Source organism: Besnoitia besnoiti, chromosome I (assembly GCF_002563875.1).
Source record: "Besnoitia besnoiti strain Bb-Ger1 chromosome I, whole genome shotgun sequence".
NCBI classification, from domain to species: Eukaryota; Apicomplexa; class Conoidasida; order Eucoccidiorida; family Sarcocystidae; genus Besnoitia; species Besnoitia besnoiti.
In genome coordinates, this window is record NC_042356.1 from 4,870,620 (window position 1) to 5,144,983 (window position 274,364).

Here is a 274,364-nt window from a genome sequence, read left to right on the forward strand (position 1 = left end):
AGGCACTGAAACAATATGGGAGCGGTCTGAAAGCTGTGGAACACGAGTTTCTGCGCGAAATCCAAGTGTATCGATGCTTGCGTTCTAACCTCGCACAAGCATCCACGCACATGGACGCTGTCACAAAGAAAGTACAGAGGGAGGCAAGGGGAGGACACACAGGGGATCGCAGCATCTCCTTTGCCCCTATCCCAGACGACCACATTCGGGACTCAGGCACTGGCTTCTTGCGCGTTTGCAAGGGAAAATCTCAGCGTAAAGTTTCCCTAGACGCGCAGGCGCAGCGCTGGACGTTGATGCGATGGATGGGGCCGTGATCCGACGAATCCCATCAGAGGGCGAGATGAGTTCGCAGCCTTCACTTTTGCGCGTACTTTTGTTCTGTGTGGTGGAATATCTGCTCATTCAGACGGGTAAATGTGGAGAAGGCAGGGGGCATGCCATCTACGTACGCAGATCTGGAACGCTGCACGTTCGATGTTTCTGCGTATTTCTGTCCTGCTGTCCCGACCTCTCTTCTAGTGCTAATACACGACTCTCGGCCGAACTCTGTTCTACACATCTGGGCAATTATCTTTGCTTCTTTCATGTTGATCTTCACTCTACCCATTCCTTACTGTTGAATCCGTTGCAATCTTGACGAAAATCTTCGGAATGAACGATTTTCCGAGGGGACACGCAAGCGAGGCTGTTCCGGTTCACTCTCTTTTTTTTCCCTTACCTGTATCCATCGATGATACAAAAATGATTTCATCGCTCAGGTTTCTCACACTTCCAGAAGGAAACTGAGACAACTGTAACCTCCACATATATGTAAGTCTGTATGCATACATATACATCCACTCCACACATCACCTAGGTAGATTTCCGTTCACTGCTACGCAGAGAGGCTCTTAGGTTGAGAAGCGGATGAAATCCGAATTCACTCGGTAGAATCAAAAATTCGCAGAGCGACGTTGTAGAAGCTTTGGGAATGGCACGTTTCCTCTGCAGTGCAACAGGCCGGTGTCGTGGAAGTCCACACTCCGGTCAAAGCATGAAGGTAGGGGAAGGGAAACCATCCGTGGCAGGCTATTTGTGTTTGGCGGTCCTGCCGCTGAACCGCGTGGACGACGAAGAAACCCTCAACTGAAAGCTTTTGAGACTCTGGCTCGTCCATCAGAGCCGCGACTCGTCTCTGTGGCTTCCGGCATGCTGCGAGAAACAGAGAAGGGGCTCCTCGAGCGGGCGGAGAAAACATTGCTTCCCGCAAAGGTGACGCACGCATGCAGCCACTACCGTTCCATTTTACGTCATAGCGCACGATATATGTCTGACACAAAGTCTCCGTTCCTTGACAGTCGCGCACTCTCGTGCTGAATTGCACTTTGGATTCGATGCCAGTGGCTTCTGTCACCTTTCTACAGAGGCGATAACCGTGCGAAATAGACCTCGTAGTCCTCCCGTAGATGAACGTTCGATGCGCTGAGGCCACGGCCCCCCGTGTCTCTGACTCAGAGAGAAGCCTTATTTTTCCAAAGAAAAATCTACCGTTTTTCTATGCGTCAGCGATAATCCCGGCTGAGCGTAGGGGGCTTATGGGCAGACAGGCCCCGCGTTCAACACGTTTTGTATGTTTCGTCCATCAATGGAACTTGATTGCTACATACCACGTGACAGGTTAAGTCGCTGGCGTTTGTATCCCTTACCAGAGAACGCGACACTGGACAGCGATATGTCAAGGTTGATGAATAGCGTTTTCGCGAGACAATGAAGTCACCACGCTGCCTCACACACTTGTGCGTCCGCCACGGAGACGGTAGAAGCATCACGACTGCCACGAAGAGCTAGCGGTTTCAGTTTCATGCCCAAGATCTGTTGAGTGAACAGCACTACGAGCCGCCTGAAATCCCACGCCTTCGTGACCATCGCGTTTCTCTAAGAAGCATCGCTGACTGTATACCACTAACTCGTATTTCACCGGCTGCGGCCCAAGTTACATGACTCCAAAGTGCTCGGTTCTCCAACCGCGAGAGAAACAGCGATACCTAAAAAGCTCCTGGGAATTGACAGCCAAGCTACAGGGGTACCACGGAGAAGAGCCCGTCGCCACCGTGGAGTAGGGCGCTCCCTTCCAAATACAAGCCGACCACGCCAGCATACAGCCAGTCCTTATCCGAAAATACGCAGGTCAGAAAAATCAGCCTTTTGAAGATCGGGCAGTTGAACAAGAAGTTGTTTTTCCACAAAACACGAGCCTTCACACATGAAACCCGTTTGCACGCGTGTACCTACAGAGAGCCGTCGTCAAGAGACACGGTATCTACACATCTCGGTGATGTGTTCACGGCAGTACATAGCATAAAGAGGCGCGCTCGACGGCTCCTGGATTTGTTGGGGCAGTCCAGCTTGCAACTTCCTCTATTTAGTTGACGCTTTTTCCCTGAATAGGGTACGCGAACTTGGGTTGCTCCGCAGCCTTGAGAGCGACGTCCATCTGCGCCATCGCTTGCTGACCCGAGTAGATGTCCGCCAAGTCAGAAAACCAGTTGAGATCCGGCAGCGCGGACTTGGCTGCGGACTCGCTCTGAGACGCCTCGACAAGGTAGAACGCGTCCAGCCTGAAAAAACGAAAGAAAAAACATGCAGAGGCGCGTAGTTGTGGGGATGGACGTAGACGGGCCTCTCCCACCAGTCTAAGGGGTCCATACACACCTGCGAACACACGCGCAAGCGAACATCCACAGATCTCCATCAACCTACACGTGCATGTACGTACAACGGTATGAGTGAGTTCCGGACAAACAAAGGAAATATAATGCGACTCAAATGCTGAGCGTCTGTGTGCTCACAGAAGAGGCCACGGTAAAGTTGAGACGATCAATGTATTGAATACTTGGCGACCTTCACAAGCCAGTAGAGGCACATCAGCGCATGTTCTATGCCTATTCTGCGAGCGACCTAAGAATATGCCTACACACACACACGCCGGCATCATGCAGCGACCCTCACCAACCTCCACAGATACATGACAAATCCCCAGAGAGTGTCGCATTTAAACATTTCTGAGGAGGCACACGAGACGGACGCCATCCGCGTTGAGGAAAGCCCTCTGAATTGAGTAGGGCCTGGCCGCGAGTCGCATCGGGACTGCAGGCGGCGACCCAGACGCGCATGCCAGTTTGCAAGCACGGGAGTTGACAAACCCCCACATGTGTAAAAACTGGAGCCTACATGCACGCGTATATGCAGACGATGAAGGAGAACGACAGACTGCCGGCGAGCGACAGAGCGCGATTGGCACCTATCTGCGCACCAAGAGAACCGAACCCTATCCCCGTTAGACCAGAATGCAAATTGACATATATATTTGTATACGTTTGGGGACTAGGTAGAGATGTACGTAGAAAAAGGGCGTGCAAACATGTCTGCAAGAATCAACGCTTTCGCGGCTTACTTGAGCTTCATGAAGTCCTTCCACTTCATGGCGTTGTAATCTTTGTTGTGGTACTCTAGGTTGGGGTCGACGCCGTCGTAGATTTTGTTAATGGCGTTCACTGGGATTTCCATCTGGTGGCGGGCGGCGCCGACTTCGATGCGCTGAATCGGGCGCTTGCCGAATAGCAAACTGACGGAGGGGCACCGTTTCGGGATAAAGTTCATCATTTTGCCGCGAGGAGAGCCAGAGACTGAGGCAAGGCGGCGGGTATCGGCGCCGGAAAGACACAGGGACCGCACAAACGCAGGGGAAAAAGGGGAGAAAATGACGGCTAAAAAAGAGAGATGAGAGAGATGCGAATCAGGAGAAGAAGAAGAAAACGGAGAATGAAGAATCGGCGAAGCGGAAGTGAGCAGCGTCCTGCCACACACAAGGCCAAAAAAGAGTAGAGGAATTTCGCCGGCGCAAGGGGAGAGAACTACGGAGACAGAACGAAAATGTCCCCGATTACTTCAGGATGAGGAAACGAAAACCGACTGCCGAAGGAGTACGGGTGTACGAATTCGCTTTCTCCTGCCAAAATGGAGCGACAACACGAGTTTCTTCGCACATGCGCATGCACAGAAAAATAGCGCCCTCTCCATCCCTGCTCGCCTCTCTGTGCTGTCTCCTGCACGGTACACTGTCGAAGCTACATTTTGCGGCCGATCGAACATATTCGGCCTGCAAACGAAGAAAACTGAGCATGAGAATGCCGCACCGAGCCTCTTTTGCAACGCACTCCCATGTTTGTCTCGTTTTCTGCTCGCTCTTCAGGTTTGAAAAACGTGAAAACCACAAAGCTCCTCCTCAGACACCTTCCCCTGTCGTCTCAACAGAGAACGGAGCGACTGTGCTGCGTCGCTGTATTTCGTCACCGACAGAGCAACAGGACACGTCCTGTCTCCCGCTTGGCGACTCTGAAAATGAATGTATTCATTTTGAGCGTGATTGGCGTGCGCCCATGCCAATATCAGAGAACGCCGCTTCACTTTTGGAATGCCAGTAGAAGACACCCATGGCCAAGGCACAGCGAGATTCAGATTGATAGCTGAGATAATATGCGCGGGAGAGACAGTCGTGCTTCTCACCTGCTCATTCTACTACCGGCTGCCGGCAAAGACAGCGTCTGAAGGCGAACCATGGAGCAGAGTAGCGAAATTGAACGAGCATATTCGAATATATACCATACACACGTGTATATGTTGATATACCGATGCGTTTGCTGTCACTGGGAATTCCCTGAGTGGTGCAGGGCTTTTGCGCTTTTCTTGGTAGACTGCACAGCAGGTCTCGCCCGCCGCCGCACACTGGTACAATACAAGACACAACCTCTCCAGTTTTGGCAATTTCCTTCATGTACGCAAACACATTTTAAAGGGATGCCGTGTCGAAAGCACAGGTGAAAAGGCACATGCGAATAAGCTTAGTTCATGCGTATATGCAATGCCTTTAAAATACTAATATGCTTGTCTGCCAACAAGACTCTCCAAGAAGCACTGGCGTGCCCTCGGTTCGAAACTGCAATAGAAAAAAGGCAGTGACGCTTTTACCCTAAACTGGTCCGCTTTCGCAGACTACAAGAGTGAAGTTTTAAGTGTGCTTCCCACATGGTGGGCGCAATAGTCTGCGAGACCTACGCACTGACGGCCTCTAAAGAGAGGAAGAAGGCAGTAGACTTGATGATCTATGCATGGATAGGCCCGTTCCTCATAAATACGCAGGCGTGCGCTGTGCTCTGCGGAATTACGGGTAGAGAGGCATTTCACTAGGGTACAGAAACACGACAGGAACTCTCGTCGCCGCAAGCCCCTCGAGTTCCCCTGCCGCAAAATCTACAGCGAAACTCGTGCGCCTTCCAGATTACGAGTCTGTAGCTTCTCTCTAGACTTTTCTATCTTGCAACGGGGATTGTACGTCGACGGGAAAAACGTTGTAGGCACTGAGCTGCCTGAAATTTACTCATCCATAGTCGCTCTTGGGTTTACACTTACTATTCTATACGAGGACGACTACGACGCATTGATGTGCGTCAACACATCTATTCAATATGTATATACCTCAATCAGGCATATTCTTCACGAAAAGGCTCTCCTCTCTCGACTTCTCAAAGCAAGCAAGCGGGCAAAAAGAGCACGAGCCGTCCGTGAACGCCCTACGGACTGCTTAAAAGATTGCGGTTGTCCCCAGCTTTGTCTTCATCGCGTTTCTTTTCGAAAAGGAGCATCGGCATGCGCGTCGCTACGCGAGTGGTTTCTCACTCAAAAACCGTAACTGCCAAGACTTGGAAGGGCACACGCGCTGGCTGGCAGCGCCGGGCGATCTTGCACGTTGCATATCGCACTTACTCGTCCTTCTGTTAAGAAGCTTTCCCTCTTTGAATGCCATGCGGAATTCCACGGCGAGCCATTCTTTGTCGGGACTTGCGTTGCTCTCTCCTCTCGGGTGTCGCCATTCCATTCTAATGGCGTGGGAGGAAAGTCTCCGAGCGAAATCCAGCTTTGTCTTTGACTCAACGAGTAGACCCGAAAACACACTCCAGCGCTTTTCGTCTGATACGCTATTGCTTCTTTCGAGCAGACACGCGCAAGTAATCTTCTGCCAATGAAAAACTGAGTAGGACTTTTGCTTCGCCGCTTTGCTCGCTCCTTGCCTCTATTTATCCTGTACACTCGTCAGGCGCCCGATGTTGACCTCAGGCCTCACATCCCAGTATCCCAGAAAGTGTTCACAGGGCGCGACAGCAGCCGTGCAACAGAGTGCGCTCTACTCTCTCAGAGTCGCCATCGCTGGCATTGTCTTTATCTTCCTTCCTTGGATGTGAGTATCTTTCTTTCTTGCTCGCTTCCGCTTCTCTCGTTCGCCGTATGGCGACCGGCTAGCCCCCCTCGAGAAGATACAAGGGAGCTACACGTCTCTTTTTTGTTCTGTCTGCACATCGATTACCTTTGCATCTCAAAAAAGATCCGGGGCCCTGTGGCCTCTGCTAACCCACGGGGCGATGCGGTGAAAATGCTTCCCCCCTCTACCAAAAGCGAAGGGCTTTGTCAGACAGAATCTGTGACTCAAAATGGCGACCGAGGGGCGTTTTCAGAGAGGCAAACCGTCACACACCGTGATGCCTCCAGCGGCTGCTTCATTCGCTCCAGAGAACTGCTCAGTCTCGCAACTTGCATATCTCACTCCCCAGTTTTTACTTGAAGCCTTTCCGCCCATCAACGCCTGCCCGGCGCCTCTCTCTTGTGCGGCTCTTCTCTCGTCTTCTTCCGGTTCTGCCTCATCTGCCTCGTCTGCAGCGTCTGCCGCGTCTACGTATTATTCGTTTCCTTCTTCGGCGGCTGTGCCGGTCACACAAGACTCGAAAGGGGACGCACAAGTGTTCGCCAGCGCGCTCGTCGCCGCAACGCATGCGCGCGTCTGCGAAGAAGGCAAAGAGCGGCAGATTTCCCGGTTCGTCGCGACGGCCTGTCGCGTCCTACGCCTTGGCCGCGGCAGCGACCACCCGTCTACGTGCAGAGCGTCGGTTTCTCGGGCCCCTTCTTCTCTCCCTCTTTCGTGTCCTTTGCCTCGCCCATCGCCCCAGCGATGCACCGTAGAACCTGGAGACGCCTCAGCTGACCTGTTTTCGGCTGGCTTGTGTCTGTCGTCTTCCCTCTCTCTCAAAGATGGCGAGCCGACACCAGCGGCGCATTCAGATGGGACGCGGAGCGGCGCCGCTCGACGTCTCGCATCTCCGCTTTTCTCTCTGGATTCCGGCCCCAATACTGCGCTAGAGACTGGAGGCGACGGAGACGCTGCATCAGCCCTTCGCACAGCCTTGCGGGAGGTGCTTCAGGCTTCCGGGGCAGAGCTCCTGCTCTGTGTTGCTTACGAGGATCGTTCCTCTTCTGCGTTGTCTCCGCCCGACGCGCCTCTCCTCGCCGAGCGAAGCGCCGCGGCCTGCGTCGCCCACGAGGCCCCGCGGCGGGCGGCGGCCCCTCGAGGCGCAGAGCGGCGCGGAGTTCCTGCACGCAGCGGCGTCAGCAGCGCGACACCAGCCCCGTCTTCATCGGCAGCCTCTGCAGGAAGAGGGAGAAAGCGGTCGAACGACCTCGCTGGCTCATATATCCCCCGCATCACGGCTTCAGGAAGTGGAGACCCGGGGGCCGGCGCGAAGAAGGCGGAGCCCCCTAGAGGGCTCGCCCAGAGTCGAGAGGAGGAGGGCACCGACGACGGGCGGAACGTGCTGAGGCTTCGAAGCGACAGAAGCAGAGGGCGTCGGCTAGACGCCGGTGCCCCGTGGGATGCAGGGCAAGTAGTGCCCCGGTCGCAGATTCCCAAGGCCCTGCCGGAGAGGACGCGCGCCGATTCCGCGGCCTCTTCCCCCCCCTCGAGGCTCTCGCGACCAGGCGAGAAACTAGAACACCAAAAACATCCAATTTACTCGCTCTCGTCGGACACTCTGCGCATCCCCGCCTTCGCCGCAGGCTTCAGAGCCGCTGCGCTTCAGGCTGTGCAGGCCTTCCTCGACCGCAGCTTGCCGCGCGAAGAAAGGAACTCTTCGAAGGGGGGGCTACAAGCACCTCCTCGCGAGGCGGCGCACCTGCCCGAAAGGCGTCGTCGTCCTCTTATCTCTTCAACTGAGCGAAGAGAGGGAGGCGCCGAGGACAGGGGAGGAGATGGTGGCGCTGCCTCAGCGCCGCGATCTCCCACACGAGACAACACGGCTCGGAGGACAGAGCGTCAAAGAGACAGCGAAGAAACCGCAGAGGGAGATGAAACGCGTGAGGCCTCAGGAGGAAACGACTCCTCAATGTCGTGGCCAGAAGAAAAGGACCAACAGCTGAACGCAGTCAGAGCCCTGCTGGCGGCCGATGTGGATCATGAAACAGGTAAGAAAACCACGCCCTCCACGCGGCAGACCTCTACAGAGAGCTGTTGTGACCGTACGCCGTTCGCGCGCTTCAGTTTCAATCAATTCGAAGTTTGACAACACGCAGCTGGACGAGTGTCCATCACGAAAAACTCGAACCAAAACTCGTTTGGGGGGGCCTTTTTTTATCGATCTTCCTGGCTAGCGTTTCTGGAGGGGAGAAGAGACTCCGAGGAAGTGAAGGCAAGCGTCGCTTGTCTGAGAGACGCTCATCATGAAACTCAGAGAGGTTGGCCTGGTGGCCGCGCTCACTTTGTCTCCGTTCGCACACCTAGGGAAGATGACAAATAGAGAGACTGTCAGTATTCTGCATAGCGTAGAAAACTCGACACCGTTGTATCCACGGGAGCGCAGCGTCGTCAGCGGAGCGTGAAATGCCCGCCACTCTGACGTTTTCCCAGCAAAGGCAGCATGAGTTCTTAGTGCTAGGGGGCTCTTCGTGACCACAAAGAGGGAGGCACGACGATAGAAGCAACGAAACTAGAAAAAAACTTCCGAAGTTTCATACACTAGCGGGACTGCGCTACGTGTGCGGCTGTTCCATCCTGGCGCGCCGGTCACTCGGACTGTTTTCACTCCATTTGTGTCTTTCTCACCTTCTCCTCGACGGTCTCGCCGGCGTCGCTCTCTCCTCAGCGCACACCGAGGAACAGATATCGGCGGCGCTGAGTCCCGAAGGCAACGGCGGCTCGCCGATTGAACTTTGCGAAGTGAACGCAGACGAGATGCCGCTTCTCCACATTTGGAACCCTCAGCCCCGAAACCCCTGCGCGATCGCCAGGCTCCGCCCCGACGCAAAAGGAGTCCCTGCAGACGCCAAGGTAGGCGAGCTCATATAAATGTATATATGTATATATGTATATATATGTATATGCATACTCTTATTATTCGCGGCAGGTCATTTCGATTTAGGGTTCAGGGGTAGGCAGGGAGCTGAGCGACTGCCCAGCCCACCAAATATAATTACCAGATTTCCTTAAAAATATATCAAAAGTAATTTTTACTATAGGAGAGTTATGGAACCTTCTACAGTAAATCATCTAGGAGTGGAATCTTCTACTAGTGGTTCACTGGCGGGGCGTTATCGCCACAGTGGAAAGCAAAACAAGAAATACTTGACTGCACAGATTCCGGTATGAAGGAGCACATCCTCAAGCCTAAGCATGAGGGTTTGGATCACATAGAAGTCTTCACACAGAGAGAACGGCAGACACAGCACGTGGCGTAGACGTTGAACTTCTCCTCATCTATGTCCCCTCCGCCGCATAGGCTACTTGGTGGCGCTCTGAGGGAGCGCGGAAAACCTATCTTTTCCCTCTCGCCTGCTGAGTGATGCGCAGGGGCCCCTCGTGCTCGGGCACGTGGGCGGGATTGTCGCCCCTGTGGGCCCGCAGGCCCTGGCGAAGGCCTTTTCCATCCCCCTCCCCGAGATCCCCCTTCCAGGTGTGTCGTCGGCGCTCAAAGACTCTCCGCCGAGCCTCCTCAGCGAGGCTTGCGCCTGCTCACACGGGGTTTCGCTTTCTTGCTTCAGCTGCACCAGCCTTTGCGGGTGATACCCCCCGAGTCAAGCTGCAGCTTAGCCACAAAGCAGTTTCTGCGATCGACTTACAAGGCTCCATCGCAGTGGACCATTCTGCCTGAAGGATTTACACTAAAATCCTTAAAAGCACCGCTTTCCTGAGGGGTTGCCTGTCGCATCTCTGCGGGAAAGAAGGGCACATGCATCTCGCTACCACGGGGCAGCCATGCAGATGCACTTCGACGCACAAGAAGCCGGTCGATCCGCCGTGGGACGCGCGTCCAACGCTTCTGAGAGCCTACCCGAGCACGCTACACGAAACACACAGAGCTATAAAGCCCGCATGTATATATAAGCTCTCAGGCGCACACATATTCATACATCTGCTTTCTATTCCGTCCTTCGGCAGACACCCCAGGAGAGAGTGTCGTGCCGTTTCCTGACTGTCCTTGCGTGTCTTCAGAGGCTCTGCCAGAACCTAGGAATGGTGCATCACGTCCGATCTCCTCTCGCGAAAAAAGTCTTCAGAAGGCCGCGCGACGGCGGAAAACGCTTGAGCTCTGCTTGACTGGCGCGTGCTCTCCTTCGGTCTCGCTGCCTGCGGCTTCGGCGAATGCGGCCGCCTGTCCTGCCTCGTCCTTGGCGCCCGCGTCTCCGCACCCCAATGCCTCGTTGAGTTCCTCGTTTCTTGCTTCTGTGGCATTTTCGCCCGCGGCGTGCGCCGTCGACGTCGCTGTGCCGCAGCTCTTGGGGGTGCCCGCCAGCCACGCGGTGCGGCCGAACTGCGCCTACCACGTGGTGAGATGAGAAGGCGACGCGTAGAGTCAATTCTGGTGTTTATGCGTGTCGAAAGCTTGATCCTGCATGCATCAACGCACCCGCACGCCCGCCGACCGTGTCATTGGAGGCGGGCAGCGTTTCGCCTTTGTGAAAGAAAGAAGAGCGGCCTCGCCGGAGAGCTCAGCGCGCCGCGAAATACTTCGGAAAAGGCGGGCATGCTCCGAGAGTGTGGCAATATATATATCTATATACGTTTATCTGCATATAGATTTGGGTATGTACGGGCGTCTATCCTACGCATTTCTCATGCAAAGCATACATATATATATCTGTACGCATAGAGACATTATAATTCAAAACAAGCGAAGTTGTTCTGAGAACCTCAAATATCCTCCGAATTTATAGTCGACGTCAAAAGAAAGCCGAACTGTTCAGTCAGCAGGAAGTGAGCACTTCGCTGGCGGGCATTCAGAGCGCGGAACCCGTGGAGTGCCTCTTCTGAATCTCTGCGCGGAATCTGCAGATCGACAGGCCATGTTCTTTGATCTGCGTGGCGTGTTTCTCGGTCTGCGGGCATATTTTGGTTTTCCTCAGGTATGGGTCAACGGCTGGCCGCATGTGTTTCTGTGCTCGCTGCCGGGAGTCTCGATCGTGCCAGGGTCGCCGTTGTTCGCCGACCGCTTTTCGTCGCTGTCGCCTCAGCATCAGCGAAGATATCTCCGCGCCGCGCGCTTTGCGCTTCGTTCGCGAGTCGTCCACGTGCTGAGTCGCACAGCGCCTCTGACGCGCGTCGTGCCTCTCGGCGCGGCGTTTGCTCCGCAGGCCCTTCCGCCCTTTGCGTCTCCGGCCCGCCAAAGTACCCCCTTCTTCTCGGGATCCGACGCAGTCTGGCACGCCCAGCACCAAGCGCGCGCTGGGCACAGCACCGCGCCGAGCTGCTCTTCGCCGGCAGCGTCGCCCGATTTCCGCGCTTCGTCGGAGATCGACTGTACGCCCGAAAGCGATGACGCCATGATGCAGGGCTCCGCGGCGATGCCCGCCAACGCGGACGGCGCGAGAAACGTTTTCAACGCCGTCGCGACTCAACCCGACTCCAGCAGCCCTGCCTCGACAGACGAGAAGGCAGCAGTCGCCCTCTTGGAGCTGCGCCAAGCGCACGCGCAGCGCGGCGCCGCTCGCAGCGCGCGATGCGAAGTCTGCAAGAGGGACTCGTGCCCGGCGTGTGCTGCGAGGGGCCCGCCGCCTGACCCGCCCGGGGCTGACCCGGGGGGCAAGCGACCCGTCACCGACTCGCCGCGGCCTCCGCTCCTGCGACGAGACCCGCTGGAGACCCGCCCGCGACAAGCCCGCGCCAAGAGGCAGAGACCCGCGAGGGGGGCATGCGCGGAGCGGAGAAGATCGACGACTGCAGTCTACGAAGACGCCCCGGAGGAGGACGCGCGGCGACACGCAGCGCATGCAGACCGAGACACGAATGGCGGCGGCGAGGACGGAGAGCCCGACGAACTGGAGCGCTGGAGAGATGGAGAGAATGAAGACTCTGAGCAGGGGCCGGCCGGGACGAAGACTCGACCCTGGGGGTCACGGATTTCAGCCGAACGAGGACGAAGAAGAACTGGACCCCGCACCCGAGGCGACGTCTCTGCAGGCGATCGCGAGGGGAGGGAAGCGGGTGATGGCTGTGAGGCTCTCGCGGACCTTCCAGCGAACCGGCAGCAGCCTATCTCAGCGCGGACGCGGCTCGCGGCAAAGACCTCGGCACCGTCCTCCCTGTCATCTTCCGCGCCTTCCTCTCTCCAAGCGCCCTCCCCCACAGCCGCGGGTTCGGCTGGCGGGGCGGCTCCTCGTGAGACGCCGCAGTCGACTCGAGTCTGCTGCGCCCTCCTTACGTGCGATCTCTGCGCAAGGAGTTTCCATCTGCAATGCCTTGGCTTGCCCGTCGACTTCGCTCCCGATCCAGTTCGAGAGTGGCTCTGCTTCGTGTGCGTCCAGCGCGGCCAGCAGCTCGCTGCCACGCGCGGCGCCCTTCTGACCTTTCCTCGCACATACGCGGAGCGCGACGGCGAAGAAGACGCGGCGACGGAGGAAGTAGACAGATGGCGAACTGACCCGGACAGCGGCGGATGGACTGTCGAAGTCATGAGCTTGACATTCGAGTCGCCTGAGGCTCTACACACACAGGCAAGCTGAACGCACTGCCTTTTCTAGTTCAGGGCGCACCGGACTGCACTCGCGCACCGTGCGGGCAGTACGCGACCAAGGTCACCCCGCCTCACGGGAGTGCGTGCTCGCCTTTCACGGATGCTGGGAGTGACGCACGACAGGGCAGACAAGTACATATGTGAATATGCATGCGTCTGTATAGCTATAGGTGTGAGCATGTGTATATATGTGTAGCTACACGCTATCTGCGGATTTACTTCGGTACCTTTGTAGGTATACACGCGCTGCATATCTCTGTGCGGACATATGTACACTTGCACATTTGCGTAAATATGTGTACCCAGCCGTTGGCAGCGTCTGAGCAACCTTCCGCATTCGTTTACCTCGCTCGCTGATGCACACTCGTCGTCAGAGAGGACCTGCTTTAACCCGAGCCCCAAACCCTAACCTTAGACCGAGGACAAGTCGCCTCCCGAAGCACGCACATATATACGCTTCCGTAAGAGGGCTGCGCGAAAACGCGCCTCTCACCCGTTTGAGTTGAGTCTTTCAAGCAAAGATGCACGTGCGTATGCATATATATGTGTATGTATATGTATATGTATTGCGTGCTTGGGCCTCTTGGCCTCCACGAAGGCGCACATCTGCACCATTCCCGCGTGTGCAATGAAAATGAAAGACGCGCATGCATCGTTGCAAGGAATCATGCGGTCTCGACCTGCTGCAGCTTCACGCGTATGGGTCGCTGGTTGAGACGTGCATTCCTCGCGGGCCGCGCGCGCCCGAGGGTCTCACGACAGACTTAATTTTGAATCCGCGCCTCTGTGTGCCCTCGCTCGCCGGTTCGCCGTCGCCGTCAAGCGCCTCTGCCTCGTTTGCAACCGCCTGTCAGCCGCCGCCTTTGAAGCCTCTCGAGGGACAAAAACAGAAAACGCCCGCAATCTTCGGGCGGGGCTCCAGGGCGGTGCCCGGTTCGTCGCACTCGACGACATGTTCAGATGTCCATTCGAACGAAGAGAACGACAGTTTTTTCGCACTTTCTGCAACCGACTCCGCCGCCGCCGCAGCGTGTCTGGCTACCCCTCTCTTCCCGACCCACCCCGAGGAAGGCGGCGATACATCCCGTCAGGATGCTGGAAAGCGCGTCCCGCGGCCTCTGCATGCGCCGCCCAGTGCAGAGAGGCCGACGCCGTCAGCTGCGCACGATTCCGTCCTTTGCCCAGCGAAGGCATCCGAAGACGCGGCGACGTTTGTGCTATTAGCGGGGAACGCGCTGGCCCGCGCAGACTTGCGGCAAGGCGAAGCGGAAACCTCAGTTGCGTCGAGCGAGAAAGTTCTACAGTTGACTTCGAACGCGGCTTGTGTGACATCGCAGAGGGCCGGCATAAAAACGGGAGCAGTCGGAGGGGAGGAAGAAGACGAAAACCCCATACAGCGCGACGGATCTCGCTCAGAGGCAGAGGAAAGACGGGGACCAGAGAGCGATCCGCCAGCAGAAAGAGAGACAGCAGACAGCGCCGGGGCCGAACAAGAAGAACGAGAAAAAGGCGAAGACCAAGCCGACGAGATAAAGAGGGCGAACGACCGACACGGAGAGGAAGTCAAAGTGGAACGAAGCACTACGCATGGAGAGGCACACCAAAGAGACGCCCCCACGCCTGAAGCGAAGCAGCAGAATGCGGACGCCGCAAAGCAGCGCGCGTCTGCAGGAAAGCCGAGAGGTGAAGCTGTTGCAGAAGCGGCGGAGGAGCGTCGCGACAAAGAATGCGGACAGTCGGTAGGTGCAGGAACGAGTGGAGAAGCCGATGAAGGGCGGAAGGCTGAGGCGAGCGCCGACACAGAACAAAAACCAGAACAGCTCAAGAAAGCCGAGGCCACAGGAGAAGCGCATAGGCGAGCAGGAGCCGCAGCAGGGAATGCCGCCGCTGATACACAAGAAGAAGAGAATTCAGTCGAGACAGACGCCCAAGGGGAAACGCTGGAATCTGGAGGGGAGCCGACGGAGCGAGACAGCGCCCCGCTGCCCTCCGCGCGTCCTCTAGCTGATGTACCGACTTGCCCTCTTTCGCAGTTTAACACAGGGTGTTCAGGAGACACATTGTTTCCGCCATTAGGCTCCAGGCCCGACAAGGCGACGGCCCCTAACCACGCCGGCGCAGCCTTGCAGTCAGCGACGACATCGTGCGTCCTTCCAGAAGAGGACTGTGAGGCTCCACAGCCACCCCGCGCCATGGGCGCGCAGTCGTCGACTGGCCTGCGGGAGACAGAACTCAATCGAGCAAGCGAGACTGGTGCGGCGGGCGTCGGCGCGGACTGCGACAAAAGCAGGCGCTTACTCAGCTCTGCTGAAGACCACGCGGCAGGCGCTCTGTCGACTGGAGAAGCGCCCAGGGGCCCTTCGAGGCCAGAAGGCAGCGATGCAGTCGACAGAGTGGAAGACGGCACAAAGGGTGAGGGCGAAGGCACATGCCGAGATAACGGTGACGCAGAGAAAGGAAGCTTCGATGGGTGTGCCCTTTCTTTCGAAGAGGGCTCCGCTCCCGCGCAGGCGCCTCGAGACGGAGGGATCGTGTCTCTTTCTCCCGATTCAGGCTGTGGAGACAAGCGAGACTCATTCGAAAGCTACTCCGCAGCGAAAGACGCATCTTCTCTCTTTCAAACCCATGGACAGGCCTCTGAGGCGGGATGCCTACGAGGCTGCCCAGCGCGAGAGGGTCTGCGCGGCGCAGCTGAGATGGAGGATGCTGCTCTTCATCATCAGGAGGCGCCATGCGGCCTTTATTCTGAAGATTGCCTCAGCGGGAAGGCTGGAAATAACGGCGTGCGGGAGAGGCTGGCGGGCGAGGCAGAATGTCAGAGGGCGCTCGTCGACGCCGAGGACGCGTTCGCCAGCTTCTGCGAGGAGAGCCAAGCGCGGTTCCGCGCAAAGGAACACGAAGGCGAGATGCGATTTCTCTCCGAACTGATGCGAGACGCCTCGCGGTTGGCCTCGCCTTCGCGGCGGGAGCCGCTTGGTTTGCCCCGCGGCAGCAGTGAGAGTCTTCTGAAGTATCCAGAGGCCCCTCCGCGCGGGCGAGGAGGGGGGAGCAGTCAAGCCTTTCGGCAGGATGCACGCGAAGCTGTGGCTCAGATCGAACCGGCGGAAAACCGCCAAACAAGGGGCGGCGTGGAGCGGAGGCAAATAAGGAGCGACCGTGAGACTTTTAGGACAGAACGCAGCCAGCCAGCGGCCTGTCACGCGGAGGAAGAAAGCCGATTGCGGCTCCACCAGACATCCGCGGAGGAGGACGTCTCGAAAGGCCCCGTGCATCGCACGGTCCGCGCGCCTTACGGCTTCGCCACTCTGGATTCTTTCGTTTCTTCTTCGCGGCAGCTGCCGTCTCCAGAGCAGGCGCCTCCTTCTGGCGCGGCACCCGACGTTTCCTCGGCGTCTCTTTCTTCTGCTTCTCCGCGCTCGTCTGCGTTTTCTGCGCTGCTGTCGACGGGGTTTGCGAAACACCTGACGTCACTGAGACCGTGCGCAGCCTGTTTCGCAGAGCTCTTTCTGCTCGGCCGGTCGCCACTCGAAATGGCCATCCACTGCCGCATCCAGCGCGAGCATCTGCTTCAGCCCAACGTCTCGCAACGCCTTCTCTCCTCTCCACTCGTTTCGCCTAACTCGTGCGAGGGTGTGGGTGAAATCCATGCAGAGGATGAAGCTGCGGTGCTTCAGAGAGGAGGATCGGCTGGCGGCGGGCTGCCGCGCCACTGTCATCCCCGTAAAGGGGTCTACAGTGGCTCGTTTGGCGCCTTCTCGGTATTTGCAGCCTCTTCTGGGCCGTTTAAGTCTGCCTGGCCTCTCGCGTTGGCATCAGCGCATGACGCGTTTCCGGCTCCTTCTTCTTCTCTTTTCCCTCGTCTGTCGCATCTCTCTTTTCGTCATCTGCCGCCTGACCTCCCCCCGTCTGCTTCGCCCTCGTGTCCTTCTCCAGAGGCGGCGACGCGCCCCGCAAGCAGAGAAGCGAGCCTGAGAGCCGCGACGGAGCTTGCGATGCAAGCCGCTGCGGAGTCTGGCTCTGCACTCTGGCTGGTGGAAGGCGAGCGCGAGTTCCAGTGGCGTTGCCGGGAGAGAAAGCTGTTCAACGCCTTCCTTCAAAACAACAAGAGACGCTGCCTCCCCCGCGACGAGTTCCCGTCAAGCCACGAGCTCGCGGGGCAGCAGGGCTGGGCTGCGTCTCACGTTGATCACCGAGCGAAGGCCGCGGCGGGCGGCCGACTGAGTCGCTGTTTTCTGAAACAGGAGGAAGGGTTCTTTTCCCTCTGCAAGGACCCGCAGGGCTGGACTGGCAGCGAGACGCCGGCAGAAGCGTCCATACACCACAGGCGCAGCCCGGAATCGAAACGAGCGGACGACCTGAGGCACTCTGGTGGCGAACTCGAGCCGCTGGACTGCTTCCGCTGCGGGCATGCGTGTCCCACTCCTTTGCATTCTCGCGGGCGTGCCTCTCCCTCGAAGGGTGGCGGCGAAGCAGGCGAGTGCCGACGCGCGGCGAGGCGCGAGGGAGAGGTGGCGCGACGCCAAGCTCTCCTGGCGACCGCTTGCGGCTTTCGCCAGAGAGGTAATGGGAATTCAGAAGAAGGGCCTGTCACACAGTTTGGATTCGACGCGAGCCGCCCCAATCCACCACCCCAGCGTCCCTCTCGCTTCGGCGAGGCTCCTGCGTGGTTGTCTCTTCAGTGGGAGGCCCGCACTCTGGAGCAGCGGGGCGTGCCTCCTCAGCTCGCCCGAGGCCCCGCTTTGCGAGGGTCGTTTGATTTTGAGCAAGACGCGGAAGCTGGCGACGACGAAGACGATAAGCAGATCAATGAGAGCGAGGCTGAAGAGGACGAGGAGGCGTGGACCGAATGCCGCGAGCGCGAGCGGATTCGTGAAACCATTCAAACGCTCTATCGCGCCTTTGAAGAGAGTGAGAGAGAGAACGCGGAGCTCCGTCGGCAGCTCGCAGCGAGACAAACGGCACGGAGCGCTGCGCCGGCGAACCAAGGCGCGGTGGCGAGTGCCTCCAACTTCGAAACTGGCACCGCGGTGGGAGACGCAGAGACGGCGAGTCACGCAGATGCAGACACGGAGAACGAGACAAGGAAGAAGAGGCGAAGGAAGCAAATGGTGAGACACGTGAGAAGGTTGTCGCCAGCTCCGCGCCGTACCTAGCAAATCATCCGGAACGCTGCCCATACCTTCAGCGATCCCCTCTGTATCAACGTTTATCCGAATACACGTGTGTTCACACATACGTATACCTACGTATATATATATATATATATATATATATATATATATATATATATATGTTGGTGTATTTGTATATAGAGGCACTTCTTGGGGACGAGAGGAAACAGGCGAACACGAGCCTGGGTTTGCTGGGATCCTCCCATTCTTGTAGAATACCACGCATCCATCCGGGAAACTTGTATCATGCGCTGTTGTAGAGAGGGCGTATCGGCGTATGGAGGCACGCGAAACGTTCAGCCCAGATTGTGAAACTCCACCCCTTATCGGCGTGTATTCTTGCGTTTCGCTCGCAGAGGGGAGGCGCCGCAGGCTGGTTTGACGAGGGATACCGCTCCGCGTATTCCGCGACTTCGCCCCGTCCTGCGTATGCAGCAGTGGTCGCCGACTCAGGAACGCCTGAACGCACAGACTTCCCCCAGCCCCTAGTCTCATCTCCAGCGCCTTCCCAAGCCTTTCCGCGCTCGGACCGACACTTTGTCTCTTCTTCCTCTGCGAGTCCGTCTCTCCTGGCGGCTGCTTCATCCTCTCCGCGGCCTTCGCGGTGGGGTTCGCCAGCCACACTCTGTGACGGCGAGCGGCCGCTTGGGGCCCTTCGGGGGCCGAATGCGAAGTGGCGGCGAGGGTGTCTGTGGCGAAGGGGGCGCATGCGCTGCTTCTGGGCCCCGTCGTGCAGACGGCGCAGAGTGCGTCGTTTGCGGAGAGCAGCTCGGACCCTTCGGCATCCAGGGCGTCGTCGTCGTCTCCGCTTAGCCGCACGAGCGCAGATGAGGAGGAGCGCGAGCGGATGAACGAGCTCTTCAAGCCTCACGTGTGGCTGGAGGACGACGCCGCGGCACCGCCGGGGGGCGGCGACAAGCTGCTTAAGACACCTGCGGTCCGCCGCATCTCGAAAACCGTGTCAGAGTGCCTTCCCACGCTCGCGCAAGCGAACGCGGCGCTGGAGGACGCCGAGCGTGAGAGGCGCGCGACTGCGCGTCTATCAGAACTCCCCGGGAGGAGACAGCATCGCCGACACCTGCGCGGAGGAAGGCACTCGAGATTCTCGCGCCTCCACAGAAGCTTCGCGACGCGGCGGCGCGCGAACGACGGACCGGACAGCGCGGCGGCGTCGCCAGGCTCTAGCGTTAGCGCGTCGCTCGAGGGTGCTGACACCGGACCCGTGACCCGGCAGGCTGGCAGGATGCGCCGGCGGAACTCGCGCACCGACGTGAAGAGCGAAGCCGAGGGAGCGAGGCAGCCGCTTTGCCTTGGCTCGCCTGCCAGCGGCCTGGTATTCTCAGAGGAAGACGACGCGGAGGAAGTGAACAGACTCGAACGCGAGAAGCCGCGGTCAGATGGCCAGGGAGAAAAAAAGGGCCCGGAGACCCCGGCGGGCAAGCGCGAGGAGACAGGAGGACCGCAGGGAGGGGCCGATCGCCCCCAGCGCGACGTCGCGCCCGATAACGCGCCGCTCGAGGCGGATGAGACACGAAACGCGGGCTGCGACCCCTGCGGATCTGAGGAGCCCCGGAGCACAGACGAGGGACGCCGGTCTAGCGGAAAAGCTCTCTGGGTCATGCAGAAGAGGCAGCAGCTCGAGCTGCGAGGCGCGCCGAGCCCCGAGAAAAATGCCGAGAAGGGGGAAGCGCGAATTGGACGCGAGGGCTGCGCCGGAGGCCAGGACAAAAAAGAAGGCGCCGACAGGCCCGCAGGCGATGCGGGAGGCGCCGCCACCAGAGAATATCGCGCGCGAGTGAAGGGGGAGAAGTCGCGGCAAACGCTCCGAGAGGAGAGTCTCAGGGAGCGCGAAGAAGAAATGCAGAAAGCGCGAGACTACCAACACCTACTGCGGCTGTTGACCGCAGAAGCGAAAACTCTCAGGCCCTGGCGGGAGGGCATCACGTGGTCCAAGACACAGGGAAGATGGTGAGCAACTGGGTGCCTGCAGACGCGCCTTCACTTGTACGCGTCTATAGCGGCATGTTGTCTAAATATATGTTCATACAGCTACTTACGAAAAACACACACGAGCAAAAAGCAGCAGCACCAATTAGAGGCGAATTGCCTGCATGGACGGGCACCTGGCTGCACCCTGCATTCATCATTGCTACCCGCGGAAAAACTTGACTTTCGTGCCTTCACTCCCTGGTTCCTTCGACCCAACCTAGAGGCTGGCTGAGTTCCGTTATACACTGAAGCGCGGCCGCCAGCAAATCCGTTTAAGGCGTTTGTGGCCTTCTGGAAGGGTTGTTTAAATCGTGCATCTCCATGAATATGTACATACTTTCATATATGTATGGCCGTGTGCACATCGCCGGGCGTACGCGCCCCTATACGTGCGACGTTCATATATGGCGAGGGCCGGGTTCAAGGTTCTCCTCGTTACGACAAGGAGGCAGAAGCATGCACGTCGGCTCGTGTGTCTGCGTACCACGGTGCACATAAGGAGAAATCGGTTCGTCCACGCAGGTGGCGGCGCGGAATTATTTGTTGGAGAGCTTTTTCTCTGCGTGCCTGCTGGCTGGCATGCAGGATCGTGAAGGCTCCATCAGCTCGCAGCAGGTTTCCTGCGCGCGCGTTCGTGCCGCACACAGTCGACGAAGTTGCCGCGACGCTGGCCTCAGCGTGTGAGTACTTGGATCAGTCTCGGCGCTTTTCGCGTCGCTCGTCTGCCGCCGCACGCAGGCCTCTGTGGCCTCTAGGCGCAACTCGAGCGCCTCTCTCTCCCTCGGGCGCGCATGCACTGAAGGGCCCGGCGGCCGCGGAGCCGCACGCAGGCGGCGCTGCGGGGGAGAGAGGAGACTCCGAGGGGCTTCAAGGAGACAACGCGGCTCTGGAGAAAGAGAGCCGCACGCGGGAAGGCAAGTGCCACCCAGACGCCGCGGCAGAGGACGGGCGAAACGCAGGGGAGGAGGAGACCCAAAACCAGAATGGTAGGAAGCTTGCGAGACAGCGTACCCAGCACAAGCGACTCCGAAGACACGCGTAGCGGGCAGGCTCTTCGGGGGGGAAGCGAGGGAACGCGGTCACCCTCTCTTGTGTTCGCCGCTCGGAGGGAGACCGCAGAGGCGACTCCAGCATGCAGAGTGAACAAGCCTGTCTCCTCCCTCGCCCAACAGGCCTTATTGCACTGATCTGGAAGTCCAGCTGCCATGCGTTTGGCTGTCAAATTCACACCACGGTGACGCACATCCCAAAGTGTTTCATACAACACAGTGCGTTTTGCTGACTGTCCCTAGTGCTCTCTCTGCTTCTTCCGTCTGTCTTGGCAGACCACTTTGAAGAGGGAGGAGTCCCACCCGAAGCGCATCTCTTCCGAGGCAAAAACACGCATAAGACGACTAGGAGCCGCGGAACCGGTCAGCCTGCAGAACTGAAGTACGCGTTGGGCGACAGGGGCGAAGCGCCTCGCGTCGGCGAGGAGAGAGACATACGCGCTCACCAGACGCCAAAGGGGACACCTGCGCTTGCACAGGGGCAGGAGATGGCAGTCGTCGGGGGTGAGGACGAAGCGCGTTTTCTCACAAGCGCCGAGCTGGATGCTGTAGCGGATAAATTGAGGCCTCTGAAGTACCCGATGACGTACTGGCTGAAGGGGCAGCGCGCATTCACCGTCAAAATCTTCAAGTTTGAAAAGATTCGCCTCGACTCGCCGCCGGCTGGCGCCGCCTCTCATGCTCCCTCGACGCCGATCCAGGCCTCCTGCGCGTCCCTCGAAGCGGCGCCGCCCGCCGGCACCCGCGAGGGGCAAGAGGCTCGGAAGGCGAAGGACGCCCAGAGCCAGCCCTGGCGGCCAGAGGCGCAAGCCCGCGACGCGAACCGAAGCGACGAGGCAGGCGGGCTCGACCGTCTCAAAGAAGACCCGCTGCAGGGAGACAGTCGCGCAGGCTGCACAGAGGGAGAGGAATGGACGACGCGGCGTGCCGAGCTCCGCGGCTCCCTCGGAAGCCTGCAGAAGTCCTCCAGCTCTTCGGCAATGTTCCTGCTCCGCAACAAGCAGTACACGGGGTGCCAGCGCTTCGCTCTGCGAGAGAACACCCTCAAGTGCTTTTACGAAGCTTACGAGGAGGCGTGCGCGTATGCAGCCTCGATAGGATACCCTCCGACCGCCGCCGTGGTGCGGGCGGGCCCCGGCGGGGCGTTCCGCCTCCCGCGGGCCTCAGAGGCGACGAGTGGCCTCTCGGAGGCCAAGACCGCGGACACGCTCGGCGAGCCGCCTCGCACGCCCCAAGATTCTGTCGCCGAGAACGCAGCTCCCACCGCACCGCCCCCAGAAGAGGAGCACGCGGCAGGAGCGGACCCGAGAGAGGCTTCACGGTCCTCTCAAGCCGGAGAGAGGGGCGCTGAAGGCGAAGGGGCTGGCGAACGCGGACACAGCGCACAAGCAGAGACACGAGGACGTGGAACAGCCGAAAAAGGCGAGGGAAAAAAAGACGGACTAGACCAAGGGAGAAGGCGAGGACGCGCAAGCCCGGGGGAGCACAAACACGCTGCGGACGAGGCAGCTGACAGATCTGGGGAACCCCCGAGGGGGGAGAAGAGGTGGAGGCGAACGGCGCGCTCTCGCAAGCTGCGGCGGTGGAGGACGCGATTCCCGCAAGACGACGAAGAGGCAGAGTAAAGCGCGAAAAAGCCCGAGAGGAAGACGAGGAAGAAGACGCCCTTCTCGTCGACTTCATCGTCAAACGAAGGGCGATGCGGTGTACCCAAGGATCCAACTCAGACACCGCGAAGCATGCAGAGGCGCCTCCGCATGCGGGTCTGGAGGCCGAGAGGGAAGAGTCCAAAATCATGTGTGCCTACAGGAAAAGGAAGCCAAAGGCAGGGCCATGGAGGCTGAGGCGTGCAGCTCGCGCAGGAGATCCCTCGTCGGCGAGGAGTGACGCGGCGGACGACAGACGAGCGGAAGACCTCCACAGCATTCCGGAGAGCGCCGTAGCCCCGGGAGATGAGAGAGAGGCCCTCGGCTCCGAAGTAGCACGACACGGGATGCACATTGCGGAAGACAGCAAAGCCGCCAGGGCGCAGCGAAGGCCCTGGCCACGACCGCGCGGGGGCTCTAGGCGCGAACTCGCGGTACTTGCACTCGCGGGGGGACGAAGTGAGAGACTCACGAGGCAGCGCCGGACAGACACTGGCGAGGCGAGTGGCGCCGCGGCGGAGACGCCAGCCTCACTGGATGCTGCAGACACCTCGACAGAGGTAGGAAGTGGAGAGCGCGAGGCTTCAGCTCCTCGGCAGGACTCCGAACCCGAAGGCGTAGCCGCCGATAGAGAGACGACGCCGGCAGCTCACGCATCCGACAGAGGTGGACAGGACGGGGTGCCCACGAGCCAAGAGGAAGAGCGGAAGGAAGAGGCGATAGGAAGAAGGAGCAGCCGAAAGCGAGGAAGGCGCTTCCAAGTAGCAGACACTGAGGACGAAGAGAGCGTCTCAGAGACGTCTTCTCGAGTGAATCGAGAGCTTGCGTCAGGGAGCGAAGAGAAGGTGCAGGCAGCAGCCGCACCAGGGGCGGAAATCGAGCGCACGCGTTACTCTTACGATGCGGCTTCTGCGACAGGCGACACAGAGGCGGAAGTGAAACTCCACACGACAGAGGCCGAGGAGGTGACGCAATCCGACGAGTTCGCTTCCGCGACGGTCGGGTGTGCGCCGGAAGAGACAACCAAGCCTACCCTTCAGGCGACAGAGGCGCCGAAGCGGGAGGGGATCCAACACGAATCCAAAGGCGTTCCGAAGACAAAGTCAACAAAGCTTCGCCACCCAGCGACTGCGGCACCGTCTCTAGATGCGTCGAGCGGGCACGGAAGGCGAAAGGAGAGGCATCTGGAGGCGCGCGAAGATGTGCTGGAGAAGGAGGGGGGTGGCGGAGGAGCTACGGAGTCTATTCGTTCACCGGGCATGTGCCTGAGAAGCAGTGAAGAAAAGGCGCAGGACCAGCAGGCGAACGCTGCTGGCGAGTCCCTGACAGTCGCCGCGGCAGAGAGAACTCGGGACGCCAAGGAAGAAGCTGCGGATGGCGACGCGCGAGGCGACTGTCAAACCTGCTCGCGAACCGCCGCGAAGAATAAGCCTTCCTCTCCTCTTCAACCGCCGGACTTCTCTCCGTCATCTGTCGCGCTCGAAGCGCCTAGGGCCGATGGGCTCTCCCTCGTTTTTCTACCTGGCCTGCCGTCGTCGCCGGTCGAGGCGGGAAGCGACCCCGCGAGGTCTTCTAAAAGACAGCAGGCTTGCGAAACGAGGAGCCTCGAGGTAGCCTCCGGCGACAACAGGGACGCCAGCGCCTTCACTCCAGTGGCGATGCTAAACACCTCTTCCCGGCTCGCCTCCGTCGCTGCGACCGGCCTGGCACCCGCAGGCGACCAGAGCTGCGAGGCATCGCATCTTGGCTCCTCTGCGCCCCCCTCGGAAACGGTCCTCTCGCTCGCCCTGGGCAAGGTGCGCGCTGCAGAGAGAGAACGAGAGGACAAAGGCGACGACCGGGAGGCGAAGAGCGCGAAGAAAGATGAGGCCGACAGCCCCGTCAACGAGCGGGAAGCTGCCGCGCCGGGAGGCGACGCGCCCGTCGACGGGCGACTCCAAGACGGATGTCGACGCGAGGCGAGAGGCACCGCGCAAGACTACACGGAAATGATGACGCAAAGGGCGGGAGAGGCGGGGGATGACACCCGGAGGAACATGGCCTCCGCATCCGCGGCTGCTTCGTCTGACGCGCCTGAAGGAGAGCCCGATAGAAGGCAAGGCAGGCAGCAAACAGACAGGACGCAGGAGACACACGCGAGGGAGCGCGACGAGGCAAGGGAAGGGGAGGCTGGCGGCAGTCGTATTGAGACTCTCGCCTACTGCTGTCTGGGCTCTCCGCCTCCCCTTCAGCCGCTCCTAAGCCAGCGACTCTGGAGCGTCTCTGCCTTTTTGCAGAGGCGAGGCGACAAGAGCGAAGGGAGAGACAAGGTGAAGCAAAACGCCCTGCCTTCAGCCCCCAGGGCCCTGACGGCGACCCCCCTCAGCTGCCTGACGCAGCGGCTGTACACGCGTTTGCCCTCTGCCGCGGAGGCCAGAGGCCGCAGCAGAGCGTCCCCCCCCTCGGCTCGAAAAGGTGAGCCGTCAAGCGACTCCAGCGGGGAACGCGAGGGGACAAAAGAGACGACAGCATCACCCGAGGAGAAGGGCGGTGCTCGCCAGGCCACTGCGGAGAGTCGGGAGTCGAAATGTGTCGAATTTGAGGGCGCAAAAGATTGCATCGAGGAGTCGCACTTCGCCGGGGGCCGTGGCGGACGCTACGACCGCCAGGAGCGAGGATACAAAGAAAAAGCGGTCACTGAAGAAAGAGAAGTGTTCGACGGGAACAAGGACAGAACAGGGCACGATCCCGATAATCGACACTCGTCGCTGACACGTTCGCCGTATGAAGGCGCAGCCGCGGACTCAAGAAACAGGTCGCTACCCCCACGGAGGACATCCGTCGACTCCCGGCACGCGTTCCCGCGACGGCACCGCGCCCTGGGCCGCCGCGACCTCTTCCGGGAAGAGGAGAGAAGGCCGCGGAGGGCGTGGAGTTCGCGGAGCGAAAGCAGCTCGAGGTCTGCCAGCACGCAGCCGCCGGGACGGCGAGAATACTTCGACCGCGGCAGCAGCTCGTCGCCCGATGCGAGGAGACACCGCTCGAGGGACAGATCTCGCGAGCTACGCGGGTCTAGGGAAACCAGCAGTGACCGTAGCCCAAAGCACGAACGGCATTCGGCGGAGGGCGGGAGCGTCTGGGGGGAGGAGCGCGGCAGCTCGTCAGCGAGTCGACGTCGCGGATGCGGGGGCAGGGAACCGGTCGGCCGTCCTTCAACCGAGCGGCACACGCACCCGGAGCACAGACGCGAAAGAAGAAAAACAGACGCAGAACGCGATCGCTCGCGCGGCAGCTCTCAACCTTTCCGCAGGCGCAGCCACCACGAGACGCAGTTCTGCAGGCGCCGAGACGACACACAGAGAGAGGCTTGGGCGCACTCCAGAGACGCCTCTGAGAAAGACTCGCCCAGCCGCACAGGCCGGGGGCAGCGTTCCCGCAGCCGGGATGGAGCCTCGCACAGACGCAGGAGAGGGTCGTATCGAGAGAGGAGGTGCGACGACAGAGAAAGTGATGCGGGTCAACGGGACAGTGGAGGCGGCACTGCGCGCACAGGCGCCAGGAGTCGCGGGCGCCCTTTCGCTGAAGACATCCAGTTTTCGCCAGAGACACGAAGCCTGCAAAACGACGCACGCATGCCGGCGACGAAGCGCGCAAGCGAACGGGGTGCATCGGAGAGGCACCGAGACAGGAACTTGACACGCCCTCTCGTATGGCTTGGCTCAAGAAAACACTCCCGGGAAAGGAGCCCGGAGAGTCGCAGAGGCGCATACTCCCACTCCCCCGTTCATCGCCACAGTGGCGGGCGAGTTCAGGTCCGTGGACACCCTTCAAGCCGTCAGCGGCAAGCCAGGCCCGAGCGGTGGAGTGAAGAATGCGAAGAGTGCGACGAGCGGGGAGCTCCACGAAGCGAAGTCCTGCCGTGTGAAAGCATGGCGACGAGGCGGCGCTCCAGCCACGACTCGCTCGGCGCGGGTCGTACGTGTGTTGGGGAGGCGACCGCGAATGCAGACAGCGAGCCAGAACCGACCCGCAGCCGCGGACACTCCCGTTACTCGAAAAGAAAGGGGGAAAGCCTGGGCTCCACGGGCGAAGGCCGAGGTCGGCGCAGCGCCAGAGAGAGGAGCGACGTGCGCGGGTGGATTCTGGGGGCGACCTGTCCTGACCCAGAACAGACTCTACATTCTCGCGCGCCTGAAAGACTGGAGGGCAACCGCGGCGACAGCGATCCACACTCACGCCCGCAGGACGGACGCGCCGCGGCCAGATCCAGCCACCCGCCCGCCAGGGATATCTTCACTGCGTTTCAAATAAAAGGGACGCCTCTGGCGAAAGCGCGGCGGCCGTGGGAGGCGGGTGAAATGCCGAAAATCAAGGTATCCTTGTTGACCAGGAAACCCCAAGCGGCCCCTAACAGGGATGACGCCGTGCAGCCGTAGAGCAGGAAGCGTGACCAGCGTCCTTTGGTGTGTGTGTCGGTGTGTGTTTCGGCAGAGGAGGTTGACGACCCACAAAATCGACTGTGTTTGCGATTTCGTGCGAGGCTGTCTGATTGTGGCTGTGTTGTGGTTTTAGAAAGTTTGTTTGCCTTAGAGAGCGCCGCTTGTTGGTTGTGAAACGACGCCGTAAGCACGAACCCGTGAAAGGGTCCACTTTTCAGTGTTCCAAGTTTCTCGCAACTGCACATTATTGCCGCACTCTGTGTAACCGCACTCGCTGTATCCATGTCACACAGAGGTACCGCCTGAAGCAACACGACGCAGGATCGCTGCGCCCTACCCGATATGAGTCGCCTAGAGACCTGCATAGGAAGCTCACTCTCACGAGCTGCAATGGTCACCTAACGCTTTCAAGAATGGATGAAACACGTATCCGTTCGGGACTGTATGCGGACATCGGGCCGGGCGTGGCGCCGTGGGTCGCAGCGCCTCATTTACTTTCGAACCACCAAGCACAGGCGGCGCGTATTACGGATCATCTTCCTCGTCGACGCTTCCCACACCCTCGAGCTCGAAGTCGATGGACTCGCCATGCTCGACGCAAATTCGAAACCGCGATCGATAAACGGCAACGCTTCGAGGCCTGCAAGAAGAAAACGCGGAGCAGCAGAAGAAGGGGAACTCGAGACCCCAGCAAGAAGTTGTGTTTCTCGCAGTCAGCGCTAGAGCCCATCCCGCCCGCCGACTGTTTAGGTGAAGCGGTATCTAGCATTTTATCCCACCCAGCGACACGCAGCAGCTGATTCACTCTGCTTGGGGTCACTCGATGAGTCAAACACGAAGCTCTGCCTCTCCCAGAAGAAATAGAAAGTCGGTGATTCCGTCTCTTGGGGCTAGTTTTCAACGTGGTGGCTTTCGCGTGTCGCTGAGTTCACGGCCCGCGTGGCGCAGAGTGTCGGCTCACTCAAACACGACAGAGACTTTCTGGACGCCGCAACTCGTAGCTGAGAGAGCCCTACGTGACCTTCCGATGGCGCGTTCCGCGCCGGGACCTAGGACGCCACTGCGTATGTCAAATCGAAAGGCGTTGGGGTCGTCAGTGGCCTTTTTCACGCTCCGCTGATTTCAGCAGGGCGCATACAGCACAATGCCAGCAGATCCACTAGCTGAGGAGGGACGAGCCCAGGAGGTGTCGACCGGCGCATGCTTCGCCGCGCGCTACTTGGGAGTTCTGCGTTTCTCTTCTACTATGCGCGACCTCTTTTATCTCGCGTGAGGCTTGAGCAACAGCAGCCTATGTAGCGACGCGCCTACACGCAGCAGTGGTGCCCCTCTGGCGACTCCCGCGTTATAGCATCATGCCTCATACGGGCACCGCGTGGGGGGCAGTCCACGCTAAGCCTCGCCTGCAGCACTCTATGCTGGCTGTCGAGAACCGTTTACACCCTGTCGGCGTTCTGGGGGCCTCATGGCTGTTTGGGGACGCGCGCTAAAGGCCCACCTTAGACCCAACGCCACTTACAGATATCGGGACGCGCGAGGAGGTTCCGAGACGCGTTCGGCGGTGCGCCGCTCCCCCGACGGACGCGGAGCGGCTTGGGGAGGTTGGGCTGGAGCTTTCCTTGGGGACGTGAGCGAGCGACCACTTCGCGGCTACTGGCGAGACGCTGGACAGCGTCAGGCTTCGCTTGACGGCTTTTCGCGCGGCGATGTGGACTCGCCCGAAGGCCACGTGGAGGCGAATCTGCCCGCCGCTGAGCCGCACTCCGGCTCGCGTCATGAGGTCGTCTTCGCCATCTACGGGAGATTCTGCGGCGTGGCGCTCTGCAGACTCGAGGCGTATCGCCGGCTGTCTGCACTCCGCGGTCACTTCCCAGCGCTGCCGGCGGGTGCCCACAGGCGCAGACGGAAACGACGCAACCAGAAAGCCGCGAAACTCCGTCAGGGGACCGGCTCGCCACAGGGACAGGGGCGGCGGGCGAAAGGCCAACTGGAGTCTCCCACGCTGCCCAGGTCGCAGGACGAAGGCCTGGAAACACAGGCACATGTTCAGTTGGAGACGGGTAACCAGGAGGAGGGAGGAACCAAATTTCGGGGCTCTACGGTGCGCGACCTTGGCGCGGCATGATGCGTTTTCTCGCGACCGCGGTCACGGCGGGATCGGCTCGAATCTGCGATCACCAGTTAGAAAGCCGCGACTGGATTGAACTGTAAAGATCAGTGTGTTCTGGTTCCATCGCCAACCGTTGAGAGTATGAATTTATGGTTTGGGGCTCGTGAGTGCCTCTCAGTAACTAGCTGAGTGCTCGTACGATAATTACGTTAGTGCCCACAGGACACGGCAGATGCGACTTTGTCAGCGCCCGCTCCACACACGCTCAGACCAGCGCTGCCCCCCACCTCTTGACGTGTTCCCCTTTGGCTGCGTTTCAGATGCAATTCTCGCATAGTCAGCCCGGTTCTAAGAGGCGCGTCGCCCACGACATGCATGCACATCCGAATCGTTGAACGCGGCTGTTCCTCGACCCACTCCTCGGGCAGGCGGGGGCAGGCACCAGAGGGGAATCTGCGCCGAGTTGCATATGGGAGAGGAATCAAAGGGGTTTAGAAGTCGGCGCTTGCGCGCCACTCGTTTCTGTAGAACAGGGAGATGGCATTCGCCTACCTGCCGCGCTCCCGGCCTGCAGGGCTTCGTGCCCGAACTGTCCTTATCCAGTTTGATCCCCTTGATGCTGAAGTGATCCCCTTCGACGGCGAAAGCCACATGGACGTCGCATGGCAGCGGATTTCGCAGGTAGATAGTATGCTGAAGGATTTCAAGACGCGTTGATTCCGAATTGCAGGGAAATTTACGAGATCTCTCCGCGTCATTCTCGTCTCTGCCCTCGATCCAACTCGATGGAGTCGCTGCAAATGTGCACAGCGGTTCGCCCGCCCCTGAAGGGGTGCCAGTCGCGTCATGTGTCTTCGAGGAACTTTCCTCATTCTCCCCGGGAAGGAGATCTTGGGCCAATCCAACGTCCACTTGCGGCTCGTAGAAGTCAGCGTGGACATCCAGCAAAAGGACGGAGTCACTTGCGCCTTGGCCGCCGACTCTGTTCGCGCTGTTTATTCCCGCTCTCTCTCGGATCCTGAGTTCGTCGCCGTGCTCATCTTCGTTTGCTGGCCCCCGGGTGTGTGCGGCACGGCCAGCAGAGCGCAGTGCCTCGTCAGACTCCTCTCCTCGGTTGATGTTGTCGCTCTCGGGCTTTTCCATCCACCCGCTGAGGCAGCGGCCGCCAGAAGGCGAAGGGCCGTCGGTCTCGACTCCGCGCGAAGTGGCAGAGTGCCCCGTCCCGCGCATCTCTTCGTCTGAGGAGTCGCCCGGCTCACCGGACGGCAGAGCTGCGACCTCTTTTTCGGGTTTGCTCTGAGCGGTGGCAGCGCGCCGGCTGGTCGGTTCAGAAGACGCAGCAAGCTCCGCATGGGCGCTGCGCTCTCTGAAGTCCCTGGCGGGTCTGTCTCCGCAAGAGGCTGTTGCCCCCGTTCGCCCAGCCGGCGCCAGAGGCCGCGCGCGGGCTCCAGAGATCGGCGGAGACTGAGGACCAGATGTCTTCGGCACCTGTGTCCCCGTGCCCACAAGTCGGAAACGATGCTGGCGAGCTGTCTCATGTAGGCCCTCAAACGTGATGCGGAACGTCTGCGTCGACTTTGCCTTGATGATGCAAAGCCCTGGTGACACGACAACAGGACGTTTCGGGGGAATATCCTTCCCCCCTCCCTGTTCTAGCCTCGAGGATGCCTCCCGACTTGAGGGCAGATTCTCCAAGGCGCATGTGTCTGGCGGCACAAGGGTTTCATCCCGTCGCGCTGCACTCGCCTCGCCGGCACTTCCCCCCATCGGCCCCCTCCCTCGCCCATCACCGGCTTCATCTTGGCTTCTCCCCTCCTGAGCTTCCTCCGTGTGAGCGTCTCCGACTGAAACTCCCATGTGCCTCTTCTCATCGGGTTGCGCACCGCTGCCCTCTGCGTCGTCTTCTCTGTTCGCCTCATCAACCAGGCACCTGGCGGTGACGCCGGTCTCGGGCGTCTCGCGCGACCCCTGGGGCGCGGAAGCACTGAGGGGGACAGTTGCACTTGGAACCGTGCCAGGCGCTCCAGTTGGCGTTGGCGCGCCGGCCGAGCTGGTTTGAGAAGGGGCTTCCCGCCGGTTGCCTGGGGTCTTGGAGGGTGATGAGGGGGTCGGAGCGGGGGCAGGCGCTGGTGCTTCGTCCTGTTGCCTCTGGGTCTCGCGCTCGAGTTCCAAGAGTCTCTCGGCCTCGGCATCCTCACTTTCTTTCTCTGCAGCTTCTCTGGCTGCGAGCGCCTCTCTCTCCGCCGTCTCGCGGCGAAGACCCTCCTCCCGTCGCTGCTCGTCCCACGCGTCGAGATCGAAGATGCGCCACTCCAGGAAGACATCCTCCGGGCTGCGGTTGAAGACTTTGAAAATAGCAGAGGGTGGCGCAGTCGCGGCGCAGGCCCCCTTAGACTCGCCCGCTAGCGTCTCTCCCCGGGGCACACTGGCGCTTCGCTCCAATGGCCTCTCCGCAGCCCGCGCGTCTCCGTCTAGCTGTTGAGAGGCTGGCCGCTCGCCCTGCGCTCGCGACACCGCGGCTTCCGCCGCCGCGGCAGCGAGTGCATTCAGCGGCAAGACGACTTTGGCGGCGGGTGCAGACTGCACAGGCAACCAACCCGGTTTCGCCGGTGCAGAGCGCGAACTATATGCGCGAGACGGGACGATGCAGGACGCAATAGCGATGCGGGGGCAGGGTGCTGCGGCGAGGCTCAAAGAGGGTTGGTGTGGGGCAAAGAGAAGTGCCTCGCCAACGGCGGAGACACGAAGAGGAAAGTGAGCTTGCATCCTCAGATTCTGCTGCGGACTTCGCGGAGAGGCTGCGCCTCCAGGAGGCGACCCGCCGCAGGGGTGGGCGCGGAGCTCGAGGACGAGTCGGTCTTCAAAGGTTCCCGGGGCATCCGCGAGGAACTCAATCGGAATGCACTCCGTGGCGTTTGCCGGCAGGCATCCGACGGCGGGCGCGGCAAACACAGCGAATCCCATTCCATCGGACAACAGGAGCGCCCGCCGCTTCTCCTCAGCAGCCGCGGCACAGTGCGCCTGACCGGAAGCCGACAGGTAGCCAGGCGCGCTGCGGAATGCGGTTCGAGTCAAGACAAGCCTGCATTCGGCCCCCTCCTCGCCGAATGCAGGCTCCGCGACGCAGCTCGCCCGGCTCAGAGCGCGCCGGTCGCTCAGAAGTGGACTGCTTTCCGCCAAGCTTTGGTCTTTCACGGGGGTCTGCTGGGGATCGCCAAGGTCAAAAGGCGGCCCTGTCCCCCGTGGCGACTGCAGGCACTGATGCCGGTTGACGCGCGCAGCCTCTCCGCGGGAGAAGGACTTTGCTCGGGGGCGTTCTCGAGCATCCGCCAGCTGGGCAAAAAGAGCTCGGCGATCCGCTGAAGCCCCTCTCTGCGCTGGCAATGCGTGGCCTGAGCTGGGCGCCCGCCTTCTCTGTTGTGCCTGGGCTTCTCCCGACTGCAGGGTCTCGGCATGAAAGGGAGTGGCCTCCGGGGCTGGCGGCGTCGAAGGCGCGGCGGGGTACCGGACCGCTGAAACTCGGAAGCTTGCAGGGATGCTGCACACGTTGGAGAGGAGCAGGTAGACAATCCGCGACTCGCCGACCTTCAGGGTCTCCACCTGAATAGTATCCAGCACGCTCGCGCGCCCGCTGCACTCTTCCCAGCCGTCAGTCATTTCAATCAGACCCGGCGTCGCGGCGCCGGCTTCGCGGAGCTGGTCGCAGTGGGGCAGCGAGGGCGGTAAGGAGACCCTCGGGCTGCGGAAGCGAAGGAGGGCGTCGACGGAGGCTCGCGTAGACTCAAGGCCAAGCGTGCGTCTGCTGGCGAAGGCCGCGCGGCCGGTTCCGACGGCTGGGCCTGCCTGCGGGCTTCCCGGCGGCTCCATAGAGAGACATCGCTTCCACGTGGCCTCATCCAGAAGGGCGTACTTCAGCTGAAGGCTTTTGCATGGCGTCTGAACCTTGAAGTACAGAGGACTGAGGAGACCTGAGATCCAGCAGGCGCCCGCGGCCTGAAGCTCCGGAGCGACTCTGTGCGCGACGACTTCCACGTGGACGGCCTGCCGACTGCGGGGTGCGAGGAGGCCCGCGGCAGGCCTGAAGCGAATTTCCAGTGGAGCAGAGTCGGCTGCCGCGAGGACGGATGACGCCCGCACAACGCGTGAGTCTGTCTTGCTGAAGGCGCATGCAGCAGCAGAGTCCCCCTCGGCTGCCGATACAGGCACCGGGTGCCACGAGAAGGATGCCGGAAGGTCGGAGTCATTGCACAGAAAAACGGCGGCGTCTCCGCCTTCGTCTATCGTCCTTGGAATGTGAATATAACAGAAATCCAGGTGAAGGGCTGTGCGACTGAGCCGCACTCGCGGGAGCTGGACTGCCGCTTGAATGCCAAGGATTATTCCGCCGTCGACGCCGAGCCAATCCACCTGAGAAGGTTCACAGGCGGCCGCAGGGGAAGTTGTGCCTGGGTTATTTATATCTCGCCTCAAGTCACACTCACGACGACCATGCGAATGGGGTTCGGGTATTGCCACCGGACGAAACAGCCTTCTGCAATATCGCCTTTAGCCGGAGGCGGGGGTTCCGCGCTGGCGCCCAGCAGACTCGAAACGAAAAAGAATGTGAGCGGCACATTCTAACAAAGTGCGTCCACCTCTCTACGGAGTGCTCGGGCACCGACAGTAGCTCGTCAACCTTCCTTTCGCCACAGTTTGCTCTCTCTCGAGAAGCAGTGTTTTTTATCGGGGCCCGGCCGGAGGCGGCGCTTTCCATGCCGTTTCGGACTTTCAGCTGACACAGCCTACGCCGGCGTAAGTGTCATCAGCCCTGACGTGCTGAAACCTCGCGCCGGGAGTTAGAGCAACAGCAACGCCTTCCGCTCTCTCTTACAAGGGCACGAGTCGCGTAACTACCAGGGCTGCATTGCTAGCCGCTTAACACCTACTGTAGGGAACCCGGCGATCCTGTTCGCCTGGCGTCCACGATGCCCTCCGCGACGCCCTCTCGCCTACGCATGCGAAAAACGCTGCAGGGGAGGACGCTTCCAACTTACGGCAACGACTCCGCTGAGCACTTTCGGGTGACTTGTGGTCAGTATCACAGCAATGTCCGCTGTGCCGCGGGCTGGGACGAGAACCCACTCGGGATAAAACGTCACGGAGTGACTTCCTGACGGCCGTCTGCTGCTGGATAGGTTTGCAAACTTTGCTTCAGCATTCCAGTTGCCGAATTCAGACTGCCCCCGTGCGGCAGGCCCTCCAGGGGGGCCTTCGGAGGTCGTTGCTGCCAGAACTTGCAGAGAGTCAGCGTCCGTCTCCTCCGCGTAATCCACGACGCAGCTGCATCTCGCGCATGCGCTTCTCCGTAAAGGGCCTGAGGCTGTGCGGTGTCTCAAGCTCTCAGCAGGCGGGCGCTGGGTCGCTGGTCCGAGGCGTTCCAGTGTTTCTGCGTTGAAAGGAGATCCCCAATGATACACAGCTCCATTTTCGCCAGGCGTGTTGGCAGAAGCAGCACCAAGTGCGGCAGAGCCTGGCGCGTTGCCCACCTCTCCGCAGGCGAAGCGAACCAGGTCGGAGTACCGAGACACGGGGAACTCTGGGATGTTGTGGCTTCTGTCGAGCGAGCTCTCTAAGTCTGGGGCCTCCGGAATCCTGCGTAGGCGCGCGAGCGTCGGGACGTCCGCGCGGTTCTTCAACCTGCAGAGCTGGGTGACCTGGCTGTGCGCCCTGATCTTGCGAGGGCACCACACCCACACAGAAAAGGCAGTCTCACTTTCGCACATCTTCACAACGATCCAGCCGCTAAACGACTAGCTGGGGGTCTGCGTGGTCAAAGCGAACGGAAGTGAAACACGGCAGGGGCGGCTGAAAGAGTTGCTGGAACGCGGCGGAGCGACTCAGTGTATTCCATTGCGCAGCCGCATTGACGAGAATTGGGCTGAGTGGCAACTCAGAGAGGCTTCTCTTGCGCAGATCCCAGCCCGGCGCGGCCTTCGTTGCGCCCGCGTGACGCCCAGGTTCACGCCGGCGAGTCTCGCGAAGAGAACACGCCCTGCCTCGTGGGACTGTCGCTGCCTGCTGGACTCACCACGCCGTAGTCCAGAGTAGGGGGAGAAACCAGCTGAAGCTGCGGCGGGTTGACGGTCACGCGCAGCTGCAGCGAGGTCAGAGCGGCAGCGCGTTCGCGGCTGTCTGGAGCTTGCGCAGGCGACGGGCGCTGCTGGTGCGGCGCGCCAGCCGCGCCTCTTGCTCGGAATGCCGCGGCTGGCCCGGCAGTGAGGAGAAGGGGAAGCGTGAGGGCAAAACGCGAGCAGTCAAACACGCAGAGCGCGAGCGACAGCTCCACCGCAGAGTCACCGGCCGCCACCCCGCTGGAGGGCGAGAGAGCAAAGTAGCCGACCACCTTGAGTCGATCTGAGAGAGGCAGAGGCGCCACACCGAGAAGCGAGTCAAGAGTGCCGACACACACTTGGTGCTGCGGACGCAGCCGCAACTCGGTCGTTGTGGGATGCGTGCGACTGCTCACCTGCTGAACAAGAAGCGCCGCCTCCATCGGATAGCCTTGAGCTGGATATCTCTTCCTGCACAGCATCCGTGAAAGCCAGTGTGTGGAGTGACGTGGCGCGAGTCCCAGTTTTCCGCGTGAATTAGTCACTAAAGTGCCCCCTCCGTCGGTCTGTGCAGCGCTGGTATCGAGCCGCATGTGTAAGTGCCGCGCACACACGCATGCGTATCAGTCGACGCCAGTCGGGAAGCAGGGCTTGAACCCGCGTGCGGATGATCAGGAGTTCACGAGAGGGGATCAGAGTTTCTGCAAGGCGCATCCATGCTTCCGTACATGCTGCGACCCCCGCCGACTCAGCTCGTCGATGTCGTTCTCGTCCACGAGGAGCAAACACTCTCGGGCTTCGTGGCAGGCCGGCGCACCCGCTGGGTGGCAGGCCCTTTGTGGTCGTGGCTCCTCATGCGAGACCGGCAGCTCCTCGCCGATTTCGTTGGTGTGTTCGCGGAGGCTTGTGCCCCCTTGCCCCCTCACGGAGGCTTGTGCGGCACTCCGGCGGACTTCGAGGAGTTTCGCGGTGGGCGGCAGCTGGAAAGGGGCTGGGCAAGAGCCGTGATTGACGAGGAGCAAGCGCTCTGTGTGAGTCAGGGAAGGCAGCAGCTGAAGCTCAAGATATGACGGCGCCAGCACGGCTTTCGCATCGACGGGAGTCCCCCGCAGGGACAGCGACAGCACTCTTGCACTGACGGTCTCCCTGCAGCCCACCGTGCCGGGAGCACCGAGGCGAGACACGGCGGCAGCCCACAGAGGCAGAGGCGCTGCTTTGTCGGCGATCGCATTGCCCTCCGCGAGCAGGTCGCTTAGAAAACTCAGCGAACCGCGCGTGACGTCAACAACCTGGAGTTTCAAAGGCATCACGCAGAACGTCTCTCGTGGGTGGTCTGTTTCACCTGGCGTGCGCGTGAATCTCGCCTGCATCCTCGCCACCCTCCTGGCTGTGTTGACGGCTGATGCGGGCAGGCCGCAGGCCTCTCAGGCACAGGGGCGACACCGAGATGTCTTCTGCGTCGGCAGAACCAGGCAGCAAACACTACAGCGAAGGCCTTTGTGCCATACGGGGCACTGACCTGAGGCAGATGCATCTCTCAGCAGCTGTATGACAGGCACTAGCTTCAAAATGCCTCAGCTGCCCGCTGCCGACCGTCGAATACAAAAGAGTCGGCTGGCTCTTTCGGAGGACTCAGCTTTTGACACCCAGCTCCTGCTGCTAGTCTCCGCTGACGAAGGACTCTGTTTCCCTTGTAACGAGGAATGCCTCGTGCGCAGAAGAAACGGAGTCTCACCTCGAGTTCCGCGTTGGCTTCTGCGGGGTGTCTCGCGATTGCGTTTTGGCTGGACGGCTGAAACGAGAAAACGAATTCCTGCTTTATACCAGGCTCCAGCTCAACGCTCAAAGGACTCAGAGAAAACGGATTCTGCATCTGCTCCCGAGCACCCCTCTCGTCTTTCTTGCTCGGCCCCGGATGCACTCGCCACCGCATCTTCAGAGGCAGTTCTCCCCCATTGCGAAGCACGATTCTTCGCTCTGCGACGCCGCCGTCGACCTGAACGAAAGTCCGTTCGTCGTTGCATGGTGGAGTAGAGTAGAGGGGCCGCCCGGGAGATTAATAAGAGTTGTGTAATGCACTCAGCTTTACGCCCTCCAGCAGCGTATGTGCTGCATCGCTTTGAGATTCCCGTAGTTGCTAAAAAGCTGTCAAGCGAGATGGAAAGTGGATGCCAAGCCCCTGGCGATGCCCGCCGCAGTCGAGCCGCGCCTTTACCGGCGTGTTAACGATACCTGCGCCCTCAATGCAGAAAGTCAACAAATCGTGTCCGCTCGACTGGATAAATAGCTTATTCTGGCCGCGCCATACTTGCACCCGCTACCTTGCAGTGATAATCCCACCCCAAGTCGGTGCACAGTAGAAATGCTGCAAGAAGGACCTGACACGTGCTTCATCACCTCCTCGGTGAAGATGGAGTCCTGCTTCAACAGTGAACACAGCGAGTAGCAAATGGGGCCTTCTTCGCCCGCGCCGCGACAGCAAGGCACAGTGGCATATCTGCCGTTGCAGTGCTCAAAGAAATATATATACATAAGGCATATTTGCGGTGAAGCGCATCGGTATGTGCGCGTGTTGTCGTTCCTCGTTCCTTCGTTCCGAGTCTCTGCCTCGCACCTGTGCTTCTCCGAAGTCGATCGTTTGTGGGAGAGCGCGCCGAGCGATGCCATCTTCGAGCTCTGTCTGATCTTCTTTATCTCCTGATTCGGTGCGGGGTTCGTCGTTTCTGGGGTCGCGGCACTTCTGCATGTTTCGCAGACTCTTTCTACACCAGTCAGCTGCATCAAAGAGCATCTGCGCCGTCCACGGACGACCCCAGACTTCCATCAGCTCGAGCCGCGACAAAGCCGCGCGGGCTTTGACGTGAACGCGCCATGTCTGCCCAGAGTCGCTGTGAATTATCAAGGCGCCTTCAAAACTGCCTGCCTTCGCGCTCTCAAAGCGCACACACACTTCAGCCGTTTCGCCCTTCTTCAGCGAAAAGCAACTGGGCGCGACAGCAAACGAGGAAGTCGTAGAGGGCGCCGAGCCTGTGTCTCCGCATCCTTGTATCCTCTGGTCGTTTCGGCTAGCCTCTGGATCGGCACGCGCCTCGCACGATGCGAAGGAGAGGCAAGAAAGGGTCTCAGCTTCAGGCTGTGCGGGCGCATCTGCTTCCCTAAGATCGCCGCGAGGACACCTTATCGTAAACGTCGCCTCACCGCCGTCATTTCGCGCCGGAAACCTGAGGCAGGAACGCACGGCATTCTCTGAAGGGGTGGCTTCGCGTACGACTGTGCCTCTAGTGAACCCGCGGGCTCGCGACGCGCCGGTGTGGCGGTTGCTAGACGGGCTAGATGGGCCCTGCGTTGGCTGGCCGTATCACTGACGGATACATGGTCTGCCGAGAGGCTGCTGCACGGTTCACCTGTTGCAGCAACGCCCTCCGCTGTGAATGTGACAAGCTACGCAGACAGTCGCGTTTGGATTTCCCTTCTGATCAGGCTGCAATTGCCCCGGAGTCGCGGGTAGTCTACAGAGTGCCGACGCCAGAGGGCAACGTCGCCGGGCCCCACGCAACAAACAAACGACCCTCCGCGGAAGGTGAGTCTGCCACGGCAAGTCCTGTCGCCCCAGCTACTGGAGTCAACTTGGAGGCGCCGCGAAACGAGTCTGCCTGGAGGCACGCAGTTACGGTTTTTTTTCTCTGCTGAGTGCTGCGCGGAAACGGGCGACGTACCGCACCTCTGGGGCGTCGCCCACCATGCAGGTGCCGCAGTCGAGAACCGAGGGCAACCCAGCCAGCTGAGGAAGTTCTCGTCTACACAGTAGCTGCACAGAAGCACAACTGCAGTGAAAAAGCTGCCACAGGGTCCAACCGCCACTGGCGGACAGAAGCAGGAGGAGTGGAAACGTGTGTGGCGACGTCGTCGTCTGCGAGGCGCAGCCCAGAGCCGGCAACCCCCGGCCTCGACGTTGAAACGCCGTCCAAGTGAGAGCGTGTGCCTGCAAGGCTTCATTGGCATGCCTAGAGAGCAGCCAAACTCTCGAAGTCCATCCCCAACAGAGAACGGCAGAGTCCCACGTTTGTGTCCATCGCTCCTTGCTTCCCTGTCATGGCGCGGCTGCATGCTGGGGCTACAGCCGGCGTTCTGGTGCTCCGGGAGGAACTCCTCCGTAACTTGTTGCGCCGCGGCGTGCTACGGATTGAGCGCAACTTCTGCGATGACTCACCGCCATGCTGAACGATCCCACGTCGGTGTGCAGAAGGAGCTGCGCTGTAATGTCCTCGAAGGAGGTCGGCTCGAAATGGATGTCCACCTGTATCAACGTAGAAAGACGTGACACAACGGGTGCTGCCGTGGGGGCAGCAACTCTCCTAGTAGGTGCATGCACCTACAAATATATTTATATATATATATGCGGATACGTGGTCATGTATGTACCACTGTACGCTTGGGCAACGACACGTTCAGGCACAGATCGCGCGAGTCGGCAGAGGCGTGCGCGCTTACATATGCACAGACGGTTACACAGATACCCGAGAACCATCTGCAGGCATCACGCACATGCAGAAAGCATGAAAGCTTCTCGGCAAGCTTGGAACTACGCTTGTATGGCTGGTCCATCACCGACGGGCTATACTCGTGGTGTAGTTGGATGTTGAGATACACACTTTTGGCTGTCGTAAGCCGTCCAGTGGGGTGGCAGTGCACTGCGACCACGAAAGACGTGGCTGTCTCTGCCCTACATCCAGAGTCGTCCAAGCGTGATGACGTTTGCATTACCTGCGCGGACATCCCTGGGGCAATGACTCCCGTTCGCGGGCCGGATTTGTGCGGATGTTGGAATGCGTTCGCGGCAGAGGGGAGACTGGCTGAGCTTCTCGAGGCTCCGTTTGGTCCTCCGGCAGGAGCCAGAGCCTTGTAGATCAGGGGAGAAATGCGAAGTGCCTTGTGCGGAACTGCACATTCAACTCTGAGGCGACGGCCCAGATGCGAATTGTTGCGAAAGGTGATGCTTCGCTGGTACACGCCGCCTATCCTGAAGCCATGGAAAATCTGCGAATGCGCACCCAAGTGGGATGAGAGTCTCCGGAGGGCGTTGCTTAGCAGCGAAGAAAAGACAGCCGTGAACCGCCTGAAGGCCACACTCCGCCGTCTCTAGCAGCAGTGCTGGCCTTTATCTCATGCGCAAGAATGAGCCAGCATGAGGCGGCGTGCTTGAAAGCTTCCCATTGTGCTTGCTTCCTTGCATTTCCACAGGACGGAAACAGCACTCTGTAGAAGAGAAAAGGAGCAAGCCACGTCAGGTGGCCTTCAGTTCGGTCGCGAGATCGTCCACGCTACTTCGGCGATGATATGACGTGTAAGGATGTCTCTAAGGCGCCTGACAGCAAACCATTCTGCGTGCTGTGGAAGCGTGCTGCTAAGTAAAGGTGTCCTAGGCTGATCCCTTTAGATCTTCTACGCCGTTCTGACGACTGACGCTACGGTTGCCATTCAGACCATCAAGAAGGCCACAGGTCCAGGCAGTGTGCTGGGTCAAGCCCACGCGCGGGCACGCGTATCGTGGAGAAAGTTTTCTGTGTAGGTTGGAACTCTACTAAGCCGATATTATAAATTGTGCGGCACGAAACGCTGGATTAAGGCATTCAAACAGGTCCAATGCACACCGGCGCGGAGACGGAGGCTTACGGCCGCTTCAGGCTCAACCTTGAAGGGGCACTGGTCCTTTGGGGCGGCGTTGGGATCTAACCGAGGATTCCGGAGGAAGCTCTGTCTCCACTGCATTTTCGCGAGGCGTTCGTTGTCTGCAGTTTTCTCTGCTGCAGTCCTCTCAGGAATGCCAGCTGGCCGCGTTCGTGTCCACTCTGCGCGGTGCGGCGTATCCATTACAGAGCTGTTGCTCGGCTTCTTCAGGTTTAACCTGGCATGCATCCGGTTGTCGCGTGGATATAAAGGAGAAGAAAACCGAAGCACATACATAACCCAGTACGTTGCACTGACCGGGAATGATCTGTAGCTGTGTGCCTACGGTGCCCGGGATCTATGTGGTTACGTTTGCACGCCGCTGCAGACTCCGTGTGGTACGTCCTCGCGGTCGACGGATTCAGGCGCAAGCCCTGTGCTCTGTTCGCTGAATTGTTGCGCAAGCGTACGCTTTCATGCTCCAGGACCCGTGCTGAAGGTAATTTAAAGCACTTCTATGTCGTCATATGGACTGGGAAGGCTTCAACAGGAATCCCGCAGGGCCCTTTTCTAAGCAGAAGATGTGACATGCAGACTTTGCAGACAAAGCTACACGGTGCCCGACGTGTCCTGCCTTTTGGAATCCCATGTCCGCACGCGGCGGAGCACCCCCCAGGGTGTGTGGCCCTCTCAGCTCTGCTTTCGTGACGAACGAAAGCTTGTGCCTGTGGGTTTGTTGATTGTTATTCTAATGCCGCTGCCCAGAAGGGTCAGCGCTCGGGCCGAAGAACGGATCGAGGGACTGTGTTTCACTCACTTAGACGGACTCAGGATGTGAGTTGCCCGTTGCCGGTTCTGAAGAGATTTCGTTAGCCTCATGTACGTGAGTCTGGCATTAATTCTCTCTGTTGCCGCATTAGCATCCCCTTCACTCGTCTGAAAAGGGCAACAAGGGGAGCAGAGGATGCAAGATGGTGAGACGACCGCTGCTTGCGGGTCGCCGGCTGTGAACAGTCACGCACTCGATTTCAGGGTGTTTCAAGCTACCTATGCTTGTCTTCTGTTAAAGTCCAGGTCCCTTGGGAGCCGTGTTTGTCTTCAGCTCAGCACCCATTATTACCTGTTCTGTAAATGTGGTTTGAATTATTTCTCTCGGGTCGAGAAGCCCTCCACATGCGGAAGCGAGCACGTCAGGTTCGAGATGGAGTTTGGATACGCTCACTGGAATATCCTGCCCGGGCCGAAGGTTGAGGCTCTCCAATGTCTCACGCTCCTCCGCGTCTTCATTCTCCGCTTCAATGTACCGATTCAGCATTTTCATCGCTACCTCCTCGCACGTGGCTTGACACCTGAGGAGTTCCAGCGTGAGCGACGGTGGCTGTTTCGCTCCTCCGTCAGGCAGCACATGTGTTCTCCCCTCCTCCTTTTCTGTGTGGCTTAGAACGCCAGTGCTGTCCTCGCCCTCAGGGAGGCGTGCGCTCACAGAGGACACATCCTCGTGTGCAAACTCTTCGTGATACAGCTTGCTTTTTCCGCCTTGTGAGGTTTTACCCATTCCTGTGGATAGCTCTCCAGTCAGCGGTTTCGGCGCGGCGAACTTGAGCGTAGATGACGACGGAGCAAGGTTGCACTGGCTTTCTGGCAACGCAACCACCGAAGGGGTTGCATCTGACGTCAGCTCACGCCCGCTGTCAATGCAGCTGTCGCTGAGGCTACTGCCGCTACCCCAATTCATACCGTTGCTCCTCTCAGTACAGCCATCAGGCGTAGAATCTCCATCACATGATGTTTGAGGCGTATCTTTCGCAGTGCTCTGTGATGGGGCGGTGTCAAGGATATCTTTGAAAATACTATCAAGCAGGCTCCCGATCCCACTACAGTCTCTCAGTACGGCTTTTGCTTCTTCTAGAGTTAGTGCTGCCTTCTCAGAAGAAGGAGGAGCAAGAGGCATCGGAGCTGAAGAGGAAGGGGTCTCTACTGTGTCATCGTTTGCAGAGGTGCTGCAGGTTTCTCGTGAACTCGCCAGTTCGCCATTGTGAGAAGCCGGAGCCGTCTGGTCTACACTTGCAGGCGCCTCCGCTTTGGGCATCCCGCTTGCAAGGCTGTCCGAGAGCGTGGACTCAAGGGCTGTTCGCTGATGTTTCAGGTTACCACGAGCTCCCTGGTTATGATGACCTGATATGGGGTGGGATCCAACGGGTGGGCTCCTCGCCCCCTTCTTCGGCTGCTTTTGTGTGGTTCGCATTTTCTCACGAGCGAAAGCGCAGCGGTCTCACTTGCCGATCCCAGATGCACTGCCGCGCAATAGTATACGAGACAGAAAAGACATCCATACATCGATGCCTTGCTCTCTCGTGCGCAGCACGGCAACAATAAACGAAAATGCCGGGCTTGTCAGCAGTGCGTCAGTATGCGCTTCTACACGGAATGTGTCCGGTGTGCCTAACGCCTAGATAGGTGTCTCGGCTTCCCAATGATCACTTCCTCTCCTCACATCGTCCCTGTGTTTTGCTGAGGTGCAACAAAGGTGCTGCAGTCGATTCGACAATTATCCTACCCGTTTTCAGGAGAACAGTGTGGATATTTCCCGTCAGCGATAATTTTCTAGTCTGGCCCAAGTTGCGTAAGAATCCCCTGACCAGAAGAGATGTTCGCAGCGTAGGGCCGTGAAAGAAACACGCATGATACCACCCAGAGCGGTAAGGCCAGTGAAAACCGTTGCAGACATATCTGCGCTGACGGCGCTCAGTACACCGCCAGCGCGGGATGCCGGCCTAAGGAACTGGCGCCGCTCTATGGGTGACGAAACAGGGACTGGGGTTAGCGCTATGGAATAAAGCAGAATGCAAAACACCGCTAAGAAATTGGACCTTTAAATCGGCATGTCCTTTGGTGGAAGCCGCTACCTATGCATGCGATAGAAAAGTGTGCGCCAAGCTTCCCATCCCTGAAAAAGTGGGTGAAATCGATGAATGAGGAATGTACATCGTACAGCTTTCAAGAAGAGGGGCCGTGCAGCCGGCAGACGAGTGTCAGTGTGAAACTGAACATGCACATTGACTGGGTGGGTATTCCCGCTTCAGTGGTGCGCCTGTTCTCAGACTTCCTCACAGTGACCGGGTATTCCATGCCTGACCATGGTTTTGCCAGTCGTCTCCATATTCCCATGAGGCATGCACTGGCTACTGTATAGTTTTATTTCCTTAGTGTTTCGCATTCGCCTTGCATTGCAGTGGGGCGGGTCCATGTCGAAGTGGCCCCTGCTATTCCACTTCGCAATCGCGCAGGAAGCTGTGATTCTTTCGCCGTTCGCCTCCGGTACAGAAGAGTTTTTTCAGATACGTCTGCTCTTCAACTGCGCCACAGGTCTTGATTTTCTCCACTATAGCAACACACTATCACGCTAGGTAACATCCCCGTAGCTTCCACGTGTTCCCCCGCAGCATGCTCAACGAAGGGTTTGCTCGAGACACCCCCCCCCGCCCCCCCCCCCCGAAACAGGCACGTAATGTGGAATATGATACTACGGGATCGCGCAACAGTTGCGCGTTAACATGCAACTGCACTAGCACGGTTGAGCTGCCTTGAGAAGACAACCGGGGAAACTGCGATCCACGGCGCCGGGCAACGCTGTGAAGCGAATACCCACAGTTTCATTTCCACGGCCGCAGTCTTCTAGCACAAGTCACGTCGCGTTAGAATATGCAGTTCTGTTGTACCACTGGTGTCAGGGACAGGCTGCAGGCGATGACAGGATTATAACGTCGGGAATGAGAAAACAACTCTTAACACGATGCGACCTCGATAGACCATGCACGCCAGTGTACAACAGGGCGATTGCCGTCATTGATGCGCAGTATGGATGATATTGTGGTATGATAAGTGACATGGTTCGCAACTGGGGAACACCTGATCGTGAGACAATTAATCGGCATCAACAAATCTCCATAGTTAATGCATGCAGTACGGGCGGACAACGGGCAGCCCCTCCCTCGCAATTTTGGGAAAAACAGTACAAGGCATCATACGCCGAGAAGCACTGACCGGCGCTCAAAATTGTTCTCGGTTGGCCAAGTTAGAGGGCAGGGAGTTTCTCAACCGCCACAGCCCGAAACTTAGTTGGGCGCAGATCCACTGCACACATGTTCAACTGATGGTGTCACCTTCCGTAGCTTTGTACACTAGTAAATGAGACTGCAACTGTCAGATGATGCTAAGCTGCAATCAAACAAGAGTATGTCAAAGCGAATGAAGGGACATGGGCTTGACGGTCAAAAGCTTCTGTGGATGAGACAGGAACGCATTGCATTGGTAGCGTGCAGTTAACCATTAATATTGCTGGATAACAGTCCGTAGCCACAAATACGGCAGCTGCTGGCAATCTAATCTTCAACAGAAGTCATGGCAGTTGCAGAGCCTCCAAATATGTAGGAGTGAACAGCCGAAGGTTCTCGGGTAACGCCACAGGGCTTCATATTTCCTGCACCAGAGTGATATACCGCAGACGCATGACGTTCCTCTCGTCGATGCCGTGATCTATCTTTCTATCAGAAGACTGTGTGTGTCCACAAAGATGCTGGCCGTCTTCGAAGTAAACGGTAGAAAAAGATGCTCGACGCACCATAGCAGGATTCTAGGGAAATGAATTCTGCTGGCTGGTGCTCCGGCAGTTTCAGTCAGCCAACGGAACTTCGGAGAGCGAAGCCTTGTGCGAAAGTGTGATTCAATGATGCTGCCTAGAGATCGAAGTAGCCGGTAACTAAAGGCATTCCGTGGAGAGTCCTTCTTTAGCGCTACAGATGCCACGGCAGCCGACGGGGCTCCTCGAGAAAATGTGGCTTACTCAATTTTCACCTACGATCCGTGGTGCGTACTAGTAGTTTGCCTTCTCCAGCAAGTCTTATAGACAAAGACCCCAGGGTCAAACGCACTGTTTCCGACTTGATTTGCTGTGGGTTCTTGGCTGGAACACTTTCTTGGCTTTCCTACACCATCCCCCTGCATGCCGCCGAGTCTCCCAGAGGGGGGTGCTACAGCTTCTGTCTTGCGCAGACAGCACCTGGACTCTGAAAGCGTGTTTTTTCTCTTGTTTCTGTTTGCATGTCTCTTTTCTTTACTACTCCACTATCTAGGTACACTTGTGCGAAATATTGTTCTTTTCGGCGAAGCCCTTCTCGTGTGCCGCAGCTTTCCCGACCGCCTTACCAGCACGCGCTTTGTAGTACACCGCATGCACGCGGCAAAGTGTTATCTTGCAGGCAACACAGTGGCATTCTTTGTCTCCCGGTCTCCGTTCCTCAGTGTTTGTTGTCGGCCAACTCGTTATGCGGCCGGATGTTCATTTCGTGGATATGACATTGGATGTCATGAGTGAATGTATGAGTTCGCTACATCAATATGTGTGTGTGCCCACGAATGTATGCTGCGGAAGGACGTTTCTATTTCTCGGAGTTCTCCAGTCTTCTGCCCCTCTATCAGTTTGGCATCCGTGTCTCGTAACTTGATCATGCCTGTGTGCAGATGTTTCCGTATATAAGGTAGCTTGCCAGGCATATCACTTCAAGCCATCCAAAGCTTTGCGATAATCGGCGCTGATTCGCCTGTCTTGGACCCCGGACTGAGTTGAGCGCCCGCAAGGGCGAAATAAGAGGCGACATCACTGCGTCAATGGCCAGCACAGGCCTTGTTCTTATCAGAAATTAGCATGTCGGGCTCGAAGCAAACGGCGCTGTCCGCCTTGGAAAAAATCAGGCGGCAGCGTCGAGGGGAGGCCAAAGCATCGGAACAATACGAAGTACGTGCCGGATGCCGGATGTTACTGAGCACACCTGTGGATTTTCTGCATATGGACTTGTCTTTGCACAGAGTGTGTCTCCGCACGGAAATGGCAGGTACACGACGGCTAGGCTGTGACTTCGTAATGACTGCCCGCGCTCAAGGTCTTGTGAGTGTCACTTTTCCGTCTCGATCGCATTGTGGCATTCGCCTTCCTGAAGGAGTAAGTTTCAAATTGTATAGTTGTATCTCGACAAACCTCCGTCTGCCGATGCTGTAAGACTGGGCTCGCGTGTCGCATGCATCGTGCTTCGCAGGTCAAAGATGAGAACGCAGAGATCTACCAAACCGTGACGGAGGAGGACTACCAGAAGCTGAAGCAGACAAGGCGTGCTCAAGAGTGGATCGATGGTGAAGGTGAGGCGAGGACCCTGCGTCATTTTCCAACGTAAAAGGAGCAAACAAAGGGTAGTGGTGATGCCTCTTGTTTTCTGCCTGGATTTACCACCTTCGTGTGTGTGTACGGTTTGCATGCTGTTTTTTCTATATCTCGTCGTGATCTGACGTCTTTCTTCGACCTTTTTATCCTATCTGTGCTCTATTTTCTCGGCAATGTACCGGCTGTCATCTGAACGACGGAATCCCTCCTCCTCCCTACCTCGCTCTTGACGCTCATCGGCTACCAGCGCGCGCTACTGCGAGCTTGCAACAAGCATGGGCTCAGGCGCAGAGACAGAAGACACACGCCGCACCGTATTGTTCGTTTTTCTTTTTTCAGGCTACAGCGATGACGGCGAGGAGTGGTGGGTGTCTAACAGCGAGGACGATGATGAGGAGGAGGACCGCGCGGCTTCGCGTCGCGAGAAGCGGAGAAAAGAAGGCGACCGCGAGACGAAGAAAGCCAAGAAGCCGCGCAACAACGCACTCGCTGCTGCGGCAGCCGTGGCAGCGGCCTCCGCAGAGGCCCAGGGCATGCGTTCTCTGGTTCAGCACTTCAGCGCCAAATCGGTGGAGTCAAACGCCAAGCAAGAACACAGCATGCTCACGCAGCGCTACGTCGAGTCTCTGCAGTCCGTCGATAAGCTCTTCGGAGACGACGACGAAGAAGACGGCGAGTCGGCTGCCGGTGGTGCAGGCGGCTTCCGAGCCGTGGGCGGGGGCGAAAGGAGACCGTCGCCGGATGCCGATTCGCGGGCGGGAAGGGCGAAAACGGCGCGCCCGCCTGTCTCCTTCTCCCTCGAGAGAGAAGGCGCAAGGAAATCTGCCGGTGCAGAGGCGGATCAAGGCGCTTCTATGTTCTCGTCCTACGCGCCGTCTTCGTTTCTCGCCCAGTTCGGTGTGGGGCGAGCGGCGGAGAGAGCGCCTGGCCTTCAGGGCGCGCTCGGGGCGGCGTATGTTTCTGCGGGGAGCGCCCCTGCTGTCCCTGGCGGGTTGGGCGCACGGTCCCGTCTCTCGGCGCAGCGAGAGGAGTTCCGCGAGACTTGCGGGCTAGTCGCTGAGCAAGAGAAGGGCGCGAACGGCCTCTCCCGCGCAGACGCGGCGGCTGGGAACCGGGAGAGGGGGGCGGGAGGTGAGGGAGAGGCGCAGGGCGCGGGGGGCGCTGCAGGGGAAGAGGCGTTCTTCGAGTGCGAAGAAGACGAAGGCGACGAGGAAGAAAGGGCCGCACAAGGCGAAGAGGCTGGCGACAACGCGGACCAGACACTCTTCAGAGCGACAGGAGAGTACGAGGCGAGTGGGCCCGTGGTGCCAAAGAAGGGATTGACGCTCTTCATGAAAGACGACGAAGAGGACGAGAAGGCTGAGACCCAGACGGCCAAGGGGGGAGCCGGGGACTCGCAGCGGGAAAACGGAGGCGCGAGCATGTCTGGGGGCGACGCGCAGGCGGGCGGAAAACAGCTGCCGGTGTGTGAAGACGGGACTCTGCCATTCTACTTCTTGGATGCGTGGGAGGAGGCGGGCACTCTGTACCTCTTCGGGAAGGTCTGGAGCGCGGCGGCGAAACTTGAGAAGGACGGCACCGAGCCCAAGCCTCTGCACGCGTATCGCAACTTCAGCCCGCCGCAGAGCTGCTGCATTGTGGTTCGCGATATGATGGTACCGCTCTTCTTTCGGACTCGCGAGCAGGTCGACGTGGCGACGCCGCTGGAGGGGGGGGCCCTCGACGACGCTGACTCGCAGGATCGATCGGGGGAACACCGCGACAGGGAGGCCGAGCCGGCGGACGGGGAAGGCGGCGGCGACTCGGAGGCGCGCGAGCGCGAACTGCGCCGCAGGCTGGAGCGCCGCATGGAGATCACCAAGGGTTTCTTTAAGCAGGACTTGCCGCGTCTGAAGCAGAAGTATCGCTGGCGGAAGGTTGCGATTAAGGGCGTCTTTCGCAACTACGCATTCGATGCCCCCGACGTGCCTCGCGGCCGCGACCAGACCTTCGTGAAGGTCTTCGTGCCAGCCAGCGCGCCATTGCTGAGCCCCGAGGACCTGGAGGGCGAGACCTACACGCACGTCTTCGGCGTCGGTCAGTCGCTGATTGAGCTGCTGCTGGTGAAGCGCCGCATCAAGGGCCCCTGCTGGTTGCGAATCAAAAACTTCTCGCTGCCTGAGTCGGCTCTCGACCACGTCTCCTGGTGCCAACACGAAGTGATCATTCAGTCGCACAAGGACGTGCGTCTCTGGAACGCATTCGATAAGACTACGCAGACGCGACATGCCGACGGCTGCCCGCCGCCGCATCCCCCCCTCACGGTAGTCTCTCTCGCGGCCAAGAGTGTCCAAGTTCCCTCGATCGCAGCGGGTGCGCACGCGTCGGAGACAGACCGCCAGCTGGCGATGGCGTCCTTCTTCGTCTACCGCGACGCGAACATCGAGGATCAAAGTGCGCAGCCGCGGCTGAGCCTGCACAACATCTTCTGCGGCATCCGCCGCGTGCGGACAGCCGGCGGCGCGACGGCGCGCGTCAACGCCGAGGGGCTGCCGCTGCAGTTCTACGAGCTCTGTTCGAAGCAAGGATTCGGCATCTTTGACGCCGAGAAGACGCTCTTGCTGAACTTCATCAACCGCCTCGCCGCCGCCGACCCCGACATCCTAGTCGGGCACAACATCTACGGGATGGACCTCGAGCTGCTGGGGCAGCGGTGCGCGGTCCACGGCCTGCCGGTCTGGCATCGCCTCTCGCGTCTGAAGCGCCCAAAGCATGTGAAGCCGCGCGTCAACTCGAGTTTCTCTGTGGGGGGACGCGGCGAGCCCGGCGGCTTTGGAGCTTCCGGACTGTGGGGAGGGCGCATGCTGACTGTCGGGCGCCTCGTGTGCGACACCTACATGCAGGCCCACGAGCTGTTGGGCCATCGCGTGAACTACGACCTCGTCCCGCTGATGCAGGATTTGTTTCTTGCGCCGGCGCTGGCTGTGACGGACTCGGCGAGCGCGAAGAACTGGGTGACCAATCTCCAGCGGAGTATCCGCGCGCTGCGGCCTTTCCCGCAGCCTCAGGAGCTCCTCGAGTTGTTTCAGAGACGCGAGCCGCAGCCGCTGCTCGTCTGCCTGCAGATGTGCGTCCAGGAGACCTTCATGGCAGTCGTCCTGTGTTGGCGCCTGAACTGCCTGCCGCTGACCCGCGAGCTCACCACGATTGGAGGCAACCTCTGGGCGCGATCGCTACAGAATCAACGCGCCGAGCGCAACTCGTTCCTCCTCCTCCACGAATTCCACCGCGAAAAGTTCATCTGTCCCGACAGTGAGGACCCGTACTCCCGCGGCGCGCAGAACAAACGCGGGCGCGCTGGCCGCGGAGCGGGCGGCGCCGTCCCCGTGAAGGAGGAAGAAGTGTGGGGCGACGAGGAGGCGCCTGGCCCCAGAGAGGCGGAAGAGGAGAACGAGGGGCCTCGCGAAGGAGACGAGCGCAGCGGAAGCACCCGCGCCAAGGCGGCGTACACGGGAGGCTTGGTGTTGGAGCCTCGCGTGGGGTTGTATGACACCTTCGTCATTCTGCTAGATTTCAACTCGCTGTATCCCTCAATCATCCAGGAGTTCAACGTCTGCTTCTCGACAGTCAAGCGCCCGATGCGCCGTCGCCGACGGCTCCAAGGAAACGGGGGGACGCGAAGTGCCTTGGAGGATGGAGAGGCTCGCGAGGAAGATGGGAATCGCGCGCATGCTGCGGAGGAGGACGTGCAAGGCATCTTGCCGACCCCGGGACTCCTGCCGCGCGTTCTGAGGCAGCTGGTGCAGAAGCGCCGCGCTGTCAAGGCGTCGATGAAGGGCGAGACGAATCCGGTGAAGCGCGCGACTCAGGAGATCAAGCAGCTCGCGTTCAAGCTCACGGCAAACAGTATTTACGGCTGTCTTGGGTTCAGCCGCAGCCGATTCTACGCGAAGGAGCTCGCGGCGTTCATAACACAGCAGGGCCGCAACATCCTTATGGCGACCAAAGACAAAGTGGAGCGCGGCCTCCGCCTCGAGGTCGTGTACGGAGACACCGATTCCATCATGGTAAACTATAGAACTGCGCCCGTAGCGACGGGAGGGGACCAGCCTCCAGGGGCGTCGACGGACTTTTGCGTGGCGGCGAGTCGCTGCATCGGCGACAACCTCACGCCGCATAGCCGAAAATGTATATGAATGTGTATTCCTTTGCGCGAATATCAAGAGAGACGTTTCTGTGTGGATGCACTGCGCTCAGATCAACACGGGTCTGCATGACGACGGCGGGCAAGGGAAGACCTTCGCAGCAGCTGTCCGTCTGGGCGAGCAGGTGAAGGCGGAGATCAACAAGAACTACAAGAAGCTGGAGATCGATTTGGAGGCCGTCTTCCGCCGTCTGCTGCTGCTGAAGAAGAAGAAGTACGCGTGCTGCATCGTCCTCGACTACGCGAAGCGTCAGTACAATCTCGAGCAGAAGGGGCTGGACATCGTGCGACGCGACTGGGCGAAGCTGACCAAGGCCGTCGGCAACCAGCTGCTTCAAATCATGTTCCGCGTGGGCCCCGAGAAGCCCAGCGCTCTCGCCAACGCTCCCGCGGCGGGCGCCGAGGGCGCGCCGGCCGCGGCAGCGGGGCCAGAGACAGAGAAGGGCGAGGGCGCGGACGCGGACGCGATGGACACCGTCGTCGAGGAGCTGCACGCCAAGTTGCGCGAGGTGGGGAAGCAGATGCGTGCGGGCCGCGTGCCTCTGGAGTTTTTCGTGATCACCAAAGCTCTCACGAAGCCTCCGCACATGTACGCGCGAGGCGCCGGAGGGGCAGTGATGCATCCGCATGTCCAAGTGGCTCTTCGCATGCAGGCGCGCGGCCTGTCGGTCAAGCCGGGCAACGAAATTCCCTTCGTCATCTGCACGGAAGCGAGTGCGCGCGCGTTCCTCGAAAGCCGGGAGCCCGCGCCCGAGAGGGCAGACAAACCAGGAGACGCCACGGAGACAGGCTCGAGTGAGCAGGCCCCCGGGGGCGGCGCGGGCGCGAAGGACCGGCGCGCGGGGGGCACGGGGCCGCTGAGCCCAGCGGAACGGGCCTTCCATCCGCGCGAAGTCGCGGCGAACACGGCGCTGGAGATCGACGTCGGGTACTACCTCGAGCAGCAGCTGTTGCCGCCGATTCAGCGCATGTGCGCCTACGTGGAAGGCACTAGCGCCGCGCGCCTCGCAGAGTGTCTCGGCCTCGACGGCAGCAAACACGCGCGGGTTGACGGCGGCCTCGCGCGCCAAGGCGACGGCGACGATGCAGACGACAGCCGAGAGGCGCGTGAGAAGGCGGGCGAGGAACGGATCATGGCGCTCATCTCCAAAAGCGAGGAGAAGTACAAAATGGTGAGTGGAAAACAGGCCGGCGGGCGCAGGCGGGCGGCATCGGGAAGACCCTCGCTAGCCGACACAGCACACGGCCGTCTCTCGAAGCTTCGCGGGAGTAGCCGCATGCTGTCGCTTTGGCCAGGCGCTTCACAGAGAGTGGAACATGCAGACAGCCGCTACAAAAGAGAGGGCACCCGAGAGAGAGACACGGCGATGTCTTGCACGATTGGTATATTCACACATAAAAGTGTGGGTTCAGTTGCATATTCACATGTATATTTTCGCTAGGTATTGGGGGTTTCTGCGCGCGTTCCTTGGGTGATGCGGCGCGCCGGAGGCTCTTCTCTTGAACGCGCCTGCATAAAGCTTATCTTCACGTCGCGAGTGTGAGCGCAGCGCCGGCTTCTCCGTAGGCTGTCGCGTCGCGCGGCCCCCTGGCATTTGACAGCGCATTTTCTTTCTTCTGTGTGCGGATGCAGTACAAACTCCCGATTAACTTGCCCTGCGTGGCCTGCAAGGCCGTCATTCCCGGAAAAGACGTTTTGCAGGTCAGCTGCGGTTCCCTCCTCGTGTTTTCTCGCTGCTCAGTGTGGTGTGGCTCGCTAGACACGCTCAACGCGAGTATGTTGAGCTGCAGCGCCGCAAACTCCCACATTTGATTGCTGGTTTAGATCTCGGAGGTCTCTGTTGACTGGGTCACGACAGCTCGCAGTGCTTGCCTCTCCGCGTTCACAGTTCTTCGGTCTCTGGTCGGAGGGCGGGCGCGCGGGTGCACTGCGTCGATCTGCAGTTGCTGGCTTCAATTGCCGCGCGTCTGTGTCGCGAATGACTTTTTTCAGTTCATGCGCTGCCCCGCATGCACGCGGTGGGTCGCGCCGTCGATGCTGCGCAATTTCGTGCGTCTCACCCTGGCGGCACTGCAGAGCAAGTTCTCGCGGCCCTGTTTCAGGTGAGACGCAGAGGCAGACAGATCCCGAAGGCCCTACTGACCATCTCTCCCCCTTTGCAAGTGACGAAAAAGACACGCAGAACAATGCGCTGTCTCGGTTTCTGGAGGCAGTCGAGCGACTACGAAGAAGGGCCTTAGCTGGCGAGGCCCGCGGTGGCGCGGTCGCCCTCGAAGGCCAGACAGAGTCCGTTGCCGTTTGTGCGTTCTTCGCAGACACGCAAGGAAGCATGAACATATCGAATTTGATCATGCTCCTGTGTGTGTCTCCGCCTACACCCGAGCGCTTGTACTCGGCTTTTCGGCAGGTCTGTCTGTGCTTTTGGACGCGGATGGTGTGTGTTTTTGAATTTGTTCGTGTGGCGCAGGTGCTCATCGTGCAGCGAGCGCTTCGACAGACTTCCTCCGCCGTCTGGCTTCGCCTCGGGGCGCGGCTCGCGTTTCGTGTGCCCCCGCTGCGAAGAAGGCGAGCTGCGCGAGGAGCTGACGGCGCACCAGTTATACATGTACCTGGACGAGGTTCAGTTCTATCTATCCGGCGACCTCACCTCGCAGCAGCAGCTGCTGGTTGAGCGCGAGAAAGACCGAAATCCGGAGAAGGCGGCGCTCTTGATGCAGCGGTGCCGGCGCGGAGGGGTGGGCCCCGCGCACCCGCCAGCCGCGGGGGGGGCGTCGAGCTCGAGCAAAGACACCTGGCTGATTCCCGTCGGCGTCGATCCGAATCTGGTCACCAAGGTTCTGGAGGAAGGCCGCGGAAAGCCGCCGAGCTTCAGAGAGCGAGTGGACATCCGCGACGGGCTGGAGACCGCCTATCAACGCGTGCGCGAGGCCGAAGTCCCTCCTATCAAACGCGGCGTCGAGCTCCGCTACCCGCACGCCGTCGCGGCGTACATCTACCTCGAAAAAATGAAACAGGGCGCGGCCTGGGTGGACATGCAACAAGAAAGAGAAAAACTGCAAAAGGTACGACAGGGCGCGTCAAGCGCAGGCTTAAACCCTCAACCCTAAAGGCAATGGTCCATTATGTTACTCACGGCGGACCAGTGCCAGAGTCTGTCGCATTTTTCTCGGAGCGTGCGACGCACTCTCGGAAGAATGGAGCTAGAAAGAAATGGATCTAGATATGTATGCAGACAGTGATATATATATATATATATATATCTTGCTGGACAATGTGCGCGCGGATATATCGTTTTTCTAGCGAGATGGCAGCATGACTGAATGAACGTCGAGTGCACGCCTGAGCAGGAGCGCGCCGAGAAGCACCGGCCGCTGCCCTACCACATGCACATCAACATGGAGCTCATCGAGGGCGGAGAGCAGGGTCCCCCTGACTCTTTTAAGCTTAAGCATGCTTGATTACACAAATCATGCGACAGCGGGGTAGTCCGAGAAATATGCTGCGTGCGAGCTCAAAACATAAAAGCGACCGTCATCAAACGACACTCACATCGTCAGGAGTGTGGAGGCTTCGAGTAACTCCACACTCGCTAGATGTGCGCCTCGAGTTTTGCTTTCGTATGGGACCGCACTGTGTGCCTTTCCTCTGCAGATGGTCAGCGCGGTCTTGGAGCAGAACGCCTACAGAATGATTGAGTAAGCCAAGGCGACAGAAAAGTCTTCACGAGTATGCCGATACATGTCGATTCATTTCTTGCTCTGTGTCTGTCGCTGTCAACGCGAGGTGGGCGCCTATATGTCAGCGTCGAGTGGCATTCGCTCGTGGAATCCGACAGCGAGCAACCCGCGCCATGTATAAATGTATACATATGTAGGTATATTTATGTGTTTGGATACATCCATATGTGTAGTCGCAGGAGGCGGGTCCATGGTTGTCCATTGCAGCAAGGCTGTGTGTATCGACTCAGATCCGGTGCGTAAATGTCTGCGTGCGCAACTGTGGAAGTGTGGTGGACGCATTTACACAGCGCTCTTCGCCTGCGTGCTCTGCTGTTTGCTGCAGACTGCGGAATGTTTTGAGCGTGATGAAAGTGTCGGTTCCTCTAGATCCCGCGAAGAGACGGTGGCAGATTCTGAGATGTCTCAATCGCGTCAAGGCCCGCGAGACAGAACGCAAGGCGTGGGGCGTGGAGCTCCGGCACCGTGGGTCGTCTCTGGCTTCCCTGCTTGATAAGAGTTCCACGCTGAAGGAGGAAGAAAAGCTCTTCGGGCATCAAAAACTTCACTCTTCGCTCACGTGTCGTGTCTCAGATATCGTTGTGAAGAGAGAAGGGACGGCGGAGTGAAGCCCCTTGCGCACCCACACGTTTAGAGTCTAACCCTAAGTCGTAGTCTACAATGCGGGCTGGTGTGTGCGTCTGTATGTAGCCAGTCCCTCGTGCTCCCGACTTTGCGCGCTGTCTCTCTGCCGAGGAGGTGCTTTGTTTTGCTTTTGCGTTTCCGGTCCGTCCCCCCTGGTGCCTTTCTTTATGCTGTTGTGTTCATTAAGTTTCTCTTTTGTTCAACGCGCATTCCCAGAATGTCTTTAGACAGCGAATGCAGGCGCGTGACAGCGAAAGCGCCTCTGTATCTGTGCCGGTGGTGCGAGTTGTGCCCGCTCGTGGACGCCTCAATGGAATTTACTGTTTTTGGCTTATTTTACGTGTTTACCGGCATCAGTTCAAGTCTCTGCAAAGGCAACGAGATATTGCAGACTGCATGCACGCGCCTATATACAAGATTTGCGTGGCGGTTAAACCGGAATGCGCGTCTTTCCACCGGCGCGTTCGGTTCACCCTGGAGACGTGAACTTAAAAATTAGCATTCAACACTTCCGGGGTCGCAGGTTGCTCGGTGCACTAGTGCAGATGGCGATAAAGGAGCACTGAGATACCGAAAATTAGAGCGATCACTCGCTCACGAAACGGCAGCTACCCAACCCTCACTTCGTGATGTGTTCAGGATGATGGCCGTGAATGGAGATGGCCGCTGTCTCTGTCAGTCAGAAATTCCGGTCATTCAGGGGGGCGAACATTCACAGAATGAAGTGGAAAGAATCAGTAGAAGCGGTTGACGCTCTATTTCTCACCGCCTGCAATCTGCTCAACCCTCTACTAGAATGTCAGTGACCTGTCAGTCTTGTACATTACAATCGTATCATTATGTGCAATCAGTTAGATCTGGAAAAGCGTACGCACGTCCACTCCCACGTGTACACCTTAAAAATGCCGTCCCCAAAGTCCGTGTAAGGCGTACGTTTGGACAGATGGATTTAGCCTTGTAGACAGGCACATCCCTTATGGCATCTTATGGCAATGGCGGTACGTATTTTGCGGGGAGTGTCAAGAATAGTGTGGCCTGATTCAAGAAGGCTTGGACTTCTATGAAAATACTGAACTCAAAAGGGTACTTTTCTGCCTCGGCATTTTCCGATCGTGGTCAGGAAATCAACGTTAACGCCAAGCACGCACCTGTGACCTCGCAATACCGTCAGTGAAGTCTGGTGCTGGCCTCCATAGGCCCGGACACACATTGCGTGTCGTGCTTTGGTTATACGTACTCCACAAGTACGTAAATATACCCTTTCATGAGGCGGATGCATATAGTTGTGTACGCAACAGGCGTCTCACCTGTTATCTGGTCTCATGTCGGCGTCGCCAGCAGACAGCACTCCGTTGGAATGACCTTCCGCGTGTGTAGCGAGTCCACGGCTACAGAAGTGAAAGCCAGTTATTTTCTGAGGGCATTTCATATGGGGAGGAGCATGGAACAAGAAACTTGACGCTGTAACTTCGGTCCCCGTCGTGTTGCTGCCGCGCATGTGCATGCGCGCGAAAAAATGCCCGTGTCTTGTAGATGACGTTGTGCAGAGGCTTCGCCTTCGCTTTCTCGGCGTTTCCTTGCTTCTCCCCTTGCAGAGTGCATGCATCGTCTTCATCTGTGCGGTCTGGCTGACAGACACTGAATGTGGCTGCTTCGCCGAGGTTTCGCGCCGTTCCACGCGTGTGTGTGGAGAGCCACGCTGTGGCATCGCTCTGGCAAGTGGTTTACCAGCGGTCTTCCTATTACGCGTTCTTTCGATTTGCGCAGGTTCCAGACTTTTCCAGTGTGGAGTTTTCTCATCTCCGGCTTCGTCCGCAGGTGTTTTATGCAGCTCCATTTCGGTCAGTGTCTTTGGGGCGTCGTCAACAATCCCGCTGAGGCAACTATCTGAGGCCGCCTGTACGTATCGTGCCATATATCTTCGCTTTCCTCTCCTCCAGTACCCACATGCGCAAACGCTGGTTTAACTCCTTGGACATCTCGTCTGTGATTTGCCGTCCCTGATTTCTGATCCGCGAGCGGGCACAGTTCCTGTTGAAGCTCACATAGCGCTCTGCCTCATTCGAACTAAAAAGACAGGTGCTGAATCCATATACAGCTGCGTGTCCTCGACGCTACGCAGAGCTCTGTCTGAGTCCATCTGCTGTTCGCAGTCGCGCACGTGTTTGTAAAGTGGGTTGGGCTTGCATTTCATCCCCGCCCTTGGGCTGACTGACTTCCTTCTCCTGCGAAAACGAAGAACCACACCGGCGGAATAAATTGGAACTTTGCTTTCCCCTCTGCGTCTTTCAGTCTCTTGAAAAAGATGGATCACTGCCCGCCGGAGGGCGACTGCTTGGTCTGCTTTGATGAACTGTCTGAGGAGAACTACGCAGAATACCGCATGCCGGCGCAGTCAGCAGGGGCGAATGCGGCAGAAAGCGCTGAAGCAGCTCAAGGGTCTGTGGAGGAGGGAAAAAACACAACTTGGTTTCCATCAAAGTTCTGCGTCGCTTGCATCGAAGAGCTACAGGCGTCGCAGGTGCGCACGGCGGTCAAAACGTTTACCTCCCCGCGTCTGCAAGTCTCGTGCGAGGGAATCTCCCAGGATAATCCCTCAGAAGGCGCCAGTATGTTGCGCATGCGCCGCCGAAACGAGTGCTCTCAGCCGTGAGCCTGGCACCGTCAAAAACCCCACGCATGTGCTCGCCTGTGAATCCTGTCACTAGAGTGTCGTCTGTGCGTGCGCTTTTAGAGACTGCAGGCCAAAGATGCCGATTCGATTCCTCTGTAGGGATCGAGATGTGTGGGCTTACGCGTGCCCGCTTGTGTATGTTTCGTCTCTGGCGCTTCGCCCTGATGCAGAGGTCCGCCTATGTGCGGATCAAAAAACTCTACGTGCACCCAGCACCCCTTTGCGTATTTACACGCAAATACATATATGCATATATACATATATGTATATATATGCAGATAGGTATGTGCGTGTGTGCCTGAAAGTATGGATATGAACTCGCAGCTGTGCGACGTGTGAGCAGTTCAAGAGGTACTGCGACAGCGTAGCGAACACCACATGCGCGCGAGAGCAGCGCAGCTTGCTGGAGCGCGGGCCGCCGGTCAACCTCCGCGACCGGTTGGCGTTTCCCGAGTCCGACGACCAAGAAATCGCGGCGCTCTGGTACGCCAAGGACAAGGCCGAGCACAGCGCAAAACTCAAAGACAGCCTTGTAAGCGACGCGACGTGCCCTTCGCAAGTCCCCTACATTTTAAAAACTAAGTCGATTCCACAAGTTAGTGGCATAATACATTTCTTAGGGTTTCTCTAAGTCCTACTCGTGCAGACAGCTCGCGACTCACCCTCTGTGTTGATGTATGCATCAATAAATATATTCAAACAGTGCTCGCCCGTTCCGTCGTGCATTTCACACTCATCTTTACTCGAGGCGAGACAAGCCAGATACCGCGTTTTTTTCTGTCGCATTATGCAGGAGGGCGCCGCGCGAGATGCGCTTTGGAACAAGCTGAAGCAGTTTGTCATTGTGGACGAAGAACCTGAGCCGTCGGAAGAAGCCGCGACTAAAACAGCCTGAGAATGATCCCCCGTATCTACACTGTGCGCGAGTGCGTGTGGCTATATATATCTATATATATGCATGTGAATGTACGAGTGTATGCTTTTGCGCGCGTGCTTGTCAAAGCCGCAGCGGTTTACGCGGGGCAAGGCGGGTGTCGCTATCTGGGTGCCCTTCATTTAGCGATAAAGTCCATAGTTTTGAATCACGTGAAGTATTCACTATCTGTCGACACCGTTATACACATGAGGTATGCAGACGCAGTACACGCAATCTCGCCTACTCAAGTGGCTGTCGCCTAGATGGCCGTTCAAGAGACATGCCAGCAGCGCACAGAGCGTCGTGGGCGCGTTGTGAAGGCCTGCCGCTGTAGGTATGCTAGCATAAATGCTCCTGCGGAGTGACAGGCCCATTCTGCGAGTGTAGCTATTGGAGTTCCAGCGAGCGCGCCATTCATATGTGCGCGACTCTCGCTTTTTTCCCGTTGCCTGCTGTCGCACTGCGGAGATGCGTTAGTCACATTCGCGCCTATAAGGGATCGCGTAGCAAGCAACAGACCATTGGGCTGTGGCACGTAGTCACCCTTTCGAGAAAAAGAAGCTACACTCTATTGAAACGAGAGTTGAATCGCGGAAGCTGCACCCCGCAATCGGCCATTGAAGGTTTTTCAGTGACGCACGGGAAGGCGGTAGAAGTTCGCTAACCGACATCGTCGGGGAGTCGTTCCACGGAGCTTTGCTGCTGCGTTGCTCAACTGACGACGTCCTGAGCCTTGACCACATTCATGGAGCGGAGTTGGTAACGCGTGAACGTAATCAAAGCCGCTTTTTCCTTTGTGACAGCTTACACCACCGCCCCAGTGGACTTTTTGAGACAGCTACAGGTGGTGAACTTCAAGCACCAACTACATTACGATTCTTGCACATCGGTCCCCATCTATGGTGAACGAAACAAGGAACGCCTTTGTGATTTCAGACGAAAACGTCTCGTTCAGTAGATGCTACACACCGCCTTCCACTGTCCCTCGTTCTTGCCGCAGTCCATGCAGTTCCGAACAGGCTCAAGCAAGGACCAATTCAGCATGGAGCACAGAAGAGAGGATGGGGCAGAAAGCCGTTTCTTCATCAGATCAGTCCTTCCGCAGTTTCTATGCCGATCTGCGGGCACCCGCGCACACGCATAGTGGCTATTGCACATCGGGTTTTGCTAGATGTATTCGCCAAGAGAAGACGATCGACGCTACGGACACGATTTTCAGTCCGCAGGAGATGACTTCTCCGTATCCTTTCCCTCAGGTTTCTTCTCGGGAAGGCGCAAACAAGAGGCGTCTGAAACGTATATGGAATACACCACGCCGCTAACCTGCGCGGCCCCTGGCGCCTTCACAGCAGAATCCAGGAGTTGAGGGAACCTCACGGACTCCAGTGTATCGAGGAAGGAAGCACCCTGCTGGAAGACACTTCTGAGTCTGTGTATCACTTTGTTGCAGGCTGCCAAGCAAAACACGCATAAGATGTCTGGGTGACTTGGGGTACCCTACAGCTGCACGTGTCGTCTTGCTCCTTCTAGGTTCGTCTGGTTTGTGACGCGCATCGTCCGGAAGTTTTTTGGTGAAAAGCACGTGTACCTTTAACGCGCTGAAAAACAAAAAAATTTTACGATGGCGAGGTTCTGGGCCGAAGAGGAGTGTACGCGTCAAAGTGTGTCTCCCTTGCGTACGGTCGGGGAGCTGGAGGGGCAATTTGTCTGCAGTGTGTGTCTTGTTTCAGACTGAGAGTTGGGTTTTTGGCGTAGCACGGCAAAGTTGCGACGCAGTGTTCCCTTGTTCATGTTCAGCTGCCTCCTTCGGCGAGATACACGTATCTATTGGACGTGAGTGCTGTGTCACCACCATGAAGCAACCCCCTCCCACATGCATTTTAGCAGTGTCTCCGCTCGCTCCCCCGTAGAGAAGCGGCGGATGCCGCGCCGGCTGCTCGTCTGCGGCTTGGTGTGTGTTTGGTCTCTCCACTTTCACATTTTCTTGCTTTTTGGTCGGCACTTTTTCCACCTACGCCTCTGGTTGCTCATTGCTTTGCCTAAAGGCAACTAAGCTTCTCGAATTTTCGAATTTTTTCGTTTTCTGTACGAGATGCCGGCGATCGCGCAACCAGCACCTGCCTTTGAGGCAGAGGCCGTCATGGCAGACGGGACTTTCGGCAAAATTTCCCTCTCTCAGTTCAAGGGCAAGAAGTACGTGATTCTTTTCTTCTATCCTTTCGACTTCACTTTCGTGTGCCCGTCAGAAATCCTTGCTTTCCATCGCCTGCAGGGAGAGTTCGAGAAGCGCGGATGCCAGCTGATCGGCGCCTCTGTAGACAGCAAATTTGTCCACAACGCATGGAGAAACCTTGAGCCCAAGGACGGCGGCATCGGCAAGATTTCTTTCCCGCTTCTCGCGGATGTGTCGCACAAAATTGCGACAGATTACGGCGTTCTGCACCCCGAGGGCATGGCTTTCCGTGGTCTGTTCTTGATTGACAAGGAAGGCATCCTTCAGCACTCGCTCGTGAACAACCTCCCCCTTGGCCGCAGCGCTGAAGAGGCTCTCCGCATGCTGGACGCACTCCAGCACGTTGAGCAATACGGGGAGGTGTGCCCAGCCAACTGGAAGAAGGGAGACAAGGCAATGAAGCCTACTGCAGAAGGAGTCAAGGAGTACCTCGGGAGCCACTAAACGCCGTTCTTATCTACTGAGTGCGTATTGCACGGGGACAGCGAGTGGAAAGCAATCGTGTGCAATCTGCAGCCGTTGCGTAGTGGACGAAGGTGTTGGTTGGCCCCGGCTGTGTGTTCGTATTACGTGCGAGTCGCGTTTGCTGAAATATATACTTTCTGGTTGTGAGATTGTGGTGTCCCAGAATTTGTTCCGCATTCGCATATCAACAGTCTTTAAACCGTAATGCTGGGTTGCCCCTGCCTTCAGAGGATTAGACAATATCAGCTGTATGACCCAGGTGACAGTTTACCACGTTCTGTTTCGGTATGCTCACCCTAGCGGTGTTGACAGGCAAGGGGGGGACGTGATTGCCGATGCCGCCGCACAACGACTTTGTAGAAGCATCTGCGCAAGCAGCTCGCGTGTAGCAGACAAGTAGACTTCTTTAACAATGTCGCCGGCACTGTTTTAAAGAAAAAACAGCGCCGAATGCGACTATCCGCGGAAGGAAGAGGCCGATCTAGGACGGCTGATCACCGCCAATTCCGCGGCATTGAGAAAGCTAGTGACTGACAGTACTGAGGTGCTTAGAGCGCTCGCGGAGAACAACACCGCTATTATTGCTGTCACGTTACAGCTTCCCGTGCTAAGCAAACAGCGAGGGTGCTGTGGCATACGCACTTCAGCCTAGCGTCGGGCGGACGCGGGTCCAGCGTACGGTTACATATCACTTGGTTTAACGACACAGCGGAATGACCTTTGTGTATTATAAATCCTGGTTTTTGATTCAGTTGGAGAATGTTCTGATCGGCGTCGTACTATTTGTCATGGTGCTTTCGACACTGGACCAAGCATATATACCTGGGCGTCTTTGGGACATACCATAGCACCAGACGTTCCTGTTTCCGAGCTGGGGTACCCTCGGGATATTAGCGAGGTCAGCGGCATTCCCCATTCTGTGGTGTTAAAACATACCGCATCAAAACACATGTCCTTGCTGTGACACTCGTACGCCCCCGTACCTTCTCGGTTGCCTCCCCTCACATATACTTGAACCAAGCCGAGCTCGGCCTCCTGGAAACGGTCGTGCGTGAGTTGTGGTTTCGTGGTCAAGTAGGCTGACAGTCACTTTCCTCCAGGACTAGTGTCAACGCTTTCTTACCAATGGTAAAAGGCTGGCAGCGCAAAGACGGCATGTTCACCGGCTCACCTGAAGAGCCGCATTCAGCACTAAAAGTGTTGAGTCCTCCTTCCACATTCGAATCGTTGTGGTAGCTCTCCGTCGCTTGACTACAGCGTCCCTTTCACAATGATCTTTTACACCAATTTTCGGGCACTGGCAAAACCGTTGTGCTATCAGCAGCGCAACGTGCGTCAAACTAGTGTTCCTATGATTTGTTGTGAAGGGTCGGTGTCAGGAACGGCAAGCCTGTCAACGTCATTGTCAAGTAAGCCTGAGCTCCACAGAGTGGGTGTTCATGGGTAACTTAGCACACAACGCCCGAGTTGGCAACTTGTCATTTTCCTCTGCAGAATCGCTTCATGCGTCGTTCTCTTATGCATGACTGTATATATATAACCGCAGTGCTAGAGGAGCATGCAAATTCATAAATATATATATACAAGGGTCCATGCATACGCGGTCGGCTCTACGTGAGCTAGACGCAGGCTTCGGCGGGACTTCATCGGTTCAGAAGAATCAGGGACTGCTCGGACTGACCACAACACGGACGCAACTGCTGACCGCGACCCCGGATGTTTTTTCCTCGTCCAAATCCTCAACGTTCGTCGCCGGCCGCGACAGCCACTCAATGCGGCGGAACAAAGGCCCGTGGACCAAGAGGGGCAGCACTTGAGGCGTTCCTTTATGATCGAGGCGCATTCATGCTGACCCTGTTGCGAATACGCTTGAGAAAACATAATTCAAGCTTTGTGCGCATAGTTTCCTATTGAGGATGAACTTCCTGATACCACGCCGACTAGACGACCTCTCTACCACGCTGGGGGGCAACAAAGGGCCCTGCCCTCGAGCGAAATTTCAGTGAAGAGGCTGCGTGAGGCGCAAGTGAGTCACAACGCGGAGAACTCCCTTCAGTGTTGACTTGGTTTCCCTTTTTGAAGGAAACTGAGCGAGCGCAACATACGAAATACAATGGACACCAATCCCGGTACGGGAACGGCTCTTTCTGCCCGAAAAAAGTACGTACACAACTGCACATAACATGCGTTCGCCGCATCCTCCCAAGGAAAAGACGCGTAGGGAGGACAGAGGAAACGCTGCATGCATTCACGCAGATACGCCAGAAACGGAAACGATCCAATGGAGCATATACGGTTGAACTGTATTATGATGGAGGTACACATGCATGGATATGAATGGAGGTAAGTCGGTGTACGGAAAAGATGTGACTCCCTCAAAGTCAGTTCTCCCGTTTTCCGTTCCCCCTGGCTACCCCGAGGGAACAAGAGAGACGTAAAGACCCGAAAGGGAAGCACCGGGGACCGCGGATGCGCGGTACCGCGGACTTCATTTGTCCGTAGTGCATATCTGCACTGAACAGACACATGTGCACTCCTGCTGCTAGTTGTGCAACAAAACACTGCGGAGACAACCAACGTAACGGCTGCTCACAGAAACAACTCTAAACGACTTGAGTGAGACACAGACTCTCGGCGCTTGCGCACCTGTCCTTTCTCCTCTCTGCATAACAAGAAACCACAACAGACACCACGATGCGCAGCCACAAATATGAGTTGCACCCCAGCGTCTCTGTCCACATATACAAGCGTACACATGCCTCAGGATGCAGAGCCTGGGAAAAAACAGCTACAACGGCGCGGGAGGTTTTCGCGCCCGGTGGACGGAAGTCCTCATTCGCGGTCCCTTCAGTGTACCGACGAACATCCACCGCAACAAAAACATAATACCTTCTCTTTCTCGCACACAATCTCATCGTTCAGATCGCCTTCACCTTTTATCCTACAGTTCGGCCCCTTGCCTGGCGGCGAGGCCTGCGCCCGCCACCGGGTAGTATTCTTAGCACAGCAGACAGCTGCGTAGACGTATGTTCTGGATCTCCACAGTCCGGCGGGTGCCCTCCTCACATGCTCAGTCGCCAAAACAAAAGCCATCGCCGCACTGCCCTTTTTGTCCTCCGTCTTGCCGTCCGTATCTCATAGTTCCACCTCGCGTTTTTCTCCGCCCCCTCACAGGCTCTAAAAAGGTTTCTGCGGCTTCCTCCTTCCCCGCGTCCCACGCCCCGCCCCCGCCCCACTCTTCACGTCTCCCACCTCCTCTAGCATGCGTAGCCTCCCGAGTGGATATACTGGAGATTTCCCTGCAGTCCGGAGACCTGTTGGCGCTGCTGGACGGCGCCGTGGATATCGAGGCCGTGAGCGCCGGCTCCCAGGCCGGGGTTGGCAGCGGGACCCGAGGGGCCTCCCTGAACAGCCATTGGGCCGCCTGCACCCGGCAGCTTCCCGGCGGTCCCGTCGTGGATCGCGTGGATTCTCTGGAGAAGAAGGAGGTGGGCGCTGTGGACGGCGCCGACCGTCCCAGAAATGACGATCTTCCTGTCGTTCGTCCCGGGAATCAGGTCCCCCTTCTGGCTGATTTGGATGCGAGCGCCGGTGGCGTTGATCACCTCCGTCACGCACGCCCCACTGCGACCAATGACCGCGCCGATGGACTGGTCCGGAACTTGGATCGTGATGTCGCAGGGCAGGCTGAGGGCGTCGGCGGGTCCCGCCGCGCCGTGCGCGTACAGATGGCCGCCCCCTGCGTAAAGCCCATTGCCGTAGGCGCCAGGCACGACGCCGTAGCCTGAGCCACCGGGGGCGCCGCCCAAAGCCGCAGGCGCGCCCGCAGCGCCGGGCTTGTAAACCACGTGCATGTGGTCGCGCAAGTAGGGGTCCGTCTGGATGCACGCTGCAATGGCCAGAGCTGCGGCGCGGACGTGCTCCAACAGACCCGTGATGGTGATCATGCGCTCGACCAAGCCCTCCTCGCGGCTGGAGACCTGGACACGTGCGCCCGTCGTGTCCTGCAGCTCGCGGATCTGCTGGCCGCCCTTGCCGATGATGATCGAGACGGCGGACTTGGGGATCGCCAGGCGGCAGGTGATCTTGGGCTGCGGAACCGACTCGGCGCCGCCGAACGACTCTCGCCTGCCGTCGTCCTCCCCCGGGGTGCCGTTGCTGCCTGCCGGCGCGCCGCTCGGCGTCCCAGTCGTCCCGAACTGCGCTGACGTGACCGTCTCCTTGATCTTGTCCAGCGTGAGGATGAGTGCGTTGTTCAGCTGCTCCTGCTCGCCGCTCATGACGAGGACGCGATCCTGCGTTCCAGGGTAAAACGCGTTCAGCGGAGACAGCTTCAAGGCGCAACCTGTCTGCTGTTCCATCGCCGCAATCGCGCTGCCATTCTTGCCAATGATTGCCCCCGCCGCCACGTTGTTGACGATCATCTTCAGGTAGCACGGCCCCTGGAAGGCCGACCGCTTCGCCGGCGCAACTGACGAGGGAGAGTCCATCGTGTCTGCGAACGGGAGACGGGACGGCGGGACGAAAAGCGGAAACAGATGATGGAAAAATGCGCGAGCAGGGCACACAAGACCTTAGAGAAAGAAAACAGCGGACATGCAGAGAGTTGCGGGCGTCCGCCCTGAAAAGCGCTTGCGCGCGCGGAAAAAAGACGCAACGGTGTCGCTCGCAGAAGCGGGAGCGAAACGAGACTGCCAGCTTACTACAGACACCTGTTCACACCATCTAAATAATAAAAAACAGCTCCGCGCCGTAAAATTCCACGTATACGCGCCGACACACACGTGAAAACTTGCGGCCTTGCGTTTGCAGACGAGAGCCTGACCTGCACCACTGCGAATAGATCCACGCCGCTACTCAAAGTGCTTGGGCTCGGAACGGGAAAACGAAAGAAAGCGGTCTGTCCCCTGGATGGAAACTAGCCTGTCATGCTGCGGCCGCTTTCAAACAGAAAACATTCCCCGCAGCGCGTGGTTGCTGTTTGGCGGCGAGTGCGGAGCCGCTCACGAAAAGTACCAATGCTGAGTTGCCTTCCGAACTGAGGAAAGCAGATGCTTGAAGAAGGACGGAGGAGGTAACACCCTGTGAAGAATCGCAGTTCGCAGTTTTTTGCGGCAAACTCCCCTCACTTTGGTTCATCCGTTCCGCGCTGACCTCTCCTCAGCGAAAAACTACGCAGCACAGTGGGGTCTCCCTGTCGACGCAACAACCAAGTTCTTGATGGTGTGCCTGCAGTTTGTGTTGGTACCGCCGTGGCAGAAAACGGGAACCACGACGAGGAAAGCGGTTTCCGTTGAAGACTGGAAACGCAGCACGACGCAGGAAGGGGAAACCAGGGGAACTAGGGATGGGACTAGGTGGCGGAACGCCAGAAAACACGGCAGACGGTAAAAATCTCTGCTCGACGGGCACCCTTCACCAACATTCTTGCCGCGGTAAATGCCCGAGGACTATGTACGTACGGTTCTTTCCTTGTTTCCATCACCTTCCAGTCTCCCACCTCCGCAAAAAACACGCCCGCCTGCGTCACCGACCACGTCCACTGTGCGCCGAGGTGTTCCCTCTCCCCCCTTCCTTTATGTAGCTTCCTGGGGAGTTGGCGGATGACGCAGGCTCAGGCACGTTAACGGAAACACAGGGAACCTCGAGTTTAAATCTTGTTCCGCCCCCGGGAAGATGCTGTCAGTTCAACGTTGCTGGACAAGCGTTAGCGATGGTGGATTTCCCACGAAGGAACTCGCCTAACGTAATGCTTTCTGTGGTGCGGACGTAGGCGGAGGTTGTCGTCGAACGAGGCAGAGATAGTCGCGGAAAGGCGGGTTCGGGCGCGGCTGGTGCCTGGAGAAGTCTCTCGCGAATGACTATGCAATCGCAAAGGCAAACCCTCAAGAGGACACGCGCAGACCGGACCCAGCTTCTTCAGTCAAAAGGACGAGAAAACGGCTGATAGTCTGTAATGCGACAAGGCAGTTGGCTAAATTTTGAAGTCCAAACACACAGCACAAGACTGGTGCTAACCGATGGTCTATGGCCGTATATATCGACCCTCGTAGCCGGTGTTCGTGTATTAGGCGGCGGTTCCTGAGTTCACCGGTTTTGACAGATTTTCTTCCTGTCCCATTGGATACAAACAACACGGTGAATCTGCCGCCTCTCTGTCCCTTATTTAACCAGATAATGAGTTGTACGCCCTAGGGCGGTCCAATGCTGTAGAACATTGAGCTGACCCAGGTATCCTCTTGCAGCGCAGATGTGGCGGCGACAAAGTTCATGTAATTGGATCGTACGGAAGGAAAAGTCGCTCTGCCGACGAGAAGCACTCCAGCTGAATCCCGGAAAGCAATGAAAACATGATCCGACAGCGCAGGTGGTACCCCCATCTTACGCAGCAATACGCTGAGCCGACTGAAGAGGCACACCTTGCGTGAGGATGAGACAAATCCTCGACGCCTTCAGGGCATCAGCCTGCGAAAACTTTTGCCTCGCTAGATGTCTTCGAGCAGTACCTCAACACGGCTCGTCTCCCTGGATCAGTTAGGCAATTGGTTGTTGACAGGTCACCCTGCTGGAGTGGCTGCCGTATTGTTCACTGACACTTTTTTGTTTTGAAGGGTGGGATAGTGCTGTTTGCCGTGGTGGATTGGAGAGAACAGCAGGAGTTGTTGCATGAATTCGCTGTCGCGTACGCTACCTTGCTCATTACAGGCAGCGAGGAGCCGGCTCTCAGGTCAACCCTCAAAAGGCTCATTCTTTTCGCTGTGTGTTGACCGGAAATTATACACTCACACACATTCCATAACCCGACTGTCCATCTTGTGCTTGTCAGGGGACTTCAGCCTCGCTGGCTCGTCTGGCCGGCGTCCGTGTTGGCTGTCAGCAGCCGAATCTCTCGCGTCGAGGGGCCGTCCTTAAGCAAGGAATGGGCTTTTTTTCCGCGTATGGAATCACATTCAGCCCTCATTTCTCTGCACGAATTTCCCTTTTTTCCAGTCTGACAAATACTTCTATCTCCCCTTTTGTTAAATTGTTACAGTTTCCTCGCTGAAGTTGTAATTTGCGCTGGTTTGCTAGCGTGTCTGGGTGGCTGGGCGCCCAAACTGACACAAAGTTCCAAGCACAGCGTTCGTCCGGGCCTGCCTGCGTATCTTGCAGACAGAATAGCGACTGAATCTGAGACGCCGGAACTGTTGGGCGGAATGCTCTTCGTCGTTTGTTTCGTCGTTGCCACAGTGTTCCCACCAGCCACCCCGTCGCTGCTCACGCAAGTCCCCGTCAAGGTGTGAGAAATTTCACTGATGTAAGGTCGAAGTAACATGCCAGATCACCACGTCCGACTTTTCCAAAGTCACTCGGTACACACAATTTTCCGGTTCGTCTCTAACTCGGTTTGCGTGAGCAATTGTGGCCGCTGGGTCGCGCCGCCGCTGGAACTTTTTGAGGAGGAGCGTTCGTGGCCTTTTCTGACCCTCCCGGCTGCACAGAAAAAGCTTTGCGGAGGCAGCCGCCACTTGAGCTCACGCATCGCTATGGATGATCTCTTGGGAAGCAGCACGACTCGTTGCCGCAGCCACTGCAGTGCTGGCATCTGCCGCTTTGGTGCGCACAGCGGCGCTCTGTTCGCGAGGTTTTCAGTTTTGTCCTCACCCAGAGAGGGATCCCGCGTCTGCCTCATCCTCTGCTCGTCCATCCTCTCTTCTTGACGCGCGGCATCGGCGTTTCGTAGGCCGGTCACGCGAAGACGTCTAAACGATGTATGCGAAAAACCGCACCGTGCGCGGGATCTCCTTGATCCCCCTTCTCCTGGTCACTTTTCTCTTCTTCTTTGTCGGCGCTTCCTACACCTACGTGTACCTGCATTTGCTGCTGGTTGGCTGCAACAATGACCTTGGCGTCGCCATTGCTCTCGGGGCAATCGGCACTCTTCTCTGGCTCGTCGCGCTGTGGTGTTTCTACGCGTGCGCCGGGCGCGATCCTGGAGAAGTGCGGGATGCTTGGCGCCGAGAAGCGGCGGAGAAAAGAATCCCCTGCATCGAATCGGATGGATCGGTAGTCCTGCCTCCGCCTGGTGACGCTGTTGGAGGCGAGAGACTGCGGGAGATCGGCAGCGATGACGGCGCGTCCAGCGCAGTGCGAGCCCGAGCAAGACTTCGCGACTTCCACGCCGGATACGTCACCAAGTGCAAACAATGTGCAAATGCTCTCAGACCAGAACGAGCCCATCACTGCTCAGTAAGAGACATGTTTCTGTATTTGCTTGGTCTCCACCGCCCACAGAGGCGCATGCGCACAACTCTATTTGCATGCTCGCGAACACACATATAACAGATGTGCGCAAAGGAGAGGTAGCCTTGCGTCGTACATAAAGTCCGAGGCCGGAGGAGAAGCCTGAGGGCCTACTCCCGCTGCGACGCATTTCTCTTCGATGATCCAGAACAGACTGTGTGAGAGGACCGACTTAATTCCCGCTTCCCTGCACAAATCGCGACATGCGTTAGTTGGGAGGGATACTAGGGCGTCTGGTACAGCGGGGCTGATGCAGAGGCCTCTTTTTCTATTCGTGTGTCTGAACAGATTTGCAACAAATGCATCATGCGCATGGATCACCACTGCCCGTGGGTCGGTAACTGCGTGGGGTTCAACAACTACAAGCAGTTTGTGCTGTTTAACTTCTACTGCGCTATGGTCTGCACCTTCTTGGCCGCGTCCTCCGCCCCCTGGATCGTCAATGAGTTTCTTTACACCGGATCCACTCCTTGCGTAAGTCCTGTAGACAGCGGAGAGAGTGAACGAGTTCTGACAGCCTTAGGGGGGGGAAGGAGGGGGGGGGGGGGGGGGAAGCACGCGTTCATGAATGAATCTGTGTCGGCATGCAGAGAAGTGACCATGCACAATCACATTTTTACGTGTTTTGTTGCTTACGCGCGCCTGGCGTTTGGCATCTACAAGAAGCAGCAGCGGCCAGGCATCGGTTTTTTCCGTGAGGACTCACTCACACTGGAGGCGACTCAAAGGTTCACGAGTGTAGGTTGCTTTTGTCTTTCTCCCTCTCCTCTCCTGCGCAGAGCGACACCCTTCCCACAGGATTATGGGGCGTCTTCTTGATCTGTAAGAGCTGACCGAGTCGAAGGACAGTTTAGTGTTTTGGCTCGTCAGTCTGCTTGCGCATTTTTTTTTCTGCGAGATTTCCCGGGCGCTCGTATTTTCATCGCCCTGGACTGCTGGTGGAGGCTTCGATGTCAATCGCCGTGATGCCGAAAGGTCGCGTCCCTGGGGGATATAACGAGCCAGAAGGTCGAGGGGCGAAAGCGTCTGGCTTTAGCCGATGTGACTCAATGGCTTGGCTACGTGTTTCACGTCTATACGTATGCGCGCCGCACATCTAGAAGTATGCATGTTTTTTTTGTCGCATATGCAGGCACGCTGATGATCAGTTTTCTGCTGCGCTCGAGTTGTCATTCTGGAACTCCGTGGCCTCGTGAAGTGTGTCGTGTCGCCTCTGGTCCGTCGAGGCGATAAGACGCGGCGGCTTGGGAAATCCTCTCGTTGTTTTTTTCGATGTCCTTTTGATGTACGCAGCGTGGGTGATGGAGATCACGTTCGGCCTCGTCACCCTAGTGGTAAGTCCCCAGCTGGCTGTCGGGAGCAGATTTCTCGAGTGTGCGCGCTGAGAGGGGGAGCGTATGAAGAGCGAGAGACCTAGAGGCCCCTTCGGCGCGTTGGACGGAGAACATTTAAAAGGGAAAGGGAGGACCCTGAGGCGCCAAGCAAGAGGGTTCATGACAAGGAAGAATGGAGATGGGGTGCGCGGCGATCGACAGATACAGCGCCTCGGATATGAAAATGAAAGTGCGCTGTGCTGCGCATCTGGCGCGCAGCCAGGTGGCTCAATATCAACTGCCTGCGCGATCCAGGCGAGCGGCGGCCTTGTTCTGTCTGCTTCCGCAGATGTTTCTCACGCACCTCTATTACTTGCTGATTAACGCGACAACAATAGAGGCCCAGTATGCGTCCCCAAACCCGTACAACGTTGGTCGCATGGCGAACGCAGAGCAGGTGAGCCGGTCGCAGGAGTTTTCGCGTCGAAGGGCGCGCGTTCTGCGTGTCTGGGGGTGTTGCATGTCCACAAATGCATGCGACCCTGTGCGGTGGAGAGTCTGCACCTCGGGGCACGCGTCGTCCACCTTCCGGCTGAAAAGCACTTTGTGGATGCATGCGCCACCAGCGTTCGACTCCGTGACGGGTTCAACGCCCTCAAAGACTCGGCAAGCGGAGGAGGCTGCGGCAGTGTACCTGTCAGTTTGACCGCGACTCGCGCCCTCGTGTGCATGCGCGTCCTTCAGATTTTCGGGAAGTTCGACTGGTCCTGGTTCTTCCCAGTCTCTCCGAGACAACCCACATGCACAGGTCAGTTCTCGCTGACGCGTCTGGATGGACGCAGAAATCGCCTTCTTGGGTGTGATCCTTCCGCTTCGCCTTTTTCCGTGTGTATGTACACCTTTCCGTTTTTCTGTCTGCCCATATCCGTCGCCTGCTGGCGCGCGTCATTCGAGGCTGCTCTGAGAAAAGGAAGAAATGGTACGAGTGCATACACACATGCGGCCCGTGTGGAATCGGGCAGATCGGGACTTCTTCTTGACGAGTGGATTCCGGCGGCTGCGCCGCTCCTCTGTATCCAGGGGAAGCGTCGGCTGTAGCGTGCACCAGCATTCTTATTGATTAGTCTGTGCATTGAGACCGGCCTCTATCCTCGTCTCGCGTGCTTGGAGTTGAGATTGTTGTTCCCTACAGTTTCTGAGGCATGGACAAGCGCGTGTTCCTGCCGTGGAGGAGGCGCGCCGCAACGCCGCTCTGCGTCGATGCATGTCTCCCCGCCGCTTCGTCGCGTATCTGTGCGTTCAGGTTACGCCTTCCCGCATCGTGGAGAGAGAGACTCTCAGCAGCTGGCGGAGTCTGCGGGCTCCGCAGTCCGCTCAGTCACGATTGGCGCGCCTGCACTCTCCGCGAGGGTGGCGGAGATGCCGGTGGGCTCCGGCGCGGAAATCGTGGAGGACGCCTCACCCAGCAGTGCAGACGAAAAGCGAGGGAGCGGCGAGACAGGTCGCACCGCAGTCAGCCTCGGCGTCGACCCCGAAGCTGTTGCCATCGGCGGAGGCCGTGTGCAGGTTTAAACGATATCTGCCGCGGACAGCCGGGCGCCGTTTTGGAGCCGGCTTTATTTTCCTTCTGCGCGGGCCTTCGCGTCACATAATCTCTTAAGGCCCGTGCGTGTATGTCTCGACGGCGCCGCGGGGCTGCCTGGACATGCTCAAGGGCGTTGCAGAGACAGCTCAGAGTCGAGGCGGTCTGCGCGTCCTGCGTTCACTATTTTGTGCGGATACTCATTCACATCTCTCAGTCTACGCAACGATACGTGTCCGCGCGTACTCGGGGTGGGTTCGGGGTTGGCGTCGCGGGCTCGCCGTGCGCGATTTGGCGTGGATGTGCGTCGCAAGGTTCAGTCGAAACTGCGCTGCGGGTGCATGCGCACGAAAATGACTAGACTTGCACGCGTATCGGGGGTATGCGCATGCAGCACCGCATGAAGGTGAACTCCCGCCATGCGAGAGCTCAGACTCTTGGCTCCGCCTGCGAGGCGGCTTCCAGTCGAAGGAACTTTGTTTGCGCCAATCTGTCTCCGCAAAAAGAGAACGAGTTTTCACGGAGGGATATCTGGTATCAGGTGGTCTTTTCGAGTCCACAGCTTGTGAACTTTGCGTTGTGTTCCGCACGTATATGTGGCGTGCGCACCTTGGGGCAAGTGCCCTGTTTTGTTTCTTCTGCGTCGTTTTCTGTATCGGTTTTCTGTTTTGTGAGGGCATACACTCCAGAATCCCACGCGCCTGCCTGCGTGAGGCAGGTGCGCAAGTCTGACACCCATAAGCATGCAACACAGGGAGTCGCAGGACGGGCGCGGGGCACGCGACAGAACCTCTGCTACGAAACTGGAGGTTTCGGCGCTGTCAGCTTGTTCCGGTTAAAGTGCGATCGACGCACCACCTACGCTGTTGCTTAGAAATGCGACAGACACGCAACGCTAAAATGGTCGAACGAGCCGGTCCTCCCGACAAACTTTCACCCCAGAGTCCCTTCAGGGGGATTTGCGCAGCCTTGCGCCGCCCGCGTCGTCGCGTACGGATGTGAAGGTAGAAAAATATGAAGCAGCACAGGGGACTCAGAGCGTACACACAGCAGTTCAGGCATGCGAATTTCGAGGTTTCCACGTGTGTATCGAGTGTGAGAGATGTTTTGGGCGTGTAGTTCTCTCAGTGACGGGAATTTCCATGTCGACGTTCACGAGTGTTACACCGCTGAGAGTCTACAAGTATGCGCTCGACTCCAGCGTGTCCTTTATGGCTCGCGGGGACCCAGTTTTCGGCGTTCTGCTGTGGAAACCGCGCGCCTGCAGCTACAGGACTAGGCGTGGCTGTGATGCACTCGGAAATCCCACAGGAGTGTCAAAAGCTCCCCGTTGGCAGCGAGTAAAAGTGACTTCGTCTCTCACAGTTTGGCACCGCGCCTAGCTGGAAAATCGTGGAGATATTTTAAAGCCGGCTTTCGCGTGCTGAGGCTGTTAATCATCCAAAACACGAGCGCAGGTCGTAGGGGCGTCGCTGTTGGAAGCACCGACGTCGCTCCGGGAGGACGAAAGAGAACGCTCGCCCGCGTCTAGTTTACCTCGCGGAACAACAAGCGGTCGCTCACCCCCATCCCGCCCCGTCTCAGGTACCTCTGCACTTCAGTCTTCTGGGCAGGCGACCAGTTCGTTACAAACCACCCGCATGTGAGCAAGCGTGCCCGCTGCACAGCCCACGTCCCTAGAATACGGAGCATTCATTCTTAGCACAGGTCTTCCATCGCAGGAATCTTTGGCCGTGCAGTACAACCTGTCACACCAGGCTGAACTCCTGCGGGACCTTCGTAGTGACGCCCTCGCGACGTCGAGTTCGTTGGTTGCCTCGACAGCGCAGCGCCTCTCACTTTCGCGCGGGGACCCATGCGAATTCAAAACATATTTCGTGGTAGGGGCCAACTGAAAAAGCCGCTGTCCCCTCGAAAAGAACGTGACTACACATGCAGAAGAATCTGCCTCCTCGGGTAGTCGCTGGAGCCGCGCATCCGCTGCTGAGACGCAGAGAGCGTCATCCGTTTCAAAGCCCAACGAGTCCGCACGCAGACGCTCGTCCTCTGCATTCACATAAAAACGACACGCAAGTTCCTCCTCCACTGTCGATTTTCGCCGATCTGTTTTCCCTCAGATACTTTTCCTGCTGTTTCCGGCCTTCACGTGCCCTTTTCTTCGCTGAAGATGCAGAACTGGACTTCCTCCTCGTCATCGTCTGCGACCCCTGGTGTCGCGAGCGACTTGCTCTGCGTTTCTTCAGCCAGGAGACGTGGAGAAGAGTCGGCGGCGGGGTTCTGAATTGAGTCATGAGGCTGGCGCGAGTCGTCGACCCCTATCCCCGCTGCATCTGCACGTGAAACGGCGAGCCCGCCCGCAGCAGCAGCTGGAGACTGCCCGCGGCATCCAGATGCCCAGGGCGGACATATGCTGGACGGGTTCGCTGAATGTACAGAGACCGACGCCTCCGGCGAGTTGGGGGTGTGCTGCGGAGAGGTGTGCGCGCCCTCGCGGGCCTGCACCCCAACCCCTGTCCCTTCGCCGCCGCCGGGCTCCAGCACAGGCGGGACATGCCCGCTCCAAACGACGCCTTCACCAGAGCCTGCGTCTCTTGACGCCTCCGCGGAGTCGACGGAGAAAAGCTCGCTCCCGGTCGCCTGACCTGCGGAGTGCATGCGGTGGACGTGGACGGGGTGTGGAGGGGGCAGCCCAAATGTCCAACACAGCGGGCGAACCCACTCCGCGGCGGGACCCTCCTCCTGCGAGGGGCCCGTGACCCAGCTGCCTCCCCCGTCGGTCTCCGGGAATTCCGCCGCTGGGGGCCTCGCGCCAGCCAGCGAACTTGCCAGCGGGTAGCTGACCCACTGCATGCACGGGTAGCCGCCTTCCAGGCTACAGGTTGGCAGACAGTGCATGCCGACGGAGAACGCGGCGGGCGCCACGCTGAAAGCACACGCGCTGCCATAATGAGGGAGACTGGCGAGCGCCTTCTCCCCAGAGACGCGCTCCGGCTCGATGACTGGAGGCAGACAGCCGCACTCTTTGCCAGCGGGGCGTCTCGGCCCTCGTGCCTCGCCACGTCGGGCGTTGCAGCGCTGTGGGGGAAAGCTCTCTTGTTCGCTCTCCAGTCGGGAGTTTGTGCTGACGCCCCACTTCCAGTGAGCGCGCGGAGCCTGCGGCAGCGAGTGGCTGTCGTGCGGCCGCCAGCCCTCCCCGGCGCAGCAGGAAGCAGACCGCTGCAGATTCTTGGCTTCCACAGCCGCGGTCACTTTCTCCGAACTACGCCGCCTGGCGAAGAAACTGGAGCTGCGCTTCAGCGCCCCCTTCTTTGCGGCATGACAGCCAGAGGCAGGCGTCGGCCTGGCGTCGAAGACCCTGGCGAGCGCTGCCCCCTCGCCTGGGCTTTCTTGTGACTTCTTCGATATCTCGCGCGCCACGGCGCCGCCGTTCCGCATGCAGAGACGGCGTTCGTTCTCATGAGCATAGAAATCTAGCCCGCAAACTGTGGCAAAGCTGTCACGAGGCGTGTGCCCCCAGGCAGACTGCTCAGAGTTCACGCAAGAGCCTGAATAGGATCCACACACAGGAGTCGGGCGAGGGAACCCCATCGCTTCCTTTGCGTGTGCCTGAACGCCGGCAGCAGCCGCACTCGCAGACAGAGGGCACATCGCCGCCGCGCAGTTGAGGGCGAAGCAAGGTTGTGGGCTTGTACATTGGCTCGCCACGCATGGAAGGCTCGGGGGATGCTGCCCGCCAGCAGCGGTCTCTCCTTCGTAAATCCAAGATTCAAGAGGGACGCCAAGACTCCCCGCACTACGAGGATCAGTGCCTGCGCAGGTGTCTCTTCTTCTTCCCCACCCTCGTTGCACGAGGCTCAAGAAGGCGCGAACCGCGGTCGCCCCGATGAAGGGCCTTCGGGACAGGGGCCGTGGCCGAGGCTGGGGACCAGTGGAAGTCGCTTCCCCCGCTGACGCCGCAGGTCTCTGGTTCGCTGAAACGGAATCCATTTCATCCCTTCTGCAACGCCCTGCGCTCCTCGTCGCCGCGGGCGGGACGGCGACCGCCCAGGCGTGCCCTGGCAGCACAGGGCAGTGCCCATCACGCAAAAAGGCGTTTGCGGAAACTGTGCCTGCGATAGGCTCCACAGCGATTCCAGTCTCGAGCTTGGGAGAAGCCGCGGAGAGGGAGACGCCTTTCGAACTCACCGACCGCGTCGTGAGGGCTTCAGAAGAGTCCAGAGATGAAAAGGCATTCGCCTCATCCCTCCCCGCGCTCCCTGCGGTGGAGTCGGCAGCTAATCCATGAAGCAGTTGGCCTGGATGAAATGGCCTTTGCATGCAGAAAAAATGGCGAGATGGAGACGCCTGCCCTTGCGCACGCTCCCCAGCTTCAGCCGCCTGACCCTGAGAGGACGAAGACTCGAAAACCCACGTCCAGCGCGACCCCTGCGGCTGACGGAGAACTCCCGCCTCGCGCCCCGGCATCTGTGTCGTCTTCGCCTCGTCTTTCCTCTTATGGAGTATCCGTGAAGGTGTCTGAGCCTCTGTAGCAAGGTAAGATGCGCAACCAAGCGCCGTCGCCCCATCACTTTTCGTCCGCACAGCCCTCACAAACAACTCAGCTGCGGCGCGAATGTCGGCGCACCGATGACAGCTACCGCTCGTTCTCTGCGTGCGCGCCGCTGCCGCACTCGCTTTTCCACCCCCCGAGGCGCACGTAAGGCATCTGCTGGCCGCGTGCTTCAGTTCCGCGCTCGCGTCCATCGAGAGCGGCGAGAGCGAAGAGGGAGACAACTCTGTGGCATCGCAGCTCTCCGGCTGAAGAGGATCAAGGCGCGCTAGGCTCTGGCTGAAGCTTGCGAGGTACACCGGAGGGCGGACGGCGCCGCTGTGGCTGTCGCTGGCGACGTCGTCTTGGGCTAGGAGCCCGGGGACGCGTGAGAGAGGCAGGCCTCTTCTGGGAGTCCTCGCTGGCAACGCATGCGGAACGTCTTCTCCGCTGCTGTACTCAGCGCTGCTCCCCGTCGTGGTACTGCGGCAGCTGCCGCAGCCCGCTAACTGAGGCGGTGAAGACGGACATCGACCCGTTCTCAGGCGTCTTCCGCGAAGAGTCTCGTGAGTCTCCTCTCGCGGATCGAGGGCGGTGTGGGCTCCAGAAGGCCCTCGCGGGTTCTGGTGTCGACAACACGCATCGTCGCCCAGCGGCCCAAACTCCACAAATTGGTCCCCGTTCTCAGCTCCTCGGCTGATCGGTTCTTCCAAGTCCGGGGCATGCTTGCCTGCCCCGGACGTCGTTTGTGCGCAGTGTAACGCCAGAATCTCCGCTGCGAGGTTGCTGTGGTCACGGAGTGTGGTGCTGTCTCGAATGGAAACCGGGCGCTGCCCGCCGCTCAGCAGGAGATGCGCAGAGGAGCCGGTGTTTGCGCGCGCGTACGTCAGCGTCTCCGCAGTGAAGTCGAAGTAAGGAGACGGCAGAAAGCCGTCAGAAAGAAGCTTTGAGACCGTAGCTTTGCCCTGAAGGCCCCCGGCGCACAGACTCGTGTGGGCGAGGAGAAACTCGAGGCGAAGCCTTTGCATGTGGTGCATGCGCATGACGCGGAGTTGGCGGGAGAACTCTTCGGCGGTGAAGAGAACGCGAAGTGGACTGTGGCGGATCAACCCGTTCAGGCTAACTACCCACCTGACAGGCGTGCAGAAGACACAGACGTGAAACATATACAAAGGCGACAAAACCGACTTGAAGACTGTCGCGTCGAGCCAATAAAACCTAAACTCTAATAGATACTCTCGCAGGAAAGCAATCGGAGTTCGGTAAAGAAAGAGATAATAAGGAAGCTGCTCGAGAGCTGTGTAGGCCCTCAACTAAGTCCGGTCATCAAGTCTGTACGCGCTAGTGACCAGCGGCACTTCGGCTTCATGCCCGCGGCCGCAGCGCAACACCAAAGAATGCAAGGTCGAGCTGCGTTCTCCGATGTTGGCTCAGTCCATGCGAAGGTCTCCGATTGGCAAAAAAACCAGAATACCCGATCGCAGGGGACTCTGACCGTCAGCTGGCCCCTACGGTGTACAGCAAGAGACATGTATGCGAACCCGCACATCGCTCCCCAGATACAAACAATGAGCAAGCCTCACTTGGCGGCGTCCTCTTCGCTGAGGACGATGAAATCGAGAGTGGTGCAGCTTTGTTTCGCGTGCCGTCCCTTGGTAGGGTTGCTGATGGTCGGAGCAGCTCTCTCCGTTCTCTCCCCGCAATTCCGGTGAGATCCACAAGCTCTCTGGAGAGGAGAACGCCTTGTTTCTTTGCTGGCGTCGCGGGGGCTGACGCGTCGCTTGCTGGATTGATGGCCGCTTTGTCGCTGCCTCGCTAACGTTCCGCTCCCACTCCTACTTTCTGCCTCTCGCTCAGTGTCCGCTGCGCCGTCGCGGGAGGCTCGCACGCGCACAGACCAACAGAGGTAGGGCGGGATGGCGAGAAGAGGAGCGCATTTGCTCTGCTGGAGGACTCGGTACGCGTGGCTGCAGTATCCGTACTCCAGGCTGTCGATGGCGCTGAGCGGCAGCACGAGCTGCCACGCGTCGCGCGAGAAAGAAGAAAGTGGTAGCGCAAGGTCTGAAGCACTCGCCCGGCGCCGACCTTCGCGTGGAGGCATGTTGTCGCAGTCGGAGGCTCTGCCAAGCCTGCGCTCGTGGCTTTCGGCAGACGAGCGTCTCCGTTCAGCGCGCGGACGTCCGTCTCTCATGGCCTCAACAGGTCGCCGGCTTCGCTGCTTCGCAGTCCCTCCGCCCTCCCTCGCCTCGCTGCGGCTAGCGGGCAAGCCACTGTCGGAGATCGCAGACGGTCGGCGGAGCGCGGCTGGAGGCTGCAGATTCGCCTCGCCTTCTGAGGGCTTCCTGAAAAGGCCTCTGTCCCCTGCGGCGGGCCTTCCACCCCCCTCGGCCCTGCCGCGGGTAGCGGAGCGACGGGCATTCGCAGGGAGAGACGTCGGTCGGCACGCCTGGCGCGAACTGGCTCCCTGTCTTCTGCGGCAGGGCGCAAAGCCTGGAAGAGAGACACACAGGACTGAGGGGGCGACGCTGGCATCTGACGCATTTCCGTCGTCTCCATGGCGAGTCGTCACCGCGCGCTCTGATGTGTCTGCTTCTTCTCCTGCGCCTGACCTTTTGGCATCTGCTGCTTCTCTCCCTCGCTCTCTGCGATCCCAGGTGTCTGTGAGCGCCGCACCGCCCGATTTCTTCTCGTCGGCGCTCTGGGCGCGCGGCCCGCGAGGCGTCGTCTGCGCGCCGAGGAGGAGGACGCGGCTGTGCGGCGTCTTCGCCTCTCCCCAAGCGCAGGTCGAGGGCGCGAGGACGGGGGCAAGCCTCCGTCTCGCGTGGTCACGCGCGTGCGGCCTTCGTAGGGTTGAGTGGCTCAAGCGGCAGAATCCTAAAACCTCTCGCCGCGGCTGTCCGCTTCCTCTGGGAAAACCCGAAGAAGGCAGCATCGCCGTGGCGGCGCTGCCACGCGCGGGCATCGCTTTCCGCGCTCTGGAGGCGCCGAGCCCAGTCTCCTGTAGGCCCCCCCTGCAGATAGGACAATCCGCCGCTGCAGGGGACTGCGCCGCTTCCGCACTCTTCCCTCCCCAACCAGGAGCGGACGGAGACAGACGGGAAGCTTCAGAAGAGAGCGAAGCTCCGTCAGATGCAGACCCATACACGCCTCGCAGTGCATGCAGCGAGCCTGTGGAACACGCATTCTGTGCGCCGAGTGACTGAGAGTCGCCGCCACGACCGCCTGAGGAAGACATACTCGAGTCCGATACGTGTATGTCTTCGGGAGCAACCCGACCGGGGGTATGTGTCTCGTCTTGTCCTTCCTGCTCGCTCGACCCGCTGCTCCGCCTCCCCTGTGTGGAGTCAGCCTCGCCCGTTTTCTGAGGCATCCAACGGCGTGAGTGAACGTAGGGAAGCTTGACTTGCGAGCCCGCCAGAGACTCCACATGATGCAGACGAACGCGCCCTCTCTGCAGCTTGTCACTCCTCGCTCTGGAGTTTCCGGGTGCAAACTCGTCAAAGATTTCCCCTGCCCTTTGCGCAGCCCTTGTCTCCCCAGGTCCGCAGCCTGGAGCCTCCTCAACTTCGAAGGCCCGCGAGCTCCAGACACGGTCAGCCTCTTCTGCCTCCGCAGCGGCTCGCACGACGCTGGGGGGGGGTGCGGCTGCGCAGCACAGGTAGCCGAAGTCGGCTGAGACAAACAGAAAACACTTTTCTTGTTTGGGGAGGCGGCACGGTGCCTCTCCGCTTTCTCCGGTCGCCTTGTTCGCCCCTCCTGGCCGACAGGGAGAGCACGTGGGGCCCTGGGAGGCTGGGCTGTCTCGCCGACCGCGTTTGAACGAATCGGGCTTCTTCGTCCTGCGCATCCCAGCGAGGGCGCGAAGGACGTGCGCAGCTGCGTACCGCGCGCTCGCCGTGGCCCCATCGGAGTCGCGCGCAGGCGACGGATGCTCCTCTCCACAGGCTGGCGGAAGGAGACGAATCACCCAGCTGCCTTCGAGAAGGGCGAGCGCACGTTTTCGCTGCCGGTGGATCCCGTTCTCTTCACTGGATCTCTGTGGGACTCCCTCCGGCGCCTCCACTCGATCGGCAGTGGTTTGATGCGCACTCAATTTCAGGGCATAACCGTGGGACGGCCCCGACGAGTGTCCGTTGCGGCCAAAGGCTCCGGAGGTGGACAAAGAACGAGATTTCGTACCGCCGTCCTTGTGCCTGCTCGCGGTGCACGCCTCCGCGACCTCTCTGCAGGCTCGCCCCTGGCGGCCACTCGCGCGGCCCCCCTTTGGGCCTCGTGGCGTTACGCGTCTCCCAGTGCCTTCACTGTCTCTCCTGCCTCCACCGTCGTCGCCCGCAGTCTTCTGTGCCGCAGTTTCTTCTTCGGCGCAGTCGGATGTCGGCCTGCCTCGCACGCGCCCAGGCGCGGAGTGACTCCTTTTGGATTGAGAATGGCTTCTCGCGGCAAGCCGATGCCCAGCACGCGTGCTGCGATTGATCGCCTCTACGTCGTCTCCATTTCCGTGCCTGTTAACTGAGAAAAGCCTCGCTGGCGAGCGCGACTCACGTTCCGCCTCTAGAGTCCGCGCAGCCCAAGCCGCTGCGTCCGCAGCCGCCTCGCTGACAGCGAACACTGCAGCAGAAAAGCGGCAAGAAACCTCGTCCTTGCGGGGAGTCTTCTCCTGTCTCCGGTGGGCGATCCCTCGCATGGGAGTCCAAGTCGACCGAGCGTCTGCCGGGGCAGGAAGGGCGGCCAGCGCAGCTGCTGTCGCCGCCGCCTCAACGCTTGTCGAGGCAACGTCGGCGAGTCTTTTGAGGACACCACGCAGATCACAGGCGAACGAATCTCGCCGTCCCTCTGCTTCGCCCTCCAACGGGCCTGCCGGCTCGCGCGGGGGTGTCGCTGTGGCAGCCAACACGGCATCTGCCGGAGACACGCCGCCGCTGCCTTGATGGAGAGGCCGCGGAGAGGCGGCGCCATGTGTGGCGAAGACTTCTGCGCCGCGTCGCAGACTTTTCACCTCATCCAGGCACCGAAGAACAACGAGGAGGCTCTGAAAAAGCTGCAGCCTGATCTGCCCGTCTGCGCTGCTGTACCCCGTAGAGGCCTTCGGGGCCTTTTCAGGCGCAGCGGAACCGCCTGCAAGGCGAGGGATGAGACCCGCGGACTGCCTCCGCCTGTGACCCGCCTTCCATGGCTGCGTATCGCTACTGCCCCCGCCCGCGTCTCCGCAGGAGGCGGGAGGCCTGCGCAGCCGCAGCAGAGAGAACCGCGACCGCGAGGGAGCATCCGACGGCAGCTGCACTGAGGGTGAGGAGAGCGACCGCGTGGAGGCCAAGGGGGGAGACAGTAGCGGGCTCGATCTAAGGGAGATGCCGTCCTCAGATGACAGGGGTGAATGATCTTTAGTGAGACCTGAAGACAGAGCGCTGCAGGGTGTGTGGAGTTTGTTCTTCTGAGCGTCAGCATATGCCGCTTTCTTCTTCTTCAGACCGCTCTCTGCGCTGTCTCCGACACCCTTGAGATGTGGCGCTCGAGCGGAGTCCTGTGAAATTAGCGCTGGAGACGTTGACGCGTCGTGCGTGTAGGTCGCAGCCGTCGAGGGCGTCGCCAAACTCGAGCAAGGCCACTCATCGCAGCCCGAAAGTGCAGGCGACAGAAACAGCCTCCGGCTTGAGAGGCTGCATGTGGAAGGCGAGCTGAGCGAGAAGTTTGCGCCACCCGTCTCTGCCGAAGGGGTCAGCAGCGGAGACAGCGGCGAGGGGTCACTCGCTTCGCCGCGCGCCGCCCTATCTCCAGACCATTTGAGGCCGGTCCCACACGGAGTGGAAGTGCTCGCCGCAAGCGGCGCAAGCTGGTGAGGCATCGAATCGCTGTCCTCTCTTGAGTGTGTGGTCTCCCGCTGACAGATCTGCGGTTCCCCTACTCCTGCGCGCGGTCGCTGGTCGCGAGGATGGGCCGCTGGAGACGAGGTAGAGGGACTCGTTCCGCCGCCACGGGAGCAGTCCACGGCCAGACCTGCAAGCAAGGCGGACGGGGTGGCGTTTCGCAGTCTTTTCCTGAACGCAGTTGCCCCGTTAGGCTGCGTGGAAACACCCTCTGCATCCTCGTCACCTCTGCAGATACGCGCGCCGCTCCGAGAATCGGTTGAAGACCTGGCATGCGCGTCGCCACTCTGACGTCGCCCTACAGGCCCTTCAGCGCCCGGACCCTCTCCAGAGAGAGCGGAGCCTGCGAAGGAGGCCATTGCCAGCCCCCCTGCAGAGGGCCCCTCTGCAGATGTGGCGCGCTGGGATGCACCACCGCTGGATTTCGGACTGCCTCTACAGCTGCTTCCTCCACCTGCAGCCCAGCGGTTGGCCTCACTGCCAGGGGCGCAGACACTGCGAGGGCGCATGCAAACTGTGTAAGACGGCGAAGGGATGCTGTCCTGAGGCGGCTGTTCACGATGGAGAAGGCCAAGGAGATGCGGCGACGCACCCCGTTGCCCTGTGTCGACACGGTTAGCTCGCCACTCCTGCGGCGCCGTCGGTGGCGAAAAAGCCAAGGGAGCTCCGCCGCAGTCGCCGGCGTCTGTCCATAGAGAGGCGCTGTCTGAAGGACCCGCTGACAGGGAAGCTGAACCTTCTTCTGAGTCATCCGAGTACGCGCATTGAGGCGCCTGCCGTGGCGCTGCACGTCTCCCCTTCGCCATCGGCGTGCATGTGCCACTCCACCCTAAATTCTCCGTCGTGTGTTCCTTTCCAACTTGATGGTCGAGGCCCCGCAGTCGAGGCATTGTTTCAGGAGAGACACCCCCCCTCTGGGGGCAGCGGAAGGTGTGCGCGGGGCTCGCTTCAGTGTCAGGCTCCGGGCAAGCCAGGTCAGTCCCCCCGGGAGGCCCCGCGGCGACCGCTGCAGTGGCGGCAGCTAAGGAGGCGGGAGCAGCGCTGGCGAGGGTTCCAAGGAACTCGGCAAGGCGATGCTCAAGAACAGTCAGTTGCCTCTCTAAAGCTCGGCGGTAGCCCGCGCCACTCGAACCACTTGTCAAGGCTGGCGAAGGTAGTCGAGGCGTACGACGCCGTGGAGGCGCTGGAGGCGACTTTAGGGTTTTCCAAAAAGGTCTTTCGCTCGGTGCAGAGGGTGAGAGAACGTCTGGCGCCTGCGAAGCTTTCGATTTTGAGGCGACTACCGCAGTTTCTGGCGCATGCGTCTCGGCGCAGGAAGCACTCCGGGGAAAGGACGCCTGTCGTCTCGCCTTGGAACTGGCCAGAGCTGCACGTTCCCAAGCGCTTCGACGTTCGCCGTGAACGGCCGCTGCCGTGAATGCCCGCGCACGCCGGGGACTGTCTGCGGCCGTGGCAGATTCCAAAGTCGCCCATGTGTTAAGAGCCTGCTGCGGCGCCTGCGCGCCTTCGGGCTCCGGCGCAGGCCATGACAACTCGACATACCCTGTCGGGGGCTGGGTTTTCTTCCCGGCTCGCAGGCCCCTCAAGGCAGCGCCGAGAGTCTCCCCGTGTCCTTCCCTTTGCTTCTCGCGACGGTCTGTGCTTTGCTGGCGCGGCTTCTGGCTGAGGCTTGACTGGTCGTCGGGGGCAGCAGTGAGCGGCCTCGCCAGCTCCCGTTCAACTGCCGAAGGCGCTTGTCCCCGGCATGGGGTCTCGAGTGCCGAGCGAGAAGCAGAGCCACTCCCCCCACATACTGCCTCTTTCGGAACAGGCAGCAATTCGCAGGAAGCGCAAGGGCAGGGCCTCGGGGGCTGCGGACAGCCGCCCGCTGCTGCCTCGTCTGGGGCCGGCGCGGCGTGGACGCGCGGCTCAGGCCTCACTGCGGGCGGAGTCCGGTTCTCTGGCGAGTTCTGGCGCTGACTCTGGTCGCGTGGAGCCTGCGAATTTGGTGGCCTTGTATAGACTCGTTTCGTCGTCATTTTTAGCGCCGGACGCGCTCGCCGAAGACAACCGGGAACGACAGTTGAGAAGGCACAGTGGGAGGAAAAACGAACGCGGGATAGCGCTGCAGCTTTGCATGCTTTTGTTTTTCAAGAGGTGCTCAGCCATGGAAGTTGTGCCACTGGCATGAACCTCTTTCGGGGGTAACGAATAGATCGACAGAGGAAAGAAGCTGTAGCGACTCCTCCAGATCAAATTTATTTGTATTTGGATCCGCATTGGCTCCTCTGTCTGTGGAGGGCAGCACGAAAAATGGGAGCCGGCGATCGCGGGTTGAATGAACGACGTACAGAAACGCCTCTCACAAAGCACAGAGAGAGCCTGAAAGGGAGGGGAGATCATAGCCTATCCGTAGAGAGGTCCGCCCGTGGGTCGTTTACAAAACGCCAGGGAAAGCGGCACCCAGTTCAAAAGATAACTATCACTACGACACAGGATCTGGAAGTGATTCAGAAGACGCCTGCTTGAAGGAACACGCGAACGGCAAACAGATTAGTTTTTCAGCTGTCCTTCGCGGAGAAGGTGTTGTTATATCGATACATAAATAATATTGCACGTACATGGACACATCTATCCGTGAGGCCTGGTAGATAGAAATTTGCCCCTACGGAACGAGGTAGAAGTCCCTGTACATCGTGGCTGCACTCTTATAAGTATTGATATAACCCCATGTATATGAGAATTTGTACTATAGCCTTCAAAAGTTTGCCATAGCATACTTGAAAGACGGGAGCGTGGGAACCCCTGGAACTCGAAAATGTATTCCGCAGCGAGCGTGCATTGTAGTTTCAGATTGTAGAAGCGCTCGAATCCACATTTCTCTTCATTTACGAAGTACGCTTGTATACGCCCGCCCTGGCATGCGCTGGCTCAATGAATCGACATAACGAAACACCAGGTCCCGGGGAGACGGAGACATTGTCCTCCTCGTCCCTCACATTCCATCAGCCCGTCTAGAGTGTTCGCCCAGATGCGAAATTCATCGCTGCCGGCGCGTCAGCGTGCACTGCCGAAGAAGCACCTAGCAACTATAAGATTACATATCTGCCTTTCTCGGTCTGGTAGTCAAAAATGCGAGGTGGGGTTACACAGCTGATGAAGCGCTACAAAATCGTTCTAACGTCGATCGCACACTTTACCGGTTTCAGACCGTAGCGCCGAATGGTTGCGGCATTGGTTTGTCACCTTTTGAATAATAATGAATATTATTGAGGAATTCCGTTCAAGGGGGAAGCCGTGCAGTGGCTGCCGGAAAACACCGAGTCGTGGTGCCCGCGGGCGGATGGCGCATTCGCTCAGCACAACTCAGTTGGCGGCAGAAAGGTCTGTGTGGGGAGCTTCACAGATGAGAGGACACAAAACGAGCGAGCACCGGCGTCGGCGAGTTCTCTAGAGTCAGAGATGATGATCAGTCCCTAGGTCTGTGCACCGCCTCCGACTGAAGAAAAAAAAGCTCCTCCTCTCTCCGTCGGCGCATCCACTACTCTGCACTCACTTTGCATGAGGCGGTCGCGGCACACCCGAACGTCAAGCCCGCGAGTCGTGGAATACGCAGGGCCACAGTTGAAAAAGGAAATTGACAGGAATGAAAATGCATTCCCAGGGTCTGCTCCAGTTGTTGAAGACGAGACATGTACTCCCCGAGCAGCGCGACGAAATGGTGCACGTAAAGGCCAGCAAAGTGAAGACAGATCGCTTGATGGATCGAGGACTGACTGCAACACAGGAGTGCGTCTGAACTCATGCGCAATCCATGAATCTACACTGACCTGCCAATGAGTCTTGTCGGTATTCCAGGCAAAAAGAACGGAATCAACCCTCCCCCAGAACACAGCAAGATAGGTGGCTGTCAAGAACCGACACGAGAGCATGCCACTTGGTTCTCCAGTATGGCCAAAAAGCCAGGATCGGTTCGCGCAAATCGCAAGGTTCTCTCAAGGGTCTCAGACTGTTGCACGGTGGAAACTCTGTCCGCTTTTTCTCGCTAGTCCCCCACACGAAGTAAGCGCTTTCGCGAAGGGCCCTGAGAGGGGCGTCTGGGGGGGGGGGGAGGGCGAGAGTAAATCATTAAGCGCATACGCGGTAGAAGGTGGCAACGGACTTGCCACTGGCTGGGAGCGTTCTCGCTCGCTCTGACGCGGATCCTAGTAAGAAGAAAAACCCTTCTCTGCGAGATGCTTCGCCGGAGAGCTCTGCCAGCTCGCCAAGCACGAAGATATGGGGCTTTTCAAAGTGATAATGCAGTTCAGGCACAAGTCTAGCCATGCCGCATGCGGCTTTTGCCTCGAGTAAAAGTATTTCCGCTCAACTCGACCAAATGGCGGGTTTCGAGAACTGCGGAGCCGCTATGGGACACGAGACCCGCCAGCGAACCTCGTCACGTCTTCTCTCTGCAGTGCGAGGAGAAAAGCATACGTTTCATAGCAGGCAAACGAACTCAAGCACCTGCAGGACTAGATAGGTTCTCAACTAGAAAGGGAGCGAAGAGTTCTCGCACGAATGCTGCAGGGGAATCTTGCAGCCTTCGTAGGCTACTGCGCCCCCTCAGGGATCCTACGCGCACAGATATACGAGTGCTTGTGGGTGGAAGATCGCGCTCACGAGGAGGACTCTCGCGCTAGTGAGAGCGTTGAGGTGCGGAGACATTACGCCGTTGATTCTGGCATACATATTTATATATATATAAGATACGGGTGCGTCTTCAGTAGGCAGAACAGAAACACTGTAGTATCGAGTCTCTCTCGCCCAGTGCCGCTTCATGCCGAAAAAGTGTTCGCTCATACTAGGAAGCGACAAGAATCCCGCGTCCGTAGGGTGCTCACGCAGGCATCGACATTTTCTACGCAAAGCGTGTATACTTTCTGCCCCTGCCTCTCGAGCTTGGCTCGCACGGACGCTACGCAAACTGGTAATCAGATGACGACGTATCCCTGGAGACAATCGCAGCGACTGTGCTACAGCGTCGTGGCTTGTGAGGTGGGGTTCGCGGAAGGAACTATTCACCCGCGCCCGATATGCAACATCCCATGGCCAGATACTCGACTCTACACACGCCGGGGAACGAAAAGCTTCTTTTGGGCACACGGCTGTCCGTGCGACCCATTCCACAATGCCCGCCATCCCGTAAAATCGGGTTCTCCCTGCTCGTCAGAAACAGCCACTCTTTCACAGCTGTCTTTGACGACGTTTCTCCATTGGCGGAGGAGGAACGAAGTGTGTGGCCTGTATTGATGGGCATCAAGCGGATTCCGTAGCCTCAGCAGCATAGGCCCGCCACGTAAGTTGTACTTCTCAGAAGGAGCACTGCGCATCAACACGGCAGATAGTGCTCAGCTCACTCTCTCCTCAGTCACTCTGGGCGAAACGCTGCCCGAAAACCTTCACTCGATAATAATGCATCTCAATATATACGGAGCATCTGGCGTGTCACATCTTTCGTTCTGCTCTGTGGCCTCTATGTTTTCTAACGAATAATGGCCTTTTGATCCTCGTCGCCTATCGTTTTGGCCGTGTATTGTAGCGAGCGCGTGGCGCTCTAATGCGGTTGGCGTTGCAACGGCGTTCCAACACCCCCCTTGGGTCAGACACAGCTTCTCGGATTCCCTTTTCGGCTGGATGTGTCTCTATGAGAAAGCACCATCGCTTCGCCGAAACCAGAGTCTACGACAGCGGTTGGCGGTACCCGAGAAACCTCTGCCTCTTGTGGAGCTGCGCCGGCTTCTCAGTTCTCTACGGAGTGCTAGATGAAGACAGTGGCTGTGTGGCAAAAATTCAACATCAGTCCACTGTCGGCTGTGCTCACCCTGACTCGAACGGGTTTTTCGTCCACGTCCAGCATCGTGCACTACCAGAGGTGTTCTGATAGTCGGACGTTACTGATGACGAAGGGCACTTATTTCGCATTGAACATCTACCGGAAGGTCACGAGCACATCTGTGGCGGCTCTGTGTACCCGCCTGCGACGTTCGTTGGGTACAGGTACGAATTGCGCGCGGACGCTAGATTTAACTGAATGCACATTGAGGAACATAGTTTCACACGTAGTTCATTTTCGTAAACGCCGTATGTTACAGTCTTTTCCTGCAACGTCTTTCTCCGTGGAGAGAGGGTCGCAGCCAGCCAATTCCGCGTCCCCTGCACACGTGGGCGCATGCATCCGCAGCAGCTAGCCCGTGACTCGGAAAACACGCCGTTTCTCGACCGTTGACAGCTGGCCTTGCTGCCTTCTGCATATTCTAAAATAACGGATGGCCATGCTCAATGCATAGAAGTGCGTTCCGAGGTTTTCTTATTGCACATCTTCTGCAATTCGGTCTGATGGACTCGGTTTTTGCTTGTGATGAGTACCTCTTTGCGACTGCCGCACGGATGCAGCGCTCACCGCCCAGGGCGAACGTTGCTTTCAAAGTACCTTACCGTCTCCCCAAACACTTGAGACGCATTCTGTCAGGTGGACGTACGTTTAAACTTCTTTGGTGGCGGCTTGCCGACGTCATGGCTGCGCAAATTGCCAACGCACATCCCTAGCGAGTCATTCTCGGCCGGTTTGCGTATTCAACCGTAATTCCACCGGAGCATCTGTATGCTCGTCTTTACACCGTGGCGTCGTAGTCGTCAAGCTCTCTGCTTTTCGGCGCACTTTGTCACATGTGTGCTTCCGGAGGCCTGCTCACAGACCTGCCTTCTTCCGATGCACATGCCGCCTACCCTTTGAAGGAGCTTCGGGAGCCCCGCTCCCGCTTGAGCTAACCGTGTGGCTTCGCCTCACCAGCGAGTTGGTGTTTCTGACTGTCTTCAGCCCCTTTCTGAAGTGTATGGCCTGTCTGTATCCTCTGGCTCGCGTGGGGGGAACGCTGAGTCTCAACTCGAGGTTTGCAAGGGTCGTGACAGAAGGTGTCCCAAACAGGCTCCACAATGTCCGCCACTGCGACCGTCGTCACGCCTCCGGGCGGCTCTGCATCTGCTCCCATCCTGCTTCAATTCTACTACCAAACAGGATGGAATCCTGCGGTGCTGCATTTCCAGCAGCACTTGGAGAACGGCCAGCACCTCGACTGGCAGGACCAGACCATGGAGGTGAGGCGTTAGACACTCCTGCACAGTCAAGCCACGGGGGAGAGGGAAGGGGGGGGGGCGGGGGGGGGGAGGGCATTCTTACTCGCGAAGCGGTTTGCCTTGTGTAGAAATCGTGAGAGTCCGGAAGACAGCGCCCTGTTTGGAGTCCTGTGGATGTTCCGAGGCAGCTGCGCCGAGCCTTTCCCTCTGGTCGAGGCGCTGCTTGACGGTGGCGGCCCGCCTCCGCAGACTTGCGGCGTCTTCCTCAGACCTTTAGCGGGCGAGCCGCCACTCTTCTGTTTCCTGCTCCCGCCCTTCGGCACCCGACTGGCGCCCACCAGCTCTATCACCTGAGAAACGAGCCGCAACGCAGAGAGCGAAGTTGACTGGGGCAAGACTCGCAGTGCTGCTCGGTCTTCTCTGTCTCCTTCGCTGAAGCGGCGTCCTCTGCGCCAATCTGTAGCTCTCCGCTCATGCGCCGGCGCAAGCCTTTTTCTTCCGGGATGCAGGCGAACGAAGCGCTCGCCTGGTGCGGTCTGAGCGCCGTCTTCTCCTCTTCTGTTCGTCCCCCGAGGCCGGGGCTGTGCGTATGCTTTTCTATCCTGTGCGGCTTTTCAGAGTTGCGCAGAGCAAGGTCGCGACGGCTGGCAAGCATGCGAAGTTCTGCTTGACTCGCGCACAACAAGTTTCGAGTTCGTCTGCTGCAATAGTGAACGCTCACAGTGGGACAACCCCGCTCCCCGCGCTGACGACTCCAAGTCAGTCAACTCAGCTGCCTTGCGACTACACAGCGATACCGACAGCCTGATGCGCCACACAAAACACAGCTCCAGCTGTATCCACAGACTCGATTGTCTCCATCTTCAGATATTTCTTTTCCCATTCGTCAGTTGATTGGGGCAGGTCGTCGCAGCCCAGGCTTTTCGGGGGGGGGGGGAGGGGGGATCGGCTGGTGCCGTTGCGAAACGAATTCGTGCTCCGTTTCCGCGTGTTTCGGGGTTCGTGTGAACCGAGCCGTCCATGTGGATACTCACGTGTTGAGACAGTGGGGTCGAGACCTGGTTGGAACTCGCGGTCTGTCTGTCTGCTTGCGGCACACGACAGCACCAGTCGGCAGCTCCTCATGTCTCCCTGCCTGTTCCTAGTCTCCTCATTTCCATCGTTTAGCTAGCCCTCTTCTTTCTCTATGCTCTTTTCCTACGCGATTCGATTCTCAGTCCGTAATCCTTTTGAGTCCCTATTCGTTTGCGTGTGTCCCTTTTTCTGTTTTCTTCGCGTCTTCGAGGCCTGCCTGGTTCTTCTGCTCCATTTCTTCCTGTCTCCCTCCTTCCCTTTGCCGCGTCTCACTTCCCTGTTCTAAATCTGCATCTTCCGCTGTTTGGTGTTCCTCCTCTCCTGGCATGGCTGAATTTGCCTTTGCGCCTGTCTCTTTCTTCTTTGCGTGCTTCTCGCTCTTCTCTCTCGCAGCTCCCGGAACTACCTCCTTCGTTTCTCTGCCGCCTCGGGCTCCGAGGCGACTGGAGCCTCTTGTCTGCCGGACCTCATGCCTCCCCGCGCGCGGGTCTGCTCGCCGCGGACTTTTCTGAACAGTGCCTCCTGTGAAACGGCGGAGAACCACAGCGCGCCTCGCTCGTCTTTTGCCGCAGCACCGTCTCCTCTCATGCGTCGCGTCGTGGCTGTGCTGTCCTGTGGCGAACTCGCCGCCCTCGACAGACGCCCGTGTCTCCTCGTTACAGACCTGGACGGGACTCTGCTGGGCCACGAACATTACCTTTACCTGCTCAAAAAGCACTGGAACCTGCGCCATCTGTGGAGGGGCTCCCAGCTGGTGAGAAGGGGCACGTGGCGGCGCCCTGCACGCGGCTGTGCGCGACAGAGGCGCAGATGAGTTCGAGGAAGTTCTCAGAATTCGACAACATGGACGCAAAGGTCCTGTTTGGCAGCCCATCCGACCCACGCATCCGCGCTCGGAAGTCGCTACCCAGGGTTCAACGGATTTGCTGTTTCGTAGCTCCATTCGTGCAGTCGTTTGGTCGGACCCCAAGTACGCTGCGAGCCAACTAGATACAAGGAACTCGACAAGAATTGAGAAAACTATTTTCCATGAGTAATAGATGGACTCCTGTTCTCGCGCATCTTCATGGCGAGAGAAAACTACTATATAGCCCCGAGTCGTTTCTGCCTCCGCTCAGGTCTACAACACCGGGCGAAACTTGAAGGACTTCCTCAACGCCGCAGGCGACCACCAGCTGCCTCGTCCCGCCTATGCGATCCTTGGGTAAGGACACGGAGGGAAGAGGGAATAGACAGTCGGAGGAGACGCAAGCGAAGTCTGCCACCAGGCAGAAGGCCGTTTCGAAAGCCTCGTCTGGGAGCGGCCTCCGTCGCTTGGCCTTCACCGCTTTGCAAGCAGCGTCCCACGCCATGAGGCCCAAAGACGAGTCTCTTGTTCGAAAGACCTGAGACTCGCTGTATCCGTCTCTACTTCGGGCTCAGACGGCGTAAGCGGCCGCTGCAGAGGGGGACCGTCGCCTAGGCGTGGGTTTCGCGACTTCCACTGCCTCCGTCCTGCGCCGCGTCTTGGGAGGTCCTCGCGCTGAGGCAGTGTGGAGTCCTCGGGTTATTTATCTGTTTTTAAATCATTTTTTCTTCGGGTTCTCCGTTGCACGCCGTTCAGAGTGGGAACGGAGGTGTATTCCTTTCCTGGGGTGGCGTCTCCTTCGAACCCCGCCGACACCCACATCCTCACTGCCGCAGAGAGGGAGGAATTTAAAGGTAGGATCTCGAAAGCACGAATCTCAATATTGCAAGCGTGTTACCGCAGTGGGGACGCGCCTTCTTGAAGACTCGCCCTCGTTGGCCAGTTTGTTTCGATTCGGTCTGCCTCTCTGAAGCCGCTCGCTTACGTAGATATGTGCTTTACTCCACTCCGCATTCCAACCACACATAAGCGTCTCGTTCAGACAACACGGGTAAACGCCGAGAGTGCCTCCATAGTTCCGGGCGGACGTTCGACGCATCTGGACTAGATAAGGATCTACGCTGAGATATGTGCGTGTCTACGTATGCCGGCGTCTGGAGCGAATCACGTGCCCATGTGTACACGCCAACATTTGACATTTGCATGTGTAGCGTGCATCGAATGGTGGAGTGCGTCGCTTCGGCGGAATGGCGACGCCTACGCACCCTACGCCTCTACACATCCTCTGTCTCTCCCGCGTCCCGCTTGTCCACGCAGAGGCCGCGGAGTACGTGGGGGACAACTGGCCGGCGTGGTGCCGCACGCGAGCGCATGCGCAGTTTGACTCGACGTGGATGAGTCAAATCAAAGGCCAGTTTGACCGGCACGCGGTCGCCAGAGAAGTCCAGGTTCGCAGAGAAACGCAAAGGAAGATCCACACGCTGAGTACAGGGCCGCGGAAACGAGCGCGGCAAGGGCAAGTAGCACCGCGTGGAGAACGACGGCAGAGCACGCGGGTTTGAAGCAGAAGCGGCACTGACTCCACTTCGTTCTCGCGGGAGGGACCTACACTTGCCCCCGTACGCTGGAGCGACATGACCGCCGCCAGCGCGGTGTTCCAAGCGCCATAGTTCCTCGTTCTAAACGGGCGCACTCGGGAGAGATTCACCCGGAGGTGCGGCGGTCTGACAGCGATTCCCGGGGGGAGGGGGGTACAGAGGTCTCAAAAGATCCTCCATTTGTGTCTCTGACTGCGCCACAAAAGGCTTGCGCATGTGTGCGTGCAAGGCATTCGCACATTTCTCGCGTGGGTACCTGCTCAGAAGAGAAGTTGCTTGCATCGATCCGTTGCATGCAGGACAGTATGAAGGGCTGCTACGTGAACGGCAATGCTTTCTACGACCCCTTTCGACTTAGCGTCTCCGTGCCGACAGCGCTCGTTGAAGCAGCTCTGCATGCAGCTTCACCGCTGGCCAATGCGCACCCCGCTGGCAACGCGGCAGGCCCGCAGAACGGCGAGAGCGAAGTTTTGACAGAGGAAACGACCGCCAACTACCTGCGCTCCCTCATTGACTCGCCCGACAAGAAAATCTGCGTGAGCGGAGGCGGCGAGTGGAAATACCTTGACATTCTCCCCAAGGCAGGTAAGACAGAGGAACCTTTGCCGGCATCGTAACAAGGACTGGAATCGCATCTGCATGCCGGCATGCACGAAGGGGAGGCCGCGCAGGCTGGCGACTGCGCCTCATATATGCTCATCTGCACTAAAACATGTATATCTATCTATCTATCTATCTATCTATCTATCTATCTATCTATCTATCTATCTATCTATCTATCTATCTATCTATCTATCTATCTATCTATCTATCTATCTATCTATCTATCTATCTATCTATATACATATGCCACTGGATCGTGTATATTTATATAGATGGCGCTGGATCACCTGTGTGCGGGTAGATACGCATGTGTCAGTGAAAATTGTCAGACGTAGGTTCTCACTACTCTGATTCGTGAAGCCTGCAAACAAATCCATCTGAGTCCAGCGGTCCGCGCCCTGCTGCCGTCGTGCATATTGACGCGCGCGTGCGAATGCCCACATGACGCTCGGTAGGCCGTTGAGAGTTGCCTCTGCTGGCTTTCTTCTCCTTTTTGCAGGGGGGAAGCTGAACGCCTCTCTCTTCGTGATGAACCAGCTTGGATTTAAGAAATATGACGTAAGCATGCCCTGCAATCCCTCTATTTCCGGCACGCCTTAGCACACGGGAGACGGCCTATGCACAGCGAATCTCTACAAATATATATATATATATATATATATGTGCCTATTTAGGTCGCTTCAAGCGTCGCCTTGCTCTCACAGGGGATCGACGGATGCACATCTACGCGTTGACATTCGCCTGCGAGTCTCTCACCAAAATTCTCAAGTGCGTCGAATGCGATCCTGTGTGCGTTTGTCCTTGCCTGTGGATGCTGCCCGCGCTTGCAGACGATCGTCGCGGGAGACAGCGGGAACGACGTCGACATGTTTTGCGACCCCGATATTCTGGGCATCTGTGTGCACAACGCCCAGCCGGATCTACGGAACTTTCTTCAGAGATTCCACGAGCGTCGCGGATCGATGGAAGACGAAGCCAAAGCCGCTGGAGAGACGCTCTTGGAGGAACTCCGCGACCCGAGTGTCCAACACGGGCGCATCACAGTCGACGCCAACGAGCGAAAGTTTCTGCAGCCCGCCCACCTGAAGACTCTCCAACCAACGATGCACGTACGTGGAGGTCGTAGCGTGTTCCCACGCCTATCTCGAAAGGACTCACGCGCAACCGCTGAGGCGCAGCTGGCAGCTACAGCTATATATATATATATATATATATATATATATATATGTATAGATAGATAGATAGCGCAGGCAATTGCCTGGTACATGGGCATGTATCGGTGGTCTTTGCGCCCGCCTGCCGAGCGACATGTTTATATACATATATTTATGTATGTATATAATACGTGCATACATCTGCATATGTATGTATATATATGCATATATATGCTGGCCGGCGCCTGCGGTGGGTCGGTCTCGGTGTCTTTTCGTGTGAGTGTATGCATATGCGATATGTCGCGGTAATTATGTATGAGGTTGAGTTTTTTTGTATGCCGTGTCGTCTGCCACAGGTGTGTTTCGCGGACCATGACTGCGCAGGTACGTCGGGTTTTCGAGGAAATAGTCGAGTCGACTTCAGCATTCCCTCCATTTTTATTTCGAGCTGCCTAGCAGCTTCGTGCTTCACCGCTAGCGACAGAGGCACAGTGCTCACATCCTCTATTCATCCTCTGCACATGCATGCCTTACGGTGTGGACTAGTGAGTTACCCGTCTGCTCGTTCCATCGTCCTCTTGTGCATTTTTTCCGCAATGATTCCACACGATGATCACTAGGCGCACGACGATACGCAGGCAGGCGCAGGATTCAGGGCCCAGAACATAGTGTGCACCGATCGTGTGCGCCGCCGCCTTCTCAATAATGGGAGAGATGCGTGTATTGCTGGCGCTGTGACTTTCAGGGGGCATCTTGGACGGCCTGCTTTTCTTCCAGTTTGACGCGACCATTCCTGTGCTCTAGCGTGCTGAGCCTCCACGCATCTCCTGTATGCACAGGGAGCTTGAAGACTTCGCCGACTGAGTTCTGGGGGAACAGATGACCCACTTAACGGCATTATAATGGCGTTTCGGTGCGCCAATTTTCCGAATTGAATGAAGTGACGCGCTGGCTGCCTGGTCGCTTCATGTGGGTGGAGAACCTGCAAGAGAGGGGTCGCTTCTCTTTGCAGCGGGATGCCCGTCCGCTGCTGAGGAGAAAATAGACTGACGCATCTTTTTACCCGTTGGCCTTGCTAACGGATGCTCGATTCTCTTCATATAACCGGCACTCAGTCTATGCTCCACCTTTTTTTGAAGCCCTGCCTGTCATAGCGGCGGAGGCGCCTCTAGAGAATTCAGCACACGCACCCGTCGAGACCTGTACTTGGGCGGGGGGTAGCCAAATGAAGACATCTCAAAGTGCAAGCACTGTTGGCTTAAAAGGAAGGATCGTGAGAGCCCGTCGGGGCCCGCGGCGTTGCAGGTTTCATTCTCAGACTCTGTCTGGCCAGTCCCGCTCGATCCACTCCCGAAGTAAGAAGTTCAGAACGGCCTTGTTTCGGGGTACCGCAGTGACGCTACGTGGACGTTAACGAATGCCCGTTTAAACAGTAGCATCGTACTGAAGCCGTCGCGGCGTTTAGCGATACTTCAGTCTATCAGCAGGTTTCGCCCCCTCCTTAGAAATACGTGGCTACCTAGGGCAGGGAGCATTTCAAAGAGTTTCATGCGACTAACTCGTTGCCGCCGAAACGCAGAAATGTGCACACACTCCAGCCCGCCTCTTCCTACACGATTTTACAGCAAGTCGCCGTAGGCACTTGTGCGGAGGCGCCACACCCTTCCCTTCTTTGTAGGTTTCGGGGAATGCAACTGCGGCAAACGGCAGCAAATATGTGGCATCCGCCCTCCCCCCCCCCCCCCCCCCCCCCCCCCCCCCCCCCCTTAAGCTAGAAAACAAGTGTGCAGGGTCTCAGCCCCTGCCGCAAAGGGCGCGCGAAACGTCATGCAGTTCAGGATCGATTTGAACTCACCAGCCCAAACCCCCCATCAGCCGACTTGCGCTCCGTTTGCAAGAGATCACGCACACTGGGCGAAGGGAGATCTGCCACGTCTTGGCCTGCAGGCGTCATCCGCTCCACTCTCAGCTCATTTACGAGAGCGGGCGGCTCTTGCTCGTGCGTTTTTGCCCAGAACGCGCCAGATGCGGCGCGCGGATGCCGCCGCGTCCCGTCTCTCTGCAAGCTGGGGGTGTCTCCCTCGCCTCCCCTCAGTCGAGAGACAGAATCCCGACTCACTTATGCGAGAGGAAATGCAGGAAGTCCTCAAAAAACAAGTGAGGTTTTGCGTTGCGTTCCAAGCCACGCAGTGGTCACGTGGCGGCGCACGCAGCCGCGCGTGCATGCTGCCGCCGCCGAGCTCCCTGGCGAGGCTGGCGAATCGACTCGGATGCATGCGTTTCGCTGTTTTGTCCTGCAGCAACCTGTCTGTCCATCGGGAGCTTCCGGCCTTACGCAGGCCTCTGGCATTTTTTTCAACTGCTCGCTTGTCTTCTTTCTCGATGGACGACTCCGAGGTTTTTCTGCGTGCGCTGCTTCGGCAGCACCACGGGCAAGAGGCTGGCTGCAGCCTGCCGCAGCTGGCGGCCTCGGCGCAGCCCCAGCCGTGGCAGCTGCCCACGCGGCAGTTGCAAAGCTCGCTCGGCCGAGAACATCGTCCGCAGTTTTCTGCGGCAACCTCGAACCCCAGTCTGTTGAATGCAGCTGCCGGGCGTTTGGCCTCCGGCGCTGCCGCGGAGCCGCGGGCGGTTGCCGAGGGGATGGAGTCGCTCGCGCAGCCAGCGCGGCCTGGCGTGACCCCCGGCGCCGCCGCGTGGCGTCCCCCGCCGCGGCCTGGGGATCTTCCGACCGTGCTGTCGTCGTCAACGCATCTGCTAAGTGCGACAGACTGGCCTCAGGGGAAGGCGACTGCCTCGAACCCGCTTCTGGCGTCGCTCCTTCTCGCGCAGCACCGCGCGGCTTCGCCCCCGACCCCCGGACCACTCCCGCCCCATGGCCATTCTGCGTGGGCGCGAGTCAGAGCCTTGGGTACCCTAGAACGTCCTGCCTTCCCGTCTCCGGCTGCTGAGCGCCTCGGCAGTCTCACAGCAGCGGACGCGGCAGGCAAAGGCGCTGTGCGTTCTGCCGAGGGCGAGTTGAAGCATGCCGGAGCTGGAGCGGCCCCCCCGCTAGCAAGCGCAGTCCCATTCGGTGCCGAAACTCCTGCGCCGTTTACGGGGACCCCTACGAACCCAAGGAGCGCTCTGCCAGGTCTTCTTGCCAGCATGGAACAACCCGGCACACGCGGGACGCCTGCAGGCCTCACTCCTGCGCAGCGGCAGAATCTCGCTCAGCTGATTCTTCTGCAAGAGCCTCTACGGCAGGCCAGCGGCTTGCCGCCTGCTGGGGGTATCTTAAAGCCTCTGGCGGCACTTCAGCAGCGTCCGGATCAGGCTCGGAGGGCGCCCAGCGAGTCGACTGCGACTGGCCTCAACCAGGGGTTGTCCCCGGGGCGGGTGTCCCCGCCGCTGACGCCGTTCGCCAGAGAACAACAGAAAGGAGGAGATCCGCAGCATGTTCCTCTCCCAGGGCTGGCAAAGGGCGACGACCTCGGGACAGGTTTGACGGTCGCTGAGTTCGCCTCTCGGCAGTGGCAGCTAGCCATTCTGCAGCATCGCCTTCTCTTGGCCACGCAGGCGCTGCAGAAGATTAATTTTGCAGGACTGCATTCAAACCTGTGGCGTCAACAGCCTCCGGCACTGAGTAGAATTTCAAGTGTCGCGGGTCAACCCACGAAACAAGGCGGCCTTTTAGGTGACCCGGAGGTATTCTCGGCTGCGGCTGTGGCGAGTCTCCCCAGTGAAGGGCGTGCGTCTCCGCCGCTGTCGAAGCAGAGGAAGGCTGGCAAGGCGAAGACGCTCAGGGAGCAGCCCAGAGTCGGCGGGGGAGACTCGAGAGAAGCGGAGCTCAACATCCGCGGAGGCGCGTCGGAGATCGAGAGCCCGCTGCGCGCGCAGATTTCGGCGCGCGCCGTCGCTTCCAAGCCGGCGAAACGATCAGCCCCTCCCGTGTCCCTTGCGAAGAGAAAGCGACAGAGACATGCCCTGGAAGTCTCCGAGCCCATGCCTGCGCGATCTCCCCCGCCAGAGAAGGAGGCTGCAGACTCAGCGGCGACAGCGGCCGCGGTTGCAGCGGCGGTCGCAGCGGCGGTCGCAGAGGCGTCAGCTGTGTCTCCGTCAGGCGATGCCGATTATGGAGATTTCGCGGGTTGGGTGCGGCGGTCAATGCGGCCCTTGCGTCCTTCCTTTCGAGTTCAGTGTGAGGACTGCGGGGAGCGAACGAGTCACTGTCAGTGCCGCGCACGGGCCTCGCTGGCAGCTAAGGGCCAAAAGACCCGCCGGCGGGAGCCCTCGGCGGGAGGGTTCGCGGGCTGGAAGGCGTCGGTGGATGCTGCTAACGCAGAGCAGTCAGAAGAATGCGCTGAAGTGGAGGTGATGAACCTGCTGAACAAAGCCAAGACAAGGCACACCGCAGTGACCTCGGAGGGCGCGCAGCGCTTCCCGGGCAGCGGGGACGGCGCGGGCCAAGACAAAGCCGAAGAAGAGCAAGGCTGTGACTCGGGCTGTTCCCCGTCTGCATCGTCCTGGAGCACCGGCGTCGGCGCGCGGGCGTCGTTTTCAACGGCCTGCAGCACGTTGCCTTCTTTCTCGAGGGAGGTGGGGCCCGAGGGAAGCAGCGAATGCGATTCGCCGCCCTTGGTAAACGCGTCTACAGTTCGGCACCAGGCGGCGGCAGCCGAACCCCTACATGGTCACGGCTCGCGCTGCGGAGACTCTCGGGAACGAACTGAGGCGAACGGGCGCACGACGACTCTCTCAGCAGCCAAGCGAACAGGGCGGCGTCTTGCGAAGTCGGGGCGAACGGTCGATGCGGCGCGTGGGGACTGCCGCACGACGGCGAAGAAAGCCGGTGACGGCAAAGGGAAGCAGGCGTGGAAGGTGGAGAGCAGACTGGTCGCGCGTGCAAAGAGGGAAAGTCTAAGCTTGGCGGAGGCTCCAGGCGACAAGGCAGTCGTTCGCGTGAAGCCCAGCCATACGCCCGAGAAGGGGGGAGCTGAGACCTCCGGTCGACCTCGGCAGGGGACCAGAGAGGAAGACGCTGAAGAGAATGAGCACTGCGTGCGTCTCTTTTCTCCGTTCTTCGCCGACCTCCGAGGCATCGGAGACTTCCGCAGGCTCCAGGTTCACGCACAGGCTCCCACAGAAGGCGGCAAAGAGGACAGCCGGGCGGCTCGCGCCGTCGGCGATTCCTCCGCCGCAGACGGCCCCGCGGCGAGGGCGAGCCCGCCGGCGGTTCCCGCGCTGCTGTGGGGAAGCTGGAAACCGCGGTGTGCGCTGGAGGAAGAGGAGGAGAAGGAGGTGCGTCTTGACACGCTGACCGAGGCGTATCACAAAGCTGTCCGCGTCACCTGCCAGCAGGGCGCTTTTCTCCTCACGGCCGTCGGGTCGCGGGCCTTAGCAGCTGCCGCTGCCGTCGCGGGGGCGACGAAGACCCTCGACGACGCGGAGGAGGAGTCGCGCGAGAAGGAGAAGGGAAAACCGGCGGGGGTTCGCTGTGTCCTCCTTTCTCGGGATTTCCCAGCCATCGAGCAGCCCTTCTCTCGACGTCAACAAGCGCACTGTGCCCGCGGTGACGCTTTAAGTCAGGCTGTGGCGGAGGGAGGGACAGTGAGCGAGAAGGTGAAGGCGAAGAAAGAGAGGCACGGCGAGGACAGCGACACAAACGCGGACGCCTGCAGAGGGAGCGACAGCGAAAGTGCGAAGCGCCCAGCTGGCGAGGGCGCTGCAGTCGCCTGCGAGGCGCAGCCGGAGAGCCGCACGCATGTGAAGCCCGACGCATGCAGAGAAGCGGAAAATGCAGACGAAACGGAGACGGGCGAAGCAGAAGAAAGGGACAGCGCAGACCAGGAGCGTGCGGGATTGCCGAGGTCTTCTAAGGATACCTCGAGTGCGAGGCAGACAGCAGACGAGAAGACTACCCCCTTGGGATATGGCGACGAAGATGCAGATGCCGACCGACAGACGCCTTCCATGTGTCTGGACTCAGGGATAGAGACGAACCTGTACCAGGCGCTGTCGCAGGACGCCTTCTGCATGGTGACCGCTGAGCGCCAAACTGACAGTGCCCAGGATCTCCTGTCGTCTCCTGCAGAAGGTTCGTCTGCTCCGAGGCTTTGATCTTAGCGTTTAGACGCTTGCCGCATCCACGATAGCATCTGCGAGCGAGACCTCCCCCGCAGAATATGCAGAGAGGAGCGAGTCAGTCTGTTGCTTGCGCGCGCACGGCTGCGGATCCCTCCGGGCTTTCGCCTCCGTGGCGTCAGGTCGCCTGTTGCAGATATCTTACTCGAGCGTAGTTTTCTTTTCCTTGCGTGTGTCTGCTGCAGATGAAGAGCTGGAGACCCCTTGCGGCCTTGCGTTCTGCCGACTTCCTGCCCTGTCGGAGCTGGAAGGTACCCTCCCTTTTCTACACATAGCTCTGGACCTGATAGTCTAGCCGTCCACTGAATACCTGGTGCCTGCATGCCGCGCCTTTGCACTGCCATGCACATATGCGCCTCAAATTGTAAACCCTCGTTTTGGTTTCTCTCTTTCCTTCTCTCTCTATGTCAGACAGCACCGTGCATCCGTACACTTATGGCTCGCAAACATATATACATATATCTGATGGGCAGTTACCGCGGAGTTCGCTTTGTCACCATGCAGTAACTGTCGGGCCTCAGCTGCGCAGCTTATGCCGAAGAGTCCACGCGGTTTCGCCTGCGTCACCGACAGCTCCCTGGTGCTTTCTTTTGGAAGGTATCCGAAGCCTTCTGTTGAGCAGCTGTGAATCATAACGGACCGAGCAATGCTGCAGCCACTGAATGTCAGGCTAGAAAGGAGCTCCGTGTGCCTGTCTCTACGGTTCGATTCTGCGGCTCATGGGGTCCTTATTTGTCTGTTTCCTTTGCTCGTGTGCGTCTTGCAGGTCCCAGTCCCTCGCCGTCGCTTTCTCCTCGCTCAACCTCGCCGTCACCTACCGCGACTGCGAGTTCACCTCGCCCACACGCGGCGCTGCTGGCTCTGTCGTGGTGCGTCCAGGTGTCTGTCAACCGCGAAACGTTGAAGGCGCTTCTGATGGCCGCGGGGTGCTCGCTCTTTGCGTGCTCATCTTTCGAGGGATTCTTTTTTTTCAGACCCGGCAAGCTGCCGTCTGCGCGGGCCGCTTCGCGCGACCGCGCGTTTTCGTCTCTCGCCGCCTGCTCCGTTCCATCTTCCGGGAAAGCGGAGTTCGAAGAGTCTCCAGAAGACCGCGCAGAGAGGGCGAACCTGCTGGCCGCGAATGAGCACGCTCTGCACGTCTGCGGAGCTCTCTGGTCGATGCTGAAAGAGTGCGGCGGCGTGGTACGTCTGGCGTTTTAGTGCCGCCCTCGGGGTGGCGGCTGAGCCAGAGGGAGCAAGGAGGCAGAGCCCGCCAGGAGCGCGTGCCCCCTCGCATCGGTTCAAAGCGCGGGGAGCGTCTCAGAATCTAATCTCCGTTTCACGAGAGTGGGACTACCGCTCGCGGTGAAACGAATGCATCTGATCTGTTCGTGTCCCAGCGCCAGCGCGGCGGCGGGACTCGTAGTAAGCGGAGTCGGCGTGGATGCCGAGGGATGAAGTCCTGAGTTTTCGTGGCTGACGGGCTCTCGTCCCCATGTTTCCGAGCTTATTACAAAATGAACAGCCGCGAGGGTTGTTTGCAGGATGGCGCGACTGCTCTTCAGTTTTCCTGCGTCTCATGTGCCTCATTCAGTCATGCTCGGCGCCCCTGCCCAAGAAGCACCGCGACGCCTTTCTGCGTCTGAGAGAAGCTGCGCGCGCTTTCTGTAGACGGTCTTTCCCGCATTCGGAGTCTGGCTCTTCCTCCTCATCCCCCCCGTCTTCCTCTCTGCCGCCATTCCCCTCTTTGTCGTCCTCTCGAGTGCCTCTCTCTCTCTCTCTTGCGGCGGCAGCGTCCTGCCAGGCAATGGCTAGCGCGGTCGCGCTCTCGCTTGGTGCTGAGGGCAAGTGGCTCTACGTGTCCCGCGAGGCGTGGATTCAACGTCTCCTCGCTTCTTGTCAAATTTCGAAGCTCCACTTCTCACCCGGAATCGTGCACACTTCAATTCGAACCTGTCAGCTTGTGCGCGACGGCGTGGAGCTGCTTTCCAGCGTGGTGAGTTGCCTCTCCTGCTCCAGACCCTAAACGTGGCCTCGGCTCTTTGCGACAGCATCCCGCAAGACCACGGGCGCGTCCGCTGGTGTCGGACTGCGTCCTTTTCTCTCTCGTTTTGATGCATCTCGCTCTATTACCGGCAGTGAGGAGCCGATCCCCCTCGAGAGAAAAGAAGAGCGGCAGGGGTCGGCGCGGAATGCGCGTGCGTTTGCAGTCCACCCCAGGAGTTCTGTGAGGTCTCGAAGCAGTCTGAGGGCGGCGAGAGACGCGAGAGCCGAGTCCCTGTGGTGTTTTTGTGGATTCTCGTCGTCAGATTGACGCAGACGGTCTCGGCTCGCTGCGTGTCGAGATTCTTCACCACTTTCGCCTCCTCATGGATCGCGTCCTCGCCATCTATCCGCACTGGCCGACAGTCCCGCCTGCGTCTTCTCTGTTCAAATACAACGGGATCGCCTGCAGGAACTCGCCGCTGTAAGTCGGTGCTTCTCGACTCGGAAAGAGCCCCGTTTGTCGGTCCCTGTCGCGGCCTTTTTCGTTGCCCTGCGGGTGTCTGGTCCTGCAAAGCGCCTCGCTGCTGACCTCCTTCCTCCGTGTTCTGTGTGTCGACGCGCCTCTGCTTTTCGCGTGGCCATCTGCTGCGTGGTGGGGAGTCATCTGCTTCACGCTTTCGGGAGTTTGAGCTGCCTTCCAGTCTGGCCGCGGTGCGCCGCCGTCCAACTTTGGGATTCTGCCTCGTGCCGTGAAATCTGAGCGTTTCGACCGAGTCTCGCGTGCTGCGTGCGCTGCTGCTTGTTTCCGGGCGATTTTCGGCCCGCTGTCTGCTTGGTGCGACGTTTTCCTCTGCAAATTTCCCGCGGCCTTTGTGTCGCCGTGACTTCTTGTCACGCTGGGGTGAGTTCTTCCGACCCGCGTGCGGCGATGTGTTTGCAGGCGCGTCGATGTGAATCTGTCAGAGCCTCACTGGGAGTGGGCTGACGGCGAACTGCGTCGCTTGCACCTTCGGCTGCAGCAGCGCGTCTTGCATCTCACCCGCGTCGCTGGAGCTCACATTGGCAGGCGGTTCGGAAGCTGGCGCAGGCCTTCCTCCGCTGCCTCTGGCGCGGCCGCGGCCTCGGCTCCTTCTTCGCCTGCCGCTTCGCCTTCTCCGCGCGGGTCTCCGCCGCAGCCGCCGGCTCGTCGGGTCGGCCTTTTCGACACGCGGCAGGAGTCCGTGCAGGGCGTGGGGGGCCGAGGGCAGACCCTCAATCAAGACGGGGAAGAAACAGAACGAGACGGCGAGCAAACCGCAGAGGAGGAAGAGGAGGGGGGCGTCAGAGAGGGCGTGTGGCGGGCGATCACCTTTGGGTACATCATCTCCATTGGGCCGCATACGAACGACCAGAAGGTTCACCACGACTATCACCAGGAAGCGTTCGAGTAAGTGGGCGAGAAGCGCTGTGCGTTTCTCCGCTTTTTTCCGCTCTTCCCTGCCTGCTCTACTCGGGGGCTCGGCAGTTGAAAAATTGCGCTTGGAGTCTCCTAAATTCTTGTCGGCTGTCTGCCGCCGTGGTGTGTCTTGCGCGGCTTGTCGCTTTCAGGCGAAGCATCGTGAATGCCTTCTTCCCTCTCGTGGACATCTCGCCCGAGCACTCCGCGACGACGTTCATCATCTCGGGACAAAAGATTCAGTCCTGCGCCGCGGCAGGTGAGCGCGCGGGGAAGGCCCTCAGGGCGCTCTGGGGTCTCCCGCCTTTTCCTGTCCCCCTGTTCGTCTTCTCCCCCTCCGTCCCGTCATATGGCTCCGTTGGGTCAAGGTGGTCGGCCTTTTTTATGGCAGTGCCTTGTTTCCTGCGGTGTCTCCGTTCAGGCGACATGATTCTGATGGACAACACTGTGCGGCACTACGGCTCCCAGCACCCTGCGTCGACTATTCGGCCGCTGATCTACTGCTCGCTCGCCGATCGTCGCATCACGCGAACCCGCGAACCGGTCGGCAAGAAGACGCATTTCTAGTAAGTCGACTGGCGCCTAACTGTCGAGAGGGGCGGGCGGGCGGGGGGGGGGGGGGGGGAAAGGGGGGGGAGAGCGAGTAATATAACCTGTTGTGTTGTCTCCCCTATAAGGGACGGCCTGAGTGAGCTGCACGGCGGCCTGCGCCTTCTTGTGTATGGCGCCTCGCAGCAACTGGCACCAGTACCCGCGGCTGCCGGTGCGCGCGGAGCCGAAGCGAGAAAGAGAGCGGAAGGAGGCAGGCAGCGAAGAGCGAGCGGGAGAAGCAGGCGGCGACGGCGCAAGGACGCAGCGCCACGGCGAAGCAAAGGAAGATGATGCGGAGGGCGAAAAAGACCCGGAAAAGAGCCAAGTGGAAAGAGGCGTCGAGGAGACCGAAGGCGGAAGACAACCAGAAGGCGCAAGCGGGGTCGATGGCCAGAAAGGAGCGATGGAAGTGACAGGGGAAGCGGATGGCGGCAAGGAGAGCAGCGGCGGCGACGAGAGGGAGATAACGAAAGTAGAGGCAGAAACCAGCGAAGCAGGGACTGCAGGGGGTGCGAAGGAGACGCCCACCGACAGAGAGACGCCAGACGTTCCCCTTTATCTTCAGAGAATTCTGGCGTACCGCCGGTCGCTCGGTGTGCGTGAGTGAAAGCCGCAGTACGGGGAGGCGTTTTCTTGCCCGCTTTTGGTAGCTGCCGGGAGTGTATGTGTCCTTCCGGCAGAGTGCGAGGTATGTCGTCCAGCGAGGAAGGCGAATATCACAGCGGAGTGAAAGGCACAGAGCGAAGTTGATGGGGGCGGGATGGTGCGGCACATGAGAGCTGGCTGCTTACACTCGTTTTGCGCATCTGTCCCTAAGCGTACCGACGGACTCGCAGTCTGAGCGAGATGTTCGTCGGCCGGTAGGTGGGAGCACAGACGCGCGTGTGTACCTGTCGCGGTGTCTCCCTAAAAGTCTCTGTGTGTGCAGAGTGCGTGAATATGTAGCAGCAGAGATCCACGGATATTCGCTGCTGTCGTGGCTTTTTCAGTGTCCTCCCCTGCTGGCTTTTTCAGTCCTACAGCTGACGAAGGTGTCGGGGGCAGCAGCGGGGCAAGGCCGCGTCTCGCGCCTGTGGCGCGTCGGTAGAAAACTGTGCGGTGGGCACGACCGGCGGCGTACTGTGCTACGTTTGCGTTTGTTGCGTAGTTTGTTTTTGGCTCCATCTCGGCTGCCAAGCGATATGAAGTGCGAGATCGCATCTTTGTCAAGTGAACCTAAACGCAGGCCTGACCAGAGCGACACATTTGTTCGCCCACAGGCGGCGTGTGTGCGATTGAAGAAAGGTAGTCGACGGCCCAAGCGACCACAGGCATGCAGCGCCCCTGGTGTGCCGGTCTTCCGCTGCGCACTCCTCGTCCGCTGCTTCGCTCTTCTCTCCCGTTCGTTTCCACTCCTCTACCATCTCCAGTTCTCTCGACACCCTGCCTCTTGCCCTTCGCGGCCGATCGCCTTATCACAGCCACTGCCCCTTTTCATTCAAGTGTATTGTGCCTGAGCCTGGCACGGAACTGCAGCCCCACATCCCACGACCGGCTTCCACTATCATCGTACATTATTTATGTATATATATTTATTATGCATACATATATATATTAGGGCTTTGGGATATTATCTTTCTATATATATGTATGTGCCTCGTCTTGACTTACCGCTTATTATTATTAATGTCCTACGAAGTGGGCATCCTCTGCATCTTTTAGGGGTGACCTGTCGCGCGAAAGTCAGGCGTAGGTTTGGTTCTTTCAGTTAGCCGGCGCCCACCAGGCGCGCCTATCTTCTTGGCGCGGCTACTGTAGATGTGTTCGCTAGTGGCGTATTTCTCCTCAGCAGCGTTTAATCGAGCGACCACAGTAGGCGTGACACTCAAAGCGACTCAATGGGTTTTCTACCCCGATGTCGCGCTCCCCTTCCTATTTTTCGTTTCGCATAGTATGGGCGCAAGAACTCACGGAGACGCACCGAGCTCAGCTCTCGCCAGCTCCAGGGCGGTCGCTGGTGGTGGCGCTGCCGCTCGGCGCAGCGCGAAATGAAGAAAAGCCGACAGGATTTGATCTGAGGCTTCGCTTGTCTCAGAGCAAAGACAAAAACCTAGGTCTCGTCCAGGAAACAGGAACAAGGGAGCGGCCGACAGAAAAGAGAATTACGCCAGTAGTCTCGCTGAAGCGCTCAAGTGTCACGGCTCCCTCTATGTCTCTCTCTCGCATCATGAGACTCCTTGATAACGTCGCTGTGCAGCCCTCCGCGACTCCAATCTCCGCGTTCCCGTCGCCACGAGAAAGGAGGCGAATGGGTGAGAGCACTGGGTACGGAGAGGAAATGCGAACCGAGAACTGGTCGCGAAGAGAGGCATGACGGGAAATGGAAGGGACAGGCATGTGAAAGAGCGCGGGAGAGCAAGAAGTCAACAGAGATACGTCCACAGGAAATCTAGGCTATCGGTGTGCGCGGATGCAAGAGGCTGTCCCTCTCGTTATCTGAAATAACCACCCCACGTCGCCACAGCTTGTCTGGCGATGCCTTCGCGTTCGTCGTAACCCTGAGAATCAAACGTCCCTTCCCGTGGAGCCCCTCTATCCTCTCTCCGCAGCCTCCGCCCTCCATCTCGATCCTCCTTACTTCGCGCCGCCTCGACTTCCGCCTTCTCCTCTACTCCTTCTTAATGCTGGTGCGCGGTTCCTGCGTTTGGAGCAGGCGCGGGCGAGCTTCCGGCGGTCGCGAGCGCAATCGGCGAAGGCCCGTTCGAGTTCGCCGCAGCTGCCGCCACGGACGCCACTTGGCTCTTCACGCTCTGCATGCAGCCGATGAGTGCGCGCACGCCTTCGCCCCAGTGCTCAATGCGCTCGAGGAGCTCCTCCCACTGCTGGGTGCCGAACTCGCGCTGCATCGCGGAGCTGAAAAGAGAGACAGGAAAGAAGACGCAACACGCAGTTTCAAGCGTTGCCCGCGGCCAGCCCTCCGCCCCCCCCCCCCCCCCCTCTCCCCTACGCAGGCGAGAGCCGCGACGACGACGGGTGATAAAAGCTTCTGTAGCTGAGTGTCTCGTGAGAGGAGAGACGATGGGGATCCTCCCCGGCCGGGGCGCCATCCCGAGAAAAGAAAAATCCGCAACACGACGCGATCGTTCTTGGCGTCCCGCGGACGGCGCAGCGCCGTAAAGGCCCAGCACTCGCCTCTGCGCATGAAAACGAGAACGAAGGAGCCTTTCTTCCTTACCGGACGTGGAGGACGCGCGCCATCTGGTCGATCTTCGCCTCGACGATGCCCTGACCAATCGCCTGAACCGCAACTTCCTCGGCGGCTGCTTCGTTGAGCTGCAAGGCTTCGCCGATCGAGCGGATGGAGACTTCCTTCTTGCGGCCCTGAACCAGAGAGGCGACCGCGAGGAGACGGATCTTCGCGAGGCACTGTTCGTAGTTCAGACCTGCACACATCAACCGAAAAAAAAATACGCGATGAGAGCCGAGTCGAAACCGCAGAGGACGGCAGACACACAGAGAGCGGAAGAAGTCTCGCGTTTCCCGTCCCCCCCCCCTCTCCCCTCATGAGAGCGGCGTCTGTACACGACACACGAGAGCCGAAGCGCGAGAAGATAAGGCCCACAGTCGCGTTTCGGGAAACACGCCTGTTCCTCGAGTCGCGCGCGGTATCTGGCGAACACGCGGGAGAGCGCGCAGTCCGCCTTAAGCAGCGGACGCTAGAGGCCGCGCGCCGCGGCTTGCTGCTGTCGCGCGTCACTCCAGTTGAGACGGCGCGCCTCTGCACAGATCCCCCCGATGCGAGACGAAGCCCGAGGCTCAGGAAGCGCGAGAGAACGGGCCTGCCGTCGCGCGTGAAGGAGTTTTGGTCTGACTGGATCATCGTACCCGCATAACTCCACACCAGTGAACCGGTTTGCGATGGCAGTCCGCCGCCGCCGCCCCACTGGAATGCGTGCGACAGCTAAACGTGTTGGATTTCAATTTTGCGACGCGTACCATGCTCTTCGAAGACCTGCGGGTGTTTGGCCTTGAAGGCGTCGAGCTCCTTGGGGCCCTGGTTTACGAAGATCTGCAGCAACTCAATCAGCGACGCATGCGCCGTCTTCTTCAGATACATCACGGCGTCGAGGTCGAGCAGGCCGTCGAAAACAACTACGTCGGGGAGGCGGATGCTGTCCTCAATGAGCTCCACAGCCGCGGAGATGGTCGCCCTGGAAAAGGAAACGCCGAGGAATAAAAGCGCGCGGAGATGGGGAAAACCCGAGCGAAAACGCAGCCGCGCCGCGCGTCGCAGGAGTAGCAGTATCCGCACAAGGCAGTCGATTGCCAGCCCACTCATCAAATTATGTATATATATATATATATATATATATATATATATATATATATATATATATAAATATGTACATACATAGTGTCTGCTGGCACGGGCGAGGAGAGCATAGCGATCGGCATTTGCGCGTCTGCGTGCGGGTCTGATCTGGCGGGAAACCGGCGCGGACGCGGGGGCCCTCTGGACCCTCGAGCATCCCAGGCACACCGCGCCCGAGTGAGCAGAGGCGTCCTGATAGGGGCACAATGAATCCCCAGACTCCCGCACGCGCGCCTCGCTGGATTCACGCCAATTCACCTACGAAAACGCCGCCAGCCGTCGCCGAAGACTCACCCGTTGGAGAGAACTTCCTCCTTCTCGTTCTGGAAGAATTGCACGTGGCGCTTCAAGAAGGGATACGCTTCGTCTCTGAAGGGGAGGTGAGAAAGAAGGCAAGGCGCCGTCACTTTTAAAGCAGGTTAGTCGCTCTGCGCGCGCGAAACGAGGCTGCGCGGTTGCTGTCGACCCCCAGAGCCCTATCGGGAAGGCGCCCCCCCCACAGAGATTCGTTTGGCCGAATCTAAGAGAGGCGCTAGACAGACTAACGCCCTGGGCATTGAACATCCTAGACGCACCGCGCGCAGGCGCTTGTGAGCACAGAGAGAGGTCCAGATGCAGCACGATCCACGAGAGAGAGTTAACAGACAGAGCGTGTTACGAGAAGGCTCCTGTTGACGCAGGGAAAAAAGGCTGCGCGCGCATCTTGCGGCAGAAGCGCCCTCGCTCGCTGCGCTCCTTGTTGGGATGCAGACAAGAAGAGAAAAAGCCGTTACTTCTGCGGCGCACTTACGTCTTCTTCAGTTTCTTCAGTTCGTTCGCCAGGATGAGGAATACCTGGCGCTTCGAGGAGGGCGGAAGGTTCCAGTCCCTCATCCACTCGTTGATCTGACCAGCAAACGCAGCACGCAACTGAAGTCATAACTCTAACCTCGAGAGTAACGGGGAGCTTCCCTGCCACCCCACCTCGCACAGCGATGCCCGAATACACGCATACATACATATACACCCGTGCATACACACACACACACAAACATGCATAAACATGTGCACTCACACACATAGGCATGCATAGGTGTATGAAGGACGCCGTCGCGCAACTGGCATCGCTCACGACTAGCGGGGCCGGTGTGCATTGACTTCACCACGCCCGAGAGACTTACGTAGCGGATGTAGGGCAGCATGATGTGGAAGAGGTTCGTCTCCGCCGCGTACTCGAGGGTCGCGACGAAGATGGGGAACCGGTAGGGGAAGTTCGGCGGGAAGGCATTGTACAGAGACTGCAGCCTGAGAAGCGCACGCAAAAAAAATAGCGCACGCAGAAAACAAAATCGGCCGGCATGCATGCGCAGCCGCCAAGCAACCAACAGCGACTACCCAGTCCTCCCCTCAGATGTCAGCCTCGTGCAGACAAGGCGACACATCCGCAGAGGCACCGCCGCACTGCGCTGCGCACGAATGCAGCGCACTCCTCTCCTACCGCGCGCCCACACTCCCTCCCCCCCCCTTCCCCCCCACCCCCGAGTTTTCCTGACGCGCTCACGCATCCACGAAGTTTGATAAGAAACTTAAAATGCATATACAAGTGTGTGCGTTATTTCGGTAAGACGCGAGATTGGGGGCGGGACTTACAGACGCAGACGGAACTCCGCCATATCTGTGGAAGCGCGGAAGACCGAGCAAAGCGTGCCTGCCGCCTGACCGGCCTGCTCAACGTTCTCGATGCGGAGGACAACCATAGCGATCAGCAACGTGAAGAACTCCTCGACTTCGTGGACTGCCTCCATGAAGGTCTTCCGGGGCGCCTGCATCCGATCCAGCCACGCAGTGCATTCCAAAATCGCATAAAACTCGCGAACATTGAACAAAAAGAAAAACGTTCTCGCTCATGCGTGTGCTGCTACCCTCCACGCATCGCCGCTTGTGCGTGGAACCGACACGCTTCATGCAGACGCCTCGCTCGTACTCCCGTACAGAGACAAGCCCACAATACAAGCGGGCGTTTTCGGCATCTGTCCTTCAGCGGCCTGTCGGCCGTCTCGCGCTTACAGGCTTCTCATTTTTGTCGTTCTGCGCGGCGGGAGGTTGCTGCTGCTGGCGAGCCTGCGCAAGGTAGTTGAATACCAGCTGGTGCTGAGAGAGGAGGAGCTCGAAGAGCTGGAAGTGATCGCGGATTCTCTGCTCTTCAGTCTCTTCGTCCTTTACAAACTGCTCCAAGAACTGCGTGTAGTAGCTGCGCGTCTCCGCAGAGTCCTTCTGATTCATAACTGAAGAGAAACTCACCCACACAACTTCGGTCCAGTGACCGGCCTGTAACTCCGCTTCATGCCTCACCTGGTACTTCTTAGCATAGTATGCAGTCACTCAGCCCTCGTTCACGCGTGCCAAACAGGGCACAGCTCCGCAGCTTCACACTCAGCGGCCGCACAGGAGACGGGCGAGGCGAGGGCGATCACGAGTCTCGCGGACGCGCCGGCACACTGCAGACGCGGCGATAACGCCGGCTCGCGCGCAAGTTGCAAAGAGCCTCAATAGAGGACGACAGATCACCGATCTTGAAATAACGACAGAAATCAGAAAGGTAGTTCGTAGCTACCCTAGAAAAATCGATTTCGTCGCAGTGCAGAAAAGAGGCAGAGGGAGACATTTTCAGTGAGAAAGTGGCAGGATACGCAACAACACAGAGAGCGAAGAGCAGTCAGCCAGCACGAGGGGGATATAGATGTGAAAGAAGATTCAAAAGGGGACAGAGAGAGGAAGGACATTCCCGCAGTCACCACAGCAGACGTGTTTAAGGCGTCAGAGGCGGCAAAAGAAAACTCTGCGACATCTGGAAATCTCAGAAAATCTTGTCTCCACTTCTTTCAGAGCAACAGGCGAAGCCTCTGATAGAGAAAAGCAGACAGTACCCCCTCAGAAGCGGCTACCGACCGCAGAAGAGACAGACGGTGCGACACAACTGGAGAGGCCGCCAGACAGGAAGGAGAGAAGCGGAGAGAAGAAAGGGCGGCCTCAGATGCGGACTCGCAGCGGGCAGATGAGACGGAGGAAGATGCTACGGTAGAAACGAAAGACAGCAAGCGAGAGACGGCGCCGACATGTGGCGAGCGCGTGTCTGTCTCCTGCGAGAGAAGCGAATGGAAGACGAGAGAGGTGCGCAGGGCGAATGGCAGGTTCAAGCAAGGCTGCGAAGCAAAGATGGAAGAGGAGAGAAGTTGAGGAAGCTTACTTTCCAGCAGCCAGTCGCCAACTGCGACTGCCGAGGCGGTTCCATCGCCGTCAGTGGCCAGGGGGACGAAGGTCGTCATGATTGCGAGCGAAGAGGTAGTCTCTGGAACGACCGGAGACCCGAAGAAAAGTGTGGAGGAAGGCGAGACGACGGAGAGGCGGGGAGAGGCGAAGACGAAGGCAAACGATTCAAGGCGGGACGAGGCGACACACGAAACAACAAAAGGGCGACCTCGCACAAGGCAGGCGCAGAATTCTCTGTAGCGGCTACGCAGCGTCGGAGGTGGCGAAGCGAGATCGGCTGAGCCGCGGACAGAAGATGAAGAGAAAACAAGAAAAACAGAGGAAACGGAGAAAAAAAGGAGAGAAGCCCGTGTCGCCCGTACGACAGAAGAAAAGAAGCGAACAAGGAGACAGACAAAGATACAGAGCGACAGGAGAGCGTGCGTAGACGGGAGGGGCGACGAGGAGACGGTCTGCCCACTCAGGACGGGAGAAGAAGACGGACAAAAAATGCAGATTTTTCCAGCTTTCGCTCCCGAGTTTCCCCGCCACACAAAGCTCGTGCAACCAAGAAAGTGTGCACATTTTCGCCGGAGCCGCCTTTCGCAGTCTTCGCGAGTCATGCTGCCCTCTTCCCCCACATTATTTTCCGCCGCAACTGCATGCGGCCAGGAACGCGTACTCCGACCTCGCGCGGCTGGAAGCAGCGGGACAGGGTCGCGCAGCGAGAGAGGCTACCGCAGGCGCGCCTCTGCACGCACAGACAAAAAGAGACACTGCCTGCGTTCAGACAAGAAGCCGTCGTCGCTGAGGCAGTCAGCGTGCGTGCGACAAAGACGAGCAGCTTCTCCAAGAAGGTGGCGTGGGGATGGGGCGTCAGGGGCCTCGAGGGCGAGAGTGAGAACTCGAAAGTTCACGCAGGTCTCGAGTAGTCATCGCCCCTGCGAGAGTGAGAAAGCGCCAGCCTCTAAAAGCGCCGACGGAGACAGGCGAGGCCGCTGGAGGGCGTGGGCGCCAGGTGCTGCTGGGCTGCGGCGTCCACGCGTGTTAGGCGACTGTGTATCTCTCTGCTTTCAGAGGCTGTCTCGAGTGCTTGGAAGCGGGTGGCGCGAGGTTTTCTTCGGACACCAAGGTCACTGGACAGACAAGTCTAGCGAAGCGGAAAAAGGTTGGTCACCGTCACCTCTGCAGCCCCAGTAGAATACGCGAATCAATATACGCGGCGGGGTCACAGGGAGATATACGTAGACATATATGTGTATGTATATATGTATATATACTTACAGGCATAGTTATAGGCGATGCTGTGACGCATTTTGACACTAGGGCGGCGGCACGCGAGAGGGTCGATACGAGGCGCCCAGGGACTGCACAGCAGCGTAAAGCGAGACGTTCCTTCCTGTTTCAGCTGGCGGTTGGACACGCGTTCGTCTTCAGCGACATACTCTCCAATATTTGCCCACATTTTTCACGGCTCTGAGCAAGCCAACGCGGACGGGTCTAGTCAAAGTCAAAGAAATCCAGAAGCGCGGCGAAATGTGGAGCTCCAAGATCAAGCGCTTCACTCTTGTGACACAGCTCGTTGCTTTAGGGTTTGCGCTCAGGAGCGAGCACGTGCAGTAGAACCTGTTCGCTGCTGGACTGCTCACGCGAAGCTGGCAGTGCGAGTCTCCCTCTCTAGGCTCCCTGCAGAACACAGAAGTCTCATTCTTGTCACCTACGAATGTCTTCTTTGGAGCCCGCAGGGGCGAAGGACACCACGGAGCAACAGCACAGCAGTGAATTGTCGGAAAAACACCATGCGGAGACTGGAGTCGTAGGGGCACCAGCTGCCCTCGTGTTAAACTCTAATTCATATCCTGCAGCGAATTGAAAAGCGCAGGCGTGTGACAGCACGGGCGCGCCCGCCCAACCCTACAGGAGAAAAATGCTGCGGATGTCTACTCCTTGTTGGCAACCTTGCGCAGGGAGAAAATGGGCGTGATAAACTCGTCAAGTCACAGGCGACCAAGGGAGACGGCCTTGGAGGCTAAATACAAAAACGGCAGACGCAGAGCTCGTCAAGCACTCGTTGGACATGCTTAGCAGCACCCCGGCGAAAAGGTAAAACAGGACCGATCAATATTGGAATGCATCTGAGCAAGACAGTTACAAGGAGACAGGGCTACACACGCATGCTGCAAGGGCCGCGAAGTAAAGGCAGAGGAGAGGGAAGCGCGGCGAGACTGGAGCAGGGAGAGAGCAAAGAACTAAATGTGCGCATACATGTTACAAGTTCCACTTCTCAAGAGACGCTAATGGGCGGAAACCCCGCTACGCACTTTCAACTACCCAGGTCACGCTTTGCAGTTTATGGCTTCTGTCTTACAAAAAGAGGCAGCTCGGAGCGGTCGCTGTGAGAGATATCAAAATTGACAGATGGAGGAAATGAGCTGCCCGATAGGTTCGACGGCGTCACAAGCATGTACGCATGTATGAATTAGAGTCTGGGGATGGTGCAGAGGTACACGACGCTTGCGTGTCAACGTGTGTGTCATCCGGAGTGAAAATCTCTGCCTGGGTTGTCGCGTGCGCCGAACTTTAAGACAGTCGAGTTCCAGTTCTGTGAGGCACGGCCATGAAGGAGAATCCATTGACTGATTTTCTTCTGTTCATCTCGTTCTTCTACGTCTTTCTCGGGATTCGCTCCCCTCTCCGCCTGCGTCACCGCTGCAGACGCTTCCTCGCTCTTTCTTCCTCTCTCGCCTCGAGGGCGCTGCCTTCCTACACTGACTACCCTGTCGTTTCCTTTCTAAAGTCCTCCGTTTTTTCCCTGTTTCTCGCTATCTCGCGCCGGGCTCTGTCACGGGTGTTGAACTGATCTATCTGCTTCCTCCATCTGACTCTTCTGGCTTCCCAAACACACGCGTGGGCCTAGCCCGCTCAGACCAGAGTCACATCTGCGAAGTATAAGGGTCCGAAAGAGTCCGCCGCAGCGGTGTAGGTACACCTCAAAACACCCCTTCGCTCAGGTCGCTTGGCTTGCATGCCGATATCCGTTAGCAAATGCGCTCGGTAAGGTGTTTCAAGGGAAATCCCGCCCGCCGCAAGTGCCCCTGGATTATGAAACTCCCTCTTTGACTAATGCACGCTCATCTACAGCTGAAAGGCTGGTGGCGGAGACAGGAGTACTCTGACTCTCGAGAGGTCGCGCAGCAAGATTCCTTTTAGGCCTCATGGGCGCGTCAGACAAGCGATCGGAAGTATGCGGTATGAAACACGAGCCGGGGGAGAGACGGAGTCAGAGGCACGACGGCGCGACACTGCCGAGGTTGCGGCCATCTTGTCTGCACACGAATGTCCACACTATGAAGGCGGTCTCGATCTCCCATCCCTAGCAGAATGAGTGGAAATAAAACGTTTTTTCAGCGCTCTGGTTGTGGCGCGAGTTTCGACAGCGGCGTTGGGGCTGCATGCATGTATCGGTGCGCATGCCGAACGAACACTACGCCAAGGCGCGTTGTCGATTTTTCTGCGCCTGTGTTCTTTTTTCTCGTCGTTCGAATCAAAGAAATGGCAGGGATGAGGCTATATTCGTTCAAGCAGACGCTGTAGAAGTGTTCATTCCCCTCTCGTTGGCAGCTGGCGGCGCGTTTCCTCCTTGAGGCGGCAAGACACGGTTCTCTGTCGCGCACGATGTCTTCTACCGCGTCCCCTCTTCCCGGCGATTTTACTTTTTTTTCTAGAATTATCCTCTCTCGCGTGATCCAATTTGCTGTGTGTTGACTTGAGCAGCCTCCATGGAAGAAAAATGAGGCCTCGCCCTCTTCCCTCCCGGTCTGTCTCCTCGCCCGCGCTCCATCTCCCCGCGGCACACGCGGCACACGCAGCTGAACCGAGGAAAAAAAAGACCGAAAAACAAGCAAACGAGGGGTGACGCGGAAGAAGGAAGGGTGGATGCACAAGAGCAACTAGAGAGCTCCGCGATAGGGGAGAAGACAAGAAGACACTAACAAGCAGGAGAGAACTGGAAGGTGGCGGGGACGGCCTAAAAGAACGCCAGGAAGGGCGAGGGCAGGAAAAGAGAAAAGAGAACGGAAGGCAACAGATGGAAGAGATGGCGGTCTCACGATTCTCCAGAATGCAGGAGAGGTGTGCTTCCCTTCGTTTATGTCCACATTTTTCCCTCGACTTTTCGGTTTTCTCACTCGTTTTCCCGATTGTTTTCGTGAGACTGTTGCATCTAGCTTTCTTTATTTTCTTGGCGTCTTCAACTTCTGGATGTACAGCGACCCCTGTCTCCTACTCCTCTCGGACCTGGGTTCGAGGAAGCATCACACCGTCGTTCTCTTCGCGTGGAAGGAACTGCTTGAACTGGCTATCTCGCGACGAAAACCCGCAGTTCTCTTCGCGTTCTGACCTCACAAACGTGCAGCCGCTCTCGTCTTCTTTGCTTCTTGCTCTCTCCAGAGGTGTCGATACACCGGAGAACGGAACTTCTAACGCTCTGTTGGCCGAAGAAAGCTGGACACGTACCACAACTCGCGTGACGAGCGTCTCGCCTCCCTCTTTTGCCGCGGTCTCGCGCGGGGCGTGGAGGAACAGATGGAAACGGGGGTGCGCGTCGCTGACTCTCTCTGCCTCAAGCTCGCCGTTCTTTTTACAGTATCCCCATCGCTATCAGCTGCATTCGTCAGCGCCATCCGCTTCATATACCCGTCGTTCGCTCTCCTACCCGCGAGCGTCGCGTGGTGATGCCGCCGCGCCTTCGCAAGGATCCGGAGAGAACGAAAAGGGAGGTCGAGGCAGCGCAACTGTCTCTGATGGGAAGCAACTCCATAGAGGGGACGCAGCTCAGCTGAACGGCGAAGGTAGGGTCTTACGGCGAAGCTCCGAGTCGGCTAACGCAGAGAAAAGTATCGCCTCTCGTCTGCGTCCTTGTTTTACCCGTCTGTCTCCTGCCGCCATCTTTTCTCGCTCTCGGTCTCCTCTTCACCCGCGAGCGCTCCGTTTTCTTTCTCTCCTCTCTCGTAGCGCTTCACTCTGCTCCCTGTCTCACTTTCTGGCGGCCTCTCCTCCTTCGTCTTCCTTTTTGTCTGCATCTTCGCTTTCCTTCTCCTCGTCTTCTTCGCGGGAATTGTCGTGGCCGCCTTCCGCGTACATCGCGCCCTCTCTTCGATCTGTTTTCCTCGCTTTTTACGCGTCGCCGCTTGCCTCGCTGGAGGTTGCCTCGCGGCGGTCTTCGCCTCATCACCGCGTGAAGCCTGCTTCTTTCGGCTCTCCGCACACCGTGAGATCGCGCGCTCTCTTCGCCCACCCGCTGCTTGGCTGCCATCCTCTGCCTCAGGATGCAGGCGATGGCGACCCAGAAGACGAGGGCGAGGGCGCCGCGGACTCTTCGCAGTTTTTGCAGTCGCTTCGGCGCGCGGCGATGACGATGGCGGTGGAGCGCGACAGGCAGGAACGCCAGGGCGAGCGGCTGATCGCGGCGATGACGGCACACGAGCGCGAGGAGCAGAGAGAGCGCGAGCGCCGACGACAGGAGCAGCGCCGTCGCATGTTCGCAGGCGACAGTCCCTTGACGCTGGAAGCCCTTCGGAGAGACAAGGAGCTCGGCTACGCCCTCGACGAGCTGGTCCGGCGCAAGCGGCGCGAAAAACAGAAAAACAAGCTCCTCGCGCTGCCTTTCAAACAGCGCTTTCCGCTGCGTCTTCTGCGCGTCGGCTCCGAGCTCTACGGGCGCGTCAAGAAGATTCTCCCCTTCGGCTGCCGCCTGGACGTCGGGTGTTTAGACACTGCAGCGCTCCTCCACGTGCGCGACATGGCAGACATCACCGAGGCGAAGCGCGCGGGCGAGCGGTTTGCGCAAGCGTTCTCCGGCGAGGACGACGCGCGCGCAGACCTTCCGCAGGCGCGCTCGGCGTCAAGAGGCGCCAAGATGAGTCAAGCGGGGTTTTCGCAGGACGACCAAGTCATCCTCGCGCAGCACTGGATTCAGAATCCGGGGACGATTCTCCGTGAAGGCGAGCTCGTGCGCGTGTTTGTGAAGCACGTCGATCCAGTGCGGAACGTCCTGGCTGTCACCACGCGTCCGCCGTCGTCGCCCTCTGCCTCTTCGCTCTCGGCGGCTGCAGCCGCGTCGTCGCCGTCGAGCTACCGCGGGGACCTGACTGCGGAGGAGATCGGCGAGCGCGAGGCGGCGCGTCCGGCGCGACGCGCAGGGTTTGGAGACTTCTTCGTCGGACAAGAAGTCGAGGGGCGGGTGACGCGCGTGACCTATATGGGTATCTTCGTCGACATCAACGGGGAGCAGGACGCGTTTATCCACTTCTACGAGCTGCATCGGCGGCGCATGCATAGGCTGAGCAACGCAGATAAGCAGAAACTGGACGCGGCGCGCAGACAATACGACCCCGTGGCGCTCGAGGTGCTGCGCGCCGCGGAGCGCGTCGTGACTGACGAGGCGGCAGAGGCCGAGAGACGCCGGGAGCGGAAGCGCGAAGAAGAAAAATATGGATGCAAGGTGCTGGGCGGATATAGCCGCCTCGCCGCGCTGCGCGAGATGTTCAACGAGGCCAAGGACCCCGAAGACGCAGGCGGCGGGGCGGAGGCTGAGCACCGGAAGCAACTCCGAGAGCGCAGCCGCGAGCGAGAAATCCGCGAACGAAAGTGGCTCTACGATGTCGGCGACTGGGTCACAGACCTGCGCGTCGCCAGCGTCGACGCATCGAGAAAACGGTGAGCCCGTACCGAAGCCAGACGCCATCAAGCAATACACCCAAGTAAATACATAAATATATATATGTTTGTGCGTTTGCGTTTTTGCAAATCCATATATATATATATATATATATATATATATATATATTTGTGTGTGTGTTTCTGTAAATACATATATTTATGTGTATGCGTATGTGTTCTTGCGCACGCGAGGGCTCGCCCAGATGTAGAGTCTGCCACGTAGCATGCAGATGACCAGGAAGGGACTTGCCCGCTGTGCTGTAGCGATGTTGTCTTAGGTGCTTCGCATATTTATGGGGGCGTGTGGGTGAACTACGTTTCGAGTTTTCCAAGCCCAACGCGTCTCCTTGCCTTGAAGCAGCGAACGCTTGCGTGTTGAGACTGCGTAACGAGCGTGTTTTTCCGTGTTCCATATACATCAGAGGGAATGGAGCCTCGTGTCTGTCCTGCGTGCGGCGCAGCATCCAGCTGAGTCGGCGGCCTGCGTCTGAGCTGCTCACGCGCTGGCGCGCGAAGCTGAGAGACGAGCAGAGAGGGAACATGCTCACGCCGCAGCAGCGCGAAGGCCTCGAGAAGGAGGAGGCGGAAGAAGAGAACGAAGCGGTGAAGGCGCTGCGGCAGCAGAGAGAGGAGGAACTCGCGCTCAAGGTGTACAGACAGTACAAGAAAAAGATGCAGGCCCTCGCCCGCGAGGGCGCGGGCGAGAGCGAGCCCCTGCAGCAGCATTTTGGCTCTTCTTCAGGCCTGAAAGAAGAAGGCGAGAGGAGGGAGGAGGCTGGACGGCCGCGAACGAGCGGAGAGGCTGTGGGAGGGGGACAGGAAGGAAACAGAGCGGCGCGCGAAGACGAGCCGCTCGATCCCCTCGCGAAGAAGAAAGCTGACCAAATGAAGCGGTTTCGCAACTTCGGCATTGGCGTGTTTGAGGAGAAACGCGACGAACAGGAAGTCCGCGAAGCACTCGACTACCTGCAGAGATGGCGGGCGGGATACGCACACAGACGGTTGCAGGAGGAAGCTTACAAAGAGAAAAGAAGACTACAGAGGTAAGGGGCCTTCGCGAACGTAAAGAGAATATGCCTGCACACTTATCCACATGCAAAGGACGCATAATTTTCGGGAGCTGTGCAACTTGGATTCGTGAATGAAGATCTGCTCAGCCGCACTCGAATTGAAAAACATTCATCTGCCGTTATACATAAATACATATATGTTTGTATTTGTGTGGGTGATGGGTGTGTGTCTGGCGAGGCGGGTGACGTCAAACATAGAAAGAGACACACACCTTTCGGCGCCTTGTCGCGTTGATTTTCGGCATCTGCTGGTCTGAGCTATCACCGAACTCAAGTCCTCGTGTCTCTCTCAAGCTCGCCTCTGCGTTCTGGAAGGCCTCGCGAGGCGACACAGCGAGGCCCCTTGGCGCACAAATGCTTGCAGAGTAGTCCTGTCGTTTTCGAGCGTTCCAGCGCTGTTCTGCGATGACTGCTTCTACGCTTTCGTGGATCTTTCGTTTTCTTTTCTTTTTCGGCGATGTGGCGCCCGTTTTTCGCCTGATTCCGATGTCTGTTTCTCTTGTCTGCCTTTCCTCAGACTGCAGCGCAAGGCCCCCGACGAAATGTCGGTTCACGACGCGTGGCGCCTCGCGGCGACCATCAAGGAAGAAGTGGAGCTGAAAGATTTGGTAGCCGACGCCAAGGCGCACGCGCGCATGTCAGGTGTAAGTACGCTGCAGATCCCCGACTTCTCGGGGCGCTACCCGAAGGTGAAGGAAATCGAGCCTGAGGAACTGGAGGCGTTTTATCCCGGAGTTGTTTCCTCCGAAGCGGAGAGTGAGGCCTCGCAGGGTGAGCCGGTCGGCGACGCGGAAGCAAAGCAAGAGACCGAGGCGAAGAATGACGGCGGAGAAGGCGGAGGCCGCGACGGCGCCGCCAGACCCGAAGGCCCAGAAGCGACAGAAGTCGAATCCGCCAGCTGCAGCGGAGTGGAGCGGGAGGGGGCGCAAGCTGCGCAAGAGGGGGAAGTGTGGGAGCGCCTCGAAGAGGGCACAAGCAACGAGAAGGGTCGGAGGAGGCCCCCGGAGACAGGCGAAGCAGTAGAAGACTCGCGGCGAGCAGCGGCCCGCGAGGAGACGCCGGCGCGCACATCGGTCAGCGAAGGGAGCAAGTGGAGCGCCGAGGAGGCGGCGCAGGAGGCAGAGAGGATAAGGGACGTTTACGAGGGCGACTTTTTTGGCCGCGCGTTCGAGAAGATGAAGCTGCGAACCGAGCGAGAGCTGCAGGCGCGCGCGACGCAACCGCGGGTATCGCCTCCCGCGAGAGAGGGGGGAGAAGAAGAGCCAGACGCTCACGAGGAAGACACACCTGCCGGCATCGCGCCCTGCACGCCCACTTCGCTGCATGACGAAACAGCGTCGATTCGCGCAGAAGATGAGGAAGGGGAGTCAGCCCGCTCTCTCGGTCCGGCGGCTGAGGAAGCGGAGACGCCCGAAAGAGCAGCGGAAGGAGACAAGGAGAGGGATGCGCAGGACAAGCGCAGCGACGCGGAAGCGAGACAAAAGGCGGAGATTCAGACGAAGAAAGATATGAGAAGGGAGGAAACAGACCTTCAAGGGGACAAGCCTCTGCCTGTTCCTCCTTCTCCAGATGAGTTCGTGAACGTCGGGAAGAGTTCAGCGCTTCGCGTTCTCCGCGATCTCGCTCTGGCGACGAGCCGGTCGACGGGAGCGTCTTCGGGGTCTGGGGAGAAGAAGAAGCGGAAGAAAGACGTTGATTTCACGGAAGAGGAGCGCCAGTCGGTGCTCAGGGACCTGCGCATGCACGCGCTCGAGGCCGTCAAACAAATACAGAAAAAACCAGAGAAAAAGGTCAAGGGCGGGAAGAACAGTAGGGCTAAGCAGGAGGCCTGGGCCGCCCAGGCTGTCCTCGAGGCAGAGGAGGAGGCAGAAGAGTGGAGAGAAAAAGTGAAAGCAGGTGAGGAGACCTCGCCAACGCCCGTGCCCAACTGCAAAGGGCCTGCATGCGCTTGCCCTCTTGGGCGCGTCCGTATCTGTATACATCCAGTTGTGTCAATATTTATAGGTGCGTGATAGTCGTGCCGCGAAAAGGGGGTGAGAAAGAAAGAAAACACACCCGCGCTGAGGGGGTAGCCGCATTTCTGGCACGTCTACGAGCTCTTGAATCCCTTGTCGCTCGCGCCTTTCGCAGGGAGAAGAAGCGAGAACCAGCTTTGACTGCATTGGTGCGTGGCGTCGATGACAGTTCTGCGCGCGTGCGTTGGCGCGAGAGTCGCCGAGGAAGATTTATCTCTCCCTCGCACTGTTGCCTTCTCGGTCCCACGTGCTTTGCCACGTGTGCCGCCAGACTGCTTGCTCTCGAACTCCGTCCTCCTGTACTCCCTTTTTCTCTCTCTAGTCGCTTTCTCGTGTTGTCTCCTCGTCGCCTTGCCTCGCCCCTCACTCCTCCTCTGTCTCTTCCTTTCCCTCCTCGCTTGCCCGCGCCCAACTTCCACGCGTTTCTCTTCCGCCTGCTTGCCCAGGCTACCGAGACGAGACGGACGACGCGTTCGACGAAGTCCTGAGCGCGTTGGGCATCGAAGACTTGACGCAGGAAGTCCTCGAAGAGGCTCGCCAGCGGCAGATTCTGCGCAAACTCCAGGCCGACCGCACCGACCTGGCTGGCGACGTGAAGAAGATCCTCCACGCACTCGTTTGTGAGGATTCGACGCGAACGAGAGGGAATCGGAAACGCACGCAGCTGCAAATCCTTCGAGAGGTCGCACGCGACGCCAGCTGCGCGCAGCGCGGCACAGGCCAGCGGGGGCGGTTGCGCAGAAGTGAACGGGGATTCAAGGTGGCGCAGGAAACCCTACACGAAGCAAAGCGCCTGCCTCGGTCTTTATTGTTTTCTGTTTGCACGCGGTGATGTCGCTATGCAGCTCAAAAGGACAGAGAGGAGGTCCGCGCATTTGAAGAGGCCGCAGGCGAAGTGGTGACGTCTGAGGCTGACTGGGAGCGGAAGGCATCCGGTAAGATGTTTGAAGCAGCTTCCACAGCCCGCAGTGCACCTTCTTCTGCGTGTATCGTGCGAGTCTCAGGCTCCGCTCTTCTCGCCTTCGCGGCAGGGCCTCGGAGATGCGGTTGATGCCTAGGCTTGTGACAGGCATACGTACATATACATACCTATAAATACATATACATACGTACATGCATACATGCATGGATTCATATACATGCATACCTGCATGCGCGTATTCATGTAACGTACACGTACGGAGGTATGTTTGTATGTGTGTCTATTTGTGAACTGGGAGCAGCGCCTCTAGACAAGGTGCCCTGCATGCGAGTCCTTCCATTCGGTGCGCGCTGCGTAGTTCGAGTGCATGTTGGCTGTTCGCGAGCGGACGGAGACAAAGCTTTGCAGCCGCGTTTCATCGCTGCCGTTTTCCTGTCGCATCTCCTGCGCGGATAAGGCGCGACATGCGTCCCGCCCTTGTTTCCCTTTCTCGTGCTTTTTGCAGCGGCCCAGAGACTTCTCTTTGAGGGCACTGAGGTGTCGTGGAAGAAGGAGATTGAACAGGAGTTCGGTTAGTAGATGCGCCGCTTCGTCACAGCGCTCCAGCGTTCTACACTTTGTACACACCTCCTGTGTCTGGATTCCACTTTGTAAAAAAGAGTTAATACGAATGATACTTGTGTCGCAAAATCCCATAAAAACGTGTTACACTATTAGTCCCTGCACGGTAGCCTCTCCGGTTAGCGCCTAGAGTCCGTGAACATGTGAGGATGCCGTGTCTGCGGATGTGAAACTCGCAGATGTGCCTGTGCGTCACAGATACATGCTTTTTCTTGCGCGTGCTTATTCTCCGTAGACGCGCATGCGGCGACAGTTTTGATGCGTGCCGCTGTGTCCACCGATGGACTGAGACGCAGTGGCATTCACGATGTCCTTCGCGAATCCGAGAGATACGGTGAGCGCGAAGGAGCATTGCGCGTTCCTTTTCTGCAGGCGAGCCCGACGTCATGGACGATGCAGACAAGAAGATCCAAGCGACGCTGCTGCAGCACGCCGAGCAAGCCGAGCGAAAGTCGCGGAAACAAGAGAGGAAGGCGGTGCGAGCTGCGCGACGTGCGCACGAGCGAGACGCGCAGGCGAAAGCGCTCGCTGCGGCAGCCGCTGAGGAAGGAGATGCCGCGGACGGGCGTGCCGGCGCCGAGGCGGACGAGGCGGGAGACGCGGGGAGAGGCAAGAGGCTCGAGGGAGACGGACAGGCGAGCGAAGAAGACGACGAGGAGAGGATGCTGTTGGATCTCCTCACTGAAGCCGACGATGAAGGCTTCATAGGGGCAGACGAGGCTGAGGCTGCCGCCTACGCAGACCGACAGCGGCGCGCTTGGTGGGAACACGAAGAGCCGGTCTTCGAGGGCGTCCCAACTGACGAGAGGGTCACGGACGCCTCAGAGCACGCTGGAGAAAAGGTGCCAGCAGCGCCCTCCAGTCTAGCACGGCAGAGACAAAGCGGAGACGACAACGAAGACGACGGCGAAGGCGACGACGAACACGGCGAGGGGCTTGGAGAAGAGGCTGGTGGCCGTGCGGCGTCGAAGCGTCTGGCGAAGCGAAAGCGCCGAAAGATGGCTGAAAGCGACTTCGATGAAGACGCTCTCCTCAGCGAGATCCAGCAGGACCTCAGAGATCTTCTCGCAGCCGAAGACGGAGGCGAGGAACGCGAGCGCGGAGGATATCAACACGCCGATGGAGAAGCCGGCGAGGACATGGGCACCGCTCGCAAAACGCCGTTAAACGGCGCTCCCCCGGCATTGTCTCTTTGGGATTCTCTCCCGTCCCTGCCCGAGTCTTCTGCTGCTGAGTCTTCTCCGCTGCCGCCAGACGTTCGCGCGGCGACCGCTCGCGCCCGACACGCGGCGGCGGCCCTGGCGACACAGCCGAGCTCGAGTTCGTCTGCTTTCGCCCCTTCGCCTGTTTCTTCTCCCGCGTCGGCGGCCTCCGCGTGTCTTCGCTTTTCGCTTCTCCTGGCGGAAAAGGAGGCGCACGGGCGAGCCGGCGCAGAGGAGCTGCCGGCGGAAGAGGCAGACGAGCGAGGAGCTTCGAGCGATGTGAGCGACGCGCCTCATTCGGCGTCAGAACGGGAGCCACCTTCTCTCTCCTCAGCCTTGGAGTCATCGTGCGCCGCTTCGTCTCCTCGCGCTGCCCCGCGGGCGCCCGACGCGACTGAGTCGTCGCATGATGCAGGACGAGAGTCTGCTGCGAGGTCTGGCGGCCCCCCGCCAGCGTGTCGAGGAGAAGTTTTCAAATGCGACGACGAAGGCCGCGAGAGCGGCGAGAAGTGCGCGTCCTGTGAGCCGCCGAGGCCAGCGGAGGAGAGAGCCAAGTGTGAAGGGGCTGAGGCACACAGAGAGACACTGCCCACAAAAACCTGGCAGCGGAACCTGAGCGCTCGCGCTCGTCTCTTGCTTCCTTCTTCTTCAACCGATCCGTCGCCTTCTTCCTCTTCGTCTTCCTCTCCTTCTTCATCTCCATCTTTGTCTTCGCGCCCTCCCCTGCAGAAGGCAACGACGCCGCGGCCCCCCTCCGGCTCCGCGCGTCTGTCATCGCGTCCCGCTCTCGTGGCAGTAGGCCCTTCCTCCTCTGCTTCTCCTCTCGTCTCTGCGCGGTCGCGAGAAGATCAGCTTGTGCGCGACGCCGTGCTTTCGCTGGCCCTGCGACGCCGGGAAGAAAAGGACAAGAAGCACGCCGAGAGAGATGCGAAGAGCAGGAACACGCAGACTGCTGCAGAGGGCGGTGGCGGCGAGGATGGAGGCGACAAGGAGGAAGGCCCGAAGGGGTCGCGGCCACTATGCGAACTATTGGAGGAAGAGCGAGAGAGAAAGGAGCGAGAAAGAGAGCAAGCAGAACATCAGGCGCGCCAGGCCGCGAAACGGGAGGCTGCGTATGGGCTCCGCCTGCCGCAGCGCCCTGTACGTACGCTGGAACAGCTGAAAAGCCTGCAGCGCAAACAACAGAAAGAGGCAGATGACAAGGAACAACAAGATCGAGCGAGAGAGAAGAAAGAAGCGCTCAAAGAAGAACGGCGAAGGCAACAAAAGGAGAAGGCCGCTAGGCTCAAGCAGAAAGACGATGCACATGACGCAGACGACACTCTGTACGCAGAGGATACGCGCAGACAGAGTCCACATCGGATTATATTAGAGGCCGCTCGTAGAAGCCATGAGAAGGGCGTTTTTGAGCATCTACTCGGGACGCTTCATTCTGATGACGCGCACGCGAAGAACAGAGAAAAACGGGTGTTGCAGCACGCGGGCGAACTGCACGACCTCGGGAGCGAAAACGAATGCAAGAGCCGCGATTGACACTCTCTAGAAAAAAGATATTTCAAGCTCTCGCTGTGGAGTCTCTTCTACGAGATAGCCTCCTTCTTTGGGTTCTCAAGATCCGTGTCGAGTGCATCGAATGTTTGAAGACAGCGTCCAAGTATCGAACCCTAGCCAGACGCGAGACTAGGAGAAGAGGGCGAGCGGACTAGAGTGGAAAGGAAAAACTCCAGTTTTCGAAGCTATAGAGATTTGAGAAAGATTTCCGCATTTCGGGAAAATGGCAGAACCACTTCTACAAGCTGTGTCTCGAGGAGAATGAATCTTTGATTCGTGTGTGAATTTGTGCGCCTCGCGCGTAGGATCAGTCTTGTCAATATCCTGTGATACTCATGCAGGAGAGTCTGTTTGTTTCTCCTCTTTTTTTGTCTTTTCTGTAACGAGAGATTCTTTGTCAAGTCATGCGACAGAAAGCAAGTCTTTGCGCTTGTGACATGTCGACCGGGGCGCCTCAGCTGCGCAGAAATCACCTGACGTGGAGCTTGGAATCGGATGGATGCATGAGACGAGGAGCCCTGCAGCGCATAGTGACATGCAGTACACGCCTGAACCCGGATCGCTTGCACTCGGAGTTCAAGTGGATCTCGTCCTGAGGGTTGACAGCCCCTTCACAAACGCGCTCCAAAGAAAATATATAACCTTATTGACAGGGGAACAGCCGCCGTCGGCGTCGCGAGGAGGAAGAGCTAGTGGCCTTTCTTATATTTATATGCCCGCCCTGTAGTCTCAAAACACTGTATAAGGCTTGAGACGTCCAGCGGAGGTCTCTGACTCCAGGGTCTCGGCTGTCCTCTGTATAGCTCTCACAAGCCGACGTAGTTTGTAAAGTAAGATAAGTGCAATATAAGACTAAGACGGAAGGCAGTTCCAAGGGGAGGGCGCTCCGTTAAACTTCCTTTCGGTGCAGTTACACTGTGTTCAGCTGCATGGGATGTTGTTTGGTCGCAGAAGACGAAGAGCGGAACCTCTCTTGGGATGAGTGATGATGCTGGAACCGGACAGTTTAGCTTAACAAAGCGTACACGGACCGGGCATGCTCATCTACGAAGATCAGTTCGAGGGTGTACCCGCGATCATCGTTATTTACAGTAAAACCACAACAAATCGGTTTCTCTATTTTCCACTTCCTCAGAAAGCGCCTAAGAGCGACTCTAGTAGCCTCCTCCCACAATCTGCACTTCTCTGCCTCCGAACATCGTAAGAAAATCGGACTGCGCACCGGCGCCTCTGAAGAGTTCTAAAAGCAAGAGGGCACGGGACTCTTGTTCTTGTTCTGTCCCGCTCGGCTCATTTTACACACGCTATAGTATTGAGACCTACGTGGAAACGAATGTAGGACCGCGTACGTACACCTGAAGCAGCTTTCCTAGCGTTCACGTACCTCCTCCGCACATATTTATGTATACACAATTTCATGGCAGAAGTTGTAGTGCTGTTGTATACACATGCAGCATCGACAGGATGGCGGCTCTTGAACGTCAGGAGGCCGTCGAGGAATGGTGCCCCGTGACCGCCTCGGTTGGGCGTGATGGGATGGCAGTTATAGGCGAGTCGGCATCAAAATCGTCTTCCCTGCTCGACGTGTGCCCTCACGTAAGGCATGCATGAATATTTTCATCTACAAGCAGATACATGTGTGAATCCAGATAAAAATTCATGGCACAAGTATGTAAGCTTGCAGTTAAGCACCCGCAGAAAAAAAGCAAGTGATACGCGACACCCCTCTCTCCCCCCGCTTTGTTCTACTCTGCAGCATGCTTTACACTTTTGTTTCATCTTTCATTTTCTTTTGCCTCCTCTGCTTTTTGTCGCCACTGGGGTGCGACAGACAGTCCGCCAGAAGACCAGGATTTCCTGGAAGCGGAGGTAATTTTCACAGCTAAGGCATTTGAAAGAGATGGAAGCAGGTTGGTAAGAAGCTCTACCCATATCTCACGTCTCTCTCGCTATAGATGTGCATGTGTATATATGTGTATTCGTAAGAATAGAGTAACAGATGTATATGGCATCGTCAGAATCATCGGATAAGATAGCCCCTAAACATATACATGAAACACAGCTACTCATGGCAAGGGGTCGCCCAGAGAATGAAGAAGGATTGAACAAATGAAACGTAGAATGGCGTACGTTCATACGTTGTCAATAGTCTACGGCGTGAGGCCTCTTGGAGATGCCTCTACGGCCATCTTTTCGCAGCACATTCGACGAGCGTGGCTCATTTACCCTGTGCACGCGATTAGTGCTACACAGAGGCCTTTTTTCTGGGAAATTAAAGGGCGCCACATCACGGAGTGGTGCTGTTCTTCCCTCTTTTCAAGGCAGTTTTTCAAAAGTCGCACATGTGCTGCGCCTCTTCTCGACGGCTGTAGCGGTGACCCGTTGTAGCTTCCAGGCCGCTCCCCTAGCTGTCTCTTTTCTCCCTTCGAAAGTCTCTAGCTTCTTCCGGAGTGACAAAAATTGAGCTGTGGCGGTTATTCAGACACTGACATCGCGCGAGAGGCCTAGAGAAAAACCACACACTGGGAGTCTCTTAGTGGTCGCCATCGATTCGCGCGGTGCAGCAGCGACGGGAAGCGAAAGTCACGCGCCTTCATTCAATCTCTCTCCTCATCGCGGGTGAAAAAGCAGCCGGAGGTTTTTCACTTGACTTGAGTTCTTGTCTTCGGGAGATAAAGATAAGGCTGGAGCCTAAGCAAGCCGTAATTCCATATTTCGGCCTTCTGCACCTCTGAGAGCTGGGCATGCGTTACCACGGCCTCCAACTTGTCTCTCAAGAAGTATGGGCTTACCTCTCGTTTTCACCGACCATCTGTGGTTTTTCCAGTCACTGATGCCACGTCGTCCACCAGTGATGCCCCTTCTGTCAAAAACTGGCTTGTGTCTCGTAGAAGGATCCAACGACCCTTGTCTTGACCCAGTCCAGCGCGGGCGTGCATGTGAGGAGGCGGGCTCCACGTTTCCGTCGTAGGTATCCTTTTTGGTCGAGCCTCGCGTCGCTTCTGCTTGTGCGTCAGCTGAAACTTTTCTTTTTTTCCAGCTAGTGCGATGGATGGACAGTTTCCCGCTTTTTCGTCCTTGTTTTGCCCAGCTTGACAGGAGCGGTTTCTGCGGGTGTATGTGCTCTTGCCCCAGGCGAGCTGAGCTGTATATACACCCTACATAGGTCAATTCAGGCGCAGCAGCCTCTGCCACATGACAACCAGCCACTTTTTTCTGACTGCGTCAATGCACCTTCCTGTGTGGGGTCTTACCTCTACAAACGCCTCGTCGTCGTCTTGTCTAGGTCGGTTGATGTGTCCGTAGGGCAAAGCTTGCGCTGTCCTGAGAACAGATGTTTCCACAGGAATGCATCTAATGCATCTTTGTGATTTTGTATACGCCGAATGAATCGATTTTGGCCCATAGGGAATATCTTGGTCTTGCTCTTCGCGCTGCGCCCCAGAACCGCGGAACAGTGCGCACGCGTATATCTTGCAATCTCTTCCACTCGTTTCGTCAAAAGAAACCCACATGTGCACGTTTCTTCAGTTTTTTTCATAAAGTGTTCTGTAGCGCGTGGCTAGCGAAAGCGCCGGGAGATGTGCGGGCGCTCTTCATCCTCATGGCTTCCGGAGGCGGGCGACCGACATTTTTTGTTCCGATTTTTGACTTCCCGCCGCTTGGTACGCTGGCCCGGGTCGCCGTCTTTTTCACAGCTTTTGAGCCTCACCACTGACAACAAGCGGGCTTATTCCAGACCGGCGCGAGCGAGCCATTGACACAGAAACTGCGTATTCTTCTTCATTCCTCCTGTCTCTCTTCTTCCTCTCACTCCTGTCCGCCGCAACATCGACTCCCTTTTTGCCCGGGCGCGCCATCCCAGTTTCCACCTTGTCTTCTCCATCTTTTCTCACTTGCTACAGCGACTTCGACGACGTTTCTCAACGCGGTATCCGGTTCGCTTTCTGGCTGTTGTGTTTCGTGCGGCCGCGTCTTTGAAGACTCTAGTTCGCCTCTCGAGCGGCAACGAAGTTTCTGCGTTGCGAATTCCAACCTCAAATGTAGGGCCTTACACAGCTCTCTCTGTCGGTCCCGTTCTCCTCATCGCTTCGCAGACACGTTTTTTCGCGTCTTCGGGACCCTTGTCCTGTTTCACTTGCCACGCTCCGTCGCCGACTGTTGGAGCCCAACTGAGAGCACGTCGTCTTTCTTCTGTGTCCTCCCGGCAGTCTTCCTTCCGATTCACGGAGGGTCATCTCGGCTCTCGCGTTCGCCTCCTCCGTTCACTGACAAGCGAATGGCCGAGGGCTCGGGTCCTGCTTTTCGGGCTGTCTCGGCTTTACCTTTGCACAAGTCTCTTTTCGTGTCTCTAGTCTCTGCTTTTCGCGCGCTCCTTGTCCGCTGGTAGACTTTCTGTTTGTTCTCCTCTTTCTTCTCGTCGGATGCGCCGTCTCACAGTCTCTTCTCAACCTCCGTGCGGTCTGTTCTCACTTCGTTTGAATCGGGGGTCTTGACTGAACGCGTCCGTGGCTTTAGTTTGAGACACAGCCCGAAGACTGGTTAAAGCTGGCGAGTTCGTCTTCCCATTCTCGTCGGTGGGAAGGATCTTTTCTCGCCTCCACCGGCACGCTGTCTTCTCACCCGCGTCTCCGTCTTGGAGCCCCGCGGCTGCCCTCGGAACTCAGTTTTTTTTCCGTTTCCGGGACTTTGCGTTAGTCTCTGCTTCGCCGCCTCTCGCCGTTTCTCTGGGGTGGATGCTCTTTCGTCATGCAGTGCCGCTAACTGCTGACAGTGTGACGAGGCCCGGCGTATGAGCGCTCAGAACCCAGGCGAGGCGATCTGCATCGGTGTCGCTGCTTTCCGTCCCCCATCAGAATGAACCGATACTGCCGGCTGAGGGGGGGAAGCGGGGGGTCTGGAGGCCGCGAAGATCGGCGCGGAGAGAGAGCGGCGGGAGGCGTAGGGAGTCAAGGCGCCCCGCCTGCGCAAGCGACCGAGGCCGCGGTCGTTGGGCCCCCCCATCGGGCGCGTAAAGCTCCAGGCGTCTCCGACGCCGCGCAGCAGCAGCAAGCTCTGGAGGTATGCTCCTGACTGGCAACGCAATCCACGGTGTCTGTTTTGAGACACCACGAGTCTACGGTGCCAATGATCATTTGCCCCCGTGCACAGGTCAACCGATACTCTTGCCGATAGAAAGAGGCGGAGAGAAAAAAGCGGAGTACCGCGCACTTTTTCCAAGTTTCAGAGTCTGGGGGAACGCGCGTGGTAGGTTTCCGAGGCAGGTTGACCGGTTGTTCGAGTAGCCCCCGATATCCTCCCCTCCTGGTGTCGGCAGGCAGCCTCCAGTTGCGTTCCACCTGTCTTTGCCTCAGGATATGTGAATAAAGTAGCTAGGCATGCGGCGGCGTCACATATAAAGTCGCTGTCGTCTCAACTGTTCCGCTATCGCGCAGCAGCAGATGCTCCAGCGCCTGCCGCAGGCGGAGGCAGTTGCGCAGCTTCAGGACGTCGCCCGCGACCTCGCCCTCCTCGAGGACTCCCTCCGCAGTCTGCTCAACGACAGTGCGCCGGGTCACGAGGCGCAGCATGACCAACTGGTGCACGTAAGAGGACAGATGGCGAGCGACGCGCCCGTCTTTTCCTCCGTTCTTCTCCGCTCCTTCCGGCTGCTGCGCTGTCGCGCGGCGTTTCCGCTTTCAGCACTAGCTGGTGACTTTGCGCTCGTCCCCTCACGCGTCGCTTGCGAGTCTGATGCATCTCGCTGCTGTCCAAACGTCAATGGGCAGCTGGAGTTTTATCACCTCTCTTCCATTCATCTCCTTTCTCGCGTACGCAGGGGTCGCTTTCTGTTTTCTGATGTGTTTTTCGTTCTATCTCGTCGCGCGTTCGCACTAAAGTATGCGGGCGCGTATGGCCAGCCGCCATTCAAGGATTCTGCGAGGGGGCGGTGCTGCGCGCTTCGCTTCCTTCGGCGGCTTCTCTCGGAAATCTCGCCGCGTCCTTGCCCCTTCTCTGTTCTCAGTTTCGGGGGCGCGTGGCGCGCCGAATCAGCCGGTACGCGCTGTTGGTGCGGAAATCGCAAGGTCTCGTCGAGCGGCTTCTCGATCTGCAGGAGCAGCAACTTCGCCTGCTCCAATCGAACCGCGGAAACGGCGCAGGGGGCGGCGCGGAGGCCCTCTCCTCGGGTACACTCTCGTCTTCAGCCCCTCTCGCGTCCCTCTCCTCGCTCTCGCCTTCGCTCACGTCCTCTCTGGCGGACGTCGCGGGCGCCGCTGAGGCCGTGCAGGCCCAGCGCGAGCAGCTGCTGCAGCTCCAGCAGCGCCACCAGCACAACTTGCAAACGTAGGCGAGCGCACGCGCGCCGGCAGGAATGAGCCTGTAGTTCTCACTCATCTTAGCAGCGAGAGAAAAGTACTACCCTTCACATGCACTCCGATCAGCAGCATTCTACCTGGAGTGGTCGCCCCTGGCGCAGGCGGAGAAGAGAAGGAGCGCGTGGAGACATGGACGCCCGAAGGCGCCTGAGAGAGAAGGAGTGCATCCAGACAGCGAGAGGGGCGGGGTCGTGCGATAGAAAGACGGGGCGAGCCGCGCAGGCATTTCCTCAGGGGGGATGGTCAGCACTCGAGATCGCTGCAGATACCGAAAACGCTTCTGGTTGGAAGATGACAGCTGTCTTTCCGATGTCCTCTGACCTGAAGGGGCTTGACGCGTTCCATCCTTTTCCTTTCCTGTTTCCGGTCTTCCGGCGCTTGCTGCTGCTTGCCTTCAGTTTCAAGTCGCAGCTGTCAGCCTGGTGGCAGCGCACCGAGCGCCACTTCCACACGATGCGCATGGCCAACTACGTAAACGCCCTCGAGGCAACTGAAAAGTACGATGAGGACTTGCTGCTTGGCTGCGGCACGGCTGCTCTCTGCTTCCCTGTCGGGGCTCGCGCGCAGGGCTACGAACGCAAAATAGATCCCGCGTGCTCGCTGTCGCCTCTGCCCGCTGTCCCCTAGACACCAGCGAAGCTTCAAAATCGTCCGTCTCCCTCGCCTCTACTTTACATACCAGAATTTGTATATATATCTTTATGTATGCAGATGTGTCGGGCTTGGCGCGCGCGCGTCTCTCCTGCGTGATCAGGATTTGTGTGTATCCAGGCAGCCTCTCGCCCGCTGCATCGCGCGGCGTCGCGCTGCGTGTGCGTCAGCGCTGCTTTTCCGCATCGAGGAGGGCGGAAGTCTACGAGGAATTTCGGGGCGGATGTCTCTCTTGTTTTCAGCGCCGCGGCGAACGCCTCCGCCGCGGAGAACGCAGCCGCCGCGCTTTCCTCGTCTCGGGGCGCCTCGGCGGCGACTTCCTTCCCCCCGTCTTCGTTTTCTTCGTCATACGCGGCTTCGTTTTCTCTTTCCAGCGCACAGCCCGGAGCCTCGCGGCCGAACGTTGGGTCCGTTTACTCGGCGCTACATGCACATGCAGTTAGGAAGCCAGGCGAGGTTCCTGCGGGCGTCGCGCCGCCTGAGAGCGCGTCGAATGTCCCTGCCTTCTCGGCGTCTTCGAGCGGGAATTTCGCAAAGCCCGCGTTCACGTCTGGTTCGCACGCAGGTGCCGACGCGCGCGCAGAAGAGGCACAGCTCCACGAGCGAGAAAACGCGAGGGAGGGCAACGCCCCGGTGCGAGGCGAAGGGCAGGGCGACAAGCGACAAGACAATGAAGGCACGAGGCTCGTCAAAGGCACGGGGCGAGGCTTGGAGACCGAGAGGGAGACACTCGAGAGACGAGAAGAAGAGGACGACGACGCGAAGGAACGCGGAGGAAGCCAACAGACCCAGCAACTGAGAGAGACGCGAAACGCCATGGCGGAAGAACTCCAGCGCATGCAGGAGACTCAACGCCAACTTCAAAAATCTTCCGGCGCTATCGAACAAACAGAAACGACCTACAACGGTGAGTCCCTCCGTCGCCACTCGTTTCTCCGTTCTTCGGTTGGTGGGCACGACGGCGCTCTCGACACATTGTCTGTCGTCACTGTGTCTCCTCTTTCTGCTCGCTGTCCCGCGCGGCATCATGTGCCTGGCCTCTGCTCTGCGTCCGCGCGCAAGCCTCGGTGCGGGTTTTCGTCTCCTTCGCCCTGGCTCCTCTGTCGCCCAGGCGAACTGTGAGAGACCAGGGGAGGCCAGATCGCAGGCGCGCACGCCGCTCTCGTTTCCTTCTCTTTTGTGTTTCTCGAGTCTGATGCTGCGTCTTTTCGCGCAAGGCCGAGAAGCACGGGGGGGGGGGGGGGGGGGTCGCGGGGCAGCACAGGCCGCCGCGGACTTTCTTCCGGTCCTTTCTAGGGAAGAGTGCAGCGATGAAAGCGCAGAGAGCGCGTCACTGAGCACTTCGTGGATTGCGACTCAGGGGAGTGGAAGCAACAGATGTCTTCTGGATGCGTGCGTGCCTTTCTTCGCTCGGGAGACACACTCTTCTTCTCTGTGCGGTACCTGAGAGGAGTAGAGCCACGCTGAGCGTTGGGGGGGAGAGACGCTACATCGAGAGAGTGCAGAGGATGGTACGGAGGTTAGTGGAGGAGGGCTGCGAAAGAGAGCGACTTCCGCAGCTGACGGGGGCCCAGGAAGGAATGCACAGACAGGGACAGAGAATGGAGGCGAGGATGAGGCACGCGGGGGAGCTCAACGCAGAGAGACACGACGCATCTGCGCGCTCTCTTTGCGTCAGTCTCTCTCTCGCGCGCCAACGTCTGTCGCCGCTTGCACACATCTCTGCCTCAGTCGTGAGGCTGCAGCCGGGACGCGGCGGGCCTCTAGCGGATGCGCTGGGCTTTCTCGCTCTCAGGCGCATGATGCAGAGATGCAGGACAGGCGGCGCCCACCCTAGTTCACTGTGTATGTCGCCGAGCGCAGGCGGAGGTTTTATTCATCGAATGCTGCAGGGAGTCGACTCGCGCACATGTAGGAACAGCTCGGACATAGGGCTCGTGGTGCTTGTGCGTGAGTGCGATGTCTGGCGCATTTGCGTGCATGCGACACCAGCGTCTTCTTGTGTGCATATCGCTTCTGAAATATCGTCACGGATACATGCGAGAATGTTCACGATTCGGAGCGACGCGTGTGCGTGGAGCAGCTGCTCGTAGAGGAACTGAAGAGTGGAGGCGAATGGCGTTGTTAGCATGTGGAGGTGAAAAAATATGTCAGTTGACGGTCGCGCTGCGATGCCTGCGATGCAGTTTTCGGAGATCGTCTGGCCTCGGCGAAGGGCATTCTTTCGACTTTGAAGAAGAGGTACTTTTTCCCTCGCATCTTCTCCCCTCTTTTTCCCATTTTATTCGCGTCTCGCGCGTCTTGGAGGGGGTTTCTGCGGCCGCGTGCACCGTGCGCATGCATACCCTATATACATATATATATGTAAGTGTGTTTGCACCTGCTACATGTATTATCATCTTCATTGTTTTGAGCCTGCTGCGCAGCTGGACACGCAGATTCGTCTTTTGTTTCTCCGCAGTTTTCGTCAGCGTCATTTGTGGCGCTTTGAGTTTTTTTCGCTTTTCTCCTCCATTTTCAACAAACGAGTGTGAAGAGAGCAGCGCCTCTGAAACGCGGGCCTGAGGGACCTCAGGCGTACGCCTCGCGTCCAGCGCTATAGCTGTCTCTTATGCACTGTTATATATATATATATGTTTATGTATGTATGCATGTTTGTGCATGTGGTCACGCGTTGCGTATGACGATTTGCATATGTTCATGTGAGATTCTGTTGCGTTTTCGTGTATGTTTTGTCTTTTCTTGTTGTAATTCTCTTGTTTCTCCGCTGTGGTCGGTGCAAGGAGAAGCCCAGCTGCCGGTTCTTGAACGTCCCTCCCTTCGAGACACTCCTCAGAGGCAGGGTGGCTTTTTTTTCGGCGCATCGCTGGCTTCAGCACTTTTCGTGTCACACACTTTGCCTTATTTTGGCGTATCCAAGTCGCCTCGCCACGCCCATGAGCTTTTTTTTTCTGTCGCGGCGGTTTCCTTCGAGGGTTAGATGGGGAAGGGGGCGTGTAGAGTGCCGCGACATTCGCAAGGCTCTCTGTGGCAGCGAGCGGTAATGAAGGCATCCTCTTGCTCATCTGAAGCTGCATGCAAGCAGCTGGAGGGTGCGTCTTGGCTGCCCCGAGCGCCCGAGCTGCAGCCTCGCGGCCCCATGCGTTTTCTCAATTTTCGCGAACGCGATATGCAGTCTTCCCTCGCATAGAAATGCGTGCAAATCTGTCGGAGATGTCTGGTGTGTGTGTGCATGTTCGCCTTTTGTGACTGGTTTCTGCTCCACCGGAGTGTATGTGGCGCATGTGCTCGCGTTGCGTCCGTGCTGTTGAGGCGTCTCGACTAGTTGCGTGTCCTATGGCGGTACCTGCTGTGTAGGCTGCATCGGTGGAAAAAATGCTGTTTCTGCTTTTGGCTTTGTCTCTCCTGGTAGCAGTTTCCCATAGTTCGCATGGTGCATCTGCTGTGTTTTCTCGTCCTCTCTGCGGAAATAGTGCGAGTCGCCACGTGTGCAGGTAGCCAGGAGCGTGAGTATATATATATATATATATATATATTAGAGTATGTGAGAGCACATCCGCGGGCGAGTAGCGGGTGTCTGTAGGTGAGTTTCGCGTAATGTCCATATCACGAGCCAGGCAGGAAACCAGATGAGACGGGGGGGCATCGCTTGCCAATCTCACTGAGGAGACGCGAGCAGTGAATTGCGAGTTGTGTCGGTATCAAAAGCTTCACATCGCGGCAGAGAGCAGGGAGAGATGTTTGCGAGTCCATCGCTCCCCCTGAGGCTCACGCATGTCGCGGAGCGCCGAAGGGGACGAGAGTCTTCTGGCGCAGACATGCAAGTCGCCGCGTGGAATTCTGTAGAAGGACGCTTGAAATCCCTTGTTGGCTCGTTTCGGGCCTTTTTGGGTTCTCAGGGCTGAAACTGATTCACAGCTTATTTGGCTCGCGTTCCTCTTCTTCCTCGGCTGCTGCGCCTTCGTCGTGCTGAGGCGCCTTGGAATTCTGCGGCTGATAATCTCGGTAAGCTCTCTCGTCCTCCCTCCGCACGTCTCCTTTTTTACCTTTTTTCCGCCGCTCCGCGCTGTATTCTCCTTTTCTCTGTCTTAGTTCGCTTCTTTTTCCTCCTCGGCGGCGTTTTTCCTTCGATTTGTGTGCTTGTCCTGCGCCGGGCTTCACTGTCTTCTTTCGCACCGGCCTCGCCTTGCGTGCAGGTTCTCTGCTCTCTGCGACGCCCCGGTGGCGTTCTTGCTGCGCTTTTCGTATGTCTGCCCTGCCGCAGGTGTGTGTGTGTGTGTGTTTGTGTGTCTTGCCGCGGCGTCGTGTGCACTGAAGAGAAGGTCTGCCTGAATATGAATATGTGCAGTTGTTTGTTGCAGTTGACGGCTGGCGACTGGGCGGCGCGTCTTTTTCTGTCTTCAGACGTGTTGCCTCGCATGCAGCCTCTTGTCGGGGCTCCTTTCGACTTTGCTTTCGAATCCTGGAGCTGCATATTTGCGCTTCCAAGAAGCCCTTCTCTCGCCGTCTTCCTTCTACCCCCCCCGCTCTCTTCAACCGACCCCTCCGTTCCCCCGCCGTTCTCCGCCGACCCCGTCCCAACGATCCTGCCTGAAGACTTCGAAACAGACTTTGCTCCGCGGCCCCACCCGCCGGAGGGCGACGACCTGCCGCCCTTTCCTCCCTCTCTTTCCTTCTCTGCGTCGAGGCTGGACGATGATGACGCTGACGCGGCGTCTCCCTCGTATGAGGCGGCTCCTGGTGCGCCGTCAGACGGAGCCACGGTCGTCCGCTCTCACCAGGCCTCGCACTCTGCGCCGAGTTCACGGGGCGCCTCTGCGGCCCCGCGCCCGTCCTCGCCTTACGCGTCTGCTCCCAATCCGCACGCGGCTGCTGCACGCGCCCAGCGCCGGCCGCGCCCCTCGAATGCAGAGTTTTCAGCTCCGCCTCCACCTTCGTCCGCCTCTGCGGCGGCGGCGCGCCCTGTCCCGTTGGCTCGCAGGACGGCGACCCACTCGGCGCATCCGTCTGCCTCCTCCGCTGCGTCGGCTTCTCAAAATGCTTCGCCTGCGGCCGCGGACGCGTGCTCCGCCACCGCGTCTCTTCCTTCAGGAACCGGGCGTCGCTTTGCACCTTCGCCAGCGCGAGACATACGAGGAACGGGACGGCCGCTCGCCGACCGCTCTCCGGCGTCAGTCAGGAGCGCCGCAGCGTCTCCCTCGTCTCGCCCTTCGGCGCCTTCTGTTCGTCCGGATGGAGGGCGTGCCTCGAGGGAAGAGCTTTCAGCGGGAGATTCGGAAGCGCCAGCGGACAGAGGAAACGCGCAGGCGCCACCAGCGCGCAAAGACCCGCAGGCGAGGCAGGGGGAACAGACGAACGCAGCTCAGGCACCGGAGGCTGGGGACGCGCAGGCAGAAGGCGCTCAGGAGGACGCGCAAGGAAGCGAAGCGGAACGCGGAGAAGCAGAAAGAACGCGACACCAAGAGGCAGGCTTTGCGAGAGACGACGAGGCGACGAACAGACGGGAGGCCACAGGAACCGAACCCTGGCCTCTGGAAGACACGCAAATCGCAGAGAACTGGGAACACAATCTGGAAAGCAGTGTAGAGAGGCAAGGCAAGGACGCAGTTTTCCAGGGGGGCACGGGAAGCGGTGACCGGGCGCGGGAGGCAGGCAGCCCCGGGGCAGAGGCGCCGGCACGCTTGGGCGATCCAAAGACTCCAGCCTCGCGCGACCGCGAGAACCGGCCCCTAAAACTCGACCGCGCTGCAGACACGCCTGGCGATGTGCGAAACAAGAAAACAGGAAATGGCGTCTCGTCGACAGCCAGAGGAAACGCACGTCGCCCTCACCTGCAGCCGACTCCAGGCTCTGCGCCACGCGCAAGCCGTCGCATGCAGTGAAGAGTCGCGGAGTCGAGTTCCGGCGAAAAGACAGGATGACAGCGAGGCTACGCGTAGTGTGGAGAGCGAGAGGAGTCCGGAGACGGCGGCAAGGAGGTCTAAGACCAGGAATCTGTTCACAAATGATTGCAGCATTCGTGAGGCGGCGGAAGCGCACACGCAAATGCAGGCTGTAAAAAAAAGGCGAGAAGAGTGCCTGGCTCCAGCGAGGAACGAGCAGCAGAGAGTTTGCTGGCTGTGCGCTGCACTGAAGGGCCGTTTCGCTAGCATGCCGTCAGAGAGCGCGTGGAGAGTTCGCGCGCGAGTGAGACAACAGGTTGTCACTGTGCGAATGTTGTTCTTGAGGCTCTGCACCTCATCCTTCGAAGAGCTGCTCAAGCGTTCCAGCGGATTTGTGTATGTCGAGGTTCCCGACGAGCATGCGTTTCTGCATGCGTGTGCCCGTGCATGCAAGGAGCTGCACACATGCAGCTCCGCATGTCCGTCTGTCTCTGTAACGCTGTGGTGAACGAATCGCACTTTGAAGAACGCGCGTCGCTGGGCACGTCCTTGGTCGTGTGCCGCGCGCTCGCAGAATGCAGGCGAGGCCTCGAGCTAGAGCTCCTCCGAAGTGTGCGTGCCTTGCTCTTGACGATTCCCAGCAAACAACGAAGACGTGCGCAGTTTACACCTTAAACTGCTCAGGCGTTACTTGCGTCTGCTCCAGAGGGGGCCAACGCATGCGTCGAGCGTCTCCTCGCACGCTGCCGTGCTTCCCTTCTAGCACAGCGCAGTGCGAGCGAGGGTCTGCGCCGGCCGCCGTCGCCCCCCGACGGCGCACGCGGCACGAAAGGGGTTCCTGAGCTTTGTTTTCTCGTGTTTCACCCTTCCCGAATCCCTGTGTCACGAGGGCAGCCACAGGCTGCGCACGCGGGACGCCAGAGAGCAGAGAAACGAGCACGGGATAGCACGCGAAGGAAGCAGGTTCAGCAGCTGACGCACACTCTCGAGCCGTCACGCGTGCGCTTAGAGATATAGATATCGCCACAATGGAAAAACGCCCGCGAGGAAGCAGAGGTCTCTTTTTCCGAGGCAACGCACGGCGGCAAGCGCAGACGACGCGAAGGGGGAAGGACGAGCCCTGCTCGGGAGTTCATTCCGCTCTCGAAGAAAAGGGTTTAGGGTTTACGGTTTTCTTGACTGGTGTATTGAACAAAAGAAACGACAGAAGAGGCCGTCGCAGGCCCGCTCCAGTGAACCTGGGGGGCATCGAAACGCCAACGGAGGAAGGACGACTTCGCCGAAGATGGTAGACAAAGGGGAAAATGTTGAACAAACGATGAGACACACAGGAAAACCTGAAACAGGTAACAAAGGAAGGCTTTTTCCTGCAAATCAACGAAGACGTGCTCAAGGGCGGGAGACAAGAGGCTACTCTTTCGGCGGAGAGAAAAAGAAGTTCTTCCTTCCCGCAGCGCCGCCACGTGAGTGAGGACCAAACAACAAAGCGAAGCGCGCGCGCGTGTCTCGCCCTCTGGAGGGTCCAGCGGGCGCAAGTCAGCAAACTAGCAAACGAGGCGCAGTTTTTCCTCGTTCGGGTCCATTGAAAAAGCAAAAAATGCAGACAACTTGGTGCGTGGACCAGCGGGAACCTGTGCGGCCTCGCGGCGGCTCCTTAGAGCGAACAGAAACGGGCGACAGAGTCACACATGACAACGGGTCTCCTTTCTATCCTACAAGGTACGCGGAACTCCTGCGTCTGCAGACGGGAAACAAGAGCTGCTCTCGTTGGTTACGGCGAGAAACACAGGAAGACAACTAGGCCTGTCACACAAACTATGAGAGACGGACAAAAGCCCTGTATCCCCCCGTCTTCCTCTGCAACGGAGTCTCTTATCTGCTGCCTCCCTCTGCGTTACTCCCTTGTCTCTGCGCCGCGCTCTCCCGCGGATTCTGTCGTGGGCGCGCTGCGAAAAGTCACCCTTTCTCTTCACTGCCTCTCGTTCCTCCGCCTCCTCTTCACGTCCTCGTCGATGCATTTCCCTCTGCTCTGCGCCGGTCAGATATCCCTCCTGACGCGAGTCGACGCCTCACGTCCGGTGCCTGGTCCCCCCCGTCCTGCTGCGCCTGCGCGCGTCTTTCCGCTGTGCATCGCCTGCGACTCGCCCGCAGCTGAAGCCCTCTGCGCTGCTGCTCTCTCCGCGGCGCCTCTCGCCTCGGCATCTCCAGGCCTCGACTCGCGTGCGCCGCCTACGGCCGCCCAGGCTCCCTCGTTGTCGCGCCGCCTCTGTAGCTCGCCGCGGCGCTTCGCTCGCTGCGGCGCTTCGCTCGCTGCGCTCGTCGGTGTCTTTCGCCGCGTCGAGTGTCTCGGGGACTGCGGCCTGAAGAGGTTTTCCCGCTCAGCCGCTGGAGCCGGGGCGGGGCTCCGCGAATGGAGAACGGAGAGAGCGGGCGGAGAGGGACGAGGCGGAAGATTCTGCAGGAGAGGAAGCCCGCGAAGTCACCCGCGACGCACGCGGCGAGGAAGAGAAACGCGACGCAGGCAGCGGAGAAGATGACATGCCAGATGAAGGCGAAGAATGAGAAGGCGAGCGCGCAGAGACGCACGACGTGGATGCAGCTGTGGAGAGCGCCGAGCGCGCGAAGGAGGCAGCAGGCGGCGACGCAGAAGAAGAGGAAGCGGGAGGTGACGACGAACCAAACGACTGCGAGGAAGCAAACGACGGGGACGACGCAGGCGAGAGAGGCGGCGACGACTGCGAGGACGGAGATGGCGGCGGAGGCGAAGCCGCGCGCGCGCGAGGCGGAAGAGACAGCAGAGGATTCACGAGCTGCTGCCGCCACAGAGCGAGAAGAGACGGAAGACGTGGAACGTCTGACAGGGAAATCGTGCGACAGCCCAGAGGAACGCGGCGCCCCTGCGGAAAAGAACCGAAGAAACCAAAACGAGAAACAGAAGCCGAAATCACAGGAGACGGACTCCAAGCCGCGCCAGCCTCCAGCGTTAGCCCCCTGGTAGAACGATAGGACGACACAGGATCCGAAGCGCGACAGGTCCCAATCCTCTTACTCCTCTCACCGGCACCCGCACTGCAGCCTGCTTTCGTCTCCAACTTCTAATCTGGTGAGTTCCTCAGTGCTGCTCTCGGGGGTTCCTTGCTCAGCGGTTCTTTCTGTTTGCACACAGGCGTCCTCGACGCTTCCCTCCCGCCCCCCCCCCCCTCCCCCGCTCCCCGCTTTTGTGTCACGTTCACTGAATACTCGATCGCTGTCTGCCTCGGTACACTCCCTTCTTTCGAATGTGCCTGCCTAGCAGCCTCCGCCTGCGCGGCCTGCCGGCGTGTTGTCGGCCTTCTCCCCGAGGGTGTTTTTGGTTTCTTGCTCCCTGGGCTCGCCCGCGCTGTGAAGTTCCGTTTTCCGTACCTTGTCTGTGAGGCAGATGCAGAGAGAGTCGAGTCCCGCGGAGCAGCAAGTCGCGAAAAGCGCTTCGGCGAGTTTCTCACATGCTTTTTCTTCCGCTGTCTGCTCTGCCCTCGTTCTGCGTTCGGCCCCTGTCCTCCCGCGACGGGCCTCCAGATCGTCCTCATGCTTCCAGCCGCCCGGGAGACTTCTTTCGTCACCGTCGTCTTCCCTCTCGCTCTCACTCCACACGAGTGAAGGCGACTCGAGAGTCCCTCGCTCGGCCTCGCCTTCATCGTCGGGAAGGCTGACGAAGTCGTAGCAGGAAGAGCAATCGCTGCCGGTGTCCTCGGCGTCGCCGTCCTCTTCGTCTTCCGCGGACTCGAGGTCGCCTGGCTGTTTCGCCTTCCTCAGCGACGCCTCGCCTCGCCGCTCGGCCCGGAAGGCGTACGCTGCCTTCCGGTTTCCCGGCGAGGCGCAGGAGAAAGGAGACGCGAACGCAGAGGGCAAGGAGGAGAACGACGACGAAGCAAACGAGGCGGACGGCCGCGCCAAGCATGACACGTCGACCGCAAGAAGTCCGACGCGCTTCTCAGGCTCTCGCTGAAACGCACGAATCAGGATCCCGTCGCTCCTCCTATAGCCCCTGCGCGGACGCACCCCTCGCGCGCCGACGGTGTCCTCTTCGCAGCCGCAAGCGAACCCGCCTCCGCGGTCGCCAGACGCTCCACGCTCGCTCGCACACGCCTCGCTCGCACACGCCTCACTCGCACACGCCTCACTCGCACACGCCTCACTCGCACACGCCTCACTCGCTGTCTCCGTCTCTCCGTCGCTCGCCCCGGCGGCGGCCCCGGTGTCTCTCCAACTGTCTCTACGGCACGCAGAGGCGTCGTCGGGGATCGAGAAGAAGGACGCGCGTCTCTGCTGCTCGTCCGCGTCGCCACGAGCTCCGTCCTCGCACGCGTCCGCTCGGCTGGGTTCCTCTGCGTTTTGCCTGGAGGCCTTCCCGGGAAAGAAGACAATAGGCGGCGAAGGAGACGCGTTGCTGTTGTCCTGCCGTGCAGCCGCAGAGTCGCGCGGTGGCGCAGCGGCGTCCTGGAGGGCGAAGAACGAGGACGACGCAGACGGAGCTGGAGAAAGGGGCAGTGGGACCTCCGAGGGCAGGTTAATCACATAGAAGAAGAGAACGAAATCATTCAAAAGCTCCGCATCCCTCTCGTCGGCGACGTCAAGCAATGCCAGCGACGTCTCGCTCGCTCCTGAGAACGAAGCGGAACTCCGACGGCGGCGCTGCTCCCCTCTGCGTCGCGGGAACGAGACGCAGCTCCTCTCCTCGTCTTCCCGTCCAGAAAAGAATCTGTCGTCTTCCTCTCCGTGGCTGCCCTCCTCGTCCTCGCCGCGCCCCTCCTCGGCCTCTCGCGCCCGCGGCGAATCGGCCCCGTACTGTGCGGCGCTGCGGGACTGCGACGCTCGACCACGCGTGAAGCCCAGCGGCGCCTGGCGGCAGCTCGCGAGTCCCGGCGGAGGCGGAAGAGCCGAGAAATCGCAGACGAAAGGCCAAGGAAGCAGGTCCCCGCTCCAGTCGTCTCCGTCTTCCGCCCACCTGCTGCGGTCTGGATCCCTCGCCGCGGAGGCGCTTCGCGGCTCCGCGCCTCCCCTCTGGCGCCCCGGCCTTGCGCTGCGCCAGAAGGACGCCGCATCATCACCGCTCTCTCCAAACGCCGGACCGGTAGGGACTGCGCCAGAAGGCGACCATGGGGCGGGGGCCCCAAAGGAGAGAGAGGCGCGCGTTTCCGCCAGCTGCTCCCTCCTCTCGCAGTCCTCTCCGCGCCTCGCTGTCCCGCCCTTCGTGGCTGTCCTCGCCCGTGCGAGGCGATCTTCTTCACTTCGCGTTCCGAGCGTCTTTTTCTCTCTGCAGCCCGCGCAGCGTCCTGAGTCGTCTCGAGCGGCAGACTCCGCGGCCTGCTTGTCTGCTCTCACAGAGAAAGCGTCCCTCGTTCGCCAGACCAGACAGAACTCATCTCGCTCAGATTTCTCGTCCGCCGCCGATCCTCTTCGTTTGACGAGCCGCACCTCGTCGAACGCTTCTCCCGGCTTCAGCCTGTGCAGCGCACGCAGCAGAGCAGCGTCTTCGATGCGGCAAATGAGATGCGAAGCAGAAGCGGAGGAGGCCGAAAAGCAGCCACGCGAGCCGCCAGAGACGGCCCGCGGAGAGACATCGCGAGTCCCTCGGGCGCCGGGGCGCGACGCACCCGCCCCTGGAGGTACAGGGAGTGCTGAGGAGGGCGCGCGAGCCTCTGTCGCGCCACCCGCGGCAGGCGCAGAGGCGAAGGAACACGCCACTCCTCCGTCTGCTGCTTCGCGGAAGAGTCGCGCCTTCAGAGGCGTCTCCTGCTTCGAAAGAGACGACGTGACGTCAGAGCCAGGAGACGCGGACGACGCAGAGATTGACAAGCCGGGAGACGCGCAAGGCGCAGGGGGTGGAGCCGAGGAGAACTCGGACGACGACGAGGCCGGCTCCTGCACAGTGTCAAAGAAGGACTGCATCCCTGGCCAGTACACATACGCTGCAACTGACTGGAGCAGCGTTTTTTTCATGTCTCCCTCGCGGTCGCGTTCTTCATGTCTTGCCTTCTTCCTCCCTAGCCCGTCGGATATAATTACACCCGGTCGCGCCCGAGTGCCGGCACTGAGGCCTCGCACGTGGCTGCCTGCCAACAGCAGCGCTTTCTTCTCCTGGTGGAGCGACGCGAGCAGGTCGAGCTTCGCCTCGAGCATGCGTTTCTGGAATTCCGAAGACGCCGAGAACTGCTGACGCTCTCCTTCCTGCCCCGTTGTGTCTATTCGCCTATCCCCGCCGCCGTTTCGCTCGCCCGCAGCTGCGGCGGTGCCTCCGCACCGGACCTCTCTGCGTGGCGCGTCTGCCGCATGCGAGGCTGACGGCGGCGAGCTGGCCGCAGGCGAAGGCGAGAGGAAAAAGAAGAAGGAAACGACCTTCCACAGCAGCGCCGGTAGACGCGGGATGCACAGACGCATCGTCGTTCCGCGTCGCCGGTACCATACAAAAACAAGGTCCTTGCTTGCACTCACGATGGACTGAGAAGGCTCGCGTCCCTCTTTCGCCCCCTTGTCGCTCGCCTCGCTCTCTGCTGGTTCGCTCGAGCCTCCTCCGCCTCTCACGGGGGGCTGGGTTGCTGCCGTCCTGTTTGCTCCCTCTTCCGTGCTCCTGCTCGCGTCTGGAGTTCTTCGCCCACACGCCACAGCGCCCTCCGGCTCCTGGATCCATTCCTCTGCGTGGACTCTGGTGCTTCGCCTGGCGTCTTGCTCCCCCACCGTCCCCGCCAGCTCAGCTTCGAGCCTCTTGTAGTCACCCAGCTCTCGGGACGCTTGGCTTCGTTCTGCGACGGAAGGACGTGCCTCTCTGGCTGTCGCCCGGCCGGCGGGACTCCCTCGTTCTCGGCGTCCGTCCTCGTCGGCGCAGCTCTCCCCCTGCAGGGAGCGTTCGCGGGAGACGAAGAAGCGGAGCGAGAGGTATGCGTCTTCTTCGCCGCGGTCGGCGACTTTGGCTAACAGCGGGTCCTGCGAAATCGAGTCTGAAATCTCGCGCAGGAGCGCATGCGGGAAATACCGCAGTGTCGCTTCTCGCTGAGCCGCCTCCTTGGCCGCAGCGGCCGCAGCGTCCACAGACGCTCTGCCGCCTGCATTTGACGCAGCGGCGGCGCCGCCGACAGCGTGTGAAGGCGAAACCCCGCCGGCGTGGCTTGTCGCAGAAAGTCCGTCAGAGAACTCAGCTAGAGGCCGCAGGGGGCCCGTGCCCCCGTTCCGACGCTCACTCTCTTCTCTCCTGCTCTCGCTTGTTCTCTCAATCTCTCTCTCTCGTTCCCTCAGTCTCGCGGAGACTCCCAAACCGCCGCGTGCCTGCCGCCGCCAACTAGCCTCAACGCTGTCTGCAGCGTCTCTTCCGTCTCTGACCTGCGAGCTACTCGCGGTGGAGGCTTCGCGGCAAGCCACGAGAGACAGCGGATGGATGGATGGGGCTCCAAAGAGCGACACGCGCTCTCCCAGCCCAGTGGCAATCTGCTGGACTCCGCCCGACACGACGCGCAGGCCACGCGCCTGAGACGCCTCGCCGCCTTTTCTCCACCGCGCCTCGCTTGTGGAAACGCGCGGCACACGCACAGCCCGAGCCGGCGTCCGCCTGCCGGCGTCCAGCCGGTGCGTCGCCGCACGCAGCTCCTGAGGTGTACGTACACCGTCCTGAGGTGTACGTCCACCGTCCTGAGGTGTACGTACACCCAGCTGGGGCGCCCGGGAAGCTGCGTGGCCGTCTACGACACGCAACTCGCCACCGCTTTCGTCGGAGACGAGACTCCTCCGATGCACGCCGGCGCCGCCGTCTCTTGCAGTCCACCTAGATGGCATGGTCAGCTGGGAACATGGGAGAGACATTTGCATCCATCGTGCGCGTTAGCCCTGCACGCCCCTCCCTCTGTCCCTTCGAGTCACACCCTCGTCCACGCGGCCATAGAACTAGCTATGTGAATATCAAACGACCGACAAGTCAGAACTCCTTGCAGTGTGCGTCGAGAGACGAGCCCGAAGCATCACCGCTCGCGCGTGCCTAGTTCGGGAGGCTACAGCACCCTGCCTGTGCCTCTCCGCCTCTCGCCACCCCTTTTTGCTACGCTGTCATTCGATCGGAGTTTCTATCGTCCAAAAAAGTTACATGACCCAGATGAATGTCGTGCTCGAGCAAATGCGCTTTCCCACAAGAGCGCGCCGCACACGTGCGAGCAGCAAATGCGGAGAGCGCCCTTCGCCTTCTGCGGCGCGGGGCTTATGGCCATACAAACTAAGGCGTGCCAGTCTCTCAGCTGGGCAGTAGGAGACGGAACTCTGACGTAAAACAAAATTAAAACTTTTGCAACGGAAGGTCTAGATGCGTGCGCACTGCACGTGCCGCGCGTTCGCGAGCCCAAGCGGCCGTGCGGCCCAGAGGGCACGCTGGCGGACGGCAAGGGGACAGGAGACAATGCAGACGAAGGGGAAACCGTAGCTCGAGATTCATGTGGAGAAGAGAGTCATAAAAAGTCGGGGAGAGAAAAGCAGGGCAAGTCAACCCGGCGCGAGAACACGTGGCGAACTCGTTGCCGCACAAGCCGGCGTCCTCCCGCGAGGAGAGAATGAAGAAAAGGGAGCCCAGCTCTGTCGTCGGAAGTTGCCCCTGACCCAGTAGACCAGATCCCTCGCGGTCTCTCTCCTTTGTTTTTCCTTGTCGACCAGAATCATGAAGGAGAAAAGGAAAAATACACTCGCTCTCGTGTCTCCATGCGAAAAGAAACCGCACTCCAGCGTGCATGCGCAGACTCCATCCGCCTTGATGGACCCGGTGGGAGACGAGAGAGGAGACGGCGGCTTGGTAGTCGAGACGTTTTCTGGTCCCTTGAAACTTCCCCTCCGCCATCCCCCGTCTTCTTTTCCCTTTCTCTCAACACAAAACTTTTTTTCTGCTTCGCCACAGTCCCTTAACCTGCCACCACCGTTGGTGAAACCGTGGAGAAGTCCCTCTCACGCGCTGTCTCTCGGCAAGCAGCCTCGCGCCAGCGCAGCAGCGGCCGAGACAAGCCGAGACGAGGAAAGCCGAGAAACTTCTTTTCTCTGGCTCCCCGGGTGTGTCTGTGCGCCCGCGGAGGGAGGGCGTGCGGGACTCCACTCTGCAGGGAGTTCGGCTGGAAGAAAACGATGGGCTCACGAGGAGGCGGCAGCTGCAGACGGCAAATGCAAAAATGCGGAGCCTAGGAGCCGCTCGGCGCCTCCTGGGCGCGCAAGCCTGCTCTGCAGGCAGAGGCTGTCTCTCTGGTTCAGGAACCGTTCGCTTTGTTCCCCAGCGGCTCTGTCCCTCTCCGCCGCCGGCGCATTGCGTGGCGTGCTCTGTTGGCGTTTCTTGTGATTCGTCGTCTACTCGCCCCTCCCCCTTTTCTTCTTTTTCTAGCCACTTCCCCGCGCCGTTGCCTTCGTTGTCTTCTCCTTTCTCGCCTGCTTGCGCTGATTCCTCTTTGCCTCGCGCGCCTTCCTCGTTGCGCTCTTCTCCTCTCATGTCCGACCCTTCTTGCAGGCGTCTGGGATCTACCGGCCGTTCACCCTCTTCGTTGTCATCTTCTTCTTTTTCTGAGCCGTCTTCTGCGTCTGCGAGCCCGTCCCGCGTCGTCTTTGTGGTCTGTCGCGCGGCCTCGACTCACAGCCGCGCTCTCCTCCGCGCGTCTCGAGCTGCGCCTGACTCACGTCACAGCAAGCAGCAGCCCGATCCAAGGGGCTTGCACGGCGCGGAGCGTCTCCGCAGGGACTTCGCTGCGCATGCAGCCAGGTTCTTCTCCACGGGGCGGAGACGACGTGGACGTAAGAACGCCAAGCGCTCTTCTTCTCTTGGTTCTGTCTCTCGCCGAATGCCACGGTGTCAGCGAGCGTGTGTCTCTCCTCGTTCTCGTCTAGCGCACACAGAGGACGCCTTGACTCAGAGGAGGTTTGAGCGAGCCCGCCTCATCAAGAGGTCAGGTGTCTCTGTCGGCGCGCCTGCGTTGCGGGAGCCAGCTGAAGGTTGTTTAGGCGCGATCCTCTCGGCTGCGTTGGCTCTGTCGCCAGTCTCTGCCTCTTCGCCACGCATCTTTTCCGGGTCCGCATGCTTTTCCGGGTCCGCATGCTTTTCCGGGTCCGCATGCGTGTCTCCTTCATCGCAGGCCTGCTCGCGTCTGCTGTGCCACCCGAGGCAAAAGATGAAGGCAGAGACGGCTTCGCGGCCGCGGAGAGACGCCGCGAGGCTCTGCGCGACGACGACGACGATGTGGACTCCTCGAGCCCGGATCTCCGGGGCCAGACGCGGGCGGATAGTGTGCAGTTCTGGGAAGACCAAGAAGACACGACGCCGTTCCTGGCGCGGCCCTTCGTGCATGTCTTCCAGCCTCGCGCCTACCTAGACAACTCTGAGGCGCTGCCCTGGCTGAGTCCTGAGCAGGTAGGAAGTTTTCTTGGGTTTCTCCGCATCCCGCTCGCTTTTCGCGTCCCTGGCTGAATCGAAAGGTTGCTGTGAGGGGGGGGGAGGCGGCGAAGGGAGGGAAAGAGGAGCCTCCGTCTTATTCGTTTGCACGGCGATCCTTGCGGTGTCGGCCTACGGATCCCCTGCACGGCCAAAGACGGCGAAAGCCGTTTAGGATTTCCGATTAGCGTTGAGGCCTTTCTTTTTTGTCTCCTTGTCGAAATCGCCGCGCTTCGCTTATTCGCCCGGACATGCCTTCGTGTGTCTCCACGCTCGGCCTGGGGCCTGTTCACTAGCCTTGCGTGTCGAGCTGTGCGTCCTTCTGTGCTGTCTGTCCTGGCGTAGAGCTGTCTCATTCTCTCTTTGCGCCTGTCGGCGTCTCTTCACAGCTCTCTCTCTCTCTTGTCCTTTGCTCCTTTCGTTGTGTGCAGCAGGGGGAGCCGTGTGCGCTGCGTTTTTTTTTTTCGTTTCCCTTGCGGGTTTTTCGTCTTGGTTCGCGGCGTCTTCCGTCTTCTCTCTGGCGCTCTTGCTCTCGCGACGCGGTCAGTGTCGTGGCTTGCCTGCTGTTCGCAGAGAAAATACAGTCGAATTTTGTTCGGAAAGCCTATCGCGGCCCATCCAGTCTTGGTCGCGCAGACTCTCCACAAACTCCCGCACAACCCGTGGCCTCAAGTACGCCATGCAACTGCCCCGCACATTCTGTATCCTCAGGCCTACAAAAACTATATGTGTATGTACATATGTATACGTTCACATATATATATCTATACGTGGGCACATGTTTACGCGATACGTGCATGTGTATGCTTTGCTTGAATAGACGTAGGCGCAGGTTGCCCGTAGGCATTCCCGCCAGCGTGCAGCGAAAGGCACTGGCTCTGCCTGATCCAGCGCGACTCGCGTCGAGACTTGCACCTCCCTCTTCTGCTTCTAGCGGTGGCCCTCCTCTCTCTCTGTCTGCGGCTGCTCAGGTAGCCGTCGTCGGGCACTCGAACGTGGGAAAGTCTTCGCTTCTCAACGCGCTCATGCACGGTAGAGACGTCGCGCGGTCGTGCAGCAAGCCCGTAAGCTTCTTCAGCCCCGGAGAACTGCGCAGTTCAAGCTGGAATGCTCGCTCTCTCGAAGCTGCCCTTGTCCCTGTCTTCGTTCGACCATCCCCTCGAGGTCCTGCCTTCTTCCCTGGCCGGCCAGAAAAAAGTCAGAGATGGTTGCTCGTCCTCGACTGCCGTGACACAGAGCTTTTTTGCAACGGCTCCCCAGCTACCATGTGCATCTGAAACGCTTCACGCGCGGCTCGATCTAGGTTCATATCTGTCAAGTACTCATACGAGGCAAGCGCGTCTGTGCCCCTGGGACGCGGCGCTAGTTTGCAGTTCAGAGTCCCGGGAGCTGCGGCTGTCGAGCTTCTGCGTGGACAGAAGCGCCCTGCGCCGGGTGTGTGTATATATGTGTATGTACCTGGTATCGAGGAGTCGATCGGCGCGTCGGCAGCTTTGAGATGGGAATCACAGGCGTCCAGCGGCGAGGGCCTCACGGGCCGCGACGTGTTTTCAAGGATATACATGTATTCATCTGTATATATGTGTGTAAATATCCGTGTCCATATACATAAGGCTCTGCGGAGAGTAGGTATAAGATGTTGTAGCACGATCTCGCTGCGCGGCACATGAGTGAGCTCCGTCGGTTGATATTAGGGGATGCGTTTTGTGGGCTTGTCGCGTCTCTGCGTCTCGCAATCATGCGTCTCTGTAGCGTCGATATTTTCCTTTTTCTCAGTTGCCGAACGGGAGAGTTTTGACTCTTCCGAAGGTCGCACCCGTCTCTCATCTGCCGGTTAGTAGCCCACGCGCGTCTGTTCCCGTTCTGTTTCACTTGTCTTCTCGGGTCTTCAGTGCGGCCGCCTCTGTTTCCTTGCTGCGTGTCTTCACGGCATGTGTCGCGTTCTGTTTGCCTCTAAGCCCGCCGCGCGTCTTCCTCACGCTCCAGTTTTGTGTTCGCCGCTCCACTGAAGTCGCGCGAGGTGTGGGTGTTTAGCCAGTGTCTCGGATTTTTCTCTGCGCAGTTCGTCCGTCCTTCGTCCTAGCGTGGTTCCGCGGCGCTCGTCTTTTGCTGGTTGAGTTTGATGTCTCAGATTCTTCGCGCCTTGGGCGGTTGTGTATCCTGACGGTCGCGCCTCTTTTTCGACTTGTCCCCCACGCTCTGTGCTGTCGCCGTTTTACGTTCTTGCGTGTACGTCTGTGTTTCTCCCATTCGTCAAATATCCTCGCGAGTCCCCCGAACCGTGCTGGTTGCGTCTTCTTTTGTTTCTGCGGCTTCCGTTTTTTGCCGTCGTCGGCTGCATGTCTTTGGGGGTTCGCTCTCTCTCCGGTTGTGGTGCCGCGTCTTCTTCTGAGTTTTTTTTCATCTCCCGCGACTCATTTTCTTGGGAATCCAACTCTCCCACGTCTGGCTTTGACTGTTCCTCGGTGCCGCACAGTCTCCGTTTTGGACTTTTGTGGGAGCCAACTCTGCAGCGTTGAGGGCGTGCTTCTGTTTCTTCAGGGACGCACGCGACATCTCTTCACCTTCGATCTCGGCAACCATTTGAGCCTCGTGGACCTTCCCGGCTACGGCTTTGCGCGCGTCAAACCGGTACGCGGGTGAAGAGACTTTGTCAGCCCAGAAGCGAAGCGAATCAGGGAGACCAGTTATTTTCTAGAACCCATTATATTCTTACAGCGTTCCATTAGCGTGACGTCCTCTTTTTAAAATCAAAAAACTTTAAAAATAGTAAATGCAACTTAACTATATTGAAATTTGGCTTTGCCATTCAAAGAAATATTTAACTTCTTTTCCAAATCTTTTTAAGGCAACGGTCGTGCAGCACATGCGACCGCTCGAGTACCAGGACGGATGACTCGCGCAGAGAGGCATGCCGTTTGAACGAATTCTGGTAAAGGTGCACACTGTGTATACATATTTGTTATATATGTGGAAAAGTCATACAAGGAGGCAGGGAGCGCACATGCGTTCGCGCATGCAGGGCGGGTTTTGGTGGCGCTCTACGCGCCGTCGACGGGTTTGGTGTGCGCTGTTTGTTGTCAGCAACTGAAGGAGGAGTGGGCGGTCTTGATAGAGGAGTACTTCACTCGGTCGAGACAGTAAGTGGACGGCCGTGCTCGCGAGTATCGACCCTTCATTTTGTCTCTTGTCTTGGCTTGTCTTGGCTCGTCTGTGCGCGCCCCGGCCTCCCGCTTTGTCCGTGGTTTGTTGAGTACGGCCTTGCTTTTTTTTTCCGGTCTTCTGCGTCAGACGAAGAGTAGAGAGAGGTGAAGAGGCGCCCTGAGATACAGTCTGGCTAATAAAATTCGGAAGCGTCTCCACCTCTTTTTTTGCTTCTGGCGTTCCCCGCAACACGAGCAAATCGTTGTTCTGGCCTACGATCGACGACTGCGGAGTTTCGCATGAGTGTGTATGCACGTATTATCCTAGATATGTGAGCGCGTGTTCGTGTGTTGCTGTGCATCTGCTGCAGACTGCGCAGGGTTCTGTCGCTCGTTGACTGCACGAAAGGCGCAGAGCCGCTCGATGAGAAACTGTGGCAGCTTCTGGTTGAGAAGGACCTCCCGTTTCAAGTCGTCCTGACGAAGGCAGACCTTCTTTCAGTAAGCAGTAAAAACGAACCGAAAAAACTCTTCAGCGGGACGCGTGGCTGTCTACCTGCGGAAAACACTTTTGCGAATGCGCAGCCACACTTTTGCGGAAGGCTGCTCAGATGTTTTTCGTTCCACGAGCGGATTACGGCGTCGACAGAGTTTTGACGACTATGTACTCAGGGATCCACATTCCGATAGTGTATAGCTCTGTCAAGTCGTCGAGTTTTCACTCACAGCTGGCGTGCTTGCAGTCAGATGGGTTGCGCGTGTAGCAGGCCTGTAAAACATGGGCATGCTGGTTGGAGCGGTCTCAGCGGAATATTCTCGATCGGCGCTGTCTGTTCCGGGACGCTTCGTTTTTTGCTAGGCCCACAAGCTGCATGCATGCATGTTCAATACTTTGGCCAAGCTGAAGAACGTCGACAAGCGGGAGACACTTCTGCACCCGTTTGTTCACGCTGTCTCTTCTCGCTTCAACCACGGCATCCCGGAGCTGAGAGCGTCTCTCGCTGCGATCGCGGCCGACGCCAGACGGAGGCAGCACTTGGCTTTGTTCAAGCAGCAAGGCAGAGAAGACACGCCAGTTCGCCGGCACCGATAGAACAGACGACTTGCGAGAAACCGAGGAAAAACGCAGAAAGAAGCGCGCGTGTCAGCGCTCTTCGCCGTTGTACAGCTCTTGCTGCTGGCCAAACGAGGCGATTCTGTTAGGCCTTTCGGTTTGTCGAGACAGGCTACCGCGGTCCTGTGGTCCGCACGCTCTGTTGTGTGATTTTTTCAAACGCGCTTTTGTTTCGGCTTGTGCTACTTGCCAGCCTCTTTCGCCTGGCGCATGGGTCGTCCTAAACCCTGAACGGACTACCTGTCGTGTTTCGTTCACCCCGGTGACGAACTGAACGCTCCCCAGACCCGCCACAGGCGCGGCGTTCGTTCTTTTGAATTCCTTACATTTATCGGGCAAAGGGCGCAACGGCCCCTTCAGCGCCGCCACTTTTCTTTGCAGTGCACTGCGGGCGATGAATGCGCCCCCCCGTCTGGCTGCTTTGCACATTCAGGACGAGTGAAGGCACGCCCTTCGAATGCGGAGTAGACAGTGGCCGGAGGCTGGCGGAGGTGCCTCCTCCTGCGTCCGCATCCATCATGAAATCCACAACTAGGCAACTGCCGCAGTCTGAGTTAGGTTTTCAACTGCATAGACAAACGGTGTTCGCTACCCCTGGTGCAGAGGCCTGCGAGTGACTCACACGTGCGAGCCTCTCCAAGTGGCGACGCCGGCGAGGACAAAAGGCTGCGCGAGATTCCAGCTCTTGTGTGCTTGCTACCCGCCCTGAGATTCGCTTCCGGAGGGGCGGGTCGCAGCGCAGCGGACAGCCGCGACAAACTCGAAGTGTGGCCTGGTCGTCTGAAACAATGAGGGCGCGGCTTCCTTGCATGCTCAAACTACGGAGAAAATGGGGAACTGGATGCAGGGCGGCAGACTCCCCCGGAGAGAGACCAAGGAAAGCGAAACGCGGAGCGAAAACGCGAGCACGATGACAGAGAGGAAGGCAGCGGTTCGCTTTGTCAAGTCACGTTGCGGATCCTCCTGGGCTACGTGCTCGCTGTCTCTCGGCGGCCGACTCCTGCTCTACCTTTCTCTCCCTTTCCTTGCTCGATATGTCGTCGTTAACGGTTTGGTCGCATTCACTTTGCGGTGTTCGCCTGTCAGACCTCGCTCCGCACAGGCGCCACTGGCTGGGAGTGCGTCGCGAGTGCCTCTTAGTCCCTTGTCTTTCCTGTGGAGCCGGCACTGCCAGCTGTGTAGTACTCGTCGGCGCCCAGGGGCTTCCTGCTTGACGCTGAGGCCAGGTTGGGCGAGCCCGCGCTCCATGTCGCCATTCTGGAGGGAAGAGGACTCTCTTCCTGCTGCATCTCTGTCTCTCAGTTGCCGCCGAAGAGCATGCCCCCGTCAACCGGGATGACCTTGGCGGTGATGTAGCCTGCCTGGTCTGAGGCGAGGAAGGCCGCGAGGGCCGCCACCTGAGACAGGCAGAGAGGCACCCGAGACAAAGGTAGAATAAAACTTCCGGCGCAGCGCGTGCGGTGCAAAACGATGCTGTGGCGGTGAGTCTCGCTCAGAAGGGAAGACGCAGACCCCCGCCGCGCGACGAGCGCATGCAAAAAAAACTGCCGAAAAGCAGGAGCACCACGCCATAGTCGGCGTGGAGAGAGCGTCCTCTGCAGACGGAGCTGCGAAAGCCGAGTGCATGCAGAGCGACGACTCACGTCCTTGGGTTCGCCGAGGCGGCCGGCTGGGATCCTCTCCATAGCTTGCTTCTGCAAACAGTCAAACCAGACGAAGTGAGACGGCAGCGCACAGCTGCTCGATGGGGGCCTGGGACAGAGCTCGGTGTTCGCGAAGCGTCCTGAGGCGCATGCCGTCTGAGGGCCTCCTTCCCCCCCCCCCTACTCATGATGAGAAGAAGACTGAATTCAAGCACTAAACCCTAAACCTGCAAGCAGAATGGTATAGACGATTCCAGTGCGCGCGGAGCTCGCGCCAGGCTTCTCTACAGTCCTAAAAAGCCAGTTCAGGCAGAATGACCCGGACGTGAAGCGAGAAACGTGTTACCTTTGCGTCTTCAGGCATCTTGTCTGTCATGGCAGAGCGGATGAAGCCCGGCGCGATGGCGTTCACGGTGATTCCGCGGTTCGCGTACTCCTTCCCCAGCGTGCGCGTCAGGCCAATCAAACCCGCCTTCGAAGCTGCGTAGTTCGCCTGCCCAGGGTTGCCTCCGACGCCGATAACCGAAGCAATGTTGATAATTCGCCCGAATCTGGCAGGGGGGACCACAGAACCACACAGCGCACTCAAGAGTGTATCTCTCTCTGTGAGCAAGGCGCCTCCCTACCCCCATCCCCCCCCCCGCCCTTTCCCCCCGTGAAGCGGCATGAGGGCCGCAGAAGCAAGCGAACGGAATCGTGCGCGGCATCGCGAGTGAGACAACAGCCGAGCACCAAGGACAACAGCCGAGGACTAAAGAAGAAGCTCCGTAGAAGATACGGTGGGCATCCAAAAGCCTTTTCGAGGCATGTGTACGTGCATAAGTACGTCTCCGAGACGCGGCGCATTGCCGAACCCATCCGCGCTCGGTACGAGTGTTTGCACACAAGCGACTGCGTGGCTCGCGGGGACGGAGCAGCGAGACAGAGAGTATCGCCAGGCCGCTGCAGGAAGATTCAATCTGGCAGCGTGTGCGGTTCGCTTGCGAGTGGTGACTGCCACCGCGCATTCGCATAGCGACAGACACAGAGACTAAACAGCAGGGTAGTTACCTGGAGACAGCATTCCAGGTGATTTGTAGATTCAGAGTGCCATAGATGTGCACGAAAAGGAGGTTGCGGGGAAGCAGACCAGGGACGGGGAGGCGCACACACGAGCCGTGGTGGCGCTGCGTGGACGCATGCAGGGCTGTGCGTCTCTCCTCCTCACCTGTTCTTCACCATGCGTTTGATGAGATGCGACGAGAAGTAGAAGGCCGAGTTCAAGTTGGTGTTGATGACGTCGTTCCACTCTTGCTCACCCATGCGAATGAAGAGGTTGTCCCGCGTGATGCCTGCGTTGTTCACGAGAATGTCAATGTGGGGGAACTGCTTGAGCAGATCTTCGCACAAGGCGCCGACTGCCTGGCCGTCCGCGACGTCCACTGCGTGCCCACTCGCCGAGAAACCTCGCTTCTGAAGTTCTGCCGCGGCTTCGTCGCATGCGGCCTGCGAGTGCAATGCAAAACACAGACAGACAGAAGATGGAGATCGTGAGCCAGGAGAGAGGCGAGCCAGAAGCAGGGACGGCTGTCGAGACCCGAGTCACCCCGCGGGAAAGCGAAAGGCCGCCGTGGGGACGACAACGAGAAAGCCATGCCGTTGCTCACGGGGTACGTAGAAGCGCAGCATCCCTAGAGAGGGGAGGACTCCAAGCGCTAGGAGGGAGGAGAGAGGCAGCAAAGGACCGCGGGGGGTTCAGCAAGCAGTGACGGGCGCGCGGTCAGGGGAGAGAACAGAAGAAACGACAAAGGGTGGCGCGTGTCGATGCTCGGGGCTGACAGAAGAGATCGACGAATGTGCGGAGGAGCAACGCCCAAGCTGGGTTACGTGTGGCAGTTGTGGTCGGTGCTCCACAGCTACTTAGGTGGCAAGCTCAAGCCCCCCTGCCGCTCCCATCCCCCCCCCTCCCTTGCACGAGCTTCACTCTTTCTTCCACGCCGGCTCTCACTTGTTGACGCGCGACGCACAGTAGATGGGAGACTCCCGCTTCAGCGAGGGTTTCAGCAATGGCTTTGCCTATGCCTCGGCTTGCGCCCGTGACGAGGGCGACTCTGCCCTCCTTCTCACCCGCCTCATTCCCGCCGAAAGTGAGCTTGTAGGCCCAGCAGCCGGTGGTGGGCGGCTCTGCGTCTCTCCCCTTGAGAGGAGACGCCGCGAAGGTGAGAGGGGCGAACGAGCTCGGCGCCGCGGCCGAGGCCGGCGCGCGCGGTCGGGCTCCGCACCGCTGGAGCGGATCCACGCAGTGCGCGTAGACGGGCTGCGCAGCAGAGGAGCCGCCGCGTGGCGCCGCGACCGACACGAAGCCCAGAGGGGGTGAAAGCCCCGACGCAGCAGATACAGAGAAGGGCGAGGCTGACGGCGCGGGAGAGGCGGGGACGAGGAGCCGACACGACGCAGAGTTGAGGCAAGAGAGGGCGAGGAGGAGGGAGAGCAGGGAGCGGGGGGAGCGGGGGGAGAGGAGAGCGGCGGCGCGCGAAGACGTCATCTTGGCTGCTCTGTTACACTGATCTCGTTTCACAGTGGGTTCGAAAAAACGTGTCTGAACTTGGAGGGACGAGGCGGAAAAGGGTGGTGGGGTGGGCGCACGGCGCCGGTCAGGTGCTCTCAGTTTCGCGCGAGATGGCCTCGGACGGGACTGTCTTTTCGGGACCTCGCGGGAGGGTCTCGAGACGCAAGTCTTTTCTCTAGTCGGCAACTCAGGTTGAGTTCGCTTCGAAAGTCGGCTGTCTTTTTCGAGTTTCGCAGGAAGAGAGAGGCCACGCAGTCCCGCTCGCCTTCTTCGCCCGTCTGTCGCGCGGAGGCTGGCGAGGCGCAGGAACCCGAGTACACATGAAAGGGACCAAACCTGTCGGCGATCCACTGATGCGCGCAGTACACATGAACAGAAAACGCAGAGAACGAGACTGAGAGAAGGGAACGGCGAACAGAGAGACGGAGACCAGCACGCGTCCAAGGAACCCGCGCTGGTAGACGACGGGGGTGTGCACAAAGCAGCGAGACACTGCGAGACTCGCGCGCGCGCGTTCCGCGGCGGACCTCGGTCGAAAAAGTCTCCGTACTGCGAGAAAGACGCGTCTCGGGTCTTCATATAAACACCAGGAAGGGACACACTCGCGAGAAAATAGCGGAACGAAACTTCGGCCGAGAAAGGGCCTTAAAAAGGGCTTCTACGCAGCCAGGCTCGCGCGCGCGCGCCTCGTACAGCAAGTCTGAGAAGACAGGAAGGGAGCGAGGCGACGAGACAGGAGCAACAGCACGAGGGAGGCGACTGGGGAGAAGTCTGAAAATGCAAAAAAAGTGCACCGGAAGGCAGTAGAGGAATGCAGGGGAAGACACGCGGCAAAACGTCTAGAGGACGTATTTTTTGGTGCAGCCTGCTCGGAACAATCGAAATCCGCCACGCTGTAGCAGACATGAAAGCCACGCCACAGGGCAGCAGAGAGTCGACGCACATCGATCTTTGCCTCTCAGTGTTTCTTGGGCGTGGCTTCACTCGCATCTGAGCTGAGGAGTTTTCCCTTCTCAAACCCGACTCTTTGGCGCTTTATCTCCTCGTCGCTCGGATATCCTGTCCGGCTTCACTTTCCCGCCAGATCTCGCGGTGGTCGTTGACGCGCGACAAAGAACCCGCCAGAGGAACAGCTGCCCGCGTGCACGCCACAAAGATTCGAGCGGGGGGGCGCTGAGAGGTGGCAAGAAGAGAAGAAAGCGGGATATAAGCGAGAGAGATCCCGCGTCAGAGAACCTCGAAGCTACCAGAAGGACGAGAGAGCGACAAAGCCGAAGGCGCAAGGGCTGTGACGAGGCTGAGTAGCTGACGGCGGCAGCCAGGCAGAGCTCCGAGGCGAGCGCAGAGCCAGGAGAGCAGGCCGATGGAAAGGACGCTACGTGACAGGAAGCGCGAAGCAGACCTGAGCGAGCCAGCAGGCATCAGACAGCGGAGTCGCGGCAGTAAGACAGAAAGCCAGACCGGAGAGACGGGAAGGGGAAACAGGGAGGGAAAGGCGAAGAGGAGCAGCACAGAGACACACCAGAAGAGAGAGCCAGATAAAGCTGCGAACTGTGCAGTGGGAACGGAGAGAGAGAAGAGGACCAGAGAGAGAACCGAAAAGCGGCAGGGGCACGACCAGGACTACGATGGCGGGAAAGCCGTGACAGACCTCCTCGTCGGCCTTATTGTTGGGACAAGATCGAAGGGTGAACGTAGACAGACGGGAGGAGACAGACTGGGAGAGGAACCCGGAATCCTCCTGACTGGCTGTCGAGAGCCATTCAGAGCGCTGTCTCTTCGTTATCGCGGCTGTCCCATTCAACCCTCCTTGGCGCCATGGCGAGGAGCCGCAGCTGTCTTCGTGATCCTTCATCTACTAATTCGGCTCAAGTCGAGGAATCTCGGTCTCGTTCTGTCCGGCTCTCTCCGCATACGTCGTCTGAGTCGTTCTCTTCTTCCTCTTCACGTTGTTCGCTCGATTCCTCCTCCGCTGCTTCGTCCTCCGCGTCTCCTTCTCTCGCCTCGTCTCCTTCTCGCGCGACGTCTCCTTCGCTGTCTCCTCCACTGACTACCTCAGGCGCTAGGCGATTCAGAAACACCGCGAATCCGTACAGCAACAGAAACCGTGTGTGCCTGCTGCACTGTGTCCGCGGAGATCAAGCTGCAGACTCGGGCGGCGCTCCACGAGAGGGAAGGCTGGAATGCTGCTGTTCCGTCCGGGTGCGGCCCTGTGAGCTGCAGCGCCGGCGCTCCGGACGGCTCGCTTCTCAGCGTGTGCGTCTTCTCTCCAGCTCGTCTTCCCCTCGGTCTGCCGCCGCCTTTCCCTCGGGCGAGGCCACCTGCTTCTCGGCAGACTCTCCACGCAGGAGGGGGAACCAACGAAGGCGAGAGAGCGAGGTCCGCGCAGCAGAGAGCGAGGCTGGAGAGGCGCATGAAGCAGACGAGACTGTGGCAGCGGGGGCGACCCAGAGGAAAGGAGGCCGAGGAAGGGGGAGAAGGCTGGAACGCGACCGCGAGAGGGAAAGTCACGGGAGTCGCACAGGCGCAGGCGTGGAGACGACGGGAACCGCTGTAAGCGCTCTGTCACCAGGCGCGCCGTCAGTCGAAGACAGGCGACAGAATGAGCCACGGGCGCTGCGACGCGCCCAAGAAGGACCGTGCCGGAGCTCGAAGAGACCGCCAAACAGCGGCGCGGCGCCAGCGTGTCGAGAGGAGCGGCGAGAAGAAGAAACACGTGGAGGCAGAGGAAACGCAGGCGACAGAGCGCGGCTGCCGCGACGCGGGAGACGACTCAGAGTGGGACAGCTGGAGCATAACGAAGAAGAAGAGGCAGACGTCAAGCGAGGGAGGAGTAATGGGTCCGGGGCAGTGCGCCTGTCGGGGGCTGACGGCGAGCGCAGCGTCGAGAAGCGACAAGGGAAAGAGCTCGCAAGCCGCGCGGGCGCGGGAGCGAACACTGAGAAGCGAGTGTCGGGTGGGAGCGACGAGGTCACCGAGGAAGCAGAAGAAACAGGGAGAGAAAGCGAAGGGGGAGGCAGACGCGCCCGAGGCTGTGGGGCGGCGGCAGGCGGTCCGGAGAGAGACGCGCAGGCGCGGCGCGGCGTGGCGGCGGTGCAGTCGCCCGAGGCGAAGGCAACCGCCAGGGGTGATGAGGAGCGAAGGAGGAAGAGGAGCAAGGAGGAGATGGAAAGCCAGCCGCATGCACGTGGAGAAAAGGCCGACGCCACAGCACCGCAGAGGAAGCGGAAGGCAGGCGGTGACGCGTCGCTCGCCGTTCGGCACGTTTCTGGTGCAGCGGACAGCCTCGCCCCAGATAAGGCAAATGAGAAAGAACTGTGGGGCCGGCCGCTGAGGCAACGTGGCGCACACGAAGCTGTTGACCTCGCTTCTTGCCAGCATATATCTGCTTCCAGAGAGCTGACAGAAAGGCAGAGGACGCTTGCGCGGAGGAACCTGCAGAGTGGAGAGGAGATTTTGGAAGAAACACAAAGCGCAGAAGCAGGAAAAGACGATGTCGTAGCTCAACGAGACGCGCATGAAAGTTGCAGCTTGGCGCGCAGCCACGCTGGAGAGAAAAACCGCCGTCGGCACCTACTTCGTCCTTCCCTCTACTACCCAGGTCTTTCTTCTTCGTCCTCTCAAGACGAGGAAGACGACGACGCGCGTTTCTCTCTTGGAGGCCCTGAGAGGGCGGAAGGACTGGGGAGACCGAGTCTAGCGAGAAGAGATGGGCGCCAGAAGACGCGCGGTCGCTCAGCCTCTCATGTCGCCGACCCTCTCCCGTCTTTATTTGCCTCTCCTGTCATCCGTGTGTACGCCGCAGCATGCAGACGAGGCGACGAAGCCGCGAGCATCTCGCGACCAGTCCGGAGGTGAGTGGCGCACAGGCGGATATAGCGGCAACAGCAAATAGCAAGATTCGCTGGAGATCTGTCGCCCACGCGCCGCCACGCTTGTTCCAGGCAAAAGCTATCGCCTTTTTCTTCACGTTTCTCGCCTGTCTTTCCTCCCTCTGGCTATCTCACTCCCCTCTAGCAATCAGCTTCCGGTGCATGTCATCTTCCAGTTTGGTCGTCCCTTCACACTCGCTTCGTGGTCATCTTCGCTACGAGTGTAGCTGTCCCCGTGTCGCGTGAACCAGGACTCGCTGCGTTCATTTCCCTGACTCCGGCGTGGTTAGTTCCCATGTTGCCATTCGATTCAGGCTGCTAGCTCGTCGTGTTCGGGCTTCTCGGCAGGCGTGTCTCTCTCGCTTTCTGCTGGAGGAGATCAGCACATTTCGCCGTTCGTTTTCTCTCGATTTGAACGCGCTTCTCGCGCGGTCTCGGAGTCAAGGCGGAAGGGAGTTGGGTGCGGAGAGAAGGCGGCGCCTTCTCTCGCCGTCTGAGGAGGCAGTGGTGTCGTCGCTCCGCGTGTGGAGTCCAGGACGGCTTCCGGCTCCTCGGCATCCTCTGCAGAGACATGCGGAATTTGCTCCCCGCATGTGCGTCGGCACACGAGGAGGCAAGGTCGTCTCTCTGCATCTGATGCCTACATCTGCGTGTGCTGTTCGACGCGGGGAAAGTGTCGAAGGAAGTGGAGACAGCGACGACGCAGAGGAAGACAACGGGGCGCTTTCTGAGGCGGACCACATGGCCCCGGGAACGAGAGCGAGTGCCGAGGGTGTGGCGTCTTGCTCCTGTCGGCGCGTAAGAGCTGGCGTTCGCGTCACTACCAAAATCTCGACTCTGGCTGTACACGAGAGTGAAGTCACTGCGCTCCGGTTTCTGGAGTGTGCGTCGCCCTCAGCCTTCTCCTCCGTGGCTCCGCATCTTCCCTCTCCGGTGTCCAGCTCTGAGGCTCCGCCCTCCTCGCCTGCAGCAGAGGCTTGTGACGCTGCGTCACTGCCGTCCTCCTCCGCGCGTTCCTTTTTACCTCTGCGTCGGCACCTCATCGACAGGGGGGACTCCTCGCCAGCGGACCCGCCAGCGTCTCCGTCGTCTCTCTTTCTCGCTTCTGCCTGCGCAGGTGGCCTCTGCAGAATCAGTGACCTGACGACGGAAGCGCTTGGCATCGCCTCGGTGCAGCACGACGCGCCTCTCACTGCAATGGCAGGTAAGGTTCATCACGTAGGCGCTATACGCGTGAGAGACTGAGTCTGGAACGGCGAGCAGCGGCCCGTTTTTGGTCTCTGCCTGTCCTTTTTCAGTTTTCGCCGTGTTCTCACCCGCGCTTTCCCTCCATTTTAGCCCCTCCGGCTCTTGCCTTATGGTTCCTTTCCTGTCTGTTTCCTCTGTTGTTTCGTATTTGTCATCGTGGTTCCGGAGCATGTGTCTCGCTGCCTGCGCGGCGTTTTCGTCGTTCCGGCTTCGTCTCGCGGGCTGTCCTTTTGGTCGTCCTCGACTTCAGCAGTTCAGGCCACCGCAGACCTATGTTGCGCACAGACTACGGCTCCTTCTGGTGTCGTCGCACTTCAGCGCTAGCCGTCCTACCCTTCGGGCACCGAGCTGCATTGTGTGTTCGCCGGCTGAACTCCGTGCGCTGCGTTCAGCTGGCGTGTCGTCAGTCTCTTTGCCACCTTCGACAAGTCCAGTCCTCTACCTCGGCGATACGCAGGGGCGCGTGCTTGTGTGGGACTGTCGCGCAAGGACGTCTCGCCTCCCAGCTGTCTCTCAGGAGATCTATTCGTGTGCGTCTACCTCCTCCGCCGACACGAGCGGCCGTTTCACGTTATTCTGTCTCCCGCGCGAGGGCGTGTTTTTCAAGACGCATGATCCCCTTGTGCGGCAGAGCAGCAAACGGCGGACTTTCAGCAACGTGTCCGTCTGTCCACAGCGAAGCGAAGAACCGGTCTGCCGCTGGTGGTCGTCCGAGTTCTCTTCGTTTTCGGCTGGCGCGCCTACAGTCTTCGTGGGGGGGGAGAGGACCTCGTCGCTGTTGTCTCGAAGGGAGGAATGTCTGCAAGGCGCGAGGAGGATCGAGGACATCTCTGTTCACCCGGAGAATGCGTACATCATTGCAGCTACGTGTAGAGACCGATCGGTCGCAGTGTGGGACCTGCGCAGGTAAAGACGTGGACGCCTCTCTCCGTCGTCGAGGCCGTGTGAGATAACTTATCGCTGTGCTCCACTCTGTACGTAGTCATCTGACGCTGACAAAACTGTGAGGAGAGTGCAGGACAGTGAAGATGGCGCGGTAGGGCAGATGAGGACTCGAACGGACTGTGGTGGCCGCCTAAGTCCTTTTGCAAAGCAGTCCGTCCGGAGGCTGGAGCGCCCGCTGGATAACAGCCGCTCTCAGTCGCATAGTTACTTCGCCACAGCCAGATATCGGAGGCTTGCAGTAATCGTGGGATCGTGGTAGCTTTCACGTCTGTACTCTGATTCTCTCTTCTTCATATACTTCAAAGGGTCGCAGCGGAGAAGGACGTCGCGCTATGGCTTTCTGAGGGTTGGTTTTAGCTTTGAAACAGACTTCTCTGCGTTGCCGTTCTTTCTCTGTCGGTTGGTTGCTTCCTCCTGCTTGGTCTGCTCTTATTCGTTCTTTCGCGCCTCATTCCGTGTCTGTTGCCTTTTTCTCCTGTTCTTGGTTTATGTGGACGTGAACTCCTTCGCCTTGCTTCTCATCGCCATATGTTCTGCCTTTGTCTTTTTCGTATCTGTCCGTCTTGGCTGGCGCAGGGGCTTCGATGTTGCCGAGCCCGCCGTTCGCATCGGACCTTTTCCTCGCGTGCGGTCGGCCTCCTTCTCACCCAGCGGTCACCGTCTTCTGTGTTCCTCAGCGACTCACCAGTTCCTATTTGTCGAAAACATGTGGATCTCTCCTGGGCCTTGGCTGGACTTTTCGGCCTTCGACGTCACCGACGCCAGTTTACTTGGGTGCCAGTTTGACGTGGACAGTAAGAGGGGGCTGGACGTTCACCTATCTCTCCGTGGGCATCTTGGAAGTACTCGTATATGAATGCAGAGTGCTTCAGTGAAGATTTGCTTCCCCACCGTCTCTAGTGTCGGTCCTAGCTCACCTAGATTCCTGTACGACCCAGCGAGGACGATTAACTGTCGCTATTCGATTCCTCATTAGACTGGGACCAGCCCCACCGTAAGGGCATGCTCAGGCCTGCGTGTGCTGTCAAATGTCTGTGCTCTTCGTGGGTCGCTCGGGCAAATGCAAGTAGAAATGAATCGTAGTTTGCGCGGGCACGGAGGCCCGGTGAGGCACCAGGGAGTCCTATCGAGGGTGGGCTGTGTCGCGAACGGTCTGGCTGGTGATATTGATGGTGCGCAGGCGGCGTTGCCGGCAGCCGCATCTCCCTCTGTCAGGTTCCGCCCCACACAGCTCCAGTTCTGTCTCGGTTTGTTCTGTTTTGCCTTCTTCGCATGTTGCACAGCGCAACCCCTCCTGTCTCGGGCTTCGGCACCGGTTGAGTTCGGCGGGCTTCCCTCCTCGCCAGGCCGGAGCCAGCACCTCCGGTCGACGGAGACTTCCCAGTTTTCCCAGCCTCAGTCTTCCTTCTCGCGCTTGTCGTCTTCTCTCCTCTCCCCTCCGTGTTGGCCTTCCTCTCGCGATGCGTCGAACGCGGCAAACAAGGAAGCCGAACGAGTCTGTGCATGCGCAGCAGGCCGGACGGACGCGAAAGGGGTAAGCGACTGGCGACGAGACGGGCCGGGACCGGGTTGCGAGTCTTCAGCTGCTTGCAGTGCCTCCGTTCTTCCCGGAGAACTCTCAGAGTCGGGTGCGGCGTTCGAGGCACCTGCTCCCCTCTCCCGGCCCCGGTGGCCTGCCTTGCCCCCGATTTGGGCCCGCGCGGACCTGACTCCGTCGGACGGCACAGCCGGAGGAGACAGGTGTTGGCTCGGCGAGTTAGCCAGCAAGGGACCAGTTCAGTGGGAACAGCTGCTTTGGAGAGAGGGGATCGCCTCTGCGACAGGCGAGAGAAAAGCCAGGGCGTCAGCTACGGAATGGAGAGACACGGGAAAGAAGAGGCAGAGAGTGGACAGACCAGACGGAACGAAGAACTCTGATTATGACGTTTCAGCGGTTTACTGTGTAGATGCTCGTAAAGGAGATGTGGACAGATCTGGCGACTGCGCCTGCAGGCCTGCATGGCACCCGTTCTGCAGCACTCTCTTTGTGGTACGTCCAGGCGAGTTACAGGACAAATCTTAATCTAGCTGGTGTCCCATTCAGTTCGCGACTTAAGGCATATATATAAATATATCTATGTGTATGAGTGCGGTGGGTCCAGGCCCTCACTCGACGGCCACGCACGTCCACTTGCATGGAACTGCTCGATGACATGCGTGCAACTGTATAAGTACACTTGTGGGTAGCTCCAAAACGCAGGGCACTCATCGCCTCGGACGCATATTTACGTTGGATCTATTTATTTGTAGAGGCATATGTCGAGAGGAAGCTGAGGTCTTAAGTTGTATTGCCGGGCGCAGTCGGCGGGACCTGCGTGTACCACTGTCCAGTATGCATGCTTGCTTGTTGGCCTGTGTTTTCGCCAGACTAACGGATCGGATAGTGGCGTTGCAGTTTACGCCCTGGATGAATCTTCACGCCGCGTGCACCGTGTCGTAAGTTGTAGAAGGGCGGGCGGATAGTCCGCGATGTCAGCATTTTGGCTATAGTAAATGTGCATTTTCACATTTTCATACTTGAAAGTGGAGCATCATCAAGCCGATAAGTGCGGATTGTTCTCTAAGTGTGATGCTGTACGCCGCAAGCGCGTCATACACTTTTTTTGGCTCGTCTAATTATTTCTATTATTAAAACGATGTCAGAGGGTGTACCACTAATTCCACGATGCCTCACTAGCCTCGAGAGCTCCGGGAGGTACCAGTTTTTTGAAGTTTTCATGCTACTATTGATTTATTTTTATTGTTTTCAGGAGCTCTACTCTCCCGAGAAGATTGCTTTCGCTGAATTCGTCCCGTTTTACAGTAAGTCTAAAGATCGGCTGCTCGCCTGCGTACGCAGGAGCTGAATCGGGACTTATCCCGGTGCCGCAGTGAAGTCCTCTTCCTCGCAGACAGCTAAATACGTTAGTATTGCAGTGCTTGAACGTGGTCACTCGTAAGGCTGGCTTATGTGTGAATATACGTAGCGCATGCGGCATACGGAATGACGGGAAGCATATATATATATATATATATGGGTACTTGTACGAGTCTCGATTGCTTGACAAGGGATACTAAATGCTGTATGTGAGTGCATAAATATGCGTGTGTATATTCACAACTTCGGATACATAAGTCGTGCAACAAATGTTTCTTTCTTGTCGTAGGCATGATTGTCACCGCTTCTCACCGTGGTAGCTGTCTGGGTCTATGGACTCCACAGTGCCACTGTGACAGGTGGAAGGCCCTCGATCTACTCGAAGAGGAAGCTCGATCAATCGAAATATTGCGGGCAGTGTATTAATGGTTGCGAATCGGACCAGCCTTCTCGCGAGAGGCAGACACCGCGGAAGGCACTGAAAGGGGTCTGCCCCAGGCTCTTTTTGTTCTATCCCTTTGTATCCTTCCCTGCGAGGCGCACTCGCATTCGCAGTCTTCAAGCGCAGCGTGCTCGAGGAAAAATGGTGTAGGCCGTCAGGCGGATATTTCAGAATATACGTGAATTATGTCATGGCGTTCAATCTATTTAGATCGTTGACAGTCTTAGGCAAACCAGTCCTCTTGCGTCTTACCAAGAACGATTTTGGAAGTCTTTTTGGCGCTTTAGCAGCGTTTTCCTCAGGCGGCTGGTGCCTAGGCAGAAGCAACCGTGCGAGAAAAAAAATCTGGTCTTTTTCTTGATGGAGACACGGTCTTTCTCAGCTGGAAACTTAGCTGATTTACCTGTCACAGGTCTCGTATATCCAACAGATGTGCCATGCTGTCAGTTGCGCTAAAAGAATATATATCCGAGACTGTCGACGCGACGAGCTGATCGCATGTGGGAGGGGGAATGCCACACTGGCAAACACTAGCTCCCATTGGTGTTCCAGAGTAATAAACCCAATAGTGTTTTTTGAATTGTAGACTCGTGATGAGTTGGATGTCCGAGTGGCACACATCCCTTTCGGAAGTAGCCCACGGGAGCCTAGTGATATCTGGCTCCTCGCTCCGAGTGCACTATCGATTATCTGTACTGTAGAGACATGAACTACGCAGTTTGGCCCTAGTAGTGATAGACCATGGAGCATGTCTGAAAACTGTGCGTATCCGCATGTATGTATATATATACACTAAGCAGTGGCCCCAAGCTCCATACTAACGATGGATGCGGACAAACATGCCGATGTCTATAACATAGGTGACGGCCGACCGGAAAGTGGGAAGGCAGGGCTCGCCGCCGTCGAGTTTTCAAGATGCTATGGCACGCGAAATCGGAAACCGTGACAAGGCTCCTAACTAGCTCATTTCACGGCTGCACTCTTCGTTTCCCTGGTTACAGTCTCGCCGTGATACTCTTCGCACCGTGTAGCTCTGCCTTTTCTCGCTGTGCCTGTTGTTTCCTCTTCTACGTATCACAGCATTCTCTCTACATCTGCGGTGTCGCAAACTGAACTCGTAGCTGTGTACAGTAGATATAGGGCAGCTACTGCTGCAAAGCAGTATCCCGTTCTTGCCGTCTGCCTGCCTTTCCTATACTCACTCCTCTTCAACAAAATGTGCAGTGTTATGCGCCTTTCCCTTCTCTGTTGTTATCCATGTCGTGTTCATCCCACGCAATTTGAAGACTCCTGCTTGCCATCGAAGTGCAACAGGCACAGAACAACTGGAGTTTCGCGGCACAGTGCCGATTTTCATTGGGCTGACACGCCGAGAAGTTGCACGGCCAAGTGAAGTTGGACGCTTCTGTGGGAGGGGTGGGGGCTTGCGAAGGTGGTGAGGAAGCCAAAAAAAGTGATATGACTTACGCTGACGGACGAGCGGTGGTAGTTGGGTGGGATATCACGACACTCGGAAAATGGAGCGAGGCACAAACTACACGACGACGGAGTGCCTCTGTACGTCTTCAAACGCATCCCTCTCTTCCTGCATTTTCTGTTCTACTTCCATGATTCCCTCGAAGAAGCAGTACAAGAAACTCATCAACACATTATGTCGCAAGTGCTCTTGCGGAGCCAAAGACGCTATGCACGAGGGTCACTCTACCTAGAGAGGTAGAACCATCTGCCAGACGCACGAAGAGGCGAAAGCATCTGCCATCGCCGTCGGTGCTTTTGCGAGATAAAGTGATGCGAGTTCTAAGCGCGGGCCGCGAGGGAGCAGTACCACAACGATGATCCTTCTACCAGGTCACCTGCGCACGGAGAGCAGGAGGCAAAGACGAAATAGGGAGACGTCACCGGAGAGGACGCCCCACAAAGATGCACGAGACGCCTTTGCACACAAGCAGCAGCCCCCAGCAGGTGCAGGACTGTGCGTAACTGCAGCTGACTTTTACTGGCCCAGCAAACACAGCAACGTAAGTACGCGAACCTCGTTTCGTTATTCGTGCGCGACTCCGTTTAACCAGAGCTCACTGTCTTAGTCCTCCTGAACACACAAGAACGCAGGACACAATTTCCTGAGACGCTGCCGATTCGCAGAATCCACAGGCGCTGGAAACGGACATTTAAAACATGCACAACGCGAACGCACTTCAACGCGCTTGCAGAGCCAATCTCGTGGCCCCGGCCGCAGGGTGAAGTACCGGGTTATGGCCACCTGCAAAGGTAAGAGACAAGTGGGTCGGGGATTACTGCGGGTAACTACTCAGTGTAGCTCACATACGCACACTGATACCGACGTCCGTAAAGCAACGAGTCTGACCGCGTTCAGGGTCGGTCGCACCTCACCGCCCGAGACAGCCTGTTGTGCTGCGTCAGCTTACAGGTCTCTCCTGAAAAGAATCGACGCACGTGAGTACAACAAATACAGTTCATAAGCACTGCAAAGCATACATGAAAACATGCATGCGTGGAGGCGGCGGCATGTTGAAGATGATGTGCGGCAGCGCCTACGCTGTCAAGCCACTGAGGATTCGCGCCGGAAGAAGCTCCGTCTGCGCGCCGCCGCGGGTGCCAATCGTGCACCCTGGATCGTGTGCCTTCGTCGGTTCTGTTATGCTTATCCAGAGAGCTTCCTCGTTCACTGCACGGTGCGCGCGCCGAGCACCGACGTGTGCGGCCGCGCGCGTGAGGACGGGGGGCGGAAGCCAGAGGAACCAATCCAGCATCTCGTGCACACACCCCCCTCCCCGCCCTCCAGCCCGGTACGGAGCCAAACGCAGGCACCAAGCTTGCAGTCTTCTCTTGCTGTTGAGCGTCGGACTCAGCGAAGACAGAGGCACTCCGTAGCTTCCGTCTGCAACAGGCTCTCCCGTGTTATCGAAACTGTGCAACCGCAAACTGCTTTCACCCGAGTATCGGCGTTCCGCGCAGCGGGCTCGAACGTTCCCACGAGTGTCGCCGCAAAGCTAGTCGGGCAAACTGAGCAGCTAAGTCAACTCTCTGTCAGCTGCAGAGACGTTGACAAGGAGAAATGTGCGTGCCGAGGACAGTGTCTCTTCCGACTGTCTCTCAGCAGGAAACATTCTCTAGTGTAGCAATGGAAAGTCTGTCCAAGACGGTCTCCATTGATAAGCCGTATTGCAGCGTGGGACGCGCACCCGCGTCTGATACCTGAGCATCTCACCTGCTCCTTCGGCGCTTTCTGAGCGTGACACACAAATTAGGCCACAGCGAAATGCAATGTAGTGAGACCACACTGGCCCTTCGCACACAAGGCGTGGAAAACAGTGACTCAGCGTTCTCAATTACTCTCGCCCGGGCGCACGCGGGTGAAACCGGCAATCGTCTTTTCCAAGGCATCACAGAAAAAAGGCCACTAGCATCTAGCGTGCACTCTCCTACCGTTGATGGCATCGCAGCAACGCCTTGAAAACTGGTGGAATCCACGAGAGTTACCACAGATACGTTTTGCAATCCTTATAGGACTGCCAGTTGCCTTGCGGAACTCGTGCTGCGTATAACAAAAACTAGCAGCGGTGTTGCTACTTTGCGACCGAAATAAGCCGACTACAAGGATATGCATTCAGGATCTACGAAATAAAGTCTGTTCTTTTGTCCGCCATGGAAGGAACGCGTGTTCTCTATGTCAGAGAGACCTAGCCTGCGCGCTGCGATCGCAGAACGAAGGCTAAACTAAGTATAGATGAATACGCAAACCCGTATGCAGTCAAATATATATATGCACCGTTTACGCCTCATCGCCCCGTTCTACTTGCTGAAGACGAAATGGCGGCGCTGGGACCACTACGCGTCCCTACACTGTACACAAGACGTGGTCGTCTGCCCACTCCGTCTTTTCACGTCTGCAGTAACCGCCTCCCCACGCAGCGCTAGCCTACCTGCTTCTGTACGCATACAGGAGACGACAAGCATATTCCAACCTATACATCAGAAGAGTGTAGGTGTTCCCGGCAGAAGGTCCTCCTAGTGCGGGTCATGGATCAGCAAATACGGTTCAATCCTGATGTGTCGAGTTCCTCCCCAAAGTTGAGAACTGCTTTCGGTCTCTGCACGCGCAGAGCTACTGACGGAAGCCTTCATCGGAGCTCACGGATGCACAGATGTATCTGCAGAGATTACGGCCATTTACGCATCCAGATATCCTTGTAACTCTCGGACCTTACGCTACTCCCCTGGGCGTCGCAGCACGCCACCAGGCGCGGGCCCTCTCCTTCCCTGCCCCCTCTGCTTTGCTTGGAATAAACGACAGCCTCAGCTGTCATGTAGCTGGCGAGAGCGGATATATATATATATATATATACTAGGATGGCACAAGCAGCGTAAATTGTCTGAGCCATCTCGCCAGAGCGAAAGCGTAACCTCTTGGCACCAGGGACGCATGCTGAAGACCCGCCTGAGCTTCTACGGGTGGCCCCAGAAACAAGGCTTACAAGTCGCTGTCCATTATGTGTAGCAGCACAAACATGAGCATCCGGATGTGGGTATTGCTCAGAGGGCATCCACCATTTCTCAGTACCATGGATTCGCGTCACATTAACTACCGTGAGCAGCATACCGCATTGCGGCTGGCTTCAAAGCGTGGCAGCCCCCGTCACGGCAGTGCCTTTGATATCTGCTAGGATACCCTCGATACGGCTGAAACGTCCATCCTGCTCACGTCGGTGTTCTCCTCCGCGTCTCGATGCACGGCAAAGAGCAACAGACAGAAGACTTACTCTGTTGCGGACCTGTTGTGAAGCAGTCCACAAAACAGCAAGCGTGTTTCACATTTCAACGCAGTCTTGCACGCGGTGTGAGGCAGACGCAGTAGATAAATGCAGCGTACTCACGTGCTAGTTCTCGGGAAGGCACTTTGCACGGTAGCGCAAGGTTTTCCAAGCATTTTCGACGGAGCGACCAAACTCGCTTACTAAACACGAGCCACCACGAAAGATTACTGAGGCATCGCTTGTCTGACCACACAAGTCCGCATATGCCGGTCCTGGCATTAACCCTCTACAGGCTTTACTGTATGACTTTTTTGCGGGCGCGCGACGGCATAGCACACAGTCTCCTTCAATACACGAAAATATATGCAAATTTAAAGAAGAGTGCGGACACGATGGCTGCGTCGAATGCAGGGAACCAGCGTTCGCATATGTAGGGCTATCGCAGGCCTCCGTCGTCTTTGTTTCGCTGAGGCGTACGTGCTGGAGGGAAGAATTCAACGTGGGAGTCGGGAAGACAGAATCAAATAATTCACGCTGCAGGCGCACTGCTGCACATGCACTCAAACGTGAGGCAGGCAACGCCGTGGTCAGCAGCTGGCAAAGGTCGGAATGAAAACGCTTGTCAGCAACAAAAGGTGGATAGCCACGGTTGCAAAAATATGCAAAACCGTAGTCCCGTTAGCCCCGCAATGTTTCCCGTGTAGGCACTTACTTGCTGAGCAAGACCATACCAGGCAGCCAAATCGGAGCTCTCCTTATTCTCTGGAGCATGTGAGCGTCTCCTCCTCTCGGGGCACATGTATCTCGCGTGTCTAAATCTGTAGCACAGGAAAAGGCGCTGCATGCAGCTGCCCAGGGGCCGCAAATTTCCCGGAGAGGAGCACAGGTAGCTAGACGTGCGCATGCAGGGAAGGCGCGCGCGTCCGAAGAGATGCTCCACGCGAACCTAGGGGAATGCGCGTAGGCGCTTACGAAATGCACAGGAGGCGCTTGTACATGAGCCGTCAGTTCCGACGCCGCGAGGCGAGCGATAAGGGAGGTATCTCTGCTACCAACGCTCTACAGTTGCATCGAGTATCGATCTACTTTGCGGTTCCACAGGAGGCGAAAGAGACAGTGAAAGTTTTCCATGCCCTCTGCAGTCACATGGCTGGTACACACAAATGGGAGGCTTGGGCCTTGGTTCTCACGAGCTGATAATGTTCATAGACCGAGAAGAAGGGTGGAAGCGTTGAGGCTGGCGAGACTCCTTCGAGGACGCGACTTGACGCATGCTCCCTGGTGAGACAGACGGATGCTTGTGCACTGCGCCGTGCGACGCGTTCCTTGTCGCGCCGACCTAAAGCTGTCAGAATTATGTATATATATTCATATATATATGAGGGCAACCGTCCCACATTGTGGTTCTGCCATGTAGGGACATGAGACAGGCGTTTACAGAGACACCTGTTCTTTTACTCTCTGCTGACACGCTTGAGCGTCGCACTCTGAAAGAGCCCTTTCTCAATGTGTCGCCGTGTCATTTCTCGCCGCGACCGCCATGGCCCCTGCACTGTCTACAGCTACCGCGGCATCCGTATCGCGTTGGCTCTGCACTGCGGCTAGCTCGTCTGCGGGAGTTGCCTGTTCCGCTTCGTCGTAGAGCAAATAGGCTGTTCGCTTACAGCCTGGTTGCACGAGTAGAACAGGAGCGCCCCGCAACTAATCGGCAGCTGCGATCGTCATTCGCAAGGACAGGCAGAATCGCAGACGGCCGTTTCACACCGGGAACAGCTGGCACCGACAGTGAAGAGTGATCAGATGCGGGGATGCAAAAGCAGACAGGCCAGGGTGAAGAGAAAACGAGCGTAAACGGAGAGGCGAGAACCAAAGTCACTTTCTGCAAAAAAACAGAGCGCACTCCGGCGGTGCCCGAGTCGCCCGGCGTTTTTTGCACTCGTGCTGTCCCGTCGGCTTCAACAGATGCCCGCTGCGGTTACTGTGCTTACAATCTGGACGAGGCAAGCGCAGCGCATAGAACTCACAGGACAGAATGCAGTCCGTGTCTCGGCTCTGTGTGAGGCTCATTTCCTTGCAGTTGTGTGCATTTCTGTCTGCCCCGTCCTCTCTCCTGCTCCTCCGTGGCGAAGTGCTCGAGTATGGCTGATCACGACGCTACGACAGTGAAGTGTCTGGAAGTGGGTGTGGCTTACCATCTGCGAGAACAGAGCGGAAAAGCGCGAAAACAATTTTCATCTACTGCCGACTTTCTCATTACACTGAGCTTGAGCTGCGCAGTAGCGATGCATGCGCCATCTATTGTCGCGCACGTGCGGCCCTAGTTCTGATACGTGGCGGCACTCTGCCCTCTCTATGACTCCAAATGAGAACCAGAGTGCTGCGCATTCCCTGTTTGCCTCGCTACCAAGAGAGCTCGTGTCTGGTCCAAGCTGTCGCGAGCACGGCGTCTGCAAGGCGATAGCGGGCCCTTGCTTACTCCCTGGTGGAGGTCGAGAGGAGAGGGAAGGCAATGCGTCCGCAATGCAGCAAGCGAGGGAAACGGCAAAAACGAGGCAAAAAAGACATCAATCAAGAGAGGCACGCAGCTACAGACGGGAGGGGGGGAGGGGGGGGGGGGCACGGACGACAGCAGAGGGTACGTGTCTTGCTGAAGCGCTAGAAGTGCAGCGAGGTCAGGGGCATAAACGAAAGATTCGCACGTATTTACGAATTGCACACTATTCGCTTTGTCGCTAAGCGTACGAAATCGAGTTCGCGTGTCCCGCTTGCAATCACTCACTCCCTGACGAATAGATAAGCATGCAGAGCAGCAGAACAGCGAGGAACGGATGACCAATCGTCATACAGATGACAGCACTGTACACTCTCAGAGACGGCCCTCGCCAAGGCGCTTCAACATAGATGAAGAAGATGACTGTAGTCCAGCAATGGACAGCGAGGAACTCGCTCGCGATATTCTCCGTAGGCAGCAAAGTTGGACGGCTGCAGACAAGAAGACGCATTCGATCGTACCAGCTGAGGCGAGAGGTGAAAGGCGCAGAACAGAAGAAAATGGAATGCAATCAGCCAAGCGCAGAGTCGCTGTATGGCGCATCGCACTCGTCTGGGGTTTCGCCTGCAGACTCGGCAAAAGTTCAAGCAAAATAGGATGACTGCATGCGGTAACGCTGGCGATGAACCCTGTAGTCGCTATATACTACCTTAGTCGCTGGATGCCTGTGAAGATCCTATCCGCATTGCCTTACGACCTGGATGCGATGAGGAAAACAAACGGAGGTTAGGGTCACGCTAAAGGTGAGGTCCGCAGCTGCCAAGGGAGAACGTTTTTAGAAAGACTCAGTCCCCAGACAATGACTATCGTGGAAGAATGGACGTTCGTCGAGTCCTAACCCTCTGACTCGGGGCAGCATACCACGACCCCGCACAGAGAGATCTATCATCCATGACGTCCAGTCTGCAGTCTGGCTCTGCACGCCGCAACACGCTGTCACTTAGCGTCGCCAGGCCGTCTGCCTCTTGCTTCTTGGTAGCTACCGAACTAGGTCATGCAGTCGTGGCAAGCGAAGCGTGTCAGACTCCTTGCCTCTGGTGAGCGTTGCAGCGCGGCTAGCGCCTTACCAGCTGTTCAAGGCAAGAGACAATGCACACACAGACAGGAGTCCCAATTCAGCAGTCCTTTCCAAGCGGCACGCCAGGCTGCTTTCGTCCTTGAGCTCGTTTTCTTTGTGTTTTGTTTCTTCGTTCGGCAGGTCCGCTCCTGGAGGGGCCTCGACACCAGTGGGCAGCTCGTGCCCGGCGCAACTGCAGCGGACACAAACTCCGCGGTGCGACCTGGAGGCGAAGTGGAACACAGGACGCGCAGCTATCCCAGAAGAAATGCTAGTTGCCTTCGGCCTCCGTTCCTCCAGGCTGCTGTCGGTTCTCGGCATTTTCGCTGCCCTGCGACATGTGTGAAACCCCCAGGCGTCGAGTCGACGCGTCTTCGAGATCTTACCCACTGAAAAAAAGCGGCGCGAACAGTGGAGGAATACCCGGGAGTCTGCAGGCGTCACAGGCAGTGACACGATACGTGCCAGCCTGGGCTACGAATGTTTGCGACGACATGCGACGCGACAGGCTCCTGAGCGGTCTCGTCCTTCTATTGCGAGAAGTACAGACGCAGTGGGCGAAACTTACTTTCTGCGACACGAAAACCAACGATAGCGAGGAAAGAGCCCGCCAATTCACCTCCGGCACTTCGGGCTCCTGTGCGCCAAACACCCTTGAAGGCTTCACGGAAGTCAGACCACGGCATGCTAATACCCGTCACGCATGACGTCAAAGGCGCAGTCGAGGACAGCTGCTCTGAAGTGCTGGTGCTCCATGCTTGGAGAAGATTGTCTGGCATCAAAGAGACAAATTTAACAGATGAAGGAGAAAACATATAACCACAAATGCCTGCGCGGTTCTGCGGTAACGTGTACGGGAACAATCTTCATTGTTGTGTTGCCTTCTGGGAAATGGCGCTCCCCGACTTACGGAGACAATCTGTTGAAAAGAGGCGGAGAGCAGATTAGCTGGAGCCATTAAAAAAGGCACAGTCCCCTGTTGATGTTCATTTCTATCGACGGCTTCAGTAAAAGCAAAACGTCCATCGTTGCATCAGCGTTGAGACTTTTCGTTGGATGTGTTAGACACTAACTTCTGGTCTCAGCATCCCTTTCGTTTACCATACTTCCCTTCTCACCAATGGTACCATCTCGAAGTGCCAAGCACCCTGTGATGTACATCGTATTAGAGGTCAATAGACCGTTGGAGTCGCGTTCTTATTTTCAAGGTCGTGCAAGCCGAACGCGTGTTCCTACTCCGCTTACCATAGCGGCAACTCCGAGGAAGAGGAGCTGGGCGGCGACCTGAAGTTCACAGACAGACACAACGCGCACAGGTGTGGTGACTTATGAAACAATGCTATCCGCCCGGGCTGAGACGCCTTGCTTTTCGGCTAGCCGATGTATACGAGGTGCTTCTCAAAACGTTATCTGTTCTACGGTGACTGGTGCATTCGCGGGTAGGCGTGCCACCTCCCCTGCAGCAGTGCGCATCGACAACGTCGTACCGGCTGAAGAATGAGAAATTTGCACAGCAGATGCACACCCGGGGTCAAGGCTGCACTGTGGGAGCTCTTGTGAGGGCAACCGCGAGGCAGGAAGCGTCACACAACGCACGACACGAGGAACTGCACCCTGAAGCCACGCTAGCTGAGGCGCCGTCAAAGGGTAGCATGCGAAACACTCCATTTTCGCAGACCCCAAGCATACGAAGGTGCAGGCGCCTGGCGTTTCCACAGAGACTGCCTACCGCGCAGCACTGCTCGCGGGCGAGAGCCTGTTTCTGTTTCTCCGAAGCTGTCTTAACTTGCACGTGTCTCCCCTAGGCTTGCTTGCGGTGCAGCAACGATCCTGAGCCTCCGAAGGTACAGCGCCAGCTTACGAGCTGAAGGGGTAGAGGAAAGTGAAAGAAAGCGAAAGCTACTGTGTGGGGAAAAGCCGAACGGACACCAAATCCTGTCTTGATTAAACAACGAAACTGGAACAGAGCGATTAGTAAAGGACGCGCAATTTGTACGGTTCCACTTTTTGTCGTACGGAACGAGAACTTCCCGTTAAGGCGACCTACCGCCAGCAGACAACGCCCGGGGCGTGTGTCGCATATAGTTACCTACCTATCTATAGGTAGGTAACTAGTAATAAACTCTGAGTAAGTGTACGCATTTTGCAAAGCTTTCGGTGAATATGCCTCTTTACGGTCGCCCTCTTTAGTGAAACGCGTACAGCCTGAAGCAGTATAAACCGCATGAGAGAGCTGTATCCTGAATCGAGTTTTCCGCCCACTGAAAAGTCTTCTGCCTGCCAAGCAAGCGGACGGGCTTTGCGCGTCCTACTCCCTCTCCCTGCTCCATCCGTTTCCGCTGCCTCTCTCTCCTCTGATGCTGCTGGCATCTGCAGGCTAAAAACAGCTGGCTGGCGGCTGCCCTCCGGTGAAGTGAAGCGCCCTTTGCGACATCGTAGGAATCAGCCAGAGAGCAGCTCTGGTCCCGCTCATCTTCCTTTCTGTGTATGACGAAGCTTGGCCGTTTACCCAGAGGGGTTCAGTCCCTCAGTGGCCTCGTTGCCGGCGTACCTTGGGCAGAAGCTGAAACAGAGAACAGAACCACGACAAAGGGCTGTGAGCCACGGCGTCGGAGGAAGTGGACTACCCGTGATGTGCACGCATGCCACTGCCCTGCGGTAAAAGAAGATGCTAGCGACGATGTCGGAACCTACTTCCTTAGCCAACTGTCATAAGATAAGAGTACAGACGCTGCGTCACGCAAATTCGACAACTCTCCACGCCAATCCATTTCAAGCAACCTTTCTACATGTTTCGTGCTCTGTGAGCTTGCTCTCTCCTCGTTCTCGTCATCGAGCAGCACCGTTCCCGCATTCTTCGCTTCACGTATGTATTTGAGCTGCACTTACCTTCGGGTCTTTGAACTGCAGATAATTGCAACGCAAAGACCAGCAAGAAAAAAATGTTCTACCAAATGTCTGTGTGAGCGCGATGCATAAAAATAGGTCGTGATCCTCTCCGAAAAAAAACTGGGTGACTCTGTAAAGGTCTCGTCTATTCGAGATCGATCCGGCAGCTCGCCACTGCGCCACAGAAGCCTCATCAGCCGGGGGCCACGTTTCCAGGCGACGAGAAATCAACACCACATTTACAGGCCGCAGAGTCAGCAGCAGCCTACAATGGAAATCGATAGAAGCACGGCCGGCTTGCAGGGGCTGGGTGTTGGCTGGGGAGCTGACGCAAGGAGCAGCGCAAGAGCCTCCAACCGCGTGAACGGACGGACGCGACGCAGAGCGTCTGTATCCTAGACACCCCACTAGTTACGTACCGCAGAAATCTGGGAAAAATATTCAGGTGAAAAGAAGCCGCATGGATGCGCATCGCTAGGCATGGTATTGATGTATGAAATCAATACAGGCGGCTCTACACGGTGTTTTCAATCGAGGAGGGGATGCCCCGCTTTAATTCCGAGGGAAGCGAAAATGTTCCGCGGCTCGGTTCGAGGTCGAGAGCGGCAAAGCCCGCGCGATATCAGGAAGAGAAAAGAGCATCAGAATCAGAAGTCTCGCCTTCTAGTCGTCGCCTCACGCGCTTCCGTCGCGCGAAGGCAGGTTTGCGTTCATCGATGGATGCGTACACGTGAAGACTGTCGTCTGGTTCTTAGAGTCGGCCTACCGCAAGCTCAATCAAGCGGTTTCAATGTCAGAGCCTCGCGCACGCAGTTGACATATATTATCTCTCCTCAGGCACTATTCACTTTTACTTTGGATACGCCTGGCGATGCGGGCCTCGAAGCATGAAACTGAATCAAGAGAGCCCAGCACAGGCTTCTGGAAGGCGGCTGGGGCGGTGTGAACCTGTGCGCAGATCCAAGCAGACAGACAGCGCGTGCTGCAGCTGATGGAAAAGCCCGACTTACGATCTGTGCGATCTGAGGGAACGCGCAAAAACAGTCACAATGTCCACGTGAAGGTTAAGGCGAAGCACAACGTCCGGCTTCCCAAGCAAGCGTATGCTGACTATGTTGCTCATTTCACAGCCTGAGCAGGCGGTGGCACAAAGCAGGGGATATACAAGCAGCAACGTCCGGCGGCAGCTACAAGCTGGGAGGCCTCCCGCATACAGCCACGTGGTGCCCGCTAACGCCAACGTAAGTAAAGGATAGACTAGTACGATAAGATACAGGCCCGCCCGCATGGTCGCGGCAGATTCGACACACGGCACCACACACCTAGCGTCCCACAGACGCGAAGTAGCAAGAAGACTGCTGCCGTCGTGCGGCGCCGTGCAAGCTGGTAGGCATGTAGGAATGCAGTGTCAAGCAACGGGATGACGACGCCGCGCTGCGGATGAAACCTTGGCAGAGAATCCGTGGACAGCCGCCGGCGAAAAAATCGGGGAAGCTGTCGCTCCGTCGTAGCGTCACGTATTCCGTCCCATGCCAAAACGCTTACCAAGGAGGGCTGCTCCAGGATTCAGAAGAAGCATCAGTACTAGGGTGGAAATGCAAAGCAGACAAGCGATGAAGGGAGAAGAGTTGCGCCATGCTCAGCTCGGAACACAGGAGCTGCCTCATAAAAATTTGGCGCACTCGCAAGTCTCAGGGAGGTTGTCATACAAAATGTTACTGTCGCGGTGCTGTGCCCGAGCACACACGTCCACCGCAAGCGCCTCAAGCAAGTACCCAACTGGTTCTAACCCCATATGCGTGCAGTTTGGAGTCCAGAGTGGAACTGTGGCTTTCGTCCGGAATAACCGCGGAACGCCACCGGCGGGATGGGAGGCAGTGAGATACCTACCAGGTTCACGAGCTGAAGAGCGAGAGCGTGGTGAAAAACCGCTCGACGAATGGAGGAAGAAGCAGAAGGCCGGCAACCGTCTGCGTCTCTTCGTCCCCTCTGCTTGGCTTCTCAAGGCCCGTCTGTCTTAGCAAATAGTCACGGTGAGCGCCTTCCTCGCTCCGCCCAGCGTTGGTGCATGCTGTTGGCTGAAAACGAGTCGAAACGGAATTCCTAAACTGAAACTCGCAGTGCGCTTACGAACTGGTTCACCTGTAGAGAAGAAGTGCAAAAAGAAGTGAGAGACAGATGAGGACGCAAGAAGATAGCCTCCATTGGGCTAAGTGCAACCTTCACGCGGTAGTGCGCCTACAGGTAACTGAACATCGCAATGCAGCCGCACGCGTACGCATGATCCCCGACGGAAGCGCAGGTGCGTGTACGCTGCTGCCTTGCTGTGCGTGTGAAGACGGCGGAGTTGCAGCCGTTCCGCCAGTAAGCGTCCAAACGGATGTTCTCGAGCACTTTGAAGCCGGCTCAGGGGGGTGGTGCCCCGGCCTCAAGTCGTTCCCACACACAGCCGAAAGTGGGCTACCACTCTGATGTACGGAACTGTCAGGAAGGCCGATTCTGTTGTATTCCTACAAAGACAGCCGAGCCGCTGGACCTGTGTTGTGGATAACGGGAGAGAAATCAGAGAAAGAGCGGGCTTGAGGTCCCCCCGAAGAACATGGATCACAGTGGAAAACGAAGGCGGAACGTCAGCGGCGGGCATAAACCTGCAAACGTGGGTCGTGGGATGCAGGTACAGTGATTACTGCCACAAACGAGCAGGTTCTCAAAACACGCAGCGTAACTGCGACAGCAGGAGTCGAAAGTTACGTGTGTCTGTGGCGCCAGGACTTCCGCGGTCTTCAAGGAGGTCAGAAGCCCTAGGAGAAGGAGCAACGCATGCTCAGACTCACGCAGGAAATCCATCAGCGGGTGCAGCGGGGACACAATTCGGCCAATCATAAGGAGGCGACGACCGCAACTAGGATAACGTGTAAGACATCTATGATATGGAAAGCATTCGCCACGTGAAGGAAGACAACGAAAGTCGTATCGTCAACGAAACTGCCGTGATAAGTTTGAAAACTCACGCGTTTGAGCTGAATAGAAGCCCGGAAGAACCATACGTGTAGTACTTATGAAGTCTGCGAATCCCAAAGAATCGAAACAGCTGCAAGCTTCAGCCTACATATGCCAAAACACGCACACGTCATCTTGATCACTCTGCCCCCGACCCCCCTCTTAGCCTCTGCGAAAGCGTTGAGAGGCATCGCATTCTGCTGCAGACACGGCGACAAGAGGGATCTACGGACGGCAAAGGACTCTGCGAAGCACCTGCTGAAAGTCGCGGATCCAAGAGCGAGAAATCACGCCGGCTCAAAGACTCACAACCTCCTGTCCAGAAAGAAGAGCCGTGACGTTCTTGCCTGCATGGAGGCACCTTTGTTGGTAAACACCCACGCAGGCCAAGGCTCGTGCGTACGGAAGGGTAAACTGCAGATATGCGTAAGCAGTGCTTGGACATCTGCAGCTCGCGTCGCTTTCCTGCGCAATCACGTGCCGGTCGAGTGAGACGTACGGGCTGACGAGGGCAGGGATAAGCGAGGAGATGCCGCTGTCCGTTGACTGCTCCGAAAAAACACTCTGGTGCAGTGGACTGCTAGTGTCCGAAGTGCTTGGCTGGGTCCTGGGTCATACCTGTCTACTGAATGTCTCCCTTGGCGCCGGTCGAGCGGCAACCCCCGTGGCAGTGGGCAGCCGTAGGCAGGGTGCAAAATGGCGTGTGCCGCATGCACAAGCGCAGGCGTACAAGCACGCAGAGCAGCAACAAAGATGCACGAAGTGTAAGACAACGAATGGGTAAATGCCTATCAATATGGAAACCATATATCAGTCACTTCCGCATCTCTGCGTGTGAACCAGATGTACCCATGCACATGGGCGCATGCATGTATACGCCTGTATGCGGGGTGGGTCGCGGCGCAACACTTATTCATGTAAAGAATGGAACGAACGTATCGACCCGTCTCCCGGGAATGAGTATTTGTGACGTACTGCAGCAGCTGGCTGCAGTGTGGCGCGTGCGGGAGACAAGCTCCTCGCCATTTGGATGCTTACAAGCCTCTGTAAAATGGAAGCCACATTCGAAGTAGAAAAGGTCCTGACATCCGCCCACCGTGTGTTCAGTCACTGCCGACGCCAAAAAAATCGTGTTTCTGACCTAATGTTACGCATGCGGGTATACGTTTTGGCATGTCTCTTCCAGTACGATGCACTTGGCGTTTCACTCAACGGGCGCCATGGAAAGGCTGCTTTTCTGTCTCGCCACTGCGTATCCGCAGGGCAGCAACAGATGCGCCCTTCTGCGGCCACTGTGGGTTCCTTGCCCTGTCTGTCCTCTGCTGTCAGACTTTCATCACGTTCCAAGCAGGATGAAGTCTCCGCTACACACTCTCCCCATTATGTCGTAACAACTGGATGAGAGCAGGGCCGGAGACAGCCCGTCGCAGGCCGTCTCCTGTGCGCGGCTGAGCGAGGTGTGCCGCAGCTACGCCATGACGGGCTTGCTGCGGGGCTTCGTTTTCAGAGGGCGACACCTGGCAGCTGCGCACCGCTCAGCAGAAAGCGCTTTCTTCTACAAATAACTCTCGCAAACCAGTGGCGCTGGCGAGCTGGCACGAGCGACAAAATGGCACCAAAAAACGGATGCTCTCGCTGAAGTCGAGCCGTCGGCCTTGGCTGCAACGGCAAGCCACACGGCAGTCTCAAGGTCTGCCGGGGGCAAGACGCGGAAACGTGGTTCAGCTGGCCTCTCCCCGGTCTGTATCTCTCCTGGCGGCGCTAAGCGCACGGATCACTTTGTCTGCCATATGTACACAGTCACGCCTCTCACTTTCGAAACGGACGTCTGCAGAAAACTTTGGCAGGCTCTGTCAGGTGAGCACACGTATCACCCGTCCCTTTTCTTTGTTGTCATGCTTCACCTGCTTGTGAATGAAACTCTAACCCCGCCGCTAGCTCCCTCAGCTTACCAAACTCTCCTGTACAAATAGGGAAACAGAGAGACAGGCTAACGACTAAGAGAGAATGCAAAAGGAAGGCGCGAAGTGCACGCTCTGCCGCAGTTCGGACGTGCTGAGCAAACTCCCAGCTTTCTCTTGCAGTCGTGTGAAGCCACGTCGAGGTGTCGCTGCATCTCCCTCTGTCTTTACAGCGCCCGCGGCCAACACACAAACCTGGCTTTCCTAGCTGCGCTCTAGTCCTGTGAAGTTTCTGCGGACACCTCTCACCACCTGACCCTCCAAAGGTCTACTTACGAGGGAAGTCGCCTGTGAGCAACGAGAAACGAGCCGCAAGAGGCGGCAATGCTGTCTTAGCCCCGTGTGCTACGTCGACAGCAGCAACCGCTGAACCCGCTACTTGACCCTTCAAGTACTGCTGAACGCCAATGGAAGCTAAAAGCTGTGTGATGTTCGCCTTCAGCTGGCACATAGCCACGTGCATCCTACCGGCGATTTTCGGCGACCGTGGCACCGGCCCGCCGCGTCACAACGCTAACACAAGACCGGCAATACAATTAGTCTCGTGTAGAAAGGTTCGCCGTATGCATCCCTTCCGTTTTCCCCCTCCCTCAACGTCATGCTGGGTGCCCGCAGCAGGGCGCCGTTACCGCATAAATGTTGAGCGTACTTTCTGGGAGACATGCAGGCCACTTGAAGCGCGTAAAGTGCACTTTCTGCTTTGCACACCATTCGCTCACCAAACGGAGCCAATCACTGTCGGATTCCACTATCCCTGGATGCAGGTGCCACGGAAGCAATGCTGCTCTCCAAGTGTGTCGGTGCCATCAAGCTGACGGAAATGGCAATCTCCGCGGCTCTCCGCGCCGCCGACAACTTACCAGCTGAAGATTGAAATGGTGAAGACGGGGAAAAAAGGAACTGTATCAGTAGCGAATCATAACGAACGCGTTCGTTCTAACTGCCTGTGCAACAGCATACAGCATACGGTGTAAGACGCAGGCGGAACTGAAAACTCTAACCGCGCCAGGACCGAGGGTCTCTCTCGCGTGCAGGGATCGGCAAAGCGCAGTACTGAATGGCCAGCACCGCCCGATGTGTTTTTAAGTCTCGTGGTTTTTGTGGACTAACGAGGTGCGGGGGAGGCACAAAGATGCTCCAAGGTCTGCCGACGGCGGACCTGCACGCCATACCCGAGATGTCGACTCACGACCTGTGGAAAACCGAGAAATCATACATATTCCAGCGTTTGCAGAACTACCACATAATGGGCACTTAGTCCTTTTGTAGGAGGGTGCCAAGGTGTTCGTTGGTCTGAAAACTACCCCAACCACAAGCTGCACCTTTAACTTCTCAAAGTGTAATCTCAGGTGCTGGTGATTAGCATCTAGATTTCCTTGCTACCAGAGCGCTCGCTAAACCGGTTGCTCAAGCACATGCTCAGTATGGCGTTGGTTCAAAGCGAAGGAGACTGGGTCACACGGGAGTGCTGCATCGCCTGTCTTGCCACAGTTCGCCTTCTCCTCAGTTTTTAGCTTTGCGTAGCACCACAGCTCCACCAACCTCGGGTGCGCAGTGGCTCATTCCCTATGGCTCGACCCACTCAAATGGTGAAGACGCGAGTCTTCAAGAGCTTACGTTCTGAACAAAACACACGGACCAAAAAATAGAGAGAAAAAGGCTTGTCCTAGTAGTCGCACTGTCCCACTTCCCGTTTGTCTCGCTCTCCAGAAACACAAATCCTGTGGCGACGGCGCTGTATTTTGTCTGCGCAAAACGTCTTTGGCAGCCGGTCGGTACGTCTCCGGGCCTCGCTCGACCCTCCAAACGTCCTTCTAATCTCGCAAGTGTCTTCCTCAGCGGGAGCTGCAATGCGTCATTTCAGCTGGGCTGATCGTGTGCTCTACGCAAATGACTTACGTGCTAGTTACGGTAGTCCGGAGCAGTCGGCGCATGCATGCAGTTTACACCACGAAGCAGTTGCTGCACCGCGAGTTCTCGCGGAGTGTCACAATCGTTCTCGCAGACTAAGGAGCTGGCAACCTTCGACGCAACAGACAGCACGTTTCTCATGCGCGCGGGCTTACGGCCTGGATATAATTGGCGGCACACCACGACCAAAGCAAAAAAGGTTAAAGCACGCACAGCTCAAGGCAAGCAGACGCCGTGCTACATCAGTGTAGCAAACCTCCGCTCACGTGAAAAAGTGCGCCCGAAGCACAGAGCGGGAGAGAACTGCGACGGAAAACGAAATCAGTCTTGTGCCCTGCCTTTCAGCTGCGCACTACGGACCGACAGAGGGTGACACGCTACGATCAATAAGGCGCAGGATGCTGGAGCAGCGGTATAGGAAAAAAATATTAAGGGACTTACGATCTGAGAGGCAACAGGGGGAGAAGAGCGGGAAAGAGCGATGTTCAATCTGTTTTGTCGCAACAGACTACCTGAAATTGATAAAGGGAACGGCTGAATTCCATCGGCAACGCGACGCTCGATATTTGAATGTGTTGGACACGCAGCTGAACGTTATTAGTCTCTACAAACACCTGGGTGCTTACCATCTGAGGGAAAGTGGTGACAAAGCGAAAACGAGAAATTTTTTTTTCGACAGTTGATACGATTTAAGCAGGCGCGACGTAGTGATCGGCTGAGCAAGCGTGTTAGGATCAGGTCTACACCGTCAGAATGGCGGGCCTCAGACAGCATTTGCTCTCGGTTCTCAGGGTCGCCGAAGTCGCAGACTGCGTGTGCAAAAAGGCTGAAGCGTAGGCTTACCAGCTGAGCAGAGAGGGGGACACAGCAGTAAGGAGCAGGAACGGTTCTCGAGTTGAACTACTGAGCAAGCCCGCACGCTCGAGCGGCGGGAGGGAAACCTCTGCCAGCTAGGAAGCAGTAGACAATATGGCTGCAGCTAAGAAGGAGTAGACAATGTGGCTGCTGACGTCGCATCATACACGTACATATATGCGTATATCCATCAGGAAGAAGCGCATTTGCACGCACGAATGCCTGACTGCGGTTGCCTAGAAAACAGCGCTCAGATCGAACTACGTGCATTCGTTATCCACACACATGCGTGGCAGTGCATCCCAGCAAGCCTATTTCTATGGACCTATCAAGGCAATCTCCAGTAGCAGCCTTTGTCATATGCCGATCGGTAATCCAGTTTGGTTCCAAGGCTGTCTTCATATCCAGGGGCTTACACTCTGTGGAAAAAAAGCGCAAAGAAAACAGCCGCGAACGTCTCTAGCTGAAATCATCGGAGGATAACGTGTCGGTCACTGCTTCCAGATGTCTTGGTGAATGGCCTGCACTATCTTGGGCTCCACTCCATGTCTCCATCTACTGTGAATCTGCACGATTTGCATCTTGCTCGCTGAGTACTTCCCTCCCAGCTTTTCCCGCGTGTCTGAGGTATCGCCACTACACCTCATCTCTGAGGAGTAAGCCTGAAAGGACGTACAAGCTGGATGGCAGGGCGTCAAGGACCGGTTGTCGATGAAGCCCAATGAGAGTTGGATCTCCAGCACACTCTCTGCAGTAGCTATCACCAAAGGCACTGCGCTGTTGGGGCAGAAGAACCAGAGTGCTGCGAAAAGAAGTGGGATCTTACGGACTGAGAAAAGAGACGAAAGCGGTAAAATAGCAGTGAGCGCGGGGACCCCCTCAGCGCGTATAGTTTTAGTCGCTGTGGTTCCGGAAATCTGGAGAGGAGCGACTAAGCGCGGTCAGCAGCAATCTTGTCAGCGAGACGCGCATCTGAGGCATCAGAGAAAACCGACAGGCAAATGTAAGCTCAGAAGTCGACGTCTCTACGCACCAGAATACCACAAGGGGTTCTCATGATGCAACAGTGGCGCTGGGCTGGGTGAGTTGCGGACTTGCCCGCATATAAATCGGCGCCGAACCGCGGAGACGATACACGCGGGTTGAGGCATATACAGGAGAAAGAAAACGCGAAGCACCGAGTTCAGGCGGCCTGCGCGGATCAACGATTGTTGCACGACAGCGAGAATCGAGAACGAGGTAAGTGAAAACATAGTGAAGGCCGGCAAGCTATGATGGTGAAGTACAAACTGAATCGGTTGTGCCGGATGGACCTGATATGCAGAGAGCGATGTTCGGCTATGTACGCGTTTATCGTAGCTTACAGGCTGAGTGTGTCAAATTGTGGAGAAAAGGAAAGGTTCGACAGCCACAAGAGACGTTTTACAGGCATCTGGCGCGGTCGAACGCATTCCACTATGAATTGAATCGTAAAAGACCGCAAGCAGGCTGGCCCCAAGCGGCATGACACCAAGAAAGGCTACTGTGGAAACCTAGTGTAAACCACGGCGACGAGAAACGCCGAAATTTTTGTTGCGCTTCAACTTACGGGCAACTGAAGGAAAGCTCAAACGGGAACTAAACGGATAAAGAGTGTGACGGGCGCGCTTGACAGAGAAAGTTTGTCTGCATCCGTCCCGGTGCCTTTCCACTCGTGCTCAGGTGTCTCGTTTTGCTGCACACAGGCATGTCCTCGGCCTCCTATCCTTCACAGCTGCATACCTAGTTTTCCGCATCTGCCCTTCCCCTCTCCTGGTCAGTGTCTAACCGCGGCGACAGCCGCAAAAGGCACGTTCCCGCCAACGAACGCGGCGCATCTTGTCTCTTCTGCGATCCATCTCTGATTCGTGCCCTCTACGTCTGGGACGTACCGACGACAGGGCCGCGAGGGTCGCAGCCTTACCGCCACAGCAAAACGAAACGGGGGGATAGCGGAGAATGAGAAAAGCGGGCTACCTCATCTAGGCCTTTGACGTCCGCGAAGAGGCCAGCCCTGGTGGACAAAGCTGTCGATTGAAAAACGCTACATCGCGTGGGCGAATCACTACCGGGCACTCTGGGAAGCCTGGTCGTCGGACCGAGCTGAAGTCCTCTTGAGGCTCGTGCGACCCTGCAGCTTACACTCTGCAGATGACAGGAAAATGGAAGCAAAGAAAAAAAAGGAATCAGCACAGAGTGGCAAACAACCTGCTTTTCTCCTGGCGGCAACGATCCATCTGGGTGCTGAGAAGAGCAAGAACCGAGGGCTAGGAGTGCACGACTTACAACCTGTGCGGCGGAGGGGGTTGCGGAGAAGTCCACTGATGAAGGACAAAGCACAGAACCGCCCTGCTAAAGGAGGTAAGCGCCAAACTTTGCATAAGCGTGTACTTGAGAGAGAAAAAGATCTAGAGCGCGACAGCAGAACCTGCCTGACTACACTCTTTTGGCTGCGAGCAACGCCGCGGCGTGCAGGCACTCCAGGGCTGAGTGGGGTGCTGTTTGCTGCAAAGCTCCGGCTCGCCACAATGCCTTGGGTCCGGCTGACAGCCTGGCCGCGTCCGCGTCAGTCTCTTCGGGGAATCGTGCTCCGCTCGTCTGCCCCGTGAAGAGCTTACAACCTGTGAGGCAACACGGGTTGGAAGAATTGGTCACACAGATGATTCGGTCTCGAAAAATGTTTTGCCTCCGCAACGAACCCCAAGTCGTGAGGCTGCCTTCCGAAAGGAGTGGCGACTGCGGCTGCTGGTGCGTTCCCGTTCAACTTTGGCACGGAGCTAAGGCGAAAGCGAGGGCAGCCAAACTACACACGTTTGACTCCTCTGGAATGAGAACCGACGACTTGAAGTTCCGCGTGTCGTAAAAGACAACAGAGGCGCCAATGTATTCATGTGTCAAGCTGCCTGGGTGCTTACAGGCGGTCGCATCTGTAGACGACAGAAGCATTTCACACACCGGCCGTGAGCATGTTGCCGGCCCTTGTCGTCGACACAAGCGCGCCAACCTTAGGAAATCACAAAGCTGCCTGTCACGGTCCCGTTCGTTCCGACTGGTGAGTCTGCTTACACATGAATTCGTGTGTAGATATAAAGATATCAATATATATGCATTGCTTTTCCCTCACGCACGTTAATATGGATTCATTTGGTGCCCTTGTCTGTTTCACGTCTGCAGAACGCGGGTGTTACCTGAGAACGAAGTATTTGCATCAAATCGCTCACCTGAGGGGGCTGAAGAAGGAAACGAAGAAGGGGGCAAAGATCCAATAGAGGGAGACAACGTATTAGTAGCTTCACCTGATTCGCGTTCTGTCCCGACTAACTGTGCCATCGCGTATCTACGCTATCTTGCTGATCTGCGACATACCAACTTGAAGAACTGTATGAAGAACAAAACAAGTCAGAGCGGTACAGAGGAAGGAAAAGAGCTCCTTCTTACCCCCCTTCCTCTACAGAAAAGATTCCAAAAGCCAAAGGATGCACGCTGGCGTGTAGATGAACATGCGTGGACTAACGCCGGGGGGGTGGGCGCATATAAAGGCAGAAGCTCATTTTAGGTCTAGGCGAGCCAGCCCGTAGGACGGGATCTCAAGGGTGCTTACGAGCTTTCTCTGCGGAAGACAGATAAAGGGGTGGATCCAAACGCAGTGTCCGGCGGGATAGAAAAGTTGCTTGAGAAATTATGGAAAGGGCGGAGTTTAGCAGCGGCGAAAGGTCCGAAGGCTTCTCAGGGTACGATCACACGTCGAGGTGAACATCGCCATCGTGTGGAAACGGCGCGGCCGGGACTCTAAGAGTAAGAGCTACGGCTTTTAAACGCCCAAGCTGGCTCTCAACACATACAGACCGCTAAAAGGTATTTCTACGGAACTAACATAGCCGTCGCTGTCGTTTGCTTCCGCCTCGAAGAAGTCGAAGTGATTTGTTCATACTCACGTGGGTAGATTGCAACATGCGAGTATGCTTAAATGCGCACCGAGCACAACGAAAGCACCACGCTACTTCGCTTCGGCTGACCCGCACACGCGCGGTGAGCGCGGCTTGCCCTGACGTACGATTTGGAAGCTCTGAAGGGAGCAAAGGCAGAAATACCCAGCGGCATGCGAGTCAACATCCGAAGAATTCAGAAAGCCAGATCGGGACGGGTGTGTGTCACGTTGTGAAGAGTTGCCGCATGGTGCCGACCGAATAGACGAAGAGAAGCAATGCACGCGTCCAACTGGCCAGTCGTTCCCAGAAAAATTGTCTGTTTGATTACATTCTGCAAAAGAGGATACTACGGAGTCCTCATGCTGACACCATGCGACAGCTTCTGCGCACCTGCATGCTGGGTCTCTTGTGAGCGCAAGCATACTTGCGCATGTGTGCGCGTGTGGGCGGCAGGCCGGTCTCGAAATGCAACTTACGAGCTTGACGATCTGAGAGCCGAGCGCATGCGAAGAACGAACTCTTGTGCAGGAGCGCGCATGCAGGCAGACGCATACACGGGGGATGCAACCTGGCCTAGAAGCTGTAAGCAAACGCCCGTTCCTCCAGAGCTCCTCCTCCCAATATCAATGCTGTCACGTTGAGCTGCTACCGGTGCTGAAACACCACCGAACGAAGGAACCGAAACACCTCCGCCCTCTCACAAAGATCCCAGGCAATCCGCAGCACTGCCTGGCGCTCACCGCCTGGGCGACCTGTTGTACATGTAGAAACACGGACTCCGCGACGGTTTGAGCACTCGGCCTCCTCTCCTCAGCGAGGTTTGAGCTGTTCGTTGTATGGCGTCTCGTGGAGGCGTTGGCTCGTCGTCGTGCTAGGCCGGCATGGTGGATCGGGCTGCTCTGAGAGTTGCATTCCCTCCTCCTGTTTCTGCGTTGTCTCAGGCGAGCCCTCCGGGTTTCCACGAGTCCCGACTACCGTAGCTATGCAGAGTTTACGCATCACGTCAACTTTCTCCCCTCAGCAACAGCAGTCTCCGTTCACACCTTTGGCATGCTTCTCACCAAATGGGACTGGCAAGCGTGGCAGAGAGAGGATAAAAGGCAATGTTTAATCAAGCAGAAATACCGAGACAAGCAGCTCAGCGGCAGCAGGATGGCACGGCCATCAGAGGGTAAGAATGCGAGGAACTAAGGGGCTGAGGTAGAAGGTAGCATGCACCCCGCGGGCAAGTGCGACCCTAAACCTTAAACAGTAAGGCTGTAGAAATCCAACGGAGCGTTTAGAAACCAGCAAGGAGAGTGTGCCGGGCACTTCCTGCGATGCTGCACCACGGACGGGATCAAACAGGGAAGAGCAGTTACACCGGAGCAGCTGTCTTCCCCTCCCTCTCTTCAGGCCGCATTCATCTTGTCATTCCTGCACGGCGATGTCGCGAGGGGGAGACATCAGTTTCCCCCTTTGTGATGAGTCGCCCTTACGGGTCCTCGGAGCTGTAAAGTATCCAGCGGGACAGGGGAGCGAAACACGAATACAACGCCGCACTCGCTGCGGAGCAACAAAACGCTTCCGCCTCAACCGCTTCAGGCTGCGAGCGGTCCGTGCGTGTTTGCCCAGTGTGGAACCAGACTACGCGATGCCATAGCTGACGCCGCATGCGCCATTTGATTTCGGGGCTCAAGCGCCGACGCCGCGCAAAAAAAGACACGCCGTGGGCAATCGTGGAAACCGCCAGAGCCCGCTCTGCTCTCGAACGTACCTGCTGTAAGTAGATTGGGAAAAAGGCAAAGATACCAACGCTGGTTGCCCGCGCGGCCGCCCCAAGGCTTGCCGATGAGGAATGTTGCCGCGAACATGTTTTCCCCCTTCGAAAAATATTTGAAAGGGGGGCCGAAAGGCGAGGCAAGACCGAGTCAAGCAGCAAGTCGGAGTCTAGAAAGGCTCCGGTGGAACGTGAAGTTGCGTCTACGATAGCTTACGGTGGTATTCAGGTGAAACCGAAAAACAAACACCACACTCAAAAGTTGCGTCCTTCTTCGGAGTGAATTCAGGCAGTGGGGGGTGACACACGCCACAAAGAGCAAACGCGTATCTGCTGGCAGGCGTGCAACAAGCGCGGCGCCCTAACGAAGGCGGAGCCCATGGAGCCTCCCTTCGCTGGGCAGTGGCGTTGCTTTCGCGGGAGGCCGTGATGCGATCTACACGTACACCGCTGCATCCCGTGTTTGCTTCTGCATCGATTCGACTGTTTTTTACGGGCCGAGAGAATCCACCACGCAGCTAACAGAGGGACAGCCTACAAGGTTTTGCGTGGCGTGTTCAGCCCTGTCGAGCAGCTTGTCGGTCTTTGCCTGCTCCTCTGCGAGATCTGTTGCCTTAACTGCTGCCGTCGGCTCAGCTGCTGCTTCCGGCTCAGCTGCTGGTTCCGGCTCCGCTGCTGGTTCCGGCTCAGCTGCTGGTTCCGGCTCAGCTGCTGGTTCCGGCTCAGCTGCTGATTCCGGCTCAGCTGCTGGTTCCGGCTCAGCTGCTGATCCCGGCTCAGCTGCTGATCCCGGCTCAGCTGCTGGTTCCGGCTCAGCTGCTGGTTCCGGCTCAGCTGCTGGTTCCGGCTCAGCTGCTGCCCCTTCCTCCTCTGCGAGCTCGACCTCCACTGGCGTCTCCGCCTCCACAGCTGTTTCTTCCTCTGCCTCAGCTGCTGTCGCGGGCGCAGATTCACTCTCCATGCTCTTCTCAGCCATCGCCTCAACTCTTTCGCGCTGCTGGGATTCCTGCTCAAGCATACTTTCTACTTCAGAAAGCATGTCGCGAGTGCGGGCGGCCTCCTCCTCGGTGATCGGGGCCTCAAGAGTCTTCGCTCTGTAGCGCAGGAAGCCCGCGATGGCGAGCAGGGCAACACCGATGACCAGCCCTCCTTGGAAAAGTTTGGCGAGTCTGTTCACGCGCCTGAGAGTCGGAGAAACGAACGAAAAGCCGAGGTGAGGCATTCGCGGCTCCTTCCCAACAAACCCTCAGGAATGTTTGATCAGTCCAGCGTACGTTTCAGCGCTATATGCAATTCCAGGGACGCTCAGTGCATCGTGTTGTGCTGGGCCTTCCAGGCAGGCACGGCCGTCTGCGCCGAGGGCCCGCACACCCGTCGCCTATGAAGCATGGGATCGCGGCGCTGTGCAGGGAAGTGGAGACAACGCGATTTCGAAGGAGATAAATTAGGGGAAAAAAGCCGTCGCCCACATCTGGGAACCACGGTGTGCGCTTCTGCAGACTGCAGGCAGTGCATGCGATGAGGGTCGGCAATCTGCGGAGGAGCGCGAGCGAACCTCCCGCTGGCTGAAGGTGCTGCCAAGCGACACGTGGCGCGAGATGGTCAGCGCGCGAGCCCGGAGACGGAGAGTGATTCAGGGGGAGCAAACTCGAGTCGGGGAGAAGATGTGTGGCGAACTCGGCTGCCGACGCGAGGACAGTATTGAGGCTGCTGTCCCCGCGTAGAGGTCGGCGAATGAGGATCCCCCGCGTTCCATCGGGCGCTGTTGAATCTCGAGATCATCATCTGAGGGGCACCGCAGCAACGCGAGCTTACTTTTTCGCGGCTGCGGCATCGAGCTTTTTCCGGGCAGTCTGCGTGACGGTGCTTTCCTCTTCTTCTTCGTCAGGAGCGTCGCCGTCGAGGACCTCTGCCAGGTGATCCCCATATCCGTCGCCAGAGCCCATAGCCATGACGAACTCGTTTGTCAGCTGGTCCATATCCTCTGAAGAGGCCAAATGCTCTACCTCTAAGGCGTCTTCCCAGACCTGCTCTTCAACCGAAGAGGCGGACGGCAGCGGCGCGAGCGCCAGGAGGAGGCAAGACAAAGCGAGGACGACCAGCGCCCTTCGAGAGGCCGCGAAGAGTGCCTTCTGGCGCGGCATCTTGCCAGCAGGTGCTACACAAAAGAACAAAGCGAGAACAAAGAGGCAGTCAGAGACAAACGGGAGCGACGAAGCGGTCCCCCTCCTGGCGTTCGAGATGAGAGACCCTAGGAAAGAGAACCTGCTTCCACTTACTTCACACTTTTCGCCGATTTCTCTTCCGTGTATCACGACAGGCCGAAGTTTTAATAGAGGGTTTTAGAGTTCTCGAAATTCTCTGAGGCAGAGGTAAAAGCAGCGTAGTCACGGAACAACGACCTCGCATTTGTCCCTTAACGCGCAGGATGACAAGATCGTCGAACCGCGCAGGCCGCGGCGTTGCCGACTGCACGACCCCGATGGCGCGAGAAATTTCCCGTCTACGGGGCGCGAGGAATTCCTCAATGGGTTTTTACAACAGGGCAGAGGGAGTTTTTTCCGCTCCTTCGAGAAGTTTAGAATCTTCGCTCCGAGGTGAAAAGTGCCTCTTTCCGTATGAGTACCTCCCCGTCGGAAGGAAGCGATTTTATAAGGCGTGCGAGTTTTGTTGAACGGGGCAAAACTGTCCCTTCCGGGGTTCGAGCCACCAGCCTCAAACGGGGAGCCCCGGCGAGGAATCACCTGATTTCATCGAGTTTGCTGCTTTGGAGAGTGGCGCAGTCTCTCCTTATAACAATGTAAATCAGCAGCCGTCCCCTCGGCGTGGAACTGCAAAGACGGCAAGAAAGAAGGCATTCCACTGCCCGAAGCTAAGCCGCAGGCAGCTGTGTAGAAACGCAGGAAGGACAAATCTGTAACTCCGCCGGTCCCGCAAACTCCATTCCTGTATGTTTGACAAAACAACTGTGAGCGAAGGAGGCAGGATGTCTATTGGGGCAGTGGGTCTCTCTTCAACCTCCTCTAGTAGGGGCGAGCGGTTGGGTAGTAAGAGACGGAGCGGGGTAACCGAAAGGAAAGAACGATGTCTCCACCGTTCTTCATCGTTCTTCTCACATCGCAGCACGGAAAACCCACTGTCGTATGTACTTGGTTTTGTCCTAGGGCACCGTCTAAAAAGACCCCGCCAACGGTGCCTGGTCACACAGCTTAGGTCTGGAGAAGCCGAGGTCAACACCCGTAGTGGCAGGTTCCACCCCTCAGCGATAAGCTCTGTAATCCAATGGAAAAAGCGAAAGGGAGCTAACAAACCTGGGTAGGCCTGGTACGATGAATGCGGCGCCTTCCGCTTGATCCTACCGCTCCTGTGTTCGCGGGCGTCGCCTGCCAGGCGGCTCCCTCTGATATCGATTAGGTATCACAAGGACGCACTCTCTCTTACGGCGGCGTGGCTAGAGCCCCACACAGCGTTCAGAAATGCACCCTAACAGGCTGGTCTCCGATATATTGTTGAATACAGCGAGTGCACGTGAGTGAGGACAGGGATGCTGTTGTCTGCTGTAAGGAGCTCCTCATCGGCAGCCGGGTTCGAGGGCAGCACGTTTTGTTTTCGGTGGCAGCACGGCCTTCCCGTTCACTGGAGGCTCCTCCCAAAGTTCGACACTGTAACAAGCGGGACTGGCAAGTGCGGTACACTCACACACGAGAGCCGTAGATATAGAGGGGACGCTGCCTCGAAACGAAACGGCTACTTCTTCCCGACTACATCAGTTAATACAACGACTGTAGAAGGCCTACGGTATGAGCCCACTTCTGGATCCCCTTGAGGAGTTCAGATTCTTCCACACTGCAGATGCAAATGCTGCTACTAGCTGCAAACGAACCGCACCAACCAGCATCGCGAGGCTTAAACGTCGTTGTGGCACGCGTAGCCGTCTCGAGATGGCTTCCTGGAGAAAACCATATGAAAATAATATCCTGCCCCAGAGCTCAGCTTGAAGATGAGGAGGCTGCCGATGCACGGCGCTGAGGTTTAGCACCTGCCGGTGCCGGGCGTCTAGCTGCTCAAGTAGGTCGAATGGGGAAGAACCTGGATGCGGTCAACGAAGACCTTCAAGATCTAAACCAGAGATCCAACTCACAGTATATACTCCCCAAAAAACCGGTCAAGTATTTTAGAGCTTTGGGTTCGGGATACTATGGCGCGGACAACGGGACGTCTTGAGGCTACACTGTGCACGGTTGAACAGGTATGTCATTGGATCAAAGGATGTAGTAGCTGATAAATAAGATGACGCTCGCGGCGGAGAGGAAGTCTGAATGCGATGTTGTCCACATCTCGAAGTGTATCTGTGTGCTATCCGCTCGTTCATGGCGGTACACGAGCAGCTGCGGTGGCGTTCTGGATAGTCGACGCACAGTGGCGTCCCTCCAGCCACCGCCCGCATATGCTACTACATATGCCGGCGGGGTCGCCCACGTCCAGGAAATTGGAACCGCTGCGGGCACACTTGTCCCCGGTGACTCAATCAGACTGTTTTCCGAGTCAGGTAAAACGTGGTGTGTCGAGAGAGCGCAGTATCCGTGCCCCCCCTCTCCGTCTGTCCTATTTGTAGCTCTCTTTTATCTGCCGGGTATTACAAGATATTGTCTGACTGTGTACGGGGATGGCCGCGTGCTTCGTGTAGTACCCACGGATTGACCCGAAGAGACCAATCCTCATCTTATGCGATGGGGTCGCTGATATGGAATCGGAGTGGCCATTTGCACGCACACACCCATTAAAAAATGTCAATTTGCTGTCGTTCACTTTCGGTTGCATTCCTAGACAGGTCGGAGCGTGGCTACGAAGGGATTTTCGGCATGTTTCGGATTAGCAGGGGCCGCTACCAGGTATGCAGATGCGATGTCGTCCTACTCCCGGAGAGTCCTCTTTGCGTGGCGCACGTGCCCGGATTTCGAAGAGGATGGGGAGCCTAGGAGAACCCTAATGTGTTTCAAGGTTTCCCAACGGCGTAGCAAGGAGCCAAGCCTTGTGTCCTGTTCGTAATGGAATCTAGTGCTTCGAAGAAATCAAGCAAAGAAAGTGCTACGTCCGCTGGCTGCAAGTGACCTAGAAAAGAGCAACCAATAGGTTCGTGCTGGCGAAAAAAGGTGCATGTGTGTCCCCTAGGCGAATCGGGGCCGACTGGTAGGTGGAAGGTCAAACCTGATACCGTAGGAGAGCACTTTTCGCAGCGCAACAGTCAATAAGTCCTGATGTTGCATGCCTCGAGTACACCGGAAGTAATTTTCTCAAGGCGCGCACTATTCAGACTCCCTTGTGCAAACGGCTGAAAGCGAGGAGGCGAAGGCCCGCATCCAGCGGGGATCAGCTTTTACGTGGTCCTGCTCAGGGAAGTTCGGCGCGCAGAGCTTTTTGGACTATAACGCTTTGCACACGTGCATCTATCTGTTTTGCATTCCACGTGGTACAGATCACTCTGTTGGGTCCGTGCTCGGTGAACGCTGTCCAAGAGAAACGAACAGCTAAGCTCACCATCTCTGTAAGTTTTCACATGCTCATTAATTTTCCCCACAAACGATAAGTTGCCTACCACACGTCCTCTATCATCGCCAAGGCGAACGCCGGGTAACCAACAACGATGTTGTCACAGCCGAATAGGGGAACAGAGCCACAGTGGGTTAGACAAAACAAGCAGTCGTGCAACTCCGTCCCAGAATACCCTCCCCGGCGTCCTGCCCAGGAGGCCCGGAGTCTGTGGTTAACCGTGGCGGTTCGCGCACACGCTGAAAGAGACGGCTGGCTTCAGTTCGCTCCTTGTTTTTTCCACATTTGCTTGCAGTTGACTACTCTGACTCTCTCGTCTGCCGCGGTTTTTTCGGGTGAGCATACAAGTTATCTCCTTTTTCAAGGCTGTTCTCCACTTGGCAATACCAGCTTCCGTCTAAAGGAACGCGGCGATGAAGAGCGGAAAAAGACGTGCCCCATGCGTCGGCTGGCGCACTGTCTGCGTCTGGGTGATAGTCGCCGGCGCATCAATGATCTGTTCTACTACAGCTCGCATGAGTGATGGGAGTGCCGAAAAACCTGCAGACTACTACTCCGTTTTGGGGATCGGCAGGTGAGCGAGGCGAAAACGTTGACGCGTGACACACCGCAGAGAACATTTTCGCAAAACCAAGGACCATTCCAGAACATGGGCGGGTCAGCACGAATTTTGTGCCGCTTCGCACGTGGACGATCCACTGACCTCGTGCCCTACATACCCATTTCAGCACAGAAAGCCCTTCACGAAGCTTGGGTATTTCGTTTGGATGCGTTCTCCCGAGACGTGAAACTCAGCGCCACTTCTAAAGCGCCTGACCAGTGCCCTGTTCGCAGACACGCGAGTTCTGCCGAAGTCAAGAAGGCGTATCGCAAACTCTCACTGGAAAACCATCCCGACAAGGCCAGCGCAGATCAGACGTTCGCTGCTGCGACGAGATTTCACGCGATTACCGAAGCGTATGAAGTTCTTTCCAGTAAGTGTGCATGAAGCCCAACCGGGGAGGCCGCCACCCGCAACATCAGAAAACGGAACTCTGCGTTTCAGGATGTGAAAGGGGGTCAGTTCTTGATATTTAGAAACGTGTTACCGTGCACTCATATTGACGTCGAATACCTGTAGCTGTCTTCAAGCGTTCTGGGCCCAGGCACTGAAACTCAACAACAGATCGGCCGTCAGTAATAAAACGCAGGAAACTCAAGTCGGCTGCGATCCACATTTGTGCGTCGGAGCATGAAATCTTATCCGGTGCTGGATTCCCTCGAAAACTGTTCTCTGCTGTGAGGGATGGTGGTGTCAGCGTCCTCTAACCCCACATACAAGATCTCTCCGGTCAAATTCCGCCGCACAGGGGCGGTGACCCGGTGACCCGAATCGCCTTATCCTATCTCTGTCATTGTGACACTCTGAGGCTGCAGAAATCCACACCCGACGCCTTTATGATTTCTATGGGCACGACTTCCGCCACATGGAAGGCTACTTCGAAGAGCTGCCGAGACGTGGAGGGCGTGAGCTTTACAGATACAAAAGAGGCGTTTTTCTTCTCTATGAGCGGAACCTGGAGGGCCTGTTGGCGCAGTCGAGATACACGTGGATCGTTACTTTCGTGCAACCTGGCTGCGGAAACTGTGAAAGAAATGTAAGCAGTAAATATCACCGCGACGGAACTTGCCCGTCACATCGGCCTGCTTACCAGGTGGACCCTGGCGCCTGTTAGAGGGTTGCAAGGAACAAATCATCTGGGGGGTTCTGCCCAAGTACCTTCTTCTTTGTATCTTCGCATTTCACTCCTCAAAAGAATCTGCTTACCCTTATCGAAGTCAAGATCAACAGGGTTTTTTCTTTCCCTAAAATGTGCCTCAGCCGTTGCGGCTCTTCTACGTTGTGCGGTTCACGCTCTCGCGTTTTTAGGTTCCAATATACACCCACCTCGGAGAAAAAACGATGCAGACCGACAACATCCGCCTGGCAGTGGTGAATTGCCTGATGTCAAATCTGTGTCACTACTTCAACATCCATCATCTGGGCCAAGTCTTCCTCTTGCCGCCTCAGCAGGAAGGCGGGGGTACGTGTTTCTAGCTGGACTCTGGACTGCGGGCACCTGGCGTTTTCCTTCAGCGATAAAGCAGGCTTCAGGACTGAAGCCAGCCAGCGAAGTGTCGACCTTTCTATGAGAACGTCGACTTCGAGTTGAGTCGTTCTGTCGTCAGCTTCACTGTGTCGATCCTTTATTGCTGGCTGCATGCGGGCGTTGCGGCCTTCTACTACTGCCATCTGGCTGCTCCAACGAGGCCCCTTTTCCACCGTCCCAGTTCTGTCTTTTCCTGTGCACGTGTGCAGGTTACTGGGACAAACGCGAGTATTCGGGTCCGCTCATCTCAGATCGAATCCTGCAAGCGGCGAAGCAAATTCCACCGCCCAACATGAAGGAGGTTGAAAGCGACAAAGCCGTGGAGAAACACCTAGCGGCCACCCTTGGTGTCAAGCGTCCTGCAAGTTGTGAGCCGCATGTATGATGACCGTCGCCCTGTTCTGTCGCTTTTTCCGACGAGCGCGCGGCCGGCAGGTGGTGTCTCTGCCTGTCGGTCGTCCCAGCCAACAAAGGCCGCGAAGCTCTGTAGTTGTCTCGCTCTCTTCACGTGATTCGCTTTATCCACAGTTATGTCAGGCCTGAAGCGCATGCCACACATTTGCGAGTTGAACACTTCGGGAAACACGCGGTGTCCTGATTCGCCGCCTCTGCTCCCTGCGCATTCGGACTGCGCTAAGTCGCGAGGCCATGTCCGTTAGCAGTGACCGGTGTGCAGTCCATTTTTGCCGAGTAAATGACCATAGGCACAACTGAAGCAGGGAGCTTCCAGATCTTTGGCTCTGTGATTTGCAGTGCAGCAGGTGGCGGCGGCTGATGCTGCCTGGCTAGTGGACTACTATAAAGCGTCCTGCATGGCTTGTCGGCGCATCAAGTCGGAGCTGCGGCAGGTCTCGCATCAGCTCCGCGACAGGCTGACTATTTCTTTCGTCAACTGCGGTAAGCGCGCTCGTCTCGCGTCTCTGAAGCAAGCCGATGGTGCATCCGTCTGCCTGCCGAAAGGGGCATCGCGGGCGTGGGTCGGTAACCGCGAGACACCTACAGCACTCGTGGCCTCCCACCCCTCCATCCGAAAGTCGGAGCTTGCGTCGTCCGCCAACTGCAGGCGAAAAGAGTTGTACGAACTGAGGAACCCCTGTAGGCTTGCGCAGAATTGGTTCTTGTTCCTTCTTTCCCCCATGGCGGCCCTGAGTAGAGGATGCGATCCTATGTGTGTAGAGGAGGGAGGGAGGGGAGAAGACGAGCTGAATTGGGAAGTCCTTGAGAACATAGAAAGGGTTTTTTGAAGACGCCCTTTTTCCAAAAACACATGCCCAAGATCTTTCGAGATGCGCGCCACTTTTCTCTCGATGTGCAAGTCTACAAGTTCCTGAAGAGGGCACGCCGGCCTACAGGCCTGTGAAGTATTACAGCCATTGAGCCCATACCCTTTTGCGAGCGCCTTCCTAGGATAGAAACGCCGCCGCAACACTCGGCAAACTCGGCCTCCACTGCCGTTTCCCCCGTCGCCTGGGAGGAACGAGACCATCCACGAATTTGCCGATGAGCGCCAGGTGTCTCCTGCACGATTTGCGATTTGCCTGTGCTTCTTCGTTCTCCCACGATTCAGACAAACACGACTGCGCAGATGTCCCATACTTCCCTTACGCGCGATTGCTAGTGAAAAGGTGAGTTTGTCGGGGCGGGGCTTGCAGGGAGCGCCTCACCCTTCGACTCCATGCATCGACGGTCACTTCGAACGAGCGCGGCCTAGGTGCTGCGTGGGCGACTTCACATATTTTCACTCGCCTGCGGATCTACTCGCCGCAAACTTGTCTTGTGTCGGTCCCCCATGGTATCGGGAAAAAGGCGCGTCTGTCGCTCTGTTAAGGACCGAACGAGACTACCGTGGGCAAGCCGCTGGTTTCGCAGACCCCCGCGAGCGACTCTTGCGAGGAAGTTGAGAGTTCAGTGTGTGGCACGACAAGACGCGCGACTCCGCACCCCAGCGCCTCTCGAGACCAGCCTTTTCTACGTAGGCGTGTTTTTTTTGTCGCTTTGCATGCAGTCATGACGGCTCAATCAACCAGGTCCCCGTCGACCTTCGAGACACGTCAGAAGGCGGGGCGGCGGGGACGGCAGCTACTGTCGCCGTTTCGATTCTGACGCATCTTCTACATCTCCCGCGTCAGTCCGCGTCAACGACATTTCCCTCTTCTGCACGGTCTGAGGAGTTCTAACGCATTCCGACCTTGCAGCGCTTGTCAATCGAGTGTTTTTTCTCGCTACCCTGTCTAGATCTGCGCGCTCCTTCGCGAAGGCTCCAGCCTCCACAGCCGTGCACAGCCTATCCGTGTCTTCCCCTTTGTTCCTCTACTCGTCACTGCCGTCATCGCATCGCTCTAAAACAGCTCTCCGCCAAAGACATCCTGCTTTATGGTGTGTTTGGGGATCCCTGACAGCCATACGCTCTTTTCGTGCTCTGCGTGTTGCTTCGAGCTCTCTATCCGCGCCCCTCGGGGGGGCTCCACGACCAATGCGACAATCTGCCAGGCCTTTGCTTGGAGAATGAATCAATATGGTTACAGTTGCATGTTTCGTTCGTTGACAATCGAGTTAAGATCCGATAAAAACCACTTGACCAGAGCAGGCCACTCACTAGCCTCTGATCACAAGTCTGCCACAGAACAAAAGACGAAACACACCGACGATTCTATGACACACACTGGAGTGCAAAACTCGCTTCCCCGCGCGTGGATGTGCCAAAATAGTGAAATATACTGGATAATGCTGCAACGCGGAAGTTGACAATTTCGGCGATTCAGAAGACAGCATTCGCCAGTGTCCCACTATCCACCGGCCGCCACCGTTGGTGGGCTGCAGAAAGAAATCCGGGAGCTCTTTAGAGCACAACTCACTACACATGAAGACACACTGACCTGTCACGCATACCACTGGAAAAAGCCATACGGAACCTCGCGGGGTGACTATCATTTTTAGCCGGAAAGGGAAGGGACAACTTGCATATGTGCATCATTCACCTCGGGGATGACCCCGAGCGAGGCGACGCTGTCGGCTGCCTCAAGGCCGACAGCCGCAGCGGCCAACGCGTTGGAGAGCGTTCTCTCCACGTCTCCGTCCAAGGGGTGACAAGCCTGCAGGCCTGCGTCAATCCTGGCGGTCGCGGGGGCCAGCGAGGGGAGAAGACGAAAAAGGTGCTTTTCCATTTCCTCGGAGAGCCCGGGGACGAACGGAGAAGTCACAGGCGAAGCGACAAGCGACCGAGTTGCCCCAGCCGCTGCAGGCGCAGCTTTGCCGCGTTTCTGCTTCTTCCTGCTCGGCTGAGAGTCTGTTTGGTTACCCTGGGATCCGCCACCAAGGGGGAATGGCGCGTGGCGCGGAGGCGTTTCGCACGCGCCTGCATCGCAGAGCGACTCACTCTCCTCGCCGACTCGAGTTCCCTCTTCCTCCGTTTCCGCTTCTGTCTCGGCGTGCTCGCTGGCGTCGTCGCCCATGCCCCGCTTCGTTCCTTTGAGAATGGCCAGCATATCATCGAGAGAGAGAACCGAGACGATGCGGAGGCCGCCGGATCCGCCGTTTCCTCGGCGGTGCCCGGTGCCTCCAGACTCGCCCGATCCCTGCGATGAGTCCTCGGCACCGGCTTGCGAGGACGCGGAGGCACTGTTGCCGCTGCACTGCAGACCGTAGAGTCGGTTCTTGATATAAAATGCCTCGATGCGCTCCAAAAAGAGCCGAGGATCGGAGAAGAGAAGCCGTTCCTTTTCTTCTCTCTCAAGCAGCTCGGGTGTCGCCTGACTCGCGCCGGAGCCTCCATCGCTCGTGGCGTCGCTGACGCCATCGCCTCCAGCCCCCGCGCAGCTCCCGGGGCTGCCCCCTCGGGCACCGCCGTTGGGCGACAGCGCTCCGTCTCCGACATGACCTCCAGAAAGCATCCACGCAATCGCGCGCGCCTTCGCCGCTTCGAACCCGAGGCGGGCACAGCTGAAGGACCGTGACACACGCCGGCCGGCGCCTCCCGAGCCTCCGCCTGAGCTGCCGCTGCTGTTCCACTGAACTCGCCACAGCTTTTTGTAACTGTCAAAGTAGATGCCCTTCACCGCCGACCGGACGCTGCTGCTGGTGCTCGCCACAGGCCCGCGAGAAGCGCCCGCGCCCACCGGTCGACGTGCGCCTGCCGCACCCGCTGCATTGCGGCCTGAAGCCTTCTCGTCTTGGCAGGCCTGAGTCGCTGGGCTCGCGCTCACCAAGTTAGCGCTTCCTCCTCGACTGAGGAGATCTGGAAGGCTGCTGGAAGCTTCCGGAGCGTCGGACCACGCCTGGCTTGTGGGCTGCTCGACTTCCGCAACCGGCGTCTGCGTCTTCGCCCGCTTCCCCCGAACGCCGGCGCCTCCACACGTGGCAGCCAAGAACTCGTCGCAGGATCCGCCCGATGCAACTCCGTAGTCTCTCTTCTTCGACTGAGCGTCATGGGCGCGGGCGGCGCCCTGGGCTGCTGGCATCCGAGCCAATTTCTCCGGTCGCTTTTCAGAGTGGCGCGTCGCGCCCTGTCGCCGAGCGCTGCGGCGCCGCGAGCCGGTCTTCCCGACGGCCTGGACACCCCCGACCGCGGCCTGGGCTCCAGCGCCTTCAGCGAGCCCACCGCTGAGAACCGGAAGATCCCGAAGACCGACGCTCTCGTGGACTGCCCAGACTCCGGAGAGCGCAGACTCTTCGAGCGGAACGGGGGCGAAACCGGATGCGACGCCCAACTCTGCCGCCGCGAAGTCGGGGGGCTCCTGCGAGGACAGGCGGCTGAACGAGTAGCCGAAAGACGAGGAAGGGTACAGACCTTCATACACGGGCGCTGCCTCTGGGCCGTCTGCGGCGCATGCCCTCTCCTTAGCCGTCGCGCTGGCGCGCGCAGAGCCATCGTCCGCGCCAGGGCCTGGGCAAAGAAGGTTGCTGAGGCTACAGGACACTGGACTGTCGGGGAGAGGCTCTTGGAGATCCACCACGCTATCGGGACCTGCGAGCAGCTTCTCCACAGCGCTCAGCGGCTGCGGAGCCGCGCGTGTGACCAGTTTCTCAGTGGAAAAGGGCGAACAGGACGCGAGGTCGGAAGAGGACGCCGCGCCGTTGTCCTTGAAACTGAACAGAGGTGAGAAGCAAAGAAGCGTGTGGGCGGGAGGCTGCTCCTGCGGTTGGACGCTGCTGCCACAGATTACGGACGCGTGCGGAGATTCCGACCCAGCCACGCCCTGAGAATGCAGGCAAGACTCAGCAGCTGAGTCAGTGTCCGTCGAACTGATCGCGCCGACAGTTTGGCCGCTTCCCGTGCTGCTCTCGCTGTGGCGCCTGCTAGAGACTGTCCACTCTGACACACTCTCTTGGGACCCCTGCGTCGAGCCGTCACCATTTCCGTGAGAAATCGCTTCTCCTTTTCCGTTGCGCACGCCCTCCGGGGAGTCGTGCGTCTGCGATTGCGTTCGGTCCGCATCGCCCCCCCGCTTGTTCAGACTGACGAAGGCCTCGCACGCGTCATCTTGCTGGCTCTCCATCGCCGTCTTTGTCGAGACGCTGCAACTTTGAACGCCGTTCGCGACCGCAAATGCCGCCTCCCCCTCCCGGCTCGCCAGCGCCACGAGAGAATTCGCTTTTGCGACAGGCGCGCGATCTTCGACCGCAGCTTCGAGGGAGGGTTTGAGGTGCTCAGAGAGACGAAGAAGAGCAAGCAGCTCAGATCCGTCAAGGGCGTTCAGGTCGACGTGCTTGAGGATACACTCGGCGAGGCCGCGCGCTGCTGCAACCAGCGAGACCTTCTCCGCATCGTTCGCGCTCGAGGCCGAACCTTGGGAAGCAGCCGCTGCCGTCCGTTGGCGGCACTCGCGGCAGACGAACGACGCCGAGTCACAGTGCTCTACAGTCGCTCGCTCCCTGTTGATCTGCAGACTACTCTGCGGGAGACTGGCTGCGGCGGCCGCGACGGCAGGCGCAGGCCACGCCAGAAGGGCCTTTGCTGCTTCCAGAAAGCTAGGGAACAGCGGACTCTGCCGGAGGAGCCCGAGGCCACACACGCCTTCCGCGCTCATGGCTGCGCGACAGCCTTCTCCACACACGCCGAGGTGAGGCACTGCGCCCAGAGGCTGCTGCCCAAGAAGCTGCAGGGAGTAGATCCCAGAAGACAGGAAGAGGGGATCGTGGAGAGAGCGGAGGTCATCCAGTTCTCTCAACACCTGAAGCAGCACGAGGGCGCTGTTCGAGCCACAGAGCGCCTGTCGCTCTTTGGTGCGCGCGGACAAGCTCGCGGCGTTATCTGCTGGATAGGCTTGGGGGAGACAACAGGAAGCGAAGGAGACCAACGGGGCGAGTATAGACGAGTACACCGTCAGGAGCTCCGGCTTGTCAGCGAACGACACAACGTGGAGCCAGTGCCACCTGTACGAGGAAGGAGCTGCACCGCTCGCCTCCGCTTCCCCCTGTCCCCTGAAGACTTGACTTCCACAGCGCCCCGTAGAACTGTCGCCAGGGACCGCGGCTCTGTCTAGGATCACCTCCCCGCCCACGAGTTGGGCCCCCGTTCTGTGCGCAGACTTCAGAGGAGCGGCCGCAGGCGCGGGCGCCGTGGCTGCCCAACGGGGGCAGCACTCGGCGAGGACGGCCAGAGCTCTCAGGACGAAGCGGAACGTAGCGGTAGACCGGTTGTGGAGCACAGCGAGGATCTCGGGTCGCTGAAGTCGGGCCTCAGACTGCGCGAGGCACTCTTTCTGCTTCTGCAGCGCCTGCGAATTCTGCGGGGCGCTGCCCACTCTCACCGAGCCTTCATTTCCTACTCTGGACGCAGGCAGAGTCTCCTTGCTAGCAGGTGAAGCACATCGAGGCGCCTCTCCCTGTGCACACCGTTCGAGCGCCATGCGGGTGAGCAGTTGAGAGCGGAGACGCAACTGCTGCTGAACCAGACCGGGGGACGCCCGCACAGCCGCTGCAGCGGCGACCGCCCAAAGGTGCCGCGAGAGCGCCCCTGGTGCCGACCCTGACTGACCATCTCGCTGGAGCACCGCCGCCAGAAGTCGAGCTTGCTGAGGATGCTTCGACAGAAGCTGCTGCAGACTCTCAGTTGACGCGCCGACCCTGATCTCGGCTCCCATCGGAGCGGTCGGGGCGTCAGCGGGTCCTCCAGGGAGAGGCGGAGACGCGCACGAGGCTGCCGAATCTGGCTGCTGAGTCAAGAGAGCAAGGTTCGTCGCAGCCGGAACCGAGGTGACGTGGGGCCTTGGAAAGTTTGCCATCGCAGCTTCACGAACGGCAGAAGCTCCAGCAAAGTCAGAGTACTCTCTGGATGCTCGGAAGTAGCTCTCTGCGGATTGATTCGCTGGAATCCTCATGAGGGCGTCCGTCGGGGCGTCCCCCCTGCGAACCACGATCTGTGGAATCTCTCTCCTGATACTGGCAGGAATCGCCTCATCTTCGACAGTCGAGTGAAGATGTGCCTGCGTTTTCAACGCATCACCGGGCGCCGTTGCACAGGTGGTAAGAGGCATATTCACTGGGAACGCGGGAAGAAGCGCAACGCTTGCAGTCGTCGTGCACCGGCTCGGACTGGCGGGCTGCACACCTGGCAACCCATTGCCTGGAGCAGCCAACTCTCCTGAGGCGAACACATCGAACGCTGCTGTTGTCTGTGAAGGTCCTACCGCCGCCTGAGACAGAAGCCCTGGAAAGTTAAGCTTCTGTTTCAGTCCATCGGGGACCGGAGAGTGCTTGGGGAAGCACGGCGGACACCGCGATGAAATCGCACTTCGCCCGTCTCCGGGCAGACACGTAGAGGGCATATGAATGTTTGAGTGCGCCATTTCTGAGATTGCCAAAGGCTCAACTAGGAATGACCGAGACGAAGGACGCGACGGCGCCATAACCCCCAACGGGGACTGCAAAAAGGCGGCTTTCTTGCCGGCGTCAAGTAAAGACGTTTTACGCAAAACGCAGCGATAGGAGACGATGGCAGAGGATCACCTTCGGCACAAGTATTGCGGTCAATAGGAAGCCATTGGTGAATAACGAAAAGCGATGGTTTCTGTGCGGAAACTGATGGGACCGATTAACAAGCCGACGCACACAGCCGACGGGCTACACTAATTGCACGTGCGTGCGTGCCAACACTTGAAAAGATTGTAAACAACTGGTGTGACACGGCCTTTATCATGCGGAAAAAGACGGAAATGGTCACTAGGCCATATGAACACACCAGAACTGGGGCAGGAACTCTGTTCACGTCTGCCAATGCGGACAACCGAGCTGTATGCATCCACACTGTTCCTTGATGAAAACAACACTGAGAATGGGAACGCCGACAGAGCTGGCAAATCTACCTGATTACAAACGCGAATGAGACAAGAAAACACACGGCACACTGGTCGGAGCGGCGATAAGAAAGACTAAGTGTCAAGAGTTAGGACTGGGTGGGCCCCCAACACACTCGCTATCCACACCTGCGAAGAAGGCAGCAAAGGGTAAAATGTCGCCTCTTCTCACACAAGACAGCCGTTCTTGAGAACGAAGATACGAAAGAAAATGCAATATTACCGTAGATTGTCGGAGTGATGAGACTGGAGGTGTAGTCTTGGAACACTTCTCCCTCCTGATCATCAAGACACAAGGCGCTGACAACAGGAGTATATACACCTCGTGGCATGATACGCACTGAACTGACAGACTACAGAATCAGCATTAAAAAGGAAAACGATTGAAATATGCTAGTATGGGCCAAGAGATGCACAAAACAATCAAGCATTAAGTGGACACACGAGCAAGAGAATAAATATTCAACCAAGGACCATCCCAGCAACCTCGATGGGGGGACTGTACTTTGTCTTGTTCAGGGGAAAAATGAACCTGGGGGGAGGTGTCTGAGCCGCTACGGGGGGAGGCCTCCGCTTACACGCCTTCGCGGGCTAACGAAACCCGTCCCCCGTCCAGACTAACCACAAACCGTTGAGCGAGCTCTGTGACGCCCCTGTCTATCGATTAGCTACCGCTTCCTGAAGATGCGTCTTTCCGTCGGAATCATCAAATTCTCCACGCCTGCTCCATTATAAAAGAAGGCGCGAGTGATTTTTTCTTCATCCCCCTCGGTACAGCCTATCGCACCGCCGAAAGAGCCACCCAGCTCACGCTCACCAAGTAGCTGGACGGTGTAAGGAACCTACTTTCTGAACCCCTCCTGTCTTCGAGACAAGTGGTGCTGGAGCCACAGTCTTTGAGGGAAGACGAGACACGGTGTAATTGACAACAAAAACACATGTGGGAAGTCAAAAACGGCCGACAGGGAAAACAGTCGAAGGAGTGTTGTATCTTTGCAGCGTGATGTGCAATTCTTTGGGAAGCAGAAAGCGTAGAGGGCCGAAATTCTGGTGTGCGAGGGGATGCCCGCTACCACCCGAGGCGCTGTCCGGCTTTATGCTGAGGTGTGTTTATGGGGCTGTCTTCCCCACGTGCTCAGAAGCGGTGGACGGTGATGGGGCTGAAAGGAAAAAGACGGGACGGCAACTGCACACCTAGACAAAAACACACATCCTCCCGTCAGTCCCATAGGTTGTTTTCGGTGCACACTGTGCTTTTTTCTTTGAATGACACCAAAGAGTGCGCGGAAGAAAGCCAAAGGCACAGAAAGAATTAAAGAGCTGTCTTACACACCCCCGTTGCCCAGCCCACTCGCCGTGGAAATGAGCCCTCCTCGAATTCGAGAATAGAGAAATAAATATCCCGGCGATCGAAGGGAGTGCAAATGTTTGCTGTAATGCTAGGAAATTGACTTGGATTGAAGCGTCATATGTGCCGAACCCCACACAGCCCCCCCTTTCGAGGCAACCAAATTTGTCGCACTCTCATCCCACCGAGAGGGTTCGATGCTCAGTAAAAAGTAGGCTGGAAAAAGGCTCGTCCAGTCGGGAGTGCACCGTGGGTGGATTTTGCGCACACGAGGTTCTAGGCTAGAAGCAGCAACGGGACATGCTTTAGGGAGACAGAGATGAGCGGGCAGTGCGCGTGGCATGACCTGCGTTGTACGCCAAAGAGCGGACGCAGCGTTTCGGCAGCAGGGCGGCGGCATCGAAGACCAGGATGCGGATCGAGGATCCCATCGGGAGATGGTCTAGAACATCATCCTAAGGCAGCTTGTGAAGACGTCTTCAGAACGTGGATCGCCGAGGGTGAACGCCGAGACCAGTTGAAACCCGCCGGAACGGACCTCCCTCCGCGGCACGTGAACCATCCGTTTCTTGTCGGCTTCTCGTCGCGAAGCGGGAATGCCCTTCGACTTATCGAGAAGAGGGTTTTGTCCAGCTTCTCTTCGACCAGTCCGAGCGTCGGTTCGCGACTATCGTCGGCTGTGAGCGTAAAAAACCACTCCGGTCTGGCTGGTGCTACAAAGTTGGACACCCCATCCCTGGAACAGCTCGAAGAAACACTCTGGGGCTGCCCTAGCCACGGCAGCGCAAGACCGCAGACCCGACAGTCGACTGACGGGAAACCCACCCAATCCTGTTCCCGAGAACCTGCTGCGGCTGCTCCCTCCGATCAAACTAGTGGCTTGAAGGGCGCGAATAGTACTGAATTTTTCCGAAGACCGTTGTTGAACAACGCGCGGTCAACTCGCCGGCCTCTTAGCGAAGTAGTCTTTAGCTGCACAGCGCGCCGGCCTCTCTTGTCTGCTGGTTTTGATGGCAGCAGCGCCCCTCTCAGGTCGCCTGCGAATGCGAGCGAGACACCCAAACGCGAGTGGGCGCGTCGCATGCCGTTGTCATCAGAGTGGTCGCCTGTGGCACAGCAGAAGAGAGCAAAGACCTCTCAGGGCAGGGCTTCCGCAGGACAGCCGATTGCTTCGGCGGCCGAAAACAGAGCCCCTACGGGAGCAGCCCACCCCCCCTCCTCCTGCGCACCTGCGTTATCTAGAGAGACACGGTACAACGAGCCTTTGTTTGCCTTCAAAGATGACCGGATCAAGCTGAGTCTTGAGGAATTCGACGATCCCGATGCATACGACGATCTGGCTCCGGAGGAATGGGTTCGGCTATGCGCCGCCCGACGAAGGATGTACGGACGAAGCCAGAAGTGCACGTCGGGCTGTTCCACCACAGAAACGCCCCCGGCTCTTGATTCGGTCTCACAGGCGCAAAGCGCTTGCGATGACTTGACGCATGAAGAGAAGCCCTCCCCCCGTACTAGCAACTTGGAGCGTGCTTTACCGCGGCAGCCTGAAGACAGTTCTCCCGCTGCTGAGCACAGCCATGGAGAAATAGATGGCCGTCCGCACGCTGATGCCTCGAGAAAGCATACCAGTGACGTTAGCACAGTTGTTGTCGCCGAAGAGGCGGACCCTAAAAATCACACCATCGACGGAGATTGCCCCGAGGATGCGACCGTTCTGCATTTTCTCGGTGGAGACTGGGTCATGACCCCATGCTGGGTTCTTTCATATTTGAAGGGTGAAAAGCGATTTAGGGTGCGCTTGAAAGTAGATGGAAAGGAGAAATGCGTGCGACGCCTCTCCCTCCAGTTTGTTGGCGAAGTCGCGGCAGAGTGTCAAGAAAGGTCAGATCGATGCAGACGTCGACGGCACCAGATGCATCTCCGCCAGGCTCTCATCAATCTCATCCACAGTCTTCACGACGACGACTTCCAGCCTCTCGGAATACAAGCAAAAAAACGAATGCTGAAACGACTCCTGCTCAAAGGGCGTGGGCACCTGCGAAAGCTTGATTCCAGGTATATCCGCAACCTTTTCGACGAATTTCAAGACCTTCACCAGTTCGCACTGAAGTTCGCCGCGATCCGGCACAGGACGTTCACTCTGAACGGGACCCCATACGCTTTCCTCTCACCTGATAAGTTGAACTCGAGATTTGGTCGCCTCTTTCTGCCGCTTCTTCCTCCGCTGATGAAGGAGAAGGGGTGTGAATCCATCGCAGGAATGCAACCCCTCTCGCGAACTCGAGCACTTCTCAAACGAAGTCCACATTTTATGAGGCAGGAAGTCGCAAAGGTGAGATTGACACATTCGTTCTCACCCTCTAAGGAGCCAGCGAACAAAAGGGGGGACTCGTGGAAGATAGAACGGATGCCATGTGGTTCAGCAACTCGGGCTTGCTTTCTTGCCCTTCTTGCAAGTCAGTCAATGCAGCCTCCACACAAATAGATTTTGAAGAGGATGCCGATGTCGGTGAACGCAGTTGGTCCTCCGCGCGGCAAACCGCTTTTGGGAAGTCCAAGACTTCCGCTTTCTCGACACCAACCGGGGAAGAAATCAACATCGTTTCCTTCCAGGAATCATGACGCGTGCGAATCACCAGAGAAACGCGGCGGACCCTACCGTAAGCTCCAGCGGAAACGGAGCTGCGTTTCACCACGCGAATGCGAACACAAGGGCCAAAGAGCTTGCATACACATGAAAAAGCACGTCCCGCTCCAGCCGTTTATCTGTGTGCTGAGCAACACCTCCAGTCGAAGTGCAGACGCAGTCCTTTTGAGCACGCGTCTCTCAGCGGCCATAAAAGCCAGTGTCTGCCGAAAAGGTCCCTAAATTCAATCTGGAGTTCTGAACCAGTTTTTCGTGGATGCAGAGACACGCCGGAGGACTCAAGGTGCACACAGGAATAGATGCCAGCGGCTTCACCCGTAGAGTGAGCACCGAGGACACCGGGATCCCCCCCCAGGCACCTGATTTTTGTGCCCTGCGGCAGCGTTTCAGGCATTCAGACTGAATCATTTTATTCAGCACCAACAAGACCATTGTGCAGACATCAGGGACGTTCTGGGAGAACACTGGCGTGACTTTATTCACAATGAAACAATGGCGGCTCTGGGTGCCTTCGGAAGCGATTACCACTTCTATGTAGATGACCTGGAGAAGCACCTGCGGAGCGACCTGCATAAGATCCTCCGGAAAATCGACATCATCCTCTCCCACTGCATGCTGGAGTTCATCCGAGCTTCTATTGCCGACTGGAGGTCCTTCTTCCTCTCCTTCGTCAGCGACGAAACCCACCTTCCTGTCGATCCTCTCCTCATTCTAGACGTGTGCGCCACAGACCGAGGCGTGTGCCTCTCTCCAGATCCAGATACGTAAGCCGATCGCACGACCTTTTGAATCGATCTGTAGCCTCTCGCGGTCACGGGCGAATGCAGTGCTTAAGATGGTGCGGATCTCGCAAAAGACGTTAACCTGCAGCTGGCGGCGAGCCGCCGAGTGGAGCTCCAAACAACAAACATGACTTCCTCTGCGGGTCCGCCACACCGGGTGTGCGATGCCCTCCAGGAGAGGTGTTTACAAGCATCCGGCAAAAATCTTCTTCTCCCGGGGGGAAGCACGCACCCACACGCCTGAAGCGACTGCATGACAAGGAACCACACGCGTCGTTCGTGTGCCCTGCTTTCGAGTAATCTCGACGTGGCAATTAAGATCACGGGCGCCCCTCCAGGGCTGTTGATGGGGGACTCGCGCGGGAGGCAAGGGGGATAGAGCCGACACACCCTCGAGCAGAGCGGCGCCCGCCTCGACTCGATTGCCCATCAAGCCGGCTCTCACCGCCCTGCCCAGTCATGCGCGCGTCTGTCCTTCCTACAGCGTTATTCGAGAAGTCGCGTCTTTACTGGACTGCTTGGTGGAAAACTCCAATCGAGTAAAAAGTCTTGGTAAGTGTGCTAGCGCAGCGCTTGCAGAAGAAAGAATCTGGACAACGTTGTATGATGTGCGCCTCGGGAGGCGCGGTAAGGAGCCGAACAAGACTGAGCGCAACGAGTTTCTCGCGAAGTGCTCGCCCTCTGCGGCTCGCTTCGTGTACATAAGCACATACATACTGGCCCTGTGCTTGTTTGAATGTAACTGTGAACGAGCCTCGAGGGGCGCGAGGCCTCTTGTTCACTGCCCTATGTTCCCGCCATGCACTTGATCTGCATGTGGATCATTCTCAGAGCAGGAGCTTCTACCCTTTTTAGACTTGCCCGATCGTCCGCTGTACGAGATCTCAGCGTCGTTTGAACCCCTGAGAGAGGCTCGAGAGATGGTTCATGAGGTACTTCGGGCGGCCTTGGGCGAAGCCGAAAACTATTTGGCGACCTTTGACAAGTTCAAGTACCTGAATTCTGCCGCCGAGCACGGAAAGAACGGCCAGCACGCCGACTTCGATCCTTCAGATGTTCCACGCGTCCAGGCGCACCTCGAAAAATACCATACTGCGATGTTTGAGATCCAGACAGAGTGCCCGGCAGAAGTGAGGCTGAAAATGGTTGTCTTGGACTGCGCGGACGTCAAAGCGAAACTGACAGCCCGCGCGGAAGCTCTCTGGAGGGACGGGTGTGAAATAGTTGCAAAGTCCGTCGAGCAACAGGTGACTTCCGTCATGAACGACTGGAGCGAGCTCCATGACCGCATTTTGGCGATTCCGGCAACCGAGGAAGAACTGGCCTCCCTAAAGATCCTCATCGCGAAAATCAATGAACTCACTGACCCCCTGGTCGCGAAGACCAAACTCATCCACGAAACCATCGACCTCCTCGCTTCCTTCAACTTCCCCATCGACAAGGCTGTTCACGAGGAGGCCTACAAAGCCTTCAGCTGGCCTCTGCAAATCAAATTCGATCTCGTGGAAACGACTGGCATTCTCGAACAAGGAAGGCTGCGGGTGAGCGCAGAGAGATTGCAAGAGGAACGACGGAACCTCCACACACTATCGGCATGCATCCACAAGCAGTGCCTCAGTATGTCCTCCGGACGCTATACCTACGGAGACGACGCCGCGGTAGAGAGCTTGGGAGGCTGTACCGAGCGCTGAGGCATTAAGGCTCGTCCAGAGGCAGCACCCGCCTCGAATTCGGAAAACGGCGCTTTGCCTTCTTCGCCCGGTCCCCCTGTGTCCACAAGTCTTACCCACAGCTCGACAGCATTCATGCGAGAGCATTGAGGAAGCTCCCCTTAAGCACGAAGCCCCGTTCACACACTCTAAACCGGCATTCTGGAACTGTGTAAAAACACACCGGGCTCATCTGGTTTCAAAACAGCTGCGCAATCGAGCCTTCCTCAGGCGGCGTTGGGAAAAAAGGCCGCGCTCATAGAAACGCTCGAGTCGGCTGCAGCCAGTTTGCCCTAGACCCCTACGCAACGCGTGCTCCTGTGTGCATGGGCTGCAACGACGTCTTGGGGTTGAATTTAGCATCTATCTACAGATACGATAACTGTTTAAAGAGTGGTTAGCCGTGCCTTTTTCTTACATATCCAGGGCATGCAATACCTATCAGATAACAACTGAAGCTAGACTCCAAGTTACTAAAATCCCCGTATTATAAGTTCCAGTAGACCTGCGTCCTTGTCGTTTATATAAATCTATTAATGCTTGTAATACAGCGGCCACCGTCAAAGCGGCTCTGCTACGGCACACAATGCGCTAGTTTAGATGTAGGGTTTGGCTCAGCTTTCATACCCGAGTTCTACTTTCGTGGAAGAAAGAACAAAGCGAAGAAGCCGCGGGTTCTGGGCAGGATCTCGCGCTGAACCACAGGCGGGAGTGTGGATCTCGCTCTGGAGCCTCAGCGCCATACCACATATATGAGGTTTCCCTGTTACCTGTGGATGCGTCCCCCAGTTTGAAGAAAAGCTCGAGGTCAACAAGGCAGAGTTGACTAAAGAGTTCGGAGAACTGGAACTCGAGCTGCAGTTCATTCAGGATGAGATGACTGTCTTCGAACAAAGCATGGAATACAACAAACGCATGTTGCAAGTTCAAGAGCGCCTCCTCGCTGCGAAAAAGAAAGCAGAGGATTTCACGAAAGCCGAAACTCTCTTTGGCGTGGAGGAACCGTCGGACTACAGCCACATCGACGACCTCTTGAATCGGTTTGAGCCGTTTCGAAAAGTAAGCTCCTGTTGAAGCCAGCAGGAGCGTGCTCGCTACGCCTTCCGCTTTCTGGATTTCGATGCGAAAAATGTAAAACTCAGGCGCACCGATACCAGGGCACACTCATATATATATACATGTATGTGTGTATGCATGTTTGTATGGACATGCGCGACGAGAATTTAAGACATGCACCTGTACGGGCCGAAGTTCCTTCAAGCCTGCGCTCCAGTGCGTGATTTTTCTACCTGTAGTAGGCCGCTTAACATTGACGACTACCGAAAAGGGGTCTTTCCCTTGTGGTGGTCTTTCGCAGTTGACCGCGTTCTTTCTATGGGGCGTGTGCTGCGTGTTTGCAGCTGTGGGCGTTGGCTGTGGACTTCAAGTACGGCGAGTACCATTGGCTGCGCTGCACCATAACGTCTCTCGACCCGACGGAGGTGGAGACGAGCCTCGATCAGTGGAGCCAGGAAGCGTACAGGCTGCGGAAGCAGTTCCTGCAGGAGTCGCGGTCGACGCAAGTCGATGTCGCCGACGCGCTGCGGCAGGCGATTGAGCGTTTCCGCGAGCACCTCCCGGTCATTCGTCCGCTGTGCAGCGAGGCGTTTCTGCCACGCCACTGGGTGGACTTGCTGCGGACGCTGAACTGCGAGCTGGACGTCGAGGAAGGCTTCTCGCTAGCGCAGCTGTTGGAGAGCGGCGTGCAGGCGCACCTGGCGACGATCGAGGAGAAGAGCGAGCTGGCGCAGAAGGAGTTCACGTTGAAGAGCTCGCTCGTGAAGATGAAGTTCGAGTGGAAGCCGGTTCAGCTTCTTCTCGTTCCTTTCAAAGACACACATACGTGCGTCATGAAGGGCTTCGACGTCGCCTACGCGCTGCTGGATGATCAGCTCGTCCGCACACAGACGATGCGAGGCTCGCGCTTCATCCGATGCATCGAACACCAGAGTCGTGAGTGGGAGGCCAAATTGCTAGACACGCAGCAGGCGCTGGAGAGTCTTCAGGCTTGCCAGCGGTCGTGGATGTACCTGGAGCCTATCTTCCGCAGCGAAGACATCGCGAAACAGATTCCTCGCGAGGCCGCGCTCTTCCGCGAAGTCGATAACCTCTGGCGACGCACTGTCGCGCAAGCTGAGGAAACGCCTGGCGTGCTGGACATTGCGGAACTCGACAACCTACACCACGACTTGACGCAGGCTAACGCGAAGCTCGCGCAAGTCATGCGCGCCCTGAACGACTTCCTCGAGGGCAAGCGCCTCATCTTCCCGCGCTTCTTCTTCCTATCCAACGACGAACTCCTCGCGATCCTCTCGCAAACAAGCGACCTGTCACCCCTGCAAATGCACCTTGATAAATGCTTTGAGGGCGTGCACCGCGTCGCCTTCGGAGACCGCGGAACAACCATCAACGCCATACAGAGCGCCGAAGGCGAGGAAATTCCGCTCGTGCGGACGGTCGCGCTCAGTGACGGGAGCAGATTCCTCGGAGCTGAGAACTGGCTCGGCGAGGTGAGACAACCCCGGCGCGCCTCACTGCTTCTCTCCTACCACCTCTCCCCAGAGCAGAGATTCGCGCAGACGCGCGCCCTTTGGCGCTCGCATTCGGGCGTGACACTCCGCATGCAGGCTTTCGGCGGCGTTTTTCAAGCCCACGCTCCATGACTTCCGTCGCCCAATGCTTCGTTTCGATCTATATATACATGTATACCCACCCATCCTGCTATGCGTACATAGGTGGATCAGATGAGCCTGACGAATGAAGCGCACAGCGCTCTCCTTTTTCGGCCCTCGAAGGGTTTCCATTTCCGTCCGCTTTCACATCCATTGCCACGTTGTGGCTTGGTACAGCCGGTGCACTGTCGACCTCTGTGAACGCGGTGCTTTTGCTTCTTTCGCTTTTTTTTTCTAGTTTCCAGCGCCCGCAGAGCGCTCAGCTCTCGTCGCGGCCAACTGCGTCGTCTCTGCGTCTGCCTGTCCTGCGCAGCTCGAGAGCTCCGTCAGCGACAGCCTCCGCAGCGTGATGGAGGCGGCGATGAAGGACTACCCGAGGCGCGCGCGCACGGACTGGTGTCTGCGCTGGCCTGGGCAGGCGGTCCTTGCGGTCAGCCAACTCTTCTGGACTTCCGAAGTCGCAGAGGCCATCGACGCCGCCCAGCTCGCGAGCTATCTCGCAAAATGCAACGACCAGCTCCAGGGAGTAAGCGCGTCGCTCTTTTCGCCGAAGCGCAGCGTCGAGGCGCCGCGGTGCGCTGGCTGCCCCCGCGCTTGGTGCTGGTTCCAGTCGCCGTCACTCGGGCGCGGCGCCCTGGCGTTGCGTCTCTGTGTGCTGTCTGTGCGCTTCGCAGCTCGTGCGTCTGGTGCGGGGTTCGCTGACGAAGCTGAATCGGTTGACGGTGACGACGCTGCTGTCGCTGGACGTTCACGCGCGCGACGTGGTGCAGGATCTTCAGCGGGCGGGGGCCGCTTCGCCTTCGGACTTTGAGTGGCTCGCGCAGCTGCGTCTCTCGTGGCAGGCGCCGGGGAGCGTGACGCTGCTCTCGGGGAAGCCGAATGCGAAGCCGGAGCTGCAGCTGAAGGTGATTGACGCGCACATTTTCTACGGCTTCGAGTACCTGGGGAACTCTGAGCGGCTGGTTGTCACGCCGCTGACCGACCGCTGCTACCGCACGCTGATTGGCGCCTTCCACCTGCAGTACGGCGGCGCGCCCGAGGGGCCCGCAGGGACAGGCAAGACGGAGACGACGAAGGACCTCGCGAAGGCTGCCGGCATGAAGTGCCTCGTGTTCAACTGCTCCGACGGCCTCGACTGCGTCTCGATTGGCAGATTCTTCAAAGGCCTCGCCGCCTCCGGCGCCTGGTGCTGCTTCGACGAATTCAACCGCATCAACGTCGAGGTCCTCTCCGTCATTGCGCAGCAGGTCCACGCCATCCAGCAGGCCATCCGCAACCAAGTCAAAACTTTCCTCTTCGAGGGAACCGACGTCAGACTCGTCCCTTCCTGCGCCATCAATATCACCATGAACCCTGGATACGCCGGCCGCTCCGACCTACCCGACAACTTGAAGGTACGCGAAGCGAGGCTCATTTCGCTCCAGCCGCGACTCGCCTCTCCCACGCACCCAAAGCTTCGCAACCTTCCACACCCAGGAACACGTTCACCTTGCATGTATGTATGTATGTATGTATGTATGTATGTATGTATGTATGTATGTATGTATGTATGTTTATCTGTCTATCATTCAATCACTCTGTCTACCTATTTATCTTTATCTATCTATATCGGTCGATCTACACCTATCTGTATCTGTCGATCTATGTCTATATATAAACCAGAGAGCAGCGTAGAACCTCACGCCTTCACGTACAGAGCACTAGATAGAGATCAATTTCTCATATATGTGTAGGTATATATGTATAATATGTATGTATGTATGAATATGTGTATGCTTGGTTGAATGGGGGGAGTGTGCCGCGCCTCGTTTCGTTCTTGCGGCAGCCATGCGAAGGCAAATCCGCGCAGCCGTGGGAGTTTGCATATATCGGCAAGAGGCTACGTGAGGAGCTCGCGTTTGTATGTGTGTGTAAAAGTGAGCGCGCTTCGATGTGCTGAGAGAGGCGCGCGTGGGCTTCTGCTTGGGCTCGCTTTCACGCCTATGCACCGCCCGGGTAGGGAATTTGGCCCAGTTCATCCTGCTGGAGTTTTAGCACAAAAATGGCTAGATTAATCGGCGAAATCCCAACCGGGTCCATCCATTTGACCGGATTTGGCCATTTCGTCTCCCAGGCTCTCTTCCGACCGTGCGCCATGATGATCCCCGACTACGCGCTGATTGCTGAGGTAGTGCTCTACGCGAGTGGCTTCGAAGACGCGCGCAACGTGGGTAGAAAGGTAAGACAGAACGAAGACTTCAAAGAGGGTTGAGCGGTCGCGAGGCGCAGGTGAAGTGCCTGTCAAGTGCGTGTGGGGAAGAAGGCTCGAAGAACGCAGAGACTTGTCTTTGCTTCATGGAGGAGCGCATAAAACGCATGCCTCTCCAGGTTCCTCTGTATCGCGAACACACGGACAACTCGTCGATAAGCTAGAAAGCCCTTTTGGTATGGTTCCTCGGATCGCCTTTCACCGCCGTGAAGATCTGTAAGTCCCTAAAATATCGTCTTGAATATGATATTAATTTACAATAGAATAAAGGGTCTCCCTTCCGCTCCCTGCCCTTGGCCCCCTCTGTCGCTGTTTTGCTTTTTTCCCGGTTTCCGTGCACTTCCTCTTCTTCCATGAAGCGGTGCGTCTTGACTAGAAACCGCTGGCCTTTTGCGTCGTCGCGTGATCCTCTTCGCGGTCATGCGACGGCTTTCTCCTGATTCTGATGTGTCTCGATTCCCTGAGACCCCCATGGGTGCTTGCTCGCAAGCTGAGCTCCCGACTCAGGGCCTAGGCCTTTTTGCTTCTGTCTCCCAGCGCCCCAAGCCTCCCCCCCCTCCCTGCGCCCCCGATGCCTCTGCGTCGCGTTCAGGCGCTGGGTTGTCTGCGGCTGTCGTCGGAGCAGCTGTCGTCGCAGGACCACTACGATTTCGGGATGCGGGCGCTGAAGGCGGTTCTGACGGCGGCTGGGCATCTGAAGCAGAAGCTCGGCTCGCGGTTCAGCGAGGAGGAGCTGACGCTCTATGCGCTGGAGCAAGTGAGCGTGCCCAAGTTCACGCCCGGCGACGTCCGTCTCTTCCGCGGCATCGTCGCCGACCTGTTCCCTGACGTCGCTCCTGCGGCGGAGGCGAACGCGCTTCTGCTCGCGGAACTCGAGGCCGCGGCGCGGCGGAAGGCGCTCCAGCCGACTGCGAGCTTCTTGGAGAAGTGCATGCAGCTCTGGAACACAGTCAAAGTGCGGCACGGACTCATGCTCGTCGGTGCTACCCTCACCGGCAAGACAGCCGTCCTCGAGTGCCTTGCCGACGCGCTCGCGGAGGCTGGAAAACATTGCAGAAAATCGGGAAGAATCCGGGAAAAGCTGGGAGACGACCACGCCGAGAGTCGCGGGAGCGCGGACGGAGAAGATGTCAACAAGAGGGAAAGCTCTCGCGGAAAGGAGGCGAGCGACGAGCCAGACAGAAACCGAGGCGAGAAGCGAGACGACGGAGACGGCGCCCTCCCGATGGACGTGGGGGACGAGGCGACGGAAGATGAAGAAGACCGAAGTGAAGATGAGGAAGACGAGAACGAAGAAGATAGGGACGAAAGCGGCGAGGCGTCGGAATACATGCCATGCAAAGTGTGCAAAATCAACCCGAAAAGCATCACCCTTGGGCAGCTCTACGGAAAGTACGACGAAAATACGCAAGAGTGGACCGACGGCATTCTCCCGATTGTCCTTCGCAAAGCCGCGAGGCGCCCGAACCTCAGAAAAAGACACTGGGTCGTTCTCGACGGCCCCGTCGACGCGGTGAGACAGCCGCCACAGGCGCCACCGCTTGGCTCCTCAGTACCCGCTTTGTCGGGGGTTGTCGATCTGTTGTGCGTCTGAGCTGAGACTACCGACACCATAGCACAATGATCTTTACGCACTTCAACCCTGTTCTAGAAATTCCAGTAGATTCGTATCCCCGTCGTCTATAGAACTCTCCCAAAGCCCCATACACGGGAAAGGCTTGCTGTCGGAGCCGAAACCGCGTGCAAGGCCTTCGTGCGGTCTTTGCTTTGCTGGCCTTGCTGCAGATCTGGATCGAGAACATGAACACGGTCCTGGACGACAACAAGAAGCTGTGTTTGACGAGTGGCGAGATCATCAAGCTCTCGACGTTGACAACGATGGTCTTCGAAGTTGAAGACCTCTCCGCGGCGTCGCCCGCGACCGTCTCGCGCTGCGGCATGGTCTACCTCGACCCCATGCAGTGCGGATGGCAGCCGATTGTCCTGTCGTGGATTGAGAGACAGAAGAGGACTCGCTCGCCTGTCTCCGCCGCGCTGGCCGCTCTGGCGCCGCAGGAACAAGGCATGGAGTCTCCGCTCCGAGACCTCTTTCTCCACGCGCTTCCAGTCTGCCTGCAGTTCATCAGAACCAACTGCGAGACGCCCGTTCCCGTCTCCAGCAACTGGTGAGAGACACTCGAGGGCGGCCGAGCTCCTCTCATTCCGCTCCCGCACACGCCTGCGCAAGAAACGGCCTCATTGAGTGCGTCTTGCACAAGGACGCGCGAGTCTCTCTGTGCTCATGAAAACCCCAAAAAGAGGGCCTAGGGCGGCTGCGGCAGACGGCGCGAGCCGTGCGTAGCTTTCGACACGAGGGGTCTGAAGGAGCGTCAGGATGAAAACGACATTGAGGCAGAATAGGATGAGGAAATAGAGATACATCTACCAGCTGCATGCGATGCACGCAAAAGCAGCTCCTGAGTATTCGAGCTTGTCAACAAGCAGGACACTCTCGAGAAAGAAGACCTCCTAGTGCGTGGGTGCGACTTTGTGCCTTTGTGCTGACTGCGTGAGGATGAAGCACGAGGTGCTCGAATGCGTATGAAAGAATGAGCTTTGGCTGACTGGTTGACGAAATATGGAGTATTCTGGTTCCCGCCAAAAAAATCTATTTAGCACAAGCTCTTCGCACGTGTGCCTCTGCGTCTGCTCCAACTTCGCAGGTTGGTTGTCTCACTCTTGCGCCTGTTTGAATCTCTCCTTGTTGCCGCGTTCTCTGGGACGAGCGACAAAAAGAAGACGAATCCCGAGGCAAGTGGCTTCCCACCACTTTTGTTCTTCTGTTTTCTGCGTGAAGTGGTCCTTTTCGAGTGACCGCTCCTGCATCGCCCTCGCATTCTTGCCATGCGTGAGCGCCTCCATTCGCGCTGGCGCGCTGTTTTATCCTCGTTCTGTCGTCGCCACTTGCTAAGAAAAAAGACATCTCTTTCATTTGACCTTTGGTTTATACGTATCCAGCGAGGCACCTGTCGATATTTCAGATAGAGGGAATTCCGCTGGACATTTGCACATTGATACTGCTCGGCTGTTTTCTACTGGAAGGCATCTGTTTTCCTTCTCTTTGCGTTGGATTCGGCTCTCTGTGCGCCTTCCACTCCGACCTCCGCGTTGCTGTTGTCTGACAGAAACCCTACACTGCCGACTGCTTTCCTCCGGGAAGCCTCCTCGGATCCTCGTGGCACGAAATGACGCCTCTTCTCTGTCTTCGTTGCTTCCGAATCCCGCCCGCTAGCCGTACACGGCGATAGTTCCATTCTACCATTGAATTGTTTGCTGCTTGATTCCTAAATTCCGAGGCGTCTGCGGGTGCGGGTCGCCGACACCTACAGTGTACGCTTTCTGTAGGGCTTCTTTCATGGTGTTTGGCGCGCCATCATCTCGCGCTGACTGAGATTTAAATGCTGTGTTTTCGCCGTATTATCTAAGCGCCTTACCTCTCGCGCGTTTACCTGCTCCTTTGCAGCCATCTCTGAGCGACAAGGACCGGGAGTATCTCCGCGACAACCTGTTCCTGTTCGCGCTGCTGTGGAGTTTGGGGGCGGCGCTGGACGAGTCGAGTCGGCCGCAGTTCGATCTGTTTGTGCGTCGCTGGCTATCGGGCGCCCCAGATCTTCTCTCTGAGTTCCATTTGCTCTCTTGCGCGGACTGCGTGTACCGGCCGCGGGCGTGGAAGCACGGGATTCCGGAGGGGAGCTCGGTGTTTGACTTTTTCTTCGATGCGAAGACGCTGCACTGGTCGCCGTTCGCGCTCTTGGTGCCGTCGGCGGTGCCAGCCGAGCGGCCGCAGGGGCACGCGCTGGTGGTGCCGACTCCGGAGACGGCGCGCACGAAGCTCTTTCTGGAAGTCTACGCGCGCAGCGGCGTGAACGCGCTGCTGGTGGGCGGCACGGGGACGGGGAAGACGGTGAGCATCGCGGCGCAGCTGAGGGACGCGGCTTTCTCCCAGGGCCCTGGGGCCTTCACGTCGCTCGCGCTCTGCTTCTCGGCGAAGACCGCGGCGAACGAAGTGCAGGACGCCATCGACGCCCGCCTGGATCGGCGCCGCGCTGGGCACTTTGCGCCGTCGCTGGGGCGTCGCTGCGTCGTCTTCCTCGACGACTTAAACATGCCGGCGAAGGTCTGCGGCGCGCAGCCGGTGATTGAGCTCCTGCGCCAGTGGCACACGTCGGGCGGCTGGTTCGACCGAAAGACCTGGGCGTTTCGCCGCATCGAGAAGATCCAGTTCCTCGCCGCCATGGGCGTCCCCGGTGGCAGTCGGCAGCAGCTCACGCCGAGGTACCTGCGGCACTTCAACTTGCTGTACCTGCCGCCGTTTCCGCGCGCCTCGCTGGTCGCGATCTTCGACGCTGTGCTCGCCTCCAAGTACCGCAGTTTCCCGCAGGACATCCAGACGCACGCGAAGAAGTTGGTCGAGGCCGCCGTGGACGTCTACCGCGACATCTGCGAGGCGCTGCCGCCCACGCCCGCGCAGAGTCACTACACGTTCAACCTGCGCGACTTGGCGCGCGCAGTCGACGGCCTCGGCGTCTGCTCGCCCGCGTCTCTTCAAAACTGCGACGACTTGTTCCTCTGCTGGTTCCACGAGCTCCAGCGCGTCTTCTCTGACCGCCTCGTGTGCCAGGCAGACAAAGCCAAAGTCTTCCACATCCTCACTCGGACCCTCGAGGCCACCTGCCGCCGGAGGTACGAGACCCTCCTGCCCTCTCAGCCTGCAGCTGGCGGCGCCGACGCCGGCTGGTGCTCCGCGGCGCCGCATGCACCTCCGCCGCTGCTGTTCTGCGCGTTCGCCGATCCTCAGCGCCCAGTATACCGGCGCGTGAGTCTGGAGGAAGTCCGCGCAGTGGCTGAGCGCGCGGCCGCCGAGCACAACCTGCTGAACCCGAAGGCGCCGCTGAGCCTCGTCCTCTTCACGCAGGCGCTGAAGCACTTCACCCGCCTGCTGCGCATCTTGACGCATCCCCGCGGCAACGCCCTCCTCGTGGGGTTTGGCGGATCGGGGAGAAAAACGCTCACGCGCCTCGCCTCCTTCCTCGCGGGGTTCGAGGCCGCATCAGTCCAAGTGACCCGCGCATACGGTCTTGCCGACTGGCGCGAAGACCTGAAAAACATCCTCGTGAAAACCGGTGCCCAGGCGAAACACCTCACCTTCATGCTCTCTGACGTGCAACTCGCCAACGATGCTTTCCTCGAAGACGTCGCAAACTTGCTCAACACCGGAGAAGTTCCAAACATCTTCTCCACGGAGGACAAAGTACGAATGCCGCAGCCAGCACTCCCGCACGCGTCGAAAAAACGCAGCAGCAACGCCATTAAGAAGAGCGTATACGTCTGGAAAGAAGATTCCCGCACGTCTTCCACACACAGCGTGCACTTGAAACGTAGAGGGCAGAGCTAGGCTACGCAGTGAAGTGGTGTCCAGCGAATATTTGAAAAACCAACATTTGTATACAGGCGTGTCCTACACAGATGTTGGTTTTTGCAATAGGGAACCAAACAGGCAAACACATATGTGTATATAGAGGTATGCTTTTGCACGCTCTGGTCGAATGAGGTGCGGTCTACAGTTTTCGGTGACGAGGAAGACGCAGAGATAACGGAAAATGTTTTCCTTGCAACTTGTGTTCGGAATCGAAAAGAACGGCGTATATAGAGTGGAATGGCGTGACAAGGAAAGGGATGCGAGGACTACTTGAGGTGCGTTCGCGAGTGCGTGGCTCAATTCCCACAAGCACGAATCTCTATAGGCATGTCCGCGAATCTATCCACAGATCTTTGTGGGTCTGCGGAGCTACGCGACGCGCAGGCCTGCGTTGTCTGTCCTTCGCCTTTTTGCAGATTGGCATTTTCGATCTGCTGAGTCACGGTTCTTCTTCTGCGTGCGCCTCGCCGGGATTGACGTCGGGCGGGCGACCGGCTTCGGGGGATCTGTTTGAAGTATTTGTGGCAAACTGCCGCGAGAAGCTGCACATTGTGCTTTCGTTTCCGCCGATTGGAGAAACGCTTCGCCATAAAATTCGCCTCTTTCCAGCCCTGGTCAACTGCTGCGCAATCAACTGGTTTTCGCCCTGGCGGGAGCCTGCGCTCGAGGCCGTCGCTCGTGAGGAGCTGCGCGGCCTCCGTCTCGGCAGCCTGCTCGCTCCCACGCAAGAAGAAGGCGAGCCGAGCGATGCAAGCGCAGACACCCACGACGCGCGGAGACGAGGGGGAGACGCCGCGCCAGAGAAAAAGCCGTCCCCCCCAGGCAGCACCGAGGCCAAGCGGCCGAACCTCAGAATTGAAGCTCGCGCTTCGCATCCTCGAAGCTCGCAGCTGGGAGAAAGCGAGGAAACATCCAAGGGCGACGAAGAGACAGCCTGTGGACAGAAGGATGCGGCTCAGGGAGGCGAAGAGGCGTTGAGGCGCCTGGGCGGCGGGCTGGTGGATCCCGCCGACAGCGCCTCTCAGTTGTGTTCTGTTTTTTCCTCGATGCAGCTGGACGTCGCGGAGCTGGTCGAGGCGTACCAGCGCGACTTGAAGCGGTTTTTCTACATCACGCCGCGTTCTTACTTGGAGTTCCTCAGACTCTTTGCGCACTTGAGTGTGGCTAAGCGAGACGAGCTGAATCGCGCGTCCCAGCAGTACCGCGTCGGCCTGGAGAAGATCCACGCAGCGTCTGAGCAAGTCGAAAGAATCCGCACCGAACTCGAGGCGCTGCAGCCGCAGCTGGTCACTGCGTCTCAAGAGACCTCCGACCTCATGGCGAGCATCTCCAAAATGCAAGAAAGCGCCGCACTGACGAGAGTGGGCGAAACAAGCACCTAAAGCGAAAATATGCACCGTGTCTCTACTTCGTTCTCCTCTCTTCTTTCGGCTTGACCTCCTGGGGCTTCTCAGTCTTTTTTCCCTCCCCCTGCTCGCTTGCCAAGGGCCTGTTTCCTCCACAATGCTGGGAAGCGTTTTTTCCAGGCCTTTTGTGCAGGTCGACCTCTTCAGTCTCGCTGCGTGCAGCTTGCTGCTGCCACGGCTTCCTCCGCCGTCAGGCTCCTTGTTGTCTCCTGCTTTTGCTTTCTTCAGGCGACAGTTGAAGTCGAGGAGGCGCAGTGCAAGGCGCAGGCGGACGCCGCGGCAGCGGTGAAGGAGCAGTGCCAGGCGGAGCTGGACAAGGCGATGCCTGCGTTGGTGTCGGCGATCGAGGCGTTGAAGAAGCTCTCCAAGTCCGACATCACGGAGTTGAATTCGATGAAGAGTCCGCCGGCGGGCGTGGTGAAGGTGATGGAGGCGTTGTGCAAGATGTTTCGAATCAAGCCGGCGAAGGCGAGCGCGGGCGCCTCGCGTAAGGACTTTTGGAGCGCCTCGAAGAAGTACCTTCTTAGCGACACCAAGTTCCTCCAGCGCCTCTTTGCATACGATCGAGACCACATCCCCGCGGCGGTCATGGCGGAGCTGCTGCCCTACCAAATCGACCCAGACTTCGACCCCGAAGTGATCAAGAAGGCCTCCGTCGCGGCCACCAGTCTCTGCCGCTGGGTGAGGGCGATCGTTGTCTACGACCAAGTCGCCAAAGTCGTGGAGCCGAAGCAACGCAACCTTGAGCACGCCCAAGCCGAGCTCGCCGTCGCCGCCGCGAAACTCGAGGAGAAGAAAACTGAACTCAGCGAGGTTCAGGCCCTCGTGGAGAACCTGCTCGCGCAGCACAGCGCCGCCGAAAGAAAAAAAGAGGAACTCAAGGCGCAGTTCGATGACTGCGCCCACAGACTCCAAGTCGCCGAGCGCCTCATCCTAGACCTCGCCGGAGAGAAAAAACGCTGGCGAGCCTCCTACCGGGAACTAAAGGTGAGCGAAAGGCATGCGCAGGCGAGACGAGCAGGAGCTAGCCACACCGCGCGCCCGCGGAGAGGTGGCGACAGACGCGCCGCCCGTCTCACATGCGTATGCCGCGTCCGACAGAGGAACTTGCACGCCCAGACTTGTGCAGGAAATCCACGCGCCGAGAAAGGTAATGCACAGATATAGAGCGAAATGTATCTGTTTGTTTGTTTGTATCTCTGTCTGTATGTAGGTCCGTACGTTTGTATATCCGGCTGTTTGTAAGTATGTCTGTAGTCTGTCTGTCTGAGTGCTTGGCTGCATGCATATACCTTTATATATATTCAAGTGTAGAGAGGTTTGTCCGCGTAGCTGGTGGCCGTCTGAGACGCCTGGCGACCGTGTTTCCTTCTTCGGCTCTTCCGCAGGCCCGGCTGGAGACGCTTCTCGGCGAGCTCCTGCTGACATCGGGAGTGCTGGCGTACGGAGGCGTCTTCCCTGCCCCCTACCGGCAGCGCTGCGTGTCCACGTGGACCGCGACGCTGAAGCGCCGCGGCGTCGCCGTCGCCTCGGAGTTCGACTTGCGAAAGGCCGCAGGCGACGCGCTGCAGATTCAGACGTGGGTGATGAATCTGCTGCCGAACGACGCAGTCTCGATTGAAAACGCCATCATCCTCTCGCTCTCGACGCGCTGGCCAATGCTCATCGACCCCCAGAGCCAGGCCACGCGCTGGCTGAAGAAAAGTCACCCCGCGGAGATGAAGGTGAGCTGGACGCAGAAGAGGCAGAAGGTCTCCTCCGCACAGCGAGGCCCTGCCGCCGAGCGAAAGCTCGACACCGTCGCGCCGCAAGCGGAGAAATCAGACGCGCACGCCGCTGCGCAGTGCTGGGGCTTGCAAGCGTGTGGACTGCAGAGGTTTTTGAGCGACGAAGAAAAGGGGTGTATATTCTCTGCGGCTTCGAATCTCTGATCAGGTCCTCCGGGCGACCGACGACACGCACTTTCGTGCGCTGAAGGCGGCGATTGAAATGGGGACGATGGTGCTGATTGAGCACTGCAGCGACGAGCTGGACTCGTCTTTGGAGCCGCTGTTTGCGCGCGCTGTGTTCAAAGCGGGCGGCGCCGAGATGATTCGTCTGCGAGACACGGCGATCGACTACAGCAGGAGCTTCCGGCTCTTCCTCTCCACGCTGCTGTCCAATCCGCACTTCCCGCCTGAGCACTGCGCGCAGCTGACGCTGCTCGACTTCTCCGTGACGCCCGAAGGCCTCCAGGACCAGCTCCTCGGCGTACTCGTCGCCCACGAAGAGCCGGAGATTGAAACCCAGCGCCAAGCAGTCATTGCAGAAAGCGCCGCAAGCAAGCAACAACTGCAGGCGCTCGAGGGAAAAATCCTTCAGCTCCTCTCCAATGCAAAGGTGAGAGCCCAGCCGCGAGGCGGCCGTTTCTCCTCCACACCGGCCTCAAGGCGCTCTGCTCTCTCTGCAGGCTGCCGCCTTCCACGGTGCGCCCTTTCTCGTTTTGAAAAACGGCACGTTCGCTTTCCTTCCTCCACGACGCACTCTGCATCGCGCCTCGCGTGCGCGCCTTCGCACCTGTAGCGCTCGCGCGCTTCTTCGCGACAGCGAAAAGCAGGCAGCCGCGCGGGAAATCGGCAGATGCGACGGCGGTGATGAAAGCAAAGAGAGAGATAAAGACTTCCGCGCGCTTCGGAGGCGAGGCTGTCTCTGTATCTCGCTCTGTCTCTCTCTTCGCTATCCCTGGGCCGCCGTGGTGGCATCTGCCGATTTCCCACGCGGCTGTCTGCATGCCGTCTTCCAAGCTCTTTACGCCCTCGATTCCTCGCTTCGCCATCTGGCGTTTCCTCGCGCGCTGCGCTCCCCTGCTGTCTCCTCCGTCCTTGCACACCACCGCGCGTGTCGTCGTCGCCTGGCGTCTCTTTCCCGGCGTCTCTGAGTTTCGCTCTGGGCTCTTTACGGCCTCGCACGCCCTCGCGCCCCCGCCTCTTCGCTGCGCGTCTGCAGGGCGACATGCTGGACGACGGCGAGCTGCTGGCGGCGCTGAGCAGCTCGAAGGCCGCTGCGCAGCGCATCGAAGACCGGGTCGAGGCGCACCGCAGGACTGAGGAGCTGGTCAACGCCTCGCGGGCGAGGTACCGCCCCGTCGCCTTGCGCACCGCGCGGCTCTTCTTCGTCCTCGCAGACCTCGCCACAGTCGATCGCATGTACCAGTTCAGCGTCGAGTGGTTCACCGCCATCTTCGCAGAGGCTTTCGAGGTGACTCTAATCTCTAGACGTAGACACAGAGGGTGGTGGACGCGCCTGGGCGGCGCACGGGTCGGCTGCGGCTGTCCAGGGCGTGCGTGCTCGCTGGGGGGGAGAGTCGCAGCCGACGACAAAATGGAGCAACTTGCTGGCCTCTCGTTCCTGCAAGGTGTTACCGCATCCACACGTGCTTCTATAGGCTCGTACTGCAACTCTTCACGTTGCACTCGCATATATATATATATATATATATATATTTGTATACGCACATACACACGCACACGTGAGTGTAGAGCTTTGGGGACTCGTGGGTGTTGGTGGCCTCTCCTGGGGTCAGTTTTTCGATTCCGCTGAGGAGGGCAGCGGCCACGACTCTTCGACTCGAGACCACGGAAGTTTCCTCCTCGCTCGAGGTCTTGGGTGCGTTGTGTCTCAGACCACGCCGACGCCGGAGGGCGATACCGAGGATCTCGAAGGTCGCTTGGAGGAGATCGAGGCGCAGTTCCTCACTCTGCTGTACGAGAGCGTGTGCCGTTCGCTGTTCGAGAAGGACAAGCTGCTGTTTTCGCTTATGCTGGCGTTTGCGTTGATGCGCGCGGATGACGAGCTGAACGGCGACCAGCTGAAGCTACTTCTTCGCGGCGGCATCACGGGTCGCGCGATTTCGCAGCCAAAACCAGAAGCCGCGGAAGCCTGGCTTTCGGACTTGGCCTGGATGCGGCTGGTGGAGTTGCAGGCGAGTGCAGGCGAAGGCGACTTTTTCTGGAATTTTCTAGAATTTTTCCAAGACACGATCGACGAGTGGCGCGACCTATGCGACAGCGAGGACCCGCTCGACGCTTCTTGGCCTGCGGACGCAGACCAAGAAGCAAGCGAACTCGAAAAGTGCTTGCTCATTCAGGCGCTGCGCCCCGAGTGCCTCGTTCGCGCGCTGCGAAAGCTCGTGGAGGAAAAGCTCGGCGCCTTCTTCCTCGAGCCCCCGACGTTCGATCTGAACGTCTCCTACAAACTCGCGACTCCAGCCCGACCTCTCGTCTTCGCCCTCTCCTCCGGCGCGGACCCCATGGAGCTCATCATGAAACTCGCGCGAGCCCATAAAATGGAGCGACGCCTCGTCGCCCTCAGTTTAGGGCAAGGCCAGGGCCCAAAGGCCGTCGCCGGTACGATAAAACAGACAGTTTGCTTCAAGCAAGGGGCGGCACGGAAAGGTCGGATTAAAAACGGCTTGGGAGACAGCTATGAATATGTATATGTATACATAAAGTAGACACTAGAGTGTCCGTGGAGAGATGCGTCTCTTCGCAATACATTCAATCACGAATAGGTGTATATTCGTATTGAAGTGGAGACGGAAACAGGACGCGCACCAGAATAAAAAGGGCGGAGGGAGGCCGCTTCCGCCGCGCTTCTGAAAACCTTCCTTCACACGGTGAAAAACCAAGACAGAAACGACGTACGCCGAATGTGACACTCGCAGATCTTGACTAAAACGAGGACAGCCGCGCAGTTCTAAATCGATAGATCTGAGTTTTGAACGATTGTTTCGACTCCTTTTCTGCCGAAGCTCGCTGCTGTCACAAGGGAGTGGGGGTGTATCGACAGCGCCGCATCAACACAGCGCGAATGCACTCGAGTTTTTTTTGAGCGTCTTTTCGACTGTTGCGTTCTTCAGCAATTGAGACCGCGATTCGCGCGGGGTCGTGGGTGCTACTTCAGAACTGCCACCTCGGCTCCAGTTTCCTCGCGCAGCTCGAGCGCATCGTCGAGGATCTTCCGCTTAGACAAATCCATCCGGACTTCCGGCTCTGTCTCACCTCCATGCCATCACCCCAGTTTCCAGTGTCCATACTCCTGGTTAGAAAGAAAGCGGCCTCCACAGAACAAGCCAAAATTCCTCCACGGTGCAGCTGTTGCCTGCTGGAGCACAAAAGGCTTCTCACCTCCTCTCTACCTCTCTAGCCTGCCCTCGTGAATCGAACCATGAGTATGTGTACGCATATATATGTATATATGTTGACTTGCACTGCGCAGTCTACCTGTGTGAATATATATATATATATATATATAAGTATATATGTACGGTTTATGCAGTTTTCTGTATTACGTGTCCTTCGTTCCATCAATATATATATATATATATATATATATTGGGAGGCGTGCCGCGGTTCGCATAAATTGATCTTGACGAATGCTGATGACTGAGGTTTCTTAATTATTTGTCTTTGAATAAGATGCAAATTTCTGCGCATGCTTTAGTCGTTGCCGGGCTGTCGGGTGGAGCATGTGCGCCTCTCTGTCCCACGGTATCTGTCCTGTGAACGAAGAGTAGCGGCAGGTCAAAAGAACGAAGCTGTGCTTTATCCAACGCCCGCCGCTTTTATTCGCTTGTTCACTGGCCTTTTCTATCTCTTTCTCTTTCTGGAAGGGAAAGCAGACCGCTTTCTTGCGCTTCTCCGTTGCGCGATGCCTTGGTGCGCGGAGCCAGTGAGGGTTTTGAAGCGTTTCTCTTCACGTCCTTTGGCGTCCAATGCCTCGTCTCTGTTTTTTCTTTTTTTCCTCCGTTGCCTTTGCAGAACAGTGTCAAGGTTACGAACGAACCGCCGCGGGGTCTGCGGCAGAATATGCTGCGCGCCTACGTGGGCTTCGATGACGAATTCCTCGTGAGGCCCTCGCCAGAATCTTTCTTATCCACGCCTTGCAGGTGCATCGAGGCAGCAGCCACTCCCACCTTTAACAGCCTGTCTGTGTCGCCCAGCCGCATAGACACGACCGTCCGTCTCTGCGCCTAGCTACATACACATTCTTTTTCCCACCTCGCGCCCGTTAAGAATTAAGTCAACATTCATTTAACACCTCCATCTACCTAGCTATCTGTCTATCGATACCTATCTATCTGTCTGTCTATCTATCTATATATCTGCCTCTACCCATCTATATCTACCTATCTGTCTGTCTATCTATGTATCTGTCCCTACCCATCTATATCTATCTATGTATCTATGTATATGCCTACCAGCGCGCGAAAGCAACTCTATAACGTGTGCGTCCGCGTTGAGAGACTGTGAGCCCTTCGGGCGTTTGAAGACGTCGCTGCGCGTCCTGTTTCTTCTGTCTCCACGTGAATCGAGGGCTGTGCGACGCCTCGTCGAGAGTCTCGTAGAAGCGGTGTACAGAAACTCTGGGACTGGCGTGGGAGAGCCCGGCGACTCTTAACGGCCAGCGGTTAACCGGTTTTTCGCACTGTTCAGGAAAACCACTCCAAGCCGTCTGTGTGGAAGAACATGCTTTTTGCGCTCTGCTACTTCCACGCGATGCTGCTTGAGAGAAGGAAGTTTGGGCCGCTGGGTTGGAACGTCCCCTACGAGTTCTCGCAAAGCGACATCGCGATTTGCATTCGCCAGCTCAACTACTTCGTCGGCACCTTTGAGCAAGTTCCCTGGAAGACGCTCAAGTACCTCGTTGCGGAAACCAATTACGGAGGACGCATCACAGATCCTTGGGACCGGTGAGTCAGGTGCACTCCTGCCTCTCTGCTCTCGATTCGTTTTTGTCTCCGCTTCATCTGTCCACCAGAGGCCGTCGGAGTCGACAGCGTCTCTCCTTCAGCGCATTTTTCCTCGCGTGTGCAGCGGGATTCTAGTAAACCGTTGCTTCTCGAGTCGACAAACGTCCCTCGTATTTAACTGCATATCTCCAGGGGTGAAACGATCCGCAAGCATGTGTGTGTAAGTGCAGTCCATACAAAGCCCCGTGTAAGCAGCTGGATGTTGAGTCACCATATGTATGGACTGACATGCATAGCAACAGGCGCTACTGATGGGCATTTAGGCAATCGATCTGCGTTCCCGGTGGTGGAAACATGTGCGACTGGGGGTGGAGGTCGCCTTTTTTGAGATCGCGAGGGAGCGGCACAAACGGACCGCGGTGGAAACGAGAAATCGGCGCATTCTGCTTGCGTGTGTGTGTGTGCGCAGACGCTTGATCAACTACCTCATCGACGACATTTACTGCCCCAAGGTCCTCGAGCAAGGCTTTTGTCTAAGTGAATCCGACGACATTTTCGTTCCCCCTTGGACGTCGACTCTGAACGAATATCTAGGTTTCATTCGCGATTTTCCGGCCGAAGAAAGTCCTGAAGTAAGAAAGCAGCTGCAGATGGAAGAAGCGGCTGTACACGCCAACGAAGTACCGACACATGCATGTTGTCTCTGTATGCCCGCCGCCATGCAAATAGAGCTGCATATATACATATACATGCATGTATAAATGCACACATGCGTATGTACATATATGTGGACTTATAGTATGCAAGCGTGTGCAGGATTACATATTTCGCGAGAGCTGTCAAAACGAAATCTACGAGACGAGTAGGATATAGGCCAATCTGCGTGAGTGTCTACGCTTGGCTCGTGAGCCTCCAGCTGATCGAAGTTGAGAAGCAGGGTCCGAAAGCCTGTGGCGCCCGCCACATGTTTGATTTTTCTGCCTGCACGTATATATATCTACAAATATACACGTATGCACGCAAACATATGTATACATGTGTACGGGCTTCGTGAGGCGTCAGGGAGCACGACGTGAAGGCTGCGCGTGCTCCATCCAGAACCTTGCTGCGGCCGTCGGCAAGAACTTTTTCCTCCGACAGCCGTCATTGAAAACAGTGTCTTTTTTCTCGCAGCTCTTCACAGGCATGCACATGCATGCATACAAGTTTAGAGAAAAAGATGGGCGGTCGAAGTCGCCGCGCGCAGGCGTGTGTCTCTTCTCTTTTGCGCGTGAGACTCCCTTCGCTATGGAGTGTGCCCCGCGTCTGTGCGCCTGCAGGTCTACACGCTGCATACGAACGCGAGCATGTCTGTCGCTCTCTCGGAGGCGAGTTTCATTTTAGACACTCTTCTCTCTCTGCAGCCGCGCACGTTCGCTGCCAACGCAGACAGCGGAAGTGCTTCCTTCACGACGACGGCGTCTGCTGTCGCGAAGGCGATCCTTGAGCAGCTCCCGGGCCTCTTCGACGTCGCCGCCGTCGAACTCAAGTACCCAATCGCCTACGCGGAAATCCTCAACACCGTCCTCATTCAGGAGCTCAGCCGCTACAATCGCCTCCTCGTGGAGATACAGAGCCGCTTGAAGGCCGTGCAGGTATCGCAGAGACAGTCAGTTCGCCCGGTGTGCGAGCGACATCTGCACACGAGCCAATGGACCTGGTGAAATGTTGCCCAGGTCTCTGTACCCTTTTCACGCATTCAAACGGCAACAAAATATGCATGCATATCTATATGTATATGTGTATGTATGTATTTATGTATGTATATAGATGCATATATGTCGAAAGAGAGGGGACAGACTGAAATTACACAAGCCCAAGGCTCTGCATATAGGAATCGATCTATATACGTATATATATATATATATATATATATATATATATATATAGGAAAGTATACCTGTTGCTCGTTGTATGCGTACATAATGTAGTTGCATCATTCCGAACGCAGCGACTACCAGAGGTGAAATGAAAGCAGCATAGAAAAACGCACACGCATCACATTTTCTGCGTATGCGCATTGCTGCCAGGTGTCTCTTCGTGCCTCGCTTCTGGAGCTTCCATCACTAGAATTTGCGTTCTTTCAGCCCCTCCGGGATTGGGAACGCACACGACACCACGAGCTTCTGTTCCTGCCGCAGCCCTCACCACTAAAAGCAGGTGTTTCTGTCCATCGTTTCACAATGGAACGGGGCCTGAGCACTAGCACGTATACGTCTTCATACATGTCTATATTCAAATATCTGTGGTCGTCCCGAGCAGATCCCTATGTGCATCTCTATCCCTCCTTATGCTCCAGTAGCACAGTATTTTGCGTGTTTTCTAGGAGACAAATCCGCGATTGTCGCTTAGCGTCTCCACGCGTGACTTCTGACGGTCCCCCCTGCGCTTCGCAGGACGCAGAGAAAGGCTTGGTATTGCTGACGGCGGAGCTCGAGGAGCTGAGTGCGAATCTGGTGAACAACCGCGTGCCGCTCGCGTTTTCACGCTTTGCCTATCCGTCGCTGAAGCCCCTCAGCGCGTGGACGAAAGACCTCGGGCTGCGGCTGGATTCCTTTCAGCGGTGGATTGACCGCGGGCCTCCGGCGGCCTTCTGGCTTTCCGGCTTCTTCTTCACTCAGGCCTTCTTGACCGCGATCCTGCAGAGCTTCTCGCGGCGCGCGCAGATCCCCATCGACGCGATCTCCTTCGACTTTGAAGTCCTCGCCTCCGCCGGCGCCCAGCAGAGCCTTGCTGAGCTCAGCGGCGACGCGGAAAAAGCGCCTGAGGAGGAGGAGACTCGACCGCGTGGGGGTCTCGCCCCCCGCGAGAAACCCGCGGCGGGGTGCTACGTCTACGGCCTGTACCTGGAGGGCGCGCGCTGGGACGAAGAGGAACGGGTGAGGCCGACGCAGAGAGGAAGAAAAGAGGATAGAAAGAGACCGTATCCGAGGTCCAGCGTGCAGAAACACACATGCGAAAACACGCCGCTCTTCTGCTGACAAACACGATATATACATATATTTGTTTATCGTGTATGTATATATGCAAGATAGGTACCGGAGAAGAGGTCGCCAAGTTTGACACCGCCGGTTCGGAAGTCGTTTTCCCGAGAACGAACGCGATCTCCTATTTTCTAGTACCATGAGGTTCTGTGTTGTTGACTCAACATTGCTTCTTTCGTGGTAAATCTATCTATTCCTGAATGGAAAGACTCTCGTGGGACACTCGCCTCGCTTCCCTGGCTCCGCAGGAGCTTGTCTACCAGGCACGTGCAGACCGGCTTTCGGCTTTCCGGTTTTCGAGACGGCGCCTGCATGCGCGTATCTCGAGTTCTTTCCTCTCGACGGTTTTCAGGTCGTTGCAGAAGCGCTTCCCAAGCACCTCTTCTACGAAATGCCCATGATCTGGTTCGAGCCCTGCGAAATCTCCAGGCCGAGGAAAGCCGCCCACGTGTACGAGTGCCCCGTATATAAGACGGCAGCGCGCGCAGGCACGCTCTCGACGACGGGTGAGGATGCCCTGCTGCCAAAGATAAACGATCAAAAAACCAATATTGATACACAATCCTTTTGCGCTGCGTATTCGCAGTTGTCCAACTTCTTTGCCGTTCATGCATTCAACCTCAGCGTATATATATATATATATATATATATATATATATATATATATATATATATGTATGAAGATGTTTTTGTATATTTACGTACCGAGGACTTGTTTCAGTGGCGTCCAGTGATGTTCATATATCTATCTATCTATCGATCTATCTATCTATCTATCGATCTATCTATCTATCTATCTATCTATCTATCTATCTATCTATCTATCTATCTATCTATCGATCTATCGATCTATCGATCTATCGATCTATCGATCTATCGATCTATCGATCTATCGATCTATCGATCTATCGATCTATCGATCTATCGATCTATCGATCTATCGATCTATCGATCTATCGATCTATCGATCTACATATATATATATATACATATATATATATATATATATATATATATATATATATATATATATATATATATATATATATGGTGACCGTGGGCACACGAATGAGTACATTCGCATCCACCGGCGTATGGTAGATGCGCACGCAAATACCGATAGAGAATTCACTTTTGGGCGCAGAGCGACTTTCGGTGTTTCGATTTTGTCTTTGCGGCACAGGGCATTCGAAAAACTTTTTACAGGCCGTTCGCCTTCCAATCGATCCTGAGCAGAGCTCTGAGGCGTACTGGGCTAAGCGAGGTGTCGCCCTCTTGCTTCAGTTGAGCGAATAGGCGCATGCGCAGAAGTCATTCGTCACTTTCCTCCTATAAACATACATACGTATATCTCGACGCATACAACAGTCTTTCCGCTGGATTTGCTGCTGCCCTGCTTCCCGGAGTTGGCTGACTCCCTGCGGAGAGTGAACGTGGCTCTCAGTCTACTTGCATCTCTGCGTCTCTCAGCGTAAGCGCATGCCTGAAAGGCACGCTTTCGGCCTTCAGAGATTGCGTTAGGCGCGCGAAAGATCCCTCCGCGAAAACTCGCTCATCTTTCCTCTCTCGCTGCGTTTCTGCCTATTAGCTCGCACTCGCGCATGCAACCACCAGTCCGGTTTCGGTCAGCTACATATACACCGGTACATAACGAGCCCGAAAATGGAATATATATATGTATCTACGCGCCATGATTTGTTTTTAAGTGTGTTTACGTAGCGAACGATTATCCCGGGGGTCCCGAAGAGGGCTAAATAGCGAAAACTAAGGAGTCTCGTCCGCGGGTTGGACGTTCGCTCGGACGCGGGCGTCAGAACTCTGAAAATCTGCGGGACAGTAGGGAAACCCTAAACCCTACACAGCCAATTTCCACGGAGCCTCAGAGAACACCCCGCGAATCGAGATGGTATATACGGGTAGATTTAATTAGGTATGTACGCACGTGCTGCCTAGCGGAAAGGCGTGCATGTCGTGCGTCAGTTCTCCCCATATTTTCAATTTCTGTCACTGCACAACGAGGGTTGCTTCTAGTCTAGCTTTCGTCGTGACTACGGACGCCGACTTGAATCTCTGGTTGGCGCTCCACAGCAGTCGTTTCGTCTCTAGCCTCTCTGCCTGAATGTCGGGCTGTCTACACCGGCGAAGTCCAAAAAAGAAATAATTCGTCTGAGCTTGCGCCCGCGCGGCCGCCGGAGCTGTCGCTCGAAGCTGCTAGCTTTTTGGCCAGGCAGAGCCGTTGCGGCCTTTGCGTTTGCATAGAAAATTGGGTGCGCAACCTCGAGAGAAATCGAAGTTGCTGGGCCGTTCCGCCATGCTGATGCGTTTTAGGGGGGGACTGCCCAAACTGAAACTCGTTCACTGCATCCGAACTTCGCTTTCACACGCCGCACGCTTGTCGTTTCAGAGCAGAAACGCCCTCCTCGCCACTGAGGCAAAGGTCAGGGGACGCACGCGAGCCCTCGAGACACAAGCTTCTCTGCGGGCTTCTCCGAGCGTCGCCTCCACTCCGCCACGAACACGCATGTGTCACTCTTTCCACCCAGATACCATCGATCAGACACTCACAGCCGAGGTCAACGCGTGCGATTAGCAGGACTCCTCATGCAGAGTTTCAGGGGCTGCAAGGAAGAGGACGGAATGAGAAACGGGGGATATGCAGTACCGAAATCTTTCCTTTTCCGCCCCTCAAGGCACTTGGACAGCGCCACTGACGGCGGAGAATCGCGCACATGATTGACTCTCATCGCGCGGGTCGCCTCCGACCTCAAAACTTTTCTACAGCCCTCGCTCCTCTTTCGAGGCGCGCGCTCGCCCCCCCCTTGACCGCCACCGTGACACCGAAAGTTGCCAATAAGGCATCCGCCGCTCACGCCGTCGGCGCTGTATACGAGATCTCCTCTCTCTCAAAACACGAACATACAAGTGCTGGCCACGCCTCTACGCAACAGGAATACAGAAGTATTCGCACAAATTTTCAACGCACAAATACACCAAAGTATGTATCTCACGCATAATATATGTGCACGAGTTCACAACGTGCCATTTTGGATTACAACCGCAGCTGCTTGTCTACGTCGACTCCGACATGCGCGGAACAGCCACACAAAGGACAAGGCAACGGCGAAGCTGCATCTCGCTTCTCTCGCGCGCCTTTCACTCCAAGCCGAAGGCGAACACAAACGAAACAAAGGACAGCCCTTCCTTAGCAGTGATAGTACAACTCGAACTCGCGGGGGTGTGGCGTGAGCTCGACCGCGGCGACTTCTGCCCGCTTCATCTCGATGTAGGAGTGAATGAAATCCTGAAGAGAGAGGCCGCAGACACAAGTTCGCCTCTGCTATTCCCCAACTCTCTCCATGAGCCTAAACCCATCCAACGGTTTCGTCTGTACATGTAAACACTTGATTGACGACGTCTAACAACTTGTCTGCGTGCAAACATCCACATATATATGTGCATGTATATAGAGCGAGATAAAGAGATACATATAGGTAGGTAGATGGACAGATGAAGCAATACACAGATAGACATATGCGCATGTCTAGGTACATGAATGCGTGCATGTATGTATATGCATATATTTGTGTATCCGCAAATACGTAAAGGTGACTACCTTGGTGAAGACGCCGCCTTCGAGGAGGAAATCGTGGTCGGCCTCGAGCGCATCGAGGACTTGGCTGAGCGACGACGGCGTGCTCTGCACGAGCGAAGGATCAATTTCTGCCGCGTCGCACTCCGCAGGCGGCGGCGGCGCGATTTGCTTGCGCACGCCGTCGATGCCTGCCATGACCATGGCCGCAAAGCCCAAGTATGGGCAGCCTGCCGCATCCGGACAGCGGAACTCCAGGCGCTTTGCCTTCGGGTTGTCGCTGTCGCACAGCGGAATGCGAACTGCCGCGCTGCGGTTGCCCTGAGAAACAGAAAATCACGCCTCATATATTTATATATATATATATATATATATATATATAGTTGCCTATGAGCGTAAGTGCCCACATAGACGCGTGTCACCACACACGTTGTATGGTGAAAGCAAGGCACCGGAGGAGAGCGGGAGGCATGGGGATGCACAGGCACCGGGAGATGAACGGCACACCGCGCCCAACATATATATATATATATATATATATAATGTGCATGTATGTATAGGCACATGTGGGCTGGAGGAGGTGCATGTTTCCGCGTCGACCGGTGGTGGTTTTAGGCGTGTGTTTTCGGTATTTCCGAGGCTATGGCGTCCTCGCACCTTTGAGTAGGTGAGTTTGGTGGGCGCTTCGTATCCGGGGACGAGGCGCTTGTACGAGTTGGTCGATGCGTTGGTGAAGGCGAGCACGGCGTGGGCGTGCTTGAGGAGTCCCCCGATGTACCAGAGGGCGACCTGGGAGAGCTTCATGTAGCTGCCCTTCTCGTCGAAGAAGAGGTTCGTCCCGTTCTTCCAGAGCGACTGGTGACTGTGCATGCCGGAGCCGCAGTCACCGGTCATCGGCTTGGGCATGAAGGTGGCGGTTTTCCCCGCTTTCTGCGCCACGTTCTTCACGACGTACTTGTATACCATCATGGCGTCCGCCGCGTCCACGAGAGTGCGGAATGTGAAGCCGAGCTCGTGCTGGCAGCAGCCGACCTCGTGGTGGTGTTTTTCGATCGGCAGCCCCAGTTCACCCATCATGAGAAGCATCTCCGTGCGCAGATTCGCGTGCTTGTCAATCGGCGCGACTGGAAAATACCACTTCTTGTGAGGCATCCGGTGGCCCAGGTTCCCCGTGCCCGAGGCTGCCTTGCTCGGGACTGAAGAAAAAAAACAAAACAAAAATCCGCTGACCACTGCGCGCGCCGTGCCGCGGACGACCCACACACCCTCCACGCCGAGAGACTCGAACAAATCCAGACCACGAGCGCCGCGTCGCGCACCCGCGCGGCGTCTCCGCTCCCCTGTCTCGGGCTACAACAGTCTTTGCGAAAGTCGCACGAACCCTGCCGCCGCACAAACCGGGGAAGGAGGCCGAAAGAAAGCGCGTTTCCGCCCTCCCCAACTCCCTTGCCGCGGATATTAACCGCGCACTCCTTGCAAATCCATGCATCTACAAATATATGTGTAAACCCTAAACCCTATACAGAAATACGTATATGTGTACGCTTGCATACATTGCAGACGGAAGGCGCTACGACTTGGTCGAGAAGACGAGGACTCCATGAATCCCTGCGAGACCGCTGCTGTAGAGAGACCCCATCATGATATGCAAGTTCGCTCCCAGCCGTGAGGCTCCCGCGGATTTCGACCTTTCCGGCGTTCTCTTCGCCTTCTCTCCCGACTCTGACGGTGAAAAACACGCATTTATTTGAGAAAACTGCAACTTCGGGTGAGAGAGAGGTGCGGAGCCTACCGTCGGTGTTCCATGCGCCTTCTTCTGCACAGTCGAGCTCGTAGCTGATCTTGTTGGGCTTGCAGCTGTACCTCACGTCGTCCAGGATGAAAAACTCCGCCTCGGGGCCGATGTAAACCTGCGCGCGGTGAACGGACGCCACGCACACCACACATCACTTCCACGGAAACTGAAGCATCTATACATATATACACACAGCTAGCTAGACAGATTCTATATAAAGAGACGCACGCATGATTGCGCGAGGTCTAGAACCCCTCTATCCTTCCCCCCCCTGCGTGCAGCTTTGCGCGCGGAGTTGAAAGATCGTGAGTGGAAACAACGCACATCTTCCTTGGATTCGCGGTTCAGAGCTGAAGAATTCACGCGAGCCACAACGCGAGAGGTGTAGCCGGCTGGGCACGTCTCCGGTTAAGCGAAGCAGACACAGGCACGCTGTAGTAGGACTTACCGCATCGGCGAGGCCGAGAGACTTCACCCAGTCCTCGCAGCGCTGCGCGATGCGGCGCGGGCACCGCTCCAGCGGCACGCCGTTCGGATCACTGATGGCGCAGGTGACATGCATCACTTTGTGGTCTTGGAAGGGGTCAATCCAGCACGTCTTTGGATCTACAAAAACACGGAGAGAACGTAAAATCGCCTTCACCCGAAGATTTGACCACGCACACTGGCCATGCATACACATATGTATGCACAGATACGTCTGGTCGCTCTCTGGATGTGCGCCTGCGAGAAGGAATGTCTGGGACACATGCGCTCGTAGGTATTCTTCTAGGCGCATCCATATATACTATGTATGTATATACATACATTTACACGGATCTCCGCAGATCGATTGACGCCTCGCGAGACTGCGCGCCGAGCAGAGACGCGGAGACAAGGCAGAAGAGGGAACCAACACTTTGACACGCAAAAAGACGCAAAACGGGGACCAAAAAAATGCGGAAGAAAGCCCAGAACACAGATAAAACCACATGAAAATGCATCCATGCATCCATATATATATGTACATCGGGAGGAAAAAGTGTTGAGACGAGTGAAATCTAGCTAAGAGCACAAGGAGTCCGCGTGCTTCTCATGAAGCTGAACGTGGGAACTCGGCGCACCTGGAATCATGGACATGTCGGAGCAAGCGACTGTCGCGAAGAGGCGGATCGAGGAGCCGTCAAACGCGAAACCTTCCCTCAGCGCCTTCTCGTCAACCTGAGAAAACACGCGAAAAAGAAGACTTCAGTCCCTACACAGGCCAGAAAAACCCGTAGCCGTACCTACGCACCGAAAAAGGCAGGTCGTGCACACGGCGCGAAGGCCCTGTTTGCCAGGAGCAGTTGCGGTACCCCTACACGCTCCAGGCATGCTCATCCTGGAACCACATCCCCTGCGCCGCCACGGAGTCACAGCGTAGGCGTCGAGGGGGGTCGAACCCCGAAGCCTTCCTCCGACGGCGAGTCCGCAGGCGGGAGAGACAGAATAAGAAGCCAGACGAGAGCGCAAACACGCTTTGGGCGTGAACAGCGACCCGCCCAACGAGACAGGGCAGTGCACAGCGGCTCTCTGTCCTCGCGACTGCAGTCTACCGCAGCGCAGGGATCTTCAGAAAAAGAAATATGGGAAAGGAGGGGCGCCAGGCAACACGAAAACGCGGTTCTAGAGGACTCAACGGTGTCTGCCAGGAGTCTACGAGACTGCACGGCGTTCTGTGGAGCGGCCTGCCACCAGGCAGAGCCGTCAATTTCTGCAGACTTGTACGAAGGATGGGGTACCCGAGAGAACAAGCACAAGGCAAACGGCAACGCTTGTGTGTGGCCCGGTGGGCCTGAAGTGTGACATGAGGCACGAAGCGGCCTGTGACGGTTCCTGTAGAGACCCAGATGTTGAGGAAACAGTACGCGAAGGCTGGTAGAGAGGGCCGGCAGGGAGGTGGCGGCGAGAGAGAGTCAAGGAAGGCTGATGGCGAGGGCGTCGAGGTCGAGGCGTACCTGGGAAACGTGCATGCTGCAGTGATGCCAGAGCCCTCCGGGGTCGACAAAGCAGCAGTCCAGGAGTTGGACTTCGTTCGCCTTCAAATATTCCAGCATCTCGCTGGCAGAGTTGAACGGCGTGGCGAGCGACATGGTGCCAGGGCTGTAACGGCCAAGTAAAGGGGGGCGAAGCGGAGCGGCTGAGGAAGCGGAAAGACGGGAAATGAAGACAAGAGCGAATCGGCAGGTCCTCCCCGCAGAAGAAAGACGTAACCCGGTGAGAGTGGAGAGAAGCAAGCGGGGGGGGGGGAGGGAGGTAGCTCTCACGACGAGAAGGGAGAAAGAAGGGCAACACAGAGGGTGTGTTAATTAACGCCAGGGACGACTGAGTTATTATCCACTCCACGCGCAGGCCACTGCGGCCAGAAGCTGCTCTAAATTCTACGCGATACAGAGGAGACGCAAAAAAAACGCCCTCAAAAAGAACGACAAAGTTTTTCCTAAAACGCCTCACTGACGTCGGCGCGGACGCACCGACCGAGGCCACAAAGTCAACACCCGCGCGTATTCATCGACGACAGTGTTCCTCGATACTGCTCACGCCACGGTGCACACAGTGGACTGTGACAATTCCGCTTTCTGGCGTCTCACGCGAAGTGAACGCGTTCTTTATCGATTCCTCTGCTTCGGTTCCTGCTCTCTGAGCTGCGCGGCAAAAAGCCTGCGAACAAATCGGTCGTGAACGGCGGCAGTGGTTCGCGCCGCTCGTGCTTCCCGGGGCTGAATGTGCGCGCCGGGCGCCGTCCTGCAGCCGCTGACACCACGAGACAAGGATGGAAGGTGAACCACGCGGAAGAAACGCCTTCCGACAAACAGAACCTGCAAAAGACAAGAAAGGCTGAGTCGAGAAGGAATGTCTTCATTTGTTATACGCGTCGGCGCTCCCCGTCGCTCTCCCGTGTGCAGCGCGGCGGCGCCTTTCATTCAGAGCGGGGGAGAGGCGGGCGCAGCACACAGACATACACGAAACGGAGGAGAGCCAGCCCGCTTAGTCGCAATACTCCCGTCCGCCTTCAGACCCTGCCGAGTTTCCGAGGAACCCGTCCGAAAAACGTGAGTCGTTGGGCAAGTCTTCTCTTAGCATGGGGCCCGCCAGCTCAGCGGCCGACAAGAAGCCGTTTGCCACGGCGTCGAGCCCCCGAAAGATTCGCCTGCGCTTGTCTTCCTCGCGACTCGCTGACACATCCTCGACTCCCTGCAGAGAGCCCGGATGTTACAGTGGCGTTTTAACGCCGCACACAGGCCTAGATTTGCAGAGGAGTAACACGCCACCACGCACGCTCTCTTGACAGAAAAATGCGGAGGCGCGCTTGCCTTCCCGCCTGCACCGCGTCTGTCAGGCGCCAAATCAGAAAGTGGGCTCGAGGCTTCTTTTGTGAAAGGGTCGAGTATTTCTAACCAGGATTCGGGACTCAGGGGAGTATTAGCTTCAGCGCACTCGGCGGCGCCACACGCGGCAGCCGTGCGCAGGCCTGTCGTCAGCCCCCCACGCGGCGACGTAGGCAGAACGTCTTCCTAAGGCGCGCCGAAGCACTTTGAATGCTTGGCAGCGGCTCAGCAGCAAGAAAACGAGAAGTATGGGAGAGAGGCAGTGTGCACTCTGAAGTCCGCAAATGGAGTACCTGCATACATGCCACACACGAAGCGAAAACCGAGCAAGAAGAGCCCAAACTCTGGGTTATTTGAGCGGCTATGTGCGGAAGCGGCTTGCGACGCATTCAAAGCGGTGCAGGTTTAAGCCCGCCCTATAAAACGCGAAAGAGACGCCCTATGTCGAGAATGACAGTCTGTGGCCGCGCCCAGAGACGCGTAGGAAATGCTCGTCTGAAAGAGGATACACCGAAGAACAGCCCCCCCCCGAACGGCCCAGGTCGGTTCAGTCCGATTTCAGAGCCTCTGCGGCTCGAAACACGAACTAGATCGCGGAACCTCCACATCCGGAACTGTCTCCCGAGTGAGAATACCTTTCGAAAACTCAGTAAAGGAGGGTGGGCCTTCGAGGACGGCGCAGCCCGCAGGACAAACGCGGGCTTCCGCAGAACACTTGCTGTCTAATGCATGCTTCCGCGAGATTGCATTTCGGAGTCACAACACCATGACGGCGCAACTCTTCAGTTACACGTTCTCTCGCAGAGAGCCCGGCAGTAAGGGGTTTGATGCGCTCAGACGATGGTCAGGTGCGCGCTTGCCGCATTGAATACCGAAAGCAGCTCCGGCTCGTAGCCATGGAAGATGCGAGTCCATAGAGCAATTGCACTGCCGGCGCACATTGCACTGGCTGTTTTTTTCTGGAACGCTGACGTGCGCATCGAGCGGCGTGCCGTTTGTCGTGGCAGGGTTGCGTTCGTCTGCAACCAGACGTCCGTGTGCGTTTCAGTCCTGTAACGCCTGTAATTCTATTCCCAGCTATGTATACGTGTATAACGTTTTGTCCTCCATTGCTGTGCAACTGAATGTAACCAGATATTCTGCGGAGCGGCGCCTCTTGGCTGTTGACCTCCACGGGACACTTCCTCCGTACAGACCGACTGGCGGGGGTCGTTTTGCTTCTCGAGCAGGCGCTTCGTCCCTGGCTACTTCTTTTCATTGGTTTCTCCAGGATAGCCGCATCGTGAATAAGTAAAGGAGAGAGTGTGGAAGATTCTCTCTCCTCGACAATGAGCCCAGGCAGACACTAGGAGGCTCAGACGGTGTGCTGATTTCAGGCGGACTACTCTCCAGACGCGCAGCCCTTTGAATAGCTTATTGTCTTTAAAAGCGAGAAAAATCTTGAACAACGGGCAACAAATTGTAACAGCTCACACATGCAGGCCCCCACGCTGCCTGCACGCGCACCACCGGAGCCCGACACATCGAAAAGACAGCAACACACTGGCGATAAAGACAGCATTTCTTCGCCCAGGGCGAGAACGGTGACGCTGCTAGGCGGTCACCGCAGGTATGCACACTTGCGACAACCCAAACAAACCCCTCCTTTATTTTATCGCCCAGAGAACACACTGAGGCAACCCGTAAGTGCATCCTCAAGCGAGCGGCAAAACAATTCTTCGGCAGCCATCCGAGCGGCCCATTGTGCTTCACCGCTCCGGGGTGGGGGGGGGGGGGGGGAAGGGGAACCGTATCTCCCCTTGATTTCCCGAGAAAAAAAAATCTGTTTCTCCTGGAGTAGGTTCAGGCACCTCGTAATTTGCTTCCGATTTCAAAAAATGCGATTCGGCGCTTGGCTCGCGAGCTTTCCCGAGTTAGCCTCACCGCCTTCTCCGGTGTACTGACACCGCCTTCGAGTGTATCTTTCCCTCCCAAGGGGATCCTGCCACAGCCCATGGCTTGGGAGGACCTCAAAGCATCGCTTCCCTTCCTTCAGGCGAGTAGCCCTTCGACGTAGCTTCTCCCCCTCTCGTAGCTGTCTGTCTTCCTGCCCTGAAGGATTTTCCCTTCTCCCTTTACACAACACAACGAGTTTCTCTTGACGGGTTTCCACCTCTTCCAGTCCTGCCAAGTATCCTCTGTACACCGATTCGCCTCCCGCTTGCAGGTCCCTCTCCACCCGACGTAATCCACCTCTACATCCCGCGGACGCGCCGCCCCCAACCGGAAGGGGGATACGAGGGGGGGGCTGGCGTCACGCCCTTGGCTGCTTTCTTGCCAGGAGCTGGCGGTAAAGCTCCTCGAGATCGCGTGTGAACTTCTCGGCGTTCTGCTTCGAGGCTTTCTCGAGAACTGCTGCGCGAATCGTGTGCCGGTATCGCTTCAGGCGCTCGACGGCTCCAGCCAGCTACGGGAAAGCAAACGCACGGAGCTCGCAGAAACCGCGAAGAGTCAACCGTCTGACAGGGGACTAGGAAGCGGATGCGCGTGCAGAGGCAGAGAGTGGCATGCCGAAACATGCCGACCTACTTGGGCAAAGGGGCAGCAAGGAGACATCTCTGAATAGATGCAGGGAGCTTCGTACAGCGCACGCGCTACACACGGCCATGCAACGGTGGAAGTCAAAGCGCTGAACGCAGGCGCTTTTTGAGCAATAGAACACGAAGCATTATGAATCGTAGGGCAATGATATGCGCGCAGACACAGACAGCGAGAAGCATCGGAGCCTTTCCTACAGATGTCGAGCCGCACATGCATGCCGTTGCCCCATCGACGCGTATCGTCAGCGTGAGTGGCGACGGGCAAGCTGTCAAAAAAGAGTCTCTTCCCGCTCGCCTACCTCGACAGCGAGGCGCACGTATTCCGAAGGCGAGTCCGCGACGAGTTCCGGCAAGCCGTAGTGGACGAGCAGCGTCGCTCCAACGTTGTGTGCATGAATGTGCGGCCGGCGCAGAGACACCACGGGCACGCCCATCAGGAGCGCCTCGCACGTCGTAGTCGTGCCCGCGTACGGAAACGAGTCGAGCGCAATGTCCACGAGCGAGTAGACCTGGGCACGCGCGCAAAACGCCCGAAAAACCATGCACCAAAGCGAACGTTCAGGAAAAACAGAGGACGAAAGAAGACAGCTTGCACTGGAAGAGGGCCGAGAGGCGGGAACGCGCGAAGAGAACAGAAGAAAGAAGCGACACCGTCACGGGAACGCGAATGGGGACTGGAGCAGTCTCGCAAACCGTTTATGCGACCCACGGAAAAAAAAAACAGGCGACCCACGCATCTGCCATCACGGCTTCGGATTTGCCCAAGGCCTTCGCGCCCAAATTCTTCCGTAAGGGCGACTTCGGCATGAAAAACACACAGGGGTCAAGCTGAACCGCGAGCTCGCGAAGCCGCAAAAGAAGACACAGGGGGTGCGGAAGGCGATTTCGCGCTCTCCCTTCCACACTCAGAGGGCTGCTCAAAACAAAAAGCAGCCAGAAGAATGAGAGCCACAGCTGCGTGTTGTGGCGGCTGGCCGCTGCACAAGAGAGTCAGGCAGGCGCCAGAGGCCGCGGGAGGCGGAAAACGGCAGCGGCAAGACTTTTCTCACCATCAGATGATCCATGCATGCAGGCACCAGCGCCATGGTGTCTATCCGGTCTCTGGAAACGCCGTGCGCCTCGAATTTGGCCTTGAAGGTCTGCTGCATTTCCTCGTTCGCGAACGGGCGCGCTTTCACGAGGAGACGGCTGTTCGGAACCGCGCGCAGAATTTGACTCCACGTCTCAATCACCTGAGAAAAATACGCATGAAAGTTGCATATCTCTGCGTGCGTTCACGAAAGCGCATATTTTGCCAGTCACGTCTCTTTCCGTGACGCTCTCTACCGCATCCCCACACACATACACTTATATATGCATATAAGTGTATACATGTATATATATATATATATATATGTATATGTGGATATACCCTCATATAAAGCATGTCTGCATGGAAAAGAGGGGCACGGCTGAATCGCCGATGAGCACTCATCGGGCAAGCATCTGGCAATCACTAAGCATGCATGTAGCAACCGAGCCCGGTGCTCTCTGCGTGTGCATGCCCATGCCTACACGTCCACTTTTACACGCATATGCATATCGACGCGTCAGTCCTGAGGCCCGACTCGAAAACTTCTTGCCTGTTTGCCCAGTTTGGCGAGGTTGTTGAAGGAGCCGAAGGTGACGACCCCGTTCTCGGCGACGGGGGGCAGTTTCACGTCGACGTGCTTCGCGAAGTCTGGTGGCGGCTGGTAGCAGATGAAGCACTTGGGGAGGCGCACGAGCTCCTCGACGTACTTTTGCGTCGAGTCTCGCGGATCCGCGACTGCGTCTGTGATGCGGAAGTCGATCGTTGCGAGGCCTGTCGTGTTTGGGTACCCGATCCAGTTGAGCTGCACTGGCGCGGGCTTCCAGCTCATCACGTCCAGTCGATTGTGCGCGGTGTGTCCCGCCAGCTCGACGAGGACGTCGATCTCGTCGTCGCGAATCCGCCGCGCAGCTTCTCGGTCCGAGACCCCCACAATCGACCGCCAGCGATCTGGAAGGCGCTTGAACATCTGACAAAAAATCGCGAAACAACGGAAAAACCGCATGCAGAGAACCCCGTTGAAGCCACGAGCCACGAAAGCCGCGCGAGCCGCGCACAGACGAAGCGCCGAGCGGAGATGACAGAACAGGATATGGTGGCCTTCGCACGCGTGTGCATCGGAAGACGGAGAAGAACTACAAAGGGGAGAAAAGATGCACGAAAAAGATACAAATCCGCGTGCTGGATGTACACACGCCGAACGAGCCACCGTGCAGCCAGCCCAGCGCGGGTGGACAACACCAGCGCTGGGGCTTTCGAAGGAAAAAGTGAGACTTGTCCTCTTCACGCGCGTGTGTCGCTTAGCTGTGCACCTCCTCGCGCGCTAGGCGAGAAAGAGAAAACGACGACGTGTCTGAACTGTTTTACCTCGTTCCGCCGGCGGTGCCCTGTCGCCCGTACCTGCGTTTTTTCGTCTTCGCGAATCACGTTGGCGTACACCGTGACGTGGAACTTGCTTTTATCGTGGAAAAGCAGCGGTGCGTGGATGAAGTACGAGACGGAGTGTGTGAAGAAGTCGGGACCGATGTAGCCGACGCGAATCACTCTTGACGCAGACGACACAGTGGCGAACGAAGGCGACTCAGAAGACGCAGGCAGATTGGAAAACGAAATCGCAGGACACTTCCACGACGTGTATGGCGTTCTGTGCGCAAGCATCTGCGACCCCCAGATCTTCGAGATGCGGTAGATCTCGTTATCGGGAAGATCCTCCAGATAATTCAGCGCCAGAAGCCTGAGCGGAACAACAAAAAAAAGACGCGCGCACGAGCGAGAGGTCGGAAACCGCCGCGGAAGAAGGCAGACCGCGAAGGGGCAAGACGCCGCGTGGACTGACCCGAAAAGCCCCCACGCAAACATGAGCTTTAAAAGTTGAACGAAGAAATCCACCCCAACACCAAAATACGGATAAACGTCCCACAATAACCCCGCTCGGAAAGTGCAGAGGACCTACACATAGGCACCTATACATGTATGTATCTTTACAAATGTACTCTACATACGCGCGTGCATATATACAGAAAGATATATAGATAGATGGGTATATACATTTTTATGTATATACATGTTTATTAATTTATGCATGCAAAATTGCAGGTGTGTAGTAATTCTACACCCGGCGCATGCAGCGTTTCTCTTTCTAGTGAACGGGAGAGCCGGGAAGCTCAAAAGGCGGTTGCAAACGCGACCGAAAAGGGCTCACTTATTGTGGAAGGCGTTGGGCGAGTTCGGGTCGAGGGCAAGGCATTTATCGTAGGCGCTAACCGACTCCTCAATCTCTCCCTGGTCGCGGTACAACACCCCCAAGTTGTTGTACGCCTCTGCGTAGTCGGGATTAACTTCAATTGCTCGCTTGGCGAACTGAAAAGCCTCGCGAATCTGCCGAAACCGTTCAAAGAACAGACAACCGAGACAGTCTCCCCGGCGACCGATGAGCGAGCGCCGCGTGAACTCTGAAAAGCGGGTTTTTTTCGCTGGACACAGTCGCCGAGAAATGCCAAGCTCCTACCCTCCAATCGCCACAGAAAAAGGGTCGCTCCAGTACAACGGCATCTGAATGCATGTTTGCTTAGTTCCTTAGACATGCTTTTCACAGCACACGTCGCATCTCCCGTGTGAGGACAAAAAGCAGCCGTACACACACTCACACAGACAAGTACGCTGTGGGGAGGCTGCAACGGAGTGCTGCAAAATGACAAGAATCCCCGCGAAAACCACGGCGAAAAGAGACGCGGACGAAAACGACTCGCGCAGATGTTCAGGCCATTGAGCTCGGCTCAGGAGGGACGCCGCACAAGAGACAGCACGCAAGAGCAACACCTCTCGGCAGCTGCAGCGCCGAAACGTCGGAGTTCCTCCAAATTGTCTTGCGTCCGCATTTATTGCGTGTATGTACACCCGAATCTTTCTGTGATGCTGCTCTCCTCATCCGAGTGTGGCGCCGCATGTGCGCCTGTCGCCGAAGTGTTTTTCATCGCGCGTACCTTTCCTGTGCAGGTGTAGAGGACGCCGAGGTTGTTCAGCGTTTGTGAGAAGTCTGGATTTATTTCGAGGGCCTTCTTGTAGCACACTACGGCTTGGTCCGTGTTTTCTCGGTCTTTGTGAATGACGCCCATGTTGTTGTACGCCTCGGCGCAGCGCGGATTGAAGGCTACAGCCAGTTGGTAGTTCACCAGCGCCTTGTCGAACTTGAACAGGTCGGCGTACGCGACGCCTGAGGAGAGAAGCATCCCGCTAGGCATCCACACGTCGTAGCTCGAGGCGCGAGGCGCACAGCCGTCACCGCCAAGCGCGAGGGTCTCCCGTCGACGGGAAAGCGGCGAAGAAACAGAAAAAGCAGGGTCAAAGGCAGCGCAGCCAGACTGCGCAGCTCACGAAGACCGCGTAATTCGAGACAAGGCGAAAGAAAACAACTGCTTCAGGCGCGGCGAGGTCTCTTCATTCCCGCGTGCAGCCTTTCCTGCAGTTTCGCTCCACTCCGACAGGAACGTCAGGGCCCGCGCGAGCAACCAGACGAAAGCGAGGGCGCGCGGAGAAAACGACTGCGCGGCACTTGCGACGAGCGAGGAGGAGGAGGCGAAACGCCGCAAAACACGATCCGAGTCTACTCAACACAGACGCCCACTAAAAAATCCCTTACCAAGATTGTAGTACGCGTCCGCGTAGTAAGGGTTGTAGATAAGCGCCTTCTTGTAGAGAGCTATAGCCGTCTGTGGGGAGCAGAGGACACGCATCAAAGCAGATCCAGCCGTGTCTCTCCGGCTGCAAAGCCGGCATCTGCAGCAGAAAACAAAGACTCATTGGACGCACCTTGGGGCCTTCCACCGACTTCTGCTGCGTCCCGAGATCCGTCAGCGCAACCGCCATGTTGCTCAGACTCATCTGGTAATTGGGATTGCTGGCCAGCGCCTTCTCGTAGAACGCAATGGCGTCTTCGAGCTGAAAAAAGAGGTAACAGCCAAGAAAAGGGGTTAGAGGCCCAGGGCAGGGCGAGGATTTTCTCGCACGCCACTGTCGAGAGAGAAGGAATAAAACGACGAAACAAATGAACTCGAAATCTCGAGACGCCGCCTTCTCCGCATCGGCGCACACGAAGCGGCCGAGACAAATACCAGAAGAAAGTGAACCTGTCTGCTCACATTTATGCGCAAAGTTACACATAGATATACACATGTGTACACGTATAAAAGGGTTTAGAGTTTGGGAAATACGTATACAGATGTGAATATCAACATGGATTATACGGTTCAGGGTTTAGGGTCTAAGGCAAAAATTCCGTTCCAACTCTGCGCCCATAGCGCGTTTGAAATCTTTCAAGCGATTCAGAAAGTCGGTATACAAGAGCATACATATGTATATAAATAGGGGCATGCATGAGGGTACGCAAAATTGCTTGATTCTGTGACTGCAGGAGCTCCTGCCCCAGGTTACATGGCGCGAGAGATACCTACGTTTCCAAGGTTTTTGTAGAGAGCACCGATGTTGTTATGCGCCTCGACGTAGCGCGGGTTGATGCGCACAGCCTCTCGGTACATCTGGAGAGCCGTAGAAGCGTCTTCGGTCTCCGCGTGAATGACGCCCAAGTTGTAGTAGCATGGCGCGTAGCTCGGATCCGCCGTCAACGCTTCCGTGTAGCAAACCAGGGCTGCGAACGAAAAAACCGACAAGTGATGTCACGACGTGGTGCCGCGCCAAGACAGCCCCGAGATTCGAGTCTCAAACGCTTTGTGAAGGAGACGCTCTCACTGTCGCGCAGGAAGGCGAGCCCGCGCTCTCGACGCTACGGAATCCACAACACAGCCCGGGAAAACCGCGGTGCGCGAGGCGAAGACCACACAAAGGAGAAGAACTGTAGCGGCGAGCCCAAGGAGCTCGACGACTTGAAGGCGGAGCTTCAAAGCGGCGGCCCAGGTGGCCTGGAAAGGGAGACAGAAAAGCCCGAGAGCGCAGTGCTAGAAGATTTTTCTGCAGCTAAAGTATAAATCTTAGAAACAGTCCGACGCGGGCCCCCGCCTCTTACCAGCCTGAAGTTTCTTTTCCTGCTTCAGTTTCGTGCCCAAGTCCGTGAGCGCGACTGCGAGGTTGGTGCGACATGCTGCGATGCAAGACGTACAGCAGGCAGGACCGGCACGCAAGGCTGAGAGCGCCATCCATCCGAGCAGCGACAGGCGAAGAGAGAAGAAACCTGTATCTCCAGAAAAAGGACAGAAAAGATGATACGGAGGAAAAAAGACGCACGGCACCGGGCAGCACTATACCGGCACCTTCAGGATTGCATGAGGCGCCAGAGAGACGAAGAAAGGCCGCGAACGCATGGCGTGGGAAACAGGGGCCTGCAGATGCAGACGAGTGCGACAAGAGCGAAGAAAGGTGCACGCATTTGAGAGAGGCAGCGAGGCACAGGGAGGGAGGAGGACGCGCAAGCATCTTCTCTTTGTCGCGCCCAGCGTTTCTCTCTCTCGCTCGGCGTGTCTCTACACGGGGCGGCGTCCGCCTCACAAGGGCAGCCACGCGGCCGGCTGCTGACAGGCCTCAGTTCCTTTCTCTTTCTGTCTCACTTGCGTGCTCCGGATTCGCACTGAGAGCTGCGCGGTAGTGCTCCACCTGAGAGGCGAAAGAAACGCAGCATATGTCCTCACGTCCGCAGTTGGCTCTGCTTGAAGCCTACACGTTTAGCCCGTGGCGCGGCTGAACAGAGGCGGTGCCTTAGCACTCACGCGATCTCCCCTTTCCAAGTACCGAAAGCGGACTCTTGTGGTCTGATCCTACGGCCGCGGCGACGGTCGATACGCGAATGGCAAAGGCGGAAACCGAGCAAGCAGCCGGGGAAGCAAGCGATAGAGCAGGAATGCGGCAGCACAGACAATTCTGCAACAGCAGTTCGGAGCTCTGTTCAGGTGTACAGACATTGGAGGACGTCGAGCCCATCGTTCACTGGCACGGGGGCCACCGCAAGGGTCGGCACTCGTCGTAAGGAACGGAAAACCGAGAGGGAAAAATGGATGTACACTGCGGCCAATCACGTTTGTGTGCGCTTACTGCTTGAACGAGCTCCCCTCTCTCCTTGAAGGCGACGCCGATGTTGTTTAGAGCATTGGCGTTCCCCGGGTCTAGGCGCAGAGCTTCTCGACAGCAGTCCAGGCCTTCTGCGGACCCGAAACGCAAAGCGAACGTCTTCCTCAGCTGCGACTTCCACGCAGGACAGAGCGAAGCGTGCCAGCGACACTGCCTCCTCCTGTTCCCCACACAAAATTCAACGTCGGAGGCGATTCCTACCACCATCTACCTATCCATATATATATATATATATATATATATATAAAGACATATAGATATGTATAAAAGTGCGCACGTGGTGCGCCTACGCAGTGATGCTGGCCAAGCGGAGAGACGGTAGCGAGGCAGGAGTACGAGGCTTCAAGATGCACGCTGCGCGACGACAGAGTTGGTGATGTGCCTCTCGGTGCGCCCGCAGGCAGGGCCTCAAGGCGACGCGAGGCTGCGCCAGGCGTCAGAATACGATGACAGAATCAGAGAGAAGAGCAGAAGACTTTGAGTGGAAATGGATAGAAAAGAGGAGACAGGTGTCCTAAGATGCGAGAGACTGAGGCGTATTTGTGCATGCTTGATGAGCCACTCAGAGGAGGGCGCGCACATCGCTGCGAGGGTCGCGTACCTTGCAGACGGCCCAGAGCTCGCAGGGAGACTCCTTTGCAGTTCCAGAGGTTCGCGTCCTCCGGGTAGAGCTTGAGGCCGACATCGTAGAGCAGGAGGGCATCCTGAGTTCGGTTTCCCGAGTTGAAAAATGCGGCATTCTTGAGGAGGTCATCTGCGGAGGGCGGCACCCCACACGAGGCGAGGAAGTCGCGAACGAACGCGTTTTCAGGCAGCGACGCACACAGGTCACTCAGCAGCTTGGCTGGCCGCCCCTCCTCTTCCTCCTGCTTCCCTGTCCTCCGCGCATCATCCTCCTGAGGCTGGGCGCGCGGTGAGGAGGCGGGGGAAGAAGGGTCGCCTCGCGGCGACGCGTGGTTGTTGCGCGCAGTCGAGGGCGGCGGGTAGGCGCGAGGCGCTGCGGGCTTGCTGCTCTGTGCAGACGAGCGCGTCGTCGAAGTCGAGGAAGGCGAGGAGGAAGCGGAACGAGGCCAGGAAGAAGACGAGTCGCAGCTCGCAGAGCTGTCTGCGGACGAGGAAGCAGAGGACGGCGAGGCGGCGCGGCGCGTGTGCGGAGGTGCTGCCTGTGCAGTGCGCGATGGAAGGGGCTCGGGCTCATTCATCGCGAGGGAACAGAAGCGCCTGCTTTCCAAGGTCTCGCGGGGAAGGGAGTGAGTGAGGACGAAGGAAAACGACGGGGGGAAATGGAGTCAGACACCTTGGCAAGGGTCTCCGAAGCTTCGCCGGTACCTGCATCGGCTCGTCGTCCACTGTATGCAGCGCGCGCCGTCGCTCACGGCATCTCTTTTTGTGTTGTGCGCGCGGCGGAACTGGCTGTCTCGACACACACAGTCTGAAACCGTGGTAACCGCTTCTACGCACGCACTGTCGGCCTACGCGTCTGCCTCAAGCACCCCCCCTCATGTTTAGCCGCCTAAACAAGGTGCAGCGAAAAAAAATCCCAAGGCCCTTGCGCGTATTCCCCGGCGAGAGGGGCTCTTCAGAGCCTCGCCTCTAGCCAGTTTCCGCTCAAAGCTGTGCCCTGCAAGGTCTTGCGCCGACGGAGCTCAAATGCCGGCAATGCGAGTTCTTGCTAGTAGGGCTCAAACAAAGAGCGGCCGACACCGACCCGGTACAGAGGTAGTGAAAGATGTTTGAAAAAAAAACAGTGGGTCGCATGCCTCCGGCGAGCGGACGTCCTCGATGTAGGAAAGGGATGCGGGAATCACTAGCCGAAAGAGAGCAGCTGCACGAGGGACAAGGCTTGAGAATTCTGGAGAACAGCCGTGCGCTGAGACACATCGACAATCTCCTTTGGCGAGGGTCACCCTCCGTCAACAACAAAACCAGTGCTGTACGTTTGAACCCTCGAGAAAGTGGACGCTTCAAAAAGAGGGAGTGCGAAAAATGAGCCCGCTTCGGAAAAAGGGAGTTCTTTTGGGCTTGAGTGCCTACGCACGCGCGGCAAGGACTCGCGCACACCCCGGCCTTCGAGCATCCGAAACACGTAAGCTGAGACACGTTCGCGCTTGCGAGAGAAGAAGACCAGGAAGAAAGAGTGGATTCCAAGACCTTAAGAAGCTATCAGCACGAGGCAAAGGAGGGCACCGGAACCACGGTGATCGAAAAGAAATCTGGAGACAGAAAATGCGTGTGAACAGTCGGTGGGCAAGGTAGGCTCGCCCTGGCGTGCTGGCGGAAGGCCTTAGTCGTGCAACGCAGCTTCATTTGTTCGCGCAGCTCGGAGTATTTTAACGAAAGCAGAGAGGGGTGTTTGCATTTGACAGAATTGGAGTAACGCGCACTCTGCAAGGCCACAAACTACGCATGCGAGCAGACTAAGTGCGATGCAACGGTGTCGCAGGAGCTGAGATGGGACCGCTCGAAAGCTCCTCGTCAAGACGTGTGAAGACGTCGTTCAATAGGTCACACGGACACTTTTCTCGTTTTCACGTAGCCTCATCATTCACGCATGTGCATCTGAGGACGTGGTAAACACTAACACGCTCCTAGAGGTGGCAATTACTTTTGGGGGAATTCGCAGCTTAAGGACATGCCGCTGGAGTCCTGGTTAGAGATGCACGCTGCGCTGAAACGTATGTTGTACAACTCGTCGGTCCTCTTGCTTGTGCACCGTGCAGAAGCATCAGCGTAGGCGTAAAAATACACCGGTGTGCTGGTGTCGGCATCGTGTGGGCAGCCCCGGTTCTACCCCAAGGCAGCAAGACAGCCAACGACACAGTTGTACAAATACTCCCTTGCGGAAAAGTAGTTTCTCTTCTTGTTCAGTTATTACTGTTTCGCAATGTTTAACGTGTATGTGGTAGCATCTGCAGGCCAGATCCAATGTGCTGGCAATCGTCTCTGTCCACAACACAGTACGGCTTGCGGGTTGCCACCCCGCTGATAGCCGACGCACAGGAGCGATTAAAGCTCGACAGAGACATCCTAGTGGTGAACATATGTATCCGCTGGAGTAGAGCCAGACTCACATTCAAGAAAAGCTGCGGCGCATATATGGCTGTAGAGGAGGCTTGTGTTCCACACGATAGCTCCGGCTACCACTAGTCACCGGGTCCGGAAGTTCGCGACGTCTCCATTGCTGCCATGTTGTTCACAGATGACGGAAAGGTCCCTAAGCTTGTCCGAAGATGCAGGGTTAACGTGTCTGTATGCCAAGTGCCGTAAGGCACTGTATGCTGCCTGCTTCCATGCTTCTGGCTAACTGGGAGGTGGTATGCGGACGTTGGGTAGCCATTCATCAGGCACACAGCTTGTGCAATGGGCTACCGGTATATTTCACGAACGGCATGTATTAGGATGCAGTGACGAGGTGGACTTCGGGTTCATTTTAAACCTTCTCTCCTTTCAACGTAATTGGTGCGCCGTGAAAACTAGCGCTCACTGGCGAGGCCTGTACCACTTTTGGAGCGGGACCTACGCGAGGTCGTCTGAGCTCGCACGGCCGCCGCCTATCGAAAGAAGACTCGCCGACCAGCCAGACAGAAAGCACAGTTTTTTTTTTTCTACGGCCAGCAACTGCTCTGCAAAAGTGTGGGGTGGGTTGCTTTTCTCTATGACAGAGTACATTCCACCGTGCCCGGCAAATGCATTCTTTGCTGTGAGGCCGCTAATACGCCGTTTTGGAGGCCGCCGTATCTGTCTCTCTGATTGTTCATGATTGGATCGGGTTACGTCGTTATCTGATTGACCAGCCAGAGAATATCGCTACCAGGACATCTGTCGTGCGTGTAGCACATCGCTGCTAAGACTGCACGCAGCAGAACAACAATTTCTGATCTGTACCGATGAGCTGCCAGTGCTCCGGTGGTCTTCAGTCTCAAGATCCTCGATTCAGTGACGTTTCATCTGCGTTTGTCTCAATGGCGGAAAACGAAGACTTGAAAAGCGAAAGATCAGCATTCATGCTGCAGAGCACAGAACACGACGAGCCCAAGACACACGACAAGGAGGCTCAGGTCGATCCAGCGGATCATGCAGCTCTTGATGAAGCAGCGGCACCCTTCCATCAAAGACAGACGTCGACTCACCATGATGAGGACGAAACGAGACAACAGGAGGAAGAGGCGGAGGCCGCTCTACCCCAAAACCCGAGCCTTCAAGGAGATCAGGCGAACTCCGACGAGAAACCTGTTGAAATCATTCCTCTGCGAAAAACATCCCCAGGCTCCGAAATTCTAACTCAGCCCGACACACACAGGAGCCACTGCCCGCGCAATTCTTCGGCACACCATGATGACCAGAAACAGGATACTGCTACTGATGAGGACACTTTGAGGAAAGACCTGAATTCCAGTGCAAAACGCAAAAAGCGGCCTGCACGTGCCGCCCTGAGGCGCCTTTCGCGCACCATGTCGCGAACCTCGGATTCCGTTAGGAGCGTCCGCAGAATCTTAGGGAAGAAAGGAGACGAAGTGCAGAATCTGTGGAACTTCATACTCAGGCAAGCCATGGGTATCTCATCCCTCTTCGGCCTTCTTTCGCTGCTATTCCTGTCAATGGCGGTTGTTTCCTCCTCGTGGCGACACCACGAATTCAAGTTTGAGGACCGCAACGGCAATAACACAATATCTGTGTACTGCGGCCTGGACTCGGTTCGCCGAGTTCACCAGCTGAAGCGGTTCAACGAGACAGGTACTCTGTACTTGCTAGACAAGCCAAAGAAATATACGGAACTCATCGACAGCCCCTACTGCCAGGAAGAGCCTGATGCTACTGAAGAATCTGCCGAGTCTGCCCCTTCGTCGAAGAAGGGCGAAGATGCTGCAACGGAGATTATCGAGGAGAACGAAGAACGTGATTCTCAAGCATCATCTCGCCGGCTTTCCGAGGTTGAAGATGCAGAAGCCCTTGCGCGTGAACAACTCCGTGGCATAGCCGGACGCGTCGCTCGTGACGCTGATGACAGCCTACCACGGGAGAGGGAAGAAAGTGCTGAAGAAGACTTCCCCCGCCAAGCGACCGAAGATGGCTCTTTGGACAATCCCAGTTCTTCAGAAGACATGGCCGCAGGGACCGGTACTGAGCCGAGTAGCACTTCATCGGAAGCGAACGAGTCTCGGCGGAAAGTGGAGGAAAAACCAAGCGGGATACTAGCAGACCTGGCTTTGGCACCCTTCCAGGTCATTTTTGGGCGTGATCCTGCTGCGTCAGGAAGCATGACTGAAGACCTGGCGCGTGTTCGCCGAACACTTTTGGGCCCCGCAGTGTACGAACTGAATTGTCGCTATCTGCCGGATCTTAAGAGGGCAGGAGAAGCTCTATGGTCGATGATCATCCCTGCGTTCGTTTTTTCAGCCCTCGGCCTTCTCTGTGGTTGGCTGTGCACAAGCTGGGGCCGGTATCTAACCAGTGGGTTAGTGCCTCCCACGTTCGCGCTGAAATTACTCGGCAGCGTGTCTTGGATTGTGTCTCTGGCGCTTCTCGTTGCCGGTCTCGGGGCTTGGGGGACGATTTCGGATGTTGCGGCGTGTGTTAGCGCTCCCGGCGGATCTACGGTCTGCAAACTTGGCATCTCAAGCGCCGTCGCCGTGACAGCTTTGGCCCTAAATCTGCTGGCCACAACTTGGTTTGCTGTCCACTTCACCGACCGACACATCACCGCGCTCAATCTCGCCACATCAGACGACCTGCACGAGAACTCCCAGTCTAACGAGAAAGAACTAGGCATACTTCAAGCTGATGATCCCGATCTAGAGGCAGGCCGAAAGGATGCAAGGCGTCACTCTTCCGATGGCAGCAACATTCCGAAGATTTTCGTCGGCAACGCAGAGGAGGTGCCTTCTTCAGGCGCCGCCGACAGCCACCACGAGCAGCGTGGACACAGCAACCCTCTCCGAAACCGTAAGAGCCTGCACGAGGCAAACAGCGGAACACTGTAGTGTAGGCATCACAGGCCTGAGTCTGCGGAAGACAGGCACTGGTAGCCCTATTTAGCGGTAACTAGCGGTAGACTGTATACGCATACGCATACCATTTGCTGTTCCGTGCGTTGCTTGAGGTGTGGCGACCCTTTCATGATTTTTCGCGGGTCTGTGTTGGGGTGGTTGGGGGCGGTGTCTGGTGTCGATGCTGTGATCCCAAGCGCAGTGTTTTCCGCTCATTGCTTCAGTTTATTACCTGTTTCCTCTGCTAGTAAATGTATCCCCCGTGCAGGCCAGAAAGATTGTCGAATCGTGGATGCGATGTGATGTTCAATCAGGTGGCGTGAGCGTATAGAATACGCGGAAGAAAGCGAACGCTGCCAGTGCCACTTCTAACAGAGGCTTCTGTGAGCGCAGTCGCTGATTATCCAGGCGGCCGTCATTCGCGGACACTTTACAAGCAAGACATGGCGGCAGTTCATCCTCCTCGCAAGTCTGGTGCTGCTTCTGTGGATTGCTCTTGTTCAGTTATCCGCCACATCGTGCAATTAGCGACCACTTTGCTGCTGACGTTATTGCCGCCTGCCATGGTGGCCATCTCTCCCCCAGCTCTTCGGCCCGCAGCTCCCCAGGCAGCTGCCATCATAGCCTCGTCGATTTCGGAAGTAGTGTCTGAACTGGCAGAGAAAATTTAGTGTGGTGAGAATCCACCACACACCGACAGCGCTCTACGGGGCCTCAAATATTTTTTGCCCGCGCGCAACTCTGGCGGTAAATCACTTTTTAGATTCGTACTGTTTTCGTGTTTCTGGCGAGACGACATCCATGTAGAGCGATATTTGAGGGAAAGCGACGCTCTTCTCCCCAGTCTCATAACGCTACTACAGGCTCTCTCGTTGCATGTGTCATCGCGTTAAAAACGCCTCTAGGAGAACCCACGGTGACTCGCCGGGCACCTTTGTGTGTGACCGCGCGGGGCGGAACTCCGCATCTACGCAAAAACTGACTAAAGGGGAATTCCTTGCTACAGAAACATCCCGTCGCCGCTACATTCCTATATGGTGCCGCAGCCGCGCTTGCCCGAGGGCGCAGGGAAAAACACCAACCCTTTCTGTTCAAGCCAGATGGATGCGCAGCTAGCGCGCTGCTGAGCTTTTGCATTGCTCTCAGACTGGGGTGTAGTTACTGAAAGCATCCTCCTGATGCGATTGAAACTGACTTGCCGAGACGAGGGACAAGCTCAGCAGTTTTGAGGAGCCGAAAGAGGGGCGCGACAAAGACTGTCTTTCAAGTGGCGGGGATAAGAAGCAGGACCAGACCGACTCGATCGATGCAAAGAGATGAACGAAGGTAGCATCTAGACGCACGCAAGGGAAGTGGAGAACTGTGCACACGAAACGACGCGCGGAAAATGGCTTTTTTATACGCTACAGAGAAGTCCGCACTCTTTGCTAATCCGAGACCGGGGGAAGGCTTTACGGTTACAGGACGACTGACAATACAAGGACGAAAATTAGGCCTGCAGAAAAGTCACACAGAATAAAACACGATGTGTCTGATCGGCGCCACTTCCCCGCTGCCTTCGCGGTTCACAGCGCAGCGCGGCCCTACGCTTTTCTCTCTCCGTGACACGGTATAGCCCCTTCTCAAACGGCGTGTCGCCGCCGCCTCTTTTGAAAGGCGCGTGCGTCTGATGACGTAAGGCGACCTGCGTCAAACGCAGCAGCTACAAAACTCCCAGCAGCCCTCCACTGTCCCTTCACGAGCTAGCTTACAGCAAAAGCGGTGTCGTCTTGTCGTCGACTCGCCATGGAGGCTGCGACCGCAGCCATCGGGTCGCGGCGTCCCTCGCTCATGTGGCTCCTGTCTCCGCGGCCGCGGCCGCCGCGGCCGCCTCCTTCACCGCGGTAGAAGCCGCCCTCGCCGTTCTGCACCCACTGGCGACCCCGGCCGCCTCTCTGTCGGTTCGCTGAAAGGAAGACGCGCATGGAGACACACACGCACACAGAGACCTGTACGGCGAGAGACGGAACCCCCCCGAGCTCCGCGGACAGCTTCTCATTAACAAACCCAGATAGACGATTCCGCGGAGATTACCGCACGCCTTCCCCGCACCAGTGTGGAACGTGGTCTGACACCATCCTCTCGGTACACAGCGGGACTTAAGAACGTAAAGATCATCGCTAGACGGAAAGATTTTCGGCGGAAATCTACGACACCCACGGCGCGTGAGGCATCTCCAGAAAGGCGGCAGAAGAACGCGCCAAACGCGGGCAGAAAGAAGACACCTACTTCTCGAGGGGACGATGTCCTCTCCGTCGCGGCCGGTGAAGCCCGCAGGCCGGGCGATGTTCTGCAGAATCAAGTTCGAGCGAATGCAGAGGTTGCGCGTCTTGTCGATGACTTGCTGGTAGAGGTTGGGAGGCGCGGCCGACATCTGCACGCGGTTCTTCTCACTGTCGATGCGAGCCTCTAATCAAGAAATCGCATACACACAACGCGGAAAACTCGATTAACGACCACCACCCAGGCCAACACAGCCACGAAAAGTCACGAAAACAGAAAATTCGCGAAGACGAAAAGTGCTTAACCTCTCGGCTCTCTTGCGACCAAGGTGCGAGATGTGTCAGCCCTAAGGCCAACACATGAGTGCGTTTACAGAGTGAGCAGCCATGTCTCCCCTAACCTTCACCGCAACTTGCCATGACACACGTGCAGAAAAATTCAGCAGAAAACACAATAAACTCACCAAGACGTGCGTGACGGATGAGGTTCACAATCCAGCGCTCCGCGGCCTCAGGCGACATGTTGACCTTCTTCGCGATCATGCTGCAAAGGAAACGCGCAGAGGAGAGAGAGGATGGCTGAGCTGGCGCAAGACTGCTGCGTGAGCTCACAAGACACCGAAAGCCCTGGTCTTTCCTCTCCTACAGACATGCCGTTTTCTACAGAGAGTCACATGATTCCCGATACTCTATCTACAAGGGGAACCGAATTTATCACCTCAGCCTGGCACACGCGACGAACGACGGCAAGTCTTGTCATCGGTTCCTGCCTCTTATTTTCCGCTTACTCAACGTTGATGCATTTGTGGATGCGGCAGTACGTCTCGAAGATAAGCAAACGCGCAAACTCGTTGATCGCGCGCTTGAGCGGCTGGAGGAAGAAATCAGAGTCGCACTCCTGAAGTGCAAAAGGAAAAAAGCAAAAATCACATAGAAATGCAACACATCGCGCACATCGATACGCCCTGACCCCCCCAGAGGGCAAGTAAAGTCGCACTCTCTGGCTTACAAAGAAGACAGTCGGCTTATTCGCAAAACCCCGTCTTGTGTGCAAGCGCCTACCTCGCCGATGCGGGCAATGTGGAGCTGCGCTTCGTCGAAGTTGAAGTCTAAGAAGAGAGCCTCCAAGAGGGACGTGAAGGGGTCGCTGTAGCGGTTCTTGCTTTGGCCAATAGCCTGCAAGGAAGCAACGCCATAAAACAAGAAAGCGAATGAAACCCAAATGAAACGCATGCACACGCAGTGCTTCGTGAATGGCAATCGCACAAGGCTTCGAACTGCCACTGCAACCTCTCCGCGTGCCTCTCGCACTCCGCACGTCTCTGTTTCGGTCCTGCGCGTCGCCAGCCTTTCTGCATCCCCGCATTGTTCCCCAACTTCAACTTCGATATGCTTCGCTGCTGCATGCGACAGCTCACTGCTCCCTGCATGCGCATGTTGAGTCCATGCGTGCGTAGAATGTGTTTCGGAGGTGAGGTCGCGAGCTCAGAAACGAGTCCGTACCATAATCACAGCCTGGAAGTGATCCTTTCTCTTGCGGTTGAGGATTGCGTAGACCGCGTAGTAGCGCAGCAGATGCGGGCACATCACAGTGACGCAGGACAGGTTCCTGAAGGCATGAAACAAACAAGCGCAGAGCTATGGAGCGCATCACGAAGCGAAAAAGACAGCCTCTTGGCGGTGCCACACAGCGGGCAACAAAAACAAACAGCGAGCAGGCAGAGAGCAACCGACGCAAGTTTCAGGGTTGCAGGACTTTAGCTTGCGTGCCGCCTAGGCTGCAGAAGTTGAGAACAGATCGCCAGAGGAGCGGACGCCACTGACTTTTGAACAGAAAAACGCGAAGACCTGCAGATAGACAGGCACGATCGTGAGCGACGCCGGCAGGACGTCGTCGAAGTGACTCTGCGCCAGCCTCCGTGAGTGGAGGGAAGAACTCGGCTAACACGCGGAGGAGCCGCTCCGAGGCCGCGTCGCTCGCGCTGGGAGCTCCCAGCCCAAACGCCAGCCGCACACACACAAGCCCGTTCTTTCGTGTCCCGTCCCGCTGCCCCCGTCGCGTGAAAAGCCACGGGACAAGCACAGCTGTTGGTCTCGCTTCCTCTCGAATCTCTTGCGAGGCCCCCAAGTTGCGTTCTCGGCGTCGTCCTCACCCTTCGTGCAGCATCCACTCCAGCAGCAGACTCCAGGCCTGGTTTCTAGGGATGAACTGCTTGGTGTGCACCATGTAGAAATAGTAGCGGAAAAGCGGCCAGACGGCCCAGTGGAGCAGCCAGGAACGGTTGAGGAGCTGCTGCTCGCGCGACATCATGAGGCCGGCGGGCAGGGGCGGGTTGCCCTGGTGATCCTTCTTGTTGGAAGCCGCTGCAATCTGGTCGAGGATGTCGCCGAGCTTCAGAATGCACTGCGCAGCTGCGTGCGTCTCAGCGGCCTTCTTCGCCGCCTCAGCCAAGGCGGACGAGGCTCCCTCGCCCTCCTCGTCTTCCGCGTTGTCCAGCGTCTGCAGCAACTCCTCTTCTCGGTCCTTCTTCACCGTCTCCTCCGTGGGTGCCGCGCGGGTCTCACCCTGCTGGTGGTTCAACAGGATGATGCATGCGCACACTCCCCAGTAGCACGCCATGCGGGTCTGGATGTTGGTGCCTGCAAAAAGAAACACAGGAACGCGCAGATATCAGCGACGCGAAAGCGGGCACACACGGCCGAGGCAACGCGCGGCGCACACCATACACACTCATATGCACTTCATACATATATATACGTTCGAATGCATTAATACCCATGCCGGCGCTTCGGGGCGAGGCAGGGGTCTTACCCTCAGCGAGGAGCTCGTACAGGGTGGTGAGCATGTACTGGAGCTGCTGAAGCGACTTCTTGTAGTCGCAGATATCGAAGTAGAGCTTCGCGAGGCGCGGAACGAGGGCGTCGACGCCGATCTCGAGCGCAGGGGGCGTGGGCGTCTGCTCGGAGTTCTGAAGCGAAGCAGAGGGGACATCCGGGCAGAATGTACTAACCGGAAGATGGGAGAAAGAGACGAAAAGACAGATAGGCCCCCGCGAGGCACCGGTAGTACGATGCGCTCCACGGCCCTACCTACAATACACCACACGATGTTCGCAACCAGGCGACCTCCAAAAACAGGAAAACGGCTGCTGTTTCCCCATCAAAGCGTCTCCGTCACCATGACACAGTCGGCGTTTGAGTCGGGTGCTGATCACCCGGCCCCCCCGGCACGTCGCGCAGGCGCCCGCGCTCTGCCCGCGACAGTCTCTCTGCGTCTCCAGGGCGATGACGCCGTACCGTCATCCACCATTCGCTCAAGTCGACGAGTGTTTTGCGGTCGGGGTAGCCTCCGATGCGTTTCTGCTGCTCCTTTTTGTAGGCCTCGATCGCGTTGTTGAAGTTGACGAGCTTCGCTTCAACTTCGCGGATCTCTGCCTCGACAGCGGCGCGGCCCGCGGGCGTCGTCGCAGTCTCGCCAAGCAAATCCTTGCCCAGCTTCTCTCGCTCCTCAGCAGTGATCATCTGAAAACACACGCCGCAGCACCGTGTCAGACGGGCGCCAGTCAACCAAGGATTCGAGCCTTGAACGCGCCACCGCGCCGGTCTCCTGGCATCCTCTATGCAATTCGAGGATTCACAGAGGCTGATCAACGTCATGTGCGGCTCCACGGGGCGTTTCCCCTCCGTCACAGTGCGAGTGCAGAGTCCTCGCGCTGCAACCTCCACCCGACCGCGTGAGATGCCCCAGCCGCTCCTTTGTGCGCTGTCTCCATCCCCTGCGGACAGGGGTCAGGCAGGCACAGCCCACCCCACAACATCGGAACACGGGCGCGACAAGAAGCTACGAGATACTGGACGCAGACTGGCGACTTAAGAGGAGAGAGTCCCGGCACCCCCCCAGATAGAACATCTCCACGTTATTTACGATCCTGCTGTCCTACGTTGTGTATGCGAACACACCGCACACTCGCACTGCAGCGGGGGCCTAGAAAAGACATGTGCGTGGTGCTTCTTCTCAACCTGCTGTCGACTGCATCCCCGAGAGACAGCGGCGGCAAACCCGCCCGGCTCCACTCCACGCAGATTTCTTCCGTCCGGTGTGCACCGCCCAGTCCAGTCTCCCCCCCCTCCCCCTCGAGCCATCCCTCCCGAGAGGCGCCGCAGACACGCGGAAACGGCGGCATCTATGTTGGAAATGCACGGCAACAGTGAAGTAGGTGCACTCTCGCCGTCGACGTAACACTTGCTTTCTGTGTGCGAGACAAAGTAGCGGACGAGCGACTCGCCAAGAAACCCAGGGTGATTAATTTCGTGCGTCCGTTGCCGAGTCTCGGAGGCCGTCATGTTTTTTCGTCAGCAGAACCGAACGAGAACACACCTGACTCGAGAGCATCCAGTCCAGAACGGGGATGGCCATGTGCGAGTCCCAGTACGGGGACATGCGCTTGATCATAGCCGAGCCCCCGTGAGGGGCAGCGACGCCGTTTTCCATGTTGGGCTCAGCCACCATCGGGGAAGTCCTGACGAACGGGTTGGAGTCTAAACAAGGGAGCAGGAAGGAGAGGAGAAGCCGATTTAAGGCAGCAAAACGGCCAAGCAAGGCATTTCCCTTCCGCCACCGGGGCTGGGAGGGCAACCGTCCTGTTGCGACTGGGCAAACAGAGAAGCGATAACGAGACACAGCGATCCAAATGTCGCGTGCGATGGTATCACAGACTAGAAGAAAGGAAACACACCCAACGTGAGAGAAGCAAGTTTAAGAAATGGCGGGAAACAGGCGGAACTCGCGAGGCCGGAAACAGTTGGCGGATGGACAGAAAACGGGAAGCGAGGCGCTGGCGGGAAAAGCAGAACGGCCAGGAAAGAAAAGGTTCAAGGGGGACGAGACAAACGAAATCTCACGCAAAGATCGGTGTATCAGGAAAGAGGGAAAGGCAGTGAAAAGCAAGAAGGGAGAGACAGTGTAGCAAAGGCAGGGCGGCAGCAGCTGAAGTCTGACAATACACAGGCAAGTATGTGGGGGGAAATCGGCGATATACGTGAACAGGCGAAGTGACAGGCCGCGAAGAGAGAAAGAGAGAAAGAAAACCGTACCCAAAAAGCCTTTCCCAGCACCTCGGCAGTCTCCTCTGCCTTTTTCAGAACTTTGTCGCTCCCAAGAGCGTCGTCACCTCCGTTTTTCCCAGAAAAACGTCCGTCCCCCCCCCCACGGTTCGAGAACGCTGCGACTTCCTCCTTCCGAGTGCATGCGCAGTTTTGCCGCACAGTGGCAATATACCCTGTGACCTGAACCGGCTAATAGAGCGATGCTCCAATGCGGTCACACCGTTACAGCGGATTGTGGCCCGGAAGGAAACAAGCAAGCCAAAAAATCACATCGCATAGGCAAGAAACCCAAATAGAGGGCGCGAGTGGTCCAGTGTAGGACCTCTGCGCACTCTAGCGTCCATCGTGAGTTTGGCAGAAACGCGTATAGGCCGCAGATACGAAGGAGCGAACGGCATCCAGCAGGCGGCAAGACATGAGCAAGACGGGTAAACATATGCAGCTTTGCTCGAGAACTAGAACTCATAGATTCCACCGCATGCGAGTCCCCTTCACACTTTCAACATCTAAACACATAAGTGATGGTGAGAAATGGCTCGAGCAAGGCAGGCCACTAGGAGGTTTTGCTTCCCTAGGTAAGCGGCGCCGTCTCACGCATGTCCACAAGACAGATAGCATGATTCGTTTGTTTGGACCAGCGGCAGCAAGTCAGCTCCACCGTTCCTCCTGCCTTGCTCAGCAAAGACGCGTCATCATGCGTGCTGCGCAAGGAGAGAGACGCCTCTAGTGCAGGTCAGCATCGTCTTACGCGCTCCAGCTTGTCCGCCGTGCTTTATGGGACGCTGGAATAGTGAAGAAGAGACATTCTTGAAACGTTGATTTGAAATCGTTCGGAGTACCAACTCTCCAAGACGCCAACAGTGAGCGGGGTGCTGAGTATGCCTCTGCAGTGGCTGCAACGAAATAGCTCACACATTGCCACTTGGCAAGCTTCCTGCTGAGCAGATGGTATTGGCGTTGTGCATTGTAGAAGGGAATCAACGTGGTGTGCATGGCTGGCAGCCGCGACGTGTGTATAGCCATGGAAACGCGTCGGCGCGCAGGCGAATGTGGAGCGGATCATCCGGCTAACAGGCACACGAACAGATAAGCTCTCAGAAAATGGGTGGATGGGCGAGGTGGCCGCTCAGGATACATCTTTTTATGGCATGCGTGTGCAGTGCTAGGTTGGACTGCAGCGGGCAGGCTCACCACCTGGGTCTTGAATTAAGTTCTTTCGGACGAGGGTGAAGGGGCGAATGCACACGACGGTCCTCTAAAACTCATGTTCCTATTCTACAGTGCACGACCGCTGGTCGTCTACGGCTTTCCCATCTCACACATCGTTCAAATAGCATACGCGTTGTTTACATAACATGCGCATTGGACCCTTTGATGCCACACAGGCTAACATGCGCATTGGATCCTTTGATGCCGCACAGGCGGGTGTGAGGTGAAATGGCAGTGGCTCCTGGTACATCTGACCGACTCTCAAGTGTTCGTTATACGTGTAGTGGTAGTTCTAGACAGCGTGCCGCTCGGCGGCCAGAGACAACCTAATGCCATTTCTTGGTTGTCTGTTGCCTTGGGCACCGGCTCCTGTCTCCATCTACTGGCCAGAGTGTAGCGGGAAACAGGGCTGGTGTGGCCATCTGTCGTTTCTTTTCTTTCTGCAGAAGAAAGTGGCGTGTCCTGCTTTAAGAAAGAACATCTCTTCAGTGGGGCTCCCGCCACGGCATTGGCAGTTTGATGGCAGCCCCGAGCACCCTTTTCGAACGCGTCCGTATGCGCGGGTCCTGTCGGCTTCACAGGACGCCCTTGATAGCCACGCTAAGGCAAGGGCACTTCCACGTCTGAGCGCACAAACCCCGTATGCTGGAGCGGAGGAAGACCTCAGCGAGGTACTATTCCAATCTCTAGACGTGAGGCACCTCCGCAAACTCTAGGGGCTGTGCGCGACATGTCAGTACCACTGTTCATTGCTAGCTGCGCGGGCGACGTGAGGACGGACTGCACGACCCCTCCGAGCCCATTCGCCCGATGGCATCTCAGTCCTCGCAGCTCAGAACAACCCCAGGTAGCCGACGCCACTAAAAATCTATATCTCGGCCGATGCCATGGATTTTCGTGGAAGTCTCAGACTCTGAAAGCTCTACGTAGGACGAGCGGCTCGGCAAGCCAAGCGTTTCCGCACTGGGCTGTTCCGACCATTCAAAAAGATGCTGAACACTGCAATAACGACGAAAAACTATGAAGACATTGATCCTCGGTTGGTCACTAAACAGGTGGCACGGCGCCGCCACTATACGCTCAGTGACATCGCGCGTCACAGCTCTCACTACGATTGCTGGGTGGCTCTTTTTGGACGCGTGCTCGATCTGACGCCTTTGCTAGTAAAGCACCAAAACGAGTTAGCTCTACCTCTCATAGCAGCCGCCGGCACAGACATTTCGGACTGGTTCGACGAGGAGACACGAAATCCTAAACGGCATATCGATCCCGCAACGGGAATCGAACAGCCTTATACACCTCAGGGCAGATTCATTCATATCCCGCCTCCCTATCCCTCTGCCGATTGGGCAACAAATATCGAGACGCCTTGGTGGCTCGATGAGAAATACGTGATTGGACATCTCACGAAGAAAGCGCGGAAAATCCGAATACGGAATCTGCTGGTTCAACATGACGTGGTTCTTGAGGTGGCATCCGAGGACACAATCAAAGAAATACAAGCAAGGTATCTAAGCGAGAACGACCATGCCGGTTCTTACATGTGGACACGACTCGAAAAACCGTTGGACATGGAGAGAACTCTGGAGGAGAACGGAATACCAGACGAGGAGGCGCGCCTACGCACTCTCGGCATCAACCCCGATGACCACATTCCCGCTCTCCACTTGTACTTCAACGACGACTTGACGGTTGCGTGACCGTTCCACCCGCCGCCTTGTTACGAAAGACATCCATGCTCCCCCAAGCAAGAGAGAGCCTACTTGGCCTTCAGGCTTGACTATGATATCAGCGAACTCTTCCTCCTCAGACTACAGATCCACTGACCTTAATGCTGGGGGCAGCAGGCTAAAATTGCGTGAGTGGTCGTCGTACCATGCAGCTACATACTTGTCTACTCCACTGTGCACCACTGAGGTTTTCCATACGATCATTGCTTTCCATCCTGTCTGCTTGTTTTGCAACCACTGTTACAAAAATTCTGATTCAGGAGTTTCAGTGGCTGCACGAATGCGATACCGCATCAGCAAAAGATCTTGACTACTGCCTGGACGAAAATCCCTGACCACAGTTACTTCTCGCATCAACCGCATCCTCGGTGTGGTGCGGCGAACCCTCTACTGAGGGCTCAATTGAAACAGAACTCATTCTAAGGAGACCTGCTGTACAGCTTGATCAATCCGAAAACTCTGAGATTCATATTCTCTGCGCAAGGTGCACGGTCTCGGCGACATTGACGCTGCACGTCAGAAAGGCCGCGTCCAGTCAGCGCCCTCCCAGGTTACGCGCGGTCCATTCGTCGACACGAGACGCTACAGGAAAAGCGACACCTTTACCCTTTTCCGAAAAGAAGCATCCTGATGATTCACTCAGACTTGTTGTGATCTGAGTTCGCATGGAACACCACAAATGAGCCATTAAGATTTAAGGACACTCCTTTCTTCGGAAAGACCCGCAGTCACCACGCCAGAGCTGAGTGCCGGCCCTTTTCGAGCTCTCCCGTCTCTACCTGCTCGTGGCTCATACTGTTGCCCTATTCCCTGGCACTGTCGGATCAATATGAGCTACGCGGGGGTACCGTGAAAAAGGGCATTCATACGGGCAGACAAAACATCCATATGCGGATGCGTTCAGATACGTGGTGAAAGCATGCTCACAGCAGCCGGGTAAAAAAGCTCTCGGCAGCCGACGCATGTCGCCGAAGAGACGACCCACCCTTAAAAACCATAACGACGACGCGAAGAATACTCAGATCCACAGCAGAGGCACTCTGCGCTCGAAGCATCACGCAAATAGACGAACATGGATAAAATGGAAAGATGAAACAACGACCTCTGCTTGTTGGTCACCTACTGAGTTGTTGAAATCCACGCATACAGCCCTCCTCAACGTACGAAACGCTTCTTCACGACCGGCGAGCTTCACACAACCCACGCACGTTGAAAAGATGGCACTGACGTGGTAAGGAACCCCCCCACTGACTCCAGCCACGAGCAGAACAAGAAGCGCGGATGCCTGCTCTGGTGGGCTGTCACGGGGGATCACCGGGCTCGTGAGACTTCACTCCGCCTCTTTATATCTTGATACCTGCGGAGACAAAACAGCACTCACGAAGCCAGTCGCCTTCTGCGTCGCGAGAAGGCACAAACATGAGGGTAGCGGAAGACGCACAGCGCAGCGTCTTTCGAAGCATAGTCTCGAGAGCCGACTTCTGCCTTGGGTTACCACTTTGGCTCCACTCGGACATAATCATAAAAATAAAATTTCATGAGATACAAGAGCGGGAGAAAGCAGGCTTGCGGAGGCAGCGTGATAACCAGCAGCTTGGCTTGATCTTGCCAACTCAGCGACTGGCGTTTAACCTCGTCTCGCTTCGTCACTGTACTGTCCCCCTTTGGCTCGTTCTTCGCCCCCCCATTCGCGTCGCGCACCATTTGGATCCTTGCCACCTTCTTGGCTGATCCGCTGTTCAGCCCGCGCAGGTCCGCGGTCGTAAAGTAGCAGTAACTCCACGCACCGAAGAGACTGAGCGCGACGATCCACGGCATGAAGATGTCGGGCGGAGGAGAGAACCGCGGAAAGCGACTCGCTCCGTACTTGACGCACACAAGAAGCTCGATGCAGAGGATGATCGCCAGCAGCCATTCGTTATGACCAATTCGCTCTCGA

General features: G+C 57.7%; 32 protein-coding genes across 32 annotated transcripts in view; 18 read left to right on the forward strand and 14 right to left on the reverse strand.

The window, feature by feature from the left end:
• Window positions 1-2,404: 2,404 nt before the first annotated feature.
• Window positions 2,405-3,645, reverse strand: BESB_007020 (uncharacterized protein; the record flags this gene model as incomplete). Its single annotated transcript, XM_029359457.1, has 2 exons — window positions 2,405-2,600; window positions 3,437-3,645. 2 exons carry the CDS (start codon window positions 3,643-3,645, stop codon window positions 2,405-2,407), a joined length of 405 nt encoding a protein of 134 aa, XP_029222370.1.
• Window positions 3,646-6,527: 2,882 nt separating this feature from the next.
• BESB_007030 (uncharacterized protein) lies at window positions 6,528-12,858 on the forward strand (the record flags this gene model as incomplete). The annotated part of the gene is made up of 5 exons (XM_029359458.1): window positions 6,528-8,328; window positions 9,006-9,190; window positions 9,710-9,812; window positions 10,352-10,686; window positions 11,263-12,858. 5 exons carry the CDS (start codon window positions 6,528-6,530, stop codon window positions 12,856-12,858), a joined length of 4,020 nt encoding a protein of 1,339 aa, XP_029222371.1.
• A 658-nt stretch (window positions 12,859-13,516) lies between these two features.
• BESB_007040 (uncharacterized protein) lies at window positions 13,517-22,703 on the forward strand (the record flags this gene model as incomplete). The annotated part of the gene is made up of 5 exons (XM_029359459.1): window positions 13,517-17,977; window positions 18,397-18,644; window positions 18,830-20,008; window positions 20,615-21,015; window positions 21,355-22,703. 5 exons carry the CDS (start codon window positions 13,517-13,519, stop codon window positions 22,701-22,703), a joined length of 7,638 nt encoding a protein of 2,545 aa, XP_029222372.1.
• Window positions 22,704-22,777: 74 nt separating this feature from the next.
• Window positions 22,778-27,139, forward strand: BESB_007050 (uncharacterized protein; the record flags this gene model as incomplete). Its single annotated transcript, XM_029359460.1, has 1 exon — window positions 22,778-27,139. One exon carries the CDS (start codon window positions 22,778-22,780, stop codon window positions 27,137-27,139), a length of 4,362 nt encoding a protein of 1,453 aa, XP_029222373.1.
• A 528-nt stretch (window positions 27,140-27,667) lies between these two features.
• BESB_007060 (uncharacterized protein) lies at window positions 27,668-35,823 on the reverse strand (the record flags this gene model as incomplete). Its single annotated transcript, XM_029359461.1, has 6 exons — window positions 27,668-27,782; window positions 28,104-28,258; window positions 28,662-29,168; window positions 29,805-33,659; window positions 34,286-34,963; window positions 35,320-35,823. The coding sequence occupies 6 exons, from the start codon at window positions 35,821-35,823 to the stop codon at window positions 27,668-27,670; spliced, it is 5,814 nt and encodes a 1,937-aa protein (XP_029222374.1).
• Window positions 35,824-36,033: 210 nt separating this feature from the next.
• On the reverse strand, window positions 36,034-43,253 carry BESB_007070 (uncharacterized protein; the record flags this gene model as incomplete). Its single annotated transcript, XM_029359462.1, has 9 exons — window positions 36,034-36,630; window positions 37,077-37,337; window positions 37,956-38,562; window positions 39,058-39,149; window positions 39,552-39,638; window positions 40,106-40,378; window positions 41,015-41,246; window positions 41,826-41,944; window positions 42,231-43,253. The coding sequence occupies 9 exons, from the start codon at window positions 43,251-43,253 to the stop codon at window positions 36,034-36,036; spliced, it is 3,291 nt and encodes a 1,096-aa protein (XP_029222375.1).
• A 3,459-nt stretch (window positions 43,254-46,712) lies between these two features.
• Window positions 46,713-55,751, forward strand: BESB_007080 (uncharacterized protein; the record flags this gene model as incomplete). Its single annotated transcript, XM_029359463.1, has 9 exons — window positions 46,713-46,802; window positions 47,101-47,200; window positions 47,562-51,268; window positions 51,459-52,577; window positions 53,039-53,107; window positions 53,399-53,508; window positions 53,874-54,468; window positions 55,058-55,101; window positions 55,469-55,751. The coding sequence occupies 9 exons, from the start codon at window positions 46,713-46,715 to the stop codon at window positions 55,749-55,751; spliced, it is 6,117 nt and encodes a 2,038-aa protein (XP_029222376.1).
• A 2,321-nt stretch (window positions 55,752-58,072) lies between these two features.
• BESB_007090 (uncharacterized protein) lies at window positions 58,073-59,336 on the forward strand (the record flags this gene model as incomplete). Its single annotated transcript, XM_029359464.1, has 3 exons — window positions 58,073-58,288; window positions 58,785-58,973; window positions 59,235-59,336. 3 exons carry the CDS (start codon window positions 58,073-58,075, stop codon window positions 59,334-59,336), a joined length of 507 nt encoding a protein of 168 aa, XP_029222377.1.
• A 2,113-nt stretch (window positions 59,337-61,449) lies between these two features.
• On the forward strand, window positions 61,450-62,034 carry BESB_007100 (putative alkyl hydroperoxide reductase/ Thiol specific antioxidant/ Mal allergen; the record flags this gene model as incomplete). The annotated part of the gene is made up of 1 exon (XM_029359465.1): window positions 61,450-62,034. The coding sequence occupies one exon, from the start codon at window positions 61,450-61,452 to the stop codon at window positions 62,032-62,034; it is 585 nt and encodes a 194-aa protein (XP_029222378.1).
• Window positions 62,035-65,312: 3,278 nt separating this feature from the next.
• BESB_007110 (putative RNA-binding protein Nova-1) lies at window positions 65,313-66,545 on the reverse strand (the record flags this gene model as incomplete). The annotated part of the gene is made up of 1 exon (XM_029359466.1): window positions 65,313-66,545. The coding sequence occupies one exon, from the start codon at window positions 66,543-66,545 to the stop codon at window positions 65,313-65,315; it is 1,233 nt and encodes a 410-aa protein (XP_029222379.1).
• Window positions 66,546-69,804: 3,259 nt separating this feature from the next.
• On the forward strand, window positions 69,805-73,223 carry BESB_007120 (DHHC zinc finger domain-containing protein; the record flags this gene model as incomplete). The annotated part of the gene is made up of 7 exons (XM_029359467.1): window positions 69,805-70,284; window positions 70,627-70,812; window positions 71,118-71,160; window positions 71,632-71,672; window positions 72,001-72,108; window positions 72,396-72,630; window positions 72,955-73,223. The coding sequence occupies 7 exons, from the start codon at window positions 69,805-69,807 to the stop codon at window positions 73,221-73,223; spliced, it is 1,362 nt and encodes a 453-aa protein (XP_029222380.1).
• Window positions 73,224-75,375: 2,152 nt separating this feature from the next.
• On the reverse strand, window positions 75,376-85,643 carry BESB_007130 (uncharacterized protein; the record flags this gene model as incomplete). Its single annotated transcript, XM_029359468.1, has 2 exons — window positions 75,376-78,892; window positions 79,345-85,643. The coding sequence occupies 2 exons, from the start codon at window positions 85,641-85,643 to the stop codon at window positions 75,376-75,378; spliced, it is 9,816 nt and encodes a 3,271-aa protein (XP_029222381.1).
• A 4,936-nt stretch (window positions 85,644-90,579) lies between these two features.
• Window positions 90,580-96,800, forward strand: BESB_007140 (Sucrose-6F-phosphate phosphohydrolase; the record flags this gene model as incomplete). The annotated part of the gene is made up of 11 exons (XM_029359469.1): window positions 90,580-90,741; window positions 91,339-91,478; window positions 92,188-92,548; window positions 92,913-92,998; window positions 93,398-93,495; window positions 93,959-94,089; window positions 94,539-94,824; window positions 95,342-95,400; window positions 95,673-95,951; window positions 96,353-96,380; window positions 96,742-96,800. The coding sequence occupies 11 exons, from the start codon at window positions 90,580-90,582 to the stop codon at window positions 96,798-96,800; spliced, it is 1,689 nt and encodes a 562-aa protein (XP_029222382.1).
• A 1,578-nt stretch (window positions 96,801-98,378) lies between these two features.
• On the forward strand, window positions 98,379-106,714 carry BESB_007150 (uncharacterized protein; the record flags this gene model as incomplete). The annotated part of the gene is made up of 9 exons (XM_029359470.1): window positions 98,379-102,069; window positions 102,302-102,367; window positions 102,883-103,298; window positions 103,690-104,091; window positions 104,405-104,562; window positions 105,022-105,507; window positions 105,669-105,775; window positions 105,938-106,082; window positions 106,252-106,714. 9 exons carry the CDS (start codon window positions 98,379-98,381, stop codon window positions 106,712-106,714), a joined length of 5,934 nt encoding a protein of 1,977 aa, XP_029222383.1.
• A 2,050-nt stretch (window positions 106,715-108,764) lies between these two features.
• On the reverse strand, window positions 108,765-113,763 carry BESB_007160 (PCI domain-containing protein; the record flags this gene model as incomplete). Its single annotated transcript, XM_029359471.1, has 9 exons — window positions 108,765-108,999; window positions 109,322-109,529; window positions 110,083-110,297; window positions 110,753-110,827; window positions 111,249-111,343; window positions 111,619-111,742; window positions 112,088-112,260; window positions 112,505-112,722; window positions 113,685-113,763. 9 exons carry the CDS (start codon window positions 113,761-113,763, stop codon window positions 108,765-108,767), a joined length of 1,422 nt encoding a protein of 473 aa, XP_029222384.1.
• A 4,043-nt stretch (window positions 113,764-117,806) lies between these two features.
• Window positions 117,807-127,769, forward strand: BESB_007170 (S1 RNA binding domain-containing protein; the record flags this gene model as incomplete). Its single annotated transcript, XM_029359472.1, has 8 exons — window positions 117,807-117,817; window positions 118,700-120,403; window positions 120,868-121,449; window positions 121,994-123,372; window positions 123,938-124,111; window positions 124,337-124,426; window positions 124,919-124,984; window positions 125,407-127,769. The coding sequence occupies 8 exons, from the start codon at window positions 117,807-117,809 to the stop codon at window positions 127,767-127,769; spliced, it is 6,369 nt and encodes a 2,122-aa protein (XP_029222385.1).
• A 4,875-nt stretch (window positions 127,770-132,644) lies between these two features.
• BESB_007180 (Sec20 protein) lies at window positions 132,645-140,676 on the forward strand (the record flags this gene model as incomplete). Its single annotated transcript, XM_029359473.1, has 8 exons — window positions 132,645-132,848; window positions 133,223-133,372; window positions 133,792-134,111; window positions 134,542-134,640; window positions 135,037-135,701; window positions 136,981-137,035; window positions 138,694-138,799; window positions 139,156-140,676. 8 exons carry the CDS (start codon window positions 132,645-132,647, stop codon window positions 140,674-140,676), a joined length of 3,120 nt encoding a protein of 1,039 aa, XP_029222386.1.
• Window positions 140,677-143,054: 2,378 nt separating this feature from the next.
• Window positions 143,055-148,479, reverse strand: BESB_007190 (uncharacterized protein; the record flags this gene model as incomplete). The annotated part of the gene is made up of 2 exons (XM_029359474.1): window positions 143,055-143,573; window positions 144,079-148,479. The coding sequence occupies 2 exons, from the start codon at window positions 148,477-148,479 to the stop codon at window positions 143,055-143,057; spliced, it is 4,920 nt and encodes a 1,639-aa protein (XP_029222387.1).
• A 1,673-nt stretch (window positions 148,480-150,152) lies between these two features.
• BESB_007200 (GTP-binding protein) lies at window positions 150,153-155,323 on the forward strand (the record flags this gene model as incomplete). The annotated part of the gene is made up of 9 exons (XM_029359475.1): window positions 150,153-150,453; window positions 150,828-151,066; window positions 151,661-151,759; window positions 152,059-152,151; window positions 152,864-152,920; window positions 153,629-153,718; window positions 154,172-154,227; window positions 154,602-154,731; window positions 155,090-155,323. 9 exons carry the CDS (start codon window positions 150,153-150,155, stop codon window positions 155,321-155,323), a joined length of 1,299 nt encoding a protein of 432 aa, XP_029222388.1.
• Window positions 155,324-156,642: 1,319 nt separating this feature from the next.
• Window positions 156,643-159,511, reverse strand: BESB_007210 (3-ketoacyl-(acyl-carrier-protein) reductase; the record flags this gene model as incomplete). Its single annotated transcript, XM_029359476.1, has 5 exons — window positions 156,643-156,741; window positions 156,988-157,038; window positions 157,334-157,538; window positions 158,195-158,472; window positions 158,975-159,511. 5 exons carry the CDS (start codon window positions 159,509-159,511, stop codon window positions 156,643-156,645), a joined length of 1,170 nt encoding a protein of 389 aa, XP_029222389.1.
• Window positions 159,512-161,353: 1,842 nt separating this feature from the next.
• BESB_007220 (uncharacterized protein) lies at window positions 161,354-168,485 on the forward strand (the record flags this gene model as incomplete). Its single annotated transcript, XM_029359477.1, has 7 exons — window positions 161,354-163,389; window positions 163,722-164,611; window positions 165,048-165,561; window positions 166,177-166,394; window positions 166,884-167,134; window positions 168,007-168,075; window positions 168,390-168,485. 7 exons carry the CDS (start codon window positions 161,354-161,356, stop codon window positions 168,483-168,485), a joined length of 4,074 nt encoding a protein of 1,357 aa, XP_029222390.1.
• Window positions 168,486-194,133: 25,648 nt separating this feature from the next.
• Window positions 194,134-195,787, reverse strand: BESB_007240 (IgA-specific serine endopeptidase; the record flags this gene model as incomplete). Its single annotated transcript, XM_029359478.1, has 2 exons — window positions 194,134-194,824; window positions 195,459-195,787. The coding sequence occupies 2 exons, from the start codon at window positions 195,785-195,787 to the stop codon at window positions 194,134-194,136; spliced, it is 1,020 nt and encodes a 339-aa protein (XP_029222391.1).
• A 3,819-nt stretch (window positions 195,788-199,606) lies between these two features.
• BESB_007250 (DnaJ domain-containing protein) lies at window positions 199,607-203,499 on the forward strand (the record flags this gene model as incomplete). The annotated part of the gene is made up of 8 exons (XM_029359479.1): window positions 199,607-199,767; window positions 200,028-200,167; window positions 200,610-200,830; window positions 201,103-201,256; window positions 201,532-201,690; window positions 202,076-202,303; window positions 202,890-202,947; window positions 203,328-203,499. 8 exons carry the CDS (start codon window positions 199,607-199,609, stop codon window positions 203,497-203,499), a joined length of 1,293 nt encoding a protein of 430 aa, XP_029222392.1.
• Window positions 203,500-204,255: 756 nt separating this feature from the next.
• Window positions 204,256-209,109, reverse strand: BESB_007260 (AP2 domain transcription factor AP2XII-2; the record flags this gene model as incomplete). The annotated part of the gene is made up of 1 exon (XM_029359480.1): window positions 204,256-209,109. The coding sequence occupies one exon, from the start codon at window positions 209,107-209,109 to the stop codon at window positions 204,256-204,258; it is 4,854 nt and encodes a 1,617-aa protein (XP_029222393.1).
• Window positions 209,110-211,283: 2,174 nt separating this feature from the next.
• Window positions 211,284-223,230, forward strand: BESB_007270 (dynein heavy chain protein; the record flags this gene model as incomplete). The annotated part of the gene is made up of 10 exons (XM_029359481.1): window positions 211,284-213,296; window positions 214,002-214,347; window positions 215,225-215,934; window positions 216,892-217,161; window positions 217,503-218,651; window positions 219,127-219,339; window positions 219,488-220,207; window positions 220,927-221,031; window positions 221,654-222,574; window positions 222,847-223,230. The coding sequence occupies 10 exons, from the start codon at window positions 211,284-211,286 to the stop codon at window positions 223,228-223,230; spliced, it is 6,831 nt and encodes a 2,276-aa protein (XP_029222394.1).
• Window positions 223,231-223,615: 385 nt separating this feature from the next.
• On the forward strand, window positions 223,616-238,974 carry BESB_007280 (putative dynein heavy chain; the record flags this gene model as incomplete). Its single annotated transcript, XM_029359482.1, has 17 exons — window positions 223,616-223,627; window positions 224,564-226,351; window positions 226,936-227,880; window positions 228,154-228,912; window positions 229,314-229,649; window positions 229,861-230,304; window positions 230,911-231,162; window positions 231,587-232,310; window positions 232,823-233,004; window positions 233,724-233,810; window positions 234,399-234,655; window positions 235,125-235,287; window positions 235,975-236,289; window positions 237,091-237,444; window positions 237,505-237,573; window positions 238,031-238,184; window positions 238,862-238,974. 17 exons carry the CDS (start codon window positions 223,616-223,618, stop codon window positions 238,972-238,974), a joined length of 6,954 nt encoding a protein of 2,317 aa, XP_029222395.1.
• A 1,906-nt stretch (window positions 238,975-240,880) lies between these two features.
• On the reverse strand, window positions 240,881-245,173 carry BESB_007290 (putative glutamine synthetase, type I; the record flags this gene model as incomplete). Its single annotated transcript, XM_029359483.1, has 7 exons — window positions 240,881-240,979; window positions 241,292-241,588; window positions 241,925-242,463; window positions 243,060-243,177; window positions 243,511-243,668; window positions 244,166-244,262; window positions 245,039-245,173. 7 exons carry the CDS (start codon window positions 245,171-245,173, stop codon window positions 240,881-240,883), a joined length of 1,443 nt encoding a protein of 480 aa, XP_029222396.1.
• A 3,529-nt stretch (window positions 245,174-248,702) lies between these two features.
• BESB_007300 (O-linked N-acetylglucosamine transferase) lies at window positions 248,703-257,334 on the reverse strand (the record flags this gene model as incomplete). Its single annotated transcript, XM_029359484.1, has 14 exons — window positions 248,703-248,855; window positions 249,288-249,497; window positions 250,038-250,220; window positions 250,596-251,027; window positions 251,459-251,792; window positions 252,261-252,436; window positions 253,042-253,271; window positions 253,698-253,767; window positions 253,868-253,996; window positions 254,509-254,702; window positions 255,078-255,152; window positions 255,616-255,661; window positions 256,097-256,203; window positions 256,734-257,334. 14 exons carry the CDS (start codon window positions 257,332-257,334, stop codon window positions 248,703-248,705), a joined length of 2,940 nt encoding a protein of 979 aa, XP_029222397.1.
• A 2,685-nt stretch (window positions 257,335-260,019) lies between these two features.
• On the forward strand, window positions 260,020-262,790 carry BESB_007310 (uncharacterized protein; the record flags this gene model as incomplete). The annotated part of the gene is made up of 2 exons (XM_029359485.1): window positions 260,020-262,075; window positions 262,624-262,790. 2 exons carry the CDS (start codon window positions 260,020-260,022, stop codon window positions 262,788-262,790), a joined length of 2,223 nt encoding a protein of 740 aa, XP_029222398.1.
• Window positions 262,791-263,608: 818 nt separating this feature from the next.
• On the reverse strand, window positions 263,609-268,890 carry BESB_007320 (PCI domain-containing protein; the record flags this gene model as incomplete). The annotated part of the gene is made up of 11 exons (XM_029359486.1): window positions 263,609-263,614; window positions 263,871-264,064; window positions 264,388-264,567; window positions 264,845-264,924; window positions 265,169-265,278; window positions 265,443-265,556; window positions 265,884-265,989; window positions 266,534-267,020; window positions 267,193-267,349; window positions 267,678-267,902; window positions 268,759-268,890. 11 exons carry the CDS (start codon window positions 268,888-268,890, stop codon window positions 263,609-263,611), a joined length of 1,791 nt encoding a protein of 596 aa, XP_029222399.1.
• A 2,794-nt stretch (window positions 268,891-271,684) lies between these two features.
• Window positions 271,685-272,395, forward strand: BESB_007330 (flagellar associated protein; the record flags this gene model as incomplete). Its single annotated transcript, XM_029359487.1, has 1 exon — window positions 271,685-272,395. One exon carries the CDS (start codon window positions 271,685-271,687, stop codon window positions 272,393-272,395), a length of 711 nt encoding a protein of 236 aa, XP_029222400.1.
• A 1,521-nt stretch (window positions 272,396-273,916) lies between these two features.
• Window positions 273,917-274,364, reverse strand: part of BESB_007340 (putative phosphatidylserine synthase) — a gene marked incomplete at both ends in the record, with an annotated part of 1,884 nt that continues 1,436 nt past the window's right edge. Inside the window, one exon of the mRNA XM_029359488.1 lies at window positions 273,917-274,364. This exon is cut by the window's right edge and continues 1,436 nt beyond it. Within this exon, the coding sequence (XP_029222401.1) occupies window positions 273,917-274,364 (448 nt within the window).